Genomic DNA, 234,709 nt, shown 5'->3' on the forward strand with positions numbered 1-234,709 from the left:
ATGCCATTATGAAAGCAATAGAGTCCCTTAAACAGGATATGAATAACTCCCTTTAAGAACTGGATGAGAAATATAACAAAAAGTTTGAAGAAATAAGTAAATCCGTGAATGATACCCTGAGAAACTAAGAAAAAACAATCAAACAGGTAAAGGAAACAGTTCAAGAATTGAAAACAGAAATGGAGGCAATGAGGAAAACACAAACCGAGAACCGGCTGGATATGGAAAACGTAGGTAAACGAACGGAGACTACAGAATCAAGCATAACCAATAGAATACAAGAAAGATGAACGAATCTCAGATTCTGAAGACACCATAGAGAAAATAAATGCTCTGGTCAAAGAAAAAGGCAAATCCAACAAATTCTCTTCACAAAACATTCAGGAAATCTGGGACAAAATAAAAAAACCAAATCTAAGAATAATAGGGATTGAAGAAGGAAAAGAACTGCAGATCAAAGGCCCAGAAATATGTTCAACAAAATTATAGAAGAAAACTTTCCCAATCTAAAGAATGATATTCCTATGAAGGTTCAAGAAGCATACAGAACACCGAATAGACTGGATCAAAAAAAAAATTCCCTCGCCATATAATAATCAAAACACAAAACATACAGATTAAAGAAAGAATATTAAGACCTGCAAGGGAAAAAGGTCAAGTAACTTATAAAGGTAAACCTATCAGGCTTACACCGGACTTCTCTATGGAAACCATGAAAGCCAGAAGATCCTGCATAGAGGTACTGCAGAAACTAAGAGACCACGGATGCAAACCCAGACTACTATACCCAGCCAAGCTATCGTTCACTATCAATGGAGAAAACAAAATATTCCAGGATAAAGATTAATTTAAGCAATTCATAGCCACAAATCCAGCCTTACAGAAAGTAATAAAAGGAAAATCACAACCCAAGGAATCCAACATTGCCATCACTGCCTACAATAACCCAGACATTTAGCGACCCTTCACAACCACAACTCAAAGAAGAGAAACACACAAACTCTACTACACACACACACAAAAAAAATAATTACTGGATTCAACAACAACTGGTCATTAATATCACTTAATATTAATGGACTCAATTCACCTATAAAAAGGCACAGACTAAGAGATTGGATACGAAAACAGGATCCAACATTCTGCTGTTTACAAGAAACACACCTCAACCACAAAGATAGACATCTACTCAGAGTAAAGGGTTGGGAAAAGGTTTTCCAAACAAACGGACCAAAGAAACATGCCAGCGTGGCCATTCTAATATCTAACAAAACTGACTTTAAACTAAAATCAATTAGAAGAGATAGAGATGGACATTTTATACTCATAACAGGAACAATTCATCAGGAGGAAGTCTCAATCCTGAATATCTATGCCCCTAATATAAAAGCACCCACTTATGTAAAAGAAAAACTTTTCGAACTCAAGGCAGTCATCAAACCACACACACTAATAGTAGGAGACTTCAACACACCTCTCTCACCAATGGACAGGTCAATCAAACAGAAACTCAACAGAGAAATAAGAGAATTACTAGAGGTAATGAATCAAATGGACTTAACAGATGTCTATAGAACATTCCACCCAAAATGAAAGAATATACCTTCTTCTCTGCAGCTCATGGAACCTTCTCGAAAATTGATCACATACTTGGTAACAAAGCAAACTTCCATAGATACAAAACTATATTAGTAACCACCTGGGTCTTGTCGGATCACCACAGAATAAAGTTAGAATTCAATAACAATTCTAACACCAGAAAGCCTACAAAAGTGTGGAAGTTGAACAGTCAACTACTGAATCATCCCTGGGTCTAGGAAGAAATAAAGAAAGAAGTTAAATTCGTCCTTGAATTTAATGAAAATAAAGACCCAACATACTCAAATCTATGGGACACAATGAAAGCAGTGCTAAGAGGAAAGTTCATAGCACTAAGTGCCTAATTAAAGAAAACAGAGAAAGCACATATTGGAGACTTATCAGCACACCTGAAAGCTCTGAAAAAAACGAAGCAGACTCTCCCAGGAGGAGTAGAAGATTGGAAATAATCAAACTGAGGGCTGAAATCAACAAAATAGAAACACAGAAAACAATCCAGAAAATCAATGAAACAAAAAGTTGGTTCTTGGAGAAAATCAACAAGATTGACAAACTCCTATCCAAATTAATCAAACCGCAGAGAGAGAGCATGCAAATTAATAAGATCAGAAATGAAAAGAGGGACATAACAACAGACATAGAGGAAATTCAGAGAATCATTAGATCTTACTACGAAAGTTTATATGCCACAAAGTTGGAAAATGTACGAGAAATGGATTGGTTTTTTGATAAATACCATTTACCAAAGTTAAATCAAGACCAGGTGGACAATCTAAATAGACCTGTTAGTCGCGAAGATTAGAAGCTGTTATCAAAAACCTCCCGACCAAAAAAAGCCCAGGGCCAGATGGTTTCAATGCAGAATTCTACCAGAACTTTCAAGAAGAGCTGATATCTGTACTCCTTAAGGTACTTCACAATATAGAAACAGAAGAGCCATTGCCAAACTCTTTTTATGAAGCTACAGTTACCCTGATACCAAAACCACATAAAGACACAACCAAGAAAGAGAATTACAGGCCAATCTCACTCATGAACATCGACGCAAAAATTCTCAACAAAATCCTGGCAAACTGATTCCAAGAACACATTAGAAAAATTATCCATTATGATCAAGTAGGCTTCATTCCAGACATGCAGGGCTGGATCAACATACGCAATTCCATCAATGTAATCCATTATATAAATAAACTGAAAGAGAAAACCATATGATCATCTCATTAGATGCTGAAAAAGCATTTGACAAAATTCAACATCCCTTTATGATAAAGGTGTTGGAGATTTGGGATACAAGGATCATACCTAAATATAATAAAAGCTATTTACAGCAAGCCAACAGCTAACATCAAACTAAACAGAGAGAAACTCAAAGCCATTCCTTTGAAATCAGGAACAGACAAGGCTGTCCACTCTCCCCATACCTCTTCAATATAGTGCTAGAAGTTCTAGCAATAGCAATAAGACAACATAAGGAGATCAAGGGGATTCGAATGGGAAAGGAAGAAGTTAAACTCTCGTTATTTGCAGACGATATGATAGCATACATGAGTGACCCCAAAAACTCTACCAAAGAACTCCTAGAGCTGATAAACACCTTTAGTAATGTGGCAGGATACAAGATCAACTCCAAAAAATCAGTTGCCCTCCTATACACAAAGGATAAAGAAGCAGGGAGGGAAATCAGAGAAACTTCACCTTTCACGATAGCCACAAATAGCATAAAATATCTTGGGATAACTCTGACCAGAAAACTGAAAGACCTATTTGACAAGAACTTTAAGTCTTTGAAGAAAGAAATTGAGGAGGATACCAGAAAATGGAAAGATCTCCCTTGCTCTTGGATTGGGAGGATCATTATAGTGAAAATGGCAATTCTACCAAGAGCAATCTATAGATTCAATGCAATCACCATCAAAATCCCATCAAACTTCTTCACAGACCTTGAGAGAATAATAATTAATTTTATATGGAAAAACAAAAAACCCAGGATAGCCAAAACAATCTTATATAATAAAGGAACTTCTGGAAGTATAACCATCCCTGACTTCAAACTCTATTACACAGCTACAGTATTGAAAACAGCTTGGTACTGGCATAAGAACAGAGAAGTCAACCTATGGAATCGAATAGAAGACCCAGATATTAACCCACAAACCTATGAACACTTGATTTTCGACAAGGGGGCTAAAGGTACGCAATGGAAGAAGGAAAGCATCTTTAACAAATGATGCTGGCATAACTGGATGTCAACCTGTATAAGAATGAAAGTAGATCCATATCTATCACCATGCACAAAAATCAAGTCCAAATGGATTAAAGACCTCAACATTAATCTGACCACTTTGAACCAGATAGAAGAGAAAGTGGGAAATAGTCTACAAGACATAGGCACAGGAGGCCTCTTCCTAAGTAGAACCCCAGTAGCACAGACAATAAGAGAATCAATGAATAAATGGGACCTCCTGAAACTGAGAAGCTTCTGTAAAGCAAAGGACACCAGTAAGACAAAAAGGCTACCTTCTGACTGGGAGAAGATCTTCACCAACCCCTCATCAGATAAAGGCCTGATCTCCAAATATACAAAGAACTCAAGAAACTAGACACTAAAACTCTAATTAACCCAATTAAAAAATGGGGTGCTGATCTGAACAGAGAATTCTCAACAGAAGAACTCCGAATGGCCAAAAGACACTTAAGGTCATGCTCAACATCCTTAGCGATCAGGGAAATGCAAATCAAAACAACTATGAGATACCATTTTACACCGGTCTGATTAGCTAAAGTCAAAAACACCAATGATAGCCTATGCTGGAGAGGATGTGGAGAGAGGGGAACTCTCATCCATTGTTGGTGGGAATGCAAACTTTTGCAGTCACTGTGGAAATCAGTGTGGCGGTTTCTCAGGAAACTGGGAGTCAACCTCCCTCAAGACCCTGCAATTCCACTCTTGGGAATATACCCTAGAGATTCCCTAACATACCACAAAAGCATTTGTTCAACTATGTTCATAGCAGCACTATTTGTAATAGCCAGAACCTGGAAACAACCTAGGTGCCCCTCAATAGAAGAATGGTTAAAGAAGGTGTGAAACATATATATACTAGAGTTTTACTCAGCGGTAAAAATCAATGACATCTTGAATTTTGCATGCAAATGGATGGACATAGAAAACGCTTTACTGAGTGAGGTAAGCCAGACCAAAAAGAAGAATATGGTATGTATTCACTCATAAGTGGATTCTAGCCATAATTAAAGGTCTTTGAGCCTATTATTCGAGATCCCAGAGAAGCTAAATAAGAAGGTGAACCTGAAGAAAATCATGTACTTATCCTCCTGGAGATTGGAAATAGACAAGAGTCCCAGGTAACCTCGGGTGCATGGGGGGGTGGGTGGGAGGGTTGTTGGAAGGGGAGAGGGTTACAGAGAAGGGAGTAGGGGAGGAATGGGGAAAACTCAGGGGACTGAGATGGGGGGAGGGAGGAAGGATGGATATGGGATCAGGGAAGAATATATCTCAACTAAGGGAGTCATTTTAGGGTTTACAAGAGACTTGATTATAAATGGGATCCCAGGTCCAAGGAGAGATCCCCAGATTGTTCTCTGGACAGAGGAGAGGATGCCTGAACCGGCCTTGGCCTATAACCATACTGATGAAGATTTTGCTTATCACCATAGATCCTCATCCGACGATGGATGGCGATACAGACGGAGACCCACATTGGAGCACCGGACTGAGCCCGCCATGGTCCAAATGAGGAGCAGAAGGAGGAAGAACATAAAAAAAAAAACTCAGGACCGCGAGGGGTGCGTTCACCCCCTGATACAAGGGGACTGATCTAATGAGAGTTCACCAAGGCCAGCTGGACTGGAACTGAACGAGCACGTGATCCAACCAGATTCTCTGAATGTGGCCGGATTCTCTGAATGTGGCTGGCCCGGAGCCTTGCTGAAAAGCCATTGACAATGGCAATGGGACTTGTTTCCTCTGCATATACTGGATTTTTGGGATCCAGTCTGTTTGGATGCTCACCTTCCTGGACCTGGAGGGAGGGGGGAGGAACTTGAACTTCCCACAGGGCTGGAAGCCCTCTCTGCTCTTAGGGATGGAGAGGGAGGAGGAGGGGTAGGGGGGTAGGGGGAGGGTGTTGGGAGGAGAGGCGGAAATGGAAACTTTCATAATTTAATAAACTTTGAAAAAAAATAGATGTCCATGGCCCACCAAGTGCAGATGTTGTAGGTACTACTTCCTAGTAACTTAGTCATAATTTGAATGTTAACTGTCCCCAAAGGCTGGAGGAAATGGGTCACTAGAGAGATGGGCCTTGCAGCTTGAGAACTAGATCCACTTCCTGTCCCATCTTTGAAACCTATTCTGCCCAGATCCAGATGTGAGGAAGTAGGCTCACTATGATGAGTTATCTCTTCACACATGAATCAAACTAAGCCAGTCCATTTTTCTCTGTTGCTTCTTGCCAGGTATTTGGTCACAGGGAAAGGCAAGTAGCCAACTGAACCAGCTCCCAAGTCAGCACTATTGTCTTCACCTTCTCATCCCCCAACACCGGACAGTACCATTTGTCCCCTCATCATGCATGGGCATTGATGGTTCCATATCCACATTGGTGTCTGATACTTCAATTCCAGTTCCAAGTCTCAGCCCTTACTGCCTTTGGCCTCTATGTCTCATCCACTTTGGTTTCTGCCTTCTTGTGAGAACTCATTGCTCACAAGTGCACCCATGGCAGTGGACACATGGTTCTCTTTGCACCATTACAGATCATTCCTTCCATGTGCTAAATCTGTGTCCTTGATGTTTTCCAAGGTGTGTGCCTTAGCCCTCTCTCTGCTTTACACTGCCTGTCTCGTCTTAACACGTGCTAATTACAGTGTGGAGACGTTTATTTGGAAGCTTAACATCAAGTCCAAATATTCAAATAAAAACTGAGTTCATCTTCTCTCCAGAATCAGATTTTCATATTCCCATTATTCTGTTAATCCATTTACTTAGAAAATAAATAACTTCAAAAGTGTTTTGGAATTTTTCCTCTTCTTCATACCAGAGATGTTCCATTTTGACGTTATTATATTTTTCCTCTTATTTCATTTCTATGACTAACAACACCAATGGATTCCTTCCTTCATTAAGTCACTTACATTTCTCACATAGTCCAACTGTCTAGCCAAATTATCTTAAGACAGCGCTTTCCCTAGGTCTCAGCCACCGTTGCTAACTGCGGTGCCCAGCTACCATTCTTTAGACTTCTCTTGGCCACCAATAAAGTCTGAACTTGCTTCAGTGGGTACCTTCCTAAAGCTTGAGTTCTTACCCTTCACTGTGAATGTCTGCTTCAGCTGAACACTTGTGCACTCTGACCATTCTCCTTCCGATGTCATCTGTACTCGAAGATGTTGACATACTTTCGTAGAGAGGATCTTGCCTAGGAAACACTGAGTGTAGAGAGCTCTGCTGTCCAACATGGCAGTCACCTTCCCCTTGTGGCTACAGAGCACCTGAAATTTGGCTGATGAGACTAGAGAATTGATATCCAAATTTTATTTAAATTTAATTTAACACTAATAATGCAGTCAGTGGAAAACTTTTAGGGGTATCTGGAACAACTAGGATTTTAATCTTTTTCTCAATTATGCAATTTATGAAAATTTAAATAGAGAACAAACATTTCTGATGAAATATTATGGTCCAAATTGAGATGCACTATAAAACTAAAGACTATACAAGAGTTTGAAGATTTGATTTGAAAGGAAAAATGAAGAGTATCTTAAGCATTTCTGTATGGATTACATACAGAAATCATGGTATTTTCAATAGACATAGTGAAATAAAATATATTGTTAATATTAAAAAAAGTCAGTTCAATATGGAAAAAGGACCTAGTTTAAAACCTGATGCACTGAAAGTTCGAGAAGAAAACATAGGGTATACCCGTCGAAACACCAGGGTAGCCAAGACCCTTTCTAATAGAACCCAAACAGCTCCGAACTCTCCCTCAGTATCAAGACATTTACCCATGACATCCAGAAACTTGTATACAACAATGCGAGCATCAGCAGAGCAGAGACGGCAGAATGGGAGAAAACCTTTACCAACTATACTTTATACAGAGGGTGCAGTTCAGAATTCATAAAGAACTGCAGAATCTAAGTACCAGGGAAATACAGTCAACACCCTGGCACGTGAAGTGAACAGACAGTTTTCTTTTAATAAGAGAAACACAAATGACCAACGAGTATTCTTATCATGTTTCATATTCCCGGTCATCAGGAAATTCCAATGAAACTGCTTTGAGAGACCACCTGAGTCCAGTCAGAATGGCTATCTCTTAACAAATCTGAGAATAAATGACAGGATGTAGTGAGAGAAGACTCTTTGTTGACTTTTGGTGAGGGAGAAAATTAATGAAGTCATGTAGAAATCAGATATTTCTCTGGAAATTAAAACTATAACTACCACTTTTGTTTTATCCCACTGAGCCTGTACCCAGCAAGTGTGCCCTTTTCCTGTACCAGAAGATCCGTCCCTTCCAGAAGGGTGAGTGTTTGCCCGACCAGCAGTTGGCCTGATGCCCCGGAAAGGGGAGCCCCAGCACCCCCCATTTCCCTAAACATCTGGCCATTCAGCAGGGGCCTTTCCCTGGCTGCTGCCTTACTCTTCTTATCCTATCTCAGCTTGCCCCACAAAAACCCCTCTCCATCTGCAGGTCGTAGGATTTCCCAACTCAGCCTGCTTCAGGGCTGAGGGTCTGGGACAAAGAGGTGAGAGCAACTGATGCAGGGCTTTCTTTGTCCCACTGAGCCTGCAACCAGCAAGTGCACCTTTTGTCTGTGAGGTCTCTTGCCAGCAAGTGGCCTAGATCCTGTACCAGAAGATTCGTCCTTCCGGAGGGGTGAGTGTGTGCCCAACCGGCAGCCAGCTTGACACCCCGGAAAGGGAGCTCAGCCTGTCCCCCAAGCACTCCTTTCCATCTGCGGGGTCATAGGATCCCCCAACTCAACCTACCTTGGGGCTGAGAGTCTGGGGACAAAGTGGTGAGGGCAACTGCTGCAGGAGTTTCTTTGTCCCACTGAGTCTGCACCCAGCAAGCCTGCCCTTTTGCCTGCAAGTTCTCTGGCCAGCAAGTGGCCTAGATCCTGTACCAGAAGTTCCGTCCTTCCCAAGGGCATTTGGAGGAAGAGATGGGCAGACGCCAATACAGGAATTCCTCCAACAATCTGGAAATCAACATGATGACACCAGAATCCAGCAAACATACAGCAGGAAGACTTGAACACCCTAATCCAGAAGACGTAGTGGAAATAGATTTTTTTATTATTAATTTATAAAAAATTTCCACTTCCTCCCCTCCTCCCAATACCCTCCCACTCCCCCCACTCCCTCTCCTCCTCCCTCCTCAGTCCTAAGAGCAGTCAGGGTTTCCTGCCCTGTGGGAAGTTCAAGTTCCTCCCCCCCTCCCTCCAGGTCTAGGAAGGGCAGCATCCAAACAGACTAGGATCCCGAAAAAGCCAGTACAAGCAGATGAAACAAGTCCCAGTGGGGGACTGAGCTAAAGAGAACTCACAAAGGCCAGCTGGACTGGGACTGAGCGAGCATGTGATCAAACAGGATTCTCTGAAGGTGGCTGACATGGGGGCTGTCTGAGGAAATAGACTTTAAACGTAACTTTATGAAAGTAATAGAGTCCCTTAAACAGGAAGTGAAAATCTTCCTTAAAGAAATGGATGAGAAGAATAACAAAAGGTTTGAAGAAATGAATAAATCCCTCAAAGATACCCTAGGACACCAAGAAAAAGCAATCAAACAGGTAATGCAAACAGTTCAAGACTTGAAAACTGAAGTGAAGGTAATGAAGAAAACACAAACCTAGGGGCAGTTGGATATGGAAAATCTGGGTAAACGAACAGGGACTACAGAGACAAGTATAACCAACAGAATACAAGAGATAGAAGAAAGAATCTCAGACACTGAAGATACTATAGAGGAAATAAACTCATTGATCAAAGAAAACAGCAAGTCCAACAAATTCTTAACACAGAACATCCAGGAAATAGGGGACACCATGAAAAGACCAAGCCTAAGAATAATAGAGGTGGAAGAAGGAGAAGAATTATAGCTCAAAAGCCCAGAAAATATATTCAACAAAATTATAGAAGAAAACTTTTCCTACCTAAAGAAGGGTATTCCTATGAAGGTACAAGAAGCATACAGAACACCGAATAGACTGGATCAAAAAAAAATCCCCTCACAATATAATAATTAAAATCAAACATAAAACGTACAGAATAAAGAAAGAATATTAAGAGTGGCAAAGGAAAAAGGTCAAGTAACATATAAAGGTAAACATATCAGAATTACACCTGACTTCTCTATGGAAACCATGAAAGCCAGAGGTCTTGGATAGATGTGCTGCAGAAACTGAGAGACCATGGATGCAAGCAAGCCCAGACTACTATACCCAGCCAAGCTTTCTTTCACCATCAATGGAGAAAACAAGGTATTCCAGGATGAAAACAAATTTAAACAATAAGTAGCCACAAATCCAACCTTATAGAAAGTAATAAAAGGAAAATCACAACCCAAAGAACACAACAATACCCACAATAACTGAGACATCTAACAACCCAAAGAAGGGAAACACACAAACTCTACCACCAAAGAATAAATAAATAAATAACCAGAGTAAACAACCATTGGTCATTAATATCACCTAATATCAATGGTCTCAATTCACCTATAAAATGCACAGGTTAAGAGAATGGATGCAAAAGCAGGATCCAACATTCTGCTGCTTACTAGAAACACACCTCAACCAAAAAGATAGACATTTACTCACAGTAAAGGATTAGGAAATGGTTTTTCAATCAAATGAACCTAAGAAACAAGCAGGTGTGGCTATACTAATATCTGACAAATTGATATCAAACTAAAATCAATCAGAAGAGATGGAGATGGGCACTCTATACTTATAACAGGAACAATTCATTAGAATAAAGTCTCAATCCTGAATATCTATGCCCCTAATATGAAAGCTCCCACATATGCAAAAGAAACATTACTTGAACTGAAAGCTTACATCAAACCCCACGCACTCATAGTAGGATACTATTAGTCTCCAACACTCCTCTCTCACCAATGGACAGGTCAACCAGACAAAAACCTAACAGAGAAATAAAAGAACTAATGGAGGCAATGAATCAAATGGACTTAACAGACATCTATAGAACATTTCACCCAAATAGTAAAGAATATACCTTCTTCTCAGCAGCTCATGCAACCTTCTCAAAAATTGATCACATACTCAGTAACAAAGAAAACTTCCACAGATACAAAAAAAATATTAGTAACCACCTGTGTCTCATAAGATCACCATGAAATAAAGATAGAATTTAACAACAATTCTACCCCCAGAAAGCCTACAAACTCTTGGAAACTGAACAGTCAACTGCTGAACCACCCCTGGGTCAGGGAAGAAATAAAGAAAGAAATTAAAGTCTTCCTTGAATTTAACGAAAATAAAGACAAAACATACCCAAACCTATGGGACACTATGAAAGCGGTGCTAAGAGGAAAGTTCATAGCTCTAAGTGCCCACATTAAAAAAAGAAAACAGAGAAAGTTCACATTAGAGATTAGAGACTTAACAACACAGCAGGAACGTCTAGAAAAAAAAGAGAAGCAGACTCACCCAGGATGAGTAGAAGACTGGAAATAATCAAACTGAGGGCTGAAATCAACAAAATAGGAACACAGAAAACAATCCAAAGAATCAATGAAGCAAAGAGCTGGTTCTTTGAGAAATTCAACAAGATTGACAAACTTTTATCCAAACTAATCAAAAGGCAGAGACAAAACACACAAATTAACAAGATCAGAAATGAAAAAGGGGACATAACAACAGACACTGAGGAAATTCAGAGAATCATTAGGTCTTACTACAAAAGTTTATATGCCACAAAATTGGAAAATGTAAAAGAAATGGACATGTTTTTAGATAAGTACCATTTACAAAAGTTAAAACAAGACCAGGTGAACAATTTAAATAGACCAATAAGTTGTGATTAAATAGAAGCTGTCATAAAAAACATCACAACCAAAAAAAAAAAAAAAGCATGGACCAGATGGTTTTAATGCAGAATTCTACCAGAACTTCCAAGAGGAGCTAATACCTATATACCAATACTCCTTAATGTGTTTCACATAATAGAAACAGAAGAGGTCATTGCCAAACTCTTTTTATGAAGCTGCAGTTACCCTGATGCCAAAACCACATAAAGACTCAACCAAGATAGGGAATTACACATCAATCTCACTCATTAACATGATTGCAAAAATTCTCAATAAAGTACTGGCACACTGAATCCAAGAACACATCAAAAAAATAATTCAATGTGATCAAGTAGGTTTCATCCCAGAGATGCAGGGCTGGTTCAACATATGAAAATCTAACAATGTGATCCATCATATAAATAAACTAAAAGAAAAAACCACATGATCATTTCATTAGATGCTGAAAAAGCATTTGAAAAAATTCAACACCCCTTTGTGATAAAGGTCTTGGAGAGAGTAGGGATACAATGTCATATCAAAATATAATCAAAGCAATATATAGCAAATCAACAGCTAATATCAAATTAAATGGAGAGAAACTCAAAACCTTTCAACGAAAATCAGGAACAAGACAAGGCTGTCCACTCTCACCATATCTCTTCAACATGGTGCTTGAAGCTCTAGCAATAGCAATAAGTCAACATGAGGAGACCAAGGGGATTAGAATCGGAAAGGAAGAAGTCAAACTTTCTTTATTTGTGGGTGAAATGATTGTGTACATCAGTGACCCCAAAAACTCTTCCAAAGGACTACTACAGCTGATAAATAGCTTCGGTGATGTGGCAGGATACAAGATCAACTCCAAAACCATCAGTAGCCCTTCTATACACAAAGAATAGAAAAGCAGAGAGGAAAATCAGAGTAACTTCACCGTTTATGATAGCCACACATAGCATAAAGTATCTTGGGGTTATACTAACCAAGGGAGGTGAAAGATCTATTTGACAAGAACTTTAAGGCTTTGGAGAAAGAAATTGAAGAGGACACCAAAAAAATGAAAGGATCTCCCATGATCTTGGATGGGTAGGATCAACATAGTAAATTCAATAAAAATTCATATAAATTCAATGCAATCCCTATCAAAATCCCAACAAGATTCTTCACAGACATTGAGAGAACAATAATAAACTTTGTATGGAAAAACAAAAAACCAAGGATAGCCAAAACAATCCTATACAATGAAGGAACTTCTGAAGGCATTACCGTCCCTGACTTCAAACTATATTACAGAGCTACAGTAATGAAAACAGCTTGGTATTTGCATAAAACAGAGACATTGACCAATGAAATTGGATACAAGACCAAGATATTAACCCACAAACCTATGAACACCTGATTTTCGACAAGGGAGCTAAGAGTATACAATGGAAGAAAGAAAATATCTTCAACAAATGGTGCTGACATAACTGGATGTCACCCTGTAGAAGAATGAAAATAGATCCATATCTATCACCATGCACAACACACAAGTCCAAATGGATTAAAGACCTCAATATAAAACTGGCCACACTGAACCTGATCGAAGAAAAAGTGGAAAGTAGAATGCAACCCATGGGCACAGGAGACCACCTCCTACATATAACCCCATGCGCACAGACAACAATAGCAACACTGAATAAATGGGACTTCCTGAAACTGAGAAGCTTCTGTAAAGCAAAGGACACTGCCATTAAGACAAAAAGGCATCCTACTGATTGGTAGAAGATCTTCAGCAACCCCACATCAGACAAAGGTCTGATCTCCAAAATATATAAAGAACTCAAGAAACTGGATATGAAAATTCTATTAACCCAATTAGAAAATGGGGACCTGAACTGAAAAGAGAATTCTCAGCAGACGAAGTTCAAATGGCCAAAAGACACTTAAGGTCATGCTCAACCTCCTTAGCAATCACAGAAATGCAAATCAAAACAACTTTGAGATACCATATTACACCTGTCAGAATGGCTAAAATCAAAAACATCAATGATAGCCTCTGCTGGAGAGGATATGGAGTAAGGGGAACGCTCATCCATTGCTGCTGGTAATGCAAAAGTGTGTAACCACCTAGGAAATCACTGTGGCGGTTTCTTAAGAAATTGGGAATTAATCCACCTCAGGATCCAACAATACCACTCCTGGGAATATATCCAAGAGATGCCCAATCATACTACAAAAGCATTTGTTCAACTATGTTCATAGCAGCTTTATTTGTAATTGCCAGATCCTGGAAACAACTTAGATGCCCCTCAATGGAAGAATGAATAAATAAAGTGTGGAATATATACACATTAGATTACTACTCGGTGATAAAAAAATACTGACATTTTGAATTTTGTATGCAAATGGATAGAAATAGAAAACACTATCCTGAGTGAGATAACCCAGACCCAAAAAGATGAAAATGGTATGTACTCACTCATTAGTGCACTCTAGCCATAAACAAAGGACATTAAGCCTATAGTTCACAAGTCTAGAGAAGCCAAACAACAAGGTGAACCCAAAGAAAAACATACAAAGCTCCTCCTGAAAATTGAAAGCAAACAAGATTGCCGGGCAAAAGTTGGGAACAGGGAGGTAGAGGTATGGGTGGGGGTGGGGGAAGGGGAGAGGGGGAGAGAGAAGGGATAAAGGAAAGCACTGAGAGAGCTGGGAGGAGTGGGAGGGTGGAGATGGAGGAAGGGCGGATATAGGAGCAGGGAAGAAGATATCTACATTAAGGGAGTCATTCTAGGGTTGGCAAGAGACAGGGATGTCCCCAGCTAGGTCCTTGGGCAGCAGAGTAGAGGGTGCCTGAATTGGCCTTGCCCCACTATCATACTGATGATTATCTCGAATATCACCATAAAATCTTCATTGGGCAACGGATGGAGATAGAGACGGAGACCCTCATCAGAGCAACGGACTGAGCCCCCAAAGTCCAGTTGAAGAGCAGAAGGAGGGAGACTATGAGCAAGGAAGTCTGGACCCCGAGGGGTTGGTCCATCCACTTGAGACAGTGTACCTGCTCTAATGGGAGCTTACCAAATCCAGCTGGACCGGGACTGAATGAGCATGCGCTCAAACCCGACTCTCTGAATGTGGCTGAAACTGGGGGGTGACTGAGAAGTCATTGACAAAGACACTGGGACTTGTTTCTACTGCATGGACTGGCTTTTGGGACCCTAGTCTATTTGTCTATTTGGATGCAAAGCTTCCTAAGCCTGGATGGAGGGGGGAGGGCCTTGAACTTCCCACAGGGAAGAGGTCCCTGCCCTCTCTTCAGGAGGGAGTGGGAGGGAGGAGGATGAGTGGGGGAGCAGGAGGGGAATGGGAGGAGGGGAGGAAGTGTAAATTTTTGAATAGAAAAATAAATTTTAAAAAACTATAATTACAAGGTGACTCAGCTACTTCACTCATACCATATACCTAGAAAACTCCTTACTCTCCAAAGAAATTTTCACATTCATGACATTTTTATAATTTTTTTAAATGTTGAGATTATCATACATTATAATGAGACCATTGTCCCCTTCCCTTTCCTCCCTACACCTTCAAGCTTATGACTACTATGCTTCCTAGAGCAAAAAAAAAATTGAATCGACCTTGATGTCCATCAAAAAATGAAATGAAAATGAATATATATATACATAAGTATATTATACAAAGTTTACTCAGAAGAAAAATGCAATAATAATACTTCATGTAAATGGATGAAATTAAAAACGATAATACTAAGTGAGGTCATACAATCTCAGAAATAAACTCATTTTCCACCTTCTGTGTATCCATAGTACATGGGGTAGCAGGATAGCGCATAGAAAAAAGAACAGCAAAGACTAAACACTAGGAATTGAGGAAGGACTGGGTGGAGGGAACAGAGAGCTATGAAAGAAGATATCAAGCTGATTGTTTCTCTAATACTAATTCTTTCATGGATATTTTTTTGTTTGCTGGTGGGCAAGTGAATCAAAACATATTCATCAGTGAAAGTGTAAAATATGATGTGAACCCCATAGTTTCATAAATGCTGACTGCAAATGCTGACTGCACCGAAGTTCAAGGAGATGGATAGACTATGGGTTTGCTTCACCTTGGGGTGTAATATTTTCCAGGATTGTTCTATTATTGATAATAAAGTTAAATCAAACAACAACAACAAAGACTTTTGTTTTGGTAGGATGTGTTACAAGACAGCCTTGATACTTTGTATCTAATAAATTATCCAGAAGTCCTCCTGCAGCTTGTGACCAGACTGCCCTTGATTTCCTGGCTGAAAAAACTCTGCTGGTAGGTGGAGGTGAACAAGACTAAACTCCCAGCACTCAGAAAGCAGAGGCAGGTGAGTCTCTGTGAGTTTGAGGCCAGCCTGGTCTCCAAGAGCTACTGCCAGGACAGGCACCAAGGGTACAGTATGAAAAAAAAAAATGCTAGCTTGGCTGCCAAGTGATTTCACTTCATTACTTTCCCATTTCCTGGATCCCTGAAGGGCTACAAAGCTTTCACACAACAATCTGAGTTCATGCTCTTTCTAGCTTTTCCTCCTGGGTTAAAGCTTCTTGGATTCTTGCTTAAAGTGCTCTCTGGATCATTTTATTTACATTCCTTCCCAGTGAACAGGCTCTGTGGCCTCTGGTTTGGAAGAACCTTTCTTATCTGCTCTCTACTCTGCTGTTATGTAATCTCAGAAATTGCCTTCGGTTTTTATATACAGCACAGCCTCGATTCCTAGCAATAGTCCTGTGGGCATGTCCTAGCACATTGGTCTGACTATGCTTATAACCCTGGGGGAAAGAAGAAAATGTCCTCTTTTATTCCACTGAGCTTTCAGGATAAAGGAGGCATTTGCTCTCCCTCCAGATTTTCCAGGGAACAGATGCCCCTTGTATCCAGAGCTGTGTTTAGCAGGGTAACCCCTAAATGTTAACTCTGTATATTGTATTTTCATTTTGTCTTTCTCCATACAAAAAAGAAATGGTTTTGCTATCCAAGGCGAAACTTCCCTTAACCAGTACTTGTGACAATGTAACATTCTGTCACCTAAAGACCTTTTGGAATGCTGGGGGTGAGGTTGGTATGTCAAATAAGTTACTTTACTTTTCTTTAAACCCAAATTCCACTTAAAAATTTTGTAGTTTTGCATCCTGTAGGTGAGGTTTCTTAGATTTTTCTGTTTTCTTTATCTCATCTACTTTTTGTATAATTTTTAGTTTACTGTTTGAGTATGTGTGTGTGTGTGTGTGTGTGTGTGTGTGTCTGTGTGTGTGTGTGTAAATGTCAATAGGAGAGGATTATGTAGGACAGAATAAAGGGTTTACCTGGTGGACAATGGGGTTTAAGAAAGGTCTGCTACAGACCTGATCTGTTCTGTCTTGTGAATCCAAGCATTCTATAATCCTTAAATTCCATTAAAATATATGTTTGGATCTAGCATGTTTCGTGAATCATTCATATACAAAAACTGGTAAACCATCAAGACATATGTCATACAGTGATTTTATCATAATCACAATGTTTAGAAGGAAGGATTTTAGTCAGGTAACAGGTATCGAAAATGAGGATTTAAAGTAAATTTCTACCTACTGTACGTGAGTGTCATAGAGAAAATAGACTTTCAGCGATAAAGATGTAAAATAAAAAATGATTTTATGTGTCTCAACAAAAAATGCCTCTACATGAAAACCATTAAGAACATTTACATTGAATTATTGCTGTGGTTTTCTTAACAGGGGAGGATGTATAAAAATTATGAACTTTAATAAGGCTGTCAGTAATGTATTAAAGCATGAATGTTTATGTGTGCCAGAAGTCTTTGTGTTATATTTACCTGCTAAAAGACATTCATTTAATGGTAAAATTACAGGATATTCAGATGGAGAATGGGTGGATGCAAAGAAACACACTTATCTTCGATACTAGGAGGACACATTTATGCTTCGTGCTGTATAAAGGAATGTGCAAGTACACAACTCCATAAGGACATGCTACTAAAATTTTCCCTTATTCTGAGATATGTATATCACCTAGATCAGGTGATATGGACAGAAAAAGAAACCAAGGTTCAGCAGTCATAAGATTAGCAAACCGATATGCGCAGAGAAGATGATATGTGTGCAAAGTCCAGAAGATGATAGTGACAGGGACACCAACACTCCCAATCTCAGAGATAGGGCTGGCTACCCGACAGGACTAGACTTTGGAGTGACTGACTACATTTGCTCCTATATCTTATGAAGTATCTTATATCTTATCTCCTACCTGGAGATAAGAGAGGTGATCTCTGTGGGGTAATTCAATCTTATCAGCTTTTGAATAGGGCCTAGGCTAAAGATTCTCTTCAAAAGACAATTTTCACTTTCATATGGAAATACGAACACACAGAGTAACTAAATGAATCCTGAATAATAAAACTAATGCTATCACTATCCACTCTCCCTGATTTCAAGTTGTATTACAGAGCTATAGTGATAAAAACTACAGGATATGGCTCAGAAGCAGACATGTTGATCAATGGGATCAAAATCCAGACCTAAATGCACAGACCTCCACACAACTGATTTTTCAGAACGAAGCCACAGACACACCCTGGAAGAAAGACAGCTTCACCCACAGCTCTTGCTTGTCGAACTAGATGCCTGTGTGTAGAAGAATGCAAATACAACCATACTTATTAGCCTGAACAAAACTCTACCCCAAACGGATTAAAGATCTCAACACGGAATTATTACTGACAGCTTAGTATGTTTATGGGATTCCTTAGTGCACCAAACAGGTGCATCTCTGATTCTTGAACCTTCTCTTGAGTTCTTTTGTTTCCGTCCATTAATTCCGATGTGCTAATATTTGTTCAATATAATTATGTTAAATTTTATTGTTATTCCTTAGAATCCTGTCTGTTTTTAAATGAGAGGCAGAAGGGAGTGGGTCCAAATAGGATTGAATGTAAGGAAGAACTGGCAGGCATAGACGGCGTGGGAAAATAATCCACATCTCTTAAGTGAGAAAAATATCTTCTTCTGTCCATGAAAGGAAAAAAGCAGAATATACAATAAAAGATTCAGATTCAGTAATATAGACAGCATGGTAGTAGCATTGAAAAAATAGAGAAGAAAATCAATGAAATGGAATAAGGGATTGGATTCAGAAATAAAATGGCAAGCTATGGCCACTTAAGTTTTGACGAGGCAAGCAAAATATACACTGAAAAGGGGTAGTTCACTCAACAATTAGTGCTGCGGAACTGAATTCGATCTGCAAAGGATGAAAGCAGATTCATTTAATCCTTCATTCAAAAATCAGTTCAATATGGAAATAGGACCTAGTTTAAAACCTGATGCACTGAAAGTTTGAGAAGAAAACATAGGGTATACCCGTCGAAACACCAGGGTAGCCAAGACACTTTTAATAGAACCCCAACAGCACAGAACTCTCCCTCAGTATTAAGACATTTACCCATGACATCCAGAAACTTGTATACAACAATGCAAGCATCAGCAGAGCAGAGACGGCAGAATGGGAGAAAACCTTTACCAGCTACACTTTATACAGAGGGTGCAGTTCAGAATTCATGAAGAACTGCAGAATCTAAGTACCAGGGAAATACAGTCAACACCCTGGCATGTGAAGTAAACAGACAGTTTTCTTTTAATAAGAGAAACACAAATGATCAACGAGTATTCTTATCATGTTTCATATTCCCAGTCATCAGGAAATTCCAAAGAAACTGCTTTGAGAGACCACCTGAGTCCAGTCAGAATGGCTATCTCTTAACAAATCTGAGAGTAAATGATAGGGTGTAGTGAGAGAAGACTCTTTGTTGACTTTTGGTGAGGGTGAAAATTAATGAAGTCGTTAATTAATGAAGGAAACTGGGAGTCAACCTCCCTCAGGACCCAGCAATCCCACTCTTGGGAATATACCCAAGAGATGCCCTATCATACTACAAAAGTATTTGTTCAACTATGTTCTTAGGTGCACTATTTGTAATAGCCAGAACATGGAAACAACCTAGGTGCCCCTCAATAGAAGAATGGTTAAAGAAGGTGTGGAACATATATACATTAGAGTTTTACTCAGCGGTAAAAAACAATGACGTCTTGAATTTTGCATGCAAATGGATGGACAGAGAAAATGCTTTACTGAGTGAGGTAACCCAGACCCAAAAAGAGGAATATGGTATGTACTCACTCATAAGTGGATTCTAGCCATAGTTAAATGTCTTTGAGTCTAGAATTTGTGATCCTAGAGAAGCTAAATAAGAAGGTGAACCTGAAGAAAATCATATAGTTATCCCCCTGGATAGTGGAACTAGGCAAGATTGCCAGGCAAACTCGGGTGCATAGGGTGGGGGGGGGGTAGTAAGGGAAGATGTTCAGGGAGAGGGGAGAGGGGGAGGATTGGGGATGGCTTGGGGGAATGGGAAGGAGGGAAGGAGGAAGGATGGCTGTGGGAGCAGGGAGGTTTATATCTCAGCTAAGGGAGCCATTTTAGGGTTTGCAGGAGACTTGATTCTGGAGGGGTTCCCAGTAAAAATTAAATAAAAAATTAAAAAAAATAAAAAAATAATAATTAAAAAAAAACGCTTTACTGAGTCAGGTAAGCCAGACCCAAAAAGAGGAATATGGTAGGTATTCACTCATAAATGGATTCTAGCCATAATTAAAGGTCTTTGAGCCTATTATTCGTGATCCTAGAGAAGCTGGATAGGAGGGTGAACCTGAAGAAAATTCAGGTAGTTTTCCTCCTGGAGATTGGAAATGGACAAGAGTCCCAGGTAACCTCGGGTGCTTGGGGGGGGTGGGAGGGTTGCTGGAAGGGGAGAGGGTTAGAGAGAAGGGAGCAGGGGAGGAATGGGGAAAGCTCTGGGGACTGGGAGCGGGGGAGGGAGGAAGGATAGATATGGAATCAGGGAAGAATATTTCTCAACTAAGGGAGTCAGTTTAGGGTTTACTAGAGACTTGATTATAAATGGGATCCCAGGTCCAAGGAGAGATTCCCAGATTGTTCTCTGGATAGAGGAGAGGGTGCCTGAACTGGCCTTGGCCCATAGCCATGCTGATGTATATTTTGCTTATCACCATAGATCCTTCATCTGGCGATGGATGGAGATGGAGACGGAGACCCACATTAGAGCACTGGACTTAACTCCCTAGGTTCAAACGAGAAGCAGAAGGAAAGAGCGAGAAGCAGAAGGAAAGAGAACGTGAGCAAGGAAGGCAAGATCAGAGGGAACCTTCATCCGACGATGGATGGCGATACAAACGGAGACCCACATTGGAGCACCGGACGGAGTTCCCCAAGGTCAAAACGAGGAGCAGAAGGAGGAAGAACATGAGGAAGAGGATCAGGACCGCGAGGGGTGCGATCACCCACTGATACAAGGGGACTTATCTAATGAGAGTTCACCAAGGCGAGTTGTCTGGAACTGAGCGAGCACGTAATCCAGCCAGATTCTCTGATTGAGGTTGGATTCTCTGAATGTGGCTGGCCCGGAGTCTTCCTGAAAAGCCATCGACAATGACACTGGGACTTGTTTCCTCTACATATACTGGATTTTTGGGATCCAGTCTGTTTGGATGCTCACCTTCCTGGACCTGGAGGGAGGGGGGGAGGAGCTTGGACTGCTGGCAGGACAGGAGATCCTGACTGCTATTGGGGATGGAGAGGGAGGACAGGAGGGAGTGGGGAGAGTGGGAGGGTGTTGGGAGGAGGGGCGGAAATGGAGACTTTTGTATTTTAATAAACTTTGAGAAAAAAAAAGAACACATGGTGCTGACATAACTAGATGTCACCCTGTAGAAGAATGAAAATAGATCCATATCTATCACCATGCACAACACACAAGTCCAAATGGATTAAAGACCTCATTTTAAAACTGACCACACTGAACCTGATCGAAGAAAAAGTGGGAAGTAGAATGCAACCCATGGGCACAGGAGACCACCTCCTACATATAACCCCATGCGCACAGACAACAATAGCAACACTGAATAAATGGGACTTCCTGAAACTGAGAAGCTTCTGTAAAGCAAAGGACACTGCCATTAAGACAAAAAGGCATCCTACTGATTGGTAGAAGATCTTCAGCAACCCCACATCAGACAAAGGTCTGATCTCCAAAATATATAAAGAACTCAAGAAACTGGACATGAAAATTCTAATTAACCCAATTAAAAAATGGGGACCTGAACTGAAAAGAGAATTCTCAGCAGACGAAGTTCAAATGGCCAAAAGACACTTAAGGTCATGCTCAACCTCCTTAGCGATCACGGAAATGCAAATCAAAACAACTTTGAGATACCATCTTACACCTGTCAGAATGGCTAAAATCAAAAACATCAATGATAGCCTCTGCTGGAGAGGATATGGAGTAAGGGGAACGCTCATCCATTGCTGCTGGTAATGCAAAAGTGTGTAACCACCTAGGAAATCACTGTGGCGGTTTCTTAAGAAATTGGGAATTAATCCACCTCAGGATCCAACAATACCACTCCTGGGAATATATCCAAGAGATGCCCAATCATACTACAAAAGCATTTGTTCAACTATGTTCATAGCAGCTTTATTTGTAATTGCCAGATCCTGGAAACAACTTAGATGCCCCTCAATGGAAGAATGAATAAATAAAGTGTGGAATATATACACATTAGATTACTACTCGGTGATAAAAAAATACTGACATTTTGAATTTTGTATGCAAATGGATAGAAATAGAAAACACTATCCTGAGTGAGATAACCCAGACCCAAAAAGATGAAAATGGTATGTACTCACTCATTAGTGCACTCTAGCCATAAACAAAGGACATTAAGCCTATAGTTCACAAGTCTAGAGAAGCCAAACAACAAGGTGAACCCAAAGAAAAACATACAAAGCTCCTCCTGAAAATTGAAAGCAAACAAGATTGCCGGGCAAAAGTTGGGAACAGGGAGGTAGAGGTATGGGTGGGGGTGGGGGAAGGGGAGAGGGGGAGAGAGAAGGGATAAAGGAAAGCACTGAGAGAGCTGGGAGGAGTGGGAGGGTGGAGATGGAGGAAGGGCGGATATAGGAGCAGGGAAGAAGATATCTACATTAAGGGAGTCATTCTAGGGTTGGCAAGAGACAGGGATGTCCCCAGCTAGGTCCTTGGGCAGCAGAGTAGAGGGTGCCTGAATTGGCCTTGCCCCACTATCATACTGATGATTATCTCGAATATCACCATAAAATCTTCATTGGGCAACGGATGGAGATAGAGACGGAGACCCTCATCAGAGCAACGGACTGAGCCCCCAAAGTCCAGTTGAAGAGCAGAAGGAGGGAGACTATGAGCAAGGAAGTCTGGACCCCGAGGGGTTGGTCCATCCACTTGAGACAGTGTACCTGCTCTAATGGGAGCTTACCAAATCCAGCTGGACCGGGACTGAATGAGCATGCGCTCAAACCCGACTCTCTGAATGTGGCTGAAACTGGGGGGTGACTGAGAAGTCATTGACAAAGACACTGGGACTTGTTTCTACTGCATGGACTGGCTTTTGGGACCCTAGTCTATTTGTCTATTTGGATGCAAAGCTTCCTAAGCCTGGATGGAGGGGGGAGGGCCTTGAACTTCCCACAGGGAAGAGGTCCCTGCCCTCTCTTCAGGAGGGAGTGGGAGGGAGGAGGATGAGTGGGGGAGCAGGAGGGGAATGGGAGGAGGGGAGGAAGTGTAAATTTTTGAATAGAAAAATAAATTTTAAAAAACTATAATTACAAGGTGACTCAGCTACTTCACTCATACCATATACCTAGAAAACTCCTTACTCTCCAAAGAAATTTTCACATTCATGACATTTTTATAATTTTTTTAAATGTTGAGATTATCATACATTATAATGAGACCATTGTCCCCTTCCCTTTCCTCCCTACACCTTCAAGCTTATGACTACTATGCTTCCTAGAGCAAAAAAAAAATTGAATCGACCTTGATGTCCATCAAAAAATGAAATGAAAATGAATATATATATACATAAGTATATTATACAAAGTTTACTCAGAAGAAAAATGCAATAATAATACTTCATGTAAATGGATGAAATTAAAAACGATAATACTAAGTGAGGTCATACAATCTCAGAAATAAACTCATTTTCCACCTTCTGTGTATCCATAGTACATGGGGTAGCAGGATAGCGCATAGAAAAAAGAACAGCAAAGACTAAACACTAGGAATTGAGGAAGGACTGGGTGGAGGGAACAGAGAGCTATGAAAGAAGATATCAAGCTGATTGTTTCTCTAATACTAATTCTTTCATGGATATTTTTTTGTTTGCTGGTGGGCAAGTGAATCAAAACATATTCATCAGTGAAAGTGTAAAATATGATGTGAACCCCATAGTTTCATAAATGCTGACTGCAAATGCTGACTGCACCGAAGTTCAAGGAGATGGATAGACTATGGGTTTGCTTCACCTTGGGGTGTAATATTTTCCAGGATTGTTCTATTATTGATAATAAAGTTAAATCAAACAACAACAACAAAGACTTTTGTTTTGGTAGGATGTGTTACAAGACAGCCTTGATACTTTGTATCTAATAAATTATCCAGAAGTCCTCCTGCAGCTTGTGACCAGACTGCCCTTGATTTCCTGGCTGAAAAAACTCTGCTGGTAGGTGGAGGTGAACAAGACTAAACTCCCAGCACTCAGAAAGCAGAGGCAGGTGAGTCTCTGTGAGTTTGAGGCCAGCCTGGTCTCCAAGAGCTACTGCCAGGACAGGCACCAAGGGTACAGTATGAAAAAAAAAAATGCTAGCTTGGCTGCCAAGTGATTTCACTTCATTACTTTCCCATTTCCTGGATCCCTGAAGGGCTACAAAGCTTTCACACAACAATCTGAGTTCATGCTCTTTCTAGCTTTTCCTCCTGGGTTAAAGCTTCTTGGATTCTTGCTTAAAGTGCTCTCTGGATCATTTTATTTACATTCCTTCCCAGTGAACAGGCTCTGTGGCCTCTGGTTTGGAAGAACCTTTCTTATCTGCTCTCTACTCTGCTGTTATGTAATCTCAGAAATTGCCTTCGGTTTTTATATACAGCACAGCCTCGATTCCTAGCAATAGTCCTGTGGGCATGTCCTAGCACATTGGTCTGACTATGCTTATAACCCTGGGGGAAAGAAGAAAATGTCCTCTTTTATTCCACTGAGCTTTCAGGATAAAGGAGGCATTTGCTCTCCCTCCAGATTTTCCAGGGAACAGATGCCCCTTGTATCCAGAGCTGTGTTTAGCAGGGTAACCCCTAAATGTTAACTCTGTATATTGTATTTTCATTTTGTCTTTCTCCATACAAAAAAGAAATGGTTTTGCTATCCAAGGCGAAACTTCCCTTAACCAGTACTTGTGACAATGTAACATTCTGTCACCTAAAGACCTTTTGGAATGCTGGGGGTGAGGTTGGTATGTCAAATAAGTTACTTTACTTTTCTTTAAACCCAAATTCCACTTAAAAATTTTGTAGTTTTGCATCCTGTAGGTGAGGTTTCTTAGATTTTTCTGTTTTCTTTATCTCATCTACTTTTTGTATAATTTTTAGTTTACTGTTTGAGTATGTGTGTGTGTGTGTGTGTGTGTGTGTGTCTGTGTGTGTGTGTGTGTAAATGTCAATAGGAGAGGATTATGTAGGACAGAATAAAGGGTTTACCTGGTGGACAATGGGGTTTAAGAAAGGTCTGCTACAGACCTGATCTGTTCTGTCTTGTGAATCCAAGCATTCTATAATCCTTAAATTCCATTAAAATATATGTTTGGATCTAGCATGTTTCGTGAATCATTCATATACAAAAACTGGTAAACCATCAAGACATATGTCATACAGTGATTTTATCATAATCACAATGTTTAGAAGGAAGGATTTTAGTCAGGTAACAGGTATCGAAAATGAGGATTTAAAGTAAATTTCTACCTACTGTACGTGAGTGTCATAGAGAAAATAGACTTTCAGCGATAAAGATGTAAAATAAAAAATGATTTTATGTGTCTCAACAAAAAATGCCTCTACATGAAAACCATTAAGAACATTTACATTGAATTATTGCTGTGGTTTTCTTAACAGGGGAGGATGTATAAAAATTATGAACTTTAATAAGGCTGTCAGTAATGTATTAAAGCATGAATGTTTATGTGTGCCAGAAGTCTTTGTGTTATATTTACCTGCTAAAAGACATTCATTTAATGGTAAAATTACAGGATATTCAGATGGAGAATGGGTGGATGCAAAGAAACACACTTATCTTCGATACTAGGAGGACACATTTATGCTTCGTGCTGTATAAAGGAATGTGCAAGTACACAACTCCATAAGGACATGCTACTAAAATTTTCCCTTATTCTGAGATATGTATATCACCTAGATCAGGTGATATGGACAGAAAAAGAAACCAAGGTTCAGCAGTCATAAGATTAGCAAACCGATATGCGCAGAGAAGATGATATGTGTGCAAAGTCCAGAAGATGATAGTGACAGGGACACCAACACTCCCAATCTCAGAGATAGGGCTGGCTACCCGACAGGACTAGACTTTGGAGTGACTGACTACATTTGCTCCTATATCTTATGAAGTATCTTATATCTTATCTCCTACCTGGAGATAAGAGAGGTGATCTCTGTGGGGTAATTCAATCTTATCAGCTTTTGAATAGGGCCTAGGCTAAAGATTCTCTTCAAAAGACAATTTTCACTTTCATATGGAAATACGAACACACAGAGTAACTAAATGAATCCTGAATAATAAAACTAATGCTGTAATTATCCACTCTCCCTGATTTCAAGTTGTATAATAGAGCTATAGTGATAAAAACTACAGGATATGGCTCAGAAGCAGACATGTTGATCAATGGGATCAAAATCCAGACCTAAATGCACAGACCTCCACACAACTGATTTTTCAGAACGAAGCCACAGACACACCCTGGAAGAAAGACAGCTTCACCCACAGCTCTTGCTTGTCGAACTAGATGCCTGTGTGTAGAAGAATGCAAATACAACCATACTTATTAGCCTGAACAAAACTCTACCCCAAACGGATTAAAGATCTCAACACGGAATTATTACTGACAGCTTAGTATGTTTATGGGATTCCTTAGTGCACCAAACAGGTGCATCTCTGATTCTTGAACCTTCTCTTGAGTTCTTTTGTTTCCGTCCATTAATTCCGATGTGCTAATATTTGTTTAATATAATTATGTTTAATTTTATTGTTATTCCTTAGAATCCTGTCTGTTTTTAAATGAGAGGCAGAAGGGAGAGGGTCCAAATAGGACTGAATGTAAGGAGGAACTGGCAGGCATAGACGGCATGGGACAATAATCCACATCTCTTAAGTGAGAAAAATATCTTCTTCTGTCCATGAGAGGAAAAAGCAGAATAGACAATAAAAGATTCAGATTCAGTAATATAGACGGCATGGTAGTAGCATTGAAAAAAATAGAGAAGAAAATCAATGAAATGGAATAAGGGATTGGATTCAGAAATAATATGGCAAGCTATGGCCACTTAATTTTTGACGAGGCAAGCAAAATATACATTGAAAAGGGGTAGTTCATTCAACAATTAGTGCTGCGGAACTGAATTCGATCTGCAAAGGATGAAAGCAGATTCATTTAATCCTACATTCTAAAATCAGTTCAAGCTGGGTCTTAAAGGCCTCCCTGAGGTCAGGTGGACCAGGTGCCAGCTCAGCGACATTCCTGACCAGCAGGGTCCCTGACTTCTAGCAGAGAGCCATAGGAGGGGTGAGTTTGCTTCCGGCCCGTGGCAGGGTCCCAGTGAGGAGGAGCTCGGGCTTTCCCTGACCCCATAGACTCCCAGATCACCCTGCAGTGCGGGCTCCCCCTCCTACCTGCCATCTCAGCTCCCATCCAGGTACAAATTCCTATATTTCTCCCTTCCCCCTTGGGCCATAAAATTTTCCCAGCTCAGCTGCCTTGCTAGCTGGGCCTGCATTGTTAGCGCATCCCGGAAAGAGGGAGGGCCTGTGCTTCAATAGCCTGTCTGAGGAAAGGTGGGCATTCTGTCAGTGAAGTCCCTGCCCAACAAGGGAAACTGACCCGGTACCAGAAGTTCCAATAGAGAGCATTTGAAGTAAGAGATGGGCAGACGCCAAGGCAAGACCTCATCCAACAATCTGAAAAACAACATGAAAACACCAGATCCCAAGGACCCTACAAGAGAAGGACTTGAACACCTTAACCCAGAAGAAGTGGAAAAAATGCCATTATGAAAGCAATAGAGTCCCTTAAACAGGATATGAATAACTCCCTTTAAGAACTGGATGAGAAATATAACAAAAAGTTTGAAGAAATAAGTAAATCCGTGAATGATACCCTGAGAAACTAAGAAAAAACAATCAAACAGGTAAAGGAAACAGTTCAAGAATTGAAAACAGAAATGGAGGCAATGAGGAAAACACAAACCGAGAACCGGCTGGATATGGAAAACGTAGGTAAACGAACGGAGACTACAGAATCAAGCATAACCAATAGAATACAAGAAAGATGAACGAATCTCAGATTCTGAAGACACCATAGAGAAAATAAATGCTCTGGTCAAAGAAAAAGGCAAATCCAACAAATTCTCTTCACAAAACATTCAGGAAATCTGGGACAAAATAAAAAAACCAAATCTAAGAATAATAGGGATTGAAGAAGGAAAAGAACTGCAGATCAAAGGCCCAGAAATATGTTCAACAAAATTATAGAAGAAAACTTTCCCAATCTAAAGAATGATATTCCTATGAAGGTTCAAGAAGCATACAGAACACCGAATAGACTGGATCAAAAAAAAAATTCCCTCGCCATATAATAATCAAAACACAAAACATACAGATTAAAGAAAGAATATTAAGACCTGCAAGGGAAAAAGGTCAAGTAACTTATAAAGGTAAACCTATCAGGCTTACACTGGACTTCTCTATGGAAACCATGAAAGCCAGAAGATCCTGCATAGAGGTACTGCAGAAACTAAGAGACCACGGATGCAAACCCAGACTACTATACCCAGCCAAGCTATCGTTCACTATCAATGGAGAAAACAAAATATTCCAGTATAAAGATTAATTTAAGCAATTCATAGCCACAAATCCAGCCTTACAGAAAGTAATAAAAGGAAAATCACAACCCAAGGAATCCAACATTGCCATCACTGCCTACAATAACCCAGACATTTAGCGACCCTTCACAACCACAACTCAAAGAAGAGAAACACACAAACTCTACTACACACACACAAAAAAAAAAAATAATTACTGGATTCAACAACAACTGGTCATTAATATCACTTAATATTAATGGACTCAATTCACCTATAAAAAGGCACAGACTAAGAGATTGGATACGAAAACAGGATCCAACATTCTGCTGTTTACAAGAAACACACCTCAACCACAAAGATAGACATCTACTCAGAGTAAAGGGTTGGGAAAAGGTTTTCCAAACAAACGGACCAAAGAAACATGCCAGCGTGGCCATTCTAATATCTAACAAAACTGACTTTAAACTAAAATCAATTAGAAGAGATAGAGATGGACATTTTATACTCATAACAGGAACAATTCATCAGGAGGAAGTCTCAATCCTGAATATCTATGCCCCTAATATAAAAGCACCCACTTATGTAAAAGAAAAACTTTTCGAACTCAAGGCAGTCATCAAACCACACACACTAATAGTAGGAGACTTCAACACACCTCTCTCACCAATGGACAGGTCAATCAAACAGAAACTCAACAGAGAAATAAGAGAATTACTAGAGGTAATGAATCAAATGGACTTAACAGGTATCTATAGAACATTCCACCCAAAATGAAAGAATATACCTTCTTCTCTGCAGCTCATGGAACCTTCTCGAAAATTGACCACATACTCGGTAACAAAGCAAACTTCCATAGATACAAAGAAATGTTAGTAACCACCTGTGTCTTGTTGGATCACCACAGAATAAAGTTAGAATTCAATAACAATTCTAACACCAGAAAGCCTACAAAAGTGTGGAAGTTGAACAGTCAACTACTGAATCATCCCTGGGTCTAGGAAGAAATAAAGAAAGAAGTTAAATTCGTCCTTGAATTTAATGAAAATAAAGACCCAACATACTCAAATCTATGGGACACAATGAAAGCAGTGCTAAGAGGAAAGTTCATAGCACTAAGTGCCTAATTAAAGAAAACAGAGAAAGCACATATTGGAGACTTATCAGCACACCTGAAAGCTCTGAAAAAAACGAAGCAGACTCTCCCAGGAGGAGTAGAAGATTGGAAATAATCAAACTGAGGGCTGAAATCAACAAAATAGAAACACAGAAAACAATCCAGAAAATCAATGAAACAAAAAGTTGGTTCTTGGAGAAAATCAACAAGATTGACAAACTCCTATCCAAATTAATCAAACCGCAGAGAGAGAGCATGCAAATTAATAAGATCAGAAATGAAAAGGGGGACATAACAACAGACATAGAGGAAATTCAGAGAATCATTAGATCTTACTACGAAAGTTTATATGCCACAAAGTTGGAAAATGTACGAGAAATGGATTGGTTTTTTTGATAAATACCATTTACCAAAGTTAAATCAAGACCAGGTGGACAATCTAAATAGACCTGTTAGTCGCGAAGATTAGAAGCTGTTATCAAAAACCTCCCGACCAAAAAAAGCCCAGGGCCAGATGGTTTCAATGCAGAATTCTACCAGAACTTTCAAGAAGAGCTGATATCTGTACTCCTTAAGGTACTTCACAATATAGAAACAGAAGAGCCATTGCCAAACTCTTTTTATGAAGCTACAGTTACCCTGATACCAAAACCACATAAAGACACAACCAAGAAAGAGAATTACAGGCCAATCTCACTCATGAACATCGACGCAAAAATTCTCAACAAAATCCTGGCAAACTGATTCCAAGAACACATTAGAAAAATTATCCATTATGATCAAGTAGGCTTCATTCCAGACATGCAGGGCTGGATCAACATATGCAATTCCATCAATGTAATCCATTATATAAATAAACTGAAAGAAAAAAAACCATATGATCATCTCATTAGATGCTGAAAAAGCATTTGACAAAATTCAACATCCCTTTATGATAAAGGTGTTGGAGAGATTGGGGATACAAGGATCATACCTAAATATAATAAAAGCTATTTACAGCAAGCCAACAGCTAACATCAAACTAAACGGAGAGAAACTCAAAGCCATTCCTTTGAAATCAGGAACAGACAAGGCTGTCCACTCTCCCCATACCTCTTCAATATAGTGCTAGAAGTTCTAGCAATAGCAATAAGACAACATAAGGAGATCAAGGGGATTCGAATGGGAAAGGAAGAAGTTAAACTCTCGTTATTTGCAGACGATATGATAGCATACATGAGTGACCCCAAAAACTCTACCAAAGAACTCCTAGAGCTGATAAACACCTTTAGTAATGTGGCAGGATACAAGATCAACTCCAAAAAATCAGTTGCCCTCCTATACACAAAGGATAAAGAAGCAGAGAGGGAAATCAGAGAAACTTCACCTTTCACGATAGCCACAAATAGCATAACTCTGACTAAGGAAGTGAAGGACCTATTTGACAAGAACTTTAAGTCTTTGAAGAAAGAAATTGAGGAGGATACCAGAAAATGGAAAGATCTCCCTTGCTCTTGGATTGGGAGGATCAACATAGTAAAAATGGCAATTCTACCAAGAGCACTCTATAGATTCAATGCAATCCCCATCAAAATTCCTTCAAACTTCTTCACAGACCTTGAAAAAAAAATAATTAATTTAAAATGGAAAAACAAAAAACCCAGGATAGCCAAAACAATCTTATATAATAACGGAACGTCTGGAGGTATAACCATCCCTGACTTCAAACTCTTTTATGCAGCTACAGTATTGAAAACAGCTTGGTACTGGCATAAGAACAGAGAAGTCGACCTATGGAATTGAATAAAAGACCCAGATATTAACCCACAAAGCTATGAACACTTGATTTTCGACAAGGGGGCTAAAGGTATGCAATGGAAGAAGGAAAGCATCTTTAACAAATGATGCTGGCATAACTGGATGTCAACCTGTATAAGAATGAAAGTAGATCCATATCTATCACCATGCACAAAACTCAAGTCCAAATGGATTAAAGACATCAACATTAATCTGTCCACTTTGAACCTGATAGAAGAGAAAGTGGGAAGTAGTCTACAAGATAAAGGCACAGGAGGCCACTTCCTAAGTAGGACCCCAGTAGCACAGACAATAAGAGAAACAATGAATAAATGGGACCTACTGAAACTGAGAAGCTTCTGTGAAGCAAAGGACACTGTCAGTAAGACAAAAAGGTTACCTTCTGACTGAGAGAAGATCTTCACCAACACCTCATCAGACAAAAGTCTGATCTCCAAAATATACAAACAACTCAAGAAACTAGACACTAAAACTCTAATTAACCCAATTAAAAAATGGGGTACTGAACTGAACAGAGAATTCACAACAGATGAACTTCGAATGGCCAAAAGACACTTAAGGTCATGCTCAACCTCCTTAGCGATCAGGGAAATGCAAATCAAAACCACTTTGAGATACCATCTTACACCTGTCAGAATAGCTAAACTCAAAAACACCAATGATAGCCTATGCTGGAGAGGATGTGGAGTGAGGGGAACACTCATCCATTGTTGGTGGGAATGCCAACTTGTGCAGCCACTGTGGAAATCAGTGTGGCGGTTTCTCAGGAAACTGGGAGTCAACCTCCCTCAGGACCCAGCAATTCCACTCTTGGGAATATAAAAGCGATGCCCTATCACACTACAAAAGTATTTGTTCAACTATGTTCTTAGGTGCACTACTTGTAATAGCCAGAACATGGAAACAACCTCGGTGCCCCTCAATAGAAGAATGGTTAAAGAAGGTGTGGAATATATATACATTAGAGTTTTACTCAGCGGTAAAAAAACAATGACATCTTGAATTTTGCACGTAAATGGATGGACATAGAAAACACTTTACTGAGTGAGGTAACGCAGACCCAAAAAGAGGAATATGGTATGTACTCACTCATAAGTGGATTCTAGTCATAGTTAAAGGTCTTTGAGTCTAGAATTTGTGATCCTAGAGAAGCTAAATAAGAAGGTGAACCTGAAGAAAATTATATAGTTATTCCCCTGGATAGTGGAACTAGGCAAGATTGCCAGGCAAACTCGGGTGCATGGGGTGTGGGGGGTGGTAGTAAGGGAAGATGTTCACGGAGAGGGGAGAGGGGGAGGATTGTGGATGGCTTGGGGGAATGGGAGGGAGGGAGGGTTTGCAGGAGACTTGATTCTGGAGGGGTTCTCAGCAAAAATTAAATAAAATTAAAAATAAATAAAAAAATAAAAAAAATAAAAATTAAAAAAAAGAAAACGCTTTACTGAGTCAGGTAAGCCAGACTCAAAAAGAGGAATATAGTAGGTATTCACTCATAAATGGATTCTAGCCATAATTAAAGGTCTTTGAGCCTATTATTCGTGATCCTAGAGAAGTTGGATAGGAGGGTGAACCTGAAGAAAATTCAGGTAGTTTTCCTCCTGGAGATTGGAAATAGACAAGAGTCCTAGGTAACCTCGGGTGCATGGGGGGGTGGGAGGGTTGCTGGAAGGGGAGAGGGTTAGAGAGAAGGGAGCAGGGGAGGAATGGGGAAAGCTCTGGGGACTGGGAGCGGGGGAGGGAGGAAGGATAGATATGGGATCAGGGAAGAATATTTCTCAACTAAGGGAGTCAGTTTAGGGTTTACTAGAGACTTGATTATAAATGGGATCCCAGGTCCAAGGAGAGATCCCCAGATTGTTCTCTGTATAGAGAAGAGGGTGCCTGAACTGGCCTTGGCCCATAACCATACTGATGTATATTTTGCTTATCACCATAGATCCTTCATCTGGAGATGGATGGAGATGGAGACGGAGACCCACATTGGAGCACTGGACTTAATTCCCTAGGTCCAAACGAGAAGCAGAAGGAAAGAGCGAGAAGCAGAAGGAAAGAGAACGTGAGCAAGGAAGGCAAGATCAGAGGGAACCTTCATCCGATGATGGATGGCGATTAGGCGGAGACCCACATTGGAGCACCGGACAGAGTCCCCCAAGTTCAAAACGAGGAGCAGAAGGAGGAAGAACATGAGGAAGGAGATCGGAACCGCGAGGGTTCGATCACCCACTGATACAAGGGGACTGATCTAATGAGAGTTCACCAAGGACAGTTGTCTGGGACTGAGCGAGCACGTAATCCAGCCAGATTCTCTGATTGAGGTTGGATTCTCTGAATGTGGCTGGCCCGGAGTCTTCCTGAAAAGCCATCGACAATGACACTGGGACTTGTTTCCTCTACATATACTGGATTTTTGGGATCCAGTCTGTTTGGATGCTCACCTTCCTGGACTTGGAGGGAGGGGGGAGGAGCTTGGACTTCCCACAGGGCAGGAAACCCTGACTGCTCTAGGGGATGGAGAGGGAGGAGGAGAGGGAGTGGGGGGAGTGGGAGGGTGTTGGGAGGAGGGGCAAAAATGGAGACTTTTGTATTTTAATAAATTTTGAGAAAAAAAAAGAAAAAATGGGGCTGACAAAAATGGATGTCACCCTGTAGAAGAATGAAAATAGATCCACTGATACAAGGGAACTGATATAATGAGAGTTCACCAAAGCCTGTTGGACTGGGACTGAACTAGGTCGTGATCCAACCAGATTCTCTGAATGTGGCTGGCCCGGAGGCTTTTTGAAAAGTCCTTGACAATGACACTGGGACTTGCTTCCTCTGCATATACTGGATTTTGGCGCTCCAGTCTGTTTGGACTCTCACCTTTCCTGGACCTGGAGGGAGGGGGGAGGAACTTGAACTTCCCACAGGGCAGGAAACCCTGACTGCTCTAGGGGATGGAGAGGGAGGAGGAGAGGGAGTGGGGGGAGTGGGAGGGTGTTGGGAGGAGGAGCTGAAATGGAAACTTTTATGATTTAATAAAAAAAATCAAAAAAAAATAGATCCATATCTATCATCATGCACAACACACAAGTCCAAATGGATTAAAGACCTCAATATAAAACTGACCACACTGAACCTGATCGAAGAAAAAGTGGTAAATAGAATGCAACCCGTGGGCACAGGAGACCACCTCCTACATATAACCCCATGCGCAGACACAACAATAGCAACACTGAATAAATGGGACCTCCTAAACTGAGAAGCTTCTATAAAGCAAAGGACACTGCCATTAAGACAAAAAGGCATCCTACTGATTGGTAGAAGATCTTCAGCAACCCCACATCAGACAAAGGTCTGATCTCCAAAATATATAAAGAACTCAAGAAACTGGACATGAAAATTCTAATTAACCCAATTAAAAAATGGGGACCTGAACTGAAAAGAGAATTCTCAGCAGACGAAGTTCAAATGGCCAAAAGACACTTAAGGTCATGCTCAACCTCCTTAGCGATCACGGAAATGCAAATCAAAACAACTTTGAGATACCATCTTACACCTGTCAGAATGGCTAAAATCAAAAACATCAATGATAGCCTCTGCTGGAGAGGATATGGAGTAAGGGGAACGCTCATCCATTGCTGGTGGCAATGCAAACGTGTGTAACCACTTAGGAAATCACTGTGGCGGTTTCTTAGGAAATTGGGAATTAATCCACCTCAGGATCCAACAATACCACTCCTGGGAATATACCCAACAGATGCCCAATCATACTACAAAAGCATTTGTTCAACTATGTTCATAGCAGCTTTATTTGTAATTGCCAGGTCCTGGAAACAACCTCGATGCCCCTCAATGGAAGAATGAGTAAATAAAGTGTGGAATATATACACATTAGATTACTACTCGGTGATAAAAAAATACTGACATTTTGAATTTTGTATGCAAATGGATAGAAATAGAAAACACTATCCTGAGTGAGATAACCCAGACCCAAAAAGATGAAAATGGTATGTACTCACTCATTAGTGCACTCTAGCCATAAACAAAGGACATTAAGCCTATAGTTCACAAGTCTAGAGAAGCCAAACAACAAGGTGAACCCAAAGAAAAACATACAGAGCTCCTCCTGAAAATTGAAAGCAAACAAGATTGCAGGGCAAAAGTTGGGAGCATGGAGGTAGAGGTATGGGTGGGGATGGGGGAAGGGGAGAGGGGGAGAGAGAAGGGATAAAGGAAAGCCTTGAGAGAGCTGAGAGGAGTGGGAGGGTGGAGATGGAGGAAGGGCAGATATAGGAGCAGGGAAGAAAATATCTACATTAAGGGAGTCATTCTAGGGTTGGCAAGAGACAGGGATGTCCCCAGCTAGGTCCTTGGGCAGCAGAGTAGAAGGTGCCTGAACTGGCCTTGCCCCACTATCACACTGATGATTATCTCGAATATCACCATAAAATCATCTTTGGGTAATGGATGGAGATAGAGACAGAGACCCTCATCAGAGCAACGGACTGAGCCCCCAAAGTCCAGTTGAAGAGCAGAAGGAGGGAGACTATGAGCAAGGAAGTCTGGACCCCGAGGGGTTGGTCCACCCACTTGAGACAGTGTACCTGCTCTAATGGGAGCTTACCAAATCCAGCTGGACCGGGACTGAATGAGCATGCGCTCAAACCCGACTCTCTGAATGTGGCTGAAACTGGGGGGTGACTGAGAAGTCATTGACAAAGACACTGGGACTTGTTTCTACTGCATGGACTGGCTTTTGGGACCCTAGTCTATTTGTCTATTTGGATGCAAAGCTTCCTAAGCCTGGATGGAGGGGGGAGGGCCTTGAACTTCCCACAGGGAAGAGGTCCCTGCCCTCTCTTCAGGAGGGAGTGGGAGGGAGGAGGATGAGTGGGGGAGCAGGAGGGGAATGGGAGGAGGGGAGGAAGTGTAAATTTTTGAATAGAAAAATAAATTTTAAAAAACTATAATTACAAGGTGACTCAGCTACTTCACTCATACCACATACCCAGAAAACTCCTTACTCTCCAAAGAAATTTTCACATTCATGACATTTTTATTATTTTTTTAAATGTTGAGATTATCATACATTATAATGAGACCATTGATCCCTTCCCTTTCGTCCCTACACCTTCAAGTTTATCACTATTATACTTCCTAGAGCAAAAAAGTGGAATCGACCTTGATGTCCATCAAAAAATGAAATGAAAATGAATATATATATATATATATATATACATAAGTATATTATACAAAGTTTACTCAGAAGAAAAATGCAATAATAATACTTCATGTAAATGGATGAAATTAAAAACGATAATACTAAGTGAGGTCATACAATCTCAGAAATAAACTCATTTTCCACCTTCTGTGTATCCATAGTACATGGGGTAGCAGGATAGCGCATAGAAAAAAGAACAGCAAAGACTAAACACTAGGAATTGAGGAAGGACTGGGTGGAGGGAAGAGAGAGCTATGAAAGAAGATATCAAGCTGATTGTTTCTCTAATACTAATTCTTTCATGGATATTTTTTTGTTTGCTGGTGGGCAAGTGAATCAAAACATATTCATCAGTGAAAGTGTAAAATATGATGTGAACCCCATAGTTTCATAAATGCTGACTGCAAATGCTGACTGCACCGAAGTTCAAGGAGATGGATAGACTATGGGTTTGCTTCACCTTGGGGTGTAATATTTTCCAGGATTGTTCTATTATTGATAATAAAGTTAAATCAAACAACAACAACAAAGACTTTTGTTTTGGTAGGATGTGTTACAAGACAGCCTTGATACTTTGTATCTAATAAATTATCCAGAAGTCCTCCTGCAGCTTGTGACCAGACAGCCCTTGATTTCCTGGATGAAAAAACTCTCCTGGTAGGTGGAGGTGAACAAGACTAAACCCCCAGCACTCAGAAAGCAGAGGCAGGTGAGTCTCTGTGAGTTTGAGGCCAGCCTGGTCTCCAAGAGCTACTGCCAGGACAGGCACCAAGGGTACAGTATGAAAAAAAAATGCTAGCTTGGCTGCCAAGTGATTTCACTTCATTACTTTCCCATTTCCTGGATCCCTGAAGGGCTACAAAGCTTTCACACAACAATCTGAGTTCATGCTCTTTCTAGCTTTTCCTCCTGGGTTAAAGCTTCTTGGATTCTGGCTTAAAGTGCTCTCTGGATCATTCTATTTACATTCCTTCCCAGTGAACAGGCTCTGTGGCCTCTGGTTTGGAAGAACCTTTCTTATCTGCTCTCTACTCTGCTGTTATGTAATCTCAGAAATTGCCTTCGGTTTTTATATACAGCGCAGCCTCGATTCCTAGCAATAGTCCTGTGGGCATGTCCTAGCACATTGGTCTGACTATGCTTATAACCCTGGGGGAAAGAAGAAAATGTCCTCTTTTATTCCACTGAGCTTCAGGATAAAGGAGACATTTGCTCTCCCTCCAGATTTTCCAGGGAACAGATGCCCCTTGTATCCAGAGCTGTGTTGAGCAGGGTAACCCCTAAATGTTAACTCTATGTATTGTATTTTCATTTTGTCTTTCTCCATACAAAAAAGAAATGGTTTTGCTATCCAAGGCGAAACTTCCCTTAACCAGTACTTGTGACAATGTAACATTCTGTCACCTAAAGACCTTTTGGAATGCTGGGGGTGAGGTTGGTATGTCAAATAAGTTACTTTACTTTTCTTTAAACCCAAATTCCACTTAAAAATTTTGTAGTTTTGCATCCTGTGGGTGAGGTTTCTTAGATTTTTCCGTTTTCTTTATCTCATCTACTTTTTGTATAATATTTAGTTTACTGTGTGAGTGTGTGTGTGTGTGTGTGTGTGTGTGTAAATGACAATAGGAGGGGATTATGTTGGACAGAATAAAGGGTTTACCTGGTGGACAATGGGGTTTAAGAAAGGTCTGCTACAGACCTGATCTGTTCTGTCTTGTGAATCCAAGTATCCTATAATCCTTAAATTCCATTAAAATATATGTTTGGATCTATCATGTTTCATGAATCCTTTATACACAAAAAAACTGGTAAACCATCAAGACATATGTCATACAATGATTTTATCATAATCACAATGTTTAGAAGGAAGGATTTTAGTCAGGTAACAGGTATTGAAAATGAGGATTTAAAGTAAATTTCTACCTACTATACATGAGAGTCATAGAGAAAATAGACTTTCAGCGATAAAGATGTCAAATAAAAAATGATTATATGTGTCTCAACAAAAAATGCCTCTACATGAAAACCATTAAGAACATTTACATTGAATTATTGCTGTGGTTTTCTTAACAGGGGAGGATGTATAAAAATTATGAACTTTAATAAGGCTGTCAGTAATGTATTAAAGCATGAATGTTTGTGTGTGCCAGAAGTTTTTGTGTTATATTTACCTGCTAAAAGACATTCATTTAATGGTAAAATTACAGGATATTCAGATGGAGAAAGGGTGGATGGAAAGAAACACACTTATCTTCGATACTAGGAGGACACATTTATGCTTCGTGCTGTATAAAGGAATGTGCAAGTACACAACTCCATAAGGACATGCTACTAAAATTTTCCTTTATTCTGAGATATGTATATCACCTAGATCAGGTGATATGGACAGAAAAAGAAACCAAGGTTCAGCAGTCATAAGATTAGCAAACCGATATGCGCAGAGAAGATGATATGTGTGCAAAGTCCAGAAGATGATAGTGACAGGGACACCAACACTCCCAATCTCAGAGATAGGGCTGGCTACCCGACAGGACTAGACTTTGGAGTGACTGACTACATTTGCTCCTATATCTTATGAAGTGTCCTACCTGGAAATAAGAGAGGCAATCTCTGTGGGGTAATTCAATCTTATTAGCTTTTGAATAGGGCCTAGGCTAAAGATTCTCTTCAAAAGACAATTTTCACTTTCATATGGAAATACGAACACACAGAGTAACTAAAAGGATCCTGAATAATAAAACTAATGCTATCACTATCCACTCTCCCTGATTTCAAGTTGTATTACAGAGCTATAGTGATAAAAACTACGGGATATGGCTCAGAAGCAGACATGTTGATCAATGGGATCAAAATTCAGACCTAAATGCACAGACCTCCGGACAACTGATTTTTCAGAATGAAGCCAGAGACACACCCTGGAAGAAAGACAGCTTCACCCACAACTCTTGCTTGTCGAACTAGATGCCTGTGTGTAGAAGAATGCAAATACAACCATACTTATTAGCCTGAACAAAACTCTACCCCAAACGGATTAAAGATCTCAACACGGAATTACTAGTGACAGCTTAGTATGTTTATGGGATTCCTTAGTGCACCAAACAGGTGCATCTCTGATTCTTGAACCTTCTCTTGAGTTCTTTTGTTTCCGTCCATTAATTCCGATGTGCTAATATTTGTTTAATATAATTATGTTTAATTTTATTGTTATTCCTTAGAATCCTGTCTGTTTTTAAATGAGAGGCAGAAGGGAGTGGGTCCAAATAGGATTGAATGTAAGGAGGAACTGACAAGCATAGACGGCATGTGACAATAATCCACATCTCTTAAGTGAGAAAAATATCTTCTACTGTCCATGAAAGGAAAAAGCAGAATAGACAATAAAAGATTCAGATTCAGTAATATAGATGGCATGGTAGTAGCATTGAAAAAATAGAGAAGAAAATCAATGAAATGGAATAAGGGATTGGATTCAGAAATAAAATGGCAAGCTATGGCCACTAAAGTTTTGACGAGGCAAGCAAAATATACATATACCCCTTTGAAAAGGGGTAGTTCACTCAACAATTAGTGCTGCGGAACTGAATTCGATCTGCAAAGGATGGAAGCAGATTCATTTAATCCTTCATTCAAAAATCAGTTCAATATGGGAAAAGGACCTAGTTTAAAACCTGATGCACTGAAAGTTCGAGAAGAAAACATAGGGTATACCTGTCGAAACACCGGGGTAGCCAAGACCCTTTCTAATAGAACCCCAACAGCACAGAACTTTCCCTCAGTATCAAGACATTTACCCATGACATCCAGAAACTTGTATACAACAATGCAAGCATCAGCAGAGCAGAGACGGCAGAATGGGAGAAAACCTTTACCAGCTACACTTTATACAGAGGGTGCAGTTCAGAATTCATGAAGAACTGCAGAATCTAAGTACCAGGGAAATACAGTCAACACCCTGGCACGTGAAGTGAACAGACAGTTTTCTTTTAATAAGAGAAACACAAATGACCAACGAGTATTCTTATCATGTTTCATATTCCCGATCATCAGGAAATTCCAATGAAACTGCTTTGAGAGACCACCTGAGTCCAGTCAGAATGGCTATCTCTTAACAAATATGAGAATAAATGATAGGATGTAGTGAGAGAAGACTCTTCGTGGACTTCTGGTGAGGGTGAAAATTAATGAAGTCATGTAGAAATCAGCTATTACTCAGAAAATTAAAACTCTAACTACTTTGTGACTCAGCTATTTCTCCCTGACCATATACCCATAGAACTCCTTACCCTCCAAGAAATTTTCACATTCATGACATTTTTATGATTTTTTAAATTTTGAGATTATAATGCATTTTAATTGTAATTATATAATACATTGTCCCCTTCCCTTTCCTCCCTACACCTTCAAGCTTATCACTCCTATATCCCCTAGAGCAAAAATCTGTAATCAACCAATTGTCCATCAGCAAATGAATAGACAACCAAAATTACAGATAGATAGGTAGATAGATAGATAGATAGATAGATAGATAGATAGATAGATAGATAGATATAAATCCTACTCACAAAATAATGCTATAAAATAATTCTTGAACATGGGTGAACTTCAAATGTATAATACTAAGTGAGATCATACAAATTCAGAAAAACACTCATTTTCTATTGATATATGTGGGAACAGAATAGCATGTTGGGAAAAGAACAGGAAGATTAAATACTAGGAGATGTGTAAGGACTGGATGCTTGGAAAGTAAAGAGCTATGAAAGAACATATTAAGAAGGTGATTTTTTAAATTCTAATTCTTTCATGTATGTAAACATATTCATCAGTGAAAGTGTAAAAGCCAATGTGAAACCCCGTAGTTTCATAAAGCAAATTCTGACTGTACAGAGGTTCAAGGAGATGAATAGACTTTGGGTTTGGTTCGACTTGTTTGCTTGTTTGTTTGTTTGTTTGTTTTTTATACTAAAGTTAAATATAACCATTACAAGAACAAGGACTGATGTTTTGGTAACATGTGTTTCAAGACAGCCTTGATACTTTGTATCTAATAAATATCCAAAAGTCCTCCTGCATCTTGTGACTGGAGACAATTCAAGGCCTGAAAAACCTCTCCTGGCCAAGTGCGGTGGCCCACATCTTTCTCCCAGCACTCTGGAGGCAGAGGCAGGTAAGTCTCTGTGAGTTCAAGGCTTGTCTGGTCTTCAAGAGGTAGTTCCAAAACAAGCACCAAAGCTAGACAGATAAAACCTGTCTTGACAAACCAAGCAACCTTCCAACGTTTCATTTGTCTTCTCTTTCATTTCTTTAAGGGAGTTTTTCACTTCCTCTTTAAAGGTCTCCATCATTTTTATAAAGTACATGTAAAATCATTTTCTTCTACTTCTTCTGGGTTATGATGATCAAGTCTTCCTGTTGTGTGTCTCCTGGGTTCCGGTGTTACCATGTTGCTTTTTAGGTTGTTGGAGGAATTCTGATATTGGCGCCTACCCTTCTCTTCTTTCAAATGGGGCAGGCAGTGTCTTGCCGTCTTGGTCACATCCTTGCTGTTGCTGTCTGAGTACTTGGGAGTTTTTCTTGGTCTGCCTTCTCTTTGGTCTCCTCAGTATTTGAGAAGGCTCACTCAGGTTCCCTCAGCACTAGAGCAAGCTGTGTTGCAGGGTTCCAAGCACCTCCCATGCAAAAAGGTGGGCTTGGTGGTAGGGTGGGTTGGGGGAAGAGCCCAGCAGCAGGAACACTCTCTTTTGGCTGGCCAGAAGAGCCAGGGGAGTTGGCGGAGGGGCCCTTGGTCCTTGTTCCACTGGAGAGGTCCCAGAGAGCCTTGATACTTTGTGTCTAGAAATTATCCCGAAGTCCTCCTGTAGCTTGTGACTGGAGAGCCCTGGAATTCCAAACCTGAAAACCTCTTCTGGCCATGTGCGGTGGCCCACACCTTTACTCCCAGCACTCTGGAGGCAGAAGCAGGTGAGTCTCTGTGAGTTTGAGGCTAGCCTGTTCTACAAGAGCTAGTTCCAAGACAGGCACCAGAGCTACACAGAGTAACCCTGTCTTGATAAACAAACAAACAAACAACAACTCCCCTGGCTTTCAGTATGTTCCCATTTCCTGGATCCCTGAAGGGCTACAAAGCTTTTACACAACAATCTGATTTTATGCTCTTTCTGGTTTTCTTTCCTGGGTTAAATCTTCTTTGACACTGGTTTAAAAGTGATTTCTGGTCCATTTGATTCCTATTCCTTCCCAGGGTACAGCCTCTGTGGCCTCTGGTTGGGAGAACCTCTTTTATCTGCACTCTGCTCTGCTCTTATGCTTTGCTGTTATGTAACGTCAGAATTTCACCTGGTTTCATGTGCAACACGGCCTCAATTCCAAGCAACAGTCCTTTGGACATGTTGTTGCAGATTGTTCTGACTATGCTTACAATCCTGGGGGAAAGAAGAAGATATTCTCTTTCATGTCACTAAGCATCCAGGATAGAGGATCCATTTGTTCTCTCTCCAGGTTTTCCAGGGTACAGACGCCCTTTGTATCCAGAGCTGTGTTTATAAGATTAAACCCTATTTGTTAACTTTGTGTATTGTCTCTTCCTCTATAACAAAATGGTTTTGATAGCCAAGGGGAAACTTTTCTTAACTAGTACTTCTTAGAATGTAACATTCTGTTACATAATGACCTCTTGAAATACAAGGGTGTTGAAGTATTTAAATATTACCTTTTTCTTTAAATCCAAGGACCACTAAAGAAATTTTGTAGTTTGACATTACATAGGTAAGGTTTCTTTTTTTCTGTTTTGTACCTCATCTACTTTTGTATATTTTTAATGCTTTTTGTGTGTGTGTGTGTGTGTGTGTGTGTGTGTGTGTGTGTTTGTGTGTGTGTGAGAGAGAGAGGGGGGGGGGAGGGAGGGAAGGAGGGAGGGAGGAGGAGAGGTCCTTTTGTAGCCCATCCATTTTTTAGACTCCCTTTTTTCTTAGACTCTAAAGTGCCATGACTGCAGGCTGACACACAACATTCAAAAATGACAGATTTTTCAGAGCAATTCCCATGTCTAAAAAGCTTACTTTTTTGAATAATCAACTGAAAACATACCCAAGTACTTGAATTCAGATATTTTATTTGTTACTGTTTGTGACTTTCCCTAGCATAACTGTAGTAACCTAGAGCAGACAGACAAAATCATTTCCTGTCTGATCATCACAGAATGCTTGAATATTCATACACCTCATGCACATTCCCTGCAACTAGTAGGAGGTTAATCAGACATTGGCAGGCTTAGATGTCATTTAGGATGAACTCCACTGCTCTGATCAGATTTTCACCCTCTTTTTTGTTCCTGACAACACTGATGTTAAGATTTTGTAGCACCTCTGCTCCTCCTTAGAATATGAAATGTGTGAAAGGAGGGAGGAAGCACCACACAGCTGCCTCACTCTCAGCTTTCTAACACCATAGGACAGAGAGGACAGGTGAGAAGCAGTGCTTTGTGGAAGCCCATTACAACAGTTTCTTTTGATACAGTGGTTAGGGAAGCAGGGCTTCTCACTGAAGCTGAGTTAACAAATTCTGGCTAATTTAGCTAGCTAGCTTGTTGTTTGCTGTCTCTGTCTCCTGGGTGCTCATATCAGAGACACCCACTGTAACTGCATGACATTTATGTTGGTTCTAGAGGTGCGTACACAGGTCCTAGACCTTGCATAGTCAACACTTTATCCAATGAGTTATCCCCACAGTAGCTGCCTGATTTTCTGACCTCTGATTCAAAACTCATGACTTTCTTCTCTCATCCCTCTTCCTTAAAGCTACTAAGATCTCAAGCTTTCCTGCCCTTGTTGCTTTTTCTTTCAAATCTCAATAAAAGTGGGTTCTTACTTTATTTATGTGAGATTAGTTACTTAGAAACTGGACTCTGCACTCTTTAGTGACATAACTAATGTTATAAAGAAGAATAACAAGAAACTCCTCCCAGCAATAAGGACTTAGAGGCTTGTCCTGCTGAGAGTAAATTTAACCCCTGCCTTCAGATAAAGCACCCTGTCTGAGCTGTAGCTGACAGACTGCAACCTTACCTCCTCCAGCAAGGATCACACTCTCCCTGCACTTCTCTCTGGAGCAGCACCTGACCTCAAGAAGACAAGTAAGTAGAAGCTTAGGTCGGATGTGGGTTGAACAGACAAGAACAAAATAGTATAAACAGATTATACAATGCAAACATAGAAATGGATGGAAAAGTTAATGGAGCAGTTGGAGACACAGTGATTATGACAGGATTACACCACAAACATAATTTGGATCTATAGTTCACATTGCCAACACTTCCACTGAAAACATGAAATGACTCCAACCCTGACAGAACCAGACTTTACTGTCTATGACTTCCATCTTCAAGAGTTAGTGAAGTGGAAGACTTTTTATGATACCCTAGGTTAAACATGAAAAACTCTCACTGGGCAGTCTCCCCTGCAAGCAGAGTTTCTTGTTTTCTTACAAGGTTTAGTTGGACCTAAGACGTTTACCTGTTGAAGTTGCATTTTCTTTTCAGACAAACACATTGTATTTTTGCAAGTAGCCATTTGGAGGAGGGTAAAAGAGAGAGGCCTTTTTGAAATTTTTTTGTAGACAATGGAAAGTAACATTTGCGGCAGGAAAACCAATTCAATAGTAAGGTCTATAATATGAACATCTCAACAGTCATGGAGAAAGAGATCTTTTCGTATATTCGTAATATTTAGTTGTTATTGTGTTGCTTTTGAATGATGGAGATAGTATACTTGCCACAGCACAAGGTGGACATCAGAGGACTCCTCTGTGGAAAATCTTCTCTCCCTTGACATTTACGTGAGTTCTAGGGATCAAATCAGGTTGTCAGGCTTATGTGACAAATACTCACTGAACCATATGTCTACACCATAACAGGATCTATCTTATATGGGAAGATGGATACGACTAGGAAGAGGCCAAAATGAGCCAATCATCTACTTAGAGATTGCTTTCCCTGAATTGACCTAGGAAGGACAAGGAAGAGTTAGTTATGGCCTATCTCTGTTAGAGTGTCAGGCAGAGTTCAGGGGCAGTGATCCAGGAAAATCTTAAAGTTTTCATTTACTATTTGGCTTTTATTAAATCATCATTTCTAAATAATTACACAAATATTTTATATGGCAATGAACTGGAATTTGAAGGGGCTATGTCTGGCCCGTCTTCAGCTAAATGGGGGGTGGAACAGACACAGATCTCCTCTAAATCTTACATGATTCTTTGTTCAGTAGTTTATATTTTTAATTCACTTATGAAGGAAAGTAATTCTGTCAGGAGTAAAACTTAATACTAAAATCTTACTAAAGCTTTGGGTATGAAAGACAAGGATACAACAGTTCAAAGATATTGGTTTGATATATCCAGTTAAAGAAATGAAAGTGGTCCAGCTGGACTGGGGCTGAACAAGCACAGGATCATACTGGACCCTCTGAATGTGGTTGACAATGGGGGAAGACTGAGGGGCCAATGATAATGGCCAATTGTAATGGGATTGTCTCTACTGAATGTACTGGCTTTGGGGGGATCCTATTCTCTTTGGATGCATACCTTCCTAAGCCTGGATGTAAGAGTGAGGGCCTTGGACTTCCCACAGGGCAGGGTACCTTGCCCTCTCTTAAAACTAAAGGATTGGTGGATGGGAGGGTGGATGGGGGAGTGGGAGGGAAGTAGGAGGAGGGGAGGAAGTGGGAATTTTGATTGGCATTATTTTAGAGTAATAAAGAAATTTAAAAGAAAGAAATGTAAGTGTTAAAAAAAACATGATACAGAATATTCATCCTACTTGACCATGCTAGGATGAACACATACAGGAGAACCAATGGTTCCGAAGTCTACATTCAGGGTATTACTACAGGAGATTTAGATTCAAAGAGAGAGAAAATATAGGCATAATTGAGCAGTGCTGGTCTGGTTGTGGTTCTGCACATCATGGATCCATTAATGTCTCAGGTACTAGAAGGTAGTCATTTCTGCAAGGTGGTCCTATAACTGTTAAATTGTTCATCTATTCCCCTGTCACAAAGAAAGGAGCCCAGCCCTCATGGAAAAAAAAATCCCATCTAAGAGGTTTATCCCTCTGAGTTTTCCTCTTCTGGGAGTCAATGTCACTCAAGAGGAAATGTTAAGAATAATACTTAACTCCACTCCTTCAGGCCAAGTACAGACACTCAATGAAGACAGAGATGTCAGGCTTTCATCCTGCTTCAGTGACTGTGGGCAAAGAGAGTCAATGTTTTCTCAACAAGAACTGTTTCTACATTCATCAGTGCCTCCAGCTGGGACATATGTGTTTAAACACATGAGTTCATTAAGGACATTGCAGATTCAAGCACACAATAAGCTTATTGATTATCTCCATCTTAGTTAACAAATATGAATAAAGCTTCAATACCATCTGTAGGCAGATTTTTCTGTGAATAAAAATTTTCAACTTTGTTGTGGAAATACCAAGGGATATGATTGCTTTGTTCTATGAGTAATGTCTAGTTTTGCAAAGCCATGAACAGTCTTCATAAATGGTGTTAGACTATTTGCAATCACATGACTTGTTCCACTTTTTCATAAGCATGGAGTATTGTTAGGAGCACAGATGCTATTCAGTTTAATAATAGTAATACTTCATGACTGTTTTCAATTACATTTACAAATGACACAACATGGTAAAAAAAATGTTTCCTAAAACTATAAATCTTCTTTGTGAAGAAATTGCTAGAGTCTTTGACTCAGTCTTTAAATTGCTGTTCAACTTTATGCTATTTGTTTTTAAAGATTTTATGCTATTTGTTTTTAAAGATTTTAGGAAACATTTAAAAATGTTTCCTAAAACTGTAAATCTTCTTTGTGAAGAGATTGCTAGAGTCTTTTACTCAGTCTTTAAATTGCTGTTCAACTTTAGTCTATTTGTTTTTAAAGATTGTGTTTTGAATGATACTACTTTATTATATATTTTATATTTTCTCCCAGACTATGGATCAGCTTCCTGTTCTCTTCATTTTGCCTTTCATAGAGCAGAGAATTTTATATTGAATAAATGGTATTAGTTTTGTACTACTGTGACTCAATATCTGAGAAAATAAACTTAAAGGAGGAAAACTTTATGTTGTTTATAGTATCTGAGAATTCAGGCCATAATCAGCTGGTTCCAATGATATGGGTCTGTGATGACACACAACGCCACAGTGGAAACAGAGGTCAGAGCAAAGATAATCACATCATTGCAAAACACAACAGACAGGCAGACAAATAGAAGTAAATAGAAGGAGGAGGAGGAAGAGGAGGAGGAGGAAAAGGAGAAGGAGGAGGAGAAGGAGCAGGAGGAGGAGGAGAACAACAACAACAGGAATAGGAACAAGAAGAACAAGAGTAAGGAGAATAAGAATAAGAATAAGAATAAGAATAAGAATAAGAATAAGAATAAGCAGAAGCAGATGCAGCAGCAGCAGCAGCAGCAGCAGCAGCAGCAGCAGAAGAAGAAGAAGAAGAAGAAGAAGAAGAAGAAGAAGAAGAAGAAGAAGAAGAAGAAGAAGAAGAAGGAAGAAACAGACCACACCATTCAGAAGCGTCAAGTATATGGACATTGTGTGCATACCTAGCACTTGTGGAGGCCTGAGAAAGAATCAGGATTGTTGTGTTCCTTCCTCTGACCTCCAGACTGCCTGGCCTGCCTGTGGTCTTAGACACTGGGGAGAACAGAAGCTAGAAAATCCATGGCTGTAAGTACATAGCAGCAAACAAACTTTGGAAGTCTGAATCCTGGACAGTTTGCTTACTGGGGCAACTGTCTAATCTATAAATAGCATAAAGACAGAGAAACAGGTGAAATACACCTAGTTTACATACAGGGGTCAGATTGAGGGCAAGCAGGCATTATCATATACCAAATTCTTGCTGATAAGATAAGGAAAGGAAAGTATTCAGAGAAATTGAGCAGTGAGACTTGGAACCAAAGGAACAGCCTGCACAAAAGTTACACAAAGACACACCATGAGAGTATTTCCTAGTTTGAGACTTCACTTTTTATCATAGGTTGAGTAATGGTCATTTATACTACCTTATCCCAAAACAAGATGGATCTGAGAGCTTGAAATTCAGAGATATTGTATGTGTTTATGTTAATTAACATTTTGTGCAACTGAAATGGGACTATTTCAGTGTGTGTGCATACTATTTCATTAATAATAATTTTCAGTTTTCTTTGCAAAGTAATAATAGATAAAAGAATAAAAGATAACACTTGTGCTATGGAAGAGCTGAATACCAAAGAGCGAGGTTGGGGGTGATGGGCAGGATAGAGAAAAGGGCAGGACAAGGTTAATTCAAAAAAATATTAAACTAACTAATAATTAAGGGAAATATAAAATTCAAAGTCGTTAATCAGGTTGCAGACTCCATACCGTCACTCATCTGGACACAACTGCACAGGGTATCTTCAGGAGGTCACTTGCCTAAACAGGAAGAATAGAATCTGTCTCCTTACCATAACTCATGTGGGCACAGGAACAGAGTCTATTGTAGTCTGTCTTACTTTCTTTTCCTACATATCTTAATTTCTGGCTTATTTAATTTGTATTGCAGTAACAAAACATGATGACCAAGGAAACACAATGAGTCTATGTTGAAGGTCGTTTGTTCTCTCTCTCTCTCTCTCTCTCTCTCTCTCTCTCTCTCTCTCTTTCTCCTCCGTCCTACCCTCCCTCACTCTCTCTCTTTCCCTCCTCTTCTTTTTATATGACACTTAAAGTGAAATGAAAACTTTGTAGGAATTCAGTCTTTTTTTGTTATTATAAATGATAAAATTACCATGTAGCATGAGGAGCTGGCTTGTTGGGGTTTCTGTCCCGCCTGGCACCCCAACAAGTCGGCAAACCCCAAAGAAAATCACACACAGGACTCCATAAGGTTATAAACTGATAGTGTTTTATTAAAATACATGATTGACAGAATACAGACAATTCTCCACACCATTACCATACAAAGTATTTTGTATATTTTCCATGTAGTGTCAGTATACTGTGTTCTGATTCTCTGACGTTTCTGTTTTCGCCCTTGCTTTCAATCCTGTACACACACACTACACTGTCTTGGAGTGAAAAAAATCTTTGCTTGAGGCTGAACCTTCTGGAATGGACTTTGGGTCCTCTCCTTCAAATTGAATTTTAAAATGATTCCATTCAGTCTTTGCTACTGAAATCAGTGTCTCCTCTCCTCACTCATATCACAGGATAACTGCTCTCCAACTAGCTCTAGCTGTTCTTACAGATTCTAGTGTATCATGACTGGGTGCTATTTGTCATGAGCCCCAAATTATGTTCCATTTTAAGTTAAGGTTTTAAATACAGGAGTTTATGTTAATTTTTCCAAGTACAATGTGCTGAAAAAGATTTTCTATCATTTCTCAATGAGATTACTTTTGATTTTTTGACAATGATTCACTGGTTCTATTTCCGTGATTATCTTTCTGGACACTATTGTTTGCCATTTATCCCTTAAAATTCTTCTGTCAATACTAAGTAACAATGATTGATGTATTTTTGCATTAAGTCTTGAAGTTCTGGTGTTGTTTTTCCTTCAGTGTTGTAGTGGTATGTCTGTGTATTTTCTTCCTTTGTGTGAACATCAGAGTCAGTTTGTAGATATTAAAAAGGACTTGAGGGGGGGTTAGTTGAAGATTCATTGGTTCTATGAATCAAGTAGGGGACACTTGGTATGACAGTTATTCTAATCTGTCAATTTAACTGAGTAGAAAATGCCTCGCCTGGGGGCATGCATCTATACAGTGTGTGAAAACTGTTTCAGACAGGACTGACATGCTGCATGGTGACTGCAAAGAGACAGCCCTGAGTAGGGTTGGGCTTCTCAGTGTGGCAAACTTGGCAAGTGAGGCGATAATATGGAATGGAGTTAGCTGATAAGTTAGTACGTCCATTTCTTTTACGAGTAACTGCTTCCACGTCTATCGGAAGACATCAGATTCCAGTTTATTCAGACTTTCTGAAAGTACTCAATGCCAGAAACAGCCCAGGGGACTTACAGACTTTCAGCATAGATTTGGATGCTAAAGAATCCATCTTCCTAGATCAGGAACCAGGATCTCTGACTCTCCAGTATGCAGAAAACCATGTTTGAAATACCCAACTACTGTCACATGAGCCAATACAACAAATTCTTTTTTATAATGAGCTTATACATGCACTGGATGGATTCCTCTCTAGAGATAGAACCTTGCCAAGTGCAAATGCAGCTTTAACAACATGAAACAGAAAGTATGGATCCATCATTCACATACCTTCAATCTGATCCATAAAAAAACGTAATTTTATTCCAGAAAATTTCTTATGCTTTTTATTGTGTTTATATTATAAAATCATATAAATATTAATGTGCTTTTAATGTCATATTCCACTTATTTTATTTTTGATAACATACATAAGGTAAAGTTTTCTAAATTTTCTTTCTCTGTTGAATATTGTATGGTATGTATGGGCTTCGATAGCAGGATAACTGTGGTGTGTGGCCTCATAAAATGAATTTGGATAAGTTCGTTTTATTTCTATTTTATGAAAAATTTGAGGGGTGTTTTTATTAGCTCATCTTTGCATGTCTAGTAGAATTCTGTACTAAAATCATCTCCCCCCCTTTTTTTGGTTGGAAGACTTTTAATGACTGCTCCTATTTCCTTAAGAATTATAGAGCTATTTATATTGTTAATCTGATACGAATTTAATTTTGGTAAGTTCTATCAACCTAGAAATTTATCCATTTCTTTTAGTTTTCTGAGTTTTTGGAATACAAGTTATTAAAGTACAACATTAAAATTAAACATTTTAATTTACAACATTCTCTGAATTTCCCCAGTGTCTGTTATGCCCCCCCTTTTCATTTCTGATTTTGATAATTTGGATATTTTTCCCCTTCTTTTACTTACTTTGGGTAAGGGTTTGTCTATCTTACTGATTTTCTCAAAGGATCAACTCTATGTTTTATTTATTGAGAGGTGGTATTGTTCTTTGTTTCTATTTTATTGATCTCAATCCTCAGTTTGATGACTTTCTAACATACAATCCTCTTGGGTGTGCTTGCTTATTTTTTTACCTAAACTTTCAGTTGTGCTGCTCTATTGCTAGTATCAGATCGCTCCGATTTTTTTATGTAGATACTTAGTGCTATGAATTTCCTCTTAGAACTGCTTTCATTGTTTCCCATGAATTTGGGTACGTTGTGTATTCATTTTCATTGAATTCTAGAAGTCTTTAATTTCTTTCCTTATTTCTACCTTGACCCAGTAGTCATTGAGTAGACGGTTGTTGAGCTCCCATGAGTTTACAGACTTTCTGTTGTATCTGTTGTTGTTGAAATCCAACTTTAGTCTGTGGTTGTCAAATATATGTAGGGGGTATTGCAATTTTCTTATATTTGTTGAGACTTGTTTTGTGCCTGAGTGTGACTCGGTTTTGAAGTCATATGATGTGCTGAAAAGAAGGGATATTATTTTGTGTTTCACTGAAAGTTTTAAAGGTATCTGGTAGATCCATTTGGTTTACCACTTCTTTCAGAACCAGTGTTTCTCTATTTTGTCTGGATGATCAGTTCATTGTTAAGAGCAAGGTATTGATGTCTCACACTATCAAGATAGATAGATAGATAGATAGATAGATAGATAGATAGATAGATAGATAGAGATAGAGAGATAGAGAAAGATATACATATAGATATATGTATATATAGATATAGATATAGATGTAGATATAGATATACCTCACAGGAACAAAATACTGAAAATCAAATTCAACAACATTCACAACTGAAAAAAATTATAAAACATGGTCAGCTGAGATTTATTCCATGTATGACAAAATTGCTTAACTCAGGAAGTTTTAGAAGGGAATAATATTAGCAATTTGGCTTTAGAAAATTCTTCTGAAATTTTAGAATAAACTGTAACTGTGCTCTGCTCTTATTCTAAGAATCTACCTGAGCAAAATATTGAAAAGTATTGGAGTAATTTACTTGACAAGGCAAGTTCAAGATGGACAAATGTTGTATAGTTTCTAGTAACCATTTTTGTGAAAGTCTACAATAAAAAAGAGCAAGGGGTGAAAAAGCAATACAAAATGTGAATCTTGAAGTAAAAAGTCTACACTTGTGCTGACAGAGATGAGAAATTCAAAGAACATGTGATCTGAAATAGAATAAATAGATTAGTGATCTCAGGACAAGATAAACACTTGCCTAAGCTTCCAACTTGTGGAAAGAAAGGACATAGGAATTACCCTACTCATAAAAAGCAGCAATATATGTTTCTCTTAGTGTTTACCTTTTTAACATGTCTATGGTCATGGACTATAGGCTCGTTATCCTGTGCTTTACAGCTAGTATCCACTTATGAGTGAATACATACCATGTTCATCTTCCTGGGTTTTGCTTACCTCACTCAGGATGATTCTTTTCTAATTCTAACCATTTTATTTTATTACTTTTAAAGAAAATACCAACCCAAATTCCTACTCCCTCCCCTTCTCCCACTCCCTCCACACACCCTCCCACTTCACCCCCTCCAATCCTAAGAGAGGGCAAGGCACCCTGCCCTGTGGAAAGTCCAAGGCCCTCCGTACTACATCGAGGTTGATCAAAGTATATATCCAAAGAGAACAGGATCCCAAAAAGCCAGTACATATAGTAGAGACAAATCTCAGTGTCACTATCAGTGGCCCCTCAGTCTCCCTCAACAGTCAACCACATTCAGAGGGACTAGTTTGATACCATGCTCCTTCACTCCTAGTCTAGCTGGAGTTGGTGAGCTCCCTTTAGCTCAGGCAAATTATCTCAGTGGGTGAACCCCTCATGATCTTGATTTCCTTTCTCATATTCTCACTCCTTCCTCTCTTCAACTGGATCTTGGGAGCTAAGTCCAGAGCTCAATTGTGGGTCTCTGACTATGTTCTCATCTGTTGTTGGACGAAGGTTCTATGATGATATTTAAGATAATCATCAGTTTGACTATAGGGCAAGGCCATTTCAGGAACCCTCTCCTCTGTTGCTTAGGGTCTTATCTGGGGTCATCCTTGTGGATTCCTGGGAATTTTTCTAGAGCCAGGTTTCTTGCAAACCCCATAATGACTCCCTTAGTCAAGATATCTTTTTCCTTGCTCTCATATCTGTCCTTCTTCCATCTTGACTATCCCATTCCCTCAAGTTCTTCTCAACCCTCTCCTTTCCCTCTTCCTTCTACCCCCACCCCACGCTTCCAATATATCAGACAATCTTGTCTGTTTCCAATTTCCAGGTGGGTCTATGTATGCTTTTCTTTGGGTTCACCTTATTTCTTAGCTTCTCTAGGATCATGAACTATAGGCTCAATGTCCTTTGTTTATGGCTAGTATCCACTTATGAGTGAGTACATACCATATTCATTTTTTGGGTCTGGGTTACCTCACTCATGATAGTGTTTTCTAATTCCATCCACTTGCATGCAAAATTCAAGATGTCATTGTTTTTTACCACTGAGTAGTACTCTAATGTGTAGATGTGCCACACATTCTTTATCCAATCCTCAGTTGAGGAGCATCTAGGTTATTTCCAGGTTTGGCTGTTTCAAATAATGCTGCTATGAACATAGTTGAATAAATGTCTTGCAGTATGATTGAACACCCTTTGAGTATATGTCCAACAGTGATATTTCTGGGGCCTGAGGTAGGTTGATTCCAAATTTTCTGAGAAACCACCATACTGATTTCCAGAGTGGCTGTACGAGTTTGCATTCCTATCAGCAATGAAGGAGTGTTCCCCTTACTCCACATCCTCTCCAACATAAGCTATCATTGGTGTTTTTGATCTTAGCTATTGTGACTCGTGTAGAAATAGACAAGATCTCCTCACAAAGTTGGGACCATGGAGGTGCGGGGAGAAGAGAGGGCAGAAGGGGCAGAGGAAGGTATTAAAGGGAGGGGGGAGGAAAACTTGAGGGAATGAGATAGATGAGATGGGGGAAGGACAGAGCACAAGGAAAGATATATTTTATTTTGATTGAGGGAGGCATTATGGAGCTAGCAAGAAACCTGGCACTAGATAAATTCCCAAAAATCTACAAAGATGGCCCTAGCTAAGACCCTAAGCAGTAGTGGAGAGGGTGCCTGAATTAGCCTTGCCCTATAGTGAGGCAAGTGATTGATGACTATCTTAAATGTCACCATAGAAACTTCATCCAGCAACTAATGGAAACAGAGGCAGAGACCCACAGCACTTGTCTGTGCCCCCCATAGTCCAGTAGAAGAGTGGGAGGAGTGAGAATATGAGCAAAGTGTTCAAGACCATGATGGGGACACCCACTGAAACAGCTTACCAGAGCTAATGGGAGTTTACCAACTTTGGCCAGACAGGGAAGGAACCAGCAAAGGACTAAGTTAGGCCCTCTGAATGTGGGTGACGATTGTATCACTGGGCAGACTGCAGGACCACTAGAAGTGTCACCATGATTTGTCCCTGATGCTTGGAATCTATTCTCTTTGGATGGATACCTTGCTCAGACTGGATGTAGTGGGGAGGGCCTTGGTCCTTCCTTGGAGCAATGTGCCTTACCCTCTCTGGGGAGTGGATGGGGGTGGGGTGAAGTGAAAGGTGGACGGAATTGGATTAGGGCAGGGAGTGGGAACTGGGATTGGTATGTAAAACTAAAAAAGATAGTTTGTTTTTTAAAAAATAATATAAAGCAGCAACAATTCAAAGCTTCTACAAATGTGATTCAAGGGTGCCAATTTCATTCAAAGCTGGAAGTCAGACTTGGCAATATGGTCCATATAGTTGGGGCTTTACAGTCATGAGGATACACGAGTAAAAAGATTAGAGAATAACGCTCCATGATTTGGGAGAACCACTGAAGCCAAGGATTAAAGCAAGGGAGTTCCTGACTAGAGGCCCTGAAAGGTCATTTTTCCAAACTGAGAAATAGAATCCTGGACTCTGAAAAAGACCTCGAGATACAAGAAATGCAAGATCTATAAGATAGCTGTCAAAAACTGGCATACAGCCAAAGGGAGAGAAGTTTGTTATAGTCAGGAAAACTAGAAGGTTGGAGTCGTCCATGTAAAACCTTTGGCATAAGACAGAGAATCATCAGAGGATTCAGAGTTTGTGCTGCTGGGTGATAGCCTTGCCCTTGCTTATGCCTTCTGGAATGGTAATTTATATTCTTTGCCATTGTATGTTGAAATATGTCATTTAATTTCTGATTTTATAGGGAATTACAATTCAGAAATTGTCTTTGATCTCAGAAGAGACATGGAATTTTAAACAGTGTGAGACTGAAAGAATGTAAAATGAAATTGAACTGAATGAATTTTGCATTACATCATAGCCATGGATTTTTGGGTGGCCTGAGTGTAGTATATGGTGATTTGAATGAGAATAACCATAGCCTCATATACATGAATGCTTAGTCCCCAGTTGGTGGAACACCTTATAAAGGATTAGGAGGTATGGCCATGCTGGAGCCCACTAGAGGTGGGCATTGAGGTTTCAAAAGATTCAAGACATTCCCAATGTCTCTTTTTCTCTCTCTTCCTCTCTTTCCAATCTCTCTCTTCATCTTCCCCCTCCTCTCTCTCTTTATCTATCTGTCTTTTTCTGTCTCTCTTTCTCTGTCTGTGTCTTTCTGTTTCTCCTCTCTCTCTCTGTCTCTCTCTCTCTGTCTCTCTCTCTCTCTCTCTCTCTCTCTCTCTCTCTCTCTCACACACACACACACATACATAAGAACACACACACACTTTCACTTTCTCTCTGTATTGTTCTTGTATTTCAAAATGTGAGCTCTCAGTTACTGCTCCATTACCATGCTTGCCTGACTGCTGCCATGCTCCCTGACTTGATGGTAATAGATCTAACCACCTGATATCATAAGCTACAAGTAAAACAAAATCATTTATAAATTTCCCTAGTCGCAATGTTTTATTTCAATAGAAATTATTCTAAGACAGTATACTAGGGCAAAATGAAAAAGGTAGAAGGAAGTATACATAAACGGAGTAGAAATTTATTTATGACAGCAGATCAAATCAATAATACATAACTTAAGATGTTTTCAGGGAGATTTCATTGGAAACAGTCAACATAGGTTTCGTAGAAACAAATACAGAAACGTCAATCAGCATATGGAAATCTTTCTTATTTTAAAATAAAAAATTGGTTTTTACCTAATTATGTATTAAAATTTAACCATTAACATAATGGTTCTGATACTGAGTCAATGTAGGAGGAAATGCTTAAAATCAGTCTACTACATTGAAGTTCTTAAAGATAGCTAGACACATAAGTTATATTTAGTAAACAGAAAATAATATACCAAAGATTTTAAATAAATGTAAATAAGACAATTACATTAAAGAATGAGAAACCTTGAAGACTAGCCTCCTAAGAACACTCACACATTGAATAATGTGGATAAGAATCCTTACAGTTGAGACACAGTCTAAAAAGTATCTGTTCTTCACAGAGCAATGGAAACAACAAAGTGCGTCCCAGCTGAGCCTCAGCCAAGAAGGAGGCAAAATCTTCAGGAGATGCTGACTGAAGTGGGGTTGTCTGTTGACTACTGGCTGCCTAAGCTTCAGGAAAGCCTGGGTGTGACCTGTGCCCAGGCCTTACAACACTTGGAAGAAAAAGACCTCCAGAAGCTGAAGTCCCAGACACAACACACGTGGGAGGAAAAGGCTCTGAAGAAACTGCTTGACCTCTCACAGACAAATAGTGTTGCAGAGTTGCAAGAAAATCTAAGGGAGATGATAAAGAAGAATCAGAGGCCGGCAAAACAGGCACTGCAGGAACTGAGTGACTTACAGTCAGAAGGGAAGCATAGACAGGAAGAGGAAGTGAGGAGGAAAGAACCAGAGCTGAGGCAAGCAATGGAGATCCCTGAAGAGTGCTGGCCAGGGCATGAAGTACCCCATAAAGGTATCACTGAGATAATGGAGAAACATCTCAGTCCCATAGAACAGGCACTGCCAAATAGTCAAAACTTCTCAGATAGAGACCTGCTAAGATTCACGTCTGGTGGGCTGGCCCTGAAGGGAATTTATAAGACCAGCTACCAAAAGGACCTGCTAACAAGGAGAGAAGAACTACTCAGGGTCCCCAAGGAACTGTTCTTCTTTGGGTCTGAGCAAGGAAAACGAATGGAAACAAAAGAATTCACATCTTCTAAAGAAGAATCCCTGTTCAATGAAACTGTGGAGAAGTTCGGTTTCAGGTTAACACTGTTAACAAAGGGTGGAGGCTGGGGATTTAATTTGGACGATGGGTTGGATAAAATCAAGCATTCCAAGTCCAAAGAAGTCCACCAGTCACATTCTAATCACTCTTATTTCTGCTCATCGATGTACAACTACAACCCACTAGCCTCCTTCCACTTTTGCAAAGATCAGCTCCTGCTCTCCACTGCTGCTCTTAAAGAACTGAAAATCATTGAACAACAACTGGAACACACTAAAGGACCAGAGAGATTCCTTGTAGTCAGAAACAGGACTGAAAATTTCTTTAACAGATTTGGTTCTCATGCTAATCAAGGCCCTCTGCACCTTGGGGGGATCTACTGCTGGAAGGCCATTTCAGAGGGTTTCCAAAGTGATCAGCTAGATTTTGTGAAGCACCTGACAGCAGAGGCCTTGGATAGTTACATAAGAGGGAGCTACAGTGGCTTTGGAGTTGATGTTGGGGAAGGGATGATGACATCAGATGCACACTCAGTAAGATTCTACAAAACTTCAACTGATCAACAGCTCCAAATCAAAGTCCAATTATCTGTGTCCCAGATAGGTGGACCACCAGAAGCAAATGGAATTGTTCAGTGGACAACTGGCCTTTGTGCCAGCAACAAAACCTGGTGTGTCATTGACCGAGAACTTCAGCTGGTGCCCATTTGGGAAATCATCCTATATAACCACAGAAGTGATTTTAAGGACGCCTTTCTGGTGGCTAGGTGCCTGGCAGACAATTACTCTGCTCTGACAGGCCTTGCTGCGCACATCCAGGCTGAAGAGGAGTTGCTGAGCTCCATAGAAGAAGCAGGACATTTCCTGGATGATGTGAAATCCTGGGAGGTCTCTGACCCTGAACAACAGCTTAACAACCTGGTGGCTTTTATGCAAACATTGGCTCACAAGACAAAAGGTTATGATGTTTGGGTTAATACATGCCTCACAAATTGCAATCTACAGAATTTTCTCATAAGCACTGTCAACTTTTGCAAAAGTTCTTCTGTTAAAAAATCTCAGTTTATTAAATCTCAGCTTTGCAGCCTTCTAGAACCTCATGTACACAAAGTGAAAAACTTTCCTCAGCTGACGTCAATCATGCAGTGGATCAACCAGGCAGAGTCAGAGGAACAGCAAGTTAAAATCACTGAATCGTCTGAATTCTTTACAATTTTACAAGAAATTCAAAAATCTTTCACAGAAGCAAACACCACATCCGAGTCCCCAAAAATAATAGAAGAGGCTCAAAGAAAGGCTACCTGTGAGGTCACCACAGCTCTTAGCTCCTTCTTGAACTATCTCAGAGAAGCAGAGCAGCCAGACATGCAGCTGCTACTACTCTCCATTGCAGCTGGTGCAGGCTATCAGCTGGAAAGCAATGTTTTCCAGCCTCTCCTGGGATGCGCTGAGTTAAATTTTCTCCTGGAAGAAATACAAACTGTCCAACACAGATATCAGGAGCTAAAAACTATCTGCACTGACAGGGCACAGGCATTCCTAGTGCTCAAAGCTCTGACAGCCACAGCTGGACTCTCGGTCATTTCTCCCAAAGAAAAAGTACAACGCTTGGCATTAACAAGGCACCATTTGGAGTGCTTGCTGTCTACGAAAGTTGCAAATGCCCTCGCAGAATTTGAGACAGATCATGATTGGGGGAATCTGGAGAATAATTTGAGGTTACTTGTTGATGGAAACCATGGAGACACCAACCCTTCTTTGAAGACGGATAAGGGGAAAAATCAATTGCAAAGTCTCCTGAATGAAAGGAAAGAAACTTATAAACAACAAAATGATGATAACAATGAAAAGGAGGTGATAGAAAAGGGACCTTTTCTAGACTTACTCCAGCGTCTGGGTCTAGAACATCACTACCCAAAAAGGATGAGCAGAGCTGACTTCCATCTGATCTATAAGACTTCTGTGTACAATACACAGCCACAATCTGAACAGGAACTTCCCTTCTATTTCCTACAAAAGCTGTTGATGTTAGATTGTGGATTCAGACATCTGGTCTTCAAAAAGGCTGGAAAAGCAGAAAACCAAAACTCTGTCTGTCCGTCCAATCAGAAAAATGATGATATTGATCCATATGAAGAGCTGTTTGATGACAGTAACGAAGTCAGTAATTCTTCAGTCATTGAGACTCAGCCCCACATTCACCCAATGGACATCCAGATGGCCATTTTTCACTGTGCAGATGATCTTGCTAGGCAATATATTTTGTCCAAACTTTCCATTTGTCAATTTGCACTCCCCCTTGTGGTGCCAAATCCCAACTCTTCTCAAATGGAATTCTCTCTCTGGTCTCTCAGACAAATCAGGAGAAGTTGGAAAGATGCAAGTAAATCAACACAGGACAAGAGCTACAGTCACAATAATCAGCAGATGTGCCGTGTTTCTACCCCCATTGTGTCCTTCATTAGAGTTGGAAATGGCCTCTCTGCTTCCAAATCTCAGATCATGAACTCTCTTCTCAGTAAACATAAACACGATGTGTTTTTTCACAGGCACTGCAGAGGAAGCAGCAAACACTGTCTCCTGATGGAGGGAATGGTGGAGATTTGCTGGTTCTTTCCTGGAGGTGAAGATGAGGACAGATTTGATAAGTGTGTGGCCTTCACCAATCTTCATGGAGATTCCAAGGACCATAGGCAACAACTCAGCTTCCTGCAGGATGTCTCTTCTCTCATTGTGATCCTCATGTCAGCTTCTGATGACAATAAAGAAAACCAAAACCTTGTCAGACAACTGTGGCAGTCATCAAATCCTCTGATCTGTTTGATTGATGACAAAGAAAAACTCATGACTAATAATTCTGGCAAAAGAGTGAGAATTGGCATCAGGAATAGAAATGAGGCAGAATTAACAGAAGAACTCACAACTGCCATCAGACATTTACTAAAAGTCTCTGGCACTGCTCTCAGCATAGAAGATTGTTCGCAGATGGCTCGAAAACAAGGATTCATGATTGATGAAGATCAAAGAGAAATAAAGAAAGCCAAAGAAGAAGCACAAACAAACAGGAAATTCCTGGTACAATTCAGTGTATCCCAGATAAAAAGTAACTTGTTGCCCCTTCAGGGACAACTGTGGCACCATTGGTGTAAAAAGGACAAAGAACTCTATCATCTGCAAGAAAAAGGGAATCGGAGCATTGAACAACACAAGAGTGAAATTGAGATAGAAAAACAAAAAATACGACAACAGCAGTCTAAAAAGGCTTTCCCTCTCAATGATTTCATGCAATCTGTCCTACACATTCTCAAAGAAGATTCAGAAAGTGACCTGAAACTCTACTTCTTATACTGGTTAAGTGTGGTTTTAGAAAATTTAACCATGGAACACTTGGAGCATTTACTTGAAACAAAGCAAAAATTGTGGTCACAGATACAGGAAGAAAAACAAAAGGCACAGAAAAGCAGTTTTCTATCACCCATACAGAAGAACATAGAAGGCATCGCTATTGAGATTCTTAACAGCACTTTTGAAATTGAGCACATTCTCCGAGAAGTTTGCCAGCTCTATGAAGCTCTGGAAGAAACTTCCTCCCCTAGAGATAGCCTTTTTCTCTGCCTCCCCCAGATTGCTGCAGACCTTATGGTAGCTGGTGTTCCCATTGAGCTGATGGATGGAGATGCTTCATATGTGCCTCTAAAGTGGGTGGCAGCTGTTTTTGACAAGCTCTCAGAGACACTTGGAGACAAAAGGTTGTTTGTTCTCTCTATCCTGGGACTGCAGAGCTCAGGGAAGTCCACCTTACTGAATGCCCTGTTTGGGCTGCAGTTCACAGTCAGTGCAGGCAGGTGCACCAAGGGGGCCTACATGCAGCTCCTGAAGGTGGAAGAGACATTCACAAAAGAACTTGGCATTGATTTTGTGCTTGTTGTAGACACAGAAGGACTTCGGGCTCCAGAACTCAACAAAAAGTCCAAGAATAGGGACAACGAGTTGGCAACATTCGTCATTGGCCTTGGAAACATAACTCTGATCAATATTTTTGGAGAGAATCCCTCTGAGATGCAGGACATCCTACAGATTGTTGTCCAGGCCTTCCTTAGAATGAAACAAGTGAAAATCTCTCCCAGTTGCATCTTTGTCCATCAGAATGTGGGAGAAGTTACAGCTAAAGACCAAACCATGGAAGGACGAAGGAGACTGGAACAGAGACTGGATGAGATGACAGCATTAGCTGCTGAACAGGAAGAGTGCTCAGACATAACCCGCTTCAGTGATGTAATCAAATTTGATGCCAATAGTCATGTCTACTACTTTGCTCACCTCTGGGATGGCAATCCCCCAATGGCCCCTCCTAATCTTCGCTATAGCTACAATGTCCAGGAACTTAAGAGTAGGATTCTTAGGATTGCACAGCAGGAATCCAGAGGAAAAATCATGAAGATCTCAGATGTAAAATTCCGAGTTCAAGATTTGTGGAAAGCCCTGGTCAGTGAGAACTTCATTTTCAGTTTCAGGAACACCCAAGAGGTCATAGCCATGAATAACCTGGAAAGCATGTATAACTGCTGGACCTGGGAGCTGAGGAGCCATGTGCTTGGCTTACAGAATCAGTTGACCAATCAGATTCAGAATGAGAAAATCTTTACACTCACCAGTAATGCACTGGAACATCCAGTTAACAAGAAATATGAAACCATCAAGCAAGAATTTGACAAGTATTTTGAAGAAGACTCATATAGTGAAATAATAGTACAATGGAAAGCAAGTTTTGAACAGAAGCTACAAATGCTTAAAGATGCACTTATTTCAGACACCAGAAGGAAAGGCAATGAACTTATCAGTCTTAAAAAAAGAAAAGAAACACTAGATAACCAAATGTCACAATATGAAAATGAATTGTTAGAAAAGAGCCGAGAGTTGGCTTTAAGTGTGAAGGGTAAAGAATTAAGTGATGAAGAGTTGCACGAGAAATTTGATCAACTTTGGACAACCTGGATCAAAGAGTTGAGATCAACTGTGCCTCAAGTCACAGAACCTAACATTGATTGGGATGCTGAAAACGTTTTTCTAGAATATTTCAAAAAGGACAAAAATATTGCAGAAAGACTAAAATTAAAGGATGTAAAAACATTTAACATCAATTATGACAAGCATGTTCAAAGAAAAAAAAAATATCATTTACTTTCCAGGAGTTTAGAACCCTGTCATAAAGAGTCCATTAAAAGAATTACTAAAAACATTTATTTAAGATTTAACGAATCAATTAACAATATTTTTATGGAAAAACGTGATTACCATCCGAATGATTTTCATAATATCCTGAGGATAATAGACGAACAGAAATCTCTAAGCCCTGAGGAAGAATACACATTTACCAGAGACTACACCATTGACTTATCCTCCTACTTATTCCAAAGAGCTTGTGAGGATTTCAAAAATATCCATGAGACATTCAAGAAAGCAAATGATCCTGTGAACTATCTGGAGAGCAAGAAAGATGATTACTTCATGAGTTTTAAAATTTCCTGCAAAGGTGCCACCGACATCACATCCTTTGTTAACTTCCTGTGGCTCAAGCTCACTCCTGCTATCTCTGCCACTATATGGGGGGAACTTGTTCCTAAAGTAGCTGGGGACATGAGAGCCAACTGCCCTGCATTCAGTGGAAATAGGGCTAACCTGGAGAAACATGTTCTTATTTCTCTAGCAGAAGAAGAAAGCTTTGATAAGTATTGGCAGTACATTCATGATCCAGAATCCTTTTTCAGGGATTACATTAGAGACCACATTAGAAGATACTGTTCAGAAAAAGGTAAAAAAGTAAAAACTTTTTTAAAAACAATTTTAGATGATATTAAGAGGACCATCCACACTGCCATTCATAAGACCACAGAAGCAGCTAATGATAACAGCAGTACTGCATCTGACTGGTTGGATTTGTTCTGCAATCACCTACGGAGCAACCTGATCTTTCCAAGAAGAGACCTGATAAGAATTGAGCACCAGGAGATAAAGGATACTGAGTTTCTCAAAAAAAACATGAATAAAGCTTTGGATGCTGCACTGAAGAATGTTGAAGACAACTGCAAAAATAAGCCCATAGATGAAATATTTCCTGACATTGAGAAAATTCTCTCTGCGCATCTCTGTGGCTGCTGGAAGCAGTGTCCTTTTTGTAAAGCAATTTGTACAAACACTATTGCCTCACATGATGGAGACCACAGTGTGCCATTTCACCGTCCTCAGGCTGTGGGTGGATGGCATTGGATTGAATCAGAACACTTTGTCATTGACATCTGCACTACTTTAGTAGCAAGTGATTGTACCTTTATTTCTAAAGACAAAAAGTTCCCATTCAAGAAATATCGAGAAGCGGGAGGTGATTATGCCACATGGAGCATCACCCCAGATTCATCTACCCAGCCATATTGGAAATGGTTTGTCTGTCACTTCCGAGCAGAGCTTGAAGAGAAATATGAAAAAAAATTTACAAATAGAGGAAGTATACCAGATTCATGGACCAAAATCACAAAGCAGGAAGTGCTTGATGGTTTGAAAAATTAATAATTTCCACAAATAGAGCAATAGTACTGCCATACAAATTTCACATTAACTAGAAAACATAATATCAATTTAGATAGCACCTTCAAGATTCTACCTTATAAATGGAAAAAATAAAAATAAATTTGTTAATATTTCAACATTTGAAGAGTTTCTTCTAAAAAGACTTTAAATTCTCTCTTAATTTCTTCTGCTTAAACATAATGTGCTAAATATGTGTATGTATGATAAAATCACTATCTATTCAAAAGTCTATTTCATAATTTATTTTTAATGCTTGTTTAAATATTTAGTGACTAAGGAAGAGTTGTCTTATTAGAAGAAGATAATAGCATTTCCAGCTGCCATAATTCCTTTAGAACAACTAAATAGTAAATTCAACAAACATATACATATGGGGATTTACCACAATTCGCCTTAAATTGGTTTGAAAGGGTATTTTCACCCGCTCTAGTTATGAGAAAGCATTACTGACTTTCCATTCAACCTTCATTGATTATGGAAGATACCAAAGTAGAACAATTTAAGTAGCCTCTGTTCTGAAGAAAAATAAACCATATTTTGTCAGAACAAACCCATGGATTAAAGAAATATTTAAAGCAAATAAAAGAGAAAGAAATACAAACTATTTTTCATATTATATTATTACTCTGTTGTCCATTATATCTTGGTATTTTTCTGTTGAGCATTGAAAAACAAATACAAATCACAAGTACTAGTATTCAAACCTGGTGGTACATAACTACAAACTTGGCAACCTGTAATCGTGACATGCCTGCAAGTTATACTGTTCCAACAGTAGTACAAATGTTGTAGGATTAATTAAACACTTTCTGATTGAATTGAAGACCATCCCATGAGTGGAGCCATACCGGACACTGCAACAACAAAAAAAAGCCAGTAACCTGATATTAGACAGATTTTAGGCCTATGGGAATACCTGTTACTACTATTATGGTAAATTAACATAGCAATAAAATGATTGCTCTACTCATACACCAGTGTTTATCTTAACCTGTATCAGAAAAGCTTCTTACAGTACATGGGAATTAACACAAGTGGACAATGTGCAGAGAGTGAGAGACCTAAGAGCACTCAGTCCTAAATAGCATATGTTCATCAAATCCTTCTCATTGAGATTATAAGAACCAGAGTTGATGCATAAATCCAAGAGAAAAAGTATCTGAGAAACATAATAGGATTGATGTAAACGTAAACTCACAGAGACTGTGGCAGTACACACAAGAGCTCTACAGGTTCAAGCCTCACAGAGTCACAGCACTGAGAGAAGAAAGTGAACAAAGCTTTCTGCAGTCGATACTTGCTGACCAAGGAAAATCACTTTTCTCCAATGGAGTCCTCCTGGATCTATTACCTACACTACAGGCAGGCTCCATCCCATTGTAGTCCCACTGGGTGTATTATCCACACTGCAGTCAGGCTCCGTCCCAGGAGCGTTTGATGAACATCAAATAAACTCAAGGATATTTATGTGGGCATTTTTTGTCTTACTGGGCTTTTACTTGTTTAATTTGATTTTCATTAGTTGTAGGATTTTCAGGGGCTTGTTGTCATCTATTATTTTGATGTTTATTTTGTTTGTGTATTATTTTGAAAGTGAGAGAGAGAGAAATAACAAAGTTTTGTTCATATGGAGTTGATAAGGACCTGGAAGGAATTAAAGAAGGTAAAAACATGATCAAAATTTTACTATTAAAAATTTTTCAATAAAATGAGCATATGAATTAAAACCTGGTTTTGTTTTAGGTATGAGAAGGAATTACTTCTGGAATTACCCTTGGTGGTCACAAAACAAAGGGCTGTAATGTTTAACGATTATTGTCAAGTAGATAATGTCTAGAATCACTTAGGAGACAGATTCCAGGTACACTCAGTGAATGAGGTTTTTAAATTAGATTAGTCTATACTTAAGAGAAATAATGATTATTAGCTTAATGGAGGTGTGAGGCCCTAACTGGGAAGTACTTTTTATGGGCTGCAGTCCTAGACTGCATAAGAAGGAGAAAGTGACCTGAGCTCAGAGCATTCATTGCTCTTCATTTTTTGACTACAGTTGTAGAGACTATTTGGCTGGAACTCTACTCTTTCTCCTCCTTTCCCCGTTCTCCTGTCTTTCATTCTCTTTTATTATGTTCTTAAGCTATTGTCTAGGCTACTGGGTTTAGGAAGACTGTAATTCTAGGTGCAGATATCTGATCTTATCTTTGTTGAAATTTTTTCTCCATATTCTTTGTGTATGTATATTTGCTCATTTATTTGGTTTTAATATCCTGACTCTCCTCTACTTCCAGTTCCCCCACTTCTCTTCTCACTCCCCCATCCATTCCTCCTCCATTTCTACACAGAAGAGAGAAGGCCATCCATGGAAATCAAAGAGACATGTTATATCTAGTTACAGTGTGACTAGAAACCTCCTCTTCTATTAGGGCTGGATAAGGCAACATCAGAAGAGAATAGAATCCCCAAACAGACAGAAACCAAACAGAATTAAGAGATTTATTGGAGGTATTGAATCAAATGGACTTAACAGACATCTATAGAACACTCCACACAAATAGGAAAGAATATACCTTCTTCTCTGCAGTTCATGGAACCTTCTCGAAGATTGACCACATACTCGGTAACAAAGCAAACTTCCACAGATACAAAAAAATATTAGTTACCACCTGTGTCTTGTTAGATCACCATGGATTAAAATTAGAATTCAACAACAATGCTACCCCCAGGAAGTCAACAAACTCATGGAAGTTGAACAGTCAACTACTAAATCACCCCTGGGTCAAGGAAGAAATTAAGAAAGAAATTAAAGTTTTCCTTGAATTTAATGAAAACAAAGACACAACATACTCAAACCTATGGGACACTATGAAAGCAGTGCTAAGAGGAAAGTTCATAGCAATAGGTGCCCAAATAAAGAAAACGGAGAAAGCACACATGGGAGAATTAACAGCACACTTGAAAGCTCTAGATAAAAAAGAAGCTGATTCACCCAGGAGGAGTAGAAGACTGGAAATAATCAAACTGAGGGCTGAAATCAACAAAATAGAAACACAGAAAACAATCCAAAGAATCAATGAATCAAAAAGCTGGTTCTTGGAGAAAATCAACAAGATTGACAAACCCCTATCCAAACAAATCAAACGGCAGAGAGAGAACATGCAAATTAATAGGATCAGAAATGAAAAGGGGGACATAACCACAGACACAGAGGAAATTCAGAGAATCATTAGATCTTACTACGAAAGTTTATATGCCACAAAGTTGGAAAATGTAAAAGAAATGGAAATTTTTTTAGATAAGTACCATATACCAAAGTTGAACCAAGAACAAGTGAACAAGCTAAATAGACCTGTTAGTCATGACGAATTAGAAGCTGTTATCAGAAATCTCCCTACCAAAAAAAGCCTAGGACCAGATGGTTTCAATGCAGAATTCTACCAGAAATTCCAGGAAGAGCTAATACCTATACTCCTTAATGTATTCCACAATATAGAAACAGAAGAGTCATTGCCAAACTCCTTTTATGAAGCTACAGTTACCCTAATACCAAAACCACACAAAGACACAACCAAGAAAGAGAATTACAGGCCAATCTCACTCATGAACATCGACGCAAAAATTCTCAATAAAATCCTGGCAAACCGAATCCAGGAACACATTAGAAAAATTATCCATTATGATCAAGTAGGCTTCATCCCAGAGATGCAAGGCTGGTTCAACATACGCAAATCTATCAATGTAATCCATCATATAAATAAACTGAAAGAAAAAAAACCATATGATCATTTCATTGGATGCTGAAAAAGCATTTGACAAAATTCAACACCCATTTATGATAAAGGTGTTGGAGAGACTGGGGATACAAGGATCATACCTAAATATAATAAAAGCAATATACAGCAAGCCGACAGCTAACATCAAATTGAATGGAGAGAAACTCAAAGCCTTTCCACTAAAATCAGGAACACGACAAGACTGTCCACTCTCTCCATACCTCTTCTATATAGTGCTTGAAGTTCTAGCAATAGCAATAAGACAACATAAGGGGATCAAGGGGATTCGAATTGGAAAGGATGAAGTTAAACTTTCGTTATTTGCTGACGATATGATAGTGTACATAAGTGACCCAAAAACTCTACCAAAGAACTCCTACAGCTGATAAACACCTTTAGTAATGTGGCAGGATACAAGATCAACTCCAAAAAATCAGTTGCCCTCCTATACACAAAGGATAAAGAAGCAGAGAGGGAAATCAGAGAAACATCACCTTTCATGATAGCCACAAATAGCATAAAATATCTTGGGGTTATTCTAACCAAGGAAGTGAAAGACCGATTTGACAAGAACTTTAAGTCTTTGAAGAAAGAAACTGAGGAGGATACCAGAAAATGGAAAGACCTCCCCTGCTCTTGGATTGGGAGAATCAACATAGTAAAAATGGCAATTCTACCAAAAGCAATCTATAGATTCAATGCAATCACCATCAAAATCCCATCAAACTTCTTCACAGACCTTGAGAGAACCATAATCAAGTTTATATGGCAAAACAAAAAACCCAGGATAGCCAAAACAATCTTATACAATAGAGGAACTTCTGGAGGCATTACCATCCCTGACTTCAAACTCTATTACAAAGCTACAGTATTGAAAACAGCTTGGTATTGGCATAAGAACAGAGAAATTGACCTTTGGAATCGAATAGAAGACCCGGATATTAACCCACAAACCTATGAGCACCTAATTTTTGACAAGGGAGCTAAAGGTATACAATGAAAGAAGGAAAGCATCTTTAACAAATGATGCTGGCATAACTGGATGTCAACCTGTAGAAGAATGAAAGCAGATCCATATCTATCACCATGCACAAAACTCAAGTCCAAATGGATTAAAGACATCAACATTAATCCATCCACTTTGAACCTGATAGAAGAGAAAGTGGGAAGTAATCTACAAGGTATAGGCACAGGAGGCCTCTTCCTAAGTAGGACCCCAGTAGCACAGACAATAAGAGAAACAATGAATAAATGGGATCGACTGAAACTGAGAAGCTTCTGTAAAGCAAAGGACACTGTCAGTAAGACAAAAAGGCTGCCTTCTGACTGGGAGAAGATCTTCACCAACCCCTCATCAGACAAAGGTCTGATCTCCAAAATATACAAAGAACTCAAGAAACTAGACACTAAAACTCTAATTAACCCAATTAAAAAATGGGGTACTGAACTGAACAGAGAATTCGCAACAGATGAACTTCGAATGGCCAGAAGACACTTAAGGTCGTGCTCAACCTCCTTAGCGATCAGGGAAATGCAAATCAAAACCACTTTGAGATACCATCTTTCACCTGTCAGAATAGCTAAAGTCAAAAACACCAACGATAGCCTATGCTGGAGAGGATGTGGAGAGAGGGGAACTTTCATCCATTGTCGGTGGGAATGCAAACTTGTGCAGCCACTGTGGAAATCAGTGTGGCGGTTTCTCAGGAAACTGGGAGTCAACCTCCCTCAGGACCCAGCAATTCCACTCTTGGGAATATACCCTAGAGATTCCCTAACATACTACAAAAGCATTTCTTCAACTATGTTCTTAGGTGCACTATTTGTAATAGCCAGAACCTGGAAACAGCCTAGGTGCCCCTCAATAGAAGAATGGTTAAAAAAGGTGTGGAACATATACACATTAGAGTTTTACTCAGCGGTAAAAAACAATGACATCTTGAATTTTGCATGCAAATGGATGGAAATAGAAAATGCTTTACTGAGTGAGGTAAGCCAGACCCAAAAAGAGGAACACGGTATGTATTCACTCATAAGTGGATTCTAACCATAATTAAAGGTCTTTGAGCCTATTATTCGTGATCCTAGAGAAGCTAAATAAGAAGATGAACCTGATGAAGATTATTTAGCTAAATGCCAGGAGGTAGGAAATAGTCAAGAGTCCCAGGTAGCCTCGGGTGCATGGGGGGGTGGGAGGTTTGTTGGAAGGGGAGAGGGTTAGAGAGAAGGGAGTAGGGGAGGAATGGGGAAAGCTCGGTTTACCGGGATGGGGGGGGATGGAGGAAGGATGAATATGGGATCAGGGAAGAATATATTTCAACTAAGGGAGTCATTTTAGGGTTTACAGGAGACTTAATTATATATGGGATCCCAGGTCCAAAGAGAGATTCCCAGATTGTTCTCTGGACAGAGGAGAGGGTGCCTGAACCGGCCTTGGCCCATAACCATACTGATGAATATTTTGCTTATCACCATAGATCCTTCATCTGGCGATGGACAGCGATACAGATGGAGACCCACATTGGAGCACCGGACTGAGCCCCCCAAGGTCCAAATGAGGAGCAGAAGGACAAAGAAAATGAAAAAGGAAATAAGGACTGTGAGGGATGCTATCACCCACTGATACAAGGGGACGGATCTAATGAGAGTTTACCAAGGCCAGTTGGACTGGGACTGAACGAGCACGTGATCCAACCAGATTCTCTGAATGTGGCCGGATTCTCTGAATGTGGCTGGCCCGGAGTCTTTCTGAAAAGCCATTGACAATGACACTGGAACTTGTTTCCTCTGCATATACTGGATTTTTTGGGATCCAGTCTGTTTGGATACTCACCTTCCTGGACCTGGAGGGAGGGGGGAGGAACTTGAACTTCCCACAGGTCAGGAAACCCTGACTGCCCTTAGGGACGAAGAGGGAGGAGGAGAGGGAGTGGGGGGAGTGGGAGGGTGTTGGGAAGAGGGGTGTAAATGGAAACTTTTATAATTTAATAAAATTACTTTCAAAAAAAGATGGAAAATATACAAAGAATCTGTATACAGTATGTTATTGTGCTGTCTTTGAATTGTTTGACTTCTGAGGAAGGAGCAAAATCTGCTAAAAGACATTTGACTACAAAAGGTTCTGGATTAATACAAACTATATATTTTGAAAATTCTTTGACTTCAAAATTTAAGTCAAAAGATATGTTACTTTGGAACACAGGTTATGCTTCTGTTTTCACAGGAAATGAGAGGCTTCAGATTCTTTCTGGGTAAAGAAAAATAAGATTTGATCAAGGAAGACCCTCTGAAAAATCTCTGCTAGGAGCAGATAGCCCAGATAATCCAACATTTCAGAGTACCTCTGTTGCAGTTTCCTCTGATTTCTACATCCAAAACTGCTTCTGGATGAGATGATCCAGCCTCATTGAATACTCTAATAAGGACTTGATCATAATCCTAAAATTTCTCTGAGTCTCCATAAGATTATCAGTGCCCCCAGTCAACAGGAAGTAGCCAGGAAAACCAAAGCTACATTCCCAAAAAATAGATTGTGGACATTTGTCTTTGTTTAGTGTGTTGGTTACAAGATGTTATGGATAAAGTTCAGGAAAAAAATTTTTAAAAGGAGATTAGATTTAGGTAGGTCTTGTTTTGCAAAGAAAAAAAAGAGAGCTGCTGTGGGATAATGTTTTTGTACAGTGTAAAGATTTGTAACTTGTACTGATTTAATAAAACGCTGGTTGGCCAGCAACCAGGCATAAAGTATAAGAAGTACAACCAAACCAAGAGAATTCTGGAAGGAGGACAGAGAGAAATGCCATCACCAGCCAAATACAGAGGAAACAAGATGAGAGGGCCTCACTGATAAAAGGTACCAAGTCATGTGGCTAAACATAGACAAGAATTATGGGTTATTTTAACTAATAAGACTTAGTTAATAATAATCCTGAGCTAATAGGCCAAACAGTTTATAATTAATATACATGTCTGTGTGTTCCTTTCGGACTGAATGGTTGTGGGACTTGGGGACCGAGAGGGACAGAAACATCTGTCTACTCCTTCCCTATTGACTGAAATACATTTTTTTCTTTTTAAAAATTTTTAATTTTTTTCTGAAGCCATCAAGTCCCATGTGTGTTGCCCCTATACTTGCAGATATATGGTCATCTGCTACAGTATGATCTACTTTCAAGGTTCACACCTTTAGAGGAAACTAATTCTCATCCTCCCAGCAGCTATCAAACACCAATAGTGCCTCAGATTGCAGGACTCTGTGCCTACCTCTGCTCTCCATACTGGAATTATATTAGGCCAGGGTTTTTGCAGATTTGGTGCTTGCTGTCCCAACTGTGTTAGTACAAACCACCTTCTTTATAATTTCAAGAAAACACTGTTTCCTTGTAATTATCCACCATGTATAGATCTTTTACTCTCTCTGTCTTCTATCTTGCAAGAATCTTAGAGGCTTAGAAGGTGTAGGTAGTGTATAAATGTTCCAAATAAGGTTGAGAACTCTATAGTCTCTTATTTTCTGAGCTTTAACAAGTTGTGAGTTTTTTTAATTAATTGTTGCTTAATGCAAAAGAAACTTCTCTGGTGAAACTTGAGAGATGCATCAATATATGAGTATAAAGATAACTCATTATGAGTAAGTTTAGTGCCGTATCCATTTAGCAGAACAATAGGTGTAAGTTCACCTCTAAGATTTATGATCTGTTTTAGCCACCAGTTCTAGAAGTGGTACCAGGTTTGACTATCATATTGAAAGGGCCTTAAATCTGATAATAAAGTGATTAATTACTCATGTTACACTCATGTCATCGAAGCACCAGAAGACATACATCTTTGGGTTTCCATGGCTGTGAAGGGACACCATGATTACAGAAACTCCTATAAAAGAAAACATTTAACTAGGGCTGGCTTATAGTTCAGAGGTCTAATCCATTATTTTCATGGCAGGTAGCATGGTAGCATGCTGGCAGACATAGTTCTGGAGAAGAGGCTGAGAATTCTACATCTGGATCAGTAGGGAATAGGAAGAAACAATGACACTGATCCTGGCTTAAGCTTCTGAAATCTTAAAACCCACATCCAGTGACGCACTTCCTCCAACAAAATACCTACAACATTGTCACATTTCCAATAATGCCACTTCCTATGAGTCTGTGTGGTCCATTTTCATTTAAACCACCATATACCATCAACTAGTCCAATAGGTTTGTAGTTGTATCATAATGCAAAATGCATTTAGTTCAGTTTCAAAAGTTCCATAGTCTATAACAGTTTCAACCCTTTTTAAAAGCTCCAAGTTTCTTCTGAGATGCTTGGTAATCTCTTAATTGCAATCTCACATAAGATCAAAAGCAAAAACCGAATATAACTTCTAACATATAATGGCAAGGGCTATATATTGCTGTTCCAAAGAGAGAAAAGGGAGCATAGTGTGGAAATACTGGCTCAAACTGAGACCAAAAAACAGCTAGGCAAATTTTAACCTGCATCTCCATGTCTAATGTCAAAACACCTTTCAGATCTCCAATTCCTTTTAGTTTTCTTGACTGCAAAATACTTCTCTGTCTTGGGATGTTACTACTCCCTGTTATCAGCTCTCTTTGACAGATATATCATGGCTCTGGAATTTCCAATATCTTGGAGTCTCCAAGGCAATCAATGCTTCATCACCACAGTTTCACACAATATCTTTTCTAGGCCTCTACACAAGGACATCCTTGACATACAGGTCAAGTGACCTAAGTACCTTTCCTTAGCTGTGGAGGAAGATCCCAAAACCCCTTCCTTAATTCAAAAGACAGAACCACAAAGACAAAGTCGCCAAATTGTGTTCGTGCCTATGCTGGAATGTGGCACCCTCATTCAATTACATCTTCAGCAGTTTTCTGGTTTTGATGGATTCATTCACTCCATGAGCTTAGATGTCATTCAAACCACCACAACTTATCTTGTCAGTATCCAGGTAGGTCTTTAATGTAAATTATAAGGTTCTGTGATTGATAAGGTTGATGAGTATATTTTCTGTAGAGCAGATAAAACATTGAATGAATATGTAACGAGCAGATGAAGTACTGAGTGAATGTATGTTGTTGACATGACACTGCTGTATCATAGACCTTAATAACTCAGACCCATGGAAGTGTCACTCTTCTGCTGCTGAGGCTGTGCCTTCCTATGGTCCGAGTTCAAATGTTGACAATGTATAAAAAAACTATCATCAACCTGAGTATCTTCTACCTGGATGACTGCAGCCAAAGACTTCTCCCATACAAAGACTTTCTACCAAGATTAACTCAACTTTCACACTCCTTCAAATGTATAAAATAAACACGGTGAGTTTCTGGGAAGCAGTTGGTACCTTCCATCAAAGTATGCATGGTCTGCCTGATCTTTTCTGTATGTGTCTCATTGTCTGTCCTTTCTTCACTCCCAGGTCACCCTAGTGAAGTCAATCCCTCATACCATACAGTGGACAGAATCCAGTAGAATGTTGAGCAACTTCTAGAATTGTGAAAGCTAGTCAGTATGTATGAAGCTCCAAAGCAAATACAAGCTTGATCTACCCATGTTGTAAGACTCAAGTATTCAGTGTCTTCAGCAATAAGGTCTTACCCTCAAGTTCTATATTAGACACAGGAATACTGGACACAGCATGTAATATTTGGAGGTCCATACGACTACATTAGCCAACACCTCCAAAAATGCAATGCAGTTTCTAACTGTGTTTTTTTATTTGTCAGTCTATGGTGTCTAGAAGGAGAATGAGTGTACAATTATATAATAACTCCATTTTAACTCTCTTAAATTATGTATACACATGTTTTGAAAAGCATCTACATTAGTAGATTTCCTAATGAAATTTTTAAAGGGTCTTCAGTGTTAGTTATCCTGCCATAAATTCTTTTCTCTATCCTTCCTTCTCATCTCTCATCACACTTAACCCACACATATATACTCCATTATTATCCTCGACCCATTTAACCTAAAATGTAACTGCCCCTCCCTTAAAATGCCCACCAGGGTCACTTACTAACTTCTTAAAACTATCACTTGTACATCATAAGTGGTAATGAGTATCATAAAGGGATTTCCACTCAACTATACCATGTAGTTGAGTTATATTTTGAAAAGTTTATGGTTATGAGGTTCAAGAAATAATCATTTTAATATAATATATATTAGAAAAGCTATTAATGTCATATACAACCAAGCAATCACTAGCATGGTAAAAATTCTAAAGAAAGATCAGGCACACAGGTAAAATGATGGACCCTTCTCATACATTCATAGAGTTAGGTTCTATGCCATGTGATTGATTTGTAGTCAATAGTTCATGGTTAAAGCCAGACTATCTCTGATTCCTAGTTGGTGGGGAAGGAAGGGAATCTGTTAGCCTAAGACCTGTATGCAAAATCTAATGTGAGGGTAAAAAGAACAAAACTTTAGAAAAACAAGTTAAAGTAAAAGATTTCCAACGTTGTGTTGCCCTATCTAAATATATTCACTCTCTATACGATATCCCTTTTATACCTCCCATATCCCTGTACCCCTTCTTTCTCAACATAGTTTTTAAAGATATTTTTAATTTTATTCATGTGTATATGTGTTTTGCCTGGATTTGTGTATGGGAGCTGCATGCATGTCTGGTGCTTGTGGAGTTCAGAAGACATAGGATATTATACAACTGGAGGTACAGAGAAGTGTATGCTTCCATGGGGGTGCTGGGAACCAATCTCATATTCTCTGCTAGAATAAGTTCTCTTACCCTCAGTTCCATCTCTGCAGTCCCTCCATACAGTTTTATTAGTGTTTTTACAATAGTGAGTTATACATTTATATATAAATAATCTGACTTATCTATGTACAATCTAGTCTAAACAAAAAAAGAAAAATGTGGTATTTATATTAACCTGGACTCATTGTATTGAACATGATGATTTCTTTCTCAAACATGTTCCAGCAAACAAAATTAATATAAATTTTTATGGCTGAATAAAACTATAAAACTGTGTGTGTGTGTGTGTGTGTGTGTGTGTGTGTGTGTGTGTGTGTGTGTGTTAGGGGACCACAGAATTGAGTCCACTCCACCTTCACTGAAGATCAGAGAGTTTAAGCCTGCTCTTGCTGTTTCAAAGTTATTGACAAGAGGTTTGATTTAAGGTGCAGCTACAAACAATATATCTTGACCTAGGTTGTGGTTATTTGGTGATTGTGGTATAGAGAGAGCCCACAGAGGTGGAGCTATTCCACCCTGACCAAAGATCAGAGAATTCAAGTTTATTCCTGCTCCTTTAATGATATGATGGAAGCTTGACGAAGAAAGTGACTGCCTACAGGATGCTTGTTGTAAGGTGTAGTCATTGCATGACCTACTGAAACAACAAAATGCTTAGCTCAGGATATGCTTGATGTTTCAGGTATTGAAGCAGGTAAATGCTCAGTTTGTTCTTTGTATCATGAAAGCATGTTAAAGTCTTTTGCATTTTCTTTCCCTTTTGAATTGGAGTATATAAGTATATGGAAAATTAATGAAGCTGAATTCAGTATTACTGGATTATTCTCCTAGTTCCATTATGTGTATCTGTTCCAGTTCTTTCATATCTATGTTCCTCGTGCCTAATATTCCTAATCCTCAAGCCCCTACTCTCCAACGTGAACCACATTTAGGCTCAACCATGAGAATGTGTGTGTCATATTTTTATTATCTATTCATTTATTGTGGATTTTTTTCTTGATTTCTTTCTATTTAAGATCATTATTAGTATTTGGAAAATTACAAGTGTTTTAATTGTTCATATTGTATTCTGATATTCTGCTGAAAGTGTTTGCCAATTCTAAAGTTTTATGGTGGAGGTTCTAGAGACTCTGAAAATCTGAAGTACAGGATCATATAATCTGTGGATAATGAAGCATGGGTTTCTTCCTTTCTTTTATGTGCACCATATTAACTTCTCTTGCCCTATTATTCTGACCAAATCTTCAAGGACTATATTGATAAACAAGTGGGAAAATGGACATCCTTGTCTCAGTCCTGATTTTAAAATAAAAATTTTGATCTTGACCCAATTTACTATAATGTTGGCTATATATAACCATATGTATATTTTAATATGTTCAGGTGTGTTTCAATTTTTCTGTCTTGCCTACCAGCCTTAATATCTTCTCTTGCCATTCAATCATTCTTATGATATACCACTGAAATTTTTAATGAATTATTGGCCTTATAAGCTCCAATATTTTTAATTTTTTTACTCTTTCTATTTCTTTAATAAAATCCTCTTTCATTTTCCATATTAATATCATCTTTCAATTATTTGCTTTTATTTCTTTATAATTTATTCTGTGTATTCATGTTCTCTTTGATTTCATTGCATATCCTTGTATTCTTTGATCTATTTATGTATAATTTTATCCAATCAACTTTCATTAACATATCTTACTGTGAACTATTCATTTTTAACATGAATAAAATTTGCAATTTTTGTGTTATGAATTTTCATGTGTCTTGTATTTCTGCATTGAAACTTGTATCTACAAAATTAGTTTCTTGCATTTTAAAAATATCCATATTCTTTTCTTTGGAGTATTTGCAATGCTCAAACATGACAAGATTGTAGAGTTAACATCTTATTTCTCTCCACTAAACTAGTAGGGTAGCACACTAGTTCAAACATCAATCTGCATGCTCAAGAAAATGGGTCTGATGTACAGAACGACTCTGAGTGTAAAGTACTATGACATAAAGAGCCACGATTAAGGTGTAGGCCTAGTAAGAAATATATCAATAAAAGAATAATTCCTTCAGTTTAAATAACTTTTGGAGAATAAAGAAACAAGTAATAAAGAAACACAATAATAAAGTGTTTATAAATACAGTTGTTAAAATTGAAAATTTTGACAGTCTAGTACAATGTTATCTATAGAGTTAAGGGAAGGGAATGGTCCAGTGGAAGGAGGCAATGAAACATTAACCAATAGGAAAGCTGGCAGAGAAGCTACATGAATTTACACCAGAACTGTCACCTGTCAAAGTTTCATCAATTTTACATAGGTTGAATAATAGTTATGTATACCTCCTATACTAAATAAGTTATTTGGGGGAGAAATTAATGAAATTTTGTGTGTGGTATTAATTAATACTTTTATAAAAACTAAACTGGAATTGTCCCAGTGATTATGCATACTATTTCATTAATCAAAATTTTCAGTTTGCCTTGCAAAATAATACTAGGTAAAAGGATAAAAGACCATTTTACCCATCACTCTGCTGAATTTAAAATCTCTTTGAAAAAAATGAGAAACAGGGCAATATTGTACATATTGAGATATTAAGATACTAGTTGTAAAGGATAAAATAGAAAAAATATGAGCAGAAAAAAAGTAGGATTTACTACTGGACCTACCCTGGGGAAAACAGAAGAAAAAGTAAATAGAACTGGAAATAATAGACTGAAAGAGTAGAAATGATAGAGTTCCAGCTAAAATTAGAATGAAAATAAAAAGATATAAGAAAATACAACCTAAGATTCCCAAACTTAAGGCATGATACTTTCCAAAACCTTGTCATCGTGTGCCTATTATCAAAAGAGGGGTTATGTATAGGCAAGAGAATAGAGAAATGCAAAGCTAATTCAAAAAAGTTAAAACCGGCTAGAATAAATAATGGAAGCATAAAAGTCAAAGAAAATTGACTCTATGCTGTCACTCATCTGGATGCAAATTCACAGTCTATCTCTAGTTGGTCACTTCCCTAAGCAAAAAGTGCAGAATCCATATCTGCACCATCACTCTTTTAGGCACATCTTCAGACCCTGTGTATGCTGCCTTGTTTTTCTTTCTTTAAATATTTGTTTCTGTCTTCATTGCTTTTCTGTTACCATGATAAAACATCATAACTAATAACATTAGGTGAACAGTACAATGTTTATTGTGGTTTTCAGATTTTAATTTTTTTCTTCAGTTTTAATGATTTTATTGAGCCATACATTTTTTTCTGCTCCCCTCCCTTCCTCTCCTCTCTCCTTCAACCCTCTCCTATGGTCCCCATGCTTTCAATTTACTCAGAAGATCTTGTCTTTTTCTACTTCCCATGTCAATTAGATGCATACATGTTTCTCTTAGGGTCCTCATTGTTGTCTAGGTTTTCTGGGATTGTGATTTGTAGGCTGGTATTCTTTACTTTATGTTTAAAAACCACTTAAGAGTGAGTTCATATGATAATTGTCTTTCTGTGTCTGGATTATCTCACTCAAAATGATGTTTTCTAGCTCCATCCATTTGGCTGCAAAATTCAAGATGCCATTATTTTTTCTGCTGTGTAGTACTCCATTCTTTGGTCAAGGGGCATTTACGTTGTTTTCAGTTTCTGGCTATGACAAACAATGCCCCTATGAACACAGTTTTTCACACATCCTTATGGCATTATTGAGTATCCTTAGGCTATATACCCAAAAGTGCTATTATGGGTCTTGAGGAAGCTTGCTTCCTAATTTTCTGACAAATTGCCACACTGATATCCAAAGGGGCTGTACCAGCCTTCCACTCCTGCCAGCAATGCAGAAGTGTTCCCTTTACCTGCCAACCAAAGGGAAACTTGTCAATACAAATTCAAACTAGGAACAGAAGTTTAATACATATAAAACTTTTAGGCCTCTATTAAAATTCATATTATAGAAAAAGCAAATAACAAATATCTATAAAACAACAAAAATAGGAGGGGTGAGTGTCTGCCGGCCAGGCAGGCCAGAAGGTCCCCACAAGGAAGTGCAGGGCACCTTCAGCTTCTGCTGCAGGGTCTTCTGTGATCCACTCGACACTGCCCTACCCCCACGTTTGCCCTTTTGTCTGCAGTGTCCTTAGACTACCAGGCATCCTTGTTTCAGTGCTGAGGAGTTCCATCCAGACAGGTGAGTGTGTCCCATCCCCCGGGCAGACTGTCCAGGGAGAGAGCACAGCCACACCCCCAGCTCCTGATGCAGGGGCTTCTTTGTTACACACGACCCTGTCTCCCCCAAGCCTGCCCTATTGTCTGCAAGGTCCTTGGCCCAGGAATGGTTCCTGCTCAAGCACTAAGGCTATCCACCCAGAAGGGTGAGTGTCTGCCAGCCAGCCAGGCGGGAAGGTCCCCTGTCTTCTGTGTTCCACTCGACCCTGCCCTACCCCCACGTTCGCCCTGTTGTCTGCAGGGTCCTTGGACTACCAGGAGACCCTGTGTGTGCTGAGCAGTTCCATCCAGACAGGAACAGTTCCTGCTCCTACACTGAGGAGATCCACCCAGAGACAGTCACAGCAAAGTTTGGACCAAGACACCAAGACTCTCCTGACTCCATTTGAAGGAAGAGATGGGCAGGCACCAATGCAAGAATTCCTCCAACAACCTGAAAGGAAACATGACATCACCAGAATCCAGGAATCACGAAACAAGAAGTGAACGCCCTACTCAAGTAGAAATAGAAGAAATCGACTTTAAACAGAACATTATGAAAATAATAGAGGGCCTTAAACAGGATGTTAAGGATCCTCTGCCATATTGCATTTCCCGCAGTCTCAAAGCTTAGCTCTCAGCAACCAGACAGTGTATTCTTTTGCCATCAGACCTGGCTCAGGGCTAGGGATACAGACCCTAGATGGGCTGCTGTCAAGTTATCTGCATTTTATGTTTAAGTTTTGTTTTATTTATTTATTTATTTTTAGCCATAATAAATAAAGAGACAACAGTTTTCTGGAACTCCAGGGGATCACCAAGTACCCAATGTAGTAGCCCCAAAGACATTATAAGTCACAGGCATGTATTCCCTACCCTCTCTGCGCCCAGTTTCTTTTGGGTGTTTTCCAAGATTTTACCTCTCTCCTCTCCATGTCTAATTGCTGGAGGGAGGAGGCTGGGACTCCAGAGGAGCCTCCAGAAAGAAAACAAAGCAGCAATTACCATAACATAACAAAAAAGGACTTTGACAAATTTCAGGGACAAGACACATAGTGACATTTTCTCCCATTATGGGAGAAACTCAAACAGCTGTCTCTGAGGTGGCTGCAAATGACCCAGGGTCTGTAGAAAGCTGGTCCCTGTCTAATGACCCGGGAGCAAAACTCCCCGTCTGAAAATGACCCAGGAGTGGGAGAATTACCATCCCTGTCTGGAAATTGAAGACAAGGCGTCCCTTGCTTCTCCAGGGTCTCTGTACAAGCGTGTCCACTTCAGAGAACACCTGTCAATATCGAAATCCCAAATCCGTCGACCGGTACAAAACCAAAGCAGCCATAGTCAGATAGACAAGGCAAAATGACAGAGACAACGAGACAAGAGACGAAAGACAAAGAGCGCTCTCTCACCGGTAGATGCTAATAAACCTCCGGACTTCCATCATCCTGGTGGAATCTCTGGGGTTCCCGGCCAATACACCATATGTTGTGCCCAGATCACGACCCCCAGAGAGAGACCACCAGAGAGGCCCAGACTGTAATAAGCAAGGTTTAATCAGCATAATACAAACATGTTTGGAACTCATCTCCATCCCCGTTACAACAAGGTAGAGAGGAGTTGTATCTCCTCTGTGGGGTAAGCTTTTAAAGGCATAACTACAAAGAGAATCTTTGAAGACGCTTTGGCATGGGTCCAAGGACTTTTGCTCCCTCACATTCTGTTAAGTCAGCTTCTTTTTCTTGTTTTTAGAGAGACCATTGTTCTTGAGTTAGGCCATCTTTATCAGCCTGTACCAGGTGGCTGGCTGGGCTGAGCTAAGTGACCTGGTGCTCAGAATATCCTGGGTGGGAGAGGGGAAGGCCACTAACTTCCCGGGAAAACATTCTGCTAAGAAATTTCTTCTTGCCCCTTTGAGAATAAGGGGTGAGGGTCCCACACTATTGACCTATAATTAATGCCTGTACAACTTAAAAACTAAAACTTCATGTTGGAATATTAAATAATCTGTAAATAAATGTGCAACAAATGAGGACAGCGACATCAAAATGTAAACAATTTATAAGTATTTTGATCAGAGGTAGGAGTAATATATAATGCAATATTAAAATATATCCTAAAAGTTGTATCAATATACAAAACATCCTAAACAGAGATAATAACATACATATATACGATCTGACAAAATAACTTTGTATAGGTGTACAAATAATTTAAACAAAAGTAACAAATATAATTCAACTTTTATCAATATACAAAAACTATACCAACGTAAATTATCCATGAATAATAGCTCACAAGTATTCACTCGATTACCCATTTTTATTATCCCCCCTTTTTTTAAACAAATATAATTTTCATCCCAACCCTCTATCTAATACAAGTAATAATCAACAACTCCTAAACAATGTTGCCAACCCTATGGACAAACTTTTTTGGGATGGGGGCATCATCTTCTAGAATTGCTTCCCACTGTCATGGTGGTGATGATCCCTTAATGGGATCCTGCAAAATTAAAGTGATGGTTAAGTTTCAAAATTATTGTTAGTATAGTTGCAAGCAATTTCCGAACAGTCGATAGATAGGTTTTTCTTCTTTTCCAAAGTTCTTGTTTGAAGTTCTGTCCAGAATGTCATGAGAAGGTGCACCATTTCAGCAGCTGGTACCCAAAAAAGGAAGCAACCTTATAGTAGCACTGTCTGTATCATGATGTCATCTAAACTAGGTAGAGTTGTTGCTGTGGGGCCCCATCTTCTTCCTGGAAGCTTCAGAGATTACTGCAGGAAAAGGATCTGTAGGAAAATCTATTGTTCATCATGAAAAACTTAAACATCATTCATATATACATACATTCAATGAAGAATATGATACAGACAAAAAAGGCATGGAGAAAGTAAGAATTTTTCCAAAAGTCTTTCTTCTGTCCCATACTAGATGGCACCCAATATGAAACAGAAACTCTGAATGTTCCTTTTAACAACATGCGTGGACTTAGAGAAGTACAGAGCCATTGTTCAACTCCAAAACCAGCTGAATACATTAATATATATGTGCATGTGTAGTTCTTTTTCTGAGAACTCAGTTTAGTTCACTACCTCATTTGTACTGAGATTGTTTCTTGGTGTTCAGTTTTGGGGGTTTATATATCCGTAGCTAGTTTCAGTGGAAACAGGGATAACTTGGAAAAACATGTTCTCATTTCTCTGGCAGAAGAAGAAAACTTTAATAAGTATTGGCAGTACATTCATCATCAAGAATCCTTTTTCAGGGATTACATTAGAGACCATGTTAGAAGATAATTGTCAGCAAAAGGAGGTAAAAAAAAATAGAGACATTTATAAAAATAAGTTTAGGTGACATCAAGAATGCCGTCCTCTCTGCCATTCATGAGTCCACAGCAGTGGCTACAGATAAAGGCAGCACTGCATCTGGCTGGTTGGATTTGTTCTGTGATCACCTAGGGAGCAACCTGATCATTCCAAGAAGAGACCTCATAAGCATCGAGCACCAGGAGATAAAGGATATTGAGTTTCTCAAAGAAGTCATGAGTGCAGCTTTGGATCCTGCAATGAGGAAAGTTGAAGAGGACTGCTCAAGTAAGCCCATAGATGAAATGATTCCTGACATTGAGAAAATTCTCTCTGAACACCTCTGTGGCTGCTGGAAGCAGTGTCCTTTTTGTAGAGCAATTTGTACCAACACCATTCCCGAACATGATGGAGAACACACAGTGTGCCATTCCATCGTCCTAAGGCTGTCAGTGGATTGTATTATCACAAAATGGATTACTTTTCCACTGAGCTCTGTACTACTTCTGTAGCAAGTGATCGTTCATTTATTTTAGATGACCTCCGGCGCTTCCCATATAAGAAATATAGAGAAGCAGGAGGTGATTTTGCCACGTGGAGCATCACCCCAGACTCATCTGCCCAGTCATATTGGAAATGGTTTGTCTGTCACTTCAGATCAGAGCTAGAAGAGAGGTATGGGAAAAAATTTACAGGCGTAGGTACTATTCCAGATCCATGGACCAAAATCACAAAGGAAGAAGTACTTAATGCTTTGAAAAATAATAATCACCAACATAAACATTAACACTGCCACACAATTAGATGTCAATGTCAAGATTGCAGCTTATAAATGAAATACATAAAAATAAATCAGTTAGTTTCCAGACTTGAAGATCTTCTGCTAAAGAGAATTGTTCTGTCTTGATTTCTGCTGCTTCAAATATAATGTACTGAATATTAGAATATGTAATAAAAATTAATATCAATTCAAAAACCTATATCATACTTTATTATTCTGAATACTTGCTTAGATATATAGTGACTCCTGAGACATTGTCTTATTAAAAGGAAACTACCATTTTCCTACCTCATATCCATTTAGAACAACTAAATGGCAAATTCAACCAACATATATATTTGGGGAAAAACTATAATTTGCCTTAAAGTCCTTTAAGTAGATGTTTTTACCTTCTCAGGTTATGAAATGACTTGATATTTTGAATGTGATTGCCCCCCCATAATCTCATAAGAAGTGGTAGTGGTACTATTAGAAGGTATGGCTTTGTTGGAATGGATATGGCCTTGTTGGAGTAAGTATGTCATTATGGGGGCTGGCTTTGAGGTTTTTGTTATTCAGGATATAGCCCAGTGTTTAAGCCAACTTCATGTTGCCTGCAAGATGTAACACTCTCAGCTCTAGCACCAGATCTGTCTGCATGCTGCCATGCTCACCACCATGATTACAATGAACTAAACCTCTGAACTGTGAGTCACCCCTTAATTAAATGTTCTCTTATGAGAGTTGTCATGATCGTGGTTTCTCTTCACAGCAATAGAATCCCTAGCTAAGAAAATGGCTGACCTCAATGTAACAATCTTCATTGGAAAATGAAGATCCCAAAGCAGAGCAATTTAAGATGCTTCTGTTCTGGAAAAGAATAAACCAGATTTAATCAGGACAAAACCATGTCTTCAGGACATATTATCAAGCAAATAAAAGAAAGATAAATAAAAATCTACTTTCCTGACTTTATTACTACTCTTTTCATCCCCCCTCTATCTTGGCATTTTTCTGTCATTATAGAAAAAGAAATAATAAATCACCAAGATTGTTATTCAAAACATGATTTAAAAAAAAACCAGCTAAATGCCCAGAAACACAACCGTGATCTGTCTACAAGCTATACTAGTGCAATAGTGGCAGAAATTTTATGGAATTAACCAAACAACTTCTGACTGAAGTTAACACACACTCCTTAAGATGAAATGCATACTGACACTGCTAAAGTGGCCAAAAAACTAAGATAAGATAGGTCTCAGATGGGGGAAACCTATTATTATTTGGCTAATAAAATGATTCCTATACCCATAGACCAGTGCCTTGCTCAATCAAATAAGCATCTTCTTATAGTAGATGAGAATTAACACAGAGACCCACAACTTGACAATATGCAGAGAGTGAGACACTTTGGAGCACTCAGTTCTAAACAGGATGTCTTCATCAAATCATTCTTCTTGAGTCTCAGGGAACCATACAGAAGAGGAGGCTGTGTAATGGCTTTAAAAATATCCCATTTTCTCCTGGGCCTCCATCTTGGAACTCACTAGTCATTTCTCTCTGACTCCAGTCTCTGGATTATAAATTCTAAGTAATCCCAGACTCAGTCTCTCTCTCTCTCTCTCTCTCTCTCTCTCTCTCTCTCTCTCTCTCTCTCTCTCTCACACACACACACACACACACACACGAATGCATTCACACACATACACATGTGCTACGGACCGGCTCAGGGGAGCCACTCAGACCGTAAGGGAATCAGGGCGAAGGCACAGGAGAAATTAGGATATGGCAAGGAAAGTGACACACAGACACTCTCAATGTTTTTGAGAAATGCTGTTGCGATTTATTTACTTCAGTGCAGGATTATATATTTCTTTTTTACAATCAAAGAACTTGGCAAAGGCATACATCATCAAATCATAAAACAGAAAAGAACAGCATAAAACAGTTTACAAAAAGAATCTTTGAAGATGCTTTGACTTGGGCACAAGGACTTCTGCTCTCTCACACTTTACAAAACAAACTCTCTCCCCTTGCCTTCAAAGAGACCACTGCCCTTGAGCTAGACCATCTTTATCAGCTTGCAGGTGGCTGGTTGGTTTGAGCTAAGTGACCTTGTGTGCCTGGGTGAGAAAGAAAAAGGCTACTATCTCCCTGGGAAAGTTTTCTGCTAGGAAATTTCTAATATATAGTCTTGAATCTCTCTGAAGTTTACTTTATATTACTAACTTCAACTCTCCTCCCTTCTCAATTCTCAGGCTCAGATATTGTCAGCTTAGGCTAGGTCTTTTTCTTCCCATGAGAAAGGTTTCATAAGCCTTCTATTTACAACTGTACATATTTCTCAGGCAAATGCCTAAAGCTTCTAAGGTTTTTCCTAGTAAAATTAACTCCTTTTGTTCCACATCATCAAGGAATTGTCCTAATGATGATTCTGGCAATTCCCAGAACTGGTTACTTTTTTAAGGCTTTAATTAATAGTGGAGCAGAATTCAAAAATGTCCTTAGCAGTCTTGTTTGTATCCGCAACTGCCTGGAATAGTCTGATCTGTTAGCAATATGCAAGAATCACAAAGAACACATAGACAAAGGGAAAAGACAGACATATGGCTCCAAGGACAGCCAGGTCGAGTCAGTACTAATGGCGACTCAGGTAGCATTACACCACAACTGATTGCCAAGGGACCGCCTGGAACACACAGCTCCGAGAAGCACGAATCCCAATCCTACCGGCAATATTTGCCCATCCAGTCAGCATTTCTGCTACACTGGCGAGACAGCTGTGAATGTAGCACACACACACACACATACAAATGTATAGCCATGATCATCTGTTTGTTATATAACTAACTGCTTTGGGGACTGTTATTCTTTTGGTCTGGTCCCTTTAAGGGGCAAGCCACGCCCACTCCCAGCTACTTCTGATCTCTGGTCACCATCTTAACCTTCCTTCTGTTCCCTCTCTTGGCGTGTGCACACGTCTTTTCCCCCCTCTCTCTCTTTTTCTATTCCTGCCTTTCTTTCTCTACCTCTTCTTTAAGTAATAAATGTTCAGCTATATGTTTAGCCTTATGTCTACTTACTATGTCTTGTAAGCCTTTTATCCGTCGCGCCTACTCACCGGCCTGCCTGATCTCCAGGCCGCATGGCAAGACTAGCCTGTCACCCTGGGGATCTTGCAGAGACCCACAGCTGTCCTTGTTGGACTAGTGGCTGCTCTGCGAGGCTGCCGGGGCATGCCATCATTATATTTTTTAAAGAACAAAAGGGACTTCTGTAACTTGCTTACACATATAGCTAAGAATTACTTAGGGTCACCTTGACCACTTAGCAAAATAGATCTGATTTAGCAGATATTGAAGGTCTTCTAATGATTTTCACCACAAAAATCCTTTTCTCGCCACACTTCTCATGACATCTCAAGTTTGGCTAAGAGAGTGCTGTCCTGCTATCATCTAATTCATAAAACATTTTATTATAATTGGATTGAGTCTATGATCTTTACCAAGGTGTCACAATTACCATAACATTTGGATGCCCCTCCAAAATGTCTGAGAGACTCTGACTCAGCACCGGGATAGGCCCCAGCGTACTTTGAAGCCCAAGACCACATAGTAGATAATAGACCTCACACCTTGTTAAGCTCCAGAGAGTCCATATTGCACCTGCCCCAGTTTTGCAAATTGAAAGCAGAAACAAAATTAAGAGTTGTCAACAAGCATGCTGAAGTTCAAACTAATCCATGATTGTTCCCTTCTGTTTTGGAGTCCAGACATATGTAGAGGCAAAGATGAGATCAGACAAGATCATAGACTTAGTCCCCAAGTCAGAGTAAATGTACTACTGTCCTTGTGGTTTTGGTATATGGTGAAGGTGGCCACTACGTGTCTGAGTTCATCTGGTCTTCCTTGATTGTGCTCTTCTGTTGGCATTCTACATGGAGAAAGAAGGACCAGCCAAAGAAACACACCCTGACTCTAAAACCAGAGTCAAAGAAACACATCCTAACTCTAAAATGATATCTAAAAACATTCTGGCTCTGAAACCAGAGCCAGTGAAAGAAACACTCCCTGTCCCTGAAGCTAGAGCCAAAAGTTTAAAAGGGGGCAGTGAAAGAAACCTTGAAACCAGAACCAAAGAAACACATAATGCTCTTGATCAACTGAGCACCAACCCTACCAGTCCCTGAGCATGACACTAACCATCTCTGAGCATGAAATCCAGCCAATCACTGAGTTTATTCAAACTCAAGGATTGAAATTGAAATTTCCACACTGAAAATCTTCACCCTGGAAAATCTCTACCCCCAAGAAGCCCTACATAAACCCTGTGCCTGTTCAGTTGGGGGCAGCCTTTTCCACCTTGGCAGTGGCAGCACTCTCTTAGATTACTCCCTTCCAATAAATCTCTTGAATGAGTTTAGGGTGAAGACCTTCTTTTGCCAGAGCAGAGCAGAGAAGCAATGGTCATCTCTGCTGGGAAACTCCCTTAGTGGAACAGAGCAGAGAAGTAATAACTTTAATGAGAACAGAGAAGCAATGGTCATCTCTGCTGGGAAACTCCCTTAGTGGAACAGAGCAGAGAAGTAATAACTTTAATGAGAACAGAGAAGCAATGAACATCTCTGCTGGGAAACTCTCTTAGCAGAGTGGAGCAGAGCTGAGCTACAACAACTCTCTCAGAGAGAAACAGGATTGCAACATCCTACAGGCAGACAATCCCCCACTGAACCCCAGCTATCGGTACAGTCTCATTTCCCAACAGTCAGAATACCTTTCCCTTTACAGCTGTATGTCAGCCCAATTTCCCAACAATCAGAATACCTTGCCCTCCAGAGCTGTAGCACATGCATTATCTTTTGTCTGTTGGACTTTTCATATTTGTTGCAGAGACAGAAGTCAGACTAAATACAGCTGCATTGCTCCTAAGCAGTATGTCATATTTTCAGGATTTCCAAGAGGCAGATTTAGCCTGCTTGACTTCACATCAGGCACTTCTTCGTGTACACCCTTCTGTTTCTAATCCTTTTCCCTCCCCCTACTTCTCAAGAATGTCTTTATTCTGCTTGACCTATCTTCCAGCTAGCTCCTTCTCTGACTATAAATCCTTGGCTGCCAGCTCCACCCTGCCCTTGCCTCCAGGCTGGATGATGCAAGAGCCCCTGTGCACATTGCTTTTGGGCACCATAAACCCCCTGTTTCTCTTCCTGTTGCTCACTGTACTGCTGCAGTTTATCAACACCCAGAATTTCTTATCTCTAAGCCTTCTTTGTTCTCTCTTTGCTCTGGTCTCTCCCTCTGATGACTGGAGTTGGTATTGCGGGGATTCAGGTGTCTTTTGGGTGTGGATTATACTGTTTTGTGTTGTTCTACTTTAATAAAAAGCTGAATATGGAATTGAGTTATCGCCTCCCTCTCCCAAAACAAGCTTGTTTGTATACAAATTTCCTCCTTTTTCCTTGAAAAGAAGCTCATCTGTGTTATTCCTTTGTGGTGCCTTTAAGAACTAACCACACCCATTCCCAGAGACTTCTGACCTCCCTTGCCACCATCTTAAAACTCTCTCTCTGTCCCCCCTCTCTTGGTGTGTACACACGTGTCTCTGTCTCTCCCTGTTTCTCTTTATGTCTCTCTGTTTTTCTCTTCTTTAAGTAATAAATATCTCCCTCTCCTCTAAATAATAAATGTTTAGCTTTATATATAGCCTTATGTCCATTTACTCTGCCGTCCACCGCATCCAGCCGCCTGACTCTGCCGCTCGCCCGGGGACCCTGCACTGCTCTGGCAGCAGCCTCTGCCTGGCTCACAGGCCACTCGGGGCATCCCAGCATCATATCTTTTTAAAGAACAATATTGTTGCCACGGACTCGACAGATTCACCCGCCAAGGGCCAGGGTCCCAGCTTCACCTTTCGTCCGGGACTCTGAGCACCAACTTCCGGGATTGAATCGGGACCGAGGGCCTTCTCAACACCGCCAACTGCCTGAACTCATTCCTACAAACAACACTGGCTTCTAATTGTGAGTTTCCCCACTCCAGCCAGCTTAACTGAGTCTTTTTTTAACCTGGGATTGACCAGTCCTCCCGGTAATTCTAGGCTCAGGGGAGGAGGGTACTTCTTCGCCCCTTCGCTGGCGTTCATTACGGCTTGCATCCTGTTAAGCCCGTGCCTGGGACAGCTGGCCTGGCCAGCTCCCAGCATTCCCGCACCTGGGAGCCCGAAGCCTCCAGCCTTCTTCCTCTTTATTTCAATCTTTTCTTCCTTCCTATCTTTCTCACGGATGTAATTGGCTGATCCGGTTCAACTGATAGCATCCCACATGGGCACCTCAGATGCCTGGGCACATGTTTTGGATGTTCGCTTGCATCTCCCCTAAACGGGGAGCCGTTCCCCATAGGCTCGAGATGCCACAGTTTTTGCGGGTTTTTCATGGTCTTGACCTGGGAAAGCAAGTTGTACCAGCCTAAATATCCCTTACTCAAAATCCTCCACACCTATCCATCTTTAAATTGTCTGTTTATGTGGGTTTTCACGATTCAGACTCTAATTAACAACCAGGCGGCCTCCGGCTTTTAAAATTTCTGCGGCTTTTCCATTCAAGCCACAATACGTGGCCGCCGCCATGTTCATTGGGGTCAGGTGACTTTATTGCTAGATTCACTGAGAGCCAGATCACGTGACCAAGCTCTCTCATTCTTATGTATGTCCTGCCTTTCCTCTCCCCCTCCTCGGTGTTCACTAAAATCCTTTTGTTAACTCTGATTGCAGATGTTTTGCATAATGACAAAACATCTTTTTGATAGGGCCCATCAAAAACATGCACTTTGCCTAATTCCTGTTCAATCTTTCTATATATAATGATTGTTCATTGCCTCTCGTTTCAGACTACAAAATCGTAAGTCTCATATTTTAAACTGGTATGTATTAAGCTGTTCTCTACCATTGTCAGTTCTGCCACTAATCTTAACGTTACAAACAGTTTTTATTCTTTCTTTCTATCTTTTTACAAATGCGGATCTTACCTATTAAGAGTCAATACAGTCAAACTCACACCCAACCTTCCAGACAGATTCTATACTACAGCTAAACCTTATAATCAGACCTCAACTGTTCAGAGATCTGGGGAATGTGATATTTAAATATTTTATTGCTAAATAACTTTTCATAACAAAAAGAGACAGGTTGGCTCCTAGCAAGCACTCTGTTTCCTCCGAGAAAACAGAAGACAAACGGTCACAGACCAGCATCCATCTGCAGTTCGCTTCAACTGCCAAGCGCTGACCACTGGGCAAAAACTGCCTTTCACCTAAACTGGAGACCTCCAAACGTGGACAAAATCACTGGAATCAACAGCCTAGCTGCCCAGGGTAAGGTAGGCCTGTCTTCCTACAGATTTCTTAGCCCACAGGGTCTTCAAAAGCCTGACAGGCTCTACACTAAACAGCAAAGGTCAAATACAACCTTCAGCGACCATGGAGGACCCAAAAGAGTAGCTCTAGCTGCCAACCAAATAAGTTCTCTGTCATTTTTTTAATCAGTAACTCAAGTAAAATCTTATCCTTCTCAAAGATCTCTAACAGTTTGATAGCTGAGAGGTTTTGCCAGGTTGCCTCACCAAATAAAAATACCTTTCATTATACAAAATATGTCATTATCCATTATGTCTAATATTTCTGTTTTTATGAACCCAAGAAGTTCTTATGAGTTCCAGGGAGCTGAATTAAAGAACCCACCATAAACAGGTCAGATACATAACCCCTCAATTCCCTGGTCCTAAAAAAAATTTTTTTCTTAATTTAACTTTGTCTTCTGTTCTGCCAACACCCTAACCAGGTACAAGGGACACCAGACATTTCCATGCCACAGACACCTGTCGGGAACAGAGACCAGCTATGCCAGGATGTGAACAGCACCCAGTCTTTTCTCGGATCTCCCCCACCCCCCCAAAGACAACGCCCACAAATCAGCCAGAAGCAGTCTTGAGAATTCGTCGCCCCAATTCCTTTAAACTGTAATGTCTAACCTTCTACTTTTTATTATAAAAAGGATCCGGGAATGTTATTCCTTTGCGGTGCCTTTAAGAACTAACCACACCCATTCCCAGAGACTTCTGACCTCCCTCGCCACCATCTTAAAACTCTCTCTCTGTCCCCCCTCTCTTGGTGTGTACACATGTGTCTCTGTCTCTCCCTATGTTTCTCTTTATGTCTCTCTGTTTTTCTCTTCTTTAAGTAATAAATATCTCCCTCTCCTCTAAATAATAAATGTTTAGCTTTATATATAGCCTTATGTCCATTTACTCTGCCGTCCGCCGCATCCAGCCGCCTGACCATGCCGCTCGCCCGGGGACCCTGCACTGCTCTGGCAGCAGCCTCTGCCTGGCTCACAGGCCGCTCAGGGCATCCCAGCATCATATCTTTTTAAAGAATAATCTGAATCTAGGACAAAGAGAGGAAACAAAACAGCCCAGGAAAAGCAACTATACACTTTTTATTCTTCCCTTATACATTACATCTTGACCACTGTTTCCCCTCCCTCCACTTCTACAAGTCCTTCCCTCCACTGCCCCCTCCCCCAGATCCACTCCTCAAATTCTCTTCCCCACCCACCTAAAAAATCAGGTCTCCCAGAGATATCAACCAAACATGGCACAACAAGTTACAATAAGATTAGCCACAAACCCTCATATCAAAGCTGGAAAAGGCAACCAAGTAGGAGGGAAAGGGTCTCAAATGTAGGCAAAAGTGTTGTGGCACAATACTTTTGTGCACTGTAAGATTTGTCACTTGTATTTGTTTAATGAAATGCTAATTGGCCAGTAGCCAAGCAGGAAGTATTGGCAGGACAACCAGAGTAGGAGAATTCTGGGAAGAGGAAAGGCTCAATCTATAGTCATCACCCAGACTCAGAGGAAGCAACATAGGAATGCCTCACTGATGAAAAGTACTAAGCCATGTAGCAAACATAGACAAGATTTGTTGGTTAATTTAAGTTATAAGAGCTATTTGATAATAAGCCTGAGCTAATAGGCCAAACAGTTTGTAATTAATATAGTTTTGGTGTATTTCTTTGGCGCTGAAGGGCTGCGGGACCAGGTGGAACAGAAACTCCATCAACATAAAAGAATCAGAGATATCCCCCACTCCTACTGTTAGAATTCCTACTAGAACACAAAGCTACACAATCATAAGATATATACACTGATGACCTAGTTCAGACCCAAGTAATTTCCAAGTTTGTCACTTCATTCTTTGTGAGCCCCTATGAGCCCAGCTTAGTTGAATCTATGGATCATGCTAACTTGGTGTCCTTGACCACTTTGGCTCCCACAATCATTCTTCCCCTCTTCTGCAGGTATCTCCTGGCTCTATCTAGTATTGGTTGTGGGTCTCTGCATCTGTTCCCAGCAGTTGCTGGATGACACCTCTCTGATGACAGTAGGGCTAGGCATCTATGAGTACAGCAGAATATCATTAGGATTCATTTCACTGACTTTTTTCCAGTCATCTTTGTTTTTGTCCTGGGTCTTTGGGATGTCCCACCTCTGATTCCTGGCTATTTAGGGTGTGTCGGGCATGGGCTCCCTGTTATGACATGGGTCTCAAGCTGGACTAGCCTTTAGTTGGCCATCCCACAAGTTCTGTACTTCCATTGCCCAAGCACATCTTATAGGCAGGTGCTTATAGACTGCAGATTCAAAGGCTTTGTGATTGGATTGGTGTCACAGTCCTACCACTGGAAGCCTTGCCTGGCTAGAAGGGAGGGTCAGTTCTCTCTAATGACAATATGACATTATGCTGAGAGGAATGAAAGCTTCATGATCTGGTGTGGGAGAATTGTCTGTATTCTGTCAATCATATTTTAATAAAACGCTGATTGGCCAGGCAGGAAGTATAGGTGGGAAAACCAGACAGGAAGTAGAGGTGATGCAATGAGAACAGGAGAATTCTGGGAAGCAGAAACTTCCTCTGCCATTCCTGTGCAGACCACTGAAGAGGAAGCATGTAACCTGCCCAGGTGAAAAAGGTACGGAGCCATGTGCTAACATAGATAATGATAATGGATTAATGTAAGTTACAAGGACTAATAAGGAGCCTGATCTGATGGGCCAATCAGTTTATAACCTTATGGAGTCCTGTGTGTAATTTCTCTTTGGGACTTGCCGGCTTGTTGGGGTACTGGGCGGGACGGAAACCCCAACAAGCCGGCCCTCATGTTACAATGATCCATATTGCTGATATTACAGAGTCCCTAGTTGGACTCTAGCCTCAGCCTCCAGGCTTCATTCACACATGTTGGTAAACTTTTTCATCTGTCTCTTTAGCTTTGACATTGGAAACGATAAAAGAAAAAAAAAAACACTAAAACAGAAGTAGGAGATAAAATGTGTTAAAGAATGCAACAAGAATGTGAGAAAAAGGGAGCAAAGAATTTTTCTGTTAATAAAATAATCCCTGCAGAGGAAAAATATAAGTTAAAGATTTTCTTTTATTTGACTATGCTAGATATAAAAAAAATCTATTCCAAGTTAAGATGAGGACACAAATGATCCAAATTTATATATACTTATGGTTTTCTAGAACTGCTAAAATTTCAAACAGTGTCATGAATAATCATGCCATAGAATGGTTAATAACTGGACCCACTCCTGAAGAATTGTGTCAAGTGATGGTGCAGCAGTCCTTGGTGTTTATTTCTCTTTGAGTTGCAGGTGAAAGATACAAAGTAAAAATCTAGAATGGCTGCTTATGAATAGAGAACACCAAGCCCTCTATGAATGTATAAGGTGCCAGGAGATTCTAAAGTATGATGATCAAACAAACGTATCACTCTGCAAGTTTTGGCAAGCATAAAGAAGCTTTCCTTGGAAATCCCCAATGCCAAGAAACAGCTGCAGCTTGCATGAACATAAGAAAGCTGAAATAGATCAAACATACAGTTAGAAGATAGATAAGAGACAGAAATGAGTGAGGGGAGATGAGAAGGGGGAGGGAGGGAGGAGAGAGATCTGGGTAAGGGGTAATAGAGGAAGAACCGAAAATGCAGGCACCCAACACTGTCATCCCAGAGTCATGTCTTCTAATCATGATTATCAATGATCCCTAGGTCATTAATCTATTCAAAGTTATCTGGCCTAAGCCAGCAGGACTGGTGCTGTATGCCAGATACAAAATCTCATGACTATTCAAATTTATCAAATGTGGGCCTGGAGAGGTGGTTCAGGGTTAAGAGCACTTCCCGCTTTTATAGAAGACCTATGTTTAGTTCTCAGTACCCATATTAGGAGAGTCACAACTGCCGATAACTTCAGGTCCAAGGCATCTTTTCTGGCTTCTGTGAATATAGACACACACACACACACACACACACACACACACACACACAAATTATCAAATATTTGGGTCAAAGAAACAATGTTCTTAGAGACTCACTGAAGTAAATGAAGTTCATTGATCATCTTGATACTTTAAAACATATCAACTTGTATTCACAATTAACAAAAAAAAGTACTTCAAAACTCACCTATGTGTCAGCCATGACAGTATAAGTACATAACACACAGTTAACTTGTCCCAGTACTGCATGTGTTACTCTTCTGAGCAGTTTTAAAATGTTTTAAGCTCCTCACCCCAGATGCCACCTAGAGAGAGGTCTCCTATTGTCCTTCCCTGCCAGCAAGGCCCAGAGCTGCTCCAGCTCAGCCACAGATAAACCATATGGAAGCCATATGAGGCAAGGAAGCCCAACAGCTTGACCACCCTCTGCCAGAGCCAGCAGGCAAGGAAGGCCCTTATGCCTGCATGTTCTAGTGCCCAACTTCCCCCCAAAGCCAGAAGGCAAGAAAGACCCACCTTTGCAAGCCCCACAAGAGCCATTGCCAGCAAAACCAACCTCCAGGATTGCCAAGTGACCTACTCCATGATCTCCCAGTGACCTCTGCTGTGACCAGAACCAAGACCCTTACTCCACCATGAAGAATGACAATCTGAGCCTTGGAACCACTGGCACCTGGAGGAGTAACCACCAAAGATACAGATTCAACAGCACCAATTGGAAGAGAAGATGTGTAGACAACTAGGTAAGAACATACTCAACAACACAAAGAGCAACATGTCACCACCAAAAACTAGTGGCCCTACAACAGCAAGACTTGAACATGCCAACATAGATGAAGCAGAAAAAAAATGACCTAAAAAATAACTTTAGGAAAATGTTTGAGGCCCTTTAAGATTAAATTTAAAATTCCCTCAAAGAAGTGGAGGAGAAGACAAGCAAAAAGTTAAAATAAATCAACAAATATCTAAAGAAAAAGCAATCAAATAGGTGAAATGATATAGGAGGCCCTTCTGTATTTGTGTTGCTTTCATTGGTTATTAAAGAAACTGCCTTGGCCTAGTTGATAGGGCGGAACTCAGGTAGGTGGAGAAGACAGAACAGAATGCTGGGAGGAAGAAGGCAGACATAGAGCTGCCACCATGGAACTGCCAGGTCAGACATGCTAATTCTTTCCTGGTAAGCCATGACCTCGTGACGACATACAGATTATTAGAAATAGGTTGAATCAAGATGTAAGAGTTAACCAGTAAGAGGCTAGAGATAATGGACCAGGCAGTAATTTAATACAATTTCTGTGTGATTATTTCGAGTATAAACTAGCCAGGGGGCAGGATGTGGCCCGCTCCCCCTCCTACTACAGTGAAAGAAATGATTCAAGACTTGAAAACTGTAAGAGACAATAAAGCAAACACAAACCGAGGGAGTTCTGGAAATGGAAAACATGAGTAAATAATCAAGAACCACAAGTAAAAGCATAAACAGCGGAATACAACAGATGGAAGAGAGAATCTCAGCATTGAAGATACCATAGAGGAAATAGATTCATTAGACAGAAAACAAAATGATAAATCTAACAAAAGCTTAAAACAAAATATCTGGGAAATATGGGACACCATGAAAAGACCAAATGTACTAATAATAGGGATAGAAGGAGAAGCTCAATTCAAAGGCACAGAAAATATATTCAACAAAATCATAGAAGAAAACTTTCCCAACCTAAAGAAGGATATCCCTATGAAGGTACAAGAAGTTTACAGAACACCAAAAAGACTGGACCAAAAAAATTAGGGGAACACTCACCACAAAATATTAAAACACTAAACATACACAACAAAAAAAATATTAAATGTTGCAAAGGAAAAAGGTCAAGTTACATAAAAAGGCAGACCTATCAGAATTACACCTGACTTCCCAATGGATGAAAGCCAGGAGGTCATGGTTAGGCGTTACACAGACATTAAGAGACCACAGATGCCAGTACAAACTACTATATCCAGTAAAACATTCAATTACAAGGATAAAGAAAACAAGATATTCTACAACAGAACCAGATTTAAACAATACCTAGCCAAGAATCCAGTCCTACACAAAGCATTAGAAGGAAAACTCCAACCCCAACCCAAGAAAATCAGCTATACCCACAAAAACATAGACAATAGATGATCTCACAGCAACAAATTCCAAAGAAAGGGAATACATACAACAACATCACCAACAACAAAAACTAAAATGTCAGGAATTAGCAATCACTGGTCATTAATATCTCTTAATATAAATGGACTCAATTCACCTATAAAAAACACAGGCTAAGAGAATGGATACAAAAATAGAATCTCTACTTTTGTTGCATACAAAAAACACACCTCAACATCAAAGACAGACATCATGTCAGCGTCAAAGGTTGTGAAAAAAATCTTTCAATCAAATGGACCTAAGAAACAAGCTGGTGTAGCTATTCTACTAGCCAACAAAATAGACTTCAAATTAAAATCAATCAAAAGAGACAAGGAAAGACATTTCATAGCTGTCTCAGGAAACATCCATTAAGGGGAAATCTCAATTCTAAACATCTATGCCCCAAATACAACGGCACCTTCATATGTAAAGGAAACACTATGAAAGTCTAAATCACACATTAATCCCATACACTATTTGTGGGAGACATCAATGCCCCGTTCTCACCACTGGACAGGACAGCCAGGCATAAACTTAACAGAGAAATAAAGGAACTAGAGCTGTTACAACTCAAATGGACTTAACAGATATCTATAGAACATTTCATCCAAACATAAAAGAATATATCTTCTTTAACATCCCATGGAAACTTCTCAAAAATTGACCACATACGTGGTACAAAACAAATCTCAGCAAATAAAAAAATGGAATAATCCCATGTGTCTTATCAGATCACCATGGCTTAAAGTTAGAATTCAACACCAATGAGAATTGCAAAAAGCCCACAAACACATGGAAATTTAACAATGGTCACCTCAACCACCAATGGGTCAGAAAGAATAAAGTAAGAAATTAAAGGCTTCCTAAAGTTCAACAAAAATGACCACACAAGATACCCAAATATATGGGACACAATGAAAGCAGTGTTAAGAAGAAAGTTCATAGCTCTAAATGCTTACATAAATAAGTTGGAAACATATCACATTAGCGAGTTAACAGAACACCTGAAAGCTCTAAAACAAGAAGAAGCAAACTCATTCAGTAGGACTAGACAATGGGAAATAATCAAATTGAGAGTTGAAATCAAGAAAATAGAAACAAAGAAAACAATACAAAGAATCAATGAGACAAAGAGTTGGTTTTTCGAGAAAATTAACAAAATAGACAGATCTTTATCCAAATTAAGCAAAAGGCAGAGAGAGAATATCCAAATTAACAAAATAAGAAATGAAACAAAGGACATAACAGACATGGAGAAAATCCAGAGAATCATCAGGTCATATTTCAAAAACCTGCACTCCACAAAATTGGAAAACTTAAGGAAATGGACAATTTTCTGAATAAATATGACTTACCAAAATTAAATAAAGACCAGATACGCAAATTAAATAGATCTATAACTGCCAAGGAAATAAAAACAGTCATCAAAAGTCTTCCAACCAAAAAAAAAAGGCCAAGATGGCTTCAGTGCAGAATTTTACAATATTTTTAAAGAAGAACTAATACCAATACACCACAAATTGTTTAACATGATAGAAACAGAAGGAACATTACTAAACTCTTTTTTTGAGGCTATGACTACCCTTAAACCCAAATTAAACAAAGATACTACTAAGAAAGAGAATTACAGACCAATCTCACACATGAACATTGATGCAAAAATACTCAATAAAGTACTGGCAAACCAAATCCAAGAACATCTCAGGAAAATCATCCACCATGAACAAGTATGCTTCATCCCAGAGATGCAGGGATGGTTCAACACACAAAAATATATCAATGTAATCCACCATATAAACAAACTAAAAGGAAAAAAATCACACGATCATTTCATTAGATGCTGAGAAAGCTTTTGATAAAATTCAACACCCCTTCATAATGAAAGTCTTGGAGAAAACAGGAATATAAGGAACATACCTCAACATAATAAAGGAATATACAGCAAGCCAACAGCCAACATCAAACTAAATGGAGAGAAACGCAAAGTGATTCTACTGAAATCAGGAACAAGACAAGGTTATCCACTCTCTTCATATCTATTCAGTAGAGTACTTGAAGTTCTAGTTAGAGCAATAAATCCAACAATGGGAGATTAAGGGATACAAACCAAAAAATAAGAACTCAAACTCTCACTATTTGCTGATGATATGAAATATACATAAGTGACCACAAAAATTCAACCAGAGAACTCCTACAACTCATAAGCATCTTCAGTAACATAGTAGGATGCAAACTCAACTCAAAAAAAAAAAATCAGTAGCCCTCCTTTATACAGATGATAAACGGACTGAGAAAGAAATCAGAGAAATGTCACCCTTCACAATAGCCATGAATAACATAAAATACCTTGGGGTAACTCTAACCAAACAAGTAAAATAGCTGTATGACAAGAACTTTAACTTTGAAGAAACAAATTGAAGAAGACACCGGAAAATGGAAAGATCTCCTATGCTCATGTGTAGGTAGAATTAACATAGTAAAATGGCAATTTTACCAAAAGCAGTCTATAGAATAAATGCAATGCCCATCAAAATCCAAGCAAAATTCTTCACAGACCTCAAAAGAACTATACTCAACTTCATATGAAAAATCAAACGCCCCAAGATAGCCAAAACAATCCTATACAACAAAGGAACTTCTAGAGGCATCACAATCCTTGGCTTCCAACTCAACTCTAAAATTACAGTAATGAAAACAGTCTAGTATTGGCATAAAAACAGAGAGGAGGACCAATGGAATTGAATCAATGATCAGGATATCAATCCACACGTCTATGAACTCCTAATTTTTGATAAAGAAGCTAAAAATATAAGATGGAAAAAGAAATCATATTCAACAAATGGTGCTGGCATAACTGGATATCAACATGTAGAAGAATGCAATAGATCTATATCTAACACAATGCACAAAGCTCAAATGGATTAAAGACCTCAACATAAAACCAACCACACTGATCCTCATAGAAAATAAAATTTAAAATATACTTGAACACATTGGCACAGGAGACTACTTCCTAAATTTAACTCAGTAGCACAGACACTGAGAGCAATAAATGGGACCTCCTGAAATTGAGAAGCTGCTGTAAAGCAAAGGGCATGGTCAACAAGACAAAATGACAGCCTACAGAATAGGAAAAGATCTTCACCAATTCCATATTAGACAGAAGTCTGATCTCCAAAATATACAAAGAAGTCAAGAAATTTGTCATCAAAAGAACAAATAATCCAATAAAAAATGGGGTACAGACCTAAACAGAGAACTCTCAACAGATGAATCTAAAATGGCTTAGAGATACCTTAAGGAAATGCTCAACATCGGGGGCAACTGAGAGAGTCCAGAGTGGTCCTGATCAAATTGAGCTGTGCTATGTGAGGAGGAGGGGAGGGACAGGGAGAGAGGGGAAACAGGTACAGGAGCTGGGAGGCCCAAAAGAGTAGATGAAAGAGGCAAATAACTAAAATGGTTGGATTAGATTAGGGAACTGGGCTGCAGAGCTCAGGGTAGAGGCAAGGTATGCCATCCAGGAGGGCTGAGGAATACAGGGAGAACATGGATGCCAGTGTCCACTTTGATATGCTAAGTAGCACTTTAACGGGTTGTTCTGGGTTTGAAACCTAACAACAGGACAATTTTGTGAAGTTGACTCTTGCCTTCAGTGTTCACCTAGGTGCTGAGCACCTTCAACCCTGAGCTATCTCACCATGTCTAACCCACAGTTTTGTAAAACTCTCTTTTAAGTTTTTCTTGGAGAAAAATTAACTTCCATACAAGCAAGCAATAGATTTAATATTTAAATGGATATTATGGTTATAATAATATATGGTAAGTAACTTACCCTATGTTATCTATACTGTGCAATGTTTCATTCAACAATTAAGAAATAATCCCCAAATTCTTTGTTCTTATATGCTTGAAAGCCTTCCTTTCTCATGAAATTTAAGGTGTAGCTAGCATGTTTAGAGATAAAGTTCAGACCTTTCAGTATTTATATGCCTGCTGTCAGTTCCCTCATGTGTCTGGATGCTAATTCAATTATTATGATTCTTTCTGCAGTGATCGTTTCATTTCTATTCTTATTCTGTTTCTCATCTCGGAACTATAGAAAGCTGATAGGTAGTAACTAAAACACCCAAACTCTTTTGCCTTCTGGAGAGGATTCACACTGCCTTTGGTAAAATAAGAAGTATTGGCAGAGTTTTGAAATGGGCAGCTCCACAGGTGTTTCATGGGCACCAGCAAGTCCTGTGCAGAGTAGTATAAAGCACAAGCCCAAACAGACTCACAAACGTCCAGAATGAAGCAATAGATGATAACAGATAATGAGGACTGTAGAGGGCAGAGATACACTTAGAGAACCAGGAATGTTAATCATGCAGGGGTGTCTCCTCCATGGAGGAGATAAAAGCAAATGCCTGCATTTCATCCAGAAAACTGACAGTGCAGGTTGTTAATGACCTGGTGGTATTTTGTTCTGTAGGAACAGACCTCACTCTAATTACCCAGAATGATTATTCCAGACTCCTCCATTACCCTTCCTTGGCAGAGATGTCGCATGTACTTTATGGGCTGCTGACCTCTATGCTATTGGTCAGAGACCACATTAGATCCTAGGCCTTTTTGCTATAAAACCCATTCTCATGGTCACATGAACTTTGTGAAGTTACATGTAGTCACACATTAAGCTTTATTGTGCAACTGCAACTGGAATGATTAGTGCGACCTGGAGACCCTTTTCCAAATTCTATTGTGCTTAAAATGTGCATACAATATGTAATAGAGTATCTGGCAATAGACTCCCTGAAGCCTGGTCTAGGTTGAGGAAGTCAATCTGCATCAGGTTTCATCCTACTTCTTTTTGATGTTTGCCTCCCTGTCTGACACCTGCAGGGACTCCTTCAAAGGATGGTGATAATTGGATTAGATAATGAAACTTCTGGTGCTATTCCTTGAATGTTATATCATACAGTAAACTGAATTTGTTTTGAAGAATAATCATAAAAGTGTTTTTTTTTGTTTCCGGACAGTGGTTGTGTGTGACTTTAATTCCAGTACCTAGAAGGCAGAGGCAGACAGAGCTCTATGAGTCTGAGGCCAGCCTGGTCTACAGAGGGAGTTCCAGAACAGCCAAGACAACAGAGAGAGGCCCTATCACAGAGAGGAGGGTACATTCTTTCTGGTGCATCAAAATCATCTGATCACAAAACATGAATTATTAGAACAAGACTCTGTATATCTCTAGTACACATTAAAGCATAAATAAAACTAGCAGCTTTAAGAAAAAATGTTGGCATTCTATATTTAATATTTTTAACCCAATGCAATTATGAAAGTGATCCTAGTATATTGGTCTACTCAGGTCTTTGATAGACTTGCTGACTAGCGTGGAAAAGCATCAGGAAGACTAATTTTTCAGTTTTTTTGTGTGTACCCAGCTTGAGTGTGCATATTATCAAGCTCTCTGAATGGTTCCTTTGAGTTAAGTCTCTTTCCACAACCACAAGGTGAGGTCTAATTCAACCCCTTGTGCCTCTTGATGGCAAAGATAAGGTAGGAAAAATATGGAGTTCAGCAAAAGCCTTTCTTACCCTAGCCTGTCCTCACCTCCAGCTTCTCGTTTTTTCATGCTTTCGTGTAAATATTTGTGAATTCATTAACTGTCACTAAACCAGTTGGTTTTTCCCATTCACCTTCTTTGCAGGTCTTACATGATACTCTTCCTCTCACTTTGAAATACATTATGTACTGCTTAAGGAGTTAGTCAAAATAAACAAATCATTTAATACAAAAATCCTATAATATTTCAACTACCATGTAATATTGAGAGTCTATTAAATGCAAAATATATTTAATAATCTAGAACTACCACAATGAATGAGATACAAGTTTGCCTAAAGAAAGCACAGTCTAATGAGAGAAGCAGACACACCCAAGAACAAGTACATGATAGTCTGATAAGCTCTTCGTTAAGCAAGATCAGTATGCTTTGGCAGATCAGAAAAAGTACCCAAACCACTGGGAATTGAGTGGGAGTCGACTTCCTAGGAAGGGTGGTACTTGGCTGGGTTCCATGGCAGTAGTAACTGCCATATGAAAAGGGGAGAAGAACAATTCAGAAAAGGAAAAAAAAGGAAGTCTAAAATATAAATTCATAAAGCAAACCAAAGAACTGAAAGAAGTATCATTGAATAAAAGAGAATGTGTAGATGATCAGTAGGATGGGAACGGTGACGGTAGGATGAGCCTCTCAAATTTCTCCTTCTCTTGTACTCAATCACAATGAGAAAAGTAACTAAGACACACTGTAAGAAAAAACAACAGCTACCTCTTGCTGAATACTCAATAAAGGACAATAATTATCACAGCCACTTTCATGATTCCTTTATTTAACTCTCAAAACAATTCTAAGAGATAAATAAGTTGTGAAACTCATTTCAAAAACAAGAACAGAGATTCTCATCGGTCAAGTCATCTGTCCAATACAATTAGCAATTACACTAGATTTAAACATGGATCAGTACAAATTCAATCCATGTTCTTACCCATTAGCTTTACTCAAAATGAAGTTTTTAAATCTTAATATTAAATACAACTCAATAGTCAATGAAATGCAATTGACAAAGTTTCAAGCCAGAAAGAATCAAATGCCTCTGGCTTTCATTTGATCCCACCTTCTTGTCAGCAACAGGTAAGTAGGTGTGGACTGACAGAGCTTGTGGGGTTGCTATTACTACAGCTCTCATTATTTAGTCTCATCTTTTAAGCAAACTGTCTTATCTGTTTACAGCTGAATCCAGAAAAGCAGAAAAATTTCCACCTGCAAGATGAACCATCTCTCCTTGGTCTGACTGAACTGGAAGAAGACCCTAGATTCAAGCTGGTAAGAATCCCCTTCCCTCAGATCTTACCCCACAATGAGGTTAATTTCTCCTTGTCCAGGAGAAGACTAGAATATACATCCTAAGAGAAGACTGTGGCCCAAGGCTTCTTTTTTTTCTACAGTATGAAGAAAGTTTTCTTGTTCCTGGTCTCTGCTTCCCTTCTCTGTCTCCCTCCTTCTTCATCCTCCTCAGATTCTCCTCCAACCTCCCCTTCTGTTTGTACCTCATCTTCATTCTCCATTGCTCCTCTGCATTTCTTTGTCTTACAATTCAGCGAGGTCCTACCTTAAACATTTGGGCTTCGAGTCTTTGTTCTTTGCTCAAACTTCAGAACCATAAAGGAAGTCATTATCGAGTACTCCAAAGCTGAACTGGGAATATGAGAGACATGGAGAGAGCGCAGGAGGACCAAAGTGGGTCAGTTCTTTGTCAGTCTGAAATCAGTGACAAAAGGACAGCGTGAGCCAGGGGAAAGATCACTGGATGGTCTCAAGTCCTGGGTCAGACACCTGATTTAGACACTGGTAAGTGTGAAACTAATTAATCACAATTTGCCTCTAGATTCTAGATTTTTTTATTCTCAAAGTGAAAAGTGTACTAGGTAATTAGTATGGTAATTTCCCACTGAAGATTTCATTTGTCTGTAAAATTGGCAGAACCTGAGCCCATTGGGAGTTGTCATTTTTTTGCTGAAATTAGACAAAAAATTTTTAAAAAAAAATGCTGTTCCCATCGTGTTCCACACTGCCATTTACCTACATCCATCTTTATCCTTAAATGCTCATGTGAATCAAATCCTGTACCTATATCCTCCACCAAACATCAAATGCTTTACAAGTCCTTGACTTCCCGACATAGAGTACCTGGCCTACACAAGCATGAGCATAGTTTAAAACTTTTTAAATAGTTTTAAAGCTAGATTTACAAATCAGAATGGGTAAATTCAGATTAAAAACCCCACCCAGACATGAACAGGAACAGATTCCATAGGTGGCGGAACATGGTTATTCTTAGATGGTGGAAAATCTATCTGGCCAATTCTGATAACAAGACTGGCATGCTAACTGAGATGGACAGATAGTGTTCCCCAACAGATTAGAAGAACAAGAAGCCCATAGTTGAGAAATAACATGTCTATTGAGCCTCTTAGAGTTCTAATTTCTTGTTTCTGTAGTGAAGGACATGATTGTGAGGGTCTTGAGGAAATGTTCTTATTGGGCTAGTAAAGGTGAAATTCTTGGACTAAAACCAGATCTAGCAAAGCACTTCCCAGGAACTTTGTAAAAGAGAGAAATGATTTGTTCTAGCTCCAATAACTCTTAATTAATGACCAACATTGAAAGTTTCAACATGGTCAACTCTGTGATGGTTCCAGCCACACTATTATAACTGGGAGTTTTATTTTTTATCTTTCTAGTTTTTGCCATTTGCAATGCTGCTTGCTGTCATTCTACCTCCTGTGAGTGAAGAAAAAAATCAGTCAACACTGCCCCAGTATTCAATTGACTAATTAAAATTTTCAGAACAAACTAAGCTTAATTGATGGCTTTGAACTTCTACCATTTTCCATTTCTTTTAGAACACCCAGAACTACTTAAATTAAAAGATTGCAGTACAAACTTACCTGTGTTGCAACATTGGTGTAAGTCAAATCTCTTTGTTGCAGTACTCCCTGTGTCTCTCAAAGACCTTTTTCTCCATTTTATTGGAACTGTCAAAACTTGAAGGTTGGGAATATAGCTTGATGTTGGATTTCTTTACCTAACATGCACAAGACCGTGAATTCTATCCCAGTACCACAAGTTAACATCAAATAATAATTTAAAAAGTCATCCAATCGTCCTTGTTCATGGCCCATGACTTCCTGGGAATGAGCCTTTTCAAATGTCTAGATTGTTTTTGTCCGTTAGCAATGTAGATCAATGACTCTTGGCATGACTTTATGAATGTGACATTTACAAAAAGACATTTAACTAGAGGGTAGATGATTAAAAATAAAAAATGACTACAGGATGGCTAAAGGTGATGCAAAAATGTTTGGAAGTCTGGGAGACTTACTGGCAGTAAGAAATTACTGCATAGACATGGCCAAAATGAAGGTGAAAAACAGGAAAAAATGCTTGATATTTTCTAAGTACCCTTCTGCTCTGAAAAGATGCAGGAATAGCGATTCTATCATTTTAATGGATTTTTGAAATTTGTAAACCTAAGTCATTCCAAATTTCTCACCACTGACTGTCTCAAGTCTTGCTTATCTCTGGAGAATGCTGTTACATGTTCCCACTTTTTTTGCTATTTATCAAGTATGAAAACACTACATTTCTATATTTGGCAGTTGATAAGATCATCTCACAAGGTAATGAGAATTGACTTCACATATATACAACCCCTGGTTTACTAATCTCCACAGAATTTCCATAAATTATGGTGCTTTCTATTTATTCATTATAACTGTTATCTATATGCCAATGATTCTGTATTCTAAATCTTCAGTACATAAAGTCCTCTCAAACTCAGGACAATGTGGCCAGTTTAATGCTAGGGTTTGTGAGTTTGGTTGCTGCTGTTTTCAGTGTTAATATGGAAGTTAATTGCATTGGTTACAGAAACAAATTTTCACAAATCTACACACAACTTATACTTCTTTTTTCATTTTTTTAGTTTTTTAATTGTTATTATTGAGCTATACATTTTTTCTCCACTCTCCTCCCTTCCTCCCCTCTTCCCTTCTATTCTTTCCCGTGACCCTCACACTTCTGACTCACTCAGGAAATCTTGTCTTTTTCACCTTCCTATGTAGATACATGTATGTCTCTCTTAAGGTCCTCTTGTTATCTAATTTCTCTGGGGGGCAACTTGTACTTCTGATTCATGTATTTTATATACACATTCTTCATAAGACTTTTTAACTATTTGCCTTACTACTACATGTAAAGTATTTGAAAAAACTGCAAAGCATTTGTGTTAATCATTACATTAATCTGGAATGCAGTTTATCAAGCTGAAACAATCATCTTCCTCCACAACTGCCTCCAAACCTGTTCAAACCTGTGTCAGTTCTATAGACACTCCTTCACCCCAGTAAATAACAATGCATAAAGACAGGAGGCACTTTCAGAGTCTCCTATACTTACATTTCTACAAATAACAAAAATTTCTGCTACATTAAACACTTAAATAGGCTTTATTTAATATTTTTCTCTAATAGGCTATATTTTTCTCTAATCTCTCCTAACGCAATCCTTGAGTTTTATCATTTTCTACTTGGACAAAACCATTAGAGATACCAAATGTATCTCATTTCTCGACTTCTCACTGGATCTGTCTGGGTACTGGATAGGTTTAGGTCAATTTAACAAAGACTAAAGTAGTCTGAGGAGGGGTTCTCAATTGAGAAAATGTCTCCATTTCTCCCTGTTGTATACATTCTATATAGTGTATAATCTTTACTCCATGTGAGAAGAATCTACACATATGATTAGATGGTGTTTTATGATATTCTATGTTGTCTTTTATGACAAGAAAAACAGATTTTACTGGGTACTTTATTCAATCAGATAAGCCCTTAAAACATTCAAGAAGCATCCATCAGGTAGTTGTGGAGGAATATGATCGAATAAGACTGATCAATAAAGATGGGCTGTAGGCAAGCCTGTAGGGCTATTTTTTAATCAGTGAATGATAGGGGAGGCCCAGCCAATGGTGAGTGGGACCATTTCTGGACTAGTAGTCCTGGGGTCTATAAGAAAGTTGATTGAAGGGGCTGGAGAGATGGCTCAGTGGCTAAGAGCATTGCCTGCTCTTCCAAAGGTCCTGAGTTCAATTCCCAGCAGCCACATGGTGGTTCACAACCATCTGTAAAGAGATCTGATCTGATGTCCTCTTCTGGCCTGCAGGCATACATGCAGACAGAATACTAAGAATACTGTGTACATAATAAATAAATAAATCTTAAAAAAAAGAAAGCAGATTGAAGCAGGGTGGTGGTGGTACATGCCTTTAATCCCAACACTCAGGAGGCAGAGGCAGGTGGATCTCTGTGAGTTCGAGACCAACCTGGTCTACAAGAGCTAGTTCCCGGACAGGTACCAAAGCTACAGAGAAACCCTGTCTCAAAATACAAAAAAAAAGGAAAAGAAAAGAAGAGAAAAGAAAAGAAAAGGAAGTAGACTGAACAAGCCATAGGAAGCAAAGCTGGTAAGTGGCACCCTTCCATGGCCTTTGCATCAGCTCCTGCCTTCAGGTTTCTACTGTTTGAGCTCCTGCCATAATCTTGTTCAGTGATGGAAGTATAAACCAAATAAACCCTGTCCTCTTCAACTTGATTTTGGTCACAGTGTTTATCACAGCAATAGAAACACTAAGTCAGTCTGTTTATTCTTATTTACTTACAAGATTGGCATTTTAGTCAATGCCAAAATCCTTTTTTCTGAACCATTTTCCTCCTAAGGTGTTGCTTTGTTACTGAAAGCCCATGTTTTGATTATTTCCCTAACAAAAGACGAATGTAGTCCATAAGCTACCATTGCTTGTTTAATTTCCTTTAGATCAGTCATACGTATGTGCTCTCATATTCTTTGACAACCTTAGGGTACTTGGGGCCAGATACTTTTTCTGATATTTTACTCGAAAGGCGGGCAGAACTCTGTGGAAGCTATCCCAGAGATTTTTACATACCGACGAGGTTAAATTTTGCCTTTGTACCTTTTGTTCTTGGTCATCAAATGTGATAATTTCCTCAATCTTTTCAAATCTTTTTACAACTGCCTTTTGTAATGTCTGGATCTCCTGTCCAGTGTTCTACTTTAATGCCCTAATTGAGGATTTCAAGGTATGAAGTCTGTCCAGAAGAGATAATGTCTCATCCTTGGACATAATTTTTATAGCATGCTTATTACCTTCCTGAGAGACATTCTATCATTCAATCTGTCATACCCCTTTGATAGAGTTCGATTAATACTTTCAACAGTACGAATTCTCTCAAATAATGTTTCAGCACCCACTGTCATTGATTGGGTTTTATGTGCCAAATTGGTTGTATCCTTTTCCAGAGTGCTGAATCTTCCTTTAAATAAATTACTGTCAGTCTGTACCATTTCTAAAAGTACCTCACTTGACTGAGTTTTGTTAGTTAAATTGGTGGTACCCTTTTTCAGATTTCCAACCTCTTTTTTGAGAAGCCTGGTATCAGTCTGTAAAGATTTACCATTTCTAAAAGCACCTCATTCTTAGTCCTATTGTCAAACCATATTTTTAATAAAAAAAAATATTGAGGACAAGACTAATAGTGATGTAGAAGTGATATCATATAAATCTTGTAAAACCTCACACATGGTGTAAGTAAAGAGGCTATTGAAACCTTGGATGGTTAGTTTGTCTGACATATTGCCCTTTTAAATTATAAACTTCTGGTTTCTATTTTGAATATCAAATCTTACCTGTGGTTCAGTTAGCCGGATTAGGTGCAATAACCATTATCAGCCAGTAGATGTCGCGGGCCACCTACAAAACGAACCCAGCTGTGCATGTTGCCTGCAGTTCCTAGACACATAACCAATGTATGCAGTTTACTGCATGCTTTCCTCTATGTGATTAGAAATGCACCTGCTGCTGTTGTTGCTGCTGCTACTGCTGCTGTTGGTGCTGCTTGAATTATTAATGGCGTCCCCAATTAAATAAATCACTCAGTGAAATCAATTTTATGATAAAAGATCACATAGTATATCATAAAAGTGCCATCTGATCATATATATAGATTCTTTTCACAATGAAGTAAAAGTTATTGAATATATAGAAAATACACATCAAGGAGAATCTTGGATGACATCCTACATAGTTTTTTTGTTCAACTTGACACAAGTTAGGATTATCTGCAAAGAGAGAAGCTCAATTAAGAAAATGCCTCCATTATATTGGCCATAGGCTAGACTATGAGGCATTTTCTTGATTAATGATTGATATGAGAGGGCTGTCTCTTTGTTTGGTTATTGCCTTTATTGTGCAGAAGCTTTCAGCTTGATGTAATAACATTTTTCAATTCTTGCAATTATTTTATGAACATTTGGAGTTATATTCAGAAAGTCATTGCCATTGCCTTTATCCTGAACTGTTTTCCTTATGTGGCTTTTGTTATCATTTAGTGATATTTTATTTGTATTAATAAATAAAGCCTGCCTAAGAATCAGAGTATAAAGCTAAGCCACTAGAGGTCAGGGAGTGATGTCACCTACCTTTAATCCCAGGACTCAGGAGGCAGAGGCAAATGGATCTCTGTGAGTTCAGGGCCATCCTGAGCTACACAAAATCAATCCAGAAACAGATTCAGACGGTGGTGGCTCATACCTTTAATCCCGGTGTTTGGGAGTCAGATACCTTTAATCCCAGTAGAGACTGAGAATTCATGGAGACTGGATCTCATCCTTTCAGTCTGAAGATTTGATGAAAGGTCTCACCAGTGGCAGGCTGCTTTGCTTTTCTCATTTTCATCTTGAACCCCAATATCTGTCTCTGAGTTTTTATTATTTTATTATTCATGCTACAGTATTGTAGCCATTTTTGCTATATAGTTTCTGTTAAACCAATAGCACACATAAAATCTTTTCATTTTCCAGTATCTTTAATTTCTTTTTGTCGTTTAAATTTTTCATCATTTTCTCTTTATATGGGTTTATTTCTATTTTACTTTTCTTGCTATGTTAGCAGCAATGAAAATTTTTATTGTTCTGGTTATGGTTCTCAACAAGTTGATTACTAATGTGTTTGTGTGTAGTGTGTGTGTGTGTGTGTGTGTGTGTGATGTGTGTACTTTTCATCTCCAATTAATTGTTTCGTTGATTTTTATATTGACCTTTTAGTTTCCATTTCACTAATAACAGCATCAATTTTTCTTTCTGTTTCTCTATGCTTTGGGATTTGGTTAGTTGGTATCTTAGAGCTTGAGGTATACCATTAAGTTATTTTTTAGATTACTCTGATTTTTTAACACAAGTGCTCCTAGCTATAAACTTTGACCACAGAACTGCCTTTTCTATATCCAAAGATTCTGAACTATTATGCTTTCATTGTCATTCATTCCAGAAACTTTTTAATTCCTTCTTTGATTCCTACCATGACCCTGAAGTCAATCAAGAGTGGGTCTCTGCAACTGTTTCTGTCTACTACAGAAGGAAGCTTCTCTGATGATAACTGAATAAGGCACTGATCTATGAGTATAGCAGAACATTATTAGGATTCGTGTGTGTGTGTATGTGTGTGTGTGTGTGTGTGTGTGTGTGTGTGTGTGTGTGGTGTAGGACAGTTCTGTATTCTGCCAATTATGTTTTAAATAAACGCTGATTGGTCAGTAGACAGGCAGGAAGTATAGGTGGGACAACAAGACAGGAAGTAGAGGCAGGTAAAAGAGAACAGGAGAATTCTGGGAATGAGGAAGCCCATTCCTCCCCAGTACTATCCAGACACCGAAGAAGCAGAATGTGACCTGCCCTGCTGCAAAAGGTATGAAACAACAAATAGTTTGTGCTTGCAAAAAAGTGGCTAACATATACTAGAAAAAATGGGCTAATACAAGTTATAAGAGCTAATACGAAGATTGAGCTAATGGGTCAATCAGTTTTATAACTTATGGAGACCTCTGTGTGATTTTCTTTGGGGCTAAACAGCTGTGGGACCTGGTGGGAGGACAGAAACCCCCAACAAGCAGGCCCTCATGTTACGTGTGTGTGTGTGTGTGTGTGTGTGTGTGTGTGTGTGTGTGTGTGTGTGTGTTTGATTTTTTTGGCCATAGGTCTTTTGGCTATCTAGTCTCTGATTTGATGGGGAATTTCAGCCAATCACATTCTGCTTAGGGTGTGTCCCCCTGGGGCCACACAAAACAAATAAAAGATCCAGGTGCGCTTGCCTCTTCCTCTTTGCCTTCTGTGTTCCTGGATCGCTGGAACCCTGGTTTTTATAAGTTTCCTTCCTTCTGTTTATTAAAGCTGAATATTATTTTAAGTTGGTCTGGTTAATTACAATTTCCGATTGACCACGCCCATCACTGATTAGTAACGCAAGCAGTATCAGATATGAGTTCCATCTCATGAAGTGGACCTTAAGTCAAAAGAGACATTGATTGGCTACTCCCACAAGTTCTGTACCACAGTTGCCATAGCATATCTTGCAGGCAGGACAGATTGTAGATCAAAGGGTTTGATGTATACATTTCTCTTTTGGTATCCTGAAGAGTACCTTTCCTCACCAAAGGCATTAGAACACAGGGTAAAGATTCTATGTAGCCACCAACCCACCTCTCCATGTTCAAATAGTTGTGTGAGTGTTGTCATTAACAATGAGGATACACCATCAGTTGACAATCAACCCATTGTCTTGACAACAGACTAAGTTGGTTGAGGGTTTTCATGGGACCCCTTTGATCAACAACATTGAATGCAATCCATTCTCAGCACTGCAAGTCTTATTTAATGACAAGAGATGGCTTGCTGGGATGCCATCTCCACCATTATTAGAAGACCTCATTAGAAACACTTTAATATAATTTAGTAAGTTTCCACAGCACTAGGTTTCCATACCACCATTCAATGCCCCTCAATTCCATGTTTCTCCCCATATTCTTTTGCCAACCCTATCTACTATCCTGCTCCCTATCTGATTCTCCTGTTCCCATCTCCCTCCCCCAGTCCATCCATAAAAATCTATTCTATTTTCACCTGCAGGGAAATCCAATGGTGTGACCTAATCTTTCCTCTCTAAATCTATTGAATATAGCTTGGTTAGCATTTATTAAATGGCTAATATCCACATATAAGTGAATATATACCATATTTACCTTTCTGGATCTAGGTTATGTCACTCAGAATGATTCTTTTCTAGTTCTATCACTTGGTCTGCAAATTTCATGATTGCATTTTTTAACAGTTGAGTATAATGCCACAGTGTAAATGTACCATTTCCTTTACTCAGTCTTCTGTTGAGAGACAATTAGGTTGTTTACAGTTTGTGACTATTATGAATAGAGCAGCAGTGAAAATAGTTCAGCAAGTTTTTTGTGGTAAGAGGAAGTGTCCTTTGGGTATATCCCAAAATTTATACAGGTAAGTCTTGAGGTAGATCAATTCCAGCTTTCTGAGGAACCACCATATTGATTTCCATAGTCACTATACAAGTTTGTACCCCATCAGCAATGCAACAGTGTTCCCCTTATTCCACATACTCACCAACATGAGCTACCACTTGTGTTATTGATCTTAGTCATTCTGACTGGTGTAAGATGGACTCTCAGAGCAGTTTTCATTTACATTTTCCTGATGACTAAGGACTATGAATACTTTTTTAAGTGTTTCTTGGCCACTTGAGCTTTTCTTTTGAGAATTTTCTGTTTAGATGGATCTGTACCCAATTTTTAACTAGGTTATTTATTTTCTTAATATCTAGGTTTTTGAGTTCTTTATATATTTTGAATATTATCCCTCTACCAGATGTAAAATTGGTTTTAAAAAAATCTTTTCCCATTCTTTAGGCTGCCCTTTTGCCCTATGGATGGTGTCCATTGCCTTGCCAAAGCTTCTCAGTTTCATGAGATCCCACTTATCAATTGCTGATTTTCGTGTCTGTGCTAATAATTTTCTGTTCAAAAAGTTTTTTCCTCTGCCAATGAGTTCAAGGCTATTCCTCACTTTCTCTTCTATATCTGTATCTGGTTCTATGTTGAAATCTTTGATTTGTTTGGACTTGAGTTTTGTACAAGGTGATAAATACGGGTCTATTTGCATTCATATACATGCAGACATCCAGTATGATCAGCACAATTTATTGACTATGCTGTCTTTCTCCAGTGTGTCTTTATAACATCTTTATAAAATATCCGGTGTCCATAGGTATGTGGATTTATGTCTGGGTCTTCAATTCGATTCCATTGACCAAAACGTGTATGTTTTTATGCCAATACTATGCGGTTTTTATTACTGTCTTTATAAAAACAACTTGAAATAGGGAATAGTGAGACCTCTAACAGTTCTTTTATTGTTCAGAATAGTTTTACCTATATCCTGGGTGTTTTGTTTTCCAATATAACACTGAGAACTGTTCTTTCAAGGCCTGTGAAGGATTGTGTTAAAATTTTGATAGGGATTTTACTAAATCTGTAGATTGCTTTTGGAAGGATGACCATTTTATTATGTTAATCCCAGCAATCCTTGAGCATGAAAGATCTTTCCATCTTCTAATATCTTCTTTAATTTCTTTCCTCAAAGACTTTGATATTTATCATACAAGACTTTCACTTGCTTGGTTAGAGTTAATCCAAGATATTTTATATTATTTGAGGCTATTGTGAATGGTGTTGTTATCCTGATTTCTTTCTCAGCCATTTGCTATTTGTATACAGGAATGCTACTTTCATGAGCTGACTTTGTATAAAGACACATTGCTGAAGGTGTTTATCAGTTGTAGAAATTCTCCAGCGAAATAATAAGGTCACTTATGTATACTATCATATCATGTGAAAATAAAAATACTTTTACTTCCTTCCATTCAATTTGTATCCCTTTGATCTCGTTCACTTCTCTCTTATTTCTCTAACCAAGACTTCAAGTACTATATTGAATGAATAAATATGGAGAGAACAGCACTGTCTTGTTTCTGGTTTTAGTGGAATTGATTTGAGTTTCTCTCCATTTTAGTTTATGTTGACTGGGCTTGCTGTAAATTGCCTTTGAGGTATGCCTTTGAGGTATGTTTTCTGTATCCCTACTATGGTGATTTAAGTAGGTATGTCCCACATAGACTCATGTGTTTGAATGTTTGATCATTAGGGAATGCTACTCTTTGGAGATGTGGCCTTGTTGGAGTAGATGTGGCCTTGGTGGAGGAAGTGTGCCACTGTGGGGGCAGGCTTTGAGGTCTTATATGCTCAAGCTAAACTATATGTTACAGCCTACTTCTGCTGCTTTCAGATTGTTAGACCCCCAACTCTGGGATACTAACTCCTCAGGAGGGTCACCCCATGGAACCACTCACCAGTCCAGTTGATGCAAAAGCAAGAAGAATTTTGTTCTCATTTGCACAAACGGTCTCCTCAGCCAGGCGAGGGAGAGAAGCCCCAACTACCTATTACAGGTTTCTTTTAAAGGCAAAAACCACATTTTCAAGGAGGGATTGTTTGTCAAATGCAGGGATTGGCTCATTTAAAGGGCATTTACTATGATTGGTTATATCAGGCAAAAGGCAGAGTGGGGGGTCACGACTAATTTACAAAAACATGTTTTTCTCCAGTTCACAAAAACATCCTCCCTAGTTCACAAAAAAATCTTCTCTAGTTCACAAAAACATGTTTTCTTTAAGATCAAGATTAAGAACTCTCAGTTCCTTCTCCAGCCCCATGTCTGACTGATAACCACCTTCTCCTGCCATGATGATAATGGATTAAACCTCTGAAACTGAAAGCCAGCCCCAATTAAATGTTTTCCTTTAAAAGAATTGCTGTGGTCATGGTGTTTTTTCACAGCAATAACTAATACACCTGCTCTCTTGAGTACTTTCTTCATGAAAGAATGCTGGATTTTGTCAAAGACTTTTTCTACATCTAATGAGTTGATCATGTAGTTTTTACATATCAATTTGTTTACATGGTTGATTACATTGACTTATTTTCATATACTGAACCATTCCTACATTTCTGGGATAAAGTCTACTTGAACCTGGTGGATGGTTCTTAAATTTGGTTTGCAAGTATTTTATTGTGTATTTTGGCATCTATGTTCATAAGGGAAAATTGTGGTTCTCTTTCTTTGTTTGGCCTTTATGTGGTTTAAATATGAGGATGACTGTGGCCTTGCAAAAATAAATTGAGTAGTTTTCCTTCTATTTGTGTTTTGTTAAATAATTTGAGGTGTATTGGTGTTAATTCTTCTTTGTAAATCTGGTAGAATTCTGCACTAAGACCATCTAGACCTGGACTTTTTTTTTCCTTTGGTTTGGAGACTATTAATGACTGCTTCTATTTTACTAGAGGTTATAGATCTGTTTTCATTGTTTATCTGATCTTGATTTAGCTTTGCTAAATGGTACCTATTGAGAAAATTGGCCATTTCATTTAAATGTTAGAATTTGGTGGAGTCTAAGTTTTTAAAGCATGTCCTTCTGATTCTCTGAAATTTATGGGTGTCTGTTGTTATATAATCCTTTTCACTTCTGATTTTGTTAATTTGGATATTCTCTCAGCTTTTTAGTTAGTTTGGATAAGGGTCTGTCTATCTTGTTGATTTTCTCAAAGAACAAGCTCTTTGTTTCATTGATTTTTGTGTTTTTCTCTTTCTTTATAGCTTTTAGTTTCAGTCCTGGATTTGATTATTTCTTATTGTCTATTCCTCTTGTATGTGATTACTTTTTTGTTCTAGATCTTTTAACTTTGCTGTTAGTTGCTGGTATGAGATCTCTCCAGTTTTTTTTTTATGTAGGCACTTAGTGTTGTAAACTAGCACTACTTTTCCTGTCCCAAAAGTTTGAGTGTGCTGTGTATTCATTTTCATTGAATTCTAGAAAGTCTTCAATTTATTTCTGCCTTAAATCATTTTTTATTTAGTAGAGAGTTTTTCAGTTTCTATTAGTCTATAAACTTTCTGTTGTTTCTGTTGGTGTTACTATCCATTTCTAATCCATGATAATCTGATAGGATGCAGAGAGTTATTTCAATGTTCTTGTATCTGTTGAGACTTGCTTTGTCACCGAGTATGTGGTCAATTTTGGAGAAAGTTTCATGAGGTGGAAAGAAGATATATTCTTTTGTGTTTGGATATAATGTCCTGTAAATACCTTTAAGGTACATTTGGTTTATAATGTCTGTTAGTTTCAGCTTTTCTATGTTTAGTTTTTTGTCTAGATGACTGTCTATTGATGAGAGTGGAGTAATAAAGTCTCCCACTATCAATATGTGAGGGTCAATATGCGATTTAAGATGTAGTAGTGTTTCTTTTATAAACTTGGGTGCCATGGTAGTTTGAAAGTAATTGACCCCCATAACCTTATAAGGAGTAACACTATTAATAGATTATGACTTTTGTTGAAGTGGGTATGACCTTGGAGGAAGTGTGTCACTTTCAGGGGTGGGTTTTGAGGTTTCCTATGCTCAGGATACTGCCCAGTGTCTCAGTTCATTTCCTGTTTCCTTGTCGGATGTAGAAATCTCAGCTACTACTCCAACACTATGTTTGCCTGCATGCTGCCATGCTCCTAATCATGATGATAATGGACTAAACATCTAAAACTATAAGCAAGCCACCCCAGTCAAATTCAAATGTTTTCTTCATAAGAGTTGCCATCGTGGTGTCTCTACACTCAAAAAAAAAAAAAACCAAAACCTCTCTAAGACAGAGGTCTTTGAGTTTAGGCCATAGATATAAGAATTGAAATGTCAGCTTAGTAGATATTTCTTTGATGAGTATATAGTATCCTTTCCTATCTCGCCTGATTAATTTTATTTGAAATCTATTTTGTTAGATAGTAAAATGGCTATACCATCTTTCTTCATAGGTCTACTTGCTTGGAATATCTTTGTCCAACCCATTACACTGAGGTAATGTCTACCCTTGATGTGTGTTTCTTAGAAGCAACAGAAGGATTGATACTGTTTTTTAATCCATTCTGTTAGTTTGCATCTTTTTTGGGGGAAGTTGAAATCATTCATTAATATTGAGAGATATAAATTACCAATAATTGTTGATTACTGTTATTTTGGAGCTGGTACAGGTGCTGGTGCTGGTGGTAGTCATAGTGGTGTGTGTGTGCGCGTGTGTGTGTGCACTTCCCTTCTTTTGAATTTACTATGTTATTATTTAATCCCTTTCATGATTTTCTTTCATGGTTGTAGTTAACCTTGATGGGAGCTTTCTTTCTAGCATCTTCTGTTGGCCTGGATTTGTAGATAAATATCATTTAAATTTGCCTTTAACATAGAATAGCTTATTTTCTCCATCCATGGATATTGAAAGTTTTGCTGAGTATATTAGTCTGGGCTGGCATCTGTGGTTTCTTTAGAGTCTTCAGCCCATATAACCAGACCTTTCTGGCTTTTAGAGTCTTCACTGAGAAGTTAAGTATGATTCTAATAGGTCTGTTTTTGTGTTACTTTTTCCCCTTGAGGCTTTAAATATTCTTTCTTTGTCCCATAGTGTTTCAATTATGTGGCAAAAAGACTTCCTTTTCTGGTCCAATCATTTATTAGTGTTCTGTATGCTTCTTACAAGGCTTCTGTATGCTTCTTATAGGCATGTCCTTCGTTAGATTAGGAAAATTTTTTCTATAATATTGTTTAAAACATTTTCTGGGAATTTGATTTGGGTTTCTTCTCCTTTCTCTATTCCTATTATTCCTAGATTTTGTCTTTTCATGATGTCTCAAATTTTCTCAATGTTTTGTCTTAGGAAACTTTCAGATTTAACATTGTCTTTGACCCATTGTCTTTGATCCATTTCTTCTATCATATCTTCAATACCCAAGATTCTGTCTTCTACCTCTTGTATTCTGTTAGTGAAGATTACCTCTGTAGTTCCTCTTCTAATTCCTAATTTTTTCACATCCAGAATTCCCTCAGATTGGGTTGCCTTTATTGACTTTATTTCCTATTTTATGTATCGAAGAGTTTTATTCATTTTCTTCCACTATTTGTGTTTCCTTGGATTTCTTTCAGGTTTTGTTTTTTTTGTTTTTGTTTTTGTAGAGGTACTACTTTAATTTTTTTTATTTTTTACTAAAACAATCTTTTTTATTTACATACCAATCCCAGTTTTCCCTCACCTCTTAGCAGTTCCCCCACTTTCTCCTACCCCACTCACCATCCATTTCTCAGAGTGAGTGAGGCCTCCCATGGGTAATCAATAAAGTCAGTCGCATCACTTGAGGCAGAACTAAGGCCCACCTCCCTGTATCTAGGCTGAGTAATGTATTCCTCCATAGGAAATGGGTTCCAAGGAGCCAGTTCATACACTAAGGATAAATATTGGTTTCACAGCTAGTGGTCCCACAAACTGCCCAAGTCACACAACTGTCACCCACATTGAGAGGGCCTAGCTTGGTCCTATAAAGGTTGCCCAGCTGTCAGTCCAAAGTCAGTGAGCTCCCACTAGCTCGGGTCAGCTATTTCTGTGGGTTCCCCCATCATGGTCTTGACGACTTTGCTCATATTGTCAATCCTCCCTCTTGAGGATTGGACACCAGGAGTTCAGCGCAGTGCTTAGCTATTGACCTCTGAATCTTGCTTCCATCAGTCACAGGATGAAGGTTCTATGGTGGCAATCAAGGTAGTCATCAGTCACCGTACAGAAGAAAATCAGTTAAGGTACTCTCTCCACTATTGTTTAGATTCTTAACTAGGGTTATCCTTGTGGATTCCTGGGGGTTTTCCTAGTGCCAGGTTTCTCAATAACCCCATAATATCTCCCTCTATCAAGATATCTCTTTCCTTGCTCTCCCTCTGTCATTCTCCCAACTTGACTTCTCAACCCCTCCTCTTCTCCTCCCCTTCCCCTCCTCCTTCCCCACTTCACTTCCATCCTTCTCCATTGCCCCACACTCCCAATTTCATCAGGAGATTTTGTCTATTTCCCCTTCCAAGGAGATTCATCAATGTCTTTATGGTCCTCCTTGTTTCCTGGCTTCTCTGGGGTTGTAGACTAAGATGAAATAAGGCTCATTATCCTTCTCTTTATATCTAATATCCACTAATGAGTGAGTACGTACCATGTTTGTCTTTCTGGGTCTGGGTTACATCACTCAAGATGTTTTTTTCTAGTTCCATACATTTGCCTGCAAATTTCAAGGTGTCTTTATTTTTTACCACTGAGTAATACTCCATTTTCTTCATCCACATTTTCATACTACATTTTCTTCATCCATTCTTTGGTTTAGGGACATGTAGGTTGTTTCCAGGTTCTGACTGTTATGAATAATGCTTGTATAAATACAGTTGAGCAATCTCCTTGTGGTATGAGGATACATCATTTGGATATATACCCAAGAGTGAAATTGTTGGATCTTAAGGTAGATTTATTCCCAATTTTCTGAGAAACTGCCATACTGATTTCCAAAGTGACTGCACAAGTTTACACTCCTACCAGCAATGGAGGATTGTTCCCCTTATCCCATACCCTCTCCAACATAAGCTGTCATTAGTGTTTTTTATCTTAGCCATTCTGACAGGTATAATTTAGTATCTCACAGTTGTTTTGATTTGCATTTCCCTGATGGCTAAAGATGTTGAGCAATTCCTTAACTGCTTTTTGGCCATTTGAGAGTCCTCTGTTGAGAATTCTCTATTTAGATCTGTATCCTATTTTTAATTAAATTATATGGTGTTTTGATGTCTAGAGGTTTTTTTAGTTCTTTATATATTTTGGGTATCAGCCCTCTGTCAGATGTGGGATTGATGAAGATCTTTTCCCATTCTGTAGGCTGCTGTTTTGTCTTGTTGACTGTGTCATTTGCCTTACAGAAACTTCTCAGTTTCAGGAGGTTCTATTTATTAATTGTCAATCTCAGGGTCTGTGCTACTGGTGTTATATTCAAGAAGTAGTATACTGTGTCAATGTGTTCAAGGCTACTTCCTGCTTTCTCCTCTAGGATGTTCATGATGACTGAATTTATATTGAGGTCTTTTGATACATTTGAACTTGAGTTTTGTGTATGGGAGTAGATAAGAATCTATTTGCAATATTCTACATGTCAATATCCAGTTAATCCAGCATGATTTGTTCAATATGCTTTCTTTTTTCCGTTGTATAATTTTAGTTTCTTTGTCAAAAATTGGGTGTTCATAGGTGTGTGAATTAATTTCAGGGCCAGAGATTCAATTCCATTGGTCCACCTGTCTGTCTGTTTTTGTGTCAATACCAAGCTGTTTTAATTAATAATGGGATGATCATATTTCTTTCAGTTTGTTTATATGGTGGATTTCATTGACAGATTTTCATATGTTGAACAATCCCTGCATCTCTGAGATGAAGCCTACTTGATCATGGTGAATAGTTTTTCTGATGTGTTCTTGGATTTGATTTGTCAGTATTTTACTGAGTATTTTTAGATCAATGCTCATGAGGGAAATTGATCTGGAATTCTCTTCTTGGTTTCGTCTTTGTGTGGTTTCAGTTTCAATGTAACTGTAGCCTCATAAACAGAGTTTGGCAATCTCCGTTTTGTTTCTATTGTGTAGAGCAACTTGAGGAATATTGACACTAGCTCTTCTTTGAAATTCTGGTATAATTCTGTACTGAAACCATCCAGATCTGGGATTTTTGGGGGGTTGGGAGACTTTTGAAGACTGTTTATATTTCCTTAGGGGCTATAGTCCTATTTAAATTGTTTATACGGTCTTAATTTAACTTTTGTATGTGATATCAATCTAGAAATTTGTCCATTTCCTTTAAGCTTTCCAATTTTGTGGAACACAGGTTTTTGAAGTATGACATGATGCTTTGTTGGATTTCCTCAATGTCTTTGTTATGTCCCCCTTTTTATTTCTGCTTTTCTTAATTTAGATATTCTCTCTCTGTGTTTTGGTTATTTCAGATAAAGTTTTGTCTATCTTGGTCATTTTCTCAAAGAATCAACTCTTTGTCTCATTGACTCTTTGTATTGTTTTCTTTGTTTCTATTTTATTAATTTCAGCCTTCAATTTGATTATTTCCTGGCATCTACACCAAAATGAGTTTGCTTCTTTTTGTTCTAGAGCTTTCAGGTCTGTCTGCTGTTATGTGCTAGTGTGAGATTTCTCAAACTTCTTTATGTAGGCACTTAGTGCTCTAAACTTTCCTCTTAGCACTGCCCTCAAACTGTCTCATAAGTTTGGGTATGTTGTGCATTCATTTTCATTGAATTCTAGGAAGCCCTTAAATTCTTTATTTCTTCCTTGGCCAGGGGCGATTCAGTTGAGCACTGTTCAATTTCCATGTGTTTGTTGGTTTTCTATAATTAGTAATGTTGTTGAAAGCCATGGTGATCCAGTAAGATTAAGGGTGTTATTCCAATTATTTTGTATCTGTTGAGGTTTACTCTGTTACTGAGTATGTGGTCAATTTCCAAGAAGGTTCCATGAAGTGTTGAGAAAAGGTTATATTTTTTTGTGTTCAGGGAGATTATTCTATAGATTCTGTTAAGCCCATTTAAGTCATAAAAACTGCTAGTTCCTTTATTTCTCTGTTAGTTTCTGTTTTACATTCCTGTCCAGTAGTGAGAGTGGAGTATTGATGTCTCCCACTAGTAGGGAAATTTGTGTGGGGTTTGATGGGTGATTTAAGATTTAATAATGTCTCTTTTACTAATGTGTGTGTTTTGTATTGGGGCATAGATGTTCAGAATTGAGAAGCCATCTTGATAGATTTTTCCTGTGATGAATATGAAATGTTCTTCTTTAGCTCTTTTGATTAATTTTAGTTTGAAGTCTATTTTGTTAGATATTAGGATGGCTACACTAGCTTCTTAGGTCAATTTCAAAGGAAAATCTTCTCTCAATCTTTTGCTATGAAGTAATGTCTATCTTTGAAGTTGAGGTGTTTCTTGTATGCAGAAAAAGGAAGGATCCTGTTTTTGTATCCATTCTGTTAGCCTGTGTCATTTTATAGGTGAATTGAGACCAATGATACTAAGAGATATTAATGACCAGCGATTATTAGTTCCTGTTATTTTTGGGTTTGTTGATGGTGGTGGTATTGTGTGTGCTTTTCCCTTTTTTGGGTATGGCTGCTATGGGATCTATTGTTTGTGCTTTGGTAGGTGTAGTTAACTTCCCTGGATTGGAATTGCCTTTCTAGTACTTTCTGTAGACTGTATTTGTGGATAGGTTTGCTTAAATCTGGTTTTGTCATGGAATATCTTGCTTTCTCTGTCTATGGTAATTGAATGCCTAGCAATGTATAGTAGTCTGGCTTGCATCCACGGTATTTTAGTGTCTGCAGAACATCTATCCAGGACCTTCTGGCTTTCCGAACTTCCATTTTGAAGTTGGGTGTCATTCTGATAGGTCTGCCTTTATATGTTACTTTGCCTTTTTCCTTGGAGTTCTTAGTATTCTTTCTTTTTCTGATTTTTCTTTTTATTTATTTATTTAAAAAAAGAAAACAAACTATCTTTTTTCATTATACATACCAATCCAAGTTTCTCTCTCTCCCTTCCTCCCATTCCTTCCACTTACCCTTCCACCTCATCCCTCATCCAATCCTCAGAGAGGGTAAGGCACATTGCTTTGGGGAAAGTCCAAGGCCCTCCCTACTATATCTAGACTGATGTTTTACCCAACTTTTTGGGTCACTATCTCACAACATACTAGCTTATCAAGTATACTTTATCTAGAAGTTATAGAAGTATATACAAAAATCTTGATTGAAATACTGAGCAACCTTGGAACATTAATGATGATAGGGAAATTTTATCTTCTAACTTGTCTGTGGAGATCTTTACCTCAGCCATGTAAGATTTGTATTCAGCTAATTTGTTGTCAAGTTAACCATTATTGCCAGAATTACCTTGTGATTATTTGAAATAATGTACCAATTTCTTCTAAATTATTAATAAAATCAGAATATAAAGTTTTCTAGAAGTTTGTTGCATATTCTAAGAACCTACATTCAACTGAGTGGTCCATCTCTTATTTTTCCTGGTTTATGACTATCAGGTTTGTGGAATATGCCTAACATAAAAGGTTTATTGATATTCTGTTAGCCTTTCAGATAGAGACAAATCTTGAAGTCCATATTAATGATTATGTTTATGAACACACCCTGACAGAAAAAAATGCATCTTGTGGAATATGTGAATATGTACTTTTAAGGACAATGGCCTGGAAACCCATGCCAACATTTCAATTAATTTCCACTGGGGGTTTTTATGTTCACACGATGTAGCATGAATTCTGATTGGTCTTAATAATAAAAACCCAGAGTCAGATATCAGGATAAATGTTGAAATATCAGAGAGAGAAAGGAACAAACCACAGCCACCTCTTATGTAGCCAACTTCTCGGTCAAAAAGAGGGTGAACTGTCTCCGTCTAACCTTTTCACTTTCTCTTTCCTCCTCTCAAGTGCTGGGATTAAAGGTGTGTGCTACCACTGCCTGGACTCTATGATTAACCAGTAGTTAGCTCCATACTCTGATCGCTAGGCAAGCTTTATTTGCTATATCACAAGAAAACTATCACCACATTCCCCCTTTTTTGTTTAAAATAAAAAAAGGTTATAATTAAAATAGGAAAAACTATATACAATAAGTACAATGACAATATAGAATATATACAGGCAATAAATACATCAACAATGTCTAGTCTATTAACAATTGACAAATTCAGAGAAAATACTCCATATCTATCCTATCTTGATGAATCCAAAAGGTTGTATGTACCTAATTAACTTTCTATTCTAACTTTCATTACCAAAACTATCTTTTAATGTTTCTCAACCTTACACACTTACCACCTTTTTAGTGAATTTCGTTTCTGAATCTGGTAACAAGAACAACTATAACTATAATGTCTTCAACTCCATCAGAAATCTAAGAAGGAAATAATATTACCTGAGTAAGCAGGAAGTGCAAGCAAGCGACTTCCAAAAATATGTGAGAAATGACAGAAACAGCTAACTGTCTGGACAGTCACCCAAGCTTGGTTCCTTTGCAATGTCAGGGCATCCATCTTTGGCCTACAGGCCTAACATATCTGACAGACTTTTCTGTGAATCAAGATATTCTAAAGTTCTGTTTTATGTTGTTTTGGGAAAGTTTGGCAGTTCATTTGTGTCCTGCTTGTCCAATTTAGACAGCATATTGTCAGTAGTCGAGGAAGGGCACTTTCTTGCCCAGTGGCTAACTTGTGCCACAATGAAAGTAAGCTCCATGTGGAGTTTCTTCAATGCCCATCATCTTCTCCAACATAGATTAGTGCTGCCAGGAGAAGGCCTGTCTCATTGTCATAAAAAGGAGAACCTATGTTATTAAAACATCTTAAATGCCGTATTCCACAGATCTTTTAAGCTTTTGAAAATGACCTGTCTATCTAAAATATATCTGTTTGACCTTGAAAACATACCTAATACGACTGCAAGTTTGATTATAATGAATAACTACTAACTTCCATTTCTTTATAACCTAATAAGTTAGTAACAATAACTTTTGAGGACTAGAAATTTGTATTACATTGTTAAATGAGTTGTATAAACAAGATTAGAAGTGTATTACATTATGTTCTAACAAAATTAATCTCAAATTTGTATCAATATACAAAAATTCATATCAATGTAAAATATTTACAACTAGAAATTGCTTTTTGGTTTATAAGTAGATTCAATAATCTACCTTTTTATCCTATGTCTATATCCTCCATTTTTATCACAGTAGATTCAGTAATCAATCCTTGTATACTACCATATTTATATCCCACTTTTTTTTCAAAACAAGAACCCTGAATCTAAACTCCTTCGTACAACTTTTTTCCTGATTGTTACCAATAACAACTTGTAACCAACCCCTTAAACAATGACAAATATCCATAACTCAATGAAAGATCAAAAACCACCTGTCCCACCTCTTGGGAATGTGGATGTTGTGTTAATAAATTTATTCCCTGCTGTCTGGGAGCAACAGCATCTTTAGGAGATCCTGAAAAGAAAAATTGGGGTTAATTGTTAAGTCCTAGGAGAGGTAGCTGTATCATTTGTTGTCCAGTCTCTGTGTAATAGAAAAATGCAGGGCTTGTCTCAAGTCCTAGCCAGAATAGTTTGTGAGGCTGGATCATCTCAGCTAGCTAGGTTGAACTCGTCCTGAGCAGTTTGTAGTCCAAAGTTGATATTTAGGTGGTGTTTGTCAGCTTAATGGTTATCATAGTACTGGTGGAATCGTCACTGTGGGGCCTCATCCTCCTTTTGGAAACTCCAAATGTCACTGTTAGGGATGGTCTTGGTTCACTGCAGAAAACTTAAACATTTTTAAATGTCATATGCAGCACATCTCAAAGAGGTTAAAGGATCATACTTCATTATATGCATCCAGAGTACAAAACCTTCTTGCTAGCTACCTTATAGAGACTCAAGCCTGTAAAGGAAACTAGATGAAGCCTTTTTCTAGAACTAGTTAATACTCTATATAACCATTAATAGCATGACAAAAAAAGTTTAAAATACATACATACTAATTTTAACAATTTGAAGATAATATTTATGCCTTAAAAAAGCTGTTAAAGAGTGAAAATAAAACCAAGAGATTATGAGATTAGGGACAATAAAATAGTTAATTTTTTTCTTCTGCTAATTTTTTTCTTCTGTCCCATATCTTGTGGTTCTTCTGACATAAGCCAGAGATTTTGAATTTTACTTTAACAAGCATGCTTGAGTTTAGAGGAGAGAGTCACATTCCAACTCAAAGGCAACTTTATTTTTTAATTTGTACTGGGACTACAAAAAGATGATTTATATTATATGTTTGTAGAGAATGACAGAAACAAACATTTGGGAATATTTATGAAATTTTATCCTACTGGAAATGTGGATACTAATGAGCCAATTTACTCTTTTTCTTGGGACATTGTTTCTAAATGAGTTGTCCTTTTACTTCAGATATTTCATTTGTCCAGTGGTCTTCAAAGTTTTTATCTGGATACCTTTACTCTTCTGAAATGACAGAAACAAAACACTTCCCTAAACCTAATTTTGGGGAAGTTTCTTTTGGTAAGTTAAATCTGATCAAATGAAAGGCATTTGTTAGTAATATAAGTTTAAATAGAATAGTCACGCTGTTTGATGAACTATCACCTTTTTCTAATCAAGAGGTCTCTCTTGTTCAATGTTCTCTTTATAATTCTGGTAGAATCCTAGTATTTCTTCTCCTGTGGAAACAAAAGCAAAATCCCTTCTCCAGCGTAACATATGTCCTGGTTTCCATTCTGAGGTCAGTACATCTTTAAAATATATCAGCTTATTTAATTCAGTAGGTTTTTTTTTCTATTATCCAATGTCTCTCTGTAGCTGTCATTCCTTTCTCATTATCATTTACAAGATTCAAAGTTAATAAAGAATTATGAAATCTATTTCTTGGGGATTTTATCACCCCTTTCTGTTTATTTAGCATATTCTTTAGAGTTTGATTGATCTTTCTATAATGGCTTGCCCTGTAGGATTGTGAAGTACACCTATAATATGCTTTATATTGCAATAAGCAAAAAACTCTTTTATTTTACTAGAGACATATGTTGGAGAATTGACAGTCTTTATTTGTACAGGTAAACCCATGATGTCCATAACTTCTAGCAAATTTGTGAATACTGAATCAGTCTTTGAGAACTCAAAGCAGCTACCTATTGAAATTCTGAATAGGTATCAATGGTGTGGTGTACATATTTTAATTTTCCAAATTCTACAAGATGGAACACATCCACTTGCCAGATTTCATTCCTTTGAGTACTCTTTGGGTTGCTTCCTACAGGTAGTGGATTTTAGTTGTATAAAAAACAAATAGGACATTTCCTTATAATTTCCTTGACTTGTTGCCAAGCGATAGAAAAATCTTTTTCTAAACCTTTGCTATTGACATGATGATTTTTATGAAATTCTGAGACCCCCCAGAACATTTTCTATCAATAGCTGATCCATTTCTTCATTATCTTGTGCAAGAGGGCCTGGCGGACCCGAATGAGAGAGGATGTGGGTTCCATATATGAGATGATTCCTATTCCTGATTATTTCTTACAACTGAATAAATGATAAAATCTATTCTGCATCATCCAGTATAAATTCAGCAGTTTCAATATGCAGAACAACTCTGAATATTGTGAATCAATAACAAGGCTAAGAGGTTCCATAAAATCCACTAATACCATGAGAATAGCATATAACTAACTGGGCAGAGTCATAAGGGCTTTGAGAAACTCTGCTTAAATTTTCTGATTTGTAACCTGCCTTTCCTGATTTATTTGTATCAGTATAGAATGTAGGGGCTCCAGATATTGGTGTGTCCCATTCAGTGTTAGGAAGAGCCCAGCTTGTTGTCTTTATAAATTGAATTTTCTTGATTTTGGCATATTTGTTACTAATCTCTCCCCCCCCCAAAAAAAAATACTTCAAGCTCTTTGCCAAAGCTCACTTTCTGTACATAATTTTTCAATTTCATCAATAGTAATTAGTACAACAATTTCTGCTTGGTCTATTCCTGCTAATAGATGAAGTCACAATTTTCCTTTTATAATCAACTCAGAGACCGTTTCCACATAAGCTTTTACTTTTTTACTGTATTTACATGATAAAAAGAACTATTATAAGATAATATCTACCCTTTTCATTAAAATTTCTATAGCAGAATGCTTAGAGGGTAAAACAATCAAAATGCAATCAAGTTTTGGAGCCAAATGATGTACATGTACAACCTGTAATTTCTTTTCCATCAAAGTTAATTCTCTCTCAGCTTCAGCTGATAATTCTCTTGGACTATTTAAGTCTAAGGTTTTGAACAAATTACTCAGTTCATCATTTTTTACACCAATAGTGGACTATAGCTGGGAAATGTCTCCTAGCAATCTTTGAAAGTCATTACAAGTCTGCAATCGATCTCTCCTACTTTGCACCTTTTGAGATCTAATTTTTTGCAGACCTACTTTATATCCTAACTAATTAATAGAGTCTCCTCTTTGTATTTCTTCAAAGCAATCTGCAATCCTCCAATAAGGCAAAATTTTCTTTACTTCTTCAAATATTTCTTCTGCCGGGTGGTAGTGGCGCACGCCTTTAATCCCAGAACTTGGGAGGCAGAGGCGGGTGGATCTCTGTGAGTTCAAGGCCAGCCTAGTTCCAGGACAGGCCCAAAGCTACAGAGAAACCCTGTCTCAAAAAAATCAAAAAAAGAAAAAAACATTTCTTCTAAAGTATCAACATTTGAATCCACTAGGAAGATGTAGTTTATGTAAGGGTAAACGATAGAGTGATGAAAATGCTTATGTACTGTTTCCAGCAGCTGTTGTACAAAATACTGGCACAGGGTTGGGCTATTTAACACTCCTTATGGAAGAACCTTCAATTGATATCTCTTAACATGCTGAAAATTATTATGAGTAGGCACTGTGAAGGCAAATTTTTCTGTCTTTTTCTTGTAAACGTGTAGTAAAGAAACAATCTTTTAAATCAATAACTATAAGAGGCTATCTTTTAGGTAATAGAGGAGGTGAAGAAATTCCAGAGTGTAGAGAGCCCATTGACTGAATGTATATCATTTGGCTCCAAACAGCTCTTAGGTCTATTACCATTCTCCATTTTCCAGATTTCTTTTTAATAATAAATACAGGAGAATTCCAAGGACTGGTTGATTCTTCAATATGCTGAGCATTTAGCTGCTCCTGTATCAACTATTCTAAGGTCTGCAGTTTCTCTGTTTTAAAGGCCATTGCTCAACCCATACAGGTTTCTGTCAACCATTTTAATGGTGGGACTGTTGGTCCTTTTAAAAGATCAGCAGTTGTTGCGCACTGTTCTTGTATAACTTGAATGTTCAGTTACTGTTTTTTTTATAATACCTTCTAATATTTTTGCAAGAAACATACATTAATTTACAGTTTGCTTTTGAGATCAGAGGAATGTTAATCTGAGTATTCCATTGCTGTAACAAATCATATCCTCTTAAATTCATTGCTATATTACCTTCATATGACTTTAATTTTCCTCTCTGTCCTCCTGGCCCTACACATTCGACCCATCTTGAGTTCTGTTTTACCTGAGTTAAAGTTCCAATCCCTAAAAGTTGAACATGTACTTCCTGAAGAGGCCAATTTCAATGCCAAGATTCTGGTCTAATTATTGTGACATCCATATCTGTCTCTACAAGACCTTCAATGATGTCATTTATTCATATTTTTAATTTTAGTCTTTGTTTATTTATAGAAGTTTGTCAAAATATCTGTTCTATCTGAATTTTTTTGTTCTTTCTTCTATAGTTTTTCTATCATCCAAAGGAGTATGGTTTCTTGTTTTAAGCATTAGGTTCTTTAATTGCTCTGGGAAGGAGTTTCCTCCATGATGACAGGAAATAACTTAACTGAATGTATCCTTCAAGAGGACCCTCAAGGTGTTTCCCAATTGCAAAGCATTACCTTGATTGTTACTTGTTGATCTACATTCATTAGTCCAATGCCTGTCTTTGCCACACCTTCTGCATAATCCAGAAGGGAGAGGATTCTGTTTGGATGTGCTTAGAAAAAACATTGTTTCTATGAATGCCCTGTTTACAGTCCCTTTTTAGGTGACCTTGTTTACTGTAAATGAAACACTTGACATTTAGATTTTTCTTCAAAACTCTGGAAATCACCTCTCTTATCCAAGCATCATCATGATTATTCAATGTTGACCGTATCTCAGATCCATTCCTCCATGAATGTTGATCTCTTGCCTTTAGTGGCCTAATTACCCTTTTTGCATTAGCATTTTCCAAAGTCAGAGATTCAATTATTATTTATCAAGATTCTGAATCTGAAATCAATCTGTGTAAGAATCCATGAAGGTTTCTTTTGGGCCCTGTATAATTTTAGTAAATGATTCCGTTTTCTTTCTTACTTCTTCAATTCTGTCCCAAGCATTCAAAGCTGCTGCATGGCATAAAGTCAGGGTGTGGTCATCATAAAGAGATTGCCTTTGTACATTAGCATAATCTCTCCCTCTCCCTCTCCATGAATCTGATCTTGGGAGATTTTCATACCTTTAGCTCTACTTTGTTGTTCAGTGGTCTTGGCTTCCTTTTTCCATAGATCCTCCATTGCAATTGAGGAGTAGGCTCCAAGATTGTTGTAACCAAATCTCTCCAGTCTTGAGGGAAAATTCTATTACAAGTTGTCCACAAGTTTAACATCTGCTTCATAAAAGGTAAATGCATGCCATATGAGACTATTGCTTCCTTAAAACTAACATTTCCGCAGGAGGCCATTCAGCTCTTGTACAACCTTGGGGGATCTCTATCATTTGGCAGTTGTTCCTGTAAGATTACTGAATAAATTAAAGTTGGTTGTTTGAAAATCTTAGGCTGCTCCTCTCTAACCTGATAATGCGACACTGGAATTGGTTCTTTAAATTCCTCTATCTGGATCTGAATATCTCTGTGGTTTCTTTTAGTAAGTTTTTCTGAGGCCTGTATCTTGTCACTCAAATCAACCAACGTTTTAAAGGATAAACCAAGAATTATCAAACCAATGGCAAAGATTATCAAAATGATAATATTATGTCAATCCTGGTTGATTATCCCTTCATTTAATTGTTCCAAATTTAAACCATGCATTGCATAATCATACAGAGACTTAACTCTCTCCATTGTAATAGTGTTTTTCCCATTTTATAACATGGGAAAAACTCTCTCTTTTAACTAATTCCTCTCTTTTAGAATTTCCAGTTGTCTCACCAAATCTTCTAACAATGATGGTGAAATATGAGGCATAGCATGTCTGAGCGGAAAATGCAGGCAGTGAACAGCCTGGCTGAGAACAGCTGTAGCTGCTAGCTTGCTGTGAGCTGAGAGTGGGTGGCTGTTACAACAGTGGAAGACTGAATGTGTGTCAAGGCAGCTACCTAATATGGCAGGGGCCTGATGAGGGGGTTCAGAGAAAGCCCACAACCTTATGGGGGAGAGAGAGTGGCTTTTCAAAACACACACACACACACACACACACACACACACACACACACACAGGGGATTGTGCAGAAGCACCTGTGGTAAAGCGAGAGGCAGGAGCTGCCTGAAGGCAGAGTCAGCCAGCGAGTCTAGCAAGTGAGTCCAGTGGCAAACTTTCGAGCCAAGCAGACAGACAGTCTATAGTAGGTGAATCCAGCTGTGGCCTTTGGAGGCAGCCAGACAGTCTAGAGTAGGAAGTACAACGGCAGTCTTTGGAGCCCAGGTGCCTCTGGGATTTAGGGTCTGTGGAGTTTGCTGCAAAGAGGCTTCAAGAAAAAATAAATTCAAAACTCTCTCAGAGACTTGGGGGGAAAAAAGAGAGAAATACCTAGCTGGCAAGGCAGTACCTCAGGCAGGAGCCCTGCGTGCAGCTCCAAATTGTGCCAGGAAATGCAAAGCAACAGGCAAGTGGCTTTTCCTGAATTCGTGCCCCAAAAGATGTAGCCGGAATTCTAGTTGCTCTTAATAATAAAATCTCTGAGTCAGATATCAGGGTAAATACATGAAAGATCTGAGCAATAAAGGAGCAAGTCACAGCCACCTCTTACCTAGTCAACTTCTCAGCCAAAAAGGGTTGAGACCCTGTCTCTGCCCCACCTATCACTTCCTCGCTCTGCCCAGCCATATCACTTCCTCTTTCCTCCCCTCAAGTGCTGGGATTAAAGATGTGTGCCACCACTGTCTGGACTCTATAGCTAACTAGTGGCTAGCTCCACACTCTGATCTCCAGGTAAGCTTTATTTGCTAGAGCACAAACAAAATATCATCATATAAGTCTTTAGTGTAGCCATTGACTGTTGGAAGGAAGAGAGGGAGGAATGGAGGAAGGAAGAGAAGGACATAGGGAGGAAGGGAAAGAGAGGAGAGATAGTGAACAATCAATGGTAGAACACAATAGCTCAGGTAAGGTCATTTTACACAGTGAAGCTCAACTCTACCCCAGAGGATATTTTGGCAGCTCTTGGAACTGAAAGGAAATAGCTTTAGTGACAGAACAAAGTTTATCACCAGAAAGCATTACTTACATAAATCCTTGCAGGTAAGTTCCTCAAACTATGCAGCTAAGGATGGAATAAATAGTATGATGTGATAAGAAACTAAATTGAAGAAAATTATAAATTATCATTCAAATATATAGATCTTACTACATTTTGCAACAATATTGGAGACAAAGATGGTAATATAAAGTTTAGAACTACATTGAGAAACTGACCATCTTTTCAGCATAATACAAACCTTTGTAAGACCCATTTAATTCCACACAGACATTATCTACGCTCAAGAATTCTACAAGTAGAACAAAATAGTATGGAGTCGGGAACGAAAACAAGTAACTTTGAATCCATAAGGAATATCTAATGATGTGCATGATAGAAGAAATTTAACTTTCACAGAGAGGAATTTCATGATAATAAACAACTCCAGCCAGGTGTGGTAGCGCACGGTTTTCTAGTATATATGTAAAGAATAGGGACACATTTTCTGAGCATTGAGGTTTTGTTTTGTTTTTCAGGAAGGCAATCTAATATGAACTCATACTGTGACAGTTAATGTTGATTGTCAACCTCAGAGGATCTGGAATACAAAGAGACAAACCTTCGGTTATGTCTATGAGAGATACTCTGCATTAGGATTATTAAAGTAGAAGAACTCACCCTGAAGTGTGCAGCACTATGCCATAGACTTCCTCCTAGACAGAATAGAAAAGGAGAATGCCCTAGCATTCCCTCTGTTTCCTGAGCGGGGTGAAGTGTGATCTGCCACCTCCATCTCCAACCATCACAACACCCTTGCCATGACAGACTGTATTCCCTTGAGTTTCCTCCCTCAGATTGTTTCTGTCAGGGATTTGTCACAGCAACATGATACTAACTGATAAGCACCTCTACCTCTCTTTCTCTGATTTGCCTTCAAAATATGTTATAATTTCAATCATTCCTGTGATTACTCACAGTGATCTTTCCATTTCAGGTCAGTAACTGCTGGTCCATCATTTCCTCAGAATTCGGCTTTTCAAAATGGAACGCACTTGGAAAGCATTCCTTCTTAACATCCTTGAAGACCTTACAGAGGAAGAGATGGGAAAGTTTAAGTACCAACTGAAAAATATAGATCTTGCTAAGGAATACAGCCACATTAAACGAGGCACTCTGCAGAAGGCAAACACGGTGGCACTACTTGCTGATACACTGATCCAGCACTATGGAGAAGAATACTCCATGACTGTAACCCATGATGTTCTGTTAGCCATAAATCAACGGAATTTGGCAGACCTGATCATTTCACAAATGGGAAAGTGTGAGTCTTAAACTAAACATCCCTCTCTTTGCTAGATATGTTTAAAACATTCCCCAAAATCACCCCAATAATTCAAGAGATGTTGCCAGCATGACATATAAAGGGAGCTATATTGCATGGTGCTTTTAAAACAGTAATCTAGGGCCAATCATCTCAGTGGGCTAAACACTTGCCATACAAAACTGACAGCCTAAACTCAATCCCTGGAACCCATGTAAAGGGAGAGGAAAGAGCTAACTCCATTAAGTTATTCTCTGCCCTCCAAATTTATGTACTGCAAAGACAGACACATCATCATCATCATCATCTATTTAAAATAGTAATAAAAATAAACTGAAATTCATATACTATAAAGCAAACTATTTTAAAAGGAACAACTCAGTGCCATTTAATACACTCACACTATGGTGCAATCACCTTCTTTGACTAGTTTCAGAAATTTTTTATAACTCTAAAAAGTCATACTCAACAAGGAGTTTCTCCCTACTCCTCACTCTCTATTCTTTCTAGATCCTAGAAACAACCATTGCTATATGTCTGTGTGTTCATATACTGTGTAGTGTGTGTGTAACTCTTTGCTTTTGAGCCTCATGCATACTGTGATATCCTTATTTTATAGCTGATTGATATTGTTTGTATATATTTCTAACACTTCATTTCTCCATTCAACTGCTGATGAATATTTAAGTTGATTCTACCTTTTGCCTATTGTGAATAGTGCTATTATTTATATGCCCTTACAAGCACTTGCAAGAAAGAGGTCAAACACCCACTGAAACAGTTTATCTGAGCTAATGGGAGCTCACCAACTCCAGCTGGACAGGGAAGGAACTAGAATAGGTCCAAACTAGACCCTCTAAATGTGGATAACAGTTGTATGGCAGGGGCAAACTGCAGGGCCGCTGGCAGTGGCACCAGGATTTATCTCTACTGCTTGTATTGGCTTTTGGGAACTCATTTACTTTGGATGGATACCTTGCTCAGCCTAGATACAGTAGGGAGGCCTTGGTCCTTCCCCCAAAGCAATGTGCCTTACCCTCTCTGAGAAGTGGATGGGAGTGGAGTGGGAGGGTAGGTGGAGGGAATGGGACCCAGAGGGAAGGGAGTGGGAACTGGAATTGGTATGTATATATGCATGCTTGAGAAAAGAGACCTCAAAGGCCACCTCCACAGTAATGCACTTCCTCCAACAAGACAACACCTACTCCAACAAGGCCACACCTCCTAATAGTGTCACTCCCTTTGGGGGGTCATTTTCTTTCAAACCACCACATCTAACATATGCAATTTTGTTGGTGTTATGGCTCCGTGGGTAAATATGTTTGCAATGCAAGCCTGACAATCAAAACTCAATTCCCAAAATCTACATAGAGATGGGAGGAGAGAACTGACTCCACAAAGTTGTTCTCTAACCTTCATATATGTACCATGGCACACATTCTCCCACTGCCCAATAATGACAGGTAAAAATCTGTTTTAAGAAAAAAAGACATATACATACATATATATGTATGTATAAATATATATATATGTTTCTAAGAAAACATCAAACTTTTCTACAGTGACTGAACAATTTTGAATTCCCTCTAGCTACGAACAAATTTTTATACTTCTTACCACTTCTCTATCATCTGTTATTTTTCATTTTTTAATTATAGGAATCCTATACGAGGTGTGAAGTGGTTCCTGATTGTAGTTTTAATTTGCAAGAGTATTTTATGTACTCATTGGTCACTTATTTTGGACAAATGTCTATTAAATTTTTTACCTATTTTTTTAAGATTGTTTTAGACTTTTATTTTTCTTGCTATCAAGTTATAGGAGATTCTTAAATATTTTAAACATTAACCCCTCCTAAGGTAGTTTGAAAATATTGTCTCTCTTCACATATGTTGCCTTTTTACACTGCTATTTCCTCTACTATGCAGAAGCTTTTAATTTGGGGTAATCTTATTTAATTTATTATTATTACCATTATTATTATTATTATTATTGTGTCATTTTATGACCCACACCCCTAATCTCATGAGATGATTACTTATATTTCCTAACCATTCTTTGGGGGGTTTTTTTGGAGTTTTTTTGTTTGTTTGTTTGTTTGCCTTGATTTTTGAGACAGGGTTTTTCTGTCCTGGAACTCACTCTGTAGGCCAGGCTGGCCTCAAACTCATAGAGATCACCTCTTCTGCCTCCTGAGTGCTGGGATTAAAGGCATGCACTACCACTGCCCTTCCTAACAATTCTTATAAAATAAAACATTCATGTATTTTCTTGGGTCATACCTGAGAAAAAAAATATTACTATTAAATTTATTTGGGTTAAGCTGGTTGTATCAAAGAGACTTATATGTAAGTATTTTAATACTGTCTTAGTTGTGAAATTAATGAACATTATTTTACCCTAAAAGCTGGACCTTCCATGGGAACATCTACAAAAAAGGAAAGCAAGAGAAAACTAGATAATGAAGCAAAATCAGATGAAGATAAATGGCCAAAGGTATGTAAATAACTCTGGGCCAAGTATTTTTGACCTTGAAAGAAGTGAAATAGCCAGATTATAAAGATGTACAGAATCTTAAGAGGCCTGGGAGAAACCACATCCTACAATGTACCAGAGTCAGTCTGTGTTAGTGTCAACATGCCTCCAAGGAGTCAGATCTGGAAGAGAGCCAAGTCCTAAAGAAATGTAGCTCTCTGATCATTTGAGTGCCTATGTACATAGTGCTTAATTTTTCTGAGCCATTTTTCTCTAAAAATTATTGATCCAATGATGAAGCTCAATTCAAATCTCAGTTTAAAGTTACTGAAGAAAATTCAATTCATTTTTCTCACTTATCACAGTTTTTTTTATTCTGTATATATTATTCAAGATTACCTTAATGTATATGACTCTCATATGAGTTTGCCTTGGTTTTTCTGTTTTATTTCTAGTAATCCTCACACTGTCTGATAATAATCCAAATTATTTCAGAATAATAATATACAAAATATGTAATGAATATCTATAATGTGATAGGTTCCTCTTCTCTTCAGATTCAGCTTTAGTCCTATGAACTTTTTCTTTTTATCTGCTACATCAGTTTAGTAAAGTCTTTCTTTCCCTTTGTTCCACAGGAAAATCTAAAAACTACTTTTTCTGTTATAAGTGCAATTTGAATTTGTTGTCATTATGCCTTCACTTGCATAACAGTGCAGTCTGGTTAACCATATGCTCATTTAAAACTCTTCTTTTTAAGCTCTTTAATGCTGAGTTCTGAGTTGTTTCATTCCTTGGTCAAACCATTGCCTAACAGCAAATGAGCTAGATTTTATAACTAGTAATATATTCATGCATGCATACACCATAAGCTTAAACAAGAGTTTTATTACAGAGTAATAACAAATATTATCAATATTTCTGTTTCCTTCTAGAAGATTCAAAAATTAATTACTTCAATGAGACCCAATGGATCTACGGCTCATCCCACAAAATCTCAAACAATCAATAATATAGAAGAAACAAATAAAAATCAACACTTTAATGACTTGATCCAAAGGCTTAATCTAGAATGTTATTATTCCAAGAAGATGACCAAAGTGAATTTTCTTACGATAAATAAGATATCCTTCCTAGGCATTCAACCAAGATCTGAGAGGGAGCTACCATATTGTTTTCTGGAGAAGCTATTGGTAATGGATTATAATTTAAGATTCCTTGTTTACAGAAAGACAATTTCTAATCTGCCCCAGGCAGGAACTATAGAGTCAGAAAAAAAACTGCCAAGATTTGAAGATTTTTTCACTATTAAGGAAGGACATTCAGCCTCAGTACCAACTTGCATTCACCCACTAGACATCCAAATGGCAATTTTCCACTGTGCTGACGACTTCACAAGACAGTTTATTTTAACCAAACTTTCTGTTTGCCAATTTGCTCTTCCGTTTTTGGTGCCCAATCCTTGCAAGTCCCAAGTTGAATTCCCTCTTTGGTCTCTTGGACAAATCAGAAAAAGCTGGAGGGAGGTGGAAAAAATAGGTTGGGAGACAAAAATTAAAAATTATGACAACCATCTGATTAGCTCACAGCCTATACACATCGTATCATTAATAAGAATTGGAGATTTTGTCTCGACTTCTAAATCACAGATTCTGAATTTACTCCTGAGTAAGGGCAAACATGACCATTTTTTTCACAATAATTTTAGGAAAGGCAACAAAAACTGTCTCTTAATGGCAGGGATGGTGGAAATCTGCTGGTTCTGTCCAGGTGGAAGAGCTGAGGACAGATTTGAAAACTGCATTGCCTTCACCAATCTCCATGGAAATGCTGAATTACATGAAAAGCAAGTTAAGTTCTTGCATGAGGTCTCTTCAGTCACTGTACTCCTTCTGTCAACTTCAGAAAATACTTCAGGAAGTGCAAAAATGATCACACCTCTTCTTCGTGAATTTTGGAATTCACACAAACCTCTCATCTGTCTGTTTGAAAATGTAGAAAATATTCTGGATGAGAAGTATCCTCCTCACAAAGTGAGAATTGGCATCAAGGATCTAAACAAGGTAGAATTAGCTGATAAAATCACAGTTACATTAACACAGTTACTGAAAGAGTTTACACCACCATGTAATTTGAATAACTGTGCCGACATTGCGAGGAAGTATGGGTTTATTATTGACGAAGACCAGAGACACTTCCAGGAATCAGGGAAAAAAGCAGACAGTATTATAGATCTCTTAAGAAAAGTGAAATTATCTCAGATAAAAGAAAGCCTACTGCCTCTTCAGGGACAGCTATGGCATGAATGGTGCAAAAAGGACAAGGAATCCTACCAACTTAGAGAAAAGGGGAACAAGAACATTGAACAATACAAAAAGGAGCTTGAAAAGGAAAAGCAAAATATACGTTGGGAACAATATCACAAAGTAGTTAACCTTAGTGACCTGATGGAGTTCTTCCGTCAAAGTCTCCAGTCACACCCAGAAACTCACACTGAGCTCTACTTCCTACAAAGGCTGAGTCTGTTAATAGAGCAACTAACCAAGACAGATTTAGAAAACCTCCACCAGAGGCACAGTTTTCTGATGACTCAGGTGCAAACAGAGAAACTGAAGCAATCAAAGACAAGCTCCCTCAGACGTTGGGAGGCTGATCTAGAAGTTGTTTCCAAAGAAATCCGTAATTCTACCCTGGGACCTGAGCACCTTCTGAGAGAATTGGGCCAGATCTATGAATCTCTAGAAGAAACTTCTTCCCAAAAAAATACACTGTATCTGTCTGTTCCCCAAATGGCTGCAGATCTGATGGTGTCCGGATTTCCTATCGAGCTCATGGATGGGGATGCTTCTTATGTGCCCTTGAAGTGGGTGGCAGCTGTTTTTGACAAGATCTCCGAGAAACTTGGAGACAAAAAGGTGTTTGTTCTCTCTGTTCTTGGCCTGCACAGCTCAGGGAAGTCCACGCTGCTGCATGCCATGTTTGGGCTGCAGTTCAGCCTCAGTGTAGGGAAGAATACCCGGGGTGCCTACATGCAGCTTTTGAAGGTAGAAGATGTATTCAAAGAAGAGCTGGGCTTTGACTTTTTGCTTGTTGTGGACTCAGAAGGACTAAATGCTCCACAGCCAATGAACAAAGTGCAGAGTAAGGAAAATGAGCTGGCAACCTTTGTCACTGCACTTGGAAACTTAACTCTAGTCAATATTTGGGGGCCAAACCTATCAGAAATACAAGCTGTTCTGCAAATAGCTATTCATGCCCTTCTCAGGATGAAACAACTGAATATCTCCCCAAGTTGTCTGTTTGTTCATCAGAACACAGAAGAAACCATAGATACAAATCAAAGCATGGCAAGACGACAGCAACTGCAAGAGAAATTGGATGGAATCACACTCGCTGCGGCTCAATATGAACAGTGCTCAGATGTACACTGTTTCAATGATGTCATTAAGTTTGACATCAGAACCCACATCCACTATTTTGCTCATCTGTGGGAAGGTTATCCCCCAATGGCCCCTCCTAATACCTGCTACAGCCAAAATGTCCGGGAACTAAAAAGCAGGATTCTTAAGTTTGCCAAGGAAGAATGCAAGGGAAGTATTTTGAAGATATCAGAATTTAAAGTCCGAATACAGGATCTATGGAAGGCCTTGATGAATGAGAATTTCATCTTTAGATTTAAGAACACCCGGGAAGTTGTGGCTATGGATAAACTGGAGACCACATACAACGGTTGGACCTGGGAGCTACAAAACTATGTGCTGGACTTGCAGAATCAGCTAGCCAAACAGATTTGGAATGAGTTAGTTCAGGAGATACTGAGAAGTTCAGTTGAAAGTCAGATTGTGGAAAAACATGAAGCCATTAAGCAAGAACTTGAAAAGTATTTTCAAGAAGACCAAGACAGAGATATATTGGCTTCTTGGAAAGGAAAATTTGAAGATGATTTGAGAACTCTTAAAAATAAACTTGTAGTAGAAACCATCAAAAAATGTGAGGATTTACTGACCAGAAAGAAAATTCAAGACCTTTTAAAGGTACAAAAAGTAAAAATTGAACAGAAGTTGCAAGAAAAAGTCAGAGAAGTGGCCACATTTGTCAAGAGCACTGAGTTACAAGAGAAGGAGTTGAGAGACATGTTCAACAAAATCTGGTCAGAGAACATCTCCATTGTTCTGCCTCCCTCACTCTCATTTGCTGACGACCCTGACATTGATGTTGACCTAGAGAACATTCTCCTGCAGCATTTTAAACAGCATCCTAATATTGTCAGTAAAATTAGATATCGTGGCACAAAGAAACCATTTTCTATCAACTATTCTAAACATGTTATTAGTTCTCAAACATCACAAGTAAATGCACCTTCTGTGGAAGGTTTTGAGAAAGACATCATAATGAACACAACAGCTCACATTATGAAAGTGGTTAGAGAAGTCATAAATATAAGAGAACAAAATAACCAAGGATACAGCTCTAGTTACTTCCATGAAATTCTCCAAATGATTGACACTGAGACTGCGTCAGCAACTCAAGGGCTGGCGTTTGTGCTAAACAACAGATATAAACTAGAGCTTGCCTTGGAGCTGGTCCAAGAAGCAGCAAAGAGTTTTAAAAGGATGTCTATTGCATTCAAACAGGAAAATAACCCTGTCCTCTATCTAGAGAGTCTAAAAGAGGAAATTTTTAATGATTTTAGGTCATCCCACAAAAACTACTCAAATGTTAATTGATTTCCTCTGATGCAGTTTCTCCTGTCCTACGAATTAGTATAAATCTTAAAATCTTTGACAGTTCCTTGTCAATTTTCTTGTCATCTGTTGCATTCTCTTCTGTGATGAACATTTTTGTAACTAAACACATACCTTGAATCTATCCTAGAAGTTTAGAATTAGTTAATCTTCCTGTATGAAATCTCCAAACTACTATTTCACCAAAAGTTCAAGTTAATTGTTCATTAAAATACACAAAATAAGTTATTCACTATTATATCAGACAATGAAAAAGTAGGGGCAAATATAAATAATAATAAAGGGGCTGGAGAGATGACTCAGAGGTTAAGAAGACCCAAGTTTAATCCCTATCACTTGTATCAAATAGCATAAAACAACCTGTAACCTCAGTTCGAAGGAATCCATTGCCTTCTTCTGGCCTCCACAGGGACACACAACCCATTCACACACACACACAGACAGACAGAGAGAGAGAGAGAGAGAGAGAGAGAGAGAGAGAGAGAGAGAGAAATAAATAAATAATAAACCTAAAAGCATAAAATGTTAAGCCTGGTGGGTAGTGTACCCTTTCAACACCAGCATTTCAAGAAGCAGAGGCAGGCAGAGCTCTGTAAGTCAGCCTATTCTACAGAGCAAGTTCCAGGACAGCCAGAGCATCATACAGAGATTCTGCCTCAGACAGATAGATAGATAGATAAATAGATAGATAGATAGATAGATAGATAGATAGATAGATAGATAGATAGATAGATAGATAGATGATAGATAGATAGATAGATAGATAGATAGATAGATAGATAGATAGATAGATAGATAGATAGGCAGATAGATAAAATCTAGTTTAATTTAAAAAATAAGTTTTCACACTTCCTGCTGTTACCTGTGTGGACTGTGGATGGCGGCAGGCAGGCTTCCAGGCACTCCCCTCCCTTCTTCCCTCCCTCCCTGTCCCTCCGTCGCGGGGGACTCCCTACCTGGCCTTGTTGTGAGTGCGGCTGGCTGAGGAGAAGGACACCCGCGGTTCGCGCTTTGCTTCACCCTGAAACAGACTCAGCTCACCTGCTCCATGGTGGATTTGGCCTTCACCCCTTATGGCTACTTTCTGATCAGCACTTGCAAAGATGGCAAACTAATGCTCCGCCAGGGAGATACAGGAGAGTGTATTGGAGCATTTGGGGGTCATAAAGGTGCTGTTTGGGGTGCAACATTGAATAAAGATGCCGCCAAAGCTGCCACAGCAGCTGCAGATTTCACGGCCAAAGTGTGGGATGCTGTCACAGGAGATGAACTGATGACCCTGGCTCATAAGCATATTGTCAGGACTGTGGATTTCACACCGGAGAGCAACTACCTGTTAACTGGGGGACAGGATAAACGGCTGTGCATATATGACTTGAACAAACCTGAGGCAGAACCTAAGGAAATTAGTGATCACACTTCCGGTAGTAAAAAGGCTCTGTGGTACAGTGAGGACCAACAGATTCTTTCAGCTGATGATAAAACTGCTCGTCTTTGGGATCATGCTGCAATGATTGAAGAGAAATCTGTGAATTTTAATATGTCTGTTATCAGCATGGAATATATCCCTGAGGGAGAGAGAGGTCCTAGTGCTCACTTACAGGTGGACTATTGCTTTTCATAGTACAGTAAGTCTGGAGCCAATTAAATCCTTTGAAGCTCCTGCAACCATCAGTTCTGCGTTTCTTCATCCTCAGAAGAAATTTCTTGCTGCAGGTGGAGAAGACATTAAACTGTATGACTATAATACTGGAGAAGCACTAGAATCCTACAAAGGTCACTTGGGTCCCATTCACTGTGTGAGGTTTAGTCCTGATGGTGAACTCTATGCCAGTGGTTCTGAAGATGGGACATTGAGATTGTGACAGACTGTGGTAGGAAAACCCTATGGCCTTTGGAAATGCTTCCTGAGGAGGACAGTGGGGAACTGGCAAAGCCAAAGGTCGGTTTTCAGGAAACAGCTGAAGAGGAGCTGGAAGAAATTGCTTCAGAGAATTCAGATTCCATCTGTTCTTCAACTCCTGAAGCTGTGTGCCATAGGTGCCGTATACGTACTAAAGAAGCAGAGAAAAGTACCAGCCTTCAGACTGACTCTCTGCCTGTGGCAAGGAAGGCAGAAAATATTGGGGAATATGAATTAGCTCAGTGCACGAACAGCGACTCGGTGCTCTGTGAGTGAAAGCAGCTGCGTGTATGAGGTGCAGGCAGGAGGGTTATGTTCATGTAGTGCCGCAGCCTGCTCTCTCGAGTGAGCAAGCCAACGTACAGTTTACATTTTACACTTACATTTTTGTAGCTGTTTATGTTATGGAAAATAAACATATATTGGCCTATTTTTGAGACTTTTCCCTTAAAGCAGAATGCCTTTTTTCTCTTAGTTGGGAAGAAGAGGAATTACACGATCAAATAACTGGTTTAGTCTCTTTCATTGTACACTGACTGCTTCTGAACATCGAATATTTTTTAGTTATCTAAATAAAATGCCTCTAAAGCAAAAAAAAGTTTTCATAGGCCCTCTGCATATATGCTACAGTTGTGTAACTTGGTCTTTGTGTGAGATTTTTAACAGTGAGAGCAGGGACTGTCTCTGACTCTATTAACCTATTTTGGGGACCTGTTCTTCCTACTGGATTGCCTTATTCAGACTTAATAGAAAAGGAGATGCCTAGTCTACTGCAACTTTATATAACATATATAATATGGCTGATATAAATGGGAGGCCTGCCTATATCTGAAGAGCAATAGTGGAGGAGGAGTGGATGGAGGAAAAAAGGAACAAGGAAGAGGAGAGGGAAAGGAAACTTCGGTTTGAATGTAAAAACAGAAAATAAATAATTTAAATTTAAAAAATAAAATTCATAAATGTGCATGCATAGAACAACTACCTAACTTACTTCTTTTTTTTTTTCTTACTCCTCAGTTAAGTCCCTACTATGGGGCAGGGATTTGGGTAGGGCTTGAGTTAAAAGTAATAAAGGACACAGCTGCTGGGTGTTACCGTGAGCAAAGGACAGCTTCAGTAATAAAACTCATATGTGTTGCTCTACTGCCATCTTGTGATCATTTTTTCCCTGATCAGCCTCAAGCACCTCTATTCTAATATTCACATGTTTTGTTTAAGCACTGCTGGAAAGAAAGAAATAAAAATTGCTCTGCTGACTAATAATGACGTGTAAGAGCTGCTATTGAGATGGTTAACAGAGTCAGGGGACCAAAGTAGGGCTTAGCTTGGTCTTGGCTGGGAGAACCACCAGGGAATACCTTTACCTTTCAGTGCAGGAAGGGGAAGGCTGTAGCAAACCTAGGAGAATGAGAATTTTCAAGCAGAAGAAAATTTCCAGGTCATATGTTGCAATATAAGGTGAAACAGAACGATTGTACATGGGAGAATCTTGATTTAGAAAACAACAACAACAGAAAGAAAGAACTTGAGTGTTTTAATAACTTTTAGTTGAAAGGTGATAACGGTGTTGAGGAAATGCTGATGAGGACTAAAGACATGTTACTATAAGGGCTTGACTAGGAGAACTAGAGAGTGGAGTTACTAAAAGAAACCAGCACAGCTGGGGAGAAGTGCAAGCTTGAGCAGCATAACTTACTTCTGGAGACTGAGAAAAGAAATGGGGAGAGGAGGAGGAGAGAGGGAGGAAGAGAGGAGAAAAGTGGAGTGGAGAAGGGAGGAAAGGGAAGGGTAAGGAAGGGAAGAGGGGGAAGGAAAAAAGGAAGGGAACAAAGGGGAGGGAGCAGGGGCATAAACATCAGTGTTTGGGAAGATGACATTATTATTAATAATAATAAGTCAGATATAGCAGCACATACCTTTAATTCCAACACTCAAGAGGCAGGTGGATCTCTAAGTTCAAAGCCAGCATGGTCTACATAGTGAGTTCTCAATACTCAATATTTTAAAAGGGGCAGGGGGTGCTGGAGAGAAGAAATAATAATAACAATAAGTAAATCTTTAAAATTTAACCTGGTCGCCGGGCAGTGATGGCACATGCCTTCATTTCCAGCACTTGTGAGGCAGAAGCAGGCGGATCTCTGTAAATTTGAGGCCAGCCTGATCTACAAGAGCTAGTTCCAGGACAGGCTCCAAAGCTACAGAGAAACCCTGTCTTGAAAAAACAAAAAGAAAAAAGAAAAAAGAAAAAAGAGGAAGGGAGAAAGAAAGAAAGAGAGAGAGAGAGAGAGAGAGAGAGAGAGAGAGAGAGAGAGAAAGAAAGAAAGAAAGAAAGAAAGAAAGAAAGAAAGAAAGAAAGAAAGCAAAGAAAGGAAGAAAGCAAAGCAAAGAAAGGAAGAAAGCAAAGCAAAGAAAAGAAAAGAAAATGAACCTGGTCAAAAGGCAGAATAAAGTTCATTTCTGTCTCATAGGATTTAGTACTTAAAAGTTTATTCACTTAGAGGAAAATTGACAATGAAATCTAGATATATAATTTCCCTGTCTTTGATGGAATTAGTTAACAATGTGTCTTAGGCTTTTTTATTCCTATGAAGAGATAAACTCTTACAAAGATCATGATCATGGTGACTCTTACAAAGAAAACAATTAATTGAGGTGGCAGATTACAGTTTCAGAAGTTCAATCCATTATCATCATGACAGGGACCATAGCAGTACCCAGGCAGATGTGCTGCCTACATCTTGACCAGAAGCAGCAGGAAGACAACTGACTGTCACACTGAGTAAAGCTTGAGAAAAAACACCATGCCCACCTCCACAGTGACACACTTCCTCCAACAAGACCACACCTACTCAAACAAGGCTATATCTCCTAATAGTGTCACTTCCTTTGGGAGTCATTTTCTTTCAAACTACTACATTCCACTCCCTGGCCCCCAAAGGCTTGTAGCTGTATCATAATGCAAAAATGCATTCAGTCCAAAATAATAATCTCAACTTGTTTCAAAGTCCATAATATCTTCTGAAATGTATGACAATCTCATAATCCCCCTGTAAAAAAACAAAATCAAAACAAACAGATCTCATACTTCCAATATATCATGATACAGGATATGCATTGTCCTTCCAAAATGTAGGGAAGGAGCAAAGTGAGGAAATACCGGACCAAAGCAAAACCAAATCCCAGCTGGGCACACTCCAATCTTTGTGTCTCCATGACTAATGTCAAAATGTTCTTTAGATCTCCAACTCCAATGAGGTATGACTGCAAAATACTTCATTCTCTTGGGCTGGTTCTACTCCCTGTTAGAAGCTCTCCTCAGCAGGTGTTCCATGACTGTAGCATCTCTAAAATCTTGGATTCTTCAAGGCAGTTCAGGCTTCAACTTCACAGCTTCATGCATGGCCTCGCTATTAGGCCTCCATTCAGGGACACCCCTGAAATATGGTTGGCCTCAGGAGCTTTCTTTAAGTGTGGAGAAAAATTCAACAACGCATTTCTTCTTTTCTTTAACTCCAAAGTCAGAACCATGTTGTTGACTTGTAGGCCAATTTGTAGGCAGAGGCTGCTCCTTTGTAATCAGCTACCCAGACCCAAAATAATCACACAGAAACTATATTATTTGCAATACTGTTTAGTCAATAGCTTAAACATATTTCTGGCTCACTCTTACATCTTAAGTTAACTCATTTCCATTATTTTATATTTTACCCCAAGACTCGTGGTTTACCAGCAAAGTTAAGGATGTGTCTGTCTCCTGTGTCTCATTTTGTCTCATTGACTCCGCCTTCTCTCTCTCTCTCTCTCTCTCTCTCTCTCTCTCTCTCTCTCTCTCCCCCCACAACTGTTTGCTTGGAATTCCCCCCTTGCCCTATTCTGCACTACAATAGGCCCATAGCAGATTCTTTATTAATCAATGGTATTCAAAGCATACAAAGCTGACAAGTTCTGCTTACTGGGGCTGGAACATGGCTCCCTTGTTCAGTTAAATCTTCACCAGCTTTCTTTAACTGCCTAAGCTTAGCTGTCCTGAAACCCAGTGCTGGGATTAAAGGCATGTAACACCACACCCAACAATAAGCTTTTCTTCCTTGTTTTTTTTTCCACAAGTAGGAAATTTAACTTGGTGGAATCTTGCCCTGCGGTAACCACTCCCTTTATTCCATTTCTTAATCCGTTTATCTCCCTGAACATAGAATTTAGCTCCATTCCACTTTCTTGTGCTTTTTTTCTCCTCAAAGTATACTTTTTATCATTTACTGTGCTCAGCTTGCTACTTTTCATTATAAATCTTCATTAGAGTTACCACTAATATCCACACGACAGAGCCTATACTAGGCCATTTTGAGATTTCTTCTGCCAATGAAATTAATCCAAAATTCTTCACATTAACCTCAGGCAGACTCTTTGGACAAGGGCAAAAGGAAGCCACTTTCTTCACCAAAATATCACAAGAACTATTTCTAGGTAACATAATAAAAATCTTCTCTGAAACCTCTTGAGCCCCTAACAGTTTATTAAGCAGTGTTAAAAGCATTCCACTGCTTTCATAACCCAATGTAACAAAGTCCAAATTTCTCCAAATAAACACATGCCCTGGCCTGTCACTGTAATATCCTACTTCTGGTATCAACTTCTGTCTTAGTTAGGCTTCTTTTATTGCTATAAAAAGACATCATAACCATGGCAACACTTACAAAAAAAATTAATTGAGGTGGCAGCCTATGGTTACAGAGGTTAAGTCCATTATCAACACGACAGAGACCATGGCAGTACCCAGGCAGATGTGGTGCTGCCTACATCCTGACCAGAAAGCAGTAGCAAGTCAACTGACTGTCACACTGAGTGAAACTTAAAAAAAGAGACCTCAAAGTCTGCCCTCACAGTGACACACTTCCTCCAACAAGATTGTAATTCTTGATAGTATCACTCCCTCTGGGGGCCATGGTCTTTCAAACCACCAAACAATTGTCAGGTTTTTTTTTCAGTAAAATGCAATTTTGTGTTTTTAAAATGTTAACAAAAGTATTGAGCCTTGTATGCCTTATGGGAATAGAATACAATTGAAGAAGACATCCACAGTCCACTTGATGTTATTCCTCTCTGGTGGATGGAAGCCACCTACAGGCCAACCTGGATCCTCAAGGTTTGGACTGATGGGAAGACATGGTAGACACCATTATAATGTGTGGTGGAGAAATGGGAGAAAAAGAGAATCAGAATGGTTCACATACTGTGGAAAGATGAGGAAAGAAAGAAGTGAAGATGGTGAGGATATAAAATATATGGGGTTGGGAAGCCTGGACACAAACCTTAATTTGCATTAAGTGGCATGCTCCTATCACAAGGTTTCATATGTGGTAGTAGAATCTTATAGCAGAGCTCCTATCCCAAGACTTCTAGCAGGAATCTGTGCCAATGGTCAAGCTAAAAATAAATCAGGCATCTAACTTAGAAACAGCTTTCAAAAAAGGTCAGTCTTCCCAGTCCAGGGACATTCTCCAGATAAGGGCAGGTAGAGAGCAGTAAGTTTCACTGGGGAGGAAAGAATCTCTATGTCATCAAGCTTTTGGAAAAAGCTGTTAGGTCATGATAGAGTACAACCTCTGACCAGTGAGCAAGGCCTTCCAGCATCCAAGGGCCAAGCTGCAACTGGGGTCATGCTGATCTGAGTGGCCTGTGCTGCTACCTGGGGCCATGGTGATATCCAGGCGTGGGATTCTGAACCATGTCTGGGTACACAGTCCTACCACTCACTGCCAGAGTCTGTGATGCAGTGTGTAGCCTGTGTTGCCACCACAGGCCACATGGAAGCCTGGGATCTGGGCTGCAACCTGTGGCCTTGTTGAAGTCTAAGGGCCAAGCTGCAACCAGTGTCATATTGATCTAAGTGACCTGTGCTGCCACCCAGGCCATGGTATCATCCAGGCCCAAGCTGCTGATGAGGGCTATGTCTGGGTCCACAGTCCTGCTGCAGTTGGGGTCTGTGTTGATGTCTATGGCCCATGTTGCCACAGGGAATAATAGGAACCATGTGTGATGAAATCCAAGGACCAGGTTGAGCCAGCCTAGCCCTTTGAAGGCCCTAGGAAAGCCCTGTGCTACAGTAGACACTACAGTAAGAGAGCTGGGCCTGACCCTCATGGGAGAGCTGGCCCTACACTCAGGAGAGCTGGCCCAGCCCCTCACCGCAGTCATAAGAAAACTGGCTCCAATGGCATGTACATAGCTAGTTGGCTCCACCACTCACCTAAGGAAGGTGGCCCCAATGATCCAGACTGACCAGCTCAGTTACCCAGGCACACATCCAGAGCTTTGGGTTGATCCATCCTAACACTTACCCCATCTCGTTCATGCTGGAGTATAGAAAGGGACTAGTCTAGTGGAGCAACAGCTGCAGTATCTCCTTGACTTGGGGCAGCCTCTAGATATCTGTGCGGAGTTTTGGTGAGGATCCAGTGATGATGGTGTACCAGAAACCAGGGGCCTTGAACCAAACCAATGACTCATTTGCAAACATTTGCAAGCAAGACTGATTGTACAAAATGGTACACAGTGTGTGGTAGTTTGAATGTAATTGGCCCCCATAATCTCATAGGGGGTGGAACTTTTAGGAAGAGTGAACTTGTTGGAGTTGGTGTAGTCTTGTTGGAGGAAGTGTGTCACTGTGGTGGAGGGTTTTGAGGCCTCTTATATGCTCAAGACACTGCCAGTGTCTCAGTCCCCTTCCTGTTACTTTCTGATCAAGACGTAGCAAGTACCATGTCTACCTGCATGTTGCCATGTCCCACCATAATGATAATGACTAAACCTCTGAAACTGTAAGCCACCCCCTCATTTAAATGTTTTCCTTTATAAGAGTTGCTGTGGTCATGATGTCTCTTCATAACAATAGAAACCCTAACTAAGACACTGTGTGACACACTGTGGATCCCAATGTCACTAAGATAAATGAAGAGGGGCTCCACCCTGCTAGCTTCCCCGCCAGCCATCCCAGCTTCCATCCAGAGGGCCTTCGGAGTGATCCTTCATCTGGCGAAGGACAGCGATACAGTCGGAGACCCACATTGGAGCACCGGACTGAGCCCCCCGAGGTCCAAATGAGGAGCAGAAGGAGGAAGAACATGAAAAACGAAATCAGTACTGCGAGGGATGCTATCACCCACTGATACAAGGGAACGGATCTGATGAGAGTTTACCAAGGCCAGTTGGACTGGGACTGAACGAGGACATGATCTAACCAGATTCTCGGAATTTGGCCGGATTCTATGACTGTGGCTGACCCGAAGTCTTTCTGAAAAGCCATTGACTATGACACTGGGACCTGTTTCCTCTACATATACTGGATTTTGGGGATCCAGTCTGTTTGGACACTCACCTTCCTGGACCTGGAGGGAGGGGGAAGGAACTGGAACTTCCCACAGGGCAGGAAACCCTGACTGCCCTGGGGGACGAAGAGGGAGGAGGAGGGGGAGTGGGGGGAGTGGGAGGGTGTTGGGAGGGGAGGCGGAAATGGAAACTTTTATAATTTAATAAAATTTACTTAAAAAAAAAAGATAAATGAAGAGGTGTTGGAGAGGCAAGAAAGACAGAAGAGAGAAGAGGTTTTTTGTTTATTTGGTTGGTTGATTTGGTTTGGTTTGGTTTGGTTTTAATTCTTTTTAATTTTCTTTTGCAGGGGATGCTACAAGAATAAGAGGCAGATATGGGGAGACTAGGAGATGAGCAGAATTGGGGTATATGATGTGAAATTCCCAGAGAATCAATAAAGAAATTATGTTAAAAAATATAAAGAGCACAACTGAAGATACTAGGAAAGAGAGAAAGACATATGGGCAAATATCTAGGAAGGTGAAAATGTTGTGGATACTGTTAGCCATGGCATACCATTTTGTAAAGCACCTCCATTTTAGTTAAACAACTTTTCCCTGAGATAATACACTGCTTCACACAACTTTTTTTTCCTAGCAGAACTCCCTGCTCTGATCAAATCTAACTTTTCCAGGTGACACCCAGTTCCTTTTTCTTTGGTAGAACCCTGATTTCCCACTCCTATACCCCTGGTCCAGGGACACTAACACTCACTGATGGCCATTCTTCACTTCCACATGGCCAGGCACCTACAGGGCTGAAAGCCTAGGAACCAGCCAATGCTTCTCCCATGGAAAAAGCCACAGTGCCTCTATGTGTATTGCCTCCAGACCAAACTTCCAGATCAGAACAAACACTACATCCTCAGTCTACCCAAAATGGTTAAGTCTATCTTTACTCAACCCACTTTATTACTGACTTGTAACTATTCCTTAGAGTCCATCCTACCTGATTAATTCCTTAGGTTATTATTTTCTCAAAGCTAAATTATGTTCAATACTTGGACTTCAACACAACTTAAACAGTCAGCAAGAATTCCTTCAGCTACACTTGTATCCCCACCAACAAAAGAGAAAAATCCCACCCTGCCCACATTCCTCCCTTGCTCTTCCGCTCTCAGTCACAAGTAAAGAACAATATTAGTGTGCCATGAGTAGCAAGCCAGTTAGTACCGCTCCTCCATGGCCTCTGCATCAGCTCCTGTCTCCAAGTTCATGTCTTGTTTTGAGTTTCTGCCTTAATGATGAATACTGATGTGGAAGTATAATAAGCAAAATAAACCCTTTCCAACCCAAGCTGCTTTTGGTCATAGTGCTAAATCTCAGCAATAAAAGCCCTAACTAGGACAATAAGAGAAATATCCATTCTCCCACAGGGACCTGATCTCTCCTCAGAGCCCTCTCCATGCTACTGTCTTCCTATGGCATTAATATCTCTTCTAACAAATCTCTTTTAAGAAACAAAAACAAACAACAAGGAAAAAAAAACAATTCATGAGCTGGGGGCAGTGCCACATGTATTTAACCCCAGTTCTCAGAAAGCATAGGCAGGCAGATATTTTTGAGTTCAAAGCCAGTCAGGCTTATATAGAGAAATACTGTCTCAAATATTAAAAAAATAATAATAAAAGGCAGTTCATCTTAGTATTCTCCTTAAAATCAAAACCAGAAATCTTTCAGATAGATATAAGTTGGTATCTTTTAAGGCTAATTTTAAAAACTTAAAGAAAAATTTTTACACAAAGCTTTCATTTAGATATTAGGTTAATGTTCACTTTCTGAATTGAAGTTGTTCCTCAGTTATTTAGCAATTTGCCTGAACTAAGATTTTTCTATGGAAAAATACAATGTCTATATTCTGCTCATCTTTCAGCAAATCTCTCTCTTTCTCTGTCTCTGTCTCTGTCTCTGTCTGTCTGTCTCTCTCTCTCTCTCTCTCTCTCTCTCTCTCGGTTTTTCGAGACACGGTTTTCTGTAGCTTTGGAGCCTGTTCTGGAACTCACTCTGTAGATCAGGCTTGCCTCAAACTGGCAGAAATCTGCTTGTCTCGGCCTCCCGAGTACTGGGATTAAAGGCATGCACCACCACCACCCAATTCAGCAAAACTCTCTTAAAGCACTTCAAATGGTCAACGTTGGTGAGTTATTAATAAACAAAGTGTTAAAACACTATATTTAGGATCATTCACATAAACATAAAAGGTGGAAGTGGGAAGCTCATACTTGGAAGGACGATTTATACCCTGACCTTTGAGCACAGCACATAAAGCACTTTACTGCTAATAATTAATGAAGAGATAAGCACATTTTCTTCTTCTCTGATAGAATTCTTATCTTTTAGAATTCTTATCTAATTCAAATTTCAAACCGTTAAAGCCAATTAAACTGCTCTATATGCCTTCTGGTGGATAATTTTTAGCCTACAGATCTATAATCACATCTTTCTCTCATATCATGCACAATAACATTCAGAAAATAATGTATTTTAGATACTCAGATAAACTCTATTTCTAATTTAAAGTTTTCTCACTCATTTTTAAAATATTTTCAAATCCTTCTCTTATCAAAGCACTAGTTTTCTGTTACTTAAGAAGGTCAAAGAATGCTACAATAAAAAGCTTTAATGCTGGCATGGTATTTGTATATAATCAAAGCTGCACCACCCTCTTAGAGTAACTTTATGTTTTGTTTGTTTTACTGTTAAATTTTAATCTTTGGTCCACCATAATTATTGTATAACAATACAGTCTTTTTTAAGGGTGTAAAATGCTACCAGAGCAATGAGGCACAGCTTTTAGTTGATTCACAAAGGCATCAAAAAACTAAAAGGTACGAAGATTGCTCTTTTAAAAGTTCCTTGGTATCAGAGAAACATCACCTTTCACGATAGCCACAAATAGCATAAAATATCTTGGGGTTAGTCTAACCAAGGAAGAGAAAGACCTATTTGACAAGAACTTTAAGAAAGAAATTGAGGAGGATACCAGAAAATGAAAAGACCTCCCCTGCTCTTGGATTGGGAGAATCAACATAGTAAAAATGGCAATTCTACCAAAAGTAATCTATAGATTCAATGCAATCCCCATCAAAATCCCATCAAACTTCTTCACAGACCTTGAGAGAACAATAATCAAGTTTATATGGAAAAACAAAAAACCCAGGATAGCCAAAACAATCTTATACAATAAAGGAACTTCTGGAGGCATTACCATCCCTGACTTCAAACTCTATTACAGAGCTACAATATTGAAAACAGCTTGGTATTGGCATAAGAACAGAGAAGTCGACCTATGGAATCGAATAGAAGACCCAGATATTAACCCACAAACCTATGAACACCTAATTTTCGAAAAGGGAGCTAAAGGTATACAATGGAAGAAGGAAAGCATCTTTAACAAATGGTGCTGGCATAACTGGATGTCAACCTGTAGAAGAATGAAAGTAGATCCATATCTATCACCATGCACAAAACTCAAGTCCAAATGGATTAAAGACATCAACATTAATCTGTCCACTTTGAACCTGATAGAAGAGAAAGTGGGAAGTAGTCTACAAGATATAGGCACAGAAGGCCACTTCCTAAGTAGAACCCCAGTAGCACAGACAATAAGAGAAACAATGACTAAATGGGACCTACTGAAACTGAGAAGCTTCTGTAAAGCAAAGGACACTGTCAGTAAGACAAAAAGGCTACCTTCGGACTGGGAAAAGATCTTCACCAATCCCTCATCAGACAAAGGTCTGATCTCCAAAATATACAAAGAACTCAAGAAACTAGACACTAAAACTCTAATTAACCCAATTAAAAAATGGGGTACTGAACTGAACAGAGAATTCACAACAGATGAACTTCGAATGGCCAGAAGACACTTAAGGACATGCTCAACCTCCTTAGCGATCAGGGAAATGCAAATCAAAACCACTTTGAGATACCATCTTACACATGTCAGAATAGCTAAACTCAAAAACACTAATGATAGCCTATGCTGGAGAGGACGTGAAGTGAGGGGAACACTCATCCATTGTTGGTGGGAATGCAAACTTGTACAGTCACTGTGGAAATCAGTGTGGCGGTTTCTCAGGAAACTGGGAGTCAACCTCCCTCAGGACCCAGCAATTCCACTCTTGGGAATATACCCAAGAGATGCCCTATCATACTACAAAAGTATTTGTTCAACTATGTTCATAGCTGCACTATTTGTAATAGCCAGACCCTAGAAACAACCTAGGTGCCCCTCAATAGAAGAATGGTTAAAAAGGTGTGGAACATATACACATTAGAGTTTTACTCAGCGGTAAAAAACAATGACATCTTGAATTTTGCATGCAAATGGATGGAAATAGAAAACGCTTTACTGAGTGAGGTAACCCAGACCCAAAAAGAGGAATATAGTATGTACTCACTCATAAGTGGTTTCTAGTCATAGTTAAAGGTCTTTGAGTCTATAATTTGTGATCCTAGAGAAGCTGAATAAGAAGGTGAACCTGAAGGAAATCATATAGCTATCCTCCTGGATATTAGAAGTAGGCAAGAATGCCAGACAAACTTGGGTGCAGGGCGGGGGGTGGAAGTACGGGGAGATGGTTAGGGAGAGGGGAGAGAGGAAGGATCGGGGATGGCTTGGGGGAATGGGAGGGGGGAGAGAGGAAGGATGGTTATGGGAGCAGGGAAGTTTATATCTCAACTAAGGGAGCCATTTTAGGGTATGCAAGAGACTTGATTCTGGAGGGGTTCCCAGGCCCAAGGAGAGGTCCCCAGATTGTACTCTGGGCAGCAGAGGAGAGGGTGCCTGATCTGGCCTTGGCCCATAACCATACTGATGAATATTTTGCATACCACCACAGAACCTTCATATGGCGATGGATGGAGATAGAGACAGAGACACATATTGGAACACTGGACTTAACTTCCTAGGCCCAAATGAGAAGGTGAGCAGAGGGTGGGAGATCGTGAGCAAGGAAAGCAGAACCAGAGGGAACCTTCATCCGACGATGGATGGAGATAGAGACGGAGACCCACATTGGAGCACTGGAGGTCAGGACCCACTGATACAAGGGTGATCGAATGAGAGCTCACCAAGGCCAGCTGGACTGGGACTGAATGAGCATGTGATCAAACCGGACTCTCTGAATGTGGTTGACTTGGGGGCTGACTGAGCCCCCAAGGTCCAAATGAAGACTGAGAAGCCATTGACAATGGCACTGGGTCCTGTTTTGTCTGCATGGACTGGCTTTTTGGGATCCTGGCCTGTTTGGATGCTCACCTTCCTGGACCTGGAGGGAGGGGGAAGGAACTTGGATTTCCCACAGGGCAGAAAACCCTGACTGCTCTTGGGAATGGTGAGGGAGGAGGAGAGGGAGAGGGGGGAGTCGGGGGAGCGGGAGGGTATTGGGAGGAGGGGAGGAAGTGGAAAGAGTGTTTTCAGATACTTGAATAAACAAGTCTAATGGAAAAAAAAAGTTCCTTGGTAAAGGAAAATGGGGGGACTTTTTTTAAACAAATATGTAAAAGGTTTAGTAAACTAGGAAGGCAGCCATGTTCTCTTTATCCGAAAAGATAATTTGGATCTAAGTACCCTTAGATGAATGAATTTTGTGTCACTGTACTCAGCACATGCCTAAAAACCACTTAAGTGAAAGCTCTGGGATCAGGGTATGTCTCTACACAAGATAAAGTGGTATTTCTTTACCCCCTTACAAAGCTGTCAAAATCAAATTGTAAAAACTATATTTATTGATCTAAATGAAAACAAGTACACATATGAATGAAATGCTGCCTCAGAAAATTAAGAACTATGGATCTGATATGACTTGTGTCCCCAAATATTCATGTGTTCAGACATAATATCCAGAGTGACAATATCATGAGGCAGTGAAACTTTAAGGATAGAGCCTAAGGTCTTTAGAATTAAGAGCTGTTTTTTTTTTTCTTGTAACTCTTAACAACTCTGGTAAGAGGATTGCTGTAAAAGGAGTAACCTTGGTCACCTTAGATCAGGATGTGACCAGCACTGCTGACACGGTGAGATACAGCCCTCACCAGAACTAAGCTGATACAGACACAAAACCATGGGAAGAAACCTCTTCCCTCTATAAAGTTATCTGTGACCAATACAAGAAATACTGGAAAAGAGTAGGCTAGAGAGTTGGCACAGCAGTTAAGAACATTTGTTGTTCTTTTAGAGGACCTGGGTTCAATTCCTAGCACCTACATGGTGGCTCAAAATTATCTGTAATGCCAGTCTGAGGAGAAGCAATACTCTCTTCTGACCTCCTCAGGTACCAGTTATACATGTGGTACACACACACACATGCAGACAAAACACTTCACATGTAAAATAATAAAATGGGTAAACCTTTTCAAACTTAAATTATTAAGGGTTAATGATCTAATTATTACAGATAGCTGTAATTATTTAAGATAATAAGAGACGTATATAAGCAAACTTTTAAGAAATTATGATTTTTGTAAGAAGAAACTATAAGATATAAGGATATATTGTTTTGCTAAAAGTAAGAAAGGCAATTTTTGTAAAGTAAATGATTGTCTCAAATGAATAAGAGAAAAAGTAAAGGACAAGAGCTAGAAGATAGAAAATCTGAAGAAAGTTTGAAGAAGACAGTTTCTATGAAGGGAATTTTATGCATGACGACCAAATTTTTTAATACACTTTTTATTGATATTTATTGAGCTCTACATTTTTCTCTCCTCTCCTCCCTGCCTCTCCCCTCCCCTCTTCAATCCTCCCCCAAGGACGATTAAATTTTATCTGTTGTGTTAAAAAAAATTTTTGAGTAAGTTTTTAGGATAGTAAATCAATAATAAAGATCCATATCATTTCTGTATTTTAACAGTGAATAATCTGGGGAGGGGAGCAAGGCAATAATGCTATTTACAGTAGCCTCCACAAAATTAAATACCTACAAATAAATTTATGCAAAAAGATAAGAATCTTCACAATAAAAACTACAAAACACCAATTAATGACATTGAAGAAAGTATAGATAGATAGAAAGGTATCCTATGTTCATTGATTGAAAGAAACTATGTTTTTAAGATGTCTACTTTAGATTGAAGGAGGAGGTGAGCAACTGGTCTCCCACCAGGAAAGCCCTGGTTTCTAGGCCCTAGACCCTGGGGCACACCCCATGCCCCTCCCCAACCCATTGCAGCCCCAGTTGCCAGTCAGCAGGTAGGACTCCTGTGGACAGATTGCTTTACCACCCCCATCACCCATTCTTCCAGTCAACCATCAGAGGCCCATGGAGGCACTGACTCCGCCTGCACCAACTGGATGAAGAATCAACACCTGTACCTATAATGACCCCAAACCCAAATGGCTAGATGGCAGTGTAAGAATGAATTCAACAACATAAAGAGCAATATGGCACCAACAAAACCTAGTGGTTCTACAACAGCAAAATATGAACATCCCAACACAGAAGAAGAAAGAAGAAAAGAAGCAGAAGAAAATGACCTTAAAATAATTTTATGAAAGTGATAGAGGTCTGTAAAGAGGAAATAAAAAAAAATCCCTTAAAGACATGGAGGAAAAGACAAAAAATTGGAATAAATCAATAAAGCCCTTAAAAAGAGCCAAAAAAAATCAAACAGATGAAAGAAACAATTCAAGACTTGAAAATTGAAATAAATGGAATAATAAAAAACCCACAAACAGAAGGAATTCTGGAAATGGAAAATCTGGGTAAATGAACAGGAACTACATATGCAATCATAACCAATAGAATGCAAGAGATGAAAGAGAATTTCTCAGACATTAAAGATACAATAGAGGAAAAAGATTCATTGGTCAAAGAAAATGTTAAATCTCACAAAGTCTTGACACAAAACATCCAGGAAGTTTGGAACACCATGAAAAGACCAAACCTAAGAATAATGGGGATAGAAGAAAGAGAAGAAGTCCAGCTCAACGGCACAGAAAATAAAATCAACAAAATCATAGAAGAAAACTTTCCCAACCTGAAGAAGGACATGCCAGTGAAGACACAAAAAAATACCGAATAGACTGAATCAAAATAAATATTATAATGAAATAATAATCAAAACACTAACATACAGAATAAATAAAGAATATTAAGAACTACAAAGGAAAAAGGTCAAGAACATATAAAGGCAGGCCTATCAGAATAACCAGCCAACTACTCAATGAAGACTCTAAAAACCAAAGCCAGAAGACAAACGTTTTGCAGACACTGAGAAACCACGGATGCCTACCCAGTAAAACTTTAACTCACAATAGATGGAGAAAATAACATAAAATAACATAATAAATAATCCATGACAAAACTGTATTTAAGCAATATCTATCCACAAATCCAGCCCTACAGAAAGTACTAGAAGAAAAACTCCAACCCCAAAAAGTTAGCTATACCCATGAAAACACAGGCAATACATAATCTCACATCAGCAAAAACCAAAGAAGGGAAACACACACTCTACCACCACCACCAACAAAACCAAAACCAAAAAATGACAGGAATTAACAATCACTGATCATTAATATCCTTAATATCAATGGATTCAATTCACAAGTAACAGAATGGATGTGAAAATAGGATCCATCATTCTGCTACAAACTGGTATAGCTACTTTAATATCTAACAAAATAGACTTCAAACAAAATTAATCAAAAGAGATAAGGAAGGACATTTCATATCCATCACAGGAAAAATCCATCAAGGTGAAGTCTCAATTCTGAACATTTATGCCCTAAAAACAAGAGCACACACATTTGTAAAAGAAACATTACCAAAGCTTAAATCACACATCAAATCCCACACACTAATCGTGGGATACTTCAACACTCATCAATGGAAAGGTCAACAGACAGAAGATTAACAGAGAAATAAGGGAATTAACAGATGTTATGATGCAAATAATCTTAACAGATATCTATAGAACATTCCAACCAAACACAAAAGAAATATACCTTCCCAGCTCCTCATGGAACCTTCTCGAAAATTGACCACATACTCAGTCACAAAGCAAATATCAACAGATACAAAAATAAAAATAAAAAAATAAAAAACCTTGAAATAACCCCCTGTATCTTATTGGATCCGCATGGCTTAAAGTTAGAATACAACAACACAAATTGCAAAAAAAAAAAAAGAAAGAAAGAAAAGAAACAAAGAAAAATTAAAGACTTCCTAGAATTCAATGAAAATGAATGCATAACATATTCAAACTTATGGGACACAATAAAAGCAGTGCTAAGAGGAAAGTTCATAGCACAAAGTGCCACATAAAGAAAATGGAGAAAACTCACACTAGTGACTTAACAGCACACCTGAAAACTCTAGAACAAAAAGAAGCAAATTCACCCAGGAGGAGTAGACAACAGGAAATAATCAAACTGAGGGCTGAAACCAATAAAATAGAAACAAAGAAAACAATACAAAAAAAATAGTGAAATAAAGAGTTGGTTCTTAGAGAAAATCAACAAGATAGACAAACCCTTATCCAAACTAACCAAAAGGCAGAAAGAAAACATCCAAACTAATAAAATCAGAAATGAAAAGGGGAACATAACAACAGACATGGAAGAGTGACTGTACGGGGTGTGGGCAGGTCAAGGTCATGATGTAAGAACCCACAGAGACCTAGGTCCTGTCCATGTGTGTGACAGTTATGTAGCTTGGTCTGTTTGCCGGGTTCCCAGCAGTAGGATCAGGACCTGTCTCTGGCACTTGAACTGACTTTTGGGGACCTATTCCCCATGCTGGGTTGCCTCACCTAGCCTTGATGTAGGGAAGGAGCTTGATCCTGCCTCAACTAGGTGCGCCATACATTGTTGACTCCCATAAGAAGAGTCAACAACTGCTTCTTTCTGAATGGAGATGGAGAAGCGGATGCGGGGGAGAAGTAGATGGGAAGTGGGGTGTGCAGGAGGAAAAGAGGAAGGAAAACCTGTGGTCAATATTTAAAATAAATGAAAAATATGTAATTAATAAAAAAATTGCCATGGTTATAGTGTGTCTTCACAACAACAGAAACAAATCCTAAGACAGTGTCATTTTACTATTTTACAATTAAAATGAGTACAAAAACAAAAGACAAATGATTTCAAAGTCATAGTATTGATGGAAACTAATTATTTTAAAAACAAAAGATTTAGTATTAATGTCAATTTAATTAATTTTAAATAAATTGTTTTTATTTTTAAGATTTCCTGAGTGAGTCATATTTTCCTTGGTTAATTGCAAGATGTTTGCCTGAATATTACATTAAAATTTAGAGTCAGTCATTTCTGCTAAACTAAGTATTCCTTAGAGTACTCATCATTTCTAACTGGGAAATTATGAAAGATTTTCTTTATCTCTGGATAGATAGCCAGAGAAATAGATTGTGCTTCACCAAGATAATTCCTTTGCTCCTTGTTATCTTTGTTAGATTTTGATTACTTTAAAATCAAAGTCCACTCTATTAAAACAATAACAACTTTTTTTAAACTGTGAAACTTTTTGTATTTGTGTTTGAATTCTCTAATAATTTCAGTTAAGTAAATGAGTATTATATCACAGAAACATGCAATCTTATTCAGTTGTTGCTGTGATATTTCTTTTCTATTATCTTATTATGTTTATCTAGTTACATAGTTCAGGCTGAAGTGAAATACACGATGTGTCTCAGGCTGGGCAAAAAATCATCTTCCCACCTCAGCTTCATGAGTGCCATACTTACAAATATGTGCCAACAACTTCTTGTTAGTTTTGGTGTTTTGTTTTGTCTTATTCTATTCTTTTCTGCTAGATTAGTTTGGTCAAGTGGTTTTTGGATTTCTTTTGTGCTTATTTGTTTGTTTGTTGTTTTGTTTTTTTGAGACAGGGTCTCTCTACATAGCCTCAGCTGTCCTGAAATGCACTATGCACACCAGACTGACCTCAAACTCTGCTTCCCAGGTGCTGAGATTAAAGGCATGTGCTACTATGCCCCACTGGGTCAAGTGCTTTTAACCCTTGATATTTTTGCCAAACCTGCTACCTAACATCAAATTCTAGAATTAGCAGCTACCTTTATGTGATATACTGAACAAGAGGAGTTGGGATAACAAAGAAAAGACTCTTTTTTTCGAAAAGAGAAGCAATGAACAGTTTTGGAAATCACAAAGGAGTGTGAGAACAGCTGCAAAGGACAAAGGAGCAGAAAGACGACTGTGAAAAGGAGTAAACAGCACACCGCTCAGCAGGAAACTCCAGAGTGAAGGGGGAGAAATAGACATCTTGTTCAAACAAGAAGCCCAAACCATAACCATCATGGCAAAAGTGAAGGTATCCTAAAGAGAGACTGTATTCAAAGCTATCAGACTACTCAAACAATGGACTCCAGGGAATTGGGAAGTCCCCTCAAATCTCATGCTGAGGCCCTGGTGCCAGCCAGAGGAGAAACAACCCACTAGAACACCATTCAGGACAGACTGGAACAGGAGCAGTGATAGGTTAGTAATAGGTGAGACAATTCCTTGATCATGATACCTAGTTATTATAGCCCTTGCCTTCTATTTAAACCTAAACTTACTAAAGGTACCCGAAGATGGACTTAAGGCAACCACTGGATCTCTTTGTCCCTATTCCCAGTGTGGTCCATTGATTAAGTCTTCTTTTTCTGCTTTTCACTATTAATTTGGCTCTTTCAAGCTACAGGCATAGCCAAGGGTATTCTGGAAGGAACTCCAACAGTTCAGGAACTAATTCTAAGACTATTTCCATGATATTAAAAAGTTTCTGATAGCAAAGGAAACAACAAACAGAGTAAAGAGAGTCTAGTTCTAGAAAATGGCTCAGCATGTAAAAGCACCTGCTATGCAAGCTTGACAATTTGAATTTGTCTCTTCAAAAGCCATGTGAAGGCAGGACACGGTGGCGTGTGTCTTTATTAGCTTAGCATTCCTGTGGCAAGATGGAAAGAGGAGATTACTAACCAATAGATCTCTATACATCACAATACGAGACAGAGAGAGAGAAAGAAAGAGAGAGAGAGAGAGAGAGAGAGAGAGAGAGAGAGAGAAACCCTATCTCAAACAAGGACTGGCCCTCAAGGTTGACGTCTGACTTTCACACATGTATATTGGAAATGTGCATTTTTACACATGAACACAGAAACAGTCTCCATAATAGGAGAAAAATTTTGCCAACTGTACCTTTAACAGAGAGAGGATTAATGCCTACAATCTATAAAGAACTCAAAGAATTAAAAACACAGAATAACAAATCATCCAATCAATAAATGGGTAAATAATAAATTGAACAAATAGGTGTCAGTAGAAATACTAGTGGCCAATAAATATGAAAATTTGTTCAAAATCTTTAACCATCCAGGAAATGCAAACTGAAGTAGATGGAGATTCCTTTTCATTCCAATCAAAATGGAATCATTAAAAAATAGTAATGATTAAAAATTACAACATATGCTGGTGAAGATGTGGGGAAAGGAACTTTTCTACACTGCTGACAGGATGTACACCAGTGTAGAAACTGTGGAAATTGGTTTAGAGATTTCTCAAAAAACTAAAAACATAAAATAAAGCCTCCAAATGATCCAGCTATACCACTTCTGAGTACATATGGAAAGGAATCTAAGGACACCACACATCCGTGTTTATTGTTGCACTTGGTCACATGATAGGGAACCAAACTATATGCCCATCAATAGATGAATAAATAAAGAAAATGTGGCATGTATATCCAATGGACTTTTATGAGTGTTTTGCTTACATGTAGTATGTGTACTACATGCATGTCTGGTGGCCACAGAGGCAAAAAAAAAAAGAAAGAAAAAAAGAAAAAAAAGAATGTCAGATTCTTTTGTAACTGAAGTTACAGAGAGTTATGAGCCACATGGGTGCTTGGGATTAAACTGGGGTCTTCTAGAAAACCAGCAAGAGCTCTTAACTACAGAAACATCTCTCCAACTTCAATTTTATTTTTCTTCATGTCTGAAATAAAACTCCATTGGGTAAAGGTTATGAGCACTGACTGCTCTTCTAGAGGACCTGGGTTCAGTTTTCAACACCCATATTAAATGACTCATAATATAACTACAAGGGAGCTCTTCTGACCTCAATGAGCACCTGCACACAAATGGCAAAGACACACAGACACTCATATAGACAAAAACACAAATAAAATAAATAATAAAAGCCTTTTTTGTTTGTGTTGGTTTTTTGAGACAGGGTTTCTCTGTAGCCTTGAAGCCTGTCCTGGAACGCTCTCTGCAGACCAGCCTGACCTTGAACTCACAGAGATCCCTCTGCCTCTGCCTCCCAAGTGGTGGGATTTAAGGTATACACCACTGGCGCCTGGTTAATGAAAGTCTTTTAAAAAAAACATGTAATCTAGCAATCTCACTACTGGATATATAAAATTGCATTCATGCATTGAGAACACATTTGTGTTCCCATGCTTGCTACAGCAATATCCACAGTAAAATTAATCTAGGAGTCCATTGGATAATGAATGGATAAAGAAAATGTGATAATATATATATATATATATATATATATATATATATATATATATAACATACAGCCATAAGAGAGGATAAACTCCTGCTATTTGTGACAATATAGATAAAACTGCCAGTCATTATGTTGAATAGAATAAACCAGGCTATCCTAAGAAGGATAAACTCATGGCTCAGAGGTAAAAGAATTTCCAAACCAGAAGTGTTATAAATGTTTTAATAAAGAACATACTCTGTAAACAGAAATACAGTAGTTGGATGCGCAGAATCATCCCTCTGAGTGGGTATGAAATCCTTAATTAGCAGGGTTTTGATTGGGGGGTTCCAGGTTTGGTTTAGTTTGGTTTTAAAAGGTTTTGAAAAGCTACAGACTTTTAGTCATAGACAGTCTTGGAAACTGTATATTGTATTTGAAGACATCCCATATTCCTCTATAATTACATCTGTAAATATACATATGTAGGTATAATTAAGCATTTGTGTTAGTCCTCTAAATTAAATCCAGAAATATCGCTTTCCATTATATGTGATTGTGTTTCCTTACAGCATGCTACAAAAGGACCACAAAAATCCTGGGGATGGAACAGGGATTAAAAGTACTTGCTGCTTTTGCAGAAGACCAGGGTTTGGTTCCCAGCACACATCAGAATGCTCACAGCTACCTCTAACTCTAGTTTCAGAGAATCCAATGCCCTCTTCTAGATTCCACAGGCACCGGGCATGCACATGGTGCACATACATACATACAGGCCCTCAAATATACATATAAAATAAAAATAAACAATTTTTTTTGCTAAGTTTCTTTCTTGACCTTGTTTGGAAGCTACACAAACATGGGAGAATTTAACAGACCTCTCTCTGAACAGCACTAGATGACCCTCTTTTCCGTCCCTGGGGGGTCCTACATAGGGCCTGGAACAATACTGTGTTCTGCATCCTTGCTGGTTGGAAGCTTGGAATTTGGACTGATTCACTCCTGCCTTCGGAGTGTTCTAAAAAGTCCTTGAAAGTCTCCCTGATACCTCCATAAACATGCTTAACGACTGAAGTTAATTCCAACCTCAAGATACATGGAAGCATGAGTATTTGCACTGAGGAAGTGTCCAAGCATTCACTTTTGCCAATAGTGAGCTTTAAAGTTAAACTGTAAACTGGGAAGGTTTAATAACATAGCCAATCAGACCTTCTAGGAGTTCAAAGATAGAAGCCACCTCTAAAAGGAAGATCAAAGCATTAGCTCAACAAAAACATTCAATGAAACATCAAAAAACTTGAAGTCTTTTTTCTTATGTAGGGGGCATGTGTGTGATGTTGAGCAAAATTAATGCTGCACTCCCTTCTGATTTTTACTGCTTACAGATAGCTTAACTTCGAAGTTGCTGGTGATGGTGTTTCTCTACATATTGCATCCACACACACTAAGAAAATGTCATACAGGAAAAGAAACACACAGAATGCATTTACAGGATCAGAGAACAGCCTGGTTGCAGGAATACTGGCCAGTAGTACACTTGGCTACCCAAACTCTTCCAAATCTTCACATGTTTAGGAGATCTCCAGATTGGGTTATTCTGACTTGTGTTGCCAGACTAACTAGAAAAAAATGTAAATGTGTATTTATATCAGGTCATTTTCTCTGCAGCTATTATTCTGAATTGCAATCATGGCTCAAAGAAAGCCCAGGACCAGGTGGGCTCAAATTCTGTTATGATATCTTTATTGCCTGAACTTTGAGTTGTTTGAATTAGATCAGTTAGGTTTATAGGACACTTGTTAAGGTGTGTACTTGAACTTCTTGATAATTTTTAAACCTAAGAATCACAATAAAACATAAGCACATCACAATGAATCCTTTCATAAAAATTAAGTCAGTTTTTTTTCCCCTGCTCTGAGGATAAATTCAGTCCCCTCTCACACAAAGAGCCAAACCCTGAGCTGAAGCCGTGAGTTAGCAGACTATCAGCCTTGGGGAAAGAACCTACTCTTCATGCAGGTCTCTTGGGAGCAACATGCCACAGGAATTTGGCCTCAAGGAGACAAGTAGGTGAAAAGAATATGGGAAATGGGGTAGATAGAGATACCACAGACCTAGAGACTAAACTAGAAAGAGCAGCTGACTAAATGATCAAAGAGAATAGTCAGAGACACATGGAGATTAAGACATGCTAAAAACACAAAGATGAAACTGCCACAATCAATGATTTTAAAAAAAAAAAAAAAACAACTAGTAATCATGGCAGAGGTCTTTAATCCCAGCACTTGAGAGGCAGAGGCAGCTTGATCTCTATGAGTTTGAGGCCAGCCTGGTCTATAGATTAAGTTACAAGACAGTCAAAACTACATGGTAAGACCCTATCTCAAAAAGAAAAAAGAAAAAGTTGCAAATCAGGAGAAGGACAAATAGTTTGATAATTAGGCCTATCAAATGAAAACAAATCCAGAATGAGAAAATTTTATTACGGGAGAAGGGGATTGCTGGAATAGCGAGAACAATCCCACCATAAGGGTTTTTAATAGCTCAAAGGCTATGAAGAATAGGATTTTTTTCCTAGGGGAAGGCTCGACCAGACATTTTCCAAAGTGCCTGATAAGTGGCAGTGGGATGATCTGGGAACTGGCTTTTTTCCCAAAGCCAGCAGATTCCTAGGGACCCTTAAGGGGGCTTTCTATACTGCTTCAGAGTGTAGTAAGTCAAACTTCAGAATCCTAGAGGAAAAAACTTAACCAGTGTTTGGACAAGTTAACCAAGAGTTTATTTCCACTGTTTTTGAAAAATGAACAGTTCAGCTAATCTATGAGGCAAAGAATAGGGACTGGAAGATCCTGTAATTGGCCTGTTGCTAGTGATAAAGGGAGATGTCACATCAAACTCATATGGGACTCTGCAGTAGACACTTTATCAAAACACAAAAGGAGAAATGGATTGTTTCTTACTTTAGTCATTTTCCAGGAACAAAGGGTTCAAATGACTTGTTATTGCAGATCAGATGAATGGCAGAGACTATTGCTGCTAGCACAGAAGAGAGCCAATCATCTGGTCAGTAAGGCCCATGGAAGCTATCACAAAGAGAAACTTACACTGAGATAGGAATATAGAGCCCTAAGCAAAGAAAGCATGAAAGTAACCAGGTAATGTTGTACAAGGTCAACAAACACTATGAAAGAGGAAGGAAGATGGCAAAGTTTGGCATTTAAGGAAAGGGTATACTATTGTAGCACCTAACCAAAAGGTCTGGCTCTGGATATGAAAATTCACCTGCATTAAGGGGAAATGAAATAATATATGTAGAAGTTGAAAAGTGAATTTATGTACATTTTAGCAAAAACTGGGGATGTCAAGAGTAATAGCACAAGGCAGTCACCAGCATCCTGAAAAGTTCCCTTAACCTTACTTAGGTAAAGTTGGATCCTTAACTACACTACACAAAAGACTTCAGAATGAGCCAGAGTAAAGCAAAATTAATGAGCTTATCAAGTATTTAGACTAGAGACATAAGAAAAGGACAGTAACATGACCCAACCCCCAGACAAGGATGTCAGATTCCCAAGAGAATATCACTCTTAGGTGTCTTTACAATGGCTATATACATTTCTCAAAGGGTAACATTTACACCAAGGTTTAAGATTAAGCTAAGTTTATCTTTTAAAAAAATGTAAAAGTTAAACATATATAAGCTTGTTTACTTATTTTTATCTTAAGAATTAACTTTCAGTTTTATAAATGAAATTGTATTCTTATGAGGTACATTCTTCATATTTGGAGAAGAGAAGTTATAATTTGACAAGTTCAAAATTAAAAACATTCTGGCCCTAAGTAAATATAGTTTATTTGTTAATGTTTTTATCCTGTTTGAAATCTTCAGGAAGACAGATTTTCTGTATAGTTAATTTTGGATTTTTTAGTTATATTGATGTTTTTTGATTCTCAGTTATTAGGAAAATCAAACTAGATCCCAAGGTAAGAGATGTCTTTGTTTTCTCATAGTCCATTAATTTTTCTTGGCTTTTTATCTTTCCTATATTGCCCCTTGTGAGATTTTGATCCTTTAATTTTAGGAACTGGCAATGATCAAAGATCCATTTTCTAAAGCTTGTTCAGGTGGAATGTTGGTCCTGCCTATAAGGGATCAATAAATCTGTCTGCCTGATCTAAGGAGAATATGAGAGCTTGAGTTTAGAGATCTGAAAATCTTCGTTTGATAGGAATATGAAAGAAATGATGCTGTGACTTGAGATGTCAAAACAATAAAGTATGCACTACATTGTTAACTTTAATCCTTTTCTCTTCAGGCATAGTAATGACAGTAGCTATTTTTTAGACTAAGTTATGATATCACTTAACAATTATTTTATTTTAATTTATTGTCTGTTTGGGACAACAGACTCATGTTTCCCTTGAGTTCAACAGCCACTTTTAGTCTATATCCTCCTTAGGAGGCCCATCTCTTTTTGGTGCGTGAGATGTGTTTGCTCTTTCTTTGGGGATAAGAATATTTCTGTTGTGCCTGAAGTAATGCCTATGTAGTACATACACTGTTCATTTGTTTCTGAGTGATGAGGGAATCTTCTCACTGAAGTGAAAATTTCCAAAAATATGTCTGTGCCTAAAATAAATATCAAAAACAAAATATAAGCAAAAGTCATTCAGTGTTAGGTAACCATACATAAGAACCATTACAGGGAGCCCACAAGGGATGACACAATTGATAGAAAACTGAAAGTCTTTTTTTCCAGCCACTTTGGGGGTGGCAGTTATACAAGCAGGCAGTTTGGCAGAAGCTAAGTTAGCTGGGACATCTTGGACTAAGGTCTTGGAATAGAGGTGGGTAATTTTCCATGGGATTCTCCATCAAGGAGATCAAATTCTAGTTAAAGCTGAAAAGGCCTCATCAAGAATACAAGATGGTGGGGCATTGGTGGCACATGCCTTTAATTTCATCACTTGGGAGGCAGAGGCAAGCAGATCTCAGTGAGTTCATGAGGCCAGCCTGGTCTACAGAGTGAGTTCCGGGACAGCCAGAACTGTTAGACAGAGAAACCCTGTATATGGAGGGACAACAGCACTGTCTTGCCCTGTACCAGAATCACATTCCACAATCATTTGGCTTTAGTTGCTTTTGGAAGAGCTGACACAAGTGACTCCACTTGTGTTGTCGGCTTTGAGACAAAGTCTCAACATGAAACCCAGGCTACAAAAAATCCTTGTGCTTTAGTTATCCTGGTCGAGGTGTAGCCCTCATCATTGACCCATAATTGTCTATGCTCCAGTCTCTCCAGCAAGGTGATCTGGGGGAAATTCCATTTCCTTGGAGTGCCTTGCTTAAACAATCCAGATAACCAGAGTAGAGAAGCATACATTCTGGGCATTCTGATTATAAAATCTTTTGATGTTTTTAACTTACACTATAGTCAAACTGAAACAGGAGAAAGAGGTTAAGGTGGTGTGGGGGTTCTTAAAAACAACAGAGGATCTCTTACCTCAAATGAGTAACCCCTCTAGGGAATAGAGTCCCTAATAATTGTAGGGGGAAAAAAAACTTCCTAGAAGCTATACTCTCAAAATAAAACCTGAAAGGCTCATTAACTGATTATTATTTCAACGATTGTGGAGAGTTTGAAATGTTTCAGATTCACAATCTAATTTTACAATTTACTTTGAGCTATCTTTAGCCCCCTAAATAGCCTTTCCCACCTCTATTTCAGACCCATTGGAATGTGTTAACATAAACTAGCTTCTACCAATCAAAAGGTTGAGTTACCAGGTAGCATCGAGAGACCTACAGCTGAGATTTCTCCATTTTGCTTTTACTGCCTATTTAATGTTTCAACCAATGTATTTGAAAATTGCTTCTATGACCTTCTTTGTTCTGTTATTATAAAAAAAAAAAAACTTCATAAATTTGGGGTAACCTAATCTATGTTCCCAAGCAATAATTCATATTGGTGGGGAAGTGCATGCTTTGGGGTGTCTTGATCAGGTTATTTTCTCTGCCAGTTAAAAAATTAAAAGGCAGAAAAATTCAAAACAGATAGCAAGAGAGAAAACTTAAAAACACCTCCAACAATAGTAGACAGAATCAGCAGTTGGAGAATGTTTACTGGGGGTGAAGAAATGCAGGGACACGGTGGGGGTGGGGGGAAGACCCTCTACAAAAAAGTAGAGCGGGGACTCAGAAGGAGAAAAATTCCAATCTCTTCTTGAGGGATTAAAGTTTTCTAAAGCCTCTAAATAATCTTCCTCCCCTAATTTAGGGTTGGTCAGTTTGAAGAAAGATAGGACAGTTGATTGGCCCAGAACTGTAGTGTAAGAGGTCCTGATCCAGCCTTGAACTTGTTGAGCCAGTCCACCCACCAGCACCGGCCTGCAGGGGGAGGACAAAAGCCTACAAGGCCTTTGTTTTAAACTGCCAGGCTTTTGACTCAAAGGAGGATTTCAAAGTCAGTCAATTTGGAAATTCACCAACTTAATTACTTTATTACCAGGAAACTTTAGTTTACCTTAGTCCTGGAAACCAAATTACTGAAGTTATGTGAATTTTCACAGTTCAGCCAAAACAGAAGTGGTTTTACAGAACCACATGATCCTGGCTAATAAACAAAAAACAAGAATGTAGGTCAGTATCCCTAAATATTTCTAACACTTTTGGCCTCTGGCAAGAACAGAACCCCATATGCTGTCTTTTTACTTAACTAAAAGATAAAGGATCCAGACAAAATCTGTGGTACACATTATTCTGAGTTCCCCCTTTATAAATCTGGGACGCTCCTTTTTCCAAATTCACCTTTCTGTAGTAGCCATTGTGGACACTGCTGTGCTATATGTTGCCATTTTCCAGGATGGTATAGCCCCCTGCTCAGGCGGTTAATTTTCCTCCCTGGGCACCTAAAAGAGCTCTGAGCATATTGCATCCCCTTATCTTTATTTCCTTACAGAGTTTTAAAGATAAAATAAAGTTAGATAGCATACCATTCTGTACCTCCTTATCAAGCTTTAAAGATAAGACTAGGTATAATTTAAATACAGTCAGCAGGTAAACAGGGCCACCCAGCCCTAGAGATATAACTTCCCACCGCCACTGCTTTACCTGAAGCATTTATGAAAACCAGCCAGAAGAATATGGTGGTATTTTGCAAGTCTGGGCTTGGAAAAATGAGACAAATTATTTGTCTCAAAGAAATGCATTTCTATTAGTGACTACAGGAAGCAGGGGGTTGTTGGATTGATAGGTAGAAGAGACTTGTGCTTGGAGAATTCATCGTCTTTGATATATTCCTTGAAGGATATGTAGGGCAGAAACTGAATGGGAAAAAAATGAAATAAAATAAAAAGAAAGGAAAAGACATTGTTGGGTCCGGGGGGGGGGGTCATACAAAGATGGGAACACCACCAAGTCTAATAAACCAGAAGCAAACTTATTCCAGAAACCAGATCCCAAGAAAACCAGAAGCAAACTTAAAAATAAAAAAGTAAAAAATTAAAAAAAAAAACACCGCAGGGCACAGAAGCTTATCAGCTAGCTGAGACCACAGCCAGAGATGGTGTTTGTTAGGCTGTGGCCAAAGGCCGGTTTCTGAACTCACTTTTTATAGTACTGGCACCAAGTATTAGGTCTGAATAAAGAAATTTTTACGATCTTGCCCCGACCCATGGGTCAGTCAAAGTAGACCCTAAGGAGGGGAGTGAGTTCTAACATCAATGGGTAACTAGGTAGCTATCATGAAATATGTTTCAGAGGAGATTACAGCGAAAGTCACTAATTCCAAGAAAACAGGTGTCTTTAGCAATTAGTCAGAAAGGGACTGCTAGTAATACCAGAAGGTTAGTAAATTAGAATTAATTGGTTCTTAGGCTGGGAACTTAGAAGATAGCAGAATGCTTCTCACACTATCTCACGGTAAAACTCATATACAGACAGTCATACTTTATAACCTCCATTATCAGAGCTCATTAGTTAAACCAGGTGCTTGCACGTGTTCACTGTTTCTCCTGGTACCTCCAGGCAGTGTATACTGAAACCCCATGCCTCCCGTTTGATGGTGCCAGTTTCCCATAATAGAGATAATGCCTAACCCAGAGGTCACATCTCTCTCTCTCTCTCTCTCTCTCTCTCTCTCTCTCTCTCTCTCTCTCTCTCTTTCTCTCTCTCATAAAGGTTAACTCAACTGAATCAGTTCATATCTGTCGTTTATCAAGGATGACCAGGACACTACTCTCAGTTTGCAGACAGAAGCATGACTGTTTCTAGGATTGTGGAAGAGAAAGTTTATTATAGATATGGTGGGAGAGCATAGGTAGAGGCAGGGACATCTGGGAGAGTTCAGAGTGGACTGAGCTGGGGCATGTGGGGATGAGAGTAGGGGAGAGGGAAACCAGATGTACCAGCCAGGAGGCCAAAGGTACAAAAAGGACTAGTAATCAAACTATCTGGATTATATAGAGAAGAGCCTCTCGGGGAAGCTCAAACCCTGGACTGGAGAGTGAAGGGTAGAGGGTGGGATATAGAAGCCATACCCAGTAACAAGTAGGGACTGAGGGATGCTGGGGGAATCTGGAAGCCAGGTCTGCTTTGATATGTTCTGCATTTGAAACTTAACAGAAACTATCTTTCTCTTTGAAATTCATTTTCGAGCCTGATCTCTCAAGCCCTGTTAAAATACTTAATTTTCCATGTTAAAAACACCAATGCTTGCAGAGAGAAAGAAGCAACTATCACAAGTGTCTCTTCCTGGCAGAGCCACCTAACAAGCGTTGATTGTACACCTAAGGCAACAGGGAGGAAGGTCTGGCTGGCAGGATTTTGTTTACAATGTATATAAAGGTTAACAAAGGAAAGGCTATTCTCTGATAAGGTATGGCTCCTATTTTATAAGTTTATTTTTACCTCTGTAGTTTTTAGTCTATTCTGTTACTTTTGGCTATTTTCTACTGAGTAGGGGATCACAGCCAGAATCAAGGAGGAACAGAAAAAAAAAAAAAACCTGCAAGATTAAAGTCAATAGTATAAATGTTTAACTATCAACCTGCAAACAAAGGAAATTCCAGGCTTGTAACATTTCCATTATAAAAAGGCATCCTTCTACTGTTGCCAATTTCAAGTTCCCAGCTCCACTGGAAAGTTGGGAAGGAATGCACATTAGCACCTAATTCTATGTTATATCCAATATACATATACAATAGACCAAAGTGAGCACAGCTTATAATAAGTACTTGGGAAGCAATAGGCTTTAAGTTTTATTACCTTTGTTTTGCGTATACCTAATTACAAATCTGTAGAATTTAGCTTCATTGAAGTGAAATTTATACAACATAAAATTAATGATTTTAAGTTGTGTAATTCAGTGACATTTAGTATATTAATAAAGTTGTGTAACAATCATCTTTAGCAAATTCCAAAGAAGAAAACCTCACATTCAAATGCCCCACTCCATTTCTCCTCCTATTCCTTGACCTTTATTAATCCCTAGGACTTACTACTGGAGATTTTCATATGGCGCTTGACATTCTGGCTTCCTTCCCTTACAATAATGTTGCCAAAGTCCATTCATATTGCACCACATCCGTATTTTATTCATTTTTATGACTTTTTATTGATATTTATTGAGCTCTACATTTTTCTTTGCTCCCCTCCCTGCCTCACCTCTCTCCCCTTCAACCCTCCCTCAAGGTCCCCATGCTCCCAATTTACTCAGGAGATCTTGTCTTTTTCTACTTCCCATGTAGATTAGATCTATGTAAGTCTCTCTTAGTGTCCTCCTTGTTGTCTTAAATTCTCTGGGATTGTGGTTTGTGGGCTGGTTTTCTTTGCCATGTTTAAAAACCACCTATGAGTGAGTACATGTGATAACTGTCTTTCTGTGTCTGGGTTACCTCACTCAAAATAATGTTTTCTAGCTTCATCCATTTTCCTGCAAAGTTCAATATGTCATTATTTTTTTCTGCTCTTTAGTGCTCCATTGTGTAAACGTACCACATTTTCCTTATCCATTCTTCGGTCAAGGGGCATTTAGGTTGTTTCCAGGTTCTGACTATGACAAACAAAACTGCTATGAATATAGTAAGCACATGTCCTTGTGGCACGATTGAGCATCCTTCGGATATATACACAGAAGTGGTATTACTGGGTCTTGAAGAAGGTTGTTTCCTAATTTTCTGAGAAATCACCACACTGACATCCAAAGGGGTTGTTTCAGATTGCATTCCCACCAGCAATGCAGAAGTGTTCCCTTTAACCCACAACCTCTCCTGCATAAGTTGTCATCAGTGTTTTTAATTTTGGCCATTCTTACAGGTGTTAGATGGAATCTCAGAGTTGTTTTGATTTGCATTTCTCTGATGACTAAGGATGCTCAACATTTCCTTAAGTGTCTTTCAGCCATTTTAGATTCCTCTGTTGATAGTCCTCTGTTTATGTCTTTACTCCATTTTTTTAATTGAATTATGTGTTCTTTTGGTGTCCAATTTCTTGAGTTCTTTGTATATTTTGGAGATCAGACCTCTGTCTGATGTGGGGTTAGTGAAGAACTTTCCCTTTTCTGTAGGCTGTCGTTTTGTCTTGTTGACCGCGTCCTTTGCTTTACAGAAGTTTTTCAGTTTCAGGAGGTCCCATTTATTAATTGTTTCTCTCCGTGTCTGTAATGCTGGGGTTCTATTTAGGAAGTGGTTCCCTATGCCAATGTGTTCAAGTATACTTCCCACTTTTTCTTCTATAAGGTTCAGTGTGGCTGGCTTTATGTTGAGGTCTTTGATCCATTTGGACTTGAGTTTTGTGCATGGTGATAGATATGGGTCTATTTTCATTCTTCTACATGTTGATATCCAGTTATGCCAGCACCACTTGTTAAATATGCTTTCTTTTTTTCCATTTGATATTTTTTGCTTCTTTGTCAAAGATCAGGTGTTCGAAGATGTGTGGATTGATACCTGGGTCTTCTATTTGGTTCCATTGTTTCCCTGTCTGTTCTTATGCCAGTACCAGGCTGTTTTCAGTACTGTAGCTCTGTAGTAGAGTTTGAAGTTAGGGATTGTGATGCCTCCAGAAGTTCTTTTATTGTACAGGATTGTTTTGGCTATCCTGGGTTTTTTCCTTTTCCATCTGAAGTTGAGTACTGTTCTTTCAATGTCTTTGAAGAATTTTGCTGGGATTTTCATGGGCATTGCGTTGAATCTGTATGACTTTTATTTTTATCATGATTACTCCACAATTTGTTTATCTGCCATCTTTTTGGATACTGTGACTAGTCCTGCTATGAACATTTCTATGTAAGCACATATGTGAACACCTATTCTCAGTTCTTTAGAGCATATGTCTAGCAGCAGACTCCTGGTCAGCAAAATAAATTCAATACTAAATATGCTCAGGAACTAACAGGTGTTTCACACCTTTATTATTCTGAAAAGGTACCCTCAATTCCTACTTTGTTATTTTTATCATGAACTGGATTGGACTTCGACAGATGCTTTAACTGCATGAATTAAAGCAATTGTGTGGACTGTCTTCCTTTTATTGTATTAATGTGGCCATATTACATTCATTATCATTCCTTATATTTCATGATATTACATTTATTACATCCGTTATCTCTCAGGCTTATCTGCCTGAAAGAAACTCCACTTAGTGTATAATTTTTATATTTCTGGACTCCAATTGCTAATATTTTTTCACTTCATCATTCATGAAGGATATTCATTTATCAATAGTTTTCTGTTAACATCCTTGGTTAACTTTGGCACTAAGGTAGTGCTGACCTCACATTATGAGTTAAGAAATGTTTTCTCCTCTTCCATTTCTTAAGAATGTGCTAAAGATTGGCATTAATTTTTTTTACGTAATTGGTGTGATTCATCAGCAAAACATCTGGACTGTTAGGAAATATTTGATTTTGAAGACTATCTCTGCTATTGAGGGTTTTGTACCCCTGCTTCAGTTTTTGTTTAGCCCTCTTCTTTACCTCTTTAAGCAAGGTTATCTTAATTCATTGGTTTGTATATTTTTCACAATATCCCCCATACTTGTTTGCTTGTTTTGTTCTATTTTGTTGTGTGAACATGTACAGTATATGTGGTATGTTACATGCACATAACTGAAATTTGATGCTTTGACTAGGTTTGCTGGCCAGTTTGATCCTATGATCCACTTGTCCACAGGTAAATGCACCCATGCCTAGCTTTTGTTAATGTTTTTTTTGTTTTGTTTTCAATGCAGTTTTTTTAGATTTTTAATCTTAGTGATTATAATTATATCATTTTCTCTTTCCCTTTCCTCTATCCAAACCCTCCCATGTACTCATCTTCTGCTCTCTTTCAAAATTATGGCATCTTTTATATACACACACATGTGTATGTGTGTATATATGTGTGTGTGTTCCTAAATACATAATTTACAGAAAATACATAAATACACCACTTTAAGATTTTCAGTCTATATTGTTACTCTTATGTAGGTTTTCAGGACTTCAGGATTACCCATTTGGTATCAGATAACCAACTGGTATGCTCTTCCCTGAGTAAAACTATTTCTTCTGCTGTCAACATTTTATAGTTGCTTATAGTTCTATGTGTAGAGTCAAGGACTTCTCTCTTTCTCATTAGCATGCCTTTTGTTGTTCTTGTTCAGGTCATGTTTAGGCAGTCGTGTTGGTAAGACTTTCTAAGTATATTTTCCCAATAGACACAATCTCACAACAAACACCTTGTTTCTCTAGATTTTACAATTTTTCTGTCCCCTCTTATGCAATGGTCTCTCAGCCTTAGGTGCAGGAGTTGTGTTGCAGATGAATCTTTTGGTACTGCACTCCACAATACTGCATTTTGATTTGCTGTGGTTTTCTGTATTTGTCTCAGTCTGTTGCAAAGAGTTTTCTTGATGAGGAGTGAGACTACATTTTTCCATGGGTATAAGAATAAATATTTACAATGTAGTTAGAGATTGCACTGGTTTAGTAAAGTGTCAGTTGTAGGTTCTCCTCCTAGATCCATAACTTCATTAGCACTGAGTAGTTAGCTAGGTTTCCAGTACCAGGCGTTATTTTCCTCTTGTTGAGCAATTCTTAACTTCAAATGGAGAGCTATTGGTTATTGCCAAGCAAGGTATTTGTGACACAGCTACAGCCTTCATGGCACACTGGTTGTTGTGATCCATAGGGATCACAACTAGGTAGGACTATTGGTTGTTTCTATCCTTTGGAAGCTTGCATAGTTCCATCTGCTAACATAAAAATTGGTTCTCAGGAAGGAATTTTTCAGGTCAGATCTAGCTCAGATATTCTGGCCTTGTGTCTGAAGTGCATGGTATCTTTAGCAATAGGGAGTTATCTTCTACCTCTAAGGGTGTGGAGAGCAACCAAGAGCAATAGAAATAGCACACAATGTTTTGGGAATCTTTTGAACAACCCTGATCTGAAGGGGTCTTTTCAGTTTCTTGTACCTTTTGTTAGGGTTTTTATTAGATGGTTTATAATTTGGAGGAAGCATTGCCAGCCCAGATAGGAAATTTTCATTTAAACTATACATGTGTATTTATACACTGACATGTATTTTATAGGTGTTTTTTTTTTAGTAAAGAGTTAATAGTATGATTCCTTGTGACTTTTTCAGGCATCCATGCTGTTATTTTACTTTTTTCTGTATTTATCTCCTTTCCATCTCCTTAGTTAAAACCCCCACCCATTTTTCTTATTTCTTCCTTTAGGTCACTTGTGCCTTGTTTGTTATCCCGTTCTCTATTGTTACACACACACACACACACACAGACAGACAGACAGACACACAAACACAGACACACACACATATACAAACTATACAAACACACACACACACATACACACACACACATACACACACACACACACACACACACACACACACACACACACGTTATATACTCAATCTGAAGATTTGAATTTGGAACTAGGTACCTCACATGAGAGAGAACAAGTGTTGCTTGTCTTTATGGGTCATTCTTTCTTTCTTTTTTTCTTTCTTCCTTTCATTCTTTTGTTTTGTTTTGTTTTTGATTTTTGGTTTGGTTTGGTTTTGAAGACAGGGTTTCTCTGTGTAGCTTTGGAGCCTGTCCTCAAACTCACTCTGTGTAGACCAGGATGGCCTTGAACTCACAGAGATCCACCTGCCTCAGGCTCCTGAGTGCTGGGATTAAAGGTGTGCGCCATCACCACCCATCTTTATGGGTCATATCTTGCTCAATAGATATTTCTAGCTCCATCCATTTACCTGAAAAATTTATTATTTCATTTTTCATTAGGGCTTAAAAGTATCCCATATTGTATATGTACCACATTTTTATTATCTATTTGTTGGCTGAAGGATATTTAGATTATTTCCATTCCCTAGCTATTGTGAACACAGCAGCAATGAACATAATTGACCTGTGGAGTAGGATGTCAAGTCCTTCAGGCATATGACAAAGCAAGACACAGTTGGGTCATATAGATATTTAAATTTTTGAGGATTCCCCACACTGATTTCCAAAGTGGCTGGACCAGTTTGCAATCCCACCAAAAGCAAATGAGGATTCCCTACCCACCCCTACCGCCCCGTATCCCCACTACCCAGCATTTGTTGTAAGTTGTTTTGTTGATCTTCGTCATGTTGACTGGGATAAGATGAAATCTCAAAGTTGGTAGTTGTTTTGTTTTCTCTTTCTTCCTTTTATCTTTGAGATTATAAATCATTTCCAGTTTCCCTCATTTTCATCTAAGCCCTTCCATATATCCCTCCTAAACTCATGGTTTCTTTTATCATTGCTGTTACAAACATGTATACAACAATCAAAGTCGTTTTGATTTGAGTCTCCGCAATTGCCACAGATGATGAACATTTTTGAGTTATTTTTTAGTCATTTTATTATTTTGAGAACTCTCTATTCATATTCCAGGCCCATTTTTTGAATGATTATTTGCTTTCTTGCCTCAGATATACAGATGGAAACATTCTTTTCCATTTTGTGGGCTTTCACTTGACCTGATAGATTGTTTCTTTAGCTGTACAAAACCATTTTAGTTTTATAAAGTCCCACTTATCAATTGTTGCCATAATTGTTGGACAAATGAAGTCCTATTTAGTTTTTCCTATTCTTATCTATATGATATAATGTACTGCCTATGTTTTTCTCTATAAGTTTCAATGTTTCAAGTTCCACCTTTGTATCTTAGATCCATTTGGTGATAGTTTTATGCAAGATGATAAATATGAGCCTAATCTTTTTTCTTTTTATGATTTTTTTGCTTATTTTTTAAATTTCATTTTACATTCCAACCACATTTCTCCCTCCCATCCCTCATTGCCTCTCCCCCAGTTCTCCTCCCATCCACACCTTCCAAAGGGTAAGGGCTCCCATGGGGAGTCAACAAAGTCTGGTCCATTAAGTTGAGGCAGGACCAAGCCTCTCCCCCACTGTTTTAAGGCTAAGCTTGGTATCCCACCATAGGGAATGACTCCAACAAGCTAGCTAGCTCATGCACCAGAGATAGACCCTGGTTTTACTGCCAGGGGCCCCACAGACAGACCAAGCTTCACAACTGTCTTCCACATGCATAGGACCTAGTTTGGTCCCTTGGAGACTCCACAGCTGTCAGTCTAGAGTTTATGAGCTCCCAAGAGTTTGATTCAACTGTCTTTGTAGATTTTTCCACCATCATGATCTTGACCTCTCTCGCTCATATATTCCCTCCTCCCTCTCTTCAACTGGATTCCCAGACTCCGGCCTGGTGCTTTGTTGTGGATCTCCGCATCTGGTTCCATCATTTACTGGATGAATGCTCTATAACAACAGTTAAGGTATATGGGTCTAATTTTATTCTTCTGTATGTGGACATCCAGTTTTTCTGGCACCATTTATTGAAGATGCTTCCTTTTCTCCAGTGTATGTTTTTGGCATCTTTATTGACTACAAAGTCTGTAAAAGTCTTTATAGTCTTTATAGGCTGTAGTTGTATGTACTTATTTTGGGTCTTGGATTTTGTTCCCTTGGTCTACATGTATGCACTTGTGGCTGTATTGTATTATTTTTATTACTATGGCTCTGTAATATATCTCAAGATCTGGTGACCCTTCCAATTTTGTACATTTTGCTCCAGATATTTTTTTTCTTTTGGCTATTCAAGGTCTTTTGTGGTTCCATATGAATTTTAGAATAGTGTTCCTATTTCTGTGGAGAATAAGATGGGGATTTTGATTAGGATTGTACTGAATCTGTTAATGACTTTTAACAAAATGATCATTTTCACAAAATTAATTTTATCAATCCATGAGCATAGGATATCTTTCCATTTTTCTAGTGTCTTTATCTCTTCAGATATTTCAAGTTTTCATTGTCAAGGTTCTTCACCTCCTTCTTTAGGTTTGTTTCTAGATATTTTATTTTCTTTGAGGGTATTGTGAATAGGAATGTGTCTATGATCTCTTTGTCTGTATGTCTGTTGTTGGTATATAGAGAAAGCTGTTGAATTGAGGAAGTTGATTCTGTATCCTGCCACATGGCTGAATTATTTTTATTGTCTCTTGTAGGGCCCGGTAACGCAGAATTGGGTGTTACAGTCTCTAGGAGTTTTCTGGTAGATTTTTGAGATCTCTTATGGATAATATCATGTCAACAGCAAATAGGGATAGTTTGACTTCTTCTTTTCCTTTTTATGTCCTTTTATTTTCTTCTATCTTATTGTTCTAGCTAATGCTTCAAGCACAATATTGAAAAGGAGTGAGAACAATTCACAAATCTGTCTCATTCCTGACTTCAGTGGGATTTCTTCAAGTTTTTCTCCATTTAGGATGATGTTGGTTGTGGGTTTCACATCTATACCTTTTATCATATTGAAGGGTATTTCCCCTAGTTCTAATCTCTCTCAGACTTTTATTGTGAAGGCATGTTGGATTTTGTCAAAGGCTATTTCTACATCTATTGAGATGATCATGTGATTTTTGTCTTTAATTCCTTTTATATGGTTTGTTACACTTATTTACTTGTGAATGTTGAATCATTTCTGCATCTTGGTCATGGTGTATAATCTTTTTTACATCTCTGTATTCAGTTTACAATTATTTTTTTGAGCATTTTTTAATCTATGTTCGTCAGGTATACTGGCCTGTAGTTTTCTCTTTATTGTTGTCATTGTTGTGAAACTGGTTTCACAGAAGGAGTTTGTGTGACTTCTTGTTTTTTGTTGTGTGTTTGTTTGTTTATCTGTTTTAAATAGTTTAGAAGGATTGGCTGTAGATCTTCTTTGAACATCAGGTAAAATTATCCTGTGAATCCATCTAGCCCTGGACTTCTTTTTAATTAGAAGGCTTTTTATTGCTATTTTATTCTACTCATTTGTTATGGGTCTGCTTAGGTTATTGACTGCTTCTCGGTGTAATTTGGTGGGTTGACTGAGTATAAAAAGTCATCCATTTCTTTTAGGTTTCCCAGCTTAATGGGAAAACTAAAAGTATTCACATAATATTCCAAATTTCTTTGGTGTCCATTGTAATATTTCCCTGTTCATTTCTGATTCTATTAATTTGGGTACACTCTTCCTTTCTTTTGGTTAGTTGGGTCAGTGACCTGTTAATCTTGTTTGTCTTCTCAATTATTTTATTTAGTATTCTTTGTATTGTTTCTTTGTTTCTATTTCACAGATTTCAGCTCTAATTTTTATTGTTGCTTGCTATCAAATGGGTTCAGATTTGGTTTGTTCTTGCTTTTCAAATCTTTTTAGTTGTATCATTATTTATTTGTACTCTTTCTGGATTTTTTTTTTTAGAAAAGATATTTAGAGCCATAAATTTCCTTCGTAAAACTGCTTTCAGGATGTTGCAGAAGTTTTTGTGTGTTCTTGCACTTCCATTTAGTTCAGGAAATTTCTTATTTCTTTCTTGATTTGTTCTTTGACACATTCATCATTCAGCAATGAGTTGTTTAATCTCCGTAAGTTTGTGTATTTATTAGAGATTTGTTTTATGTCAATTTTAAGTTTTATGGCTTTGTGGTAAGATAGGATACAAGAAATTATTTCAGTTTCTCTGAACTTGTGAAGATTTGTTTTGTGTTTCAGAATGGTGTCTATTTTAGAGATGATTCCAGGTGCTGCTGAATGTGTATTCTTTGATTTTGGGGATATAATGTTCTGTAGATATTTGTAAAATCCATTTAATGTACTATGTCACTCAGTTATGATATTTTTTGATGTTTCTGCTTATTTTTTCTGGCCAGATGAGCTACCTATTGGAAAAAGTGGGGTGTTAAAATCACCAACTACTAATAGGATGATATTAGTCTGTGCCTTTAAATCCAGTAGTATATTTTTTTATGAAACTGGGTGTACCAGAGTTTGGTGAACATATACTTAGGATAGTAATGTCATCTTGGGTAAAAGTCCCTTGATTAGAATAAAGTGTTTTTCTTTATCTAATTCTTTTATTTTTAATTTGAAGTCTATTTTGTCAGATATTAGGATAGTGATGCCTACTTTCTGCTTCCATTTGATTGGAACACTTTTGTCCATCCTTTTGCTCTAATGGGATGCCTATTATTAAAACAATGATTTGTTTTGAGGGGTTTTTTTTTTGAGACAGGGTTTCTCTGTAGCTTTGAATATTGTCCTAGAAATAGCTCTTGTACACCAGGCTGGTCTCGAACTCACAGAGATTCGCCTGCCTCTGCCTCCTAAGTGCTGGGATTAAAGGCATGCACCACCACTGTCCAGCAATGATTTGTTTTCATAGACAACAGATAGATGGGTTTTGTTTCTTGATTCATTCAGCCAGGTTGTGTATTTTGATTGGAGAATCAAGGTTCCATAATATTTAAAATTATATTGAAATGTGTGTGTGTTTGCTGCAGTCATTGTATTGTCATTTTTAGTAGTGTTATGTTCACAATGGTACTTTACGTTTTAGTAATTATATTTCTTTTTATATTCCTTTTTACAGCCTCTTGACTATGTCCATTCCTCCCTTCAGCCTGAAATATTGCTTCCTATATTTTCTTTAGGTTTGGTTTGTTCGATATAAATTTTTAGCGTGCTTAGATCATGGGAAATTTTATTTTTCCTTCAACTATGGCAGGTAGTTTTGCTTGATATATTAGTCTAGGTCAGCCATCATGGTCTTTTAGGACTTGAAATACATTGCTCCAGACTTTTCTGGATTTTGAAATTTCCACTAAGAAATAAACTGTTATTCCTATGGATTTTCCTTTATATGAGAATTGTGATTTTTCTCTTGCAGCTCTCAACACACATTCTTTGTTCTGTATATGTAATATTTTAACTATGATATGCCACGGGAATTTTCTTTTCTGGTCTTGTCTATTTGTTAATCTTTGTGCTTCTTGAATTTGTATGAGTGCGTGTTTCCTTAGCCTTTGGAAGTTTTCCTTTATGACCTTGTTGAAGACTTGACCTATGCCATTGACCTGGGATCCTTCTTCATCTGTGACTATAATTTGAAGATTTGGTCTTTTTATGGTATCCCACATATTCTGTATGCTCCTTTCCTGTGCTTTTTTATTTTTCATATGTTTTATTGCTTTTAGTGAGCTATATATCTTTCTTCACTCCCCTCCCCTCTCCCCTTCTACTCTCTCCTGTGACCCTCACACTCCCAATTTACTCAGGAGATCTTGTCTTTTCCACCTTCTATGTAGATCCATGTATGTCTCTCTTAGGGTCCTCTTTGCTGTCTAGGTTATCTGAGGTTGCGGACTGTAGGCTGGTTTTTCTTTTATGTCAAAAAAAACCACTTATGAGTGAGTACATATTGTATTTGTCTTTCTGGGTATGGGTTACCTTACTCAATATAGTTTTTTTCTAGATTCATCCATTTGCCTGTATATTTCAAGATGTCACTATTTTTTACCTCTGTGTAATAACTCCATTGTGTAAATGTACCACATTTTCTTTATCCATTCTTCAGTTGAGGGGCATCTAGGTTATTTCCAGATTTTGGCTATTACAAATAATTCTGCTATGAACATAGTTGAACACATGTCCTTGTGGTATGATTGAGCATCTTTTGGGTATATACCCAAGAGCAGTATTACTGGGTCTTGAGGCAGATTTTTCTCCTAATTTTTTGAGAAATCTCCATACTTATTTCCAAAGGGGCTGTACAAGTTTGCACTCCCTCCAGCAATGGAGGAGCGTTCCCGACCCCACATCATCTCCAGCATAAGTTTTCATCAGTGTTTTTGACAGGTGTAAGATGAAGTCTCAAAGTTGTTTTGATTTGTATTTCTCTGATGGATAAGGATGTTGAGTATTTCCTTAACTGTCTTTCAGCTATTTGAGATTCATCTGTTGAGACTTCTCTGTTTAGGTCTTTTTAATTTTTATTGAATTATTTGTTATTTTGATGTCAATTATTTTCATGTTCTTTGTTTATTATATACAGATTATCTTCTTCATCTTCAAGTTTTAATAGTCTGTCTTCTGATTGACTGATTCTATTTAGAAGGCTTTCACTTTAGTTTTCTCATTGGATTATCAGGTTTTTCAACTCCATCTTCACTCTTCTTCAATGTTTCTATCTCTTCATTTAATTCCATTTTCAAATACTGGATTGCCTTTGTCATTTCCATCAATCCACGTCTGTGTTTTCTTGGGTATTACTCAAGTGTTTATTCTCTTTTAATTTTTTTCTCTTTGAGTTCATTGAGCTACTTCTTTATGTATTCTTTAAATTACATGAATTATTTTATATGTTTAAAATTGTTCTTTCAAAATCTGTGCCATAGGGTTCACCTAGTTAATTTTCATTGACAAGATTTTCTACAGGAGTGATGGGGTTTTGGGGGACTGGGTGGGCAGGAATAGTGCCTTCATCTTTCATACAGTTTGTATTTTTGTGAGGAGATTTGAGCATGTGGATTTCTTTTACTAGTTCTTTGTCCTATGAAAAAAGCAAATTGGGGAAGAACAGAGGATGTGCAAGTCAAGTTGAATCTAAAGGATAAATACACTTTGGTGGAATGAAGTCCAGTGGACACAGGAAACTGAGTTGGAATATAGTATGTGTATCCTGGTACTAACCTGGATTTTAAGGATAGATCTGGGAGTTGAGAAGGGTGTGCGGAAGGAAAGATCATTAGATTTACATGGCAAGACTCTGGAGAAGGATGTGCAAAATCTGACTGGATGGAGAGTTTGGAATGTGGAGTAAGAAAGGTCTGTGGGTCACAGGCAGGCAGAGTAGGGCCTGGTAAAAGCCTATAGGTCAGTTGTAGCACTAGAAAGAGTGGTCAGGCTAGACCAGGGCACAGGATGTGAGATTCAGGCTCTATCAAGGATGGGGAGTGCAGAGAGGAGAAGAACATAAGAACTCAGCCTACTAGACCCTAGAGAAGAATGTACAGGATCTGACTGGACAGAGAAGTTGTATCCCATACCCAGTTTTTACACAGGTGTTGAATATTTGAATTCAGGTCTTCACACTTTTACCAATGCGCCAACCTACTAACCAAAGACTCTTGTTTGTTTCACCCCTTCCTCTAGTTCTCAAACTCTGACTCTGTAACGTCTCTCTAAAACTCACCCTTTGTAGTTCATAAATATCAGTATTTGAATTCATAAGACAAGAACCCAAAAGTAATTGTTTCAGGTTGGCTTTGATGGATATCCAGTTTTCCAGGACCCTAACATTCCCCTCCCTAGCTAATCCCACCTGATTTGAGAAAAGCCCTGTTTTCGAAGTCTGTCAAACTCAAAAATATCCCAAGTTTTTCCATACCAAAACTGTCTAATAAATATTTTAGTCAAAAGGACAGTTTGACCTACTGTCCCTCTTGAACCCTGAATCTGAGACTTTACAAGAATCATGATTTAGAAGATGACTTGGATTATGTTTTAGCCAGGGAAAGGTTTTTTAAAGTAACAGAATTTATAAAACAAATATATATATGGGATTTATTAGAAAGGCTTTTAAGCTATAGTACAGCTAGCTAGCTCAACAACAGCTGTCTACCAGAAGGTCCAAGAAACAAGTCCATGAGGATGGATATCTCAGTTGGTCTTCAGTATATGCCAGAATCCCCCCCCCAAAAAATAGACTCTAATACCAATGAAGGAATGGACTTGCTAACTAGAGCAAGAGTAAGCAGGCAAAGAGCAAGCTTCCTTTTGCCATGTCCTTTACATAAGTTGCCAGCAGAAGGCATAGCCCAGATTAAAGGTGGATCTTCTCACCTTAAAAGAGATGTATTAACAGTGCATCTTTCCACCTCAAAAGATTCGAATTAAAAATGGGTCTTCCTGCCCATCGTGGTGGTACATGCTTTCAATCCAGCCCTCAGGAGGCAGAGGCAGGTGGAACTCTGTGAGTTTGAGGCCAGCCTGGTAAACAAAGTAAGTTCCAGTACAGTTAGACCTGTTACACAGAAAAATCTTGTCTCAAAAATAAATCAAAGACAAACAAAAAAAAGTAGGTCTTCCCACTTCAAATGATTACTTTTTTAAAAATCCTTGACAGGTGTACCCAGTTGCTTGGGTTTAAGTTGATTCCAAGTGTAGTCAAGTTGACAGCCAAGAATAGTCGTCACAGGTGATATACTGACATTCTGCCTTTAAAACAAAAGTTCTTGAATTTACACATTTGTGATTATTCTAATTTTACTTTTGTTATTTTAATTTTAATCCATTATAAGCAAAGGAAGAAACTTTTTATTACTTCAGTCACAGAGGATTTATTGATATTATCTGATGCTTAGCAAATAAAAATGTTTATGTGCCCTATAGAAGAATGTATATCTTGTTCTAGGGTGAATGTTGTGTACACATTCAGTTTTACTGGATTATGGTGTTGTTCAGTCTTCTTATTTCCTTATTAATCCTCTATCACATCATAATCTTTATTGAAATTTGCATCTATTGTTATAGAAATATCCATTTCTTTCTTTGCACCTACCCTAGGAAAAGAGAAGATATTCTAAAGAAACTTGGACCTATATCTTTGACTACCAGACTATTAAAAAAAATGAACACATCCTTCCCTAAGAATTAAAATTTACTCAGGAGTTTTATTGTTGTGAGGGAAAGAAAAGACTGGAGTTCTAGTGACAGTAAGAGAAGAATACAGCCTCCCAGGAAGAGATTCACAGTTTTGACAACTTGTTAGATCACTTTGCAAAATGAAACCAAGGCAACAGGTAAATGATAGGCAGTACCACATTTTGACCAGGACTTTCCTATACCTACAGGTCATCTGTATGTACTCTTTAAAAGTTACTTTCATTTATTGATTGGTTTTCTGTGTGTGCCAATCCACATGAGTGGAAGTCAGAGGGCAATTTGCAGGAATTACCAGGACTGAACTCAAGTCATCAGGCTTAGCAACAAAGATCTTTACATCTTGCTGACCCTTGTATGCATTGTATTGAGAGATGTCTATTTAGGTCTATTGTCCACATTTTTTTTCCTTTATTAAATTATAAAAGTTTCCATTTCAGCCCCTCCTCCCAACACCCTCCCACTCCCCCCACTCCCTCTCCTCCTCCCTCTCCATCCCCTAGAGCAGTCAGGGTTTCCTGCCCTGTGGGAAGTTCAAGTTCCTCCCCCCTCCCTCCAGGTCCAGGGAAGGTGAGAATCCAAACAGACTGGATCGCCAAAATCCAGTATATGCAGAGGAAGCAAATCCCAGTGTCATTGTCAATGGCTTTTCAGAAAGGCTCCGGGCCAGCCACATTCAGAGAATCTGGTTGGATCACGTCCTCGTTCAGTCCCAGTCCAACAGGCCTTGGTGAACTCTCATTATATCAGTTCCCTTGTATCAGTGGGTGATCGCATCCCTCGCAGTCCTGATTACTTTTTTTATTTTCTTCATCCTTCTGCTCCTCATTTGGACCGTGGAGTGCTCAGTCCGGTGCTCCAATATGGGTCTCCGTCTGTATCGCCATCCAACGTCGGATGAAGGTTTCCTCTGCCCTTGCCTTCTTTGCTCACGTTCTCTTTCCTTCTGCCTCTCATTTGAACCAAGAGAGCTAGGTCCAGTGTTCCAACGTGGGTCTCCGCCTCCATCTCCATCCATTGCCAGATGAGGGTTCTATGGTGATATGCAAAATATTCATCAGTATGGTTGTGGGCCAAGGCCGGTTCAGGCACCCTCTCCTCTGTCCAGAGAACAATCTGGGGGATCTCTCCTTGGACCTGGGATCCCCTTTATAATCAAGTCTCTTGTAAACCCTAAAATGACTCCCTTAGTTGAGGTATATACTTGCCTGATCCCATATCCATCCTTCCTCCCTCCCCCACATCCCAGTCCCCCCGATCTTTCCCCATTCCTCCCCTACTCCCTTCTCTCTAACCCTCTCCCCTTCCAACAACCCTCCCACCCACCCCCATGCACCCGAGGTTACCTGGGACTCTTGTCTATTTCCTACCTCCTGGCGGATAGCTAAATAATCTTCATCAGGTTCACCTTCTTATTTAGCTTCTCTAGGATCACGAATAATAGGCTCAAAGACCTTTAATTATGGTTAGAATCCACTTATGAGTGAATACATACCATGTTCCTCTTTTTGGGTCTGGCTTACCTCACTCAGTAAAGTGTTTTCTATTTCCATCCATTTGCATCCTAAATTCAAGATGTCATTGTTTTTTACCACTGAGTAAAACTCTAATGTGTATATGTTCCACACCTTTTTTAACCATTCTTCTATTGAGGGGCACCTAGGCTGTTTCCAGGTTCTGGCTATTACAAATAGTGCTGCTATGAACATAGTAGAACAAATGCTTTTGTAGTATGATAGGGCATCTCTAGGGTATATTCCCAAGAGGGGAATTGCTGGGTCCTGAGGGAGGTTGACTCCCAGTTTCCTGAGAATATTGTCCACATGTTTAATTTTTACATTTATTTGGAGAGAGAGAGAGAGAGAGAGAGAGAGAGAGAGAGAGAGAGAGAGACCAGGAATGTACATGACAAACACATTTGTAAAGGTCAGAAGACAACTCATGGGAGCCAGTTCTCGATGTCTAGATCCTAGAGATTAAGTTCAGATCCTTGGGCATAGTGACAAGGATTTTTATGCACTGAGTCATCTTACAGTTCCCCTATTGTCTACTTTTGAATTAAATTATTTCCTCTTACCATTGATAATTTCTAGTTCTTTATATATTCTGGATACTACTGGTGTTCTCTGGTATATCATTTTCAAGTATCTTATAATCTGTTAATTGTCAGTTCACTTCTCAAGTAATTTCTGGGTATATACCCTACTCGCAGAATGTATGTGGTTTTATAAATTCCTACAGACTGGGCAGACATTCTGCTTATGCACAAAAACTCTTTCCCCAGTCTTTAATTATAGGTTTCTAGTATGTCTATAGTTTGCTTCATAATCCCTTTCTACGTAGAAGTGGGCTGTTCTTTTGCCATTTAAAAATATTAGGAACAACCTTTCACATAGCAATTTTATTTTATGTATTTATTGGTCCTGAGATAGATCTGAGTTAGGCAGAAACACCATTTGGTTGTTCTCCCTCTAGAATCACATATCAAGGAACCACAATAGAAATGTGGGCTATCTTCAAGACCTCTTCTGAGCAAAGGAAGGTAAACCAGTTCCACAATATACCCTAACCATTTTCTTCATTTCTGTTTGTTGATTGGTTGGTTTGATTTAGTTTGTTTTTTTTTAAGTTTTTTTTTTAAAAACAAGGTCTTACATTGTCCTCTAGAAGGTCTGGTCTGGAAACTAAGTAGCCCATACTGGATTCTTATTTGTTATTTTGAGAAATATTTTGTTTGACTATTTGTTAGTTTGTTCTCTGGGGTTGTTGACATAGATCATATAGTAACAAAGACATTTTTATTTATTCATTTGCAACATGTGTACCTTCTATTTTTCCTTTCCCCAACATAGGATCCCCAGGAAATTTTCAATTCTTTGGGGCTTGCTGAATAGGCTGGTAGCTGAAGAAAAAGACTCAAGTGTCCCTTTGGATTAGCTCCACTCCTTTCAGTGTGATTATACAAATGGTTTAGTCATTATTCATGCTGCACATCTCTTCTACCATTCTTTACTATCTCACAAACTCTTTGAGATTTTAAAAATTGTATCTTATTTTTTACATTTATTTATTTCTATATTAATGTCTATGTATTCATGTAGCTATGGGTAAGTCTGCCAGTGCTACAGTGCATACATGAAGGAATAAAACTTGGGTTATCAAGCTTGTTAGCGAATGCCCTTAACCACTAAGCAATCTCATGAACCCTTTATCTTAAAATTTTTTCAAGCTAATTCATGTATCTTCATTAAAAGGTTGGTCTCAATGACTGAGTATACCATTACAGTTGATATGCAAATTTTAGAGACATAGAAAATACAGGGATCACAAGATGAAAATAAGAATGTGTTTTAAAACTTTTTGTGTTGTATTGACAAATACCTGAGACTACATACATCATTTGTAATAAATACATAATTTATAAAGTGTGGAGAATATCAGTAAATATTTTTTTCATGTTATTCAAAGGGAGGATAAAGAGTAAGAGGGACTGGCACACACCAAGTTAGTAATGCATTTGAAAGCCAGGACAGAAAAGTAATACAGTAACATAGTGCGAATATAAATAAACTGGCTTCCAATTCTGGGGACAGGGAAGTCCAATTATAAGCACTGGTGTATGGTGAAGATCTTCTTGCTACTTCATCACATTAAGAAGAGAAGTAAAAGAGTGGAAGAGTCTGAACCTGCGCTTTCACACAGCCATTAACCCCATCCATAATGTATCACTCTCATGCCTAATTTCCACTTCTTTCTACTATTACAATGGCAAGTAAATCTTTTTCCTATGATTTTGAAAAATAGAATGTGGGTCTACACCACTACCACCTTGAACATGATTGATCTCATCTGAAAAACAAAATTTAGCTTCTTCTATAATACTAATTTCTTTCTTAAATGGCTGTTGTACTTCTTTTTGTTTGGATTTCTTTTCTAAATATATTTCCTTAGTCTTCATACAGGTAGGCTAAGAGTTTTCTAAATCTTTAAACTCTACTTCTCCTTAAAATGTATCCTTAAATCACTTCTCTTTTTACATTTTAAAATATGCAGTTAAAAACAAGCCATGTATCATCTTGGATGTATTGTTGGTTAGGTGTTTCGTCAGTCAGACATTCTAACTCATCACTCTTAAACTTTGATTTAATAGTGCCCTAAGGCTAAGGTAATCAAATTCTTAGCCACTTTAGGACAAGTAGGACCTTGACTCTTGTTTCCAATAATATTTTCTCATTTTTGTCTGTGACCTCATGAGAATTGCTTTAATTACCCACATTCTGATCATAATATTCAAGTGATCTCTAAGAATTTAGACTTGCCTTGTATATCTTTTCTTCTGAGCTATCATGAGAATTTTCCTCTATACTTTTATTCATGGTAAATATAAGCTTTTATAGTCTATGCATCCAATTTCTTCCAGCTTCTATTACTCAAATCCAAAGTCACCTCTAAAATTTGACATTTTTGTTATAGCAATAACCAACTCCCCACTTCTCTGGTATCAATTTTGCCTTCATCCCCTGAAGATTTCCATAACATAATGCCTTAATCCAGCCTAGAGGTTAAGAAGGCCAAGATCAGGGTGCCAGCATCAGGGAACAAAGAAGCAAATGAAGCTAACCTAGCTCTTTTATAGCAGCATTAATCTCATGCCAGGCATGATGCCACACACCTTTAATTTCAATGCTCAGGAGATAGAAAAGGCAGGTCTCTGAATTCAAATCTAGGTTTATCTACATAACCAGATACAGATCAGCCATCGTAATATTGTGCAATGTGAGCTTGGGGAAAAACAAACACTCAAACCATAGCAAATAGGTTAACTATGACTGCAACACAACAAAAACACAAAGAAAGCAAAATCTAAAGTAGACATAGCAGGGAGTACAAAATGAAATGAGATTGGGGGAATATTTAAGAGAGTAAATTAAATATTATTAGTATACTAAATTCATATTCAGATAAAAAATAAATAGGGCACTTGCTGTCCTGGACATATCGTAGTATAATTCAGTAGGGCAAAAATGATAGGAGGAAAGGAAATTTCAACAAAGACGAAATTAAAGTGTGCAACCTTATCTCACTGACTGCTTTGAAAGCAATGAGGGAAAGGTTTCCATAAAATTGATAAAATCCTAGATACAAGAAGGTATTTGGGTCTACATACATAGATGTTGATATTTTTTTAATAAATAGTTCTTCATGTGATTCAAAGATGATAATAAGAAAAAGGCATAAAGAATAAGAGTAACAAGTACAAAACAAATGTTTCTAAACACCAGGAAAGATACTTACCATTATAAAAACAACCTACAAAAAAGTGGCGGAGCCAGGTATGGTGATTCACACTGGTAATCCCAGCAGTCAGGAAGTCAAGAAAGGAAAACCATGACTTAGAGTCCAGCCTAGGCTAAATAGCAAGTTCCAGGCCAGCATGAGCTGCACAGTAAGACTTTGTCTGAAGGGAAAGGGAAAAGTGACAGAACTAGGAATGGAACCAGCCAGCAATGGTTTCATAAAAATTAATAAAGAAAACATAATCAACTGATATCACTTGTTTTTAAAAATTCAAACCAACACATGTATGTTATTAAAAAACATCCTTCAGGTTAATTTCTCCAAAGCAATTGATTCTGTGCAAGAGAAAGCTTAAAAATAGGGCACAGTGCCAGGTGGTGATGGCACATGCCTTGAACCTCAGTTCTTGGGTTGCAGAGGCAAATGAATCTCCAAGTTTGAGGCCATCCTGGTCTACCGAGTGAGTTCCAGCACAGCCAGGGCTGTACAGAGAAATCCTGTCTTGAAAAAAAGAAAAAAGAAAAAAAATCAGGCAAAGTGGCAACTCATCATAGTAGTCTCTAACAAGACAAGATAGGCAGGCCATGCTGAGAGTACCCACAATGATAGGCTGTACACACACACACACACACACACACACACACACACACACTTGTTTTAAAAGGCATTGGAACAATTACAGGGGATGAAAAAGACTAGTATTAGTATTTTGCCCTTTTGACCACACAGCTGACACTTTCTAAGGTCAGGACACAGCCAAGACTAACTGCACATCTGCTTTTCACAGAACCATGGAAACAACGAAGGGCATCCCTCATGAGCCTCAGACTAGAAGGCAAGATCTCCAGGAGATGCTGACAGAAGTGGGGTTATCTGTTGACTACTGGTTGCCTAAGTTTCAGGAAGACGTGGGTGTGACCTGTGCCCAGGCCTTACAACACTTAGAAGAAAAAGATCTCCAGAAGCTGAAGTCCCAGACACAGCACATATGGGAGAAAAAGGCTCTGGAGAAGCTGCTTGACCTCTCACAGCCAAACAGTGTTGCAGAGTTCCAGGAGACTCCTGGGGAGATGATAAGGAACAGACAGCAGCAGGCAGAACAGGCACTGCAAGAACTGAGGGCCTTGCTGTCAGAAGGGAAGCATAGACAGGAAGAGGAAGTGAGGGGGAAAGAAGCAGAACTGAGGCAAGCAATGGAGATCCCTGAAGAGTGCTGGCCAGGGCCTGAAGTACCCCTCAAAGATATCACTGAAACAATGGAGAGACATCTCAAGGACATGGAGAAGAAAATTTCCTACAATGGAAACCTCTCGGATAGAGACCTGGTAAGATGGGCATCTGGAGGGCTGGCCCTGCAAGGAATTTATAAGACCAGCCACCAAAGAAGTCTGATTCAGAATAAAGAAGAGCTACTCAGTGTCCCTACGGAGTTCTCACTTGTTGGCCCAGAGCATGGCACATGGATGGAAACAAAGGAATTTTCCTCTTTTCAAGAACAAGCCATGTTCACACAGACTATAGAGAAGCTGGGTTTCAGTTCAGCCTTCTCAGCTAAAGGTGAAGGCTGGGGACTTAGTCTAGAAGGTGGTGTGGATAAACATAAACATACAAAATCTGGGGATACCCACCAATCACATTCAGAGCAATCTTATTTCTGCTCAGCCAAATTCAGCTACATTCCACTGGCCACCTGCCACTTTCACATACATCAGCTTCAACTCTCCAAGGCTGCTCTCCAGGAGCTAAAAAGTATTGAAGAACTCCTGGGTCAAACTACACACCCAGACGGATTCCCCTTACTGAGGCACAGAGCTGAAAACTTTTTTCACAAGTTTGGCTCTCATGCTAACCAAGGCCCACTGCACCTGGGGGGAATCTACTGTTGGAAGGCCATTTCAGAGGATTTCAAAAGTGAGCAATTGGCTGATGTAAAGCAGCAGGTGGCAGAGTCCTTGAATATTTACATAAGGGGCAGCTATGGTGGCTTTGGAGTTAAAGCTGGCACAAGTGTAAACATGTTAGACCCACATTCAAAAACAGCATCTAACAGTACAACTCATCAAAACTTTCAAACAAAGGTGAAACTCTCTGTCGCCCAGATAGGTGGACCAGCAGAAGCAGATAGTATTGCCCAGTGGACGGCTGGCCTTGTTGCTAGCAATCAAACATGGTCTGTCATTGACCGGGGACTTCAGTTGGTACCTATTTGGGACATCATCCTCTCTAGCCACAGAAGTGATTTTAAGGATGCTCTTCAGGTGGCAAACTGCCTGAAAGACAGTTACACTGCTCTGACTGGACTCACTGCCCAGATTCAGGAAGGAGAGGAATTTCTTACTACTGGAAAAGAAGCCAGGCTTTTCCTAGAGGATGTGAAATGTTGGGAAGTTTCTGATCCTGAAAAACAGCTTAATAAGCTGATAGACTTCATGCAAACATTGAGTCAAAAAGTAAAAAGTTATAACATTTGGATTAATACATGCCTCACAGATTGGGATTTGCAGAATTTTCTAATAAACACTGTAAGCTTTTGCAAAAATTCACCCACTTATAAAACTCAGTTTATTAAATCTCAGTTGTGCAGCCTTCTAGAACCTCATGTCTACAAAGTGACAAACTTTCCTCAGGCACAATCCATCATACAGTGGATCAATCAGTCAGAATCAGAGGAAGAACAAATCAAAATCCCCTCATTTTCTGAATTCATTGAGACCTTAAAGAAAACCCACAAAAACCTGATGGAAGTGAATATAAAAAATGAGTCCCCAGAAACAGTGGAAGAAGCTAAAAGAACGGCTACATATGAGGTGACCACAGCTCTTGGCTCCTTCTTGAAGTACCTCAGAGAAACAGAGCAGTCAGACATGCAGCTGATGCTACTCTCCATTGCAGCTGGTGCAGGATATCAGTTGGTAAACAATATTTTTCAGCATCTTCTGGGGTGTAACGAGTTAAGCTTCCTTGTGGATCAAATGCAAGCTATCCATCACAGATACCAAGATCTTAAAAACATCTGCAGCTACAGAGCCCAGGCGTTCCTGGTGCTCACAGCTCTCAGAGCCACAGTCGAAATTACAGATATTTCTACAGAAGAGAAAGGACAACGCTTGACGTTAATAAGACAACATATGGGACACCTGTTGTCTGAAGAAGTTGTACATGTTCTCACAAAACATCGAGCACATCATGATTGGGAAAATCTGGAGAATGATTTAAGATTACTGATTGATGGGGACTATAAAGCCACAATCCCTTCTTTGCAAATGGATGAGGTAAAAAAACAGTTGCAAAGTCTCTGCTATGAAAAGAAAGAGATCTATAAACAACAAAGTAATGAAAACAACAAAAAGGATATGATAGAAAAAGGACCTTTCCTAGACTTACTCCAGCGTCTAGGCCTCGAACACCACTACCCAAAAAGGATGAGCAGAGCTGACTTCCACCTGATCTATAAGACGTCTGTGTATAATACACAGCCAAGATCTGAACAGGAACTTCCCTTCTATTTCCTACAAAAGCTACTGATGCTAGATTGTGGGTTCAGACATCTGGTCTTCAAAGATGACAAGAACATAGAAAACCAGAACTCTGTAGTTTCTTGCAGTCATGAAAATGAAGATTTTGATCCATATGAAGATGCCATTAAAGAAAGTGACAGTCTTACCTACCTCTCAGCCACTGAGTCCCAGCCCCACATTCACCCAATGGACATCCAGATGGCCATTTTTCACTGTGCAGATGATCTTGCCAGGCAATACATTTTGTCCAAACTTTCCATTTGTCAATTTGCACTTCCCCTTGTGGTACCAAATCCCAACAGTTCTCAGATTGAATTCTCTCTCTGGTCTCTCAGACAAATCAGGAGAAGTTGGCAAGAGTCAAGTAAATCACCACAGGACAAGAGCTACAGTCACAGCAATCAGCAGATGTGCCGTGTTTCTACCCCCATTGTGTCCTTCATTAGAGTTGGAAATGGCCTCTCTGCTTCCAAATCTCAGATCATGAACTCTCTCCTCAGCAAACATAAACATGATGTGTTTTTTCACAGGCACTGCAGAGGAAGCAGCAAAGACTGTCACCTGATGGAGGGAGTGGTGGAGATCTCCTGGTTCTGTCCTGGGGGTCAAGGTGAGGATAGATTTGACAAGTGTGTGACCTTCACCAATCTTCGTGGAGATGCCAAGGACCATAGGCAACAACTCAGTTTCCTGCAGGATGTCTCTTCTCTCATTGTGATCCTCATGTCAGCTTCTGATGACAATAAAGAAAACCAAAAACTTGTCAGACACCTCTGTCAGTCATCAAGACCTATAATCTGCTTGGTTGATGACAAAGAAAAGACTATAGCCAATAATTCTGGTAAAAGAATGAGAATTGGCATCAGGAATAGAAATGAGGCAGAATTAACAGAGGAGCTCACAAACGCCATCAAACATTTTCTAGAGCTCTCTAATACTGCTCTCAGTTTAGAGGGCTGTTCACAGATGGCTCAAAAACAAGGATTCCTTATTGATGAGGACCAGAGAGACTGCAAGGAAGCCAAAGAAAAGGCACAGACTATAATGGCCCTCCTGGAGGAATCCAAGTTATCACAGACAAAAGAAAATTTACTACCCCTTCAGGGACAACTTTGGCACCTTTGGTGTAAGAAGGATAAAGAATTCTATCATCTGAGAGAAAAAGGGAATCGGAGCATTGAACAGCACAAGAGTGAGATTGAGACAGATAAAAGAATAATTCGATGTCGGCAATTGGAAAGAGCCTTTCCTCTCAATGATTTAATGCGCTCTGTTCTTGAAGTTCTTCAAGAATGTTCAGAAACTCACAATAAACTCTACTTTCTGCAGTGGCTAAGTCTGCTTTTTGACAATCTGACTACAGAACACCTGGAAAAGTTGCATGAAAAGCAAAGATCTTTGTGGTTAGTGGTACAAAGAGAAAAGCAGAAAGCACAGAAGAGCAGCTCCCTGACACTCTGGCAGAAGCAGATAGAAGCCATCTCTACTGAGATTCTTAACTGCACTTTAGGAATTGAGCACCTTCTCAGAGAAGTTGGCCAGATCTATGAAGCTCTAGAAGAAATTTCCTCCTCTAGAGACAGCCTCTTTCTCTGCCTCCCCCAGATTGCTGCAGACCTGATGGTAGCTGGTGTTCCCATTGAGCTGATGGATGGGGATGCTTCATATGTGCCTCTAAAGTGGGTGGCAGCTGTTTTTGACAAGATCTCAGAGAAAGTTGGAGACAAAAGACTGTTTGTTCTCTCTATCCTGGGCCTACAGAGCTCAGGAAAATCCACCCTACTGAATGCCCTGTTTGGGCTGCAGTTCACAGCCAGTGCAGGCAGGTGCACCAAGGGGGCCTACATGCAGCTCCTGAAGGTAGAAGAGACATTCACAGAGGAACTTGGCTTTGATTTTGTTCTTGTTGTAGACACAGAAGGACTTCGGGCTCCAGAACTCAACAACAAATCCCAGAATTGGGACAATGAGTTGGCAACCTTTGTCATTGGCCTTGGAAACTTGACTCTGATCAATATTTTTGGGGAGAATCCATCAGAGATGCAGGATATCCTACAAATAGCTGTCCAAGCCTTTCTAAGGATGAAACAAGTGAAAATCTCCCCCAGTTGCCTCTTTGTCCATCAAAATGTGGGAGAAGTTACAGCTAAAGACCAAAATGTGGAAGGACGAAGGTGCTTAGAGCAGAAACTGGATGAAATGGCAATAACAGCTGCAGAACAGGAAGAGTGCTCAAATGTATCCCACTTCAGTGATGTCATTAAGTTTGATGTCAATAATCATGTCTATTACTTTGCCCACCTCTGGGATGGAAATCCCCCTATGGCCCCTCCTAATCCTCGTTATAGTCACAATGTCCAGGAACTAAAGAGTACAATTATTTTGACTGCCAAACAGGAATCCAGAGGTAGCATCATGAAAATCTCAGATTTCAAATTTAGAGTTCAAGATTTGTGGAAAGCCCTAGTAAATGAGAACTTTATTTTCAGCTTCAGAAACACCAGAGAGATCATGGCCATGAGCAAGCTGGAAACTATGTATAACCATTGGACCTGGGAGCTAAGGAGTCACATGCTGGACTTTCAGAACCAGCTGATCAATCAGATTCAGAATGGGAAAGTTCAGGCACTCAAAACAAGCATATTTGAGGCTCCAATCACAGAAAAATATACAGCAATTAAGCAAGAACTTGAAAAATATTTTAATGAAGATCCAGACAATGAAATATTGGTTCAATGGAAATCGAATTTTGAAAATAAGCTAATAATCCTTAAAGAGACACTTATATCAGACACCAGAAGGAAAGCCAATGAACTTATTCATTTAAAAAAAAATCAAGAAAGGCTGGATAAGAAAAAATCAAGTTATGCAAATGAATTATTGGAAAGGAGCAGAAAGTTGGCTTTAACTGTAAAGGGTAAAGAATTAAATGAAGAAGAATTACATGAAAAATTCAATCAGCTTTGGAAAAAATGGGTCTGTGATGTGTCCTCAGATCTTCCTCCAGTCATAGAACCTGACATTGACACAGATTCTGAAAACATTCTTTGGGAGTATTTCCAAAAGGAGATAAACATGGTGGACATACTAATGAGAAATTCTGAAGATAAATTTCAAATAAATTATGATGAACATGTAAAAATGAATAAAAAATATAACTTCATGACTAGGACATTAAAGGTCTGTGATAGGGAATCCATTAATATGACTACTGACCATATTATTTCAAGATTTAATGAAACTATCAACAATATTCATAAGCAACAGTGTGATTACAATGCAAGTTATTTCCATGAAATTCTGAGAATAATAGAAGAAGAAGTAAAATCTGCACCTACTGAGGAAAGATATACATTTACAAGCAAATATATCATTGAGTTGTCATTATGCTTATTCCAAAGAGCATCTAAGAGTTTTAAGGAAATGCATAAAGCATTCAAGAGAGCAAATGATCCTGTGAACTATCTGGAGAGGAAGAAAGATGATTTCTTCATGAGCTTTAAGATTTCCTGCCAAGGTGCCACCTCCATCAAAACATTTGTTGACTTTCTTTGGCACAAGCTCACCCCTGCTATCTCTGCAACCATAAGGGGGAAAATGGTCATTAAAATTGCTGGAGCCATGAGAGCCACCTGCCCAGCATTCAATGGAAACAGGGCCAACCTGGAGAAACATATTCTCATTTCTCTGGCAGAAGAAGAAAACTTTGATAATTACTGGGAGTACCTTCATGATACAAAATCCTTTTTTAGCAGGTATATTGAAAGCCATATTAAACAATACTGTTCGGATGAAGGAAGTAAAAATATAAAGACTTTTTTAAAAATAAGTTTAGGTGACATCAAGAATGCCGTCCTCTCTGCCATTCATGAGTCCACAGCAGTGGCTAAAGATAAAGGCAGCACTGCATCTGGCTGGTTGGATTTGTTCTGTGATCACCTAGGGAGCAACCTGATCTTTCCAAGAAGAGACCTCATAAGCATCGAGCACCAGGAGATAAAGGATACTGAGTTTCTCAAAGAAGTCATGAGTGCAGCTTTGGATCCTGCAATGAGGAAAGTTGAAGAGGACTGCTCAAGTAAGCCCATAGACGAAATGATTCCTGACATTGAGAAAATTCTCTCTGCACATCTCTGTGGCTGCTGGAAACAGTGTCCTTTGTGTAATGCAATTTGCACCAACACCATTCCCCAACATGAGGGAGACCACAGTGTGCCATTCCACCGCCCTCAGGCTGTCAGTGGATGGCATAAGCATAAAACAGACCACTTTGTCATTGACTGCTGTACTAGTTCAGTAGCAAGTGACCGCTTCATGCTTTTGGGAAATAAACGAGAAATCCCATATAAGAATTACCGGCAGGCAGGAGGAGATTATGCCACATGGAGTATCACTCCAGACTCATCCACTCAGTCATACTGGAAATGGTTTGTCTCACACTTCAGATCAAAACTAGAGGAAAAATACCAGAAAAAATTTACAGGCGCAGGTGAAATCCCAGAGGCATGGGCCAAAATCACAAAGGAGGATGTGCTCAATGACTTGAAAGAGCAATAATGTTTAATGAATAATCCAATATCAGAATCACAGCATACCTAAATAATTCTAAAATTCCTCATCATCATTTCTAAAAGTCTCAATCATTTCCATTTATAGAATGAAATGTGTGAAAGCTTGGAGCTTTCCCTATAAAATATCTTTAATCTCTTTGTCTCAGTTTCTTCTTGTTTAAAATCAAATTATCATAGCTAGAAAGATGGCTCAGAAGTTATGAGCAGGTGTTGTTCCTGTAGAGGACCTGGGTTCAGTTCCTGACATCCATTTGGCAGCTCACAGACATCTCTGTAACTCCAATTCCAGGAAATCTGATGCCCTTTTCTGGCCTCACACATGATATATAGATATACATATATGCAGATAATCATAACATAAAAAATCAATTACCAATATATGTGAATATATAATAAAATAAAATCCATTTAAGAGACCTAAGTCATATATCAAATCATGGTTATGAATATTTTTATAGTATATAAATTTAGGAACATTCATGTCAGTTAAAGCAGAGATACCAGGAAGGGCAAGAAAAGAACCACAAGGTCTGTACACATGAATTTAGCACATCCGTAGCATTCTACAACATTGAATCTCATAAGATGTCAGTTACTCACTAAAAATTAAAATATAGAATATATAGAAGTAGATAATATAGTAGCAGCTATCATGGGCTGGGGGAGTATAGGAGGAAGGAGACATTGTTCAAAGGAGTAAAAGTCTCAGACACAAAGTATGAGTTCTGCTGACCATGGTTAATAATGTACATTTTTGAAACTGCTGACAGTGAATTTTAAATGTTCTTGCATTTAAAAGTGCTTAGGGTGTGAGGTGATGGGTATGCTTATTTCTTCATATGTTTGCATGCTTATTTGCTCATTTTATAATGTATAAATATCACTGGATTGGACCCATGAATAAATATAAATATCAATAAAAACATTAAATTTCAAAAATATGAACATATGGGTTTCTTAAATGAAGACTGACAATTGTACCAAGAAGGTTTTTGATTTTTTGCTTGTTTTTGAGTGGGTGCTTTTGTTATTAGTTTGCTTGTTTGTTTGTTTGTTTGTTTGTTTCGAAATTGGGTCTCATGTAATCCAACCTGACCTCAAATTCAGTGTAGCTGAAGGTGACCCATAACTCTTGATCCACCAGGCCCAATTTATGTGGTGCTAGGGAACAAATCTAGAGTCTTATTGTGCTAGGCATGCATTCTACCAATTGAGCTACATCTCCAGCTTGTACGAAGAAGCTCTGAAAGAATTCCTTTTCTTAGAGGGTGGGGTATATAAATACAAAAAAGTCTAGGGGACTGAGACTTGTCTAAAAACTACCTCATCAAGCTTAAGAAGCTTTTCATTTAGATTATGGAGAAAAACCTGTAAAGTACACAATTTTTATTTCACTTTCTCCTCAAAGTTGCATTTTCCTTCATTTCAACACCTCAGTCATATCTAAGAAAAGAACTCAACACTTTATGTTAATTACATGACTTGACACGAGAGTGAAGGGGGAGTGTGATATTATCTCCAGATACTGTCATAATCACTAGTACTGCTCTCATTGTAAAAATAGTACCTGTGGGAACATAGTCACTGTGCCCACACAGATACCTTAACAGTGAAATAGATTTCTCATGGTTTTTGAGGGAATAAATTAATCACTATAAATAAAATAGAAACAGCTTAACACAGAGAGCAAGTATATAAAAGGATAAGTTATTACATTGCAGTGCCTCTCCATACTCCTTTCCTTTCAAATAACATTCTATTAGGACACACTGATAGGCTTAAATGACCTCTCCATCCCACACCAGGAGTAATATTCAATATGATACTAGATAATATAGTTAGTCCTTCATAAATGTAATTATAACTTAATAGTTCAAATACACTATAGATTATTGAAGTCTTTGGGAATTTATTAGTAGTTACAATGATTCCAATACTAATCAACTAAACATTTAGTAAAGTCACTACAACAATTATTATCAGTATAGAAAATTCTTGGATTCCTCAGAAGCATAGTTTTACATACAAGTGATTTATTAAGGAAATGGGAGGCAAGAAGAGAAAGGAATCAGGTATGGTGGTACATGCTTATCCTAGCACTCTGGATGCAGAGGCAAAGGGATCCAGTGTATGTAGTGTCCTGGACTACACCAAAAGAATTTTAAACATAAAGCAAAGAAAACCAGCCTACAAACCACAATCTCAGAGAATTTAGACAACAATGAGGACACTAAGAGAGACTTACATAGATCTAATCTACATGGGAAGTAGAAAAAGACAAGATCTCCTGAGTAAATTGGGAGCATGGGGACCTTGGGGGAGGGCTAAAAGGGGAGGGGAGAGGAAGGGAGGGGAGCAAAGAAAAATGTAGAGCTCAATAAAAATGAAAATAAAGAATCTGTCTCCAAAAAGAAAAGAAAGAAAAGGTGGGGAGGAAAGAAAAGATGGTACATGAAGTTGTAAAGTTGTAGGTATAACATATATGCTGAGATCTAGGGAAGCTACCTTGCACTTCTAATTAAGAACACTAAATTCTGAATTTAGACTGATTAACCACACATATACTCTCATTAGTCATGTGACTCTGAACGCATCTCTGCTTCATTTTCTTCATCTACAAAATGATACCACTCCAGGTATGAGAATGACTTAATAAAATATATATGCCTGGCACATGATTTGTGATTTAAGGTTAGTAGTAACTGGTACCAGCAAAACGAATAGCAAAAGTCACATTAGCACAATTACATAGGGTTTTAACTTTATTATTGTTGTTGCTGTTAAGCTTTAATGTGTTTATGTCTATACAATACACAATTATAATTCATTAAAAAGCAGGTCAAAATTCTACATTTGGAACCAAGTAATGGAACTATTATTTTCTCTGTTTTTTTTTCTCTCTAAACATTATTTCTTTTTTAAAAAAAAATAAAATTAAAACTTTCAAGTTTAAAATGGGTGTGAAGAATGGAAGAAAGGCAGAATAAATACATTACTAAACTTTTTTGAGAGCAACTATCAAATAACCCCTAATGTTATCAATACTCTTAATATAATCCAAAGGATTTGCATTTATTCTAAATTGGAAAAGATGAGAACCAAGGCATGTCCTCCTGTGAACAGCCTCCTTAATAGTTTGCCTTTGGTATCTTCCTTCAGAATAATTATGTTTACTTAAAGATCAGGCTGTGGTTCCTAACAACTCCTCAATAGTAAAACAAAAATGTTTCTCCAAACTTTTACCTCAAGGAAGAACTTGCTGGCCCACTGAGGAGAATGTAGCAAGCATCCACTCTTCAGGTTTCACGTTGTTCAAATCTGCCTCAAACACACAAAGTCTCTTCACTGGAGGTCATACCCTTCCTAGGACTCTCTGTTCCCACTGAGCAAGACACAAAGACCCAACCGTGCAGCCTAACACAGGATGCTCTGACGGTCTTTACCCACCCTAGAGCTTCTACCTGATTCAAGAAAGTTTGTGAAACTTGCATCACCATTCAGGTTTCTCCTTTACCAAAACTTCCTTCTGCCCTTCTTTGCTCACGGGTGTTGATCTCTAACAAATATCTCTCACAAATGTTTTAGCACCTCCCTCTGCATAAACCAATTTGTGACATCCTTAAGGCGCTAGTAAAGACTGATAAGTACAGATAAATTTGAACAACTGTTGTGGGTTATAAAGGTATACCGTAAAAAGAAAATAAGGACAACCTAATATTCTCTTTCCAAAAGGTGGAAAGAGAACCTACGCTTCCCAGGCCTCCCACAAGTCACCACCAAGCAGGAAAGTGAGTACTAGGCCTATGCTAGCTTTTCATTGATGTAACAAACACCCGAAAAAACAGCTAGTGAGGAAAGAGGATGACTTTAGGGTTCAGTTTCAGGAGTTTCAGTCCATGGTCACTTGGCTCCATTCTTTTGGGCGAGTGGTAAGGCTGAATATCTTGGCAAGGAGGATAAGACAGATCAAAGCTGTTTGTTTAGTGCTGGCCAGGAAGCAGTGTGAGATAGAAGGGTTCAGGGACAAAATATATCCCTCAAACATTGGCCCCAGTGACCTATTTACTACAAATAGCCCCCACCTCTTCACAAATTTTGTTCAGCTACAAAATTATCAATGGAACAACTCATTTATGAGGTTATTACCTTCATGACCTAACAACCTCTCAAAAGAGTTACCAAGAAAACCAAAATAAGCTGCCTGTCCCCTTTAAAGTATTAGAGAGGAGCACAAGACATAGTGACTGGGTACGAAATGCAACAGTAAATGATAATTAGAAAACAGAAAACTAAACAATAAAAAGGAGAGGTCAAACTGATGAATAGAAAAAGGAAGATCTTTTCTACTTGTCTTTGAATTGTCAACAAGATAGAAAGCCAAGGCCTTGTAAATGCCTTCTTTAGGAGGAGTGAAATAGAGTAATAGTTAAATTGAGCCTATATAGGAGGCTGGCCTTGGTCCCTGTGCTTCATGCTGAAATTACTCCTGTTAATACTAAAACTTTATCATGATATGTGATTGAAGACACCTAGAGATGCAAGTAGAAACTCTCTCCATCCATCCAAAGGCTTTCTTTCTATGGCTAGGCATGGGGCCTACTCTTTTTATTATTATTTTTATTTTTTTTATTATTAAAAATTTCCACCTCCTCCCATTTCTCTCCCCTCCTCCCACTCTCCCTCCCCCTCCTTCTCCAGGCCAAAGAGCAATCAGGGTTCCCTACCCTATGGGAAGTCCAAGGTCCTCCCCACTCCCCCCAGGTCCATGAAGGTGAGCATGCAAACAGACAGGGCTCCCACAAAGCCCATCCATGCAGTAGAATCAAAGCTCAACGCCATTGTCCTTGACTTTTCAGTCAGTCTCCACCATCAACCACATTCAGAGAGTCCGGTTTGATCACATGCTCCATCAGTCCCATTCCAACTGGCCTTGGTGATCTCCCATTAGATCTGTCCCACCATCTCAGTGGGTGAACGTACCCCTCGCGGTCCTGACTTCCTTGCTCTTGTTCTCCCTCCTTCTGCTCCTCATTAGGACCTTGGGAGTTCAGTCCAGTGCTCTAATGTGGGGACCTACTCTTAAGAGTGGTTTATTCCCCAGTGAGACCGCTTGGAGAAAACTAATTTTTCTTTTGCAAGTCGTTATCAGTTGGAGATAGCTTCTGGGTTAGAGTCTAGGGTGTATGTTCACTTCTCCTTCCCAAAGGCTCTCTTAACTTAGTATCTGGCTATTGGATCTTAGCAAGCCCAGTGGGAAGAGAAAACAAAAACTGTGACATAATCTTAAAAGATACAGTTTAAAGTCTAGTTTCTTGAGTTCTTTATATATTTTGGAAATCAGACCTTTGTCTGATGTGGGGTTGGTGAAGATCTTCTCCCAGTCAGTAGGTTGCCTTTTTGTCTTAATGACAGTGTCCTTTGCTTTACAGAAGCTTCTCAGTTTCAGGAGGTCCTATTTATTAATTGTTGCTCTTATTGTCTGTGCTACTGAGGTTCTACGTAGGAAGAGGTCTCCTCTGCCCATGTGTTGTAGACTACTTCCCTCTTTCTCTTCTATCAGATTCAGTGTGGTCAGATTAATATTGAGGTCTTTAATCCATTTGGACTTGAGTTTTGTGCATGGTGATAGAAATGGATCTACTTTCATTCTTCTACAAACTACTGCAGGAGAAACATCTTAGTAATAGTTCCAAATATCCTTACAACTGTGAATCTTCCCTACTTATGTATCTCATAATCCAGCTATTACTATTATTTTTACAGCTTCCCAACCTTCGTTCATCCAGAGTCCAGCTCAAACATGAAAGTTGAAAGCCCCTCTATCACCACCAGATGGTGGTAATGAGTTTACAGGATAAAGAATCCCAAGATGCTTCAACTTCTGCACTAAGAACAATTAAGGCCAGAATAGTCTTTGTTGTGGTGGACTATCCTATGCCTTATATAATGCTAAGCAGCTCTGAATTCTACATATTGGATGCTGATATAATTGCCAACAGCCATGACAAAAAAAAATGTTCCCAGATATTGTCACATGGCTTTGAAACATTTGCAGTACAGTTTAAGAATCACTATGAGCCAAGTGTGGTGGCAAAAGCCTGTTGTCCCAGCACTCAGGAGGCCGAGGTGAAATAATCAAGAATTTGAAGCCAGACTGGGCTACAAGATAAAAGCCTATTTCCAAAAAATATGAGGTAAAACTGAGCAAGAAAGAAACACTATACAATAAAACCTGAAAGAATTTTGAGTAGGAAAAAAAAATCAGTTTGAAATTTTGTTATTTTTTTCTAATAGAATGATACATTCACATGAATATTTCAAAACTTTGTGGAAACATTAAAAATGTAAAAATCACTCCTTCTATGCACATTTTAATGCTCATTCTCCTTCCAGGTTAAAAACATAATTTTGTATAGATGCCAACTTTACACACACTCAACTATCAATCTCTTTTCCACTAAAAATTTACTATGAGCATCTTTCTATATCAACAAATATTGATCTAGTTTAATAATTAAACACCTCTATCGGATTCCTGTATATATAATTACTAGACCATTCTGGAGGCAACTGAAATTCTTGAATTTACTTTAAATAGAACTGTAGTTAACATACATGAACATATAACTTTTGCATAACTCAAAACTATACTATTTCACATCAAACACACTGCCTATAAATGCATAGCCTGGCCATGATTCAGAACATTATAATGTGACTTAAACATAGATCTTTTTCAAGCGATGTATACAAATGATACATAGTAAGAACATAGAAAACAGATTAAAATATGGTTAGGTCATTTAAATGCGAGATGGAAATGTTGGCAAAAAATAAAGAAATAATAGCTTATACTTCAGGGGTGTCATAGAATATAAGTCTAGGGGTAAAAGTAGTATTAAAGTCAATCTCAGCAACTTTTTCTGCAATGATAGTCATAACAGTCTGTCCCTATTTCTCTTATTCCCAGTATACATCACAAGGCTAGATTTTTCTTCTTCATGTACCCTGTATCTATTACAGAACCTTGTATTTAATGGACCTTTGGTACACATCATACTTAATGGGGGTCTTTATTAGAAGCCCTCCAACCTAGAGACCATTCTCTTCAAGGAAGAGGGACAATTACATAAATTTAAGAAAGCTATTGATACAAATTCAAATCCCTCCAACTTTGCAAAACTCAAAGACAAATCAGGAAACAAGTAAGAGAGGAGAGAGGGCAAGGCAAAGATCAATTGGCATGCACTCTCTGATCCTTTCATCTAAAAACCTGCAAAAGGAAGGAAGGAAGGAAGGAAGGAAGGAAGGAAGGAAGGAAGGAAGGAAGGAAAGAAGGAAGGAAGGAAGGTCAATAGCCTTGAAGAAGGGCAATTTTGAACTAAAGTTAAAATAATGTACAAGAACATTTTTTTCTCTCTATTCTATAATCTGGTGTTCGGCCCAAGTCTCCGTGCACTGATTAACAAGAGAAAAAACACTAGCTGTTCAATCTAGCTTAAATTTAATTCAGTCTGACATCTTGGGTGTATATATTCATGAATGGATTAAGTTTCTATCAGATAAAATAATGTTTGTTCACTCAGACTCTCCCTTTCCCTCCCTGCTCCTGTCTTTGTGACTTGGAGAGAATGTGATCTATGCAATCTCCTGGCCCTAAGAGGCGCAAATCTTCTGCAATCCTTTTACGTTGTCAGAGCACCATCTGCTGGGCACTAGGCCACAGCTCTTTTGCCATCTAAGTATCCTGCAGGACATTCCTGCTGAATTGATTAGCATGGTAGCTTGGTCACTACAGAAAGGATTATACTGGCGGCAGGACCCCAAGTTTATTGCTACATCCCCCATTCTACAAATGGATCCACTTGTGCTGGCTAGTTTTATGTCAAGCTAGACAAAAAAGCTAGTTTTATGTCAAACTTGACACAAGCTAGAGTTATCTGAAAGGAGGGAACCTCAACTGAGAAAATGCCTCCATAATATCTTGCTGTATAGCATTCTCTTTATTAGTGATTGACAGGGAAAGACCCAGGGGCCATCCCTGGGCTAGTGATACTGAGTTCTATAAGACAGCAGGCTGAGAAAGCCACCAGAAGCAAGCCAGGAAGCAGCACCCCTCCAGTGCCTCTGTATCAGCTCCTGACTCCAGGATCCTGCCCTGACTTTCGTCAGTGATAGACTGTTACCTGAAAGTGTAAGCTGAACTAAACCCTTTCCTCTCCATGTTGCTTTAGGTGTTTCATCACAGAAATAGTAACTCTAATTAGGACACCACCATATAGCTGAGTCAGCTTTGTTGTGATAGGCCAATAATAGCATATGCAAAGTCATTTTTTCATGCAACATAGCTATAGACATCTTTAAAGATCCTTATTAATAATACCATACTCAGAGAATAACCTTCATGAGCCAGAGACTACAAAGGGTATAGATATTTTCTTTTATATTTGTAACTAAAATACAATGGTTATAGTGAAAGTAATGTGCAAATTCTACATGTGCCATTCAGTGAGTTTGTGACAAGTCACACACTCCAGGACCATCCAGGCCAAGCTGTAGAGCATGACCAGTACCTCCAGGTTCTTATCCCATGTTCTCTTCTAATCACTTGTCCTTTGGAATTTAACACCACAGATCAGATCTGGTTTTAAACAGGCAATTGAATAATACAGTATTGTCCTTTGTACTTGAATTCCTTTACTGTATATTATGTTTGTGTTTAACCATGTTATTAGATGAGATCTGCACTAGTTCATCTGCATTGATACATAATTTTCCATTATATGATCTATATGTTGATGTTTTGCATTGATTTTACCAATAATTAGCATTTGGGTTCTTTCCAACCTAGAAAAAGTGTCACAGATACTTTAAAAACTATTATCTTTCGCTAAAGTTGGGCACATGTATAAATTATGCCTAGATCCTTGGACTAGATAATCAATCATAGCTTCTCAGGCAAAGTAGTTCTGTCAGCAATCCCAGTACACTGTAGGCAGAGGTAGAAAGATTGCCAATTCAGCATCTCGAGTTTGAGACAAATCTGGATTCCAGAGTGAATCTTGGAGCAACCTGGGTTACAGAGTAGAAAGACCTTGTCTCAAAAGAAACAAATAGAATTTACTCTTGGCCAATTTGCAAGGCAGTGAGGTAGCTCAAAAGATAAAGGTGCTTGTCCTGCAAGTCTGACAACTCAGATTCCACGGTGGAAGAACAGAACAGACTCTGGAATTTCGTCCTCATACATCCACATCCATACCATGACATGTGAGAACCTGCCTTCAAAACAACACACATACACACACTTAATTTTAAAAGGTTATCTGTCTGACTCAAGGATTTCTAAAATGGGTCAGTAGGGAATAAAGGAAAATCCCACTTTCTAGTGGTGAAGAAATACATCCGCAAAGGTGAGAGAAAGGATTAAAAGCAAATCAGAGAGTCTACAAACAGTTCTTCTGAATTGGAAATAGACCTAAGAGCCCTGGTTAATAATTTAGACCCAGCAGTGAAAGGTCATGTACCACATAGAGGCACAACAACGAAATATTTGATATTGAGGTATGATGAAAGCTAACAATAAGCCTAGCTAAATAAGGTATTTTCTTTCAAATGAAAAATGAAAAGATAATTCTTCTAAGTAAAGATGAAATTATCAAGGGACACCAAAGAAATTTTTGTTTTTGTTTTTGTTTTTGTTTTTTGAGAAAGAATTTATCTGTAGCTTTGGAGCCTGTCCTGGAACTCACTCTGTAGACCAGGGTGACCTTGAACTCAGAGATCCACCTGCCTCTACTTCCCGAGTGCTGGGATTAAAGGTGTGAGGTGTACGCCACCACCACCCAGCTCGCCAAAGAAGTTTTAAAATAATGTGTTTTAAAAAAACTGTAAGGTTTAAGAGAGAAAGAGAAAAACAGAGTACTGGTTTGATGGTGGAGGCAAGAGAAAGAAGACCACATGCATGAATCCGTTCCTTTCTGACCTTGAATGACCTTACAATTTCAGCAACAGGCAGTTCACCTCACTAATAATACATGGAAATGAAACAGGGAGGGGACAGAACACCATGAAGTGCACGCCAAATTAGAAATGGCTTGTCAGTATTTCCAAAGTGAAATACCATGTGAGGGGTTATGGTGATCCCATCAAACTCCGGTCCCTCTTTAGCTCTGGGCCACCTCAACTTCATATTGTATATGACCAGAAACTTATTTTTCTAAAATCAAACAATCTTAAATTTTACTTCTTTCCATTGGAAATGTATTGTTTTATTTGTTACTGCTGCCCTCAGTTTTCTAGTAACTCCAACTGCAACACATTCATTTTAAATAGCCCCTAATATGATCATCATTTTGTTAGACATTAGAGCTAGACTGTATTTTCACCCAATTCCTCCCATAAACCTGTTCCCAGAGCAGGAAGGATGTTGGGTTAGCATGGCATATGGGAGAGAATACACACAGAGAGAAAATAATTTTGTTAAGTAAAAGCATCTACCAAATATAACTGGGGGGGAGGTAATCGATAAAAAGATTCCTAATGATATTCTGCTGTATTCATAGATCAGTGATTAATTCTAGTCATCATCACAGAGGCTGCCTCTGGCAACTGATGAGAGCAGATGCAGAGATGCACCAGCAAACATTAGGTAGACAGAGAACCCAGTAGGACTCCATTGGGCCCCTCCCCTTGGAGCTTCTGGAATCCCCGGAGAGCAAGGCCAGAATCAACTAAATAAGACTCATAAGGACTCACAGACTGAAGTGGCAATCATGGAGTCAGCATGGGTCTGCTCTAGATCCTGTACATATATGTAAATGACCTGTTGGACTGGTGATTTTTTTTCTTTGGGGGGGGTGCTGAAGAGTGGGGGCTGTTTCTGACTCTTGACTGGTCTTGAGATCCTTTTCCTCCTACTGGGTTGCCTCGCCAAGCCTTGATGTGGGTTTGAGGGTTTGAGCCTAACCTTACTGTATCTTCTTGTGCAGTGTTTGATGTTCCTAGAACTTTCGGGGGGGGGGATTTGGGGTGGAGAGGATATTGGGGGTCTGGGAAGAGTGGAGGGAGGGGAAACTGTGGTCAGGATGTAATGAATGAGAATAATTTTTTTTAAATTTTAAGTATTTATCCATTACTTTAGCTTTTAGTACTATATAGCTAACTTAAAATTTTACTTACGTCAATTAAATGTGAAATACCTGCGACTTTCACTAATGAAAACTGGGTTTTAAACTAACATTCTCAGAAAGCCAGCAAACCAGCAACTCCTCAGACAAGACATTCTCAGAAAGCCAGCAAGCCACCAACGCCTCAGACAAGAGGGGCGCAACCCACCGAGGCCCCACCCCTCAGACGCAGGTCTCCTCAGAAACTCACTTTCCCAGAACGCTCCGCCCGGAACGGCCTAGCGGCTGACGCAGCCCAAGAGAAACCCGCCAGAGGGCGCCGAGGTCCCCGGCTAGCCACCGAGCCGACCCTGAGGCCCGCCCAGCTTGCCGCCCTAGAATCGTCAGCACGCCTGCTCCTCCCTCGCGCAGACTGCCAGCTAGGCAGACTCAGATGCGCGTGCGCAAACACGCCCGCCACGCGCCGAGCTTCTGAGCAGGCGTCCTCTGAAGGTTGCCTCCGCCCCCTTCGCCGCCGCAGTTTCCCCTTCCGGCCCCCTGAGAGGTGGGGCTAAGGTGGCAGCATGAGGCTGTCGCTCGCAGCCGCTGTCTCCCACGGCCGCGTCTACCGCCGCTTGGGCCTCGGCCCCGAGTCTCGCATCCACCTGCTGCGGAACTTGCTCACCGGCCTGGTGCGCCACGAACGCATCGAGGCGTCATGGGCACGCGTGGACGAGATGAGGGGCTACGCGGAGAAGGTGAGAGACGGGTCCAGCCCCAGAGGACGGCGGTGGCCGTGTGTGGGGAGTAGGTGGGGAGTAGGGCCATGCTGGCAAGCGTCTCCACGGAAGTGAATCCCGTGGCACCCAACTGAGCACCTTACTCCCATGCTGCAGATGAAGGCTGTTTAGGGCTGCAGAGTTAGGAACGTCCTGAATTAGCATAGCTAGTGGAATGGTTGGACTGAGGTGGGTGACTCAGGTCTTGGACGTGTTGTATCGGTGATGTTTTGTTCCCAACAGCTCATCGACTATGCGAAGCTAGGAGACACCAACGAGCGAGCCATGCGCATGGCTGACTTCTGGCTCACTGTGAGTGCTCCCTGCCTGCCTGCTGCTGGGGAAGGAATCCTTAGAGGACCGGGTGCCGGGCAGATTTAAGCCAAGCTGTTCGCTTATGTACCAGTGTCTCCCCTATTTCACCTGGAAAACAATGTGCATCCGCACAACTACCTGTAAATGGTTCTATGTAACTTGGTAGATGATTGGGTGGTGGGGAAAACCTGTGAAAATGGTTTGAACCCTACCTCTGGGGATAATTGAAAGTTAGATTGCCTCTACAGTTGCAACTGTTTCCTTTTGATTAATTCTCCCTTTCTAGGAGAAGGACTTGATCCCAAAGCTGTTTAAAGTACTGGCGCCTCGGTTCCAAGGTCAGAATGGGAGCTACACCCGAATGCTGCAGATCCCAAATCGGAAGGAGCAAGATCGGGCCAAGATGGCAGTGATCGAATATAAAGGGAACTGCCTCCCACCCCTGCCTGTACGTCAGAGAGACAGCAACCTTACTCTCCTAAACCAGCTGCTACTGGGACTGCAGCAGGACCTGCGCCATAACCGGGAAGCAAGTCTCCACAGCTCCCACACAGTTCAGACACCAAAGACTTAACCGGGGCTGGAGAGTGGGCGACTCTCATAAGTGTATTCACAGAGGTGGAGCTCTTGTGATGTGTGAGAACTGGAAGTAGCTTTGTCAAGTGGAACGGCGGTATGGGGCCCAGACCTTGCTGGTTCATCATCCTCTCTGCACAGTAGATAAATTTTTGATGTGAAAATATGAAATTGATTTTCTTTTCTTCTCCTAGGATTTCTGGAAAGCGAGAGGCATCCAGATGCTCAGCCACCTAAGAGAGTAAATTCACAGCTTGTGTTTCTGAATCTTGGGTCCAGTTTTGCTTTGCCTTTTGGTGGGGAAGGGGAGTCTTGATGTCCAGGCTGCATCCAGCATACAGCAGTCCTATCCTTGCCTCCCCAGTGCTGGGCCTTCAAGTGTCACCACCACACAGGGCCAGTTGCTTATCTTTTTATTCTTTGAGACAGGGTTTGCTCTGTGTAATCCTTGCTATCCTGAAACTCATTCTGTAGATCAGATTGGCCTGCCTCTGTGTTGTGATTGCTGGGATTAAAGGCATGTGCCACCACTGCCTGATTTGGTTTGCTTATCTTAACACTTATTTCAGTGGGCCCTGTATCTCTTGATTCCAAACTAGCTCCTGTGATGACTGTGGTTGATACCCAGTTTAGAGACCCACCCCTTGGGATTTCTCATTTTTGTTTGGGGTATGAGTGCTCTATCTACATGCATGCTTCCATTCCAGAAGAGGGTGTCAGATATCAGACCCCATTAGAGCTGGTTGTGAGCAACCAAGTGGTTTCTGGGAATTGAACTCGGGACCTCTGGAAGAGCAACTAAAGCCCTTAACCACTGAACCATCTCTCCAGCCTAGCTCCTTTTGTTTGGTTTTTATGCTATAAGTTATGGTGCATTTTGGTCTTATTCACCACACACACACCGTCGTTCTGTCTTGTTCCTCTTCACCTAGTCCCCCTTCCACTTTCGTGTGTGTGTGTTCCAGTGAGTTTCTTTAGGCCTGCTTACAGGAGCGTGGGTATTTTACCAGTGGCTGTTCTGCTGAAGGAAAGTTCCCTCCCTTGGTAGCCTATAGATCTACAGGAAGGGGGAAGCCGCCTGAGCCTCTTCCCTCTCATTGACAGTATTTTGACAGCCTACTGTGAGAGATTGCTTCCTGATCAGTAGCAGTGAGACCTCGGTAAGGGAAGCTTTAAATAACCTGGTACCCCTAAAACGGAAGGGGGATACCGCAGGCATTGTTTTTTGGCGAGGTCACACATTCCATTTATGTGTTTCCCTTAACCTCTGAATGGGTCTTGAATGTAGACTCAAATAGATGCACCGCCACCCTGCACATAGAATGGGGTGTAGGCAGCTGACAGGATGTTGACCTTCAGAGGATAAGTTCCTTCCTCTTGGTGGAGGGTGTGAAGAGGAAGGTGATGGAGAGTGAAGCATTAGAAAGTTAAGCCTGCTGGGGATTTCCTGGAAGCTTTTGTTGTCGGAAGTGAACCTCTGTGGGAACCCAGAAAGAGGAAATCCGGTTTCAGAATAGCTGGGTCATGGGAGAAACAAAGAGCTTGTTTATATCTACTGAGTACTATGGATATAATTCATCCTGGCTGCCATTCTGTAGACGCAGAGACTTGACTGGGGAGTCTCGGGAAGATCCTAAAGGTCTGCTGACCTGAGCACTTGTTCGGCGCCTGAGGTAGAAAGAAGGTGGAGGGTCACTGCTGACGCAGAAGGACACAGCTCAGTGAGGAACTGTTCTGGCCCTGTTTCCCTTACAGCTGCTGAGAGTAATTCACCTGGTCCCAGCTGAGTTCTCCCTGTTCTGCTTACATCTTTTATGCGTCCCAGGTAGATTTGTTCTCTGAAAAGCCCTTAAAGCCAAATCTTGAAGTTAGCAGCAGGTGAATTGTGACAGGGCTCCCAACAACTTTCAACCCCCAAAATATGTTCATTTGGAGCCTTAATATTTCCCTAAACTTTTTATACTTTATTAGGGAGGGGAAATGCATTATCACACTGCCGATGGAGACCAGACGACAGCTTTCCCAAATCAGTTCTTCCAGCCTGAGGTTCCTAAGTATCAAAGTCAGGACATCACTTAATGGCAACTGCCTTTACCTGCTGAGCCATCTCTGTCCGCTTCACACGTACTTGCTAAGCGTCTTCCAGTCCCCAGCATCACCTTACACACTAGAGATAGGCAGGCTTGAGTATGTTTGCAATAAATCTGGCCCCAGCCAAATGTGAAGTATCTGCCATCAGGGAGCTCATAATGGTATGGGACACTGAATCCTTAATAATCTGGCCAAAAAAGCATTGAAAGAGTCTCTATGTTGAGTTCCAGTTCTTTCAGGTAATGTGTCTCACCCACCTTAAAAAAAAAAAAAATGTAACATTTACTAAAACATTAGCACTATGAACCCGGTAACCATTTATCTTCAGTGGAGTCATGTTCTACTTTGTCTCCTTTCACAAGCATGCAGTTCTCCCTCGTGGGAAGCCCCAGACAAGGCTGTAGTGATGGGACCCTGGTCATTTTAGTGACCTGGTGGGTCTCTGTAGCACATTTTCTGTGGGACAGAACCAGATTCCTTCTTCTGCCTATTGACCGGGCATCTGCTTGGTGTTCAACCTACCTGGTGCCTCTGACTTCAGAAACAGCAGACCTTTGGGTGGTTTCCCTGGCAAAGTCTCCTCCCTTCACTTTTTGGTCCCTACCACCCAGAGACTCCACTTTTACCTACAAATCTGTACACAAGTGTTCAGGTGGCCCTGACCACCCCCAATCCTTAATTCATTTGTCAAACAGATAACGTCTGCAGCTGCAATGCACTGAAACTACCACATTGCATTACAGTTCCCTGTAGTGTTGGGCATTAAGCTGAAGACAACAATGAGAATGGCAGATTAAAACCAAAGTGCTCCCAAACTGTAATCCTAGTTATAATTAAATGTTTGTTGATTATTGCCATTTGAGACTGGAGTTTTTTTTTTTAATTGCTACCGAAAGCAATCTAAAACACCAAACTTTGTACCACTAAAATAGTGTTCTCCCCTCTCAAAAAAAAAAAATGTTTTACTAGGACTCAGATGAAAAAACATTTGTATCAGAACACAGTGTTCAAGAATGTATATAAATTAGATAGTGGCTGAAGAGATGGCTCAGCAGTTAGGAGCACTGACTGCTCTTCCAGAGGACCTGAATTCAGTTCCCAGTACACAGATGGCAGCTCACAGCCGTAACTTCAGTTCCAGATCTGACACCCTCACACAAATATAAATGAAGGCAAAGCACCAGTGCCCATAAAATAAAAAGATTTCTGTTTAAGAAAGATAGTTACATATCCCCACAAAACATTATCCTTTACAAATATGTACCACTTTCTAACAGCGCTGCTTCCAGGGTTGGGGCAAAGATGGTGGCTAAAGTGCCCAGCTGTCAAGCATGAGCCAGAGTGTATATCACAAACCACAAAAAGCCAGGAAGATAGCTTACTGGGTAAAGGTGCTTGCTGCCAGCCTGATAACCTCAATTTGATCCCTAGAACCCATGTAATAGAAAACTGACTTCCACAGCTACCCACACAAGCCTTGGCACATGTACCAGTGATAGAAATTATTTTAAGGGGGGCGGGGAGCCAAGTGTTATGGTATACCCTGTTATCCCAGTGCCGGAGGTGCTGAGCACAGACATGCAGATTGTAGAATCTCACTGGCCAGCCAGCCAAGCAAAGCATAAATTCTAGGCTAAGGAAGAAATCCTGTCTCAAAAAATCTGAAGTTGACTTTTGGGCTCCACACACTTGTGCACACACGCAATGCTGATCCCAATTCCCTTTTACAAACTAGTAATGAATTACAACCTGCCTTTACTGGACTCAGCCTTTCAGTGCCTTTGCTGGATAAAATCCAGACATTACATTGACAATCCTGCTACAGCCCGATCCAGCCACATCTCAACCCCACCATATTCTAATCTGAGGTTTATAAAACAACTGTTCTTTGTGTGGAGATGTTAAACTACACTGTTGACTATTTAAAAAGAAAAAAAAAGTTTCCTTCCTCTCCAGGGACTTAAATGCTGGTGGTGATTGTCAAGAATGTAAACATATGTCTAATTAATTTCCCACACGTTCCATGTTCTAATTTCCTGGAATATTTGTAACCAAGCCACAGACAGAAAACACCTATACGTTTCTACACTAGCAAACAAGGAAGTGGTGCTTCTTTTACTATATAGTCTCTGAATTCCTCAAGCAAAGCTCAACATTATTACAAGTGGTCCAAACTCTTCACTTGATCTTTTAACCACATGGACCACCATCCATACTGTATATTAGATCTGGAACTGACTTATCCTCAAACTCAAAGTTTGGATCCAGGAATAGGGTGGAGCTCTGTGGTAATGTGTACTTAGCATTCAAGAAGTCCTGAGTTCAAAGGCCAGAACCAAAAAAAGAAAAAGATTAAGGCCACCCCGTTTCCTCTACCCCTTAGGCACTAACAGTCACAGCCTATTCTTTTGCCCTTGTTTTGACTTTTTTGTTTTAATTAAGATAATTTTAATTAAAATAATACACCCCAAAATCCCTGAACAATACTCTAAAATACAGTTACACATTTTGCTGGCATATAGTGATTCCTCCCATAAGAGCAAAGACTTTCCAGAAGTTTCTACAAAATTTTACATTGTTCCCCCCCTTCCCCATTTTTCGAAGTACTAACTGAAAGGAGGACACTGGAGTACAGAGGTAAGAGGGCTAGCATAAGGTCATCTTTTTGTTTGCTCATTTAATGTCATTAGTGTGTATGAGAGATGTATATGCATGTGCCATGACACACATGTAGAAGTCAGAGACAACTTTGTGGAGTCAATTCTTTCTTTCCATCTTTCTGTGGGTTTGGGCGATCAAACTCAAGGTGTCAGACTGATGATCAGTGATGATACTGTTGCTGAGACAAGAGTTCTGTGTAGCTCAGGCTAGCCCTCAGAGTGCTGAGATTATGTATGTGCTTCCCCACACCCAGCTAGATTAGTGATGTTTAATACTTTGTTATATGCTTCTTGGCTATTTTCTTGTCCTTGAAATGACGTTTGCCCTTTAGTCAAGATATTTTGTTTTGTTTGTTATGTGAGGTCCCTTAATTTTAAAATGTAGTCCCTTATCAGGTACATGGATGACGAATATCCTCTGCCTCCAGCAGGCTACCTTTTCATGTTGTGATTGCTCTTTTTATATTTAGAAACCTTTTGGTTCAATATCATCCAGTTGACTTATTTTTTTTTCTATTCCTTGATGTTTTGGCCAAAATTTCTTAGCAAGGTCAATATGGAGAAGCTTATCCTTGTGTTTTCTTCTAGGTGTTTTACTGGTCTTCTTAGGACTAGGACCCTCGTCCTTCTGGGACTTTCATTTATCTTTAATATATTTTCTGCTAATTTTGTATAGGGCTCAGAATTTAGCACAGGGGTGAGCATGTGTCTAACAAGTATGAGTCCCCAGTTTTCATTCCTCTCAACAGAAGGGTGGGGGATGACAAAACCAAGTTAGTTAATTTTGAGTCTGGTATAAAACAAGGGTTCTGATTTTTTTTCTTACCCTTGAGGATATATGGTTTCCCAACAGCATTTATTGAAGAGACTTTCCTTTCCCCATTGTACACTCCAGGCAAATTTGACAAAAATTTGTCCAAAAAAACAAAAACAAAAACTATACATGCATGAATTTATTTCTGGGCTCTCTATCCTGGGCCATGGGCCTATGTCTCTGTTACTATGCCAACACACCAATGTTTAGTTGCTATAACTTTGTAATATAGCCTGGGAAAATGATGCCTCTAGATTTTTTTCTTTCTGACATTATTTTGGCTATATGTCATCTTTTTGTGGTTATAAAATTTATCTTTGTTTTTCTATTTCTGTAAAGAAAAAAGCCATTGGTATTTTGATTGGGATTGCATGGACTCTAAAGCTCAGTAATTTTAATTCTTTCAGTCCACGAACACTATTCCACTTCTCTATGCCATTTTTAATGTCTTTTATCAGTGCTACGTTTTAAGTACATATCTTTCACATCCTTAATTATATTTATTCCTGTGTATTTTAGGCTGGGGATTGGACCCAGGCTCTTTCACATACCAGACAAATGCTCTAGCCCTGAACATTATCTCCAACCCTGATAGTACTACAAACAGAGTTATTTTCTTAACTTTATTTTCCAGTGATCCAATTTCACACTGTACAACTTTTTATCATAGTGACTGAATAATTCTATTATTTAGAATCCCTCACTAAATAGTGAGTTCCTCAAGGGCAGAAAACACATCTAATTCATTTCTCCTACCACCCAGTAAAGAACATGAGACAAAGTTGACATCAAGTGTCTATTGAGTGAATCAATGTGTTTTACAGACTTCTTCAACTTGGATCTGAGAGTTTCTCCTTAATAACTCCTCCCTTCCCCTGTTTCCTCCTACTTCATCAGGAAAAAAAGAACTTCCTGCAAAGCTGATTCCCCATTGTTCACCCTGGGTGATGTCTGTACCCTGAAGGCGCCCTTCTCTACACCCTTAAATGCATGGGCACAGCGCAGCTGTCCTCTGACTCCTCAGCATAAACGCAGTACTTCAGTCCAAGATGCTTTCATCTTAGAAGTGGTCTGTGTGCTTACATTTTGAGGAAAGGAGTTTAAACTTTCCTGAGATTTTGCATTCTTCTCCACAATGTGTCTGTTCAATATAAAAATAACATTTTAGTTCTTACGAGTTGTATGTTATGTATTACACACACAACACACACAAACTGTCTTTCAAAATAGTCTTTGTTTACACTCTAGCTCGACATATATCTTGGTAATCCACTATTTACCCAGTATGAGAACACACCATTAGAGGGGTTTTACTGGTATTCATTTCAAAATGAAAATACAAAACCGGTCCCTCATGATGGTACTGAAAGCGTAATGACATTGCCCTGGCTTAATTTCTGAGAATTTTTCTTTACGATGATTTCCAAAACTTTTCTACAGTTTTCTTCTCCTTTTATCCCACAAAGAATGAAAGAGGGAAAAGAGTTCAATTTTGTACGTGCTGACTTTGAGATGCCTGGGACCATCTGGAGCTGGAGAATGAGGTCTTTGCTGGGAGAACAGATTTGGGAGTTGTCAGCAATTAAAGCTAAGGAAATGGATGGGGTGACTCAGAGTACACAGGCAGAAGGAAAGGAGGCTGAGGTCAGACATTGGGAGTACAGACAGTATACAGAGCCTACCGAGACTGAGAAAAGGCACAAAAAGGAGCCTTCAAGATTCCTCACAGCACAGAACACAGTCACACTGTTTACTCAAAATATTGCTGAATAAATTTATCAAACGTAATCCTTCAAACCACTGATATGATAGAGCATACAGAGAGATAAACTTCAGAGGTCCAATGACTTATTTAAAAGGACACCTCATAAACAAAGAAGGACATAGTCACACAGTTATGTCAAAGTGGTTGCACATGAGGCACACTGAAGGAGCAAGAAAGGAGGTCAAAGTGGAACCCAGAAGAAATAATTCAGTGCTGGATCTCAGTGAGTATGTATTCATTAAGAGTGGGGAAGAGGCAGGTATGGTGAAACACACCTTTAATCCCAGCACTCAGAGAGGCAGAAGCAGGTGGATCTCTTACATATTCCAGGCCAGCCTGGTCTACTCAAGTTCCAGGCCAGTCAAAGGTATAGTAACACTCTTTCTAGAACAAAACAAAAAACCAGAATGGGGAAGAAAAAAATCAAAATTCCAGGCAACTAGATCCGTAGGTATAAAAGCACTGAATTATGAAACAACATAGGATGGTTTGGAAGTTCCAAATAAGTGATTTTGTACAGCTGGGATTTTATACTTCAGGAAAAAGGGCAGGAAGTGAAGCAGGAAATCCCGGCAAGATCTGGTTACAAAGGATCCTGTAGGACATGATAAAGTGCTTGGATAGCAGCCTGGAAATGAGACGAAGCCACTGAAGGATTTTTAAATGGAGAGAAAAGGAATCAGATTTACATTTCAGAAAGATTATTCTTGCATCAGGCTAGAAGAAAGGTTAAATGGGCAAAACAAGAAGCAAAAATATCCGGTTGGAGCCTGGTTGAGGAATCCAAAAGAAGTGGTTGGCTCTAGGCTAGGCAAGAGGAGGGAAATGGAGATGAAGGACCAGATAACTAAAGAAAAGGCTGGTCTTGTATGTGATGACATAAAGTGGATGAAAGCTGCTTTGTTTTTTGCAGTTTTTTATATTTTTATTGAAAATAATTTTTCATACAGTATATTCTGATCATAGCATCACCTCCCCCTATTTTTCCAAAGTGCTCCTCTCCTACCAGTTTTAAGTCAAGCACGACACGGGTTTCTGCGTATGTACTTGGCTGGAAGTGTCTACTCACAAACAAGGCCTAGTAAAGCAGAAGCAGATTTGAGATTATTGTAATGTGAGAAACTTTGAAGTAGGCATATTCCTGTAGAGGGACGCACTCACTGATTGCTTTTCTGGAGCTCAGAGGCTATACATGAGCAGGCAACATAGAGACGCATGCACATGAAATGGAAACTGAATGGAATTTGACTAGGTGAGATTTTGCAGACTGAAAATGCCAAGAAAAAGGAAGCAGGGATCTAGGATGGAGCTGAAATAACAATGCTAGACAGAAGGAAAGAAGAGCCCTGTCCAGATGCTCAAAAGAGGGACTGCAGCATTGTGCTGAAGTCTCAAAATCTGGAGGAGAGTGTGAAAATGTCAGCTGTGTGTGTCATCCAGTATTTCATGAGCTTTGGATGCAGACACAAGTTCATTTTTGTATTCTCAGAACTAAAGTTGGCTAGGATTTAGAGCACTGGTTTAATGAATATCTTTGGCTATTGGACTTAGAAATTTGGACATTCGCTGTTAAATAATGGAGACTCCAGGAAGTGTGTGTGTGTGTGTCTGTGTGTGTGTGTGTGTGTCTGTGTGTAAGACAGGAGCTCACCGTGTTGCCCAGACTAACTTCACATATTATCTAGCCCAATCTAGCCTGAAATTCATTGTTTTCTTGCTCTAGTCTCCTGAGTGCTGGATTACAGCCATGAATCACGATTCCCAGCAGACAGAGTTTTCTTAATTTCTACTCTCTTTACCATCGTAAGATCCTCAGAATTCATCAGTTAGTTAGAAATGTACTTGTTGAGCACAGTTCATTCAATGATCAAGATTCCTATGGACAAATTCACCAAAATTTTGCAAAATTATCAACTCCTAAAATTTGCTTTTGAAACCAACTTCCAGTTTCCTAAAACTGTCAATTTACATAAAAATTACTTCTTTCTGAAATGTACAGAGTTCAAAACAACTGAGTAGCATAAAACAGTTTAATATTTTTAGATTTTTTGAGCTTTTTAAATAGTTTCAGTTCAACTTAATTTAGCTTTAATTTTACCAAACTCTCTGCATTAGATAGGTTATATAGATTTAAGTCAAACCCTGACGCCATTCTCTGTGTGTTACATAGTTCAGACACTTGGGATTCAGATGCCTGAAATAAATAGAAACACCCTTTGGTTGAGTTTATAAATATATCTGTGAATTAAAAATAGTTAAAGTAAGCCAACTTTTTCAATGAGGCAAATCTTGTTTGCTTACACTAAAAACCACACAAAGACATCTCAAGATAACAAAAAAAATTTTAATAATATGAACAAAACTATTCAACAAAATGTTAGCAAATCCTACAGCTATAGAAAGGATTATACACTATCTCAAATGGAACTTCTTCTAGGAATGCAACGTGGGTTTATTATCTTAAAATCAACTAATATATTTTTTACCATATCAAAAAATAAAGGCTGAACCACACCGTACAGACAAAAAGAATTTCTCAAAATCTGATATTTTTTGAAACCATGAATATATGCAAATTTTCTAACCTTTCATCCTTTCATCCCTTAAGAGGGATGTTTAATGCTGGGCATGGTGGCACATGCCTTTTATCCCAGTACTTGGGAGGCAGAAGCAGGTGTATCTCTGCAAGTTCAAGGACAATCTGGTCTACATAGTGACCTCAAGGACAGCCAGGGCTACACAGAAAAACCCTGTCTCAAAAAACAAACAAGAAGTATGTCTTTCTATATCACACTCCTGCCCAAGGCTCAGGGACCATCATGAAGGGGAGGTGGAAAGATTGTTAAGAGCCAGAGATCAGGGAGGACCAGAACAAAACAGTGGCATCTGGACATGATGGGACCACTGCATTCATGAGGTCATGGCACTGTGCCGCCAGTACAGGATCAAGGCAGTCGACTTTCTAGCACGGAGGGGAAGAGGTTCATGAGACCTCATCTCTGGAGAGGTATGGACTGGAGGATAAGAGTCAGTTTTCTTTAATGGCGTGGGCCCTCGCAGGTCAACCATTTATCAGAGTATAGCCCCACACCCAGGAGTATACGGACACCACAAATTGAACTAAATGATGAGAGGGAGAAAGAGAAAAGAGAGAGGGGGAAAGAGAGGAAGATAAGAGTGAATCTGGGATGAGGACGGAGGGTGAACACAATCAAAGTGCACTATATGAAATTTTCAAAAAATTATGAAAATATTTATATAGAAGCCTGTCTATGAAATAATAGCTACCCCTAATACTTAATGTGAAAAGACAGGACATCGTCCCCTAAAATCTTGAACAAAAGAAAAATGTTCAACATTACTACTTCTGTTTAATATTGTACGAGACTAGAGGTTCCATTAGGGCAGTTAGGTAAGAAAAATAAAAAATAAGTGAAAGATATCTTCTGCACTTGCAGAAGACCAGCAATCAACTCTCAGCACCCATAGAGTGGCTCACAACTGTCTGTGACTCCAGTCCCAGGGGAACCAATACCCCCTCTGACCTTTGCCTGCTACGGGCACACGTGTACATACATGCTAATAGGCAAAATACTCATACACATAAAGTAATAAATATTTTAATGAGGAGATAAATTACCTTTATATGCACTTGGCATGATCATGTATATTTTAAACATCCTAAGTACATACACTACAAAAATCAAGGGTATAGCATACCATATTGGTATTTAAAACTTTTCTGCATATACAAATCTATTTTATTTCTACACAGAAATAATTCAAAAAGGAAATTAAAGAATTTTACTTGCAATAGCATTTATCAATAAACTAATAGAGAAATTTCAGAAAATAAGATAAAACTCACACACCAAAAACTACAAAGCATGTTTGAGAGAAGTTTTAAGAGGACTAAATCAATGGGAAGACATCACATGCTGTGGATTAGCAGACTTAACATGATTAAGATTTCAGTGCCCTCGAACCGGCTTATAGATTTCATTGTCTTCCTATTAAAATCGCAATTGCGAGCTTGCACACGCAAAATGCCAAATGAAAAGGTAATTCAGTTGGAAAATCAAGGAACTTGAGAGAGCCAAAATAGTCTTTAAAAAGAATAAGGTTGGAAGACTCATACTTTTCAATTTGAAAACTTACTACAGAGCAATAAAGACTTCATAATGCTAGCATAAAGAAACATGTGTTTTTATGGAATATAACTCAGAATACAAAAATAAAATCTTACAGTTACTATCAATTTTTCTTGAGACAGGGAATGTAGCTCACCAGGTAAACCAGGCTGAACTTGAACTCACTGAGATCCACCGGTCTCAAGTACTGAGAGTAAAGGCCTGTGTCATCAAACCCAGCTCACCAATTAATTTTTGACGAATATACAAGAAAATTTAAAAGAGTAGCTTTGTCAGCAAACAGCCCTGGGAGGCTGTACTGGCTGGTTTGTGTCTACTTGATACAAGTTAGAGCCATCAGAGGAAGGAGCCTCAGTTGAGGAAAAGCCTCCATGAGATCCAGCTGCAAGGCATTTTCTCAATTAGTGATCAATATGGGAGGGCCTGGCCCGTAGTGGGTGGTGCTATCCCTGGGCTGCTGGTCCTGGTTTCTATAAGAAGGCAGGCTGAGCAAGCCAGGGGAAGAAAGCCAGTAAGCAGCTCTCCTCCATGGCCTCTGCATCAGCTCCTGCTTCTGAGATCCTACCCTGTTTTGAGTTCCTGTCCTGAGTTCCTTCAGTGATGACCAGCAGTGCTAACGGGTAAGCCGAATAAACCCTTTCCTCCCCAGCTTGATCTTTGGTTATGGTGTTTTGTGGCAGCAGTAGAAACCCTAAGACAGAGGCCTAGATATCCACGTGCAGAAGAATAAAGCTAGATCGTGTCCTAGTCTGTTTCACATGACTGCAGTGAAACACCTGAGACAAAAAGAGAAACTTTTTCTTTAACTCACACTTTGGTAGATTTAATGTTCACACTGCATAATGCAGGTTTGGTAAAGATTATCCCTGATTGTATCTACTCACGGCATAGAGGGCAATAGTAGACAGCATGGGTTGAAGCAAAATGCTTCTCCAACCAGAACAGAGAGAGAAGGGATGAGCAGTTGTCTTAGTTTTCTTTCTATTGTTGTGATACGGATCATGACTAAAAGCAACTAGGGAAGGAAAGGGTTTATTTCAGCTTTCTATTCACACTCCATCAAGAAGAGAAGGAACCTGGAGGCAGGAACTGGAACAGAAGCCATGGTGGAGTGCTGCTTGTTGGCTTTCTCTACATGCCTTGCCCACCCTGCCTGCTTTCTTAAACAATCCACAACCACGTGCTCAGGGATGGCATCACTCACAGTGCGCTGAGCCTTCCCACATCAATCAATGACGAAGAAAATTCCCCGTAGACTTGTCGACAGGCCGCTCTGATGGAGGCCTTTTCTCAGTTGAGCTTCCCTCTTCTCATAGGACCCTAGCTTGTATCAAGCTGACAAAAAGCCTAATAGCACAGCAGGGTTCCACAGTCCCTTTCGAAGGTGTGTCCCCAGTGAATTAAAGACTTCTCAGTAGGTCCTGACATCTCAATGATTCTCAGTACCTCCTGATACCACCACTATAGGAACCAAGTCTTCACATGGATTTCTTTGGGGGACACTCATTCAAAAAGGTAGGCCCTTACCTAACACTACACATAAACATTAGCTCAAGCAGATGACTGATATAAACGTAGAAGTTGAAGTTACTAGTTAACATTCCATCTATATCACCTCCTGCAAGGCTCAGGGTTCATCAAGGAGGAAGCAGCAGAAGCAACATAAGAACCAGGGGATGGGGAACAAATTAATAGTCTTTTGGATGTAAGGTAAACATATTGCAGTGACCTACATACCTGGCCTACATAAGATTTAGGCCCATCAGCATTGCATGTGGATAGGGAAGGGACCCATGAGGTCCCACTCCTCCCTGAGGGTCTAATGGTAGTTAGTGGTTGCTAGTGAAGAAGGTGCTATTTTCTTCAGTGATGTAACCACTGATAAATTTCTCATGCGCCAGTAAATATCTTCCCACCCATACTCATGTAAGCAACTCTAATTAAACTCAGTGGCTTATACCCAGAAGGTGACATGAAAATAGGAAGGAGACTTTGGGAAAAAATTTCAGTGGGGGAGGAGAGAGATGAAAGATGGTAATGACTGAAGGTCGTTATATAGAGGTTTGACATTGTCAAAGAATAAAAACAAAACAAACAAACAGCTGCAAATGCTTTTTTAAAGTTATTAAAACTCTTGGGGAGAAATCACAACAGTAAATCTTAATCTTGTATTAGACAACAGTATCTTAGATATGGCCTCAAAAGCTCAAGCAACAAAAGAAAAATTAGATAAATTAATATTTAGTGAATTAAATATTTTTGTGCTTGTACATCAAGATATAAAAATGTACTACACTAAGAAGGAATGGTTGCAGGACACATCTGATGGGACAGTTATAGTAAGAATATTAAGAAAAAAAATTCTTTGGTTGGGGGTTTAGCCCAGTCGGTAGTGTGCTAACACACAGAAAGTCCTGAGTTTAGTCCCTACCAGTGCATAAACTGTGCATGTACATCTGTAATTCTAGCACTTGGGGGATAACAGTAGGAGGACCCTAAGTTGAAGATGTCTGTCTCAACAACGGAGACTATAAATAATCTATACAACTCAACAATAAAAAAGACAACCCAATTTAAAAATGGACTAAGGATTTAAATATACATGAGTCCAGACAAACCAGTTGATTATTTGGTAAGAACTGGATTGCCCACAGGCTCTCTCACCATGAACTAGGAAAAAAAATCCCTCCTGCTTCCAGTAGGGGGACAAGAAAAGCAATGAATCAGAAATCCAACCAGACCTCTTTCCTCACAAAGGAAACTCATGGGAAACTGTTTTAGCAGTGACTGATCCACTTGTGTTGCACTGAATCCCAGACAATATGGAGGAAGAGAAATGTCCACTTTTAGCTGTATTTCCCTTTCCTGTATGTGTAAGCTGTGAGGTATGGATGGAGCTAATAGACAATGATAACTGTCAGGAACACAGGCTCCTGAAAGACACGGAACTCTAAGACTACAGGATCCTTCGTTGCCCTCACGTACCCTCCTTCCATTTACTAACAGGGCTCCTGTCTAATAGCAGGAATTTAGGAATAAAAGAGCTGAAGGCTCTTGACTCTATTTAAGAAGGCATCTCTAGGAAAACCCCGACAACAAAGAAGACAAAAATAAGATGAAAAATAAGTTTAATTTATTAAACCACAGAAAACAGTAAACTCACCCAAGTCCTCCCAGAATGTGCACTACAAACTTTGCACACACACACACACACACACACACACACACACACAAATTCCCTTAGTTTCTTCTATCAATACACCATGACGGTTTTAACAAGATATTACAAGGCATGATAAAAGGTATTTTTTTAGATAGCCTAAAAAAAATAGAACCAAAGATAAATATGATGCAGACTTTTTAATTATCGAAGTAGGAGTTTTAAATAACTATGAATATGTACAAATAAGTAGACAGACATCATGGAAGAAAGATAGATGATATAAGAAGAAGACAGTAAAATCTGGTCTGGGGTGGTGACTCTGTTGGTAAAATGCTTGATGAGAAAGCATGAAGACATGAGTTCGAATCCACAATACCCACATGAAAGATGGATACAGCAGAAAATCCATTTTTCAGTGGCCATTATGATATCTTAGGATGGTTGTTTTGAACTAATGTGTCTGTAACAGAGTTTTATATCACTAATTTCATCCTTTTCTCTAGTAAATATTAATTATACTGTTTACAAACAAGTCCACAGAAATAAAATGAGGTTAAGTTTTCAGGTCATATCTACACATCTACTAAAATGTGTGCTTGCAATGCTATGTGCACATGTCCATGTATATGAGAAGGCCGACAGACAACCTTAGGTGTTGTTCCTCAGATGCCATCCACTTTCCTTTGTTTTTTGAAGGATTTATTTATTTTTATGTGAACTGATGCATCCATGTCTCTACACCATGGGCACACAGTATGCACAGAGGACAGAAGAAGGAATCAGATCCCCTGGAATGGAAGTTATAAACCAAGTGGGTGCTAGAAGTTGAACCCTGGTTCTCTGGAAGATCAGCAAGTGCTCTTAATTGGAACTATCTCTCCAGCCCTTGTGTGTATGTATGTGTTGGGTGTGTGTGATGGTGGTGTGGTGGTGGTGGTCTATGTGTGTATACTGAAAAAAAAAAAAAGATAGTGTCTCTCATTGACCTGGAGCTAACCAAATAGTCTAGGGAGGCTAGCAGGCCAACAAACCCTAGGGATCCCTCTGCCACCCTAACACTAGGGTTACAAAGAAGCCACCAGACCCAGCCTTTGTTAAAAACAAAAACAAACATACATACATATGTGTGTGGGTGGGGGTGTTCCGAAGAGGAACTTGAGTCCTCCTGTTTACAGAGCAAACATTTCCATGTCTGAGTTACCTCCCAGCCCACATCTATTCAAAGTGTACATGTATCCAGCATGGTGGTACATGTCTGTAATTCCAGCATTTGTCAGGCCGAGACAGGAGAATCACAAATTCAAGCCCAACCTAGGCTACATAACAAGCAAGACCTTATCTCAATATAAATAAATATATTTACACACTCACAAAGTAATGAAGAAAAAATATTATACTGAAAATATTTGAAAAGAACCCTCGCCCCAGTTGTTTATAAAATGCTATACACTTGAGTCATCACACAGTGACTGTGGTGTAAAATACACAAGAAAATCCCATTCCCAAAAGTTATAATTTCAAAGTAAGGAAAAACTTAGAATTCGCTGAAACTTGGCCAGCCATAGCAAAATGACTTCAGTAAAACAGCTGCAAATAAATTAAAAAACTAAAACAAAATTAAATTAAACTAAACTTTAAATGACACCGATACTGAACGGAAATCTTTAAATTTGCTTAAATGAACCCAAACATGCAAGTTGTTCTAAATTTTACACATAATTAAGAGAAATAAAATTCTGGTAATTGACAAAATTGGTCATTTATAACCAATTGGCCACTCTATGAGCTAAAATTCACAGACTGGCTAACCTTACTTTCCATCCTTAGTTTTCCAATAGGAGGGCTCCCGGGTCTTCACAGCTAAGCTCTCCACCTGTGTTCTAGATCCTGTCACTTGCTCTGGCTTTGGCTCTCGGGGAGAGAATCTGGAACTTCCTTCCTTTGTCCCTAGAGTCTTATAGGGAGCTGAATGCCTTCAAAGCCTGAAAAACATTCTTGCTCTTTAAAGTCTTCAACTTAAGCAGTGCTGGGCTTGGGCCGTTTTCCAACACTGCTCACTTCCCCCAAGCCCGGGCTTCACTGAGACTGATGACTGTGACTCCTTCTGAAATGCTTTGAATGGGGATGGAGGCAAAGATTCTAAGCTAGTGCCTCTTTTCTCCCCCAAGAAAAGACAAATGAGTAAGAGAGGCCATGAGCGTTGCCTGCAGCTCTGTTGCTCTGGAAACGTGCACTGGGCAGCCTCCTTGTCATCTTTCCTCTCCCATTGGTCACATCCACCCTCGTTCTCCTTCTGCCTCAACTGCTTTCCTGACAGCCCTTTCAATCATGAACTCAGCCCACATCATGATCTGTTTGGAAACCTCCATTTCATGGTGGCAAAGTCTCACCAGCCCATCTTTATACCCCCCCCAAGCCTCCACTTCCTGGTAAATGCCCTGGTGTTGCTCAAGTACCCCATTTCTGCACCTTCTCCACACTTCTAGGGATATGAAAGAAGGATCTAGCGTGCTTCAAGCCTGAGTAAAGACAGTTACTTCTCCATCCTCATAACTCAGCCTTTGTGAATCTGCCACCTTATTACATGTGTCTCTCCCATCCCTGGTGAGGTCGTGAAACAACCCTCCACCTTCATCATCGGAGACTTCAAGGGAGTGGACATGTCTTTCTTCTGTCACCAGCATCCACTCCCTGGCCCTTCAGGTCTGTAGGCCATGAGTCACCCCTCTCTTTTAAAAAAACTAATGTTTTATTCCTCCAAAACTTTCCTCAAGATGTAGAGCATATTGTCTCCCTTATGCCTCATTCCCCACAAAATCTAAACTCCTCCGAGTGAGAGAGACAGATTAAGTTCAATGGCCTCATATTTCGGTCCATATACTCTCTCCCCACACACATTGTGCCACATTCCCTCACTTATGCACACATCTGCACCCCCATCTTCTCCTTTGGCTTTAAAGTCATGAACATCTCAGTAAAAACCAAACCCTCCTTGTTATCATGGATGACTCTCTGACCGTAATTCTCCAGCCTCTCTTCTTTCCTGGGATCTGGCAAATACTACTTTAATCCAGTGACCAAGACAATCCTCAAAGAAAGCGTGTTGATATCACATTCTTCCTGGTAGAATGTAGTGAAAAGGGACCTTCATCTCTATAGTATTCTCTTCTTATAGTCAATCCTAAGAAAAACCTTTAAGTTGAGAAACATTCTACAAAAATATCAGAGCCGTACTCTTTGGAACTGTCAAGGACACTTCAAAAAGGAGATGGAGAAACTGTCATAGACCAGAGGAAGCTGAACATGATGACTATATGCAATGTGGCATTCTAAATTGAATCCTGGGATAGAAAAAAGTCATTAGTGGAAAAACTGGTGAAATCAGAACAAAGTCTGGTGTTCGAGTTAATGACAATGTACCAGTGTTAGCCAATGTTAATTAGAGGAAGTTGGGTGAAGAGTATACAGAAACTCCCGGTACTATGTTTGCAACTTTTTGGTAAGTCTAAAATTTACTCCAGAATAAAAAGTTTGTATAAAAAATCAGTAGGAGAAAAATGAGGCAGACAAGAAAAATGAAGTGAAATGAAAAACATGAACTAGACACAAAGTCTCAGTAACATTTCATTTTTGAGCTCTGGAATCTAGGTTTAGTTACCTTATTTCCTAAGCTATTGCAAATTGGGTTTCTTGAACATGCATTTGATATTTACAAGAGAGGGGGCTGCAGGGAAGATATTGCTGAAGATCAGATGCAAGGACGTACAAGTCAAGCACTCTACCACTAAACTCCATGTTGCATCCCACAGCCTTAGTCTCTGAGACAGATCCTCAGCCTTGGTTGACCTCAAACTAGTGATCCTCCTGCCTCAGTCTCCTTCCTGAGTTCTAGGATTAGAAGCATATGCATCCCGTACACGGCTAACTCTGTGCTCCTGTGCACTGTCACACTGTTTTACCTCCACTCCATCCTTAAATTACAGAAACTCGTCATCTTCACGACCTCTCCTGTAATCACTGACATCATCAGGTATCCCAGATTCCTCTATGGGAGAACTGTCGGATGCATCTTACTGTGGTGTTTTTATTCTGTGGACAATGCTCATTCTGGTAAAAGTTTCTTTCCTTGACTTCTAACAAAATACATCTGACAGTGTTCTCCTGATGAGTTCTGCTTTGCAGCTCTTCTCAGTCCTCCGTGATGCTTCTTCAGACACTCTGACCACTAGCCACTCCCGCTGAGCGAGCACTGTAGTTCTCACTGCTCCACTTACCACTTGATCCTAGTGCCTCTAGACTATGTGCCCTCAGCTCAGCACCTTTCTGGAATATAAAGTTTATACGCAAGCGTCTTTTAGACCTTTTCCATTAAATACTTTACATGCATCTTAAACTCGCCATAACAAAACAAATCATCTTACCTTTCTACACACCTGCTTCCTTGTTTCCTCAATGTCTTCCCCAACCCTGTGTGTGTGTGTGTGTGTGTGTGTGTGTGTGTGTGTGTGTGTGTGATATGAATCTAAAATGGGGATCAGTTGCATGCACCAAGTGTATGCAAATGTTTGCAGAGGCCAGGAGAGGAAGTCAGATCTGTTGAAGTTGTAATTATAGCTCCTGGCAGCCACCCAGTATGGGTGCTGGGAACTGAACTCAGGTCCTCTGGAAGAGTAGCAAGTGCTCTTAACCACTAAGCCACCTCCCCAGCCTCTCTTCTCAACCTTTAAATGTTAGAGATTCTCGGGATCTGAACAAGGCCATTTCCTGTTTCTAATATACATATTCTCTTTGAGCAATAATGGGTCTATAGGGTTTCACTCACCTTCTGCCACATTTACCATATAAGGAAACCAAAACCAAAGGTTAGCCCCACACTTTCCCATGAGGAAGATCTTTGACCAACCTGAAAATTTCTTCCTTCATTTCTTCTCTCCTTCCTTCCTTCCTTTTTGTCCTCCTCCTCCTCCTCCTTCTTTTTCCCCCCCTCTCTCTCATCAAGGTTTCTTTCATTCTGTAGTCCAGGCTGACCTTAACCTAATGGCAATCTTCCTCCTAGCTTCTCAGGACTGGAATTATTTGCTGTGTGCCGTCAAAAATGAAAGGCAGAAAGTAAATAGATGCAGATTATCCATTTTGAGAAACTCATCTTGCTTCCTAAAATTCCTGTCACCCACCTCCCCGGCCCTACAGGTCTCTCTGTTTCCCTGTAGTCAAGCCCTTAAACACACACACACACACACACACACACACACCAAGCTCCAAGGCTGGAGAGCTGACTCAGCAGTTAAGAGCACATACTGCTTTTGCAGAGTTCAATTCCCAGCACTTCAAGTGTCCCCCAACTGCCTGTAACTCCAGCTCCAGGGGCATCCAATGCCTGTGACCTCAGGCACTACACTCAAACACACACACACACACACACACACACACACACACACACGTTATTAAAAATAATAAAAGTAAAAATTTTTTCAAAGAACAACTTAATTCCTGTAAAGATAAGGATGAAGGAAAATTCTGCACCTATTGTGTAACAGTTAATTATACATACTTTCAAACTTATATATCAAATAAAATAACATTGATTTGTAGTGTTGCCTTTCTCCATCCTCTTAAAATATTAACAGCTTTAATACATTTAGCGTGTTCCTCAAAAGCAATAACCATCTCATCATCAAGGTCACATTTCCCAACTGGGAGACCTTCTCTTCAGTCTCAGTGAAGGGTTTGAGGAAGAACACGGCACAGTTAGAATACATAAATGATGCAGTCATTGGAAACTTTATTCCAAGTCACAAGCCCCATTTGCATCACATTTAGGCCGTAGTTTTTGGCATGCACCCTGCGAGAGTAGATTCATGGAGTCACTTGACATATTGCATTTTAAAGTCATGCTTTAAATTGTTAACTTTTTAATTAAGTATAACATTTGTACAGGAAGGGCAAAAGTCAAGTGTTAAGCTCAATGCATTGTCTTAAAGTGAAATATTCATGAAATGTCACTTGAGTTAATAAACAGAACATTTTGAGCATCCTAGATGCCACTCCCAAGTACGACATTATGACTTTTTAAAGCAACCGTTAAAATGTATATTTAGAGTCATCTAACACATGCAGTTGTGAGGTCATACCACCGGGAATAGTTATCACACCGTATTAAATTTCTTTAACTAGGAATTCTGTGACA

At 39.1% G+C, this 234,709-nt stretch overlaps 4 protein-coding genes, 1 long non-coding RNA gene and 2 pseudogenes across 9 annotated transcripts; all 7 read left to right on the forward strand.

The window, feature by feature from the left end:
• Positions 1-44,804: 44,804 nt before the first annotated feature.
• Positions 44,805-66,120, forward strand: LOC125395907 (interferon-induced very large GTPase 1-like). Of its 2 annotated transcripts, none has more exons than XM_087908601.1 (2): positions 44,805-44,963; positions 57,348-66,120. In XM_087908601.1, the coding sequence occupies exon 2, from the start codon at positions 57,352-57,354 to the stop codon at positions 64,624-64,626; it is 7,275 nt and encodes a 2,424-aa protein (XP_087764727.1). In that variant the 5' UTR covers positions 44,805-44,963; positions 57,348-57,351; the 3' UTR covers positions 64,627-66,120. The 2 variants fall into 2 exon arrangements, with proteins under 2 accessions (XP_087764727.1, XP_087764726.1); XM_087908600.1 differs by lacking the exon at positions 44,805-44,963 and adding an exon at positions 48,399-48,576.
• A 17,530-nt stretch (positions 66,121-83,650) lies between these two features.
• LOC148121539 (interferon-induced very large GTPase 1-like) lies at positions 83,651-84,615 on the forward strand (annotated as a pseudogene).
• Positions 84,616-88,503: 3,888 nt separating this feature from the next.
• On the forward strand, positions 88,504-92,676 carry LOC148121540 (uncharacterized). Its single transcript, XR_015738457.1, has 2 exons — positions 88,504-90,418; positions 92,233-92,676. It is a non-coding gene; the product is annotated as an uncharacterized LOC148121540 (long non-coding RNA).
• Positions 92,677-104,631: 11,955 nt separating this feature from the next.
• LOC125395944 (interferon-induced very large GTPase 1-like) lies at positions 104,632-144,304 on the forward strand. Of its 2 annotated transcripts, none has more exons than XM_087908603.1 (4): positions 104,632-104,788; positions 134,423-134,749; positions 137,157-137,245; positions 138,160-144,304. In XM_087908603.1, exons 2-4 carry the CDS (start codon positions 134,470-134,472, stop codon positions 141,949-141,951), a joined length of 4,161 nt encoding a protein of 1,386 aa, XP_087764729.1. In that variant the 5' UTR covers positions 104,632-104,788; positions 134,423-134,469; the 3' UTR covers positions 141,952-144,304. The 2 variants fall into 2 exon arrangements, with proteins under 2 accessions (XP_087764729.1, XP_087764730.1); XM_087908604.1 differs by lacking the exon at positions 104,632-104,788 and adding an exon at positions 131,542-131,652.
• LOC125395957 (serine-threonine kinase receptor-associated protein pseudogene) lies at positions 142,847-144,304 on the forward strand (annotated as a pseudogene).
• Positions 144,305-166,601: 22,297 nt separating this feature from the next.
• Positions 166,602-202,044, forward strand: LOC125395939 (interferon-induced very large GTPase 1-like). 2 transcript variants are annotated; one of them, XM_087908606.1, is made up of 3 exons: positions 166,663-166,761; positions 180,434-180,514; positions 193,802-202,044. In XM_087908606.1, the coding sequence occupies exon 3, from the start codon at positions 193,806-193,808 to the stop codon at positions 201,087-201,089; it is 7,284 nt and encodes a 2,427-aa protein (XP_087764732.1). In that variant the 5' UTR covers positions 166,663-166,761; positions 180,434-180,514; positions 193,802-193,805; the 3' UTR covers positions 201,090-202,044. The 2 variants fall into 2 exon arrangements, with proteins under 2 accessions (XP_087764731.1, XP_087764732.1); XM_087908605.1 differs by lacking the exon at positions 180,434-180,514 and having other exon boundaries at positions 166,602-166,761.
• A 10,707-nt stretch (positions 202,045-212,751) lies between these two features.
• Positions 212,752-214,416, forward strand: Mrpl17 (mitochondrial ribosomal protein L17). Of its 2 annotated transcripts, XM_087908607.1 has the most exons (4): positions 212,752-212,966; positions 213,231-213,299; positions 213,589-213,750; positions 214,073-214,416. In XM_087908607.1, exons 1-4 carry the CDS (start codon positions 212,793-212,795, stop codon positions 214,121-214,123), a joined length of 456 nt encoding a protein of 151 aa, XP_087764733.1. In that variant the 5' UTR covers positions 212,752-212,792; the 3' UTR covers positions 214,124-214,416. The 2 variants fall into 2 exon arrangements, with proteins under 2 accessions (XP_087764733.1, XP_048283630.1); XM_048427673.3 differs by having other exon boundaries at positions 212,757-212,966; positions 213,589-214,416.
• Positions 214,417-234,709: the final 20,293 nt, after the last annotated feature.

This window comes from Myodes glareolus, chromosome 7, assembly GCF_982192425.1.
Source record: "Myodes glareolus chromosome 7, mMyoGla1.1, whole genome shotgun sequence".
NCBI classification, from domain to species: Eukaryota; Metazoa; Chordata; class Mammalia; order Rodentia; family Cricetidae; genus Myodes; species Myodes glareolus.

Coding starts and splice junctions, on each gene's coding strand:
- Mrpl17 (XM_048427673.3), top strand. CDS start 212,793: ATGAGGCTGTCGCTCGCAGCCGCTGTCTCCCACGGCCGCGTCTACCGC. Junction 212,967..213,230: donor TGAGGGGCTACGCGGAGAAG/GTGAGAGACGGG, acceptor TGTTCCCAACAG/CTCATCGACTATGCGAAGCT. Junction 213,300..213,588: donor TGGCTGACTTCTGGCTCACT/GTGAGTGCTCCC, acceptor CTCCCTTTCTAG/GAGAAGGACTTGATCCCAAA.
- LOC125395907 (XM_087908600.1), top strand. CDS start 48,434: ATGGACATTGTGTGCATACCTAGCACTTGTGGAGGCCTGAGAAAGAAT. Junction 48,577..57,347: donor AAGCTAGAAAATCCATGGCT/GTAAGTACATAG, acceptor TGTTCTTCACAG/AGCAATGGAAACAACAAAGT.
- LOC125395944 (XM_087908603.1), top strand. CDS start 134,470: ATGGAACGCACTTGGAAAGCATTCCTTCTTAACATCCTTGAAGACCTT. Junction 134,750..137,156: donor CATTTCACAAATGGGAAAGT/GTGAGTCTTAAA, acceptor TTACCCTAAAAG/CTGGACCTTCCATGGGAACA. Junction 137,246..138,159: donor ATGAAGATAAATGGCCAAAG/GTATGTAAATAA, acceptor GTTTCCTTCTAG/AAGATTCAAAAATTAATTAC.
- LOC125395939 (XM_087908605.1), top strand. CDS start 166,709: ATGCAGGTCTCTTGGGAGCAACATGCCACAGGAATTTGGCCTCAAGGA. Junction 166,762..193,801: donor ATTTGGCCTCAAGGAGACAA/GTAGGTGAAAAG, acceptor TGCTTTTCACAG/AACCATGGAAACAACGAAGG.